The 288,358-nt window shown below is 40.1% G+C and overlaps 3 protein-coding genes and 3 pseudogenes across 5 annotated transcripts; 2 read left to right on the forward strand and 4 right to left on the reverse strand.

Moving 5' to 3' along the window:
- The first annotated feature begins 19,109 nt into the window (after positions 1–19,109).
- On the forward strand, positions 19,110–148,610 carry LOC147829396 (uncharacterized). Of its 2 annotated transcripts, none has more exons than XM_087206271.1 (5): positions 19,110–21,147; positions 31,608–31,772; positions 75,990–76,121; positions 79,762–79,859; positions 146,205–148,610. In XM_087206271.1, exons 2-5 carry the CDS (start codon positions 31,743–31,745, stop codon positions 146,293–146,295), a joined length of 351 nt encoding a protein of 116 aa, XP_087062397.1. In that variant the 5' UTR covers positions 19,110–21,147; positions 31,608–31,742; the 3' UTR covers positions 146,296–148,610. The 2 variants fall into 2 exon arrangements, with proteins under 2 accessions (XP_087062397.1, XP_087062398.1); XM_087206272.1 differs by lacking the exon at positions 146,205–148,610 and adding an exon at positions 122,348–123,752.
- On the reverse strand, positions 110,624–202,084 carry Cdk15 (cyclin dependent kinase 15). 2 transcript variants are annotated; one of them, XM_021263624.2, is made up of 14 exons: positions 201,739–202,084; positions 200,888–201,037; positions 200,625–200,722; positions 193,711–193,790; positions 180,665–180,759; positions 179,890–179,952; positions 171,677–171,800; positions 169,797–169,917; positions 155,412–155,505; positions 147,861–147,924; positions 132,381–132,429; positions 128,017–128,156; positions 115,764–115,906; positions 110,624–113,374 (listed from the first exon to the last, which is right to left on the reverse strand). In XM_021263624.2, the coding sequence occupies exons 1-13, from the start codon at positions 201,859–201,861 to the stop codon at positions 115,797–115,799; spliced, it is 1,311 nt and encodes a 436-aa protein (XP_021119283.2). In that variant the 5' UTR covers positions 201,862–202,084; the 3' UTR covers positions 110,624–113,374; positions 115,764–115,796. The 2 variants fall into 2 exon arrangements, with proteins under 2 accessions (XP_021119283.2, XP_004851264.2); XM_004851207.3 differs by having other exon boundaries at positions 200,625–200,719; positions 201,739–202,082.
- On the reverse strand, positions 117,299–117,417 carry LOC147829397 (U4 spliceosomal RNA; annotated as a pseudogene).
- On the reverse strand, positions 150,597–154,591 carry LOC110350512 (protein FAM186A-like). Its single transcript, XM_087205958.1, has 2 exons — positions 154,538–154,591; positions 150,597–154,354 (listed from the first exon to the last, which is right to left on the reverse strand). The coding sequence occupies exons 1-2, from the start codon at positions 154,589–154,591 to the stop codon at positions 154,151–154,153; spliced, it is 258 nt and encodes an 85-aa protein (XP_087062084.1). The 3' UTR covers positions 150,597–154,150.
- A 25,781-nt stretch (positions 202,085–227,865) lies between the features above and the next one.
- LOC101702908 (serine/threonine-protein phosphatase 2A 55 kDa regulatory subunit B beta isoform-like) lies at positions 227,866–229,388 on the reverse strand (annotated as a pseudogene).
- A 29,629-nt stretch (positions 229,389–259,017) lies between these two features.
- Positions 259,018–260,885, forward strand: LOC101703265 (insulin-induced gene 1 protein pseudogene; annotated as a pseudogene).
- Positions 260,886–288,358: the final 27,473 nt, after the last annotated feature.

The following is a 288,358-nucleotide window of genomic DNA, read 5'->3' on the forward strand; positions in this document are numbered from 1 at the left end:
GGCAAGAAGGTGTGAGTGGGAGGAGTCTGAGAAAATGTCCTAGGGCCTCTTTCTTCTTGTCCTCAGTGGGAAGATTGTGTGTCATGTGGAAGGAAGGTAGGAATTGGTGAAAAGGCGGCTGACTGACCGATTGGTCGCTCTGGTTGACGATGAAGACTTGGTGTGTCCCTGGCACAGAGAGACCCATGCTTCACACACAATTAGTTCCTTTATCAGCTGCTGCAGGGAACAAATTGTTTGGGCCAGGAAAAAGGTATGGAAGTCTTTTCCTATTCTGAATCTCAGGGACCTAGGCCAGGGCTCACAAGTCATGAGTCAATAGGAAGCAAGGGGAGATGAACAGAGGTTTTTCTGTCTTCTAGAAATTCTGATCTGTGTGATCCTGGGTCATTGTTGTAGGAGCTGAGGTCTCCAAACTACTCCCACGTTCAAGCGGGTCACACATCAGACTAGGTCTCATCTTCACTTTGGAGGAAACTGAAGCAGACTCGCTAAGGCTTCTGCTGGTGTCAGTTGGTGGCCAGGTTCCCTTCCTCCAGCCATAATCTAACTCCTCCACTCAGGCATCTATGCCAGCTCCGTGGCCTCACAGGTCTGCATGTGTTTTTGGGAGTGTGTACATCTCATGTTCTGGGAAAAGCAGACTGCGGGGGCGGGGGTGGGGGTGGGGTGGGGTGCAGGCTCTGTAGCCATCCCAGGTTTGGAGCATCCCCAGCAACCCCCAAGGAGGAATCCAGCCTTTTCAAATTGCCTTTGGAGAGTGTGGGCAGAGAACACGGAGGCCTCAATCTAGTCTTGTCCAGCTTTCTTTCTGCAGACCCCTGAGAGGCACAGAGCAGTGCCCTGGGGAAGATTCGAGGTGAATGAGCTGATTGAGGGACGTGGGCATGGGGCTGGCAGGCTGCCACACACTGCTAGTCAGTAGGCGGCAGGGTGGCTCTTCTTGCTTTGCTCACAGGCTGGGGAGGCTGGGTGCCAGGGAGAGTACTTCCTCTGTTTGGGAAGAGCCAGCTCCATCTGGCCTGCTCTGTAGTTGGGGGACTCACATTTGATGAACTTTCCTGCCACAGGACATGGAGCCTCCTGCCTGGGTCTCTGCTGTGACCAACCCAGCCATCCATTCATCCACCCTGCAGACATGGGTTAGGTTCTCCCTCACTGGAATGTGGACTTTAGCTTCTTACAGTATTTTGTTTTTCTTTTCCAGTACTGGGGATCGAACTCAGGACTTTGTGCTTGCAAGGCAGGCGTGGTGCCACTGAGCTAAATCCTTGGCAGGTTCTTACAGTTTTAGTTGCCAAGAATGGTGGTCCAGTAGTCTCTGAAATACTTTGTCCAAGTCACACAAAAAAGCAGGTTCAAGGCCTAGGTCCACCACTGCCTTGTCATATGGCTTTGAGCTACTTACTCAGTCTCAATGGGCCTCTTGTCTCTGCAGAGGATGAAAAGGCTAATGTGAGAGCTCAGTAAGACCACCCAAGTGATGGGTCCTGAGCCGAGTGGTCCAGCTCCATCTCAGACTCTGCATCATCATTGTTTCATTACTGTTGTGCCATTGGCAACAACTGCTGCAATCTCACACAAAGGTTTTGGAAACGAGGGTGTGTGGTTTGCACACTCCACCAGCTGCCTACAGAACATTTCCCAAACTACTGTTGCTTCACAGCCTCCCCAGTTCTGCCTCTCATAGAGAAGGCAAATCTCTTCTCTTTCATTTTATAGAGGGGAGCAAACAACCTCAACACTGAGTTCTGTACCTCCCAGTCCTGCTGCTCTGTGTCCACCTGCTGCTCATTAGAATATTCCTGCTGCTCCAGTATTGCAGCTATGCTGGGCCTGGCTGTGGGAAAGAAGGACCCCCTCCCCCCCCAAATGAATGGAAATCACCTCAGCATTCCTACTCTTTTCTGTTTGAGGGCTGATGGAAGAAACAGACAGAAGCCTTTTCTAGCTCCAGCCTGTGGCCAGTGGCAACTTTAGCAGCAAAGACTCACCATCTATTGTGCTATAGTGGCTGAAGGGATTTATGGACATTTTCTGTGAGTCTATGGACATAGACCCATGGTTCTATCTGAACAAGGCCTGGGAGAAACACAGTGGCCCTTGTTACACGGGAAGAATAAGTTTAATATATACAGGGTGAGGCTAAGGAGTAGTGGGGGGAAGGCAGAAGGAAAGGAGGTTCACCCTGTTAAATATTTACAATTTGAGCCTTGGTCTGTGTATTTCCAAAGTTGGTAGCAGGAGGGTAATTTCTGTAATATATTCCTCCCTCTAAACCCACCTTGTATGAGAAACTGCAGCAGGCACAAAACATTGCTCATGAATATTAATCAGTAAACTCCCCTTGCCATTTGGAAACTGGGGCTGGTGCTCAAACTCTCCCTCTCCGACCTCCAAAGGCAGCCCCCCCACCAAAAAAAACCCTTGAAGGCTGAGAGAACAGAGTCTCAGGCAACAAGGTCAGAGGGCATGGCCAGGGGAGGGGTCAGCTTTGTTTCCACTACGTGTTGGTGAAAGCCGAACCTTTATGGAACTTTTCTAGCTGCATTTTGGGCTATTTAGCTTCAGAAACAAAAGATTTATTCCCCTTCTTCTCTTTTTGGGTTTTGTCCTTTGCTGACAGCAGTGACACATGCAGGTCTGAGGCCAGGCCAGGCTATTCCCCATTCTGAGGAAAAGAAAAGATAAGGCCTTAATTAAGAAAGAACCCAATGTGATAAAGCCAGTGCAGACATTCCCAACATCCGCCTTGCTTCTCTTCTCTTTTCAAAGAGAAAGGAAAAAGAAGAGTGGTGTGATGGGGAGTGCCTCTCCTGGCCTCTCCTCACACACTGTGTTTGACATGTAGCTGTTGATAAATCTTTCCACCTGCTACCGGATCTTGTGTTCTACCTGCATCAGTATTGTGAGGTGAGGCGTATGATTCCCTTTTACAGATGAGAAAGCCAAGGCTTGTAAGTAACTGCACTGAGGTCTCAGGGATGTGGAAGAAGTAGAACCCGCACTTGAACCCAAGGCTCTGTCTCCAATCACAGAGACCTTCCCAATAGATAAGCTAAGTGACATTATTTACACTTCTCTGGGTCTCATCTTCCAAACCTGTGAAAGAAACCAGTCCTCTTTGAAATCATCCTCTCCTCTTGGGCCTTCCTGAGAAACGGTTCATTAGGGAGGTACCAGAGGATGACAGCACCATGGGACAACATCAAGTTGTGCATCACAGGTCCCCACATGATGACAAACACTTTTTTTGTTTCCATACTGTTCTCAAATTCTAATCAAGATGGTTATAAGATCAATCGGGAATATCTCTGTAGGGATGCTGTGGAAGGAGAAGTTGCAGTTAGCATTATAAGTTATAGAGTATGTGATTTTGGTCAAAAACACAATCCTGTTTTCTACACCATAATATTGTTGGTAGTATTGTGAGTAGAGTTCACCTCTTGTAGGTAGCTCTGCTTTAGGGGGTGTACTCATGGCACTCATTTATTTTTTTGGTACCGGGGATCGAACTCTGGTCCTTGAGCTTGCGCAGCAGGCAGCAAAACCACTGAGCTAATTCCCTGGCCCTCATGGCACTCATTTTGGACAAGAATTTGTAATTAGATCCTTTTCGAGGAATAGATGGCTTAAGACATAGTCTCAACTTACTGTATTTTTAAGTTCTTGAGCAGAAAGCTATGTCTCAATTTCTATCTCCCAGATGAGGATGTTTCAGTGACTTTTTGGTGGCCACTAGGCTTTGTCCCAGCTAGTATGGATTTGGCAAAGGGATTGGCCTATGGCCATGACAACATACTTTCCCAAGGAGCAGGTGTAGGTGGCTAGACTCAGGGGTGAGGTCCTCTGGCTCGATCCCGAAAAGCACATATGTTCTGACTTGGTAGAGAAGTGAGCCCTTTGGTACTGAGCTCACCATCTGCCCTCTCTTGGGCTTTTTGTTTGTGGGCAGGAGAGAGGAGAGGGCACCAGGGAGTCAATTCAGCTCATTGCCCAGATTCTGGTCTGCTGGGATTGTGACGGCCTCTGAGAGAACGCTGAGGTAAGCACTGTGGCATTGTCATTTTTTCTTCACTGCATCTGCAGTACCAGTGAGGACGCAGGCAGTCCCAGGGCCAGGATGGTTTGAGGTTATCCATCTGGGCTCTGGCAGAGACTCCCTAGATCCAGGCCCTAGCTCTTCCATCTTGGCAAGTACATTAGCCTAAGCCCTGGTTCCTTATCTCTGAAGTGGGCGTACTAATGCTCTATCTACCACTTGCTAAATGATAGTTGGGTTACTGGAGCTCACAGCGCAGTGTGTCACTTGTCATTGCCACAAGTCCTCTGATTACAGCAGAGGTTCAGAGTGTCTGTTCTCCATGATTCCTGGGTCAAGGCCTCATATTCTGATAAAATACTGGGGAGTTCTCATACTTTGTTTTTCCATCTTTCTTCAGAAATGTGGAAATTTAGCCATCTGAAAATTGTGCAGAGACATGCAAACTTCTGGAACTCTTTTGCTGCTGGAGGAGGGGAGAGAATGTGTGTGCCCCCCTGCCTGACCCTCTGGGTTCGTTGCCAGAACACGAAGCTCTAAGCAAAGCCGTGTGTTTGCATATGGCCTGCTTTTTAACAAGCTGGCCCTCTGTGCAGGCTTCCAGGTGGAAGAACTCTCTGATCCTCAGGGAAGCCGATGCCAATCCACTCTTCAGGCTGCAGCCAGGACAAGAAGTGTGCTGTGAGGTCCAGTGGTCTCAAGGGGGCCCAGAAGTCAGCCCGAGCTGTGCAGGAGTGCAAGAAAGTGTCTGTCTCACCCAATTCTCAAGGGGATTTAGGAAGAGTCTAGTCAGAGAGAAAGAGGACCTAGGGTGGCCATGGCCAGGAGAGAGGATCTGGGCATTAGTGAGCTGTGAAGGTCCTGCCCTGTTCTGCTGTGGGCACAGTCACAGCTTGAAACACATGGTTGTTCTCCTCTGCGCCCCACCACTATGCTTCCTGCTGCCGGGCTCTTGGGACAGTGAACAAAGGATTCTTCCTCTCAAATAAGTCATTCAGGTTGACAATATGACTCTAATGAATATGTTTGCTAATGACTTTTCCCCTTTTAAGGTCCCAAATTGGAGATCCTGACAGATACAGGTTTCCAGGGGTACTGTGGATGTACAGAAGCCCTAACAAGAGGACACAGGGTACTGGTTTCTTTCTGGAGTAGGAGATTCCTTCATTCAGCAGCTGACCTGGAGTCTTTTCACCATCATTCTTCTTCCCTTTCACCTGCCTTAGGCTCAGCAATAGTAAGGACAAGAGTGACCACTCCAGTCCTTTCCATTTCCAGGGCAGCAGCTGTGCACCTGGCACTTGTGTTGATGTTTGCTGGTGGAGATTTGTTCCTACTGGATGAACCTCAACCACAGTCCTTGGTGTAGGTGTTATTATTATTTTCACAGACAAGGAAACCAAAGCTCAGTGAGTTGAACTCTCCTGCCATCATCCACAGATGGCACCCAGAGGAGTCTGGAGCTCCAAGTTCCCCTAACCCCAGTGTTCTGCCACCACCCTTCCTCTTCCACTGCAGCCTGCAGCACAGACTGGCTACCTTGTTGGTCTGCTCTGGAGGAAAGGTAAAGAGGGATAGGGATAGGACAGATTTGCTGGTGTCACTATTGTTGTGGTGTTGGGTAGAGTGTGTGAGTGTATGTGTTGTGAGGCTGTGTAGTATTGTGTATGTTGGAGTGTTCTGTGATGTTGTGAATCTGTGTAGTGTTGGGTGTGTGCATATGCCATAGTGCTGTGTAGTCTTATGTGTGTGTGGGGTGCTGTTGGGTTGTGTTGGAGGTATTGTGTGTGACAGAAGGAGAGCAAGCCTCTCTTGTGCTTGGCTGGCCACTCCTTGGCTGGGGACTTCATTCCTCCTGCCAAAGCCCTAACCCATGCTGCTCCCCACCTGTGACAGCCATCCTAGGCAGAAGGAGAGGGAGCAGCTGGCCCTCTGCTCTTCCAATTTGACCTTGATGTGGGGCTGGGACAGGCTACCAGGCTCAGTGCCAGGAAGCAAGACAAGGGGCTTGAAGTGAGGGCTTCTGACAAGAGCATCTTGGTATGGGCTGATTGACTTATAAAGGCTCTATGATCAGGCAACTCTTGTGCATATAAATAGGCAAAGAAATGAAGGATTTGCTCAAACCTTGCTTGTAGAGCTCACCAGACACATATGATGTATGTATATGTCTATTTATATTTAATATCATATGTTACTACAATGGTAATACAAGGGGGCGATCAAAATAAAAATATATGATGAATGTTTAAATAAAAAATTATAATAAAAAGCACATTACCATTAATCTACCTTAAAATACTCCCCCTTGCTTCAAACACACTTATCCATATTGTTTTTGCCACTTTCTGAAGCAGTTCTGGAAGTCCTCTTTCATGAGTGTCTTTATAAGGTGTGAACAAAAGTACAGTCAATTCTGCTTCTGAGTGCCATCCAATGGAAAGGGAGGCTCATAAGTGTTCCCATCCACCTTGTTCCCTGGATCTGACACCATGAGACTTCTGGCTCTTCCCCAAAGTCAAAATTACCACAAAATGTAAACAATTTGAATAGATTCATGACTTTGAGGCAGCCACCACAGCACAACTGGAAACCTCATGAAAGAGCACTTCCAGAACTGCTTCAGAAAGTGGCAAGAAGGATGAGATGAGTGTGTCCCAAGTGAGAGGGAATGTTTTGAGGGAGAATAAGGCAATGTGTCTTTAAAGTGTAATAAAATTTTAAAATGTAAACATTCACTATATCTTTAGATCATACCTTGTACATGAGGCCAGCCTGGGCTATATAACAAGTTTGAGTCAAGCCTGGACTACATAGTGAGATCCTGTCTCAAAACCAATCAACCAACCAACCAACCAAACAAAAAATCAAATCAAAACAAAAAACAATCTGATAATACAAAATAGCTAATGCTTATACAACACTTATTCTGTTTCAGGAGAAGCTTTAATTTCTCTACCTAGATTATCTAATTTAATCAGATAACACTCAAGTAGATACTGCATGGCAGTGCTCTGTCGTGCCAGGAGAGGGACAGGCACCTCTGACACTCACCCCAAGCACTACACCTGCCCTTGTGCTCCTTCCAAGGCCCAAGACTGTAGAGTTTGGAGGCTTTGTGGCTAAGGTCATCAAGATTCTGGCTGGGGTTTACTCAGACCAGAGTTCCCATGGCTGTTTTGAACAATCCAGAACTCAGTTTTCTGGCCCTCTTGTGTTTATAGCAAGAAGCTTCTGATGAGACTAGGGAAGATGGTCCATGTGAGTCCTTGATGGAAGACAAAGGAGGTAAAAAGGTAGCATCTTCCTTGCTGCCTTGAGAATAGTCACTTTCTCCACAGGAATCAATTCCTTTACGTCCTGAATGTTTCAAGAATTATATCATTAAAAATAAAGTTTTTAAAGGGAAAAAGTTATCTTTGAGTCTTTGTGCATCTCATTTCTTTAGCTATGTTTTCAAAAACCTCAGTTAGGGGACCAGGGATTTAGCTCAGTGGCACCGAACCTGCCTCACAAGCGCAAGGTCCTGAGCTTGATCCCCGATCCCCAGTACCAGAAAAACAAACAAACAAACAAACAAAAAAGCCCACCTCCGTTAAAGGAGTGCACTCCTCCTCGTCATGCTGGTGCACACCAGTAATTCCAGCCTGTGGGTGGCTGAGGCAGGAGGATCACAAGTTCAAACCCCAACTGGGCAACTTAGTGACCGAAGGAGACTTTGTCCCACGTGCCCCCCTACGCCCCCCCAAAAGAGAAAAGGGCTGGGAATATAGCTCAATGTGAAAGTCTTGGGTTCAATTCTCAGTACTGCAAAAAATATAAAACATAAAATATAAAAGAACAGTGAGTAGACTGGGTACTTGGCTATTTGACAATTCTTTGTGGGAGAATCACTTAGGAAAATGCCCCTTGAAGATCTTAAAGATGTACCTGCATACTGATGTGAAAAGGAGGATGTCAAAGGGGGCTGGGGTTGTAGCTCAGTAGTAGAGTGTTTGTCTAATATACAGGAGGCTGGGTTCATCACCAGCATTACAAAAAAAAAATTCTTTTTCTTCTCCTTTTTTTTGTGGCACCAGGGAATGAACTCAGGACCTTGCGTTTGCGAGTCAGGCGTGGTGCCACCAAGCTAAATCCTTCGCCCATAATTTCTTTTTCAAGGTTAAGGAATTCTTAGTTGGGGGTAACCTGGGAGAGTGAAGAAAGGTGTCTAATGAAATTAGGCTGTAAGGCTGTAAAGAGCAAGATGAAACAAAGCAACACTTTCAAACTCTGAAGAATTCACTCTGAGCTCAGACAAGACAATGGACTTATTTACAGGTGTAAAATGGTGGTGTATTGGGAGGGGCAGGGCAGCATTTGGCTCCAAGAATTTTCCTTGACTAGAAAGTAGATTTCTGGGTAGAACTGGGACCTGGCTAGTTTTCAGATTCTTTAAGAATCCAAGAAATCCCTGGGGCTCACACAAAGAGTCTGTTTCTGTTTGAATTCAAGAGGAGCTGTCGTCGCTATATCTGCCTCAAAAGCAGGTCCATGCAGGGCACCTCCCTTTCTGTTGGCCTGTGTTCTTGGGCCCTCTGTCTCTTCCTCAGACAGGAGACAGGAGGAGGCTGGGGAATTATTGTGAAGCCCAGCGGTGTCTGTCATAGCCTTAGATACAGTTTGTGACAATCACTGATTTGTTTGGAGCAAAACAACTAAGCAAGAGGGGCTCAGAAACAGATGCAGAAAAAGCCAAAAAGGTCCTCAAAATAACAACTCTACATGGCTTGGATATAGAATGATCTAGATTCATAATGGGTGGGGGGGTGTGAGTGTCAGACCTGTCCCAGAGTAGTTTGGGAACTTCCCTTCCAGCCCTTGCAGATGGAGACCAAGAGTGGGAGAGGTTTCCTCAGGTCTTTGGAGGGCAGCGGGACCTTGCCTGCCTCTCTGCATCTTATCACCCTTAGGTTGGAAGAACCAGGGAGTCTTGCAGAATAAATACCAAGATTTCAGGGTTTGGGGTGTGGCTCACTGGTAGAGCACTTGCTTAGCTTTCAGGAAGCCTCAGGTTTGACTCCCAGCACTGCAAAGAAAATCTCCACAAAGCAAAACTCCTTTGCCACTTCTCTGCATGACTCCTGAACCCGACATGTGCTTTCTAAAGCAACGTGCTGTCTAAGAGTTAGGGAGCTGCGTGTGAGCCGCGTGACTCGTTCCATCTGTTAAATGTTCTCTGGGCCAAGGTCTGCTGGAGTCTGTCCCAGTCTCTTCCAATCCCACTCTCTCCCCTTGGGTGACCACCTCGTCCTGAAGTAAGTCTGTGTGTCAACCTGTGCTGGCTCTCTGACATAGAGTCACAGAATCTCAGAGCTCTGAGAGACCCCAGATACAGTTAAGATGCTTGAACCTTGAGACAGTGAATTTCCGAGGGAAACAGAAGTCTTTTCAATATCCTACAAGGTCCCATGAGAACTTTCTTTGCCTTTTCCCTGCCATCCCCATATCACTTCTCAGAACTCATCTCCTGCCACTTTCCACATCCCTGTTTGCTCCAGTCACACTGACCTTCTTGCTGTTGTTTGAACACACTGAGGCTTCCAGTTGTTTGGCCTTTGCCCAGTCTCTTTTTGCCTGGAACTCTTTTCCAAAATATCTGCACAGCTAACATCTTCATCTTCTTTGAGTCTGTTCTAATGGCACATCATCAGTGAAGTTTACTCTGATCACCCCTTCCATCCTCCCCTCTGAGGTTATAGAGATCTTTGGTTTTTTTTCCCTGTCCCAGGCACTATCTTGTTCATTGTCCTAAGTACCTAGAGCAGTTCTGGCACATAGTAGGCCCTCGATATGTATTTTTTTTTTTTTAATGCACAGAAGTCATTAGCTAGGTTTGGTGGGGAAGAGACTCATTATTAGTGTTTTGGGAATCTGAGTAAGGTGAAGTCATGGCCAACGTTACTGAGTTAATAAGTGTGAGGGGCAGGCTTTGAACTCAGAGCAGCTGGAACACTCTGCCACGTCTTAGCTTTGTGATCTTAGGCAACCTTGATCAAACTCCATTTCCTCACTTGTCAAATGAGGATCAGATAATTCCTCCTTCCAGATAATTGTAAAAATAGAAGGTTGTGCAGTTCAGGTCTCAGTTTTAAATGCCACCTCCTCAGAAAGCCTTTCCTGCATGCAATGAGAAGTAGTCCTTGGGCAGTGCCTAGTGCTCATGGACACTTAAACATGGGTTCTAACCAAGGAGTTCTCCACCTAAATCCATGAGAGCCATGAGGTAAAGCCCAAGTGCCTTTCTAGAATGTCCGGGGTTCCATGTGGGCTCACCTCCTTTCTACCACCTCCAGACCACTCCTCAGCCTGCAAGACCCTGAACCCCAGCATCTAGCTCCACACCAATGGACACTTCATCCAGTCTTAGGGGTCATCTAGACCCTGGGCCAAATCTGACCCAAAAACTAAGAATAATGTTTACCACTTTTAAGTGGTAGACCAAAATAAATAAGTAAATAAATAAAATTTAAAAATGATAACATTTCATGCCATCTGAACATCACACGAATCCCAATACAAGCATCTGTAAGTACAGTTGTATTGAAACACAGCTCTGCTCATCTGCATACACGTTGCCTAGGCAGCTCTTGTACAGGGAGAACTGAGTTATTACAAGAGATTGTAAAGCCCACACAAACTGAAATACTTACTGTGTCAGTCAGCTTTGGATTTCTGTAACACAGTATTTGAGGTTATCAACTTAAAAGGAGGAAAGATGTATTTTGGCTTACAGTTGTAGGGATTTCAGTCTGTGGTTGGTTGCCTATTGCTTTTGGACCCATGGTAAGGCAGGAGCATGTGGTGGAGAAAGCTCTTGCGGCATAGAAATGGAAGCAAAGAGAAGAGGGAGAGAAGAGACTTGGATCCCACTGTCTCTTCTGAGGCACATTCTGAATGGCCTACACAGTGACAGTAAACCTTTTAGAGCTTTCAATGATGCAAACAGCCCACTGTGGAACACGTGCTGTAGGTTTGCCACCACTGGTCTACAGCTTTCCACCAGGTCCCACTCTGTAAAATTCCCACCAGTGACTTTCCCACAGCACCAAGCACAGGACCATGCCTTAAACACACAGACCTTTGGGACACATTCTAGATAAAAACTGCAGCATTTACTATCTGGCTGTGGTGCTGTCTGAAACTGTATGGAAAGACCTATCTAGAAAAAATTTTGCTGACCTCTATTCTAGATGTTTCCTACTTACCCTCAGGTCATATCTGAACCTAGAAAGCCTTTGTTGAAGCACTTTGTTGACGGGGTAGGGAGTCCTTTGGGATGTGCTCCAAATTTTGTGTGTACTCACCTATCTCTCGGAGGGCAGGGTCAGGCCTACCTTGCTCTACTTTGCATTTCCAATGTTTAGAACCATGCATGGAACACAATAGATGAGCAGTAAATATTTGTTGCATAGATGAATAGTGTTTAAATCTCTTCCTTCTTAGTCAAAGAGATAGGAATATTGAAGTGTGCAGCCAGAAGGTGCTCAAGGAAGTTAGAGCAGGAGGTGTGAAGAGCCCTGGAGTCCTTAGAAAAGCATTGTGCAAGCCAGTGCCATCCTTCCTTGCAGCTGTGGGGCTCACGAGTTGCAGGCACTTTGGGATTTGAGTGGGGGAACCTATGTGGACAGACAAGGGGTCAGAGTTGGCAATAAGCAAGGTGAAATAAGTAGCTCTCAAAGAGATGGCAGTTGCCATGTTTTAATGGATGGTATTTGTCATTTATTCACATTCTTAATTGATTTATTCTCAAGCAACCTCTCTGGGAAGACAGCTGTTTGTGTCACCAGTATTACTCACAAGGCAATGGAAATCACTACAAAAATTACCTCCCACCCCCATAGGGTTCTTTTCTCCTCTTCCTCACATGAAGGGATTGTGATTGTTTCAAGAAAATCAGCCAGGCCACTTAATGTCACTCTAAAGAGCAACCTGAGAAGTGTGCTGAGGCCCCAAAGGACATCTGGCTACAGAGGGCTCTGTGCGTGGTCAGAAAGCCCTGTCACAACTTCCAGTTCAAAGCCAGTGGCCAGACCTTTCTTTGTAAAACTTCGCCCCTGTGCCTAGGACAGGCTGCTCAGCTAGAGCAAACTGAAACTTCTTTTAAAAAAATAATTCACCTCAATCCAATCCACCACAAATTCGCAATAATTGTGTAGAAGACAACCTCCATGCTGAGAATTCATTTGTTGGGTCCAAATAACCACTTTCAGTGAAGGATCTTAGAAGACAGCATTTCTGCAAGATAGGGAAGTATGCCAAGGGACACAGCAAAAAAGGCAGTGGATGCTGTCAACAAGTCTGCCACTTGCCCCAGCACTCAGCTGCCCTGAGATTTGGGCCCCCTGCCCTTAGGCTGTCCCAGATGTCCTGGAGAGGTTCCTGTCCCTGATCCCTAGCAGTGGTGTTGCTGGTAAATGACAACTAGTTGGGGAGGGAGTAGGGCAGCTTTGTAGCATTTGCCCATTAAGAGGGTATAAAAACAAATTCCCGCCAGAGGCAATTTCAAGCTTCCAATGTGCCATCAACCATTGTAAGATGGGTGCCATGTGCACACCTGTAATTGCACTTGGGTGGCTGAGGCAGGAGTATTGAAAATTCAAGCCCAGCCTGGACAATTTAGTGACTTAGGGTCTCAAAATTTAAAAATAAAATAAAAAGAGCTGGAGATGTAGGCCAGAGCAAGGCCCCGGGTTCAATTCCCAGAACCACAAACACAAACAAACAAAACAAAAGCATAAAATTCCTGAAAATGGGCTCCAGCAAGACACTTCCAGCTCACTCTGTGTGGGGCTTAGGACTTAGGACCCCAAAGCATGTGTTTGTCCAGGACCTCCACCACTACCTTTATCCCTAAACTGAGCCTCCAGTCACAACCTCCTGTGGGGCCTCAGTGTCCAAAGTAGCTCAAAGCCTTCTTCCCAGGCTATTTGCCTGGGTCTTCCGGGCCCAGCAGGATCCTGGAATTTGCAAAGGCCGAGCAGGGAATGCTGGGGTGGGAGTGCACACGGGGACCCTCGGGGTCTGCTTTGTGCCTTATCTTTAGCTCCATGTGCATGAGAATAGGTCAGTGGCAGGTGGCCTTGGGGTGGGTATGAATAGCAGTAATTGTCCCTGTGTCAAAAGGATGAGCCCAGGAACAGAAATGGGGACTGGAGGAGGCATGGGGGTGGGGTACACTCTCCACGAATCCAGCCTCTAAGGATTTCACGAGGCCACATAATGAGTTGCTTCTGCTTAGCTGGGGCTCTGACCTCCTGGGGGCCAGGGGAGAGTTCAGCCCTCCCTTGCCTAATGTATTCTTCCTTTGTTTACCTATTATTGCTTGGGGAAGGAGACCAGATTGGGAGAATGAAGATTATGTAGAGCTGCATGGCCTCATGACACTTTTGGCAAAGAGCCTCACCTCTCCACGTTCACTTTCTGCATCTGTGAAATGGGGATCAGAACAATCCCAGCCTCCCATGGCTGCTTCCAGGACTGAGGGAAGCTACTCTCAGAGGTGCCGGATGTGGCCTCAGCCTCACTAGAGCCCTTAGTGGAGGGTAGCGCAGACTACCCCTGACTAAGTGGGGCTAAGCGTGTGACCCTGGGCCTGCACCTCCCCCTCTTCCCGCCTTCCTTGGTGAAAGGTGTGTGATCACTCGAGGTCCTCCTTGCCTCCCAGGGACGGGAGGATTAATGAGATAATTCGAGAAGCTGGCTGCTCTGGGAGAAGAAAGGTACTATGTACAAGGAAGGTGTAATTATTATCCTGTAACCACACGAATGTTTATATTGAGCCTACCCAGCAATCCTAAGGGGCTCTGACAAGCACCTTGTCTCAAACTGGAGACCCATCCAAGGGGTGGGGACAGCTGAAAGCTTCTCTCTGCGTCTGGCTCCAGGGATCCTGGAGCTCAGGAGCTCTGTGGGCACAAGGGGAGCCCCAGGCAGCAGCGGATCCACACCCAGGATCTTGGGAAGGCCCAGGCAAGGCTGCACACAGCTTTTGACCTGGAATGGAAATCCAGCCACGAGCATAGCAATTTTGTGGCTGGCAAAGATTTTGGTGTAGGGTTTATCAAATTATAGTCTTACTCAGTTTGTCTCGCCCTGTCCCTAACATTTTGGTCTCTCGTTGCCCTGACTGTCATCACCACCAACACTGTCTTTATCATCCTGGAGGAAGTGCCCCAGAGAACAGAGCCCATGCTGCGAGCTGGCTTGGGCTGCTTCAGAGTTTAGAATTGTTCCTATTCATCTTCCTAGATCATTTCTCTCCAGAAATAGTCTGGGGAGTAGGCAGAGATGGAAATGAGACACCTCTCTCCTTGCTTTGTGGAGAAGGTAAGATTAGGCGTGAGAGAGAAGAAGGAGAGTGTGGGAAAGTGGATTCCAGAATTTTCTGCACAATCAGAAATACGTATGGGTGGCATGGGGGTGGAGAGGGGGGTGTGAAGTTCTGGACTGGTATCCCAACTCTGCCATTTGCCAGTTCCTTGGTCTTGGCAAGCAACTTATTCTCTTTTCACTTCTGGCTTGAAGTGAAGATTATGTGAAACAACACCCATGTGGCACCCTGAACATGTTCTGATTAGCAAAAGCTAGGTGGCACTTCCCACACCTGCAGTCTGCAGAGGGTACCCCACAGCTGGTCTGTGGAGTCAGAATTCCTCTCAGACAGAATTCTTTATTTTGCTTAAATTCTTTTATTGGTACATTTTAGGTATACAGTACATTTACATTTATCATTGGGTGCTTGTACCTGTACATGATGTATCTTGGTTCTGATTTTTTCCCATTACCTGTGCGGCTTTCACCCCCTCCACCCTTCCCTATTTACATAGACTTCATTTCCATTTTTTTCTTTTCTCATAATTTTCCCTTTCCCTTCTTTCCTTTCCCCTTCCCCTCCCACTTCCCTTACCCCTTTGGACCTTTTCTTCCTATTTCAAATTATCAATTATAACGAATAATTGATAATGAGACAGAATTCTTCAGGACTCGGTCTCCCCTTTCCACCTTCTGCAGTCAGGGAGAGTTGGGGCCTGTACGTTCCATGGTGTCCCCGCCCAGGAGTAAACTTGCAAAAGCCACACCTGAAGGCTGCTCCCTGCTTCCTCTGCCTTAGTCAGTTAAGACTGCTATGACAAAATATCTCAGACTATATAATTTATAAACAACAGAAATTTGTTGCTCACAGTTCTGGAAGCTGGGATGCTGAGGTCAAGGCACTAATAGATTCAGTATCTGGTGAGGGCTCCGTGTTTTGCAGTCAGTGAGAGAGTCCGGACAGGGGCACTGCCAGTTCAAATGAGCCCACCGTCTTCTTAGAGAAATGTAGGTTTCATTTTACTTAGGTCATGGAAGATGAAGGCTAAGATGGTCATTGAGGATAAGGGGGTATCTACTAACCCATCACAGCACATGTCAGTAGGCCACAGAGGACACATCAGCAAGCCACAAGCCAATCGTTTCTCCAAGCTGCCCCCTCAAAAGGCCACCAAAAAACTATATGGAAAGCCTCCTAGCCTATAAAAGTCACCTTCTCTGTTCTGCTCACACAGTGAGGTCCCCCTCAGCTTTAGCAATAAACTTGCTTGGGCTGCTTAGTTAGTGTCCCTCTTTCCCACTCATGCAGTGCCTTCCACTGCCTTCGTGGTGGATGAGGTGAATGAACTCCCCCAAGCCTTCCCTTTAATGAGAGCTGCACTCTCCTGACCTAATCACCTAATATCACTCACTGCCTGTGGCTTGGTTTCAACATAGGAATTTTGCAGAGGGTCACAGACATTCAGGCCAGCACATTTTCCAACAACCCAAAGTTGTTTTAGAAGGAGGAGAAAAGCCAGTCTCTTAGACAAGATCCTGTACAAAGTGATATATCCATGGACCATGGAATACAGATTCCCAGATTCATGGTGATGGAGATGAGGACAACACAGTAATAATCACACACAACCTCTAACTTCCCAAACTGCGTTTATAGTTTCCTTATTTGAAAGGTGATAGAGTTGGATTAGATGAACTTTGAGGTCTCCCAGCTTCCAGCTTTCTTATTCTGTAATTCTATCTTCAAGCACACACAAGAACTTTGCAACCAGGGCCCAGGAAGATGTGCCTGTTCCTCCTCACTCTGCTATGTCCCCTGCCACCCTGTTGCAGAAGCTTTGGGTGGATGACCTTGCATAAAACAACATGGCTCTTGGATAGCTGTTCTGAGAGTGTCTTGACAAAGTAAGAAGAAAGAAATAAAAAAATTGGGGCCATCTTAGAAATGTGAGGGTGAGGAGGCTGTGTGTATGAAGAATTTATTTATTTAAATTTATTTAAAAACAGTGGGAAACTCTCAGGCCATTTAACAAGAATATTTGGGCACTGGGAAAATGTGTCATCAAGCTTCCATGTTTTGATGGAAATATTTCCTTGGGCAACTTAAGTTCTTTTTCCTATGGTTTTGTGTACACCAGATAGCCTGTGGCTCCATATTCTGGTGTGTGCCTAGTCTACCGTTGCTCTGGGTAGGCTGAGCAATAAAGGGAAAGAGAGGTAGGAAGTAGCAGAGACAAATGAGGAGGAAGGTAGAATATCGTGCATAAAGCATCTTGTCCTCCTTAGAGAGTGGGAAAACCTACCAATGTAAACCGAGATGTGTGACCTCCCCCAAATGCCTGAGTCCTAATCCCAGAACCAGGGAATATGTCATGTTGCATGGCAATAGGGAATTATTGTTGGTATTTGGCTGATTTTAATACAGAGATATAATCTTGGGTGGTGTTGGGGAGCCAAGGGCAACCACAAAAGACTGTGGCTCCAAGTGAAAGAGGGAGACAGAGGGTCCGTGTCAGAGACACAATATAGATGGCACTCAGTGAGACTTGAGTTAGACTTCTGACTTACAGAACAGTAAGAAAATAAATGCAGGTCACTTTAGGCCATCAAATATATAGTACTCTGTTCAGCAGCAATAGAAAATTAATATAAGATAGCCTGGGCCAGAAAGGTGTATTCTTGACATTATTGTCCATGTTGTTTGGTTTGAGGAGGGACATACTGCTGGCTCCTGCCCTGGCTACCTTGAGATAAAGGCCACCGAGTTCCAGGGCCTCCTGCTAAGGGTGAGGGGGAGAGAGGCAGCCAAAGGTGGCTGGCTAATGAGGCATAAACAGGGCCCCTGGGCAGTTCTGGGGCTTGTTGCTATTCAAAGCCACCTCCATGGGCCCACCAAGATAGCCTCTCTCACCCTCCAGAGTCCACCCACTGCCTGAGACAGCCCTTCCAGGACCCCATGGGTCTGCTCTGCATCGAGAAACTTGTTCTCAGCACCATCACACTTCTGACTCTCAAGCGACGACAGGTATCTGTGGTCCTGTTGGCTAGACGAGGATGGAGTACTTTCCTCCTTCGAGGTTACAGAGTAGACTCCATGTCCAAACAGGGTATGACAAGGGCAGGGTGTGCCCCAGGGGCACCCTGGTAGAAGGGACTCAGGACAGTAGGCCTGAGCCCTGGACTACTGATGATCCTGGTTCCCTTTCCCCATTCCTTCCTCCTCCCCTAGACTTCTTCATTCCTTCCCTGAGTGCTGGTCAGCCAGGAAACCAGTTTGAGCAGCAACCAAGGTTTGGGCCATTCTCCAAAGAAAGTAGGAGGCCCATATATTAGTCTGCTTGGGCTGTCATAACAAAATACCACAGGGTGAGTGGCTTGAACAGTAGAAATTTATTTCAAGGTCAGGAGGCTCAGAGTCCAAGACCTAGACATGAGCAGGGCCTGACTTGCTCTGAGGCCTCTGACCTGGCTGCAGATGGCATCTTTCTCTTGTGTCTTCACCAAGTTAGTCTTTTTTCTGCATGTGCACATGCCTGGTATCTCTTCTTCCTATAAGTACAACACTTGGACTGGATTAAGGCCAATCCTAATGGCTTCTCAACTTAATTACCTCCTTTAAGGCTCTCTCTTTAAATAGGGCTAGAGTTTCAACATGAATGTGGAGAGCAGCGCACACACTTATGGTTAAGAGAAATCACTCTGAAGGTAGGTTTTGGCTCCTCCGTGATCTCTCTGTGTGATCTTAGGCAATTTACTCAGCTTCTCTAAGCCTCATTTTCTTCCTACAGAAAATTCAATTAATAGTACTTGTCTTGGTTACTTTTCTCGTTGCTGGGACAAAATATCCAAAACTCACAAGTTAAAGGAGGAAAAGTTTACTTTGGCTCACAGTTTGTAGAGGTTTCAATTTATAGTTGGCTGGCTCCAAGGCAGGATGGCATGGCAGAGAGGCATCACAGAGGAGAAACAGTCCATGGAGTGGCAGGGCAGGCAGAAAGCAGAGGGCAGCAAGCAGCAGCAGCAAAACAGCATCAACAGCAGCAGCAGCAGCAGCCGCTGCCGCCTGCCTCTCTTTTTTATCCCTTCTAGGCTACTTGCATTTGGGTGGTGCCACCCATACCCAGGGTAGGCCTTCCCATTATACACACCAAGCATTGAGCTAATTTAGTACTCATGCACACTTAATCCCAGTATCACACCCTTAATTCCAGCACCACACATCCTAGATTCAGCCACCTCTGCAAAGCCCCACTTAGGACCACATGAGGCTTTAGGGGAACATGTAGATATAAGCCATAACAATACTCATCTCAAATTTAATTTTTATGAGAATGAAATGAGAAGAGGATATGACTGGTAGAATGCCTGGCATTTAGTAAGTTCCTGATGCCTGGGAACTTGACTATTATTCCTGGATAGTCAGGGAGTATCCTTGGACAAGCACAAGCACAAGCACCATGGACATGTGGATTTGAGATTGGTACAGATTCATCCTCTCCCACTCACACATCAACCCCTGCTTCCCAGGATTATTTGAATCCATCACAATGACACCTTACTTTGTAGTGAGGAATGATATAGGGTAGGCTTGGAGGGTGTCTATAACCCCATTTTACAGCGTAGTAACATAGTTTCAGCAGGGATTGAACCCAAGGTCAAGTGCACAGTAAGCATCTGAGTTAGAATAGGCTCTGGTCTTATGAATCCAAGTGCAGCAAACACTCCACATCAGTCACTCCTGAGCATGCATATGTGACTCCCCAGCAGCAGCCCCTCCTTTTGCACAAAAGGTTAGCTTTAGCCTCATGGGCGGTGTGCTGGAGCTTCTGGGAGAGTGCCTGCTGGGTGGAGAGTTGGGAGACAGAGGCCGGGAGTCTGGGACTGGGGTCAGACTTAGTATGTGGCATACAGAGAGCCCTAGGCTGATGACCTGGTATTTGGTGTTGGGCAGGGATTTGGGTGTAGGGTGGCTACAAAGTGTGGAAAAGGGCAGATAGGGTGGGAGGCCAGTGGTGCCTGAGGGTGGCTCCTCAGCCTTGTCAATTAGTCCCCTTTCACATTTTCTGAAGCTCCTTTCAGGTTTTATTAAGACCAGAGAGGGCTCAGAAAGCCCACACTCAGTGTGAGTGGTGTCTCCTTTCCAAAGTGGTGTGCCAAGCCTCTTGCTACAGGCAATCCTTTGGTCTTCAGACCTTTCAGGCCCTTGGGAGTATAGAAACAAGGTCTTGGTATTTGTCTTTGGAAATCAGAAGAGCGGTGGGCAGATGTTTAGAGGCCACATCAGGCAGCAGGGCAATTCTAAAAGTAGCCAAGGGCCTGCAAAACAAGCAGGAAAGAGGATAATGGCAGAGCGGGCTGCTTTAATTTCACTGTAGGGTAACCAGGGGATGTGGGAAAGGCTGGTATCTGCTGGTTTGGTGCGGGCACTGCCTGAGTCTCTGTCACAGCCACTTGCAGTCCTGTTAAAACAAATGATTGTGATTAGGAAGGAAAAGCGGAGAGGAGCTGGAGTGAGCTCCCACCCACCACCCACGGGAAGCAGGAGAGAAACAGAAACAGATGCTTGGGGCTGGCATCTGGCAGTGCTGGCAGGCTGTGGTTGGCTAGTCAGCCAGAGGGCCCCCGGAAAAGAGAGGGCTGCTCCTAATACTGGCTTGTGAAGCAGTCTCAAAATCTCTGGGGTCCCCTCTGTCCTTGGGGAGCCAGCTTTCAGCAAGGCAGGCACAAGCCTAGGAGCAGCCAGATGTTGCAGAGCTTGGGAGGGAGGCTGCCTTCCTGCTCAGCAGGAGTTTCCAGGGCAAATGGTCCAGGCAGCCAGGCTGGCTCCTGCCTTCGTCCTCTGCAGCCAGCCACTTCCCCAGGCCTGCACTCTGATCTCCGCTCCCCGTCAGGCCCCTCAGGCCCAAGCCCATGGAGTTCACTCTTGCTCTCCCTCACTCATTTCAAAAGGGATGGAAGCAAAGCTGGGATTTTTCATACAATGGAAACAATTCAACAATAAGTCCCAATTACTGTTCTATTCACCATCATGAGCAGGAGTGTCACAGGCAAGATTTTGAGTGTAACAATCAAGAGACACACAAACTGTGTGATTCCACTCACATGAACCCCAGGACAGGCAAAATGAAGCCGTGGTATTGGAAGCCCAAAGAGAATTTACTTGCTGGTGTTAACTTGGAAAGGATTTGAGGGACCCCTGGGGATGCCTGTTCTGGGTGGTGGGGACATGAGTGTATGCAGCTGCAACAATTTCTCAAGTTATTTGCTTAAGTTTTGTGTATTTATATTCTACCTCAATAGAAACTGAAGTTTAAAACAAATGAACCACAAAACAGGGTAATTGTTGCCCTCTAACATGATCTTAAATAGCCTGTCTTGATATTTTCTATGTCATTATTCTTCTATTTCCTCCACGGTACTAGGGATTGAACCCAGGGCATTGAGCAGTCTAGGCAAGTTTTGTAACTGGATGTCCCCCCAAAGCCTAATGTGCTCATAGATGGGGCTTTTGCGTGGTGATTGACTCATGGGGATATGATACTGATGAGTTTATAGCTAAATGTGATGCTGGGAGGTGGGAGGAGGTGAGTACCTGGGGCATGGGCTGAGTTCCAGGTCCTCCTTTGTTCCCACTCCCTGCTTCTCACTGCCATGCCATTAACTGTTTCTTCTCTGTGATAGCCCTCTGCTGTGCTGCCCTGCCTTGGAGCCAGCTGACTGTGGACTGAAATCTCTACAAACTGTGAGCCAAAGTAAATCTTTCCTCCTTTAAGTTGTGGGTGTTGGGTATTGTGTCTCAGTGACAAGAAAACGACTAAGAAAGCAAAGTCTCTACCACTGAGCCACATCCCTAGCCTGTGATTACTCTTTGTCACTTCAGAATGCACACAAGTGTATAGTAATCCTCCAGTACACACAGGGAATACATTCCAGGTACCTCATTGGATACCTGAATCCATAGATAGTACTATATCTCATATACACCATGTTTTTTATGTATGTCCTCTATCATTGGCGCATAGTAGCAGAGTTCCTATGTTCTTCCAAGCTTTATGTCCTGACGCCTCCTTTGCATCCATACTCTTGTGCTTTAGGGGCATTACTAAGCAAAATGAGGCACTATGTTACTGTGACAGTCAATCGGATAACCGAGATGGCATTAAGTGACTAATGGGCAGGTAGCATATATAGTGTGGATACAATGGACAGAGGGAAGATTTATGTCCTAGGTGGGACAGAACAGGGTATCACAAGATTTCATCAGGCTACTTAGAACACTGAATAATGTAAAATGTATACATTGTTTATTTCTGGAAATTTCTATTTAGTATTTTCAGACTGTAGCTAACTGTGGTAACTGAAATCATAGGAAACAGGACTGTAGATAAGGGGGACTCCTGAAGAGTTCTGACCTTCCAAAGCAGCATTCTATGTAGTGTGGGGTTTCATACTCTTTAAAGAAGTTATTTTGAACTTCTGGGTATATGAAATGAACCTGTAGGGGTGAATCCAAGTGTAGAACACACAAATCCTATCTTGCATATAGCCACTCCCTTCCTACCCTGCAGTTCAGGGAAGGAAATTGTGCTGTGAAGGATGGAGTCAAGGTTGTCTCTGTTCTACCCCCTGAGTCTCTCTTAGAGGAGAAGAATCGTGAGTTCTTGATTACTAGAATAGCTGCTGTCATGAGATCCTTGGGCCTCCTCAAATACCTGGTAATTCACAAACTGTTTCTCCTACTGCTAAGCAGGTGCACACTAGATGATGCATGGGGTCTATACCCTGCTACCCCTTCTTGCCCAGCCTTGGTGGTACCAAGAGCTAAACCCAGACGGGAAGCTATACTAATGGCTGCAGAGCTGAGTGTGGCGGTATATCTCTGTAATCCCAGCACTTGGGAGGCTCAGGCAGGAGGATCGCTATGAGTTCAAGGCCAGCCTGAACCGCACAATGAGATCCTGTTTCAAAAAACAAACAAGCAAACAAACAAATAAACAAATGAACAATGGCTGCAGAGAAGCCACAAGAGAGGCCCAAGTAATTTGTTAGTGGGCATTCATTTCTCCTGAGTAGCTGGGAGCCTTGTGTTGAACAGGGAGAAGGTGAACTCTGTCATTAGTTTTCATTTCTCAATAACTGACCCTATTAGGTGGCTCCAGGGTGTTGGAAGGGCAGCTGGGTTGTAGCTAAGTTCATGCCAACTGTCTCCTAGGCTGATCCTGAGGTGCAGAGGGAGAATGTAACAAGATTTTATTCAAAGCTAGACTTCAGCTAACTCTGACTTAGAAAAATGCTGACACACAGCCCACATGTGATCAGACACATTTCTCGCATTTTCTGGTGTTCTCAGTGAAAGCTACTGGTGTTTGATGAACAGAAACAAGCTGCCCCGCTGATATTTCCTCCCAGTGCCAAGTGTTTCTGCCAAGACTGCTGAGCACCCGCCATATTGAAGGGGTACCTTTGTGCAAGCTGGTGCAATCAGATGCTTCCCTCCATATTGGCAGGGCCTGTAGTGTTTTTTCACCACTCTGACAGAGCATAGCTGTTTCATTCTCTATGCAGTGGCCATGTGTAAGGGTGTGTTAAAGTTGTATGTGTGTGCACACGTGTATCCATATCCATCAACAGATCCCAAGGTTTCTGTGGAGGGTACAGAGGCTGGTACTTTCTATGCCAACCTAAAACCTTGTTTGAAAATACCTTACCTGCTTTTTAGGAGAAGGGAATTCTTCCTTGGAGCTGTATCTTTCCTCTACTTTGGGGCCTTATTTCATTTTTGTTCCTGGTGAAAAGGAGATCTAACTCTTGAGAATCTTAAACTACTTCTTCAGTAAAAAGATGCTCTTGGTTATTTTTACAATTCTGTGGATCATTAAGAGGCCTTCCATGTTGTTAGAAAATGAAAACCTGCAGCTCAGGAGCCTGTGGATGGAGCTGGACGTGCCTTGCCCTCCCACGTTTGGTGGTATATTAATAGCTGGGCTAATTGCTCCCATAATGATCCCAGCAACAGTAATTTTTTTTCTGGCACACCCTGAGCAGAACCTATCAGTGCATAGACAAGCTGATGTGCAATTAGAGCCCTTCCTGGGACTTCCAGGCCAAGTCTTTGCAATAGTTTTTCTGAGGTCCAGTGCTTCTCTGGGATGCGGGTCTGCCTGGGCCCAACTGCTCTGATCTCACTGGCTTTTTCTCTTTTCTCTCTGGCCCATTTCTCTTCCACAACCGTGAAGAGGGGGTGATGTACATCTATAGGATAATGAAAAGGAAACCCCATACCATTTATCCATCATTCTATCACTGTAGCATAATTTCCAATGTTCCAGGATGGCAGAGAGGAACATTTGTCTTGGCATGATGGGAAGTTCCCCTGGATTTGCCTCTGGAATTTGGCTTACCCTGAAATACCAGTGAAGATGAGGGGACAAAGGCCAAGTCAGACAGCGGCATCACCACTACCAAACATCTCAGAAGTTACCATGGATAAAAGCTGGAATCCCCGATGGTTTTTCTTTTTAAAACACAACTTTTACTAAATAGTGTGAGTTGGCCACTGTTAAGACAATGGACCTGTCCAAGCATCTTGTTTAGAAATCAAGGGGAGAAAGACATTGTGGGGCCCAGAGCAAATGAATTGCTCCCCAGAATGGAAAACAAATGAGCCGAGGTATAAATGGACAGAAAAACAAAAGGAAGAGATTCCCTCAACAATGCAGACCATTGAAGGGAAGGGGCCTTGGACAGAGGCCCAGGTCGTGGGACCAGCTGAGGTATGGTGGGATGGGGCAGTTTAGCTGTCAGCACACAACAGGGGGAAGTATCTTCTCTCTCTCACCCTGTGCCTCCCAAGAACACTGTGCTCCTCTCATTTTCTTGCTTCAGCTGCTATGACTCTGCTGGAGAAGTTTTGTGCTTGTAATAGAGTACTGCCCAGGTGTGTCTCCTGTCCCCTTGCTCCAGTCCTGGGCTGGTTTGTATCAGATGTGCACAATGGACTCTGGCCACTACTTTCTTCATGAGAGCGGGCAGTAGTAAGGTCTGTGGCTGGCTCACTGGAACAGATGGACTCCTGTGTAACTTGACCTCATTGTCCCTGTTGCTAATGGATCCAGCTTGAGCACAATGGTCCCAGTTACCCCCTCCCAGAGATTGAAGTATCTTTTTCTTTCTAGAATATGGGATCACCTTGTCCTTGGGGCACATCCACAAAAGTCATTATGGGCCCTCCTGTCTGAACAGGTGTGCAAGAAGAATCTTTGTCTACCTGGAGTCACCAAGATTTAGTTCTTCTGTTCCAGGAGCCACAGGTGCTCCTTGCCTTATGATGGGATCATGACCTCCAAAATTCATTATGACTTGAAAATATTGTAAGTCAAAAACGCATTGAACAGGGCCGGGGACTTAGCTCAGAGGTTTCACCACCTGCCGCGCAAGTGCAAGGACCCAAGTTCGATCCCCAGTACCAAAAAAAAGAGTAAAGAAAAAAACGCATTGAACAAACTTAACCTATTAAGCATTGTAGCTTAGTAATGCAGTGTGCTGTGGGTATGGGGTGCTCCTCCTTGTGGCAATGAAGCTGACTGAGCTGCGGCTTGCTATCATTGCCCAGCACTGAGGGAGAGGATCTTACTACGTATCACCAGCCTGGGAAAAGGTCCAAATTCAAAATTTGAGGAATAGTTTCTACTGAATGCATATAGCTTTTGGACCATCATAAAGTCAAAGAATCATAAGACCAACTATTGTGAGCTGGGGACCATCTGCAGTGGGGGAAACCACTGGGCAAGATTTGGGTGGGGAGTAATCTCTGCATCTTCCATCACCAGGACTCACCTTGCTGCCCATCAGCAGAATTCCTGGAAATTTAGCCCAACCTGGAGCATCTTCTTTTCGTGGTGATAGTTATGGTTTATATCTAGATATCTCCCAAAAGCCTCATGTTCTCATAGGTGGGGTTTTGGGAGGTGACTGGGTAATAGGTGTGTGGTACTCATCAGTGGATCAGTCCTCTGATGGGTTTATAGCTGGGTGTGATATTGGGAGGCAAAGCCTGGTAGGAATAGGTGGTCACTGGGGAGCATGACATATATATGCTTGCTCCTCTTCTTTCTGCCCACCATGCCATGGACTGTTTCTCCTCCTCCATGCCCCTGTTATGCTGCCCTGACTTAGAACCAGCTGCATATGGACTGAAACCTCTACAAACCACGAGCCAAAATAAACTTTTCCTCCTTTAACTTGTGGGTGTCAGATCTTTTGTCCCAGCAATGACAAAGCAACTAAGACACAAACTCATCTCAGTTAATGCTCAGATCTTGAAAAGATTCCAGCCCAGGAGCATGGGAAATGAGGCCCAGGCCTACCACTTAGGGCTAGACTCATTGAACTTTTGAGATGAAAGAAATCAGACAACTCCTGATCTCAAAATCTCATTTCAGATGAACAAACAAAGCCCTGAGTGGAGGTAGGTGACCAGTCTTTGATCACAGAGGTCATGTCAGAATCTAGATTAGCCTAAAGTCTCCCTCCCAGGGTACCATGTAAAACTTCAAGTAGCATAAAGGCAGCTGTTGAGGATACTGGCATCAGCCTGAGCCTTGTTTGTAATATGGACGGAGAAAAAATATTTCACTCTTCCTTATATCCCTACCAACTACTAGCAAAGGACTCCCTGCCCCCTGCCCCCAGTAAATTGCCATCCAGAAAGAAACAGACCAAGCTCAGACAGGGTTAGACTGGAAATTTCCAAGACTGGAGCAAAATTGTCAGAGGACCGGATTATGTTACCCAAATAATTCTTTTTTTTTGGTACCAGGGATGAACTCAGGACCCTGCACTTGTGAGACAGGTGGTAGCACCATTGATCTAAATACCCAGCTCTACCCCGCTAATTCTTATTGTATCTGTAGGGCTACAGCTAAAATTTATTAACGCAGAGCTTTATTATTATTTCTTTAATGGAGGACCCAAGGGAAGGAGTCCTACAAGTCCCAGATGCTTATGCCAAGTGGCAGCTTGGAAGCATCCATCTTTCCCTTAACCTCAGCCACCCTGGGTGCTATCCAGGTCCTCTTGGGACTCCCTTGTACCTCTGTTTCTCTGCATGTTGTTCCTTTACCCAATCTTCAGAATCACTCTCAGGAGAAAACATCTTTTTGTCATAACTGGATGAGTTAGGTTTGGTTCAGTGAACTTATTCCAACTCATCCCTCAGTGACCCAGCCCTGGGTCTTGAAGCACACACATAGTGTATGCATACACAATGAATGAAGTGGCATCCTCTTCTATGCTTGGAAAAAAAGAAAGCAGCAACTTTGGAAGCAAAATTAATTCCTACTAATTCCTAACCCATTTGAGAAAAAATATGAAGTTTCCCATGCCCAGGGGATATGAAACTGCATTTTAGAAAACCTATGAGTTCAAAGGAAACACAGGGCAGTGTGGGCAAGACAGTTAGTGTCAAGAAAGGGAGAAGAGCACAGAGAAAAGAGGGGGACAGGATAGTGGTGGTGGGGTTTGAGGACAGATGAGAAATGCTGGCAAGTCTCATGTCTTCGCCGATCAAGCGAGCACAGGTGAGGACCATAGGTCTAGAGGAGGCAACTTGGGCTGGAATGTAAATCTTGTACACTCTCCTTGGAAAGATGGTGGCTACGGATGGAGAATCTTAGTAATGAATCATAATCTGGAAAATCAGAGAGAAATCCCATCTCAGGCAAGAACAGCTGTGTTCTACTGCACCTTGGGTTTTTGGTTAGAAGTGAATGAAACGTTGACCAGAGCCCATGTTGGGGATGGCAGTGGTGTAGTGTAGGGACCTGCTAGGTTCTACTGTTATGTGTAGGACGTCTTGGGATTGAGGTGGTGTAGGTGTGTACATGGACCACAAGCAAAAACGGATACACAGTTTAACATCCTCATATGGAGTCTGACTTCCAAAATCCACAGTTACTTAAACTAGTAGAATGCTTAGAAGTTTGAAAAATGCCTTTACACCATACAAAACCTTACCCTATAGGAAGGGCAAGTGTGGGAATTAGTATTTGGTGCTGAGAAAACTGGGGCTCAGGCAGATGGAGTGACATCTAGGACAGGTAGTGTGGAGGTGGTAGACCCAGGTGGAACCCATGAGTTCCAAGTCTACCTCACCCCAGATGCTTGCAGGTTTACCTTTCACCCCGGAACAGTGCTACAGTTCTCCTTTCCTGGGGAATGTAATCTCTCTTTGTCTATTTTCTATTGCTATCACGGAAGTGTAGACTAGATAATTCATAAAGAGTAGAATTTATTTAGCTCAAGGTTCAAGAGGCTGGAAAGTCTACAATGTGATGCCAGCATCTGCTTAGCTTCTGGTGGGGGCCTTCCTGCTGCATCCTGACATGATAGAAAGCATCCCATGGTGAAACAAAACAATTTGCCAAGAGAGTTCACTTGTGTAACAAGGCAGCTCCATGATAACTCATTGGTAAATCTATTTATTTGTTGGGGCAGAACTCATGTGACCCAATCACTACCCAAAGGTCCTACTTCTCAACACTGCTGTACTGGGGACCAAGTTCATAACATATAAAATTTTGGGACACATTCAAACCATAGCAGATATCTTTAAAAAATTGAAATTCAGTTAGTATGGAAGAAGGGGGAAGATGATGTTGAATGCGCAGTGTTGTGGTTTGGATTAAAAATATCCCCCAAAAGTGTCATGAGTTCAGAGGTGGGTCTTTTGGAAAATGATTAGATCATAGGGTGTTAACTTCATCAATAAATTGGTCCTTTGATGAGTTCGTAGGTGAATGAGCTGTTAGGAGGTAGAAGCTGGCTAGAGGAAGTAGGTCACTGGGAGTGTGACCTGGAAGGGTACATTCTGGCCCCAGTCCCTCCTGTTTCTCCCTGGCTCTTTCCCTCACTCTCGGATTTCTCAATTCCATGAGTTGAGTGGCTGTTCTCTGCTGTGCTCTTCTACCACGATGTTTATACCTTGGAGCCATCTGACCATGGGCTAAAACTATGAGCCAAGATAAATTTTTTCTCCTTTAAGTTGGACATGTCAGGTATTTTGTCCAGCAACAAAAAGCTGACTAACACAGGTAGTCAACAGATATCCATCACACATTCAGTCATTCCCTTCAGGTTGCCTCCAGGATTTTGCTCATGCATTCAGCCCTGTGTTAAAGTGCCTTGCACGTGTTACTGCCCCCGGATACTTATATTTCTACAGGATTTGAATGAAGCCCGTAAGACTTTTAAGTTTTAATGTGTACTACCCGATTATTAATTTTATTTTTTATTGAAGGATACTATTTGTACATATTTATGGGGCACAGTGACAATTTGATACATGTATATACTGTGTAATGATCAGATCAGGATAAAATACGGAATTCTGTCTCCTCAAACATTAATCATTTCATTGTGTTGAAAAACTTTGTATTCTTCTTTTCTAGTGATTTTTGAAATGCATTATAGATTATTGTAGACTATAGTAATCCCACAGTGCTACAGAACACCAGAACTAATACTTTGCAACTGTGTTTTGGTGCCCCTTATTTAACCTCTTTCTATCTCCCCTGCCTCCTGACCCTTCCCAGTCCCTAGGGACCATCATTCTACTCTCTTCTGTAAGACTGATGTTTTAGCTTTCACAAATGAATGAGAACGTATAGGATTTCTCTTTCTGGGGCTGGCTTGTTTCACTTGCCATGATGTCCTTCAGTTCTATACACTTCGATAGGATTTCATTTTATGGCTGAATAATATTCCATTGTGTGTATGTTCTACATTTTCTTTATTCATTCATCCATTGATGGATACTGTGGTTGATGCTATATCTTGGCTATCATGAATAAATAAACATGAGAGTACAGGTACCTCTTTAATATAATAATTTCACTTCCTTTGAATAAATTAAATAGTAGTAGGATTGTTGGGTAATATGGTAGTTCTATTTTTAGTTTTTTAAAGACTGTCTATGCTATTTTCCATTTATGATGTACTGGTTAGGTGGTTCTTTCCCTTCATTTTATTGATGTATACACTATGACTTGCCTTGTCCTTACTCTGTGTCAACTAGTACTACAGCATTGTCCATACTTCTCGAGGTTGCCCTTAGAATACCTTGGAAGCCTGCCTGCCTGCCTGCCTGCCTTCCTTCCTTCCTTCCTTCCTTCCTTCCTTCCTTCCTTCCTGCCTCCCTCCCTCCCTCTTTCCCCTCTCCTCCCTACTTTCTTTCTTCCCTCTTTCCCTTCCTGGCTATCCTAATTTATATTCCCACCAACAGTATGTAAGAGGTATCCTTCCTCTGCATCCTTGCCACCATTTGTTTTCTCTTGTCCTTTTGTTAATAGCCATTCTACACAGGGTGAGATAATATCTCACTGTGGTTTTGATTTGCATTTCCCTGGTGACTAGTGATATTGAGCATTTTTAGATACTTTTTGGCCATTTGTGTGTCTTTTTTTGAGAAATGTCTGTTCATACCACTTGTCCATTTAAAAATTGGATTATTTGGTTTTATTGCTGTTGAGATTTTTAGTTCCTTATGTGTTCTGGATACTAATCACTGGTCAGATGAATAGCTTGCAAATAGGTTCTGCAATTCTTCTGGTTGTCTCTTCAATTTGATGATTGTTTTCTTTGTTGTGCAGAAGCTTCTTAGGTATAGTCCCATTTGTCTATTTTTACTTTTGTTGCCTTCACTTTTAGGGTCATATCCAAAAAAACTTATACCAGTGTCTTGAAGAATTTCCCCTATATTTTCTTCTAGGAATTTAATATTTTCAAGTAGGTATTTGATCCATTTTGAGCTGATTTTTGTGTGTGGTGAGGGAAGGGATCTAGTTTCATCCTTCTGTATGTGCTGCCTGGTTTTTGCCAAAAGTGCTGTGGCATCCACACTCTTTGGAAGTGGGTGGCAAAACCAGTCTCCCCACATCTTTTCTGGCTTCCATTTGGTTTTCCATTGTCCTGTGCCACCACCTTTTTGGGAAGCATTTGCTGCATGCCAACCAGATGGCTTAAAGTGGCCCAATGAGTTAGTAGTGGTAGTTAATTGCCTTCAGATACTTGACTTCTAAAAGACATCTGTTCTTAAAAGCAAAGCGAAGCCAGTCTGGGATTGGCAAATTTTGCCAAAGCTCTAACTGTCCTAATCTCTGGAACTTGAGTTCTGATTCATGATCTGCTGCAGAGGTGGCTTCTTCCCTTCACTTTATTGATATGTACACCACTACATCCCATGCCCTCACACTACATGCCAACTGGTGCTAAGCCACTTCTTAACAGTGCTCTTTAGATTTCTTGAGTTTCCCCTCAGAATATCTTGGGTGATTTCCTTCCTTTGTTCTCTCCCTCCCTCCCCCACTTTTTCTTTTTCTTTTTGCCTTTGATCAACTCAGAGACATGAGACAAGAATCAGCCTTATTGGTCACCTGACACCTGGAGCATCTGCTGTTTAATAGTCATTGCCTTATGTTGGAGGAACTGGGTTGAGAGAGAAGGCTGAGGTATAGGGATGTGTTTATTTTGCCAATTCAAAGACTATTTTGTAGGCAGGGTTCAAGGACTTTTTCAGTGCAATGACATGGTTCTCATATGTCATCACGCCATTGTGCTACATGGCAAGTGAGAATGATGACTGGCTGGTAAAGCACAGGCCACTCAAAGTCCCAACAATTTGCAGATATCCTTGGGATAAAGCCTGTGTTTGTGTGATTATGATAATGGGGGGCTTATTTGTCATTGGCTGTCTTGTTCCAAGGGATAATTTCTTAATTATGGAAAACATCACATTCTCTACAATCATATTGAGAATCTGGTTGGTTTTGGTGCTCTATTGTACTGCATGGTGACCATAGTTAAAAATACTATACTGTATGTTTCCCAATTGCTAAAAGAACAGCATTTTAATGTTTTTAACATTAAGGTGATAGATACATCAATTAGCTTGATTGATTCATTCTACAATGTGTACAAAAGTTATATCACCTCATATCCTATAAATAAGCACAATTATTATTTGCTATGTAGAAATAAATTGTAAAACATTTCATACATCAGACATTAAAAAGAAAAATCTGAATTTTGTCTTTGAGAAATTTCTGATAATATTTGCAAGAGCACATATTCCAAGTGTTGTTTTTATTTTTATGCGTGTGTGTAATATTGGGATAGAACCCAGGGAACTGAGCTATATCCTTTCTATCCCTTACAGGGTCTTGCTGAATTGCCCAGGCTGGGCTTGATCTCATGATCCTCCGGCCCGTGACCTACCAAGGTCCCCAGTCGTGCAGAAGATGCCGAATCACCCCGCTGCAGAAGAGTGGCCACCTGGTTCCACACTACAAAGATGCAGAGGGCACCAGACCACCCGACCAAGGTACTGTGTCCCGCTGTTCCCGGCCCAGAGGTAGGGGCTTCTGAGCCATCGTCCCACTGCTCCTGGTCCAGAGGAAGGGGCTTCCAGGCCACCATCCCTCCCACTGCTCCCAGCCCACAGGAAAGGGCTTTTGGGTCACCATCCCTACCGCTGCTCACGGCCCCTGTCCCACCTCACCCAGCTCAGAGGAGGTAATCCGTGCAGGCACTAACAGCCCCCCACCCCAGTCGAAATGAGAAAACATGTAAATAAGTCTCAAAACCAGACTTCCAGATCACCTACAGCAACCCCAAAGGGAAATGAGATGGAACACTCTGATATTCAACCACCCGGACCCACTGAACTGGCAACAAAAGGGGATCTGGAAAAAATGAAATCAGAAATAATTTCTCAGATAACAGGAGAAATTGTGCCCCTAGTGCAAGACATGATTAATAAATCTAGAGAGGAGCTGAGGAACATGATGGAATCCCAACATAAGAAACAAATGGAATCCATAAAACAGATGCAAATAGATTTCTAGGACATGAAAAACTCCATTGAAAGTCTACACAGCAGAATGAGCCAATGTGAGGACAGAATTTCAGATATAGAAGATAAGATTGCAATTAGTGACCAGGAAAAGAAAAATTGCTTCAAAATTCTAAGGGAACATGAGAAATCAATCCAGCAGCTGCTAGATGATGCAAAGAAGAATAACATAAGACTGATTGGGCTCAATGAAGAAACAGGAGAGAGTGCAGATGACATAAAAAAACTCTTCACAGAAGTAATGGCAGAAAACTTCCCAAGCAGGGGAAAAGAACTTGACATACAGATAAGTGAGGCATATAGGACTCCAAAGAGCCTTGATCAAAAAAAAATCTACACATAGGCATATAATTGTTAAGATTCATGATCCTCCTGCCTCCGTCTACTAAAGTGGTGGGATTACAGATGTGCACCATTGTACACAACCTAAGTGTTGATTTTTAAAAAAATGGATGTGAGCTGGGTATAGTGGAACAGACCTGTAATCCTAAGACTTGGGAGGTTGAGCCAGGAAGATCACTGTGAGGTCAAGGCCAGCCTGAGCTACAATGAATTCAAGATTAGCCTGGACTGCATAGTGAGAGTCTACCTCAAAAAAAAGAAAAAAAGGTGTAACTATAACAACAAATGGAAATTTATATATGAATGAGCATGGATTATAGTGTTAGCAGCATTTTAAAAAGAATAAAAATTTATTTTTTGTTTATTTTATTTATTTTTTGGTACCAGGGATCGAACTCGGGACCTTGTGCTTGAGAGGCAGGTGCTGGAACCACTGAGCTAAATTCCTGGCCCAAAAATTTATTTTTCAAACATGTATGCTTTTGCCTTTTATCCACACTTCCCTCATTTCAGCTATTTCACATGTGGAGCTTACTTGGGTATATTAAATTTTATGCAGAAATCAGATGTTTGTAATTTAAATATTTTCAACATAGCGTTATTGAGTTTCTTTATGAATGAAGGACTCACCAGGTTAGAATGAATCATGGGAAACTTTCTAGGTACAGGAATATTGCCTTTAAAAATTTAGCAAACCAACACTGTTCTATGTAACTTGGAGGTGAGAGGTGATTACCGGTAGTAAGGCATAGTGGAGTCTGAGTTTGAATCCTGCCTCTAACTGTGTGACCTTGGGTGAGTGACTTTCCTTTTCTATGCTTTGGGGTTCCCTATATGTAAATGGGAATAATAATTGTACCTACCCTCGTGAGTTAGTTGAGGACTAAAGGAGGCTATCCACACCACATAATTAGAAGTGTCTGGACTACGGTAAGTTCACAGTACACAAATACAGTTAGCTGTCATCTTGGAAGAGAAGGGCATTTTGCAAGTATTTCCTTCCTTTAGTTCAGCGTTGATACTTGTTGGGGAGGAGGGAGACCCGGGAGAGAAGGCATGGGAAAGCCCAGAAAGGGTGTGTGTGTGTGTGTGTGTGTGTGTGTGTGTGTGTGTGTGTGTATGTAAAATGTAGATCAAAGAGGGAAATGATATCAGACCGTATGAGTTAGTCAAGAAATGAGAGGACCCACTGAGGACAAACAACTGACTTGGAAAGTGTGAGAAGGTGGGAGGTCGCAGGTTAAGGAGGTTGAGGCTGAAGAATAAACCCTGTGCTTGAGGTCTTGGGGGAGTCAGAACCATGTAACGTGGTCCAGCTGTGGTTGGTGTCCTGTGCGCCAAAGGTCACCAGTGTGGAGGAGGCCCAGAAGGGGGCAGTCAGGGGATTGGTCAGGTTACTGACATGAAGATTAAGGTCACCAAAGATGATAACAAGGGAGAGAGGGAAAATGGGAACCAGGAAGCAACAGGGAGCTGGAGAAGGTGGTGTGACCAGATGGTAAGGACTTGACCAGCATGACCCATGGCATGGGCTGGACACACTCTTCTTTCCCCTTCTGTGTTGAGGACCCCTGAGAAGGGAGGCTCCTGTGGGAGGGACAGAGGCAGGATGTCAACAAGCATGCAGAGGTGTGGGTTTCTGGCAGAGGAAAACCAGAGTCAAATGGATAGTGGAGTGAGCTTCAGGATACTGTGCAAAGGTGGGTAGTCAACAGGCACCCTGAAAAAGAGCCAGAGTGGGATTTCAGGCCCTGAACATAAAAATTAGGATTTGTTGGGAGTATGGGAGGGGCTCACACACATACCCTTATGGACAAAGAGCCAAGAGTTTGAAACAGAAGACTTGCTTTGAAAGACCCACCCACAAGGAGTAAAACAGGAGGCAAAGAATCTGCTCCATCGCACACTTCTAAGGAGCAGTGGACTATTTTGTTCCCTGGTGGTCTGAGCAGCTGGCCAGCCTCATCTCTCAGGGCTGTAATCCTCCCTCACTTGGCCCTCAGCACGGGTAGGAAGGCCCTTGACTCCTAGCACTGTGTGTGTGTGGTGCTGCGTTGGCTCCCAAGACATGCACTCCATGGTTCAGCCTATGCTGAAGAGTTGAATGGCTATTTCATTCGTGGCACCATTGGGGACCATGAACTCATTGTTTCATTAAAGGAAGAAGAATAAACAGGAACAGGGGCATTGCTCAGGAGCTGAATAAACCTCTATGGCTCCTACACATGTTGAGAGAGTCGGAGGGGCCAGGACATTTCCCTGCCAGCCTTTCTGAGTCCACGGAGCTTGGAACCAGCTACTTGCTGTACACCAGGGCTTCTGCGCAGCCCTCCTGCCCAGCTTTCCTATGCATCTGTGGGTTCTACCTGCATCTCCAAACCTATGATGGCATCTAAGAGCTTTCCATCCAAGATAAAATCCCTCCTGATCTCAGATTTTTACACTTTTTCATTCCCTAGTCTTTTTTCTCTGGCTCAACTTAACTCTTGCTCTTTGAAGATTCAGCCAAGAAAAAGCATCCTAGGAAAATACTGCTCTTTCTCTCACCTCTGAGTCATCTGGAGTCTGGTCTCCTTCCACCTGTCTGGAATGTCCTTTCGCTCTTCCTCTGAGGAAAGGCCAGGAAAGACATCATCAGTAGCTAAAGGAGCTGTTTCTGGACTTTTCTCTTGACTGCCTTTGCCACAGTCACTTGAGACTCCTCATTGTATTTAATTTTGTGCTTTCCAGGCCTTTGGGTTTCTCAGTACTGTACATGCCACAAGGGGGAATTATGTCCCCATTCAGGTTTTCTTCTTAGTGAAGCATTCTACTTATATAAATCAAGCTATTTAAGAGTATAATTTATCCCAACCCCTTGAAATTTTATATCCTCTCACCTTGTTTTGTTTTTTCTCTTAACATTTTCTTTCTACTTTTTAAAAAAAACATGCAGTAGGTTATTTTAATAGCACACCCCGCAATAACTTGAGCAAAGAGAATATTTGACTGGCAATTGGTCCTGTGTTCATCCCTGTTTCATTCATCTCACAGTAATCCAGATTTTAGTTTGTGTTTCTGAACCCTACTTTTGTGTTACAGTTTTTTTTCCATCTATTTTCACTTATTTAATTATTGTCTGTCTCCTCCATTCGAATGCATTCTTCAACCATTTGGTTCATGGTGTGCTCTTGTTGCATCTCATGAATGCTTATGGATGAATGGGTGGATGAATGCACCCACATACCCCTCTTCTCGGGTGAGGCCCTCATACCAGTTTTATTAGTCTTTGTCAACAGGGCCTCCTCTGGGGGTCAGCAAGGCTGGTGAATCTGGCTGACTTTCCGGCCCACTTTGTTATGGAGAGGAGCACCAGTCCCAAGAGCAAACCCTCTGAGAAATGAGGAAAACCAGCCCAGCATTGGTTCTGGGTAGCAGCTCCTCTTAGAAGCCAACATAGTGCTGCTAGGGTGAGGCTGTGTCCTCAGGTGAGTGTCTCAGTGTAGGAAGAGCTATCAGACTTGCCTGTCAAGGCCCACTTGTTTCTTGAGCCTTCATGTGTTGATTTTAATTTTAATAACCTCTGGAATCCAAAATGTGACTGTACTTCAATTCAGGGGCAAGTAAGATGGAGGTGGCTCAGTGGAACTCCTTCTGTCCTTGCTGGTTTCATCCTGAAGCAGGCACGCTTGGGCCTGAGCCTTAACAGAACCAGGGCTGGGCTGGGGTGGGGGCAGGCTGGGAGGGAATCAGCTGTAAAGGGGGTCCCCTGCAGGCTCAGGCAGGGGATGGGTGGAGAGGGGGGGAATGAGGATAGTTGGAGTGGGAGCCAGATGGAACTCATTATTTAATCCAGGAAATCAGGTGGAGCAAGTAATTGAGAGAGAAGCTGACTAAGGCCCAGCACAGTACCTTTATAGGAATTAAAAGAAGGGGCTCCTCTGGGCAGACTAAATCGAAAGGAGACCTTCTCACAAGTGTTGGCAATGCCCTGCTGGGGACAGGAGAAGATCAGCCAAACCCAGGAACAAGTCAAGGACCTAGAGTGAAGTCACTCGACAAGAAACAGAATGGATGATGAAAATTCTGGTCCCTTAGGAAATAGAGATCCAGGCAAGGAGCCCAGCTGTGGGAGAGCCCAGCTGAGCCACAGTCTATGGGCAACAAAAGACAGAAAACTAATTAGTGGAAAGTGATACATCAACGCCCAAGTGTGTGAGCATCAAGAATAACCCTAAGGTTATAATGGAGCCCAGATCCCTGCTTGCAACCAGATGGCCCTGAGTATGAGGTGCTGTGGAAACCACTAGCTGGTAGGCATTCACTGGCTCAGCAACACAGGCTCTAGCTTTGTCTCAGAGAGACACATCTGTGTGGCTTACTATGGCCCAGTGGCTCTCTAAGGGTGATATAGGAACTAGCAGAATCTTTTTCATCTGGGAACTTAGCAGGAATGCAGATTCTTAGGTCTGCCCCAGAGCTACTGAATTGGAAATTCTAGGGGTGGGGCCCAGAAATCTGTATATGTTAATAAGCTTTCTAGGTAGTTCTGATCCCCTGAAAAGTTTGAGAACACTCCTGTAGTTGAAGTACCCAAGCTCTTGTTTTAGAGGCTTCCTTGGGCTTGGGAGATGGAACAATACCCATGTTGGTACAAGACACAAAGAGTAGATGTTTATGGAAAATGTCCACCCAGGAAAGCCAAAGGAAAGGCTCTGGAGTGAGTCTTGGAGAATGGATTTGTGTCTTGTATTTATTTCACCCTTACACATCAGGGGAGGGTTTTCCTCAACCCTGTTAACATCTAGGTATCATTTCTTATAGTCAAAAGGAGACACTGGTATTAGAGGACACCAGTGAATTACTGTTTATTCTGTTGGCATAGTGGTTGTATATGAAATGTCTACTTTTTTGGAGATATATACTGAAATATGTGTTTTGAAATGACATGTCTTGGATTTGCTTTAAATCAATTTCAGTAAAGATAGAAAAGGGGTACAGTAGGGCCAGGGATTTAGCTTAGTGGTGCTGCCACCTGCCTTGCAAGCGCAAGGTCCTGAGTTCAATCCTCATACAAAAAAAAAAAAAAAAAAAGGAAAAGAAAAGAAAAGGGATACAGTAAATGCGACCAAATCTTGGTAATTGTTGAATCTGGGTAAAGTGTATATGGGGGCTCATTGTACTATTCATTCTGCTTTTTTGTATGCTTGATATTTCTTTCTTTTTCTTTCCTTTTTTTTTTTTTTTTGGTACCAGGGATTGAACTTGGGACCTTGTGCTTGTGAGGCAGGCAGCAGAACCACTGAGCTAAATCCCTGGCCTGATATTTCTTATTTTTAAAAAGGTAGCATGAAACAAGCTGAAAAACAAACAAATGCTAAGTGCTCAGCTAAAGTCAAAGTCCATTTTGTGCAGTTGGCTGTTCCTTAGGATGCGCTAGGGTGGGCGCTGTCTCCTGGGCGGTGGAGAGGAGACACCCCTCAGCCTCAGCTGTAGCCCCTCCTCCTGTTCCCAAAGAGGCCCTACCCTGACTTCCTTCCCAGCTTTTCAGGCAGCTGGTGGCCCAAACCTGTTCATGCCAGTGGGAACCAGAAGTGGCCCAGCTTGATCTCCAGTTTAGGGGAAAGGGAAGCTCTCCATCATTAAATAATATAGCCCCCAGGGAAGGGATCAAATGTCAGCCAGAGAGGCAGGAAGGGGAACCCTCTGTCTGTACCCACTCTTCTCCTCAGCTCTGCTCTCCTGGGGCTTTCTTTCTGACTCCCGAGAACTGCTTGCTCATGCACTTTGAGTTCATGAGTCTTTAAAAGGCAAGGCTTTGCTGCTCTTCAGCCATACCAAGTCACATTAGTCATTTCCCTCATTCATTCACTTCTGCTTGGAATTTATTTATTTATTTACACAAATTTAAAGGCCTGCCAGGGTTCAATGCTGGCTCTTCACATCTCTAATGTTGGCTCAGAATCCATTTTTTTTTTTTTTGGTACTAGGGATCAAACTCGGGACCTTGCGCTTGTGAGGCAGGCGTCAGAGTCCATTTTTAAGTGTAGATCGAGAGTTTTTCTTTGTTCCTTGCCTAAGCTGCACATGTTATTATTGTTGTTATTTTAAAAAATGTTATGTACCACTTCTTTTCCTCCTTTTGGTAGAGTGTCAGCTGATGGGTTTACTTCAGTTCTGCAGGTCTCCCACAGCCATGGGAAGGAATAACTCTCACATACGGGCTACCATCTTTAAAAGATCACATGAGATGCCTGCAGGCCCAAAGTTAATTCTCTGTCTTGTCTCCTGAGCTGCTCAGCAGTTTTTCATGGAGCGTTACTTCCCTGCTGGCTTGAAGGAGAAAAAATAAAAATCAAGGATCTTCTTTTGTTACAGAGGTCAGGGGACTGATAACAATTATATTGACTGTGTTTTTACATTCTCTGTGTATTTTAGATTCTTGCTGCTAATTGTCCATGATGTTTTAATAAAATAGACCACAAGTTCATCCGTTCATTCCAGAAGAGGAAACAGGAACATAGATCATTCAGCAGACCAAGGATACTGGGAGCCCTTAGCGGGCAGGAGCCTTCCATTCTCTTCCCTTCACATAGCTAACAATTTTTCTATTGAGTATCCACATACTTCAAGCTGGCTGCCAGCTCCTTGAGGTGCCCAGACAGGAAGATGTGGACTCTGCCCTCAGATTAATCTGTGGGGGGACCCAGGGATTTAGCTCAGTGGCCCCGTGCCTGCCTTGCAAGTTCAAGGTCCTGAGTTCGATCCCTGGTAACAGGGAAAAAAATTAATCTGTGGGAACAGTGATACCAACAAACATCTCCTGGGCACTGCTGTGGAGGAGCTGTGTGTGCAGTGGGTGGGAGAACTCCCTCCTTATCTGTCTGGGAGGTAGCAAAGGTGTTAAAACCTCCTGGGCCTTTAGCCATGGACATCTTTCTTAATCCCTGTTTCTCTGTATATTGGAGATCAAATAATGTCTACAGGAGGGACTTGATGTGAGATAGTCATGTTTTATGGGTAAGATGACTGTACATAATTACTAGTTGCTTGGTGTTCACTAATTCACATCTCAGAATGTGTGCATGGCATAAGGTCAACTTGTTCATAAGCTCCTTCAGGACCACCACTCTGTCCAACCACACCATCATCCTGACGTACACCATGGCTCCCCTTTGTCGTTCCAATGAAGTACAAATGTCTGTCATAGGGTTTATTTTTTTGGTACCAGGGATTGAACTTGGGACCTTTCGCTTGCGAGACAGGTGGCGGAACCACTGAGCTAAATCTCTGGGACTCTCATAGGGCTTTTAAATATGATAACAATAATTAACATTTACAGAGCACTCACTGAGTACCAGGCGCTTTCCTAAGCACTTTTCACATGCTTATTTTATCCTTTCTCCTTGCCTCTGTATTAAAGTCCTAAATCCCCAACATCTACCACAGAGGGCTGGAGGGAAGTTTGAGGATCACCTTCTGGGCCCCCAAAAGTTAAAGGAACAGACTCAGTCATTCTCCCCTGTTCATTTGAATGGAGGTTAATACTGGAAAGGACTCAGACCCAGTGGCCTCACACAGGCTCAGATAAGAGATTATAATTGTTGTGGAGCCAACTCAGGCCTTAGGATGGAAACACAGGTAATTCCTTGCTCTTTACCAGGAAGCCAGAGTTCTTTGGAGATGAATTGAAAAGAGAGGAGGGAAGCCAGCAGCGGAGAAGGAAGAGCTATTTAAATCCCTTTATTTTCAGGAGAACAATCATTTTAATGATTTGCTCTTTAATTTATAAAACAAACACAGCTGCAGCTTGACACCTTTATCTGATTTCAAAGGTGGTAGTCTTCCAGCTCTGGGCTCCAGAGGGCCAGCCCAGTGCCAACTAATGGAGATCAGGTCCTCAGCTCAGACCCATTGCAGAAACAAGGAGCCCTGGCTGGGAAACCCAAATGCCCCCAGCAGGCCCCGACTTCTGTCTGGTTGGTGACCCACTGGAGTGTGCTAGAGCTGGCACACTTGTTTGCAAATTGTTTTAGACCTAGAATCACAGTTCTTGATAACAGATTGCAGTATTTGTAGCCCAAAGCAAGACAACAAGCCACTTCCCCCTGCTGCACCATTAGTATAAGCACAAACCCAGGACTGCTGCCCCACAGGGTCTTTTAAGATGCCAGGCATTGCCTGTCTCTCAGGCTTCATGAAAGGTTTTTGGAGTTAATCCAGAGGCATTTATGTAGTGCAATGTGGAATCCCAGACTGGATTTTGCTGTGATTCTGATGGGCTTTCCTTTGTATGTGATTTGTTTCTTTTCTCTCACTGCTTGTAGAATTTTGTTCTTCTGTGGGGTTTCTGGAATCCTAACTATTATATGCCTATATGTAGATTTTTTTTGATTAAGGCTAGCTGGAATCCTATATGCCTCACTTATCTGTATGTCAAGTTCTTTTCCCCTGCTTGGGAAGTTTTCTGCCATCACTTCTGTGAACAGTTTTTTTATGTCATCTGCACTCTCTCCTGTTCCTTTGTTGACTCCAATCAGTCTTACGTTATTCTTTTTTGCATCGTCTAGCAGCTGCTGGATTGATTTCTCATGTTCCCTTACAATTTTAAAGCAATTTTTCTTTTCCTGATCACTAATTGTAATCTTATCTTCTATATGTGAAATTCTATCCTCTCATTGGTTCATTCTGCTGCGCAGACTTTTGATGGAGTTTTTAATCTCTTGGAAATCTGTTTGTATCTGTTTTATGGATTCCATTTGTTTCCTATGTTAGGATTCCATCATGTTCCTCAGATCCTCTATTTTTTTAATCTATGTCCTCTCTAGATTTATTAATCATGTCTTGCACCATGAGCAAAATCTTTGCTGTTATCTGAGTAATTATTTCTGATTTCATTTTTCCCAGATCCTCTTTTGTTGAGAGTTCAGAGAGTCCAGGTGGTTGAGTATCAGATTGTTCCATCTAGTTTCTCGTTGGGGTTGCTGTAGGTGATCCAGAAGTCTGTTTTTGAGACTTGTTTACGTGTCTTCTCATTTCCACGGGAGGGGGTACTTCTGGTGGCCACATGGCTCACCTTCTCTGCTCTAGGAGCTTGGGATGCCAGCGGGGGAGCTTCCTTCTGGGTTCTGGGACTGGCTCAGCTTCTCTGCCCTAGGAGCTTGGGATGGCAGCGGGGGAGCTTCCTTCCGGGTGCTGGGACTGGCTGAGCTTCTCTGCCTCAGACTGGATTTTGAAACAGTAAAAGGACATTGGTGGGAAAACTGGTGGCATTTAAGTCTGGAGTGTAGTTAATAGTAATGGCCAATGTTAATTTTATTAGTTTTGACAAGTGTGCTTAGGTTGTGCAAGATGTTAACTAGTGGAAATGAAGCACAGCTGATGAGCTGGTTCAGGAACTCTGTGCTAGCTTGACAACATTTCTGTAATATTCCAAAATTTAAAAGTTAGTCATTAAGAAAATGAAGAAGTAGGCTGGGGATGTAGCTCAGCAGCACCATGCCTGCCTGACAAGTGCAAGGTTCTGAGTTCGATTTCTGGTACCAGAAAAAAAATGAAGAAATTAGAAAAAATTATGGAGGCAAATTAAGAAGTGAAACATAACATGAAATATGCTGTGGTCCCCATGAAACTTTGATTAAAAAAACACATATATCAAAATGTTGTGAGAATTCAGTAAAAGTCCTGTGCTTCTCAAACCTTTTGGGATATGTAAGTATCTCACATAGTTGGGGGAAGGACTAGAAATTTATCCCCAGGGTCCTAAAAATCTCTTTAATGCTTTTATCTTTAAAATAGGAATTATAATTCTTTAAAAAAAAATTTTTATTTTATTGGTACATTTTAAGTATACAGTATAATGACATTCATCATTGGAAATTTGCGCCTTTACATAATCTCTCTCGGTTCTTATTTTTCCCCCTTCCCCTGCCCTCCTTTCAACCCCTCCATCCCTCCCTATTTACAAAGACTTTGTTTCCATTTTTTCATTTTCTCATATTAATTCCATTCCCTTCTTTCTTTTCCCCTACCCCTCCCAATTTCCCTTCCCCTTTGCCCCTTTTCTTCCTATTTCACATTATCTATTATACTTTTAGTCCTTATTTACACTTTCAGTTTCTCACACTAGAAAAACTATTCTGTATGTACACATGTGTGTCCTGTTTATTTCACTTAAGAGTATTGCCTTGATGTGCATCCATTTAGCAATAAATATCTCTAATTTCTCATTTTTGATGGCCGAGTAGTACTCCATTGTATAAAAAACCCCCACATTTTCTTTATCCAGTTTCCATTTGTTGGGCAATTGGGCTGCTTCCAAGTTTTAGCTATTACAAATTGTGCTGATATGAATATGAGTGCACATATATCGCTGTGGTATGGTTCTTTTAATACTTTGGGGAAGATACCCAGCAGGGGAATAGCTGGGTCAAAAGGGACTTAAGTCCTAGTTCATTGAGGTATCTCCATACTGATTTCCACACTGGTTGCACCAATCTACACTCCCACCCACAGTGGAGCAGGGTTCCTCTTTCCCCACAGCCCCACCAGCATTTGTTATTGGTTGATTTCATGATGGCAGCCATTCTTTCTGGGGTGAGGTGAAATCTCAGCATTGTTTTCATTTGCATCTCTCAAATGACCAGTGATGTTGAACATTTGTTCATATGTTTATTTGCTATTTCTACTTCTTCTTCTTCTTTTTTTTTGGTACGGGTGATTGAACTTGGGACCTTGCACTTGCGTGGCAGGTGCTGGAACCACTGAGATAAATCCCCGACCCTATTTCTACTTCTTTGTCTGAGAAATGTCTGTTCAATTCAGATGCTCATTTTTGGATTGGGCCTTTAAATTTGGGAGGTCTAATTTTTTTAAGTTCTTTACAGATTTGAGATAGTAGACCTTTGTCTGAGGGACAGCTGGTGAAAATTTTTTCCCACATTGTGGGTTTTCTGTTCACACTGCTGGTGGTTTCTCTTGCTGTGCAGAAGCTTTTTAGTAAGAAGAGCTCCCACTTGTTGATTGTTTGTGCTAGTTCACAGGCAACTGAGGTTTTGTTCATAAAATCTTTTCCTACACCAGTGTCTTCAAGAGTTCTTCCTAAACTCTCTTCTAGCCGGTTTAGTGTTTCTGTGTTAATATTTAGATCTTTAATCCATTTAGATTTTATTTTAGTGCATGGCTTTAGTCTTTGGCAATTTGAAACCCAATTTTTCCAGCACCATTTATTAAAGAGGCTATCTTTCCCCAGTAAGGGTGTTTGGCTCCTTTGTCGAAGGTGAGGTGGCTGAGTGTGTCTGGAGTTGTTTCTGCATCTTCTAATCTGTTCCATTGGTCCTCAGATCTGTTTTTTTTGACAGTACCATGCTATTTTTATCACAGTAGTTTGTCATATAGTTTCAAGTTGGGGACTGTGATACCCACTGCCATGTCTCTGTTACCTAGAATTGCTTTTGCTATTCTGGGTCTCCTCTTGTTCCAAATGAATTTTTGCATTGTTTTCTCAAAGTCCATGAAGTATGCTGCTGGGATCTCAATTGGGATTACATTGAATCTATATAGCAGTTTTGGAAGTATGGCCATTTTCACTATGTTGATCCTTCCTACCCAGGAGCAAGGGATGTCTTTCCATTTTCTGATATTGCTTTCAATCTCTCTTTTCAGAGTGCTGGTGATTTTCAGAGAAGAGGTCTTTGATTTCTTTTGTTAGGTTGATTCCTAGGTATTTCAGTTTTTTGGATGCTATTGTGAAAGGAATTGTTTGCCCTATTTCTCTCTCAGTGAGTCTGTTGTTTGTGTAGAGGAAAGCTCTTGATTTTTGTGTGTTGACCTTGTATCCAGCTATTTTACTGAATTTGGTTATTAAATTTAGAAGAATTTTGTTGGAGTTCTTGGGGTCTTCTATAGAGTATCATGCGATCTGCAAATAATGACAATTTGACTTCTTCTTTTCCTATTTTTATTCCTTTTATTTCTTTCTCTTGTCTAATTCCTGGGGCTAATGTTTCCAAAACTATATTGAACAAGAGTGGTGATAGAGGACATCCTTGTCTTGTTCCTGATTTTAATGTGAAGGATTTCAGTTTTTGACCGTTTAGTATGATATCGGCTGTTGGTTTTTCATAGAGGGCTTTTATCAGATTGAGGTAGAGACTGTCTATTCCAATTTTTTGTAGGGTTTCTGTTGTTTTTTTTTTTTTGGTACTGGGGATTGAACTTGGGACCTTGAGCTTGTGAGACAGGCGCTGAAACCACTGAGCTAAATCCCTGGCCCCTTTTGTAGGGTTTTTATCATAAATGCATGTTGGATTTTGTCAAATACTTTTTCTGCATCTATTGAGATGATCATATGGTTTTTGTCCTTGGCTCTATTGATATAGTGTATTACATTGATTGATTTGCGTATGTTGAACCATCCCTGAACTCATCCCTGGCATGAATCCCACTTGGTCAGGGTGTATGACCTTCTTGATGGTCTTCTGCATTCTATTTGCCAGTATCTTGTTAAGGATTTTTCATCTATGTTCATTAGTGAGATTGGCCTATAGTTCTCTTTTTCGATTGAGTCTTTCTCTGCTTTGGGGATCAAGGTGATGCTTGCTTCCAGGAATGAATTCAGGAGTATTGCTTCTCTTTCAATTTCACTGAAGAGTTTAAACAGTAGTGGCAGTAGTTCCTCTCTAAATGTCTTGTAGAGTTCAGCAGTGAAGCCATCAGGACCTGGGCTTTTCTTAGTTGCTAAGTTTTTAATTATGTTTTCAATTTTATTAATTGTTATTGGGTTGTTTAGAATTTTTAGGTCTTCATTCAACTTTGGCAATTCATATGTATCTAGGAATCTGTCCATTTTTTCCGTGTTTTCCATCTTATTGGCATATAGGTTCTCAAAGTAGGTATTGATGATCCTTTGGATTTCTGCCAGGTCCGTTGTAATTTCATCCTTTTCATTCCTAATTGCATGGATTTGGGCAATTTCTTTCCTTTTTCTGATAAGTTTGGCTAAGGGTTTGTTTTTTCTTTCAAAGAACCAACTCTTGGCTTCTTTGATTTTTTGTATCATTCTCTTAGTCTTCATTGCATTGATTTCTGCTCTGAGCTTTATAATTTCCTCCTTGTATGAGCTCTGGGATTGTCCTGCTCTTCTTTTTCTAGAATCTTGAGGTTCAGCATCAGATTGTTTAATTGGGCTTGCTCTGTTTTCCTCATATGAGTATTCACTGCTATGAATTTCCCTCATAAGCCTGCTTTCATTGTGACCCATAGATTCCGATATGTTGCATTGTCATTGTCATTTAATTGAAGGAACTGTCTGATTCTTCTTTAATTTCCTGAGTGATCCATTAGTTATTCAGAAGTGGGTTGTTCAATTTCCATGTGTTTATGAAATTTTTGTGATTTCTTTTGCTATTGTTCTCCAATTTCATTGCACTTACCTAACTTCAAATCCTTTGCACTTACCTAAATATGTTCTATGAGCGAGTATGTGATCTATTTTGGAGAACAACCGGTGTGCAGCTGAAAAGAATATGTATTTTGATTTTGTGGGGTAAAACACTCTGTAAACATCTATTAAGTTCATTTGTTTAAGAGTTTGATTGAGTTCTCTATTTCATTGCTTGCTTTTTGTCTAGTTGATCTATGTATTTGTGACAGTGGAGTATTGAGGTCCCCCACTACTATTAGTGCTTATATGATTTTTCCTGTCCATTAGTATTTTATATAGTTGGGCGCCCTAGTGTTTGGTGCATAGATATTTATGATTGTCATCTCTTCCTTTTGGATTATTCCCTTTACAAAGATGTAGTGTCCTTCTTTGTCTCTCTTAATCAGTGTTGGTTTGAAATCCACTTGATCTGCAAAGAGGATAGCTACTCCTGCTTTTTTTCGGGTTCCTGTTGCATGGAGTATTTTTTTCCACCCTTTAACTTTCAGTCTATGAGTTTACTTTTGAATGAAGTGTGTTTCTTGTATACAGCATATTGTTGGATCTTGCTTCTTGACCCATTCTGTCAATCTATTTCTTTTGATTGGTGAGATGAGACCATTAACATTGATGGTTATAACTGAAATGTATTGACTTATCATTGTCATGACTTTTTCTTTTTGTTGGATTCTCCCCCTTTGCTTTAATTTCTTCTCATGCCCAATTGGTTCATTCTGATGGCCTTCCTAGGGTTGTAAACCTCATTGTCTTTTCCTAGGACATTGTCTAAAATTTCTTGGAGTGCTGGTTTGGTATTCATGAAGTTCCTAAGGTGCTCTTTGCCATGAAAGTATCTTATTTCACCATCAATTTTGAAACATAGTTTTGCAGGGTACATCAATCTGGGTTGGAGGCTGTTTTCCTTTAGGGCTTGCAATACTTCACTCCAAGTTCTTCTAGCCTTGAGGGTTTGTGTTGAGAAGTCTGCTGTGATTCTGATGGGCTTTCCTTTGTACATGATTTGTTTCTTTTCTCCAACTGCTTGTAGAACTTTGTTCTTCTGTTGGGTTTCTGGAATCTTAACAATTATATGCCTATGTGTAGATTTTTTTTGATCAAGGCTAGCTGGAGTCCTATATGCCTCACTTATCTGTATGTCAAGTTCTTTCGCCCTGCTTGGGAAGTTTTCTGCCATCACTTCTGTGAACAGTTTTTTTCATGTCATCTGGACTCTCTCCCGTTTCTTCATTGACTCTGGTTGGTCTTACGTTATTCTTCTTTGCATTGTCTAGCAGCTGCTGGATTGATTTCTTGTGTTCCCTTACAATTTTAGAGCAATTTTTCTTTTCTTGGTCACTAATTGTAATCTTATTTTCTATATCTGAAATTCTGTCCTCACATTGGCTTATTCTGCTGGCGAGGCTTTCAATGGAGTTTTAAATCTCCTAGAAATCTGTTTGCATCTGTTTTGTGGATTCCATTTGTTTCCTACGTTGGGATTCCATCATGTTCCTCTGCTCCTCTATTTTTTTTTTTTTTTTTTTTGGTACCAGGGATCGAACTTGGGTCCTTGTGCTTGCACAGCAGGTTGTGAAACCACTGAGCTAAATCCCTGGCCCTTGCTCATCTATTTTTTTATTTGTGTTCTCTCTAGATTTATTAATCATGTCTTGCATTATTGGAATAATCTCTGCTATAATGTGAGAAATTATTTCTGATTTCATTTTTTCCAGATCCTCTTTTGTTGCTAGTTCAGGGAGTCCAGGTGGTTGAGTATCGGTTTGTTCTATTTCGTTTACCTTTGGGGTTGCTGTAGGTGATCTGGTAGTCTGGTTCAGAGGCTTGTTTATGTGTCTTCTCATTTCAATGGGGGTGAGGGCATGGGGGTGCTGTTGGCGCTCACGCGGCTCATCTCCTCTCTGCTGGGAGTGGTGGTAGGTTGTCCCAGAAGCCTCCTACTCTGCACTGGGAGCTGCAGCACATTGACCTGGAAGCCTCCTCTGTGCTGGGAGTGGGGGTAGGTTGACCTGCAAGCCTCCTACTTTTTACTGGGAGCTGCGGCACATTGACCCAGAAGCCTCCTCTGTGCTTGGAATTTTCATTCTTTTTTTTGTTGTTGTTGTTTTGGTACTGGAGATCGAACTCAGGACCTTGCACTTGCAAGGCAGGCACTGGAACCACTGAGTTAAATCCCTGGCCCAGAATTTTCATTCTTAAGTGTGTTTTATATAAACTAATGATTGTGCCAGGCATGATGGCACACACTCTTAATCACAGCTTGATTGAGGCTGATACAGGAAGATTGCATGTTTGAAGCCAGCCTGGGTAATTTAGTAAAAACCTGTCTCAAAATAAAAGTTTTTTTAAGAGGACTGTCAACATGGTTCCATGGTAGAATGCTTATCTAACACACATAAGTTTCTGTGTTCAATCACTAGCCCCTTGCATACACACAGATGCACACACACACACACACAATATTCTGCGTCCCACAATTTCAAGTACAATACTTGAGTCTGGGCTTGGTGGCACAAGCCTGTAACCCCAGGATTTAGGAGCCAAGGAGCTTGAAGTCAGCCTGGGTTACATAACAAAATGCCGCCATAAATAAGTAAATAAATAGCTTGGGGAAGACTTTGTTTATTTTTTATTTTATTTTATTTTGTTTTGAGATGGGGTCTTGCTTTGTAGTTCAGGCTGATGTTGAACTCACTATGTAGCCCAAGCTGTCCTTGAACTCCTGGCAATCCTCCTGCCTCAGCCTCCTGAGTGCTGGGATTACAGTTGTGAGCCACCATGCTGTACATTTGTGTACCATGGGGGTATGTATTTCTTGTAACAATATTGAACTTTACCAAATTATCCATGTGTCCCTAAAAAATGGTTACAGTTAAGAGGTCCCCTTTCCTACCCTTTAGTGTTCTGGAAATGTGTAACTACAGAGAACATTACTGTGGTTTGAATTTGTCCCCTGACTGTTCATGTGTTGAAAACCCGGTCTCCGAATTCTTATGTTAATGGTAGTTAGAGGTGGGGCCTTTGGGAGGTAAGGTCATGAGGGTAGGGTCCCCATGATGGCCTCAATGGCTTTATTAGAGGAAGAGCCCTGAGCAGGTGCACTTGATCTGCCTTGTCATGTGATACCCTCTGTCTTGTTGCAGTGCAGAAAGAACAGTATTTTATTATAGCAGCAACAACAACAACAACAACAACAACAACAACAACAACAAAAGGCCTGAGAACTTAATTGACTTAAGACAGATCAACAAGAGGAAAACATACACATTTATACTAAGTTGTGAGAGGAGCCTAAAAGATAAAAGTTTTTGTTTTGTTTTGTTTTTTTGTTACTGAGGTTTAACCCAAGGCCCTTGTACTGAGCTATGTCCCTGGCTCATTTTTGTATGTGTGTATGTATGTAGAGAAAGGATCTTACTAAATCACTAAGTTAATCCAAGCTGTGCTGGAATTTGAGGTTCTCCAGCTTCAGCCTCCCCAGTAGCTGGGTTTACAGGTGTGTACCTCTATGCTTCCTGTTTGAAAATTAGAGATGTATCTGACAGAAGTGATCTCATTGTCTAGTCAAATAAGATGTTTTTATATGTTACTTAAAAGCATTTATAGTGACCACTACTGGAGTCAAATTTTAGAGTTAGAAGTGCTGTTTCCAAGTTGTCCAGGCACACCCCTCACTTTATAGAGGTAGAAACTGAGATATAGAGGACATAAGTAAAGACACATACCCAATTAATGGAGGGATGAGACCACAGCTGACTCCTTTCCATGCCTGGTAAGGTACGTGTTCCTCTCTCCTCATGTTACAGGAACCACTAAGTCTGAGTTATAACACCTCTAGAATCCAGAAAAATGTGTTTTGAATGAACAGCTGAACAACCCCCGCCCACCAAATCAGGTCATAAGACCCTTATATCCAGAGGAAAGGAACATCTTTATCTCTGAAGGCAGTGCACAAAGTCTGAAAAAACAGACCTTTCTAAATTCCCCCAGTTGCATTTCTCCACTCTATCATATGTAAACAGAAATACACAAGTTTACCAGTTTCTTTGAGCCTTCATTTCTGAAGGCTTCCATTGTCACATAAAACTTCTATACATTTGTAATTTGACTTTGTTATTTTATCCTTTGTTATAAAGGTCTCAGCCATGAACCTTGTGATAGGTAAGGATGCTACTTTTCCTCTTCTACACTATGAGACATATTGGTAAAAAAACTGATTGAAAAAAATCATTGTATCAATGTTAAATTCAATAAAGTTGATAACAAAGTATAACTGCATGTCTTAGTTACTTTTCTCATTGCTGAGACAAAATATCTGACACCTAAAGTTAAAAAAGGAAAGGTTTATTTAGCTCAGTTTGAAGATCTTTCAGTTCATAGTTGTCTGGCTCCAAGGCAGGGTGGCATGGCAGAGGGGTGTCAAGAAGAAAAACAGTTCATGGCAGGCAGAAGGCAGCAAGCAGTGAATACTGAAGGAGCAGCAACAGCCTGCCTCTCCCTTTTATTCCTTCCAGGTGACCTACCCTTTGGGTGGTGCTACCCACATGCAGGGTGGACCTTCCTATTATCCATACCCAGAACTGTGCCAAACTAATCTGTGGACTAATTTAGTAACCATACCCTTAATCCCAGCTTCACATACCTTAGATCCAGCCACCTCTGAAAAGCCCCACCTATGACAGCATGATGCTATTTGGGGGACATCTAGATACAAGCCATGACATTCTGCCCCTGGTCCTCCAAAGACTCATGCACATCCCTTTATGCAAAAGGCATTTAATGCATCTCTGAGAGTTGCCAAAGTTCTAATAGTTTCAGCATTGCTGAAAAGTCCAAGTCCAAAGTCTTTGGGATTTAAGGCAAACTCTCAGCTTCTAGCCCCTGTACAAATGAAAAGAAAGTTAAACAGTTCCAATGTACAATGGGACAAGATAAACATTACCATTCCAAAAGGTACAAATAGGGGGATACAAAGGAATGGGACCAGAGCAAGTTGAAAATCCAGCAGGGCAACTATTAAGTCCTATAGTTCCATGTCCATCATCTGGGACAATCAGTGGCAAGATGTGAACTCCAAAGGGCTTGTGTAGCTCTGTACCTACAGGACTGCCAGTAGTTATAATGCTCACAGCTTCTCTTTTGGGCCAGCTTTGCTTACTCTTTCTGTTGTTCCTCAGATGATCCACATTCATGGCTTCCCCAACCTTCTGAAGTCTCCACTGTACCTTCATTTTCACACTCTCAGCTTCACACACTGCCCTCTCAAGAGTACACTGCCTGGATTCCCAAGCCTTCTTCTGAAATCTGGGTGGAAGCCTTCCTGACCACACAACTCTTGCATTCTGCATGCACCTCAAACCAGCACCACATGGATGATGCAAGGGTCTGTCACCAGCTGGAGCAGTAGCCAGGCTTCCTTCTTTCTTGGGTGTAGGGTTCGAGTGCCTGGATTGCTGAGCACTAGGAACCCAATCTGGAGGAATGAATTCTCTAGGTCACCACTATGGTGCTCTGGGGCTTTTTTTCTTAAAGCAAAGTGTTTCACCTTTGCAATTTTGAGGCTTCAAAGTGTGGAGTCCTGCTGGTTCTTGTGATGTTTTCAGACCATCTTTTCTATTGTCCTTTTCCTTCTCAGCAACCAAGTTTTCCTTTGCTCCATCTTTGCAATCTGTAACTTTACTGGAGCTTCCTTTCTGGCTATAATCAAAACATTTTAGATCATTCTGTTGGGCTCTTTGCTCTTGATTCTCAACATAGATGACTAAAAGCTCCCAACAGTAGCCATGCCACTACCTCAACATTAGACTGCCTTGAAATTTCCTCTACAAGATTAATTAGTCTGCTGCCTTCACTCTCAATCTCAGGAAGTTTCTGTACATGAGCAAAATTCAGACAAATTTTCTGCCAAAACATAACACACATGGTCTGGAGTCCAATCGTCAGTGCAGTCCTTCTTCCCAGCAGAACCCTCCTGACTCTGATCTTTACCTGCTGCATTTCTTTCAGCATGTTTGGCTTCTGAGCTCTGACCAGACCTCCCATCAACTATACCTTAAAGCATTCCAGGGCTGCTTCTTCAGCTGGCAGCTCTAAACCTTTCCAAACTCTTACCACAAGCTAGTTCCAAAAGCTCTTGAGTCACATGGCCAGGTAATGTTACAGCAATGACTCCACTTCTCTGGTACTAAAATCTGTCTTAGTTATTTTTTGTTGTTGTTGCTGAGACAAAATACCCAATAACTAAAGTTAAATGAGGAAAGGTTTATTGTAGCTCCCAGTGTATAGAGGTTGCACTTCATAGTTGCCTGGCTCCAAGGCAGGGTGGCATGGCAGAGGGGCATTGAAGAGGAGAAAGTTTATGGCAGACAGAAGGCAGCAAGGCAGCAAAGCAGCGAAGTAACAAAGCAGTAACAGCAGCCAGCCTCTCCCTTTTATCCCTTCCATGCTACCCACCCTTTGGGTGATGCCTAAAGGATAGGAAGGATGGGCCTTTTTATTATCCTCACCCAGAACTACACCAAACCAATCAGTGGACTAATTTAATAATCACACACCCTTAATCCCAGCACCACACACTTAATCCCACCACCACACAATTTAGTTTTGATACAGGGTTTTGCTATGTAGTTCAGGTTGGTCTTGAACTCACTATGTAGCCCAGGATGGCCTCAGACTCATGGCTATTCTCCTGCCTCAGCCTCCTGCATGGTAGGATTATAGGTGTGTGCCACCACACCTCCAGCATTACACACTTATTCCCAGCATCACACACTCTAGATCCAGCCACCTTTGAAAAGCCCCACTTATGACCACATGAGGCTTTGGGGGAACATCTAGACATAAGCCATACTACTATGTAAGAGAATATTCTTACTCTTAGTAAATACACATTGATGTTTTTGTGGGTAAAGGACCATAATGTACAGAAAAGACCATATTTACAGAAAAACATGTATACCTATGTAAATTTATATATTTACACATATATCATTTGAATAAAAGAGAAAATGAAAGAAAACAAATGGGCAAAATATGAATTGAGGTGAAAAGGAGATGGGCATTCTCTATCTAATTTATATTCTTGCATCTTTTCTGCATGTTTGAGATTATTTTCAAGTAAAAAGTAAAAAAATTGCTGTTTGATAACTTGTTGAACCTTGTTATTACATAAATATAAGACTGACTTTTCCCCCTTTGTTCTAAAACAGACCATCCCAAAAGAGAGGCCAGGGCTCCCTGTATTATTTCCTGGCTGTCAGCTCATCCCTCAGAACTGCAGTGCTGCCTTCTACCAGTGCCTGGCAGCAGCTGATCTCCCTAGGCCAGTCGGCCCACCACCGTCCACTCAGCTGTCAGTGGTCCACACCGTTGTGGCTTTGTACAGCATCCAGTCTTGCTGACCATTCTGTTCTATTTGAAAATTATTCCACTGCTTCTGGGCCTCTGCACTGAGATGGTGGCATCTCAATCAATTTTGGACACCTGCTCCACTAAATGGAAGCTGTCCCAATATTTTGTCTTAGATTCTCTTCTGTTTTGACTTTCTCCCTTTCTTTTTTAGCACCCAGACCAGAAGTGTGAACTCAACAGTGACAATGACTCCCAGAATTGCATCTTTAATCTGGTAATTCTCCAAGACTCCAGAGCTCCCTGTCCAACTGCTTCTCAACCCAGGACCTGCTCCTTCTACTTTATTCTCTTCTGAGGTCATTTAGCAGAACATTCAGAGTCATAAACCATGGTCTTTTTATCATTAATTTTACCCTATGTCCAGTTTCTCTCCTTAAAATTTTTTTTATTAGTACATGTTTGTAGTACATAACAATCACATTCCTTTTGGGGAGTTGGCACACATAGATAACACATCTTAACTCTTTTTACATTCCCTTCCCTCCCTCACCCCTCCCTTCATCTATTGATCCCTTCCTCATTTGCAAAAGGTATATCTCCCTATTTTATTTTGCTCTTTATTTATATTTTGGGTTTCTCATGTAAGAGAAACCATGTAATATTTAAGCTTGTTTGTCTGATTTACTTCACTTAAAATTATAGTCTCAAGTTGCATCCATTTTCCTAAATGACTCAACTTTATCCTTCATTATGGCAGAGTGGTACTCCATTGTGTACAAATACCACATTTTCTTTATCCATTCATTTATTAGTGAACATATAGGCTGTTTCCAAGATTTAACTATTGTATTGTGCTGCTATAAACATGGGTAAACATGTCTCACTGTAATATCATATCTTTAACTCTTTCAGGAAGATATTTAGAAGGAATAGTTGGGTCAAGTGGAATTTCTATTTTTAGATTTTGAGGAATCCATATTGATTTCCATAGTGGTTGTACTAGTTTACACCGCCCCAAATGTAGAAGGGTTCCTTTTCCCCACAATCTTACCAGCATTTTTTATTATTTCGTTTCTTGATGATAGTCATTCTTTTCTGAGTAAGATGAAATCTCAGTGTTGTTTTAATCTGTATGTCTCCCATGGCCAGTGATGTTGAACTTTTAAAAAATGTACTTATTGGCCATCTATACTTCTTCTGAGAAATGTGTGCTTATTTCAGTTGCCCATTTTTTGATTGGGCCTTTTCTTTTGAGAAGTCTATCTGTTTTTTAGTTCTTATTTATTTATTTATTTATTTATATTTTTACATTTGTACCATCTTTTTATTGAAAATTAGAGCTCCCACTTACATAGTTTACCCATTACCTAAAGTGACTTTTTTCACATTTTTAAGTTACTTTAATAAGTTCAGTAGGGTAAAGGTTTTTCAGAGTTCTTAAACTTATTAGTTATACAATTTATTAATTTGATTGGACTTTTTACAGTAATTAAATAATTATAGATTTAAGTATATAATTTTAATAACATTTAAAATGTAAGCTTCCATTTATTTTACATTATCCCTAAAAGCATTTGAATCTCTGTAAAGAGTAGTAAATTAGTAACAAATAGTGAGAAATTAATTCAGTAATTCATGTGACCACAACAGGATTTTTCTTTTAAAGAATTCTTTTTTTTTGGTACCAGTGATCAAACTCGGGTCCTTGCCCTTGCGAGGAAGGTGGCGGAACCACTGAGCTAAATCCCCGGCCCTTTAAAAAAATTCTTATAATGAAATTATCAAAATTAGGAAATGGTATCTGGTTATCATTAAGCATGTAATATTTTACATTATTTTTTGAGTTCTTTATATATTTTAGGTATTAGTCCTCTGTCCAAGGAATAGCTAGCCATTTTTTTTTCCCATTCTGTAGGTTGTCTTTCCACTCCATTGGCTGTTTCCTTTGCTGTACAGGCTTTTAATTTGATACAATGCCATTTGCTGATTTTTGGTATTATTTCTTGTGCCACTGGGATTCTGTCCAGAAAGTTCTTGCCTATAGCTATGACTTCAAGAGTTTTACCTATTTTATTTTCTAGCAGATTAAGTATTTCTGTTTTCACATTTAGTTCTTTGAATCATTTTTATTTTAGTTTAGTGCATGGTGAGAGATACGGGTCTAGGCTCAATTTTCTGTTTGGGAATAGCTAATTTTCTCAGCACCATTTGTTTTATCTTTTTTTTTTTTTTTTTTTTTGGTACTGGGCATCAAACTTGGGACCTTGTGCTTGTGAGGCAAGTGGCGGAACCACTGAGCTAAATCCCTGGCTCTCAGCACCATTTGTTAAAGGGGCTATCTTTCTGCCAGTGTGTTTTTGACCCCTTCGTTAAAGATCGGGTATGTTCCTGGAGTTTTTACTGTCTCCTCTATTCTGTTCCATTGAGTCACATGTCTGTTTTTTCTCAATACCATGCTGTTTTTATCACTGTAGCTTTGTAGTATAACTTTAAGTCCCAGATTGTAATACTCCCTGCCTTGCCTTGCTGTCCAGGGTTGCCTACATCCATATGAATTTTAGGAGTGCTTGCTCTAGCTCTGTGAGAAATGCTGTTGATTGGGATTGCATTAAATCTGTATATCAGTTTTGGAAGTGTAGCTATTTTGACTCTACTGGTTCTGCTTACACAGGAGCAGGGGATATCTTTCTATTTTCTGATATCCTCTTTGATCTTTTTCAGAGTACAGTAGTTTTCATTGTAGAGATCTTTTACTTCCTTGACTGTTAATTTCTAAGTGTTTAATTTTTCTTAATGCTATTGTGAATGGTATTGTTTTTCTAATTTTTTTCTGTTGAGTTCATTATCAGTGGATAGAAATGCTATTGATTTTTGTGTGTTGATTTTGTATCCTGCTATGCTATTAAATTTTGTTATTAATTCTAGGAGTCTTTCTTACTTAGGATTTAGCTCATTGGCGCTGCACCTGCTTACAAGCGCAAGGTCCTGAGTTCAATCCCCAGTACTGCAAAAAAAAAAAAAAAAAATTCTATGAGTCTTTTGGTGAGATTATTTTAGGTCTTCTATGTAGAAGATCATGTCATCTGCAAATAATGATAATTTGACTTCCTCCTTTCCTATACGTATGCTTTTTTACTTTTTTCTATTCTCTGATTGCTCTAATATTTTGAGAACTGTTGAACAGGAGTGGTGGCTATGTCAAGTCTTGTTGGTCATTGTCTCTTTCAATACATCTCCAGTCTTCTCCCTCTTTACCCTGGCTTTTTCTCTGACCTAGTCAGGCTCTCATTCTTGAATTTGTTGTTGGATAGCCTTCAGCTGCTCATCATTGTTCCCTACCCTTCTATTATGCCAAGAAGTTGTATTTCTAAAATACTAATCTGATCACAGCACTCCTCTGGTAGCATCTTTATGGCTCTTTAGTACCAACAGAATAAAATTCAAATGCCTTAGGCATTCAGGCTGTTGATTTAAATGTACCCTATCATTTTAACTTTATTTTCAAAGTACCCCTATAGTCCATGCATGCCCTAAGTCTCCCTGCATTCTCCTGACCCAGAATCTCTGCTCCTATCTTTGTCTACCTGGTATTGAAGGTGAACCCAATGCTTAATGCTGCTTGTATTAAGCAGTCCTTTTAGGGTTCTCTTGAGTGAGCTGAGTGCGTCTCCCTGGTCTCTGGGCTCCTTGCTCATTGTTATATCGTTGGTGCTTCATATCTTCATGTGTCTGAACCACTAACTTCCCCTACTAGCCTGTCTGTTCAAAGGCAGGCTCCACCAGCTTACATGGGGCTCTTCCCTTGTCGCAGAGGCTCTCACCATCAGCACTGTATGAAAGAGCTAGCTGCAAACCCAGAGTCTGACCTCTGAAGGGGAAAAAGACTTTCTGAAGCCTGTGACACTTTCACACTTGCTGACTTGGACAGCCTGAGTTTGGCAACATAACTGATTTTCTGAGATCTGGATTTGGAAGAAGACATTGTGCACTGGGTGGCAGAACCCTTGGCCATACCTGCTTTGTAGGATGCAGACAAAGTCAAGCTGAGAGCAGACATCTGCTGAGAAATCTGAGTATCCCTGGGGAGAAATAAGGGAGAAAGAACGGCCTTGAGTTTGGGACATACCCCTGGCAGGAGGCAGTGTCAGTGTGGTCTCCTGCTGTAGATATGAAAAGATTTCTTTCCTCATCCATTGCCAGATCCATGGCTGGGGCCCTTATGGCAAAAGACAGGTAAACAAGAGAAAAACATACACATTTATTTAATATAAGCTTTATGTGACATGGAACTCTTCATAGTGACATGAGACTCAAAGAAAGAGGTAAACTTGTGCATTTGTATGCTTAGATTTGACCAAGACTGGACGTTATGGAGAAATGTTGGAGGACCAAAGGATATGCTGTAATGGTAATAAGTTGGGGTGGGTATTCAACAAGGACTGCTTGTCAGATTCTTCTCTGTGTCTTGAGTTTTTGGAGATAAGAATGCTGCTTTCCTGCAAGCCTAGGAATGGCATCTCTCCAATAAGGGTCTTGGGCTGAGGATTTAGCTCAGTGGTTCTGCCACCTGCCTCGCAAGCACAAGGTCCCAAGTTTGATCCCCGGTACCAAAAAAAAAAAAAAAAAAAAAAAAATCCAATAAGGGTCTTAAGACTGCTTTATTTTTTAATTTTTAATTTTTTTCGGTACTGGGGATCAAACTCGGGTCCTTGTGCTTGCGCAGCAGGCGGCGAAACCACTGAGCTAAATCCCCAGCAAGACTGCTTTAGGGAGAAGGGGAAAGGAGGTAAGAGGAAACTTGTAGGGTTTATGACTTGCTTTGGCTGTTTTCTCCAGTGTCCTGAAGCACCTGGCTGGGAAGCAGCTGCTAAGACAGAGTCAGGAGTGCAAGAGGCTTATAGAGGGTAATGCCTGTTGTCTTATTAAGTTATTTTCTTGTCACTGAGACCCGATACCTGACACCCACAACTTGAAGGAGAAGAGGTATATTTTGGCTCACGGTTTGTAGAGGTTTTGGTCCATAGGCATTTGGCTCCAAGGCAGAGTGGCCAGACATAGCAAACTTGGCATGGAAACAAGAAGCATCTCGAGAGAGGGATCAAGGAGGAGGGAGGGAGGTAGACTGCCAGGCCACGCCCCCAGTGACCCATCTCTTCCATCCAGGCTTCACCTTCCAACATCACAGTTAGCTATAAACTCATCAGTATCACAACTCCATGGTCCAATCACTTCCCTAAAGCCCCACTTATAAGTGCATGAAGCTCTGGGGGACATTTGAGATACACTGTAAACCGTAGCACTCGAGAAAGATTAAAGGATGAGGAAGCAGAAAGAGGAAGAATTGGCAGGGAGAGCCTGGGGACACAGTGCTGGGGCGACACCTTGTAGATCTCTGGAGCCAGGGTTGCTCCCTGGAGGGCACAGTCAGCATGCCCCCCCCCCCTTAGTCCTCATTGAGGTCCCAAGGGGGAGGTGGCCTCACAGCTGGGTGGGATCTGAGGACTCCAACAGCTGGCAGCTGGCAGCTTACTGCAGTCCTTGCAGCTGAGTGGCATTTCATTTCTTGAGGGAGATCTACACAGTGCACCACTTGTGATTGCCCTGAAGTCAGTGCAGAAGCATCCAGACAGATTCATCTCCTAGATATGGAGACAGTGTTGTTCCCATTTCCATCTGAGCCTCTCTCTAACCCCAGTGTTCTCCAGACTCACACAGTTCTGAATATGGTACTTCAGGTATTTTACTTACCCAGTGTGGAGGGGACCAAGGGCCCTAAGCATCAAGCTAGTAGCACAAGCAGGGAGGAAAGGGAAGTTTCCTCATTGTGCATGAGCCCTCTGTAATGCTCAGGCCAGGCTCCTGCCTCTAGCACTGTCTTCTCCCTATTACCCATGTGACCCTGAGTCTGAGTCTCATGCCTATTTGGAAATCTTTTGTTCAGCCGACAAGGCCTTGTCCCTTTGTCATCTAAGCCTAGGCCCTCCAATTGTCCACTGCCCCGGGGGTACAGCAGAGATAAATTGCTCCTCCCCAACTTTCCTGTGCTAGAAAATCATGGAGTTGTCAGAATCCTTGATGCTACTGTCTCCTTAAGAGAGAAAGACACAGGAGTCTCACATCCCTAGACACATGACCCTCCCCTTGCCACTCACCCGCCCCTCATCTTTTCCTTTCTTCCTCCTAAACCCAGACTGGTGAGAAACTACTAAGAAACAACATTCACAATTCAGTACGAGGTCATATTTAGTTCAGCACCATTGGCTGCTTAATTGGCTGATTCTATTGCTGCTCTCCTCATCTGCCAACACAGCCTCTAACAAGCTGCTTGTGGGGCAATTAATCCTCAGGTTCTGAGACCCAGGCTGACACATGGGCTCACTCCTCTGCTTTATCTGTGAACTGGTTGGTTTCAGGGAGTAGAGTCTCATCTGCAAATCCTGGGAGAAGCTTGTGGGGCTCAGAGAACATGTCTTCTGCAGGGGGAGCCTTCAGGATCCAGGAAAGAGGTATCAGCCTTTGTATAGGACCTAGAAAAGGCAGGGTGGCCTGTCCTTCTTGGGTCTTCTGGGCAAGGGGAGTAGAGAGGCAGTGGTAAAGCTTAATGGTTAGCAAATATAGAATCAGGCAGGTCCTGGCTGTTTTGAAATCTGGCTTGGTCCCATACTAGCTATGTCATCTTGGGGAAGTTATAGTTACATCTTTTCTGGATTTCAGTGTCTTCACATGTAAAAACTGAGATAATACAAGTCACTACTATTATTCTATTATCTTCTACAGATAACTGCATGATGTATATGTAAAGTGCTTAGCACAGTGCCTGGTACCTATTAGTGGGGCAATAATGAGTTTGGAGAAGCAAATGAAATCATACAGTACAATGCAGATGTTTCCCATCTTAAGTTGGCAGGAGGTCTGTAAATGACAATGGCAGTGGACAGACAAGTGTGTCCTTCTGGGAGATGGGAGACAGCTGTGAAGTCAGTCACATTTGAGCAGAGCAGAAACTTGAATTTTTATGGAGCTGCTACTCTAATAAGGGAAGCCACCTGCAGGTGCCCAGAGTAGAACATGTCCTCTCCCAACTGATTCATGGACTCCATGGCCACTAGAAGGAGGCAGTGAACTGTAACTGAGATCTGGAATGTTCCCAGCAGTTCATGTGTTAAAAGCCTTGTCTCAAGCTTGGAGCTCTTGGGAGGTGGTGGACACTTTACAAGATGGGGCCTAGTGAAAGGTCTTTAGGTTGTTGGAATGTGCTTTTGAAGCCCAGTCCCTTCTTTGTCTCCTCTTTTACTTCCTGATCATAAGATGAGTGGTTTGGTTCTACTATGTGCTCCCATTATGATGTACTACATTGTCACAGGCCAAAAAGCAATAGGATCAACCAGTCATGGATCAAAACCTCTAAAACTGTGAAAAATAGACCTTTTCTCTTTCTAAGTTGATTATCTCAGGCATTTGTTATAGCAACAGAAAGCTGACTAACACAGAATGTATTCTGAAATCATCGTCACCATTGTCATTGTTATTATTATTATTATTCAGAATCGAGGTACAGATTACAAACACATCCATATCCACATCCATTAATGGATTTAATCCTCAGAACAACCTGTGAACTTTGTTGAGTTTCACATTTCCAGATGAGAGAACCAGGGCTCTGAGGGGTTGTTACTGGCCTTGGTTAGTCATGGGGCTGGAACAAAGGGTGATCCAGAGCCTGGTTTTCTCCTTTTTTTTCCGGCTGGGGGCGGGGGGGGGGGGAGGGTGGGGGGGGTACTGGGGATTGAACTCGGGTCCTTTCGCTTGTGAGGCAGGTGGTGGAACCACTGAACTAAATCCCCGGTCCCTGGAGCCTGGTTTTCTATCTCTGAGCCTGTCCTTGTTCCATGCTGTCATGATGGTCATTACCAACATAGCCTACTTGATGTGTTTCTTATGACTCTTCTAGACTTTGCTGGGAGAGGCTGTCAATACTGAACTCTCTGCCCATAAATCTGCAGGGCACTGGGGAAAAGCCACATTTCTGGTAAGATGAGATGCCCTGTTCCAACTCCTACTTATACCAAGTTAGCTTGGATCTGAAAATGTTTCCAAGTGTTTTATGACTGAATCTAATGCCTCTAGGTGACTCATAGGATGGCATGAAAGAGGCAGATCTCTCATAGCTACTCCCACCGCTCCCCTCTAGGAGCTGGGATGAGGATGGTCAGGATAAAATCAAATCCCAGAGAGAAACAGCTTCTTTAATTTAGATATTGGGGGGAAATTGCTCTTGAAAAAACAGAAAAGATGTCCTTTTCCTTTTGATTTGAATTCTGCTAAAGAGACCAAATACCTAGGAGGTCATTATGAATTCTATACCCAAGCTAGGGTGGATCCAGTTCGAGGTGGGTGGTGGGTGGACAGTGATCTGATGTTTGGTGAAGGTGGACATTAGCACTTCCACTTGCTGTGATGGGCATCCCATCATCCACCCTCACCGCCACCCCCTTAGCTTTGTTTACCCATCAGCAATGGCTATTGTGCTTATCTGTCTTCCAGAAGCAGAAAATTTGAAAGTAAATTTCAGTTACCCTTGCATTAGATCTCAAAAACAGTTGTCTTGATTGTTAACAAATTTACTTGAAAAAGTTATTTGAGCTACCTCTCAAGAAAACAAGAGTGGAGCCATTTGATATGTCTGGGTGTCTAAGGAAATTTTCTGGATTCCTTAGACTACCTTAAGGGTACCTTTTCTAGATTTAGCTATTTTCAGTATCTCTAAGGAGAATAGGGTTCGGGTGAAAGGGGCAGGGAGAATAAGTAATGTTATCACAGACGATGGAAACTCAAGATAATCACAAGCCATCATTTACTTTCAACTTTCTCCTCGAAAATTTTACTGGGGTTGGTTAAGGAGCTAAGCTGGCTGGTTTGGAGCTTTATTTCCTTTTCTCTTTCAATTCTTTCCCCAAACCTTTTGGGTAGGCTTGCTAATGAGCAAAGGGATAGCTAAATGGCTGGCTGGAGTGAGGAGAAAAAGGAGGAGTTGTGGTAATCCACAAACTAGATAATTGGCCTGTGCTTAATCAAGGGCAATATCGAAGCTCTGCCTCTGTCGGGGAACACAGAGAGGAAGGAGGGAAGAGTGGGCACCTTGAACTCCTGAGGACTTAATGAAGAACTCTGTTCATGGGACTGTGAAAGAGCATGTGATATCATAAGCACCCAATTAAAGGAGCCCTTGAAAGATTATTTACTCCCAGCAAATATTAAGAAGGGTAGAAAGTTCGTTCATTTAAGATCAAAACAAGGACAACAACAAAACCTTATCAGTTTTGTAGACATTTAGTAGACATTTATTATTGGACTCCCTAATATTAATCCATATCCATTTCCCCCTTCCCCACTTGTTTTTGGAGTACTAGGGATTGAACCCAGGGCCTTTGCACTGAGCTACATCCCCAGAACCCTCCCATTCTCCTTTTGCGAGACACCGTCTAGTTAAGTTGCCCAGGTTGGGCTCCAATCTGTAATCATCCTGCCTCAGCTCCCAGACTGCTAGGATTACAGCCATGTACCACCAGACCCAGCTCTGGCCTCTATGATTGGGTCCCAGGGCCATCAGTTTTGGGTACTTCTAGCACCTTGTGGGGTCATTAGAAGAGAACTTGATGTGGGTGGGGCCTGATGCAACAAAGCTGAGAAACAGAGGAAAATTAAACAACAGTCTGGTTGGGCCACTAGAACAGTCCTTCCTGGAAACTAGCCCTCCTTACAGAACTAGTTTAAACAAAGTTGATAAAATACTTGATTTTATAAAATAGCCATTTGGACTGAATTTCCATTATTTGCAACTGAAAGCAGAGAGTTTCTGTGAAACAGCTATCAATGGAGACTAAGAAGGACAGAACCTCAGTGTTCTTGCTTGGAGGGAGAACAGAGAAAGGAAGCAGTGCCGCCTGATCCACCCAGAGGCACAGCCACAGATGTGGCTGGAGCTCTAGGACCTGTTTTTGTCTCTTTTGAGTCTGACACAATGGAGGCAAAGGTCAAAGTCTTCAGGACAGCTCTGAGGCCATGGGCAGCAGTGGCTAGGCAATAAGCAGTACTCATCCTTGGTGTGTGGGAATGGAGGGAGAGTCAGAAAGGGCAGGCCCTTTTCTCATACAAAGGAGCTAACACTTGGTCACACTGGTTAAGTGTTCAGTGAATAAATGAATGAGTGAATTCCTTGAAACTGTCGCCATTGTAACGGCCTTACCTAAGGCCCCACTGGAAGGATGCATCTTTGTAGGGGTGCTCAGGGGAAGGGTTGGGGAAGCCACAAGCAAATTTCCCTAAGGGAATTTGGTGATCTTGGGACCTTGCACACACAGGTGGCTGAAGGTCTCTGAGCTCATTGTCTTTATGAGAAAATGAATGGCTCCAATCTGCCTTAAAAGTTTCCTGCGAGGGCTAAATGAGAACATATGAACAGTGAGACACGTAGTAGGTGCTCAGTAAATGTCTCTTTCTCTCCCCTGTCCCGGCCTGCATCATTTCCAGTGTGGCCCACAATGCAGTCTGCAGGTGTCTGCTCAGAGTGATGCTGATGCTGCTTTGGTCTCTCAGGAGTCTCTGCGATGGCAAGCAGCCCTGCAGCCAGAGCGCCTCTGAGAGAATGGTATGAATTCCCTCTAAAAAGGACAAACTTAATGACTTGCAACTACACAGATTCACACTCGCAGCTCTGGAGACCATTTCACTGCGCCAACTTCAAGGAGTCAGTGGGGTTCATCCCTTCTGAAGCTCCTGAGAACAGTGTGTTCTTTGCCTTTCCAGTTTCTATGGCTGCCTGAGTTCCTTGGCTGGTGGCCTCTTCCTCCGTCTTCCAAGCTCATCATCCAAGCTCTGCTTCAAGCTTCACATTACTGTCTCTCTATAGTCAGATCTCCTGCCTTCCTCTCCCAAGGACACTTGTGATTATATTTAGGGTCCACTGGATACATCTGGGAGAGCCTTCCCATCATAGTGCTCTCTGCCAGATCGCACTGCTATCTGAGGTAGTGTTCACAGGCTCCCAGGATGAGAACTGAATACCTTTGGGGGCCATGAACAGCCTCCGGCAGCAACCAAATCATGGAGAGGCCTGGTTTGCTTTTTGCCTTCCTGATGGCTGTGCCACCAGGAGAGAAAGAATGCACCTCTCCTCAAAGGGCTCCACAGCTGCCTTGTGAGATGTGTTTTCTTTGCTGGTGAACTCATTCTGTTAACCGTTGTCATTTGTCAAAAGTAGCAGGCCATAAAATTCCTGGCTACAGTCCTCTTGCCCTCCCTTCCCACTCCAGGATGCAGAGATCTGTGTGAAGGCTACTGCTGCTGGTTCTGGACACCCCTCGTGCCCCCAGTGAAAAGTTGTGAAGATGTCTATTTGTGGGGCCTGGCTCTCTCCAAGTCCTCAAAAATGTCACCCTCCTTGTTAGGTGGGACTGGCAGTCATTTGAGCCTGTGGTAGGTATCCAAACTCCAGAACGCTTTACTCACGTGGGGCCACTCTGGGCTTCACAGAGAAAGGCATTATGTCAATAAAAACAGAATGAAACCACAGGGTCCTGGCTGGTGGGTCATTGTTCTGCCAAATCCTTCAGATTACATGGCCTGGGCTGCACTCCCTTTTCACTATGCCAGGACTATTTTTTTTTTTTTTTTTCTGTAATGGGGATCAAATCTAGGGGTGCTCTACCACTAAGCTACAGGCCTAGCCATCATTTTTTTATTTTTTATTTTTAAACAGGGTTTTGCTAACTTGCCCAGATGGGACTTGAACCTGTGATCTTCCTAACTCATCCTCTTTCAGTGCTGGGATGACTGGTGTGCACCACCAACCCTGGCCATGTGCCAGGACATCCTTATATGACTGTGCAAGTGATACCACTGATTTCTGGGAGGTTTGAGAGATGGCTTTGGAGGATCCTCCTCCTCAGAGGGTCAGGAGAAAGAAAGGAAGAGAAAATTCTCTAACTATGAAGGTGGGAGATTATTCTTGTCAGGATCAAGATTAAATTGAGATGTTGCTCTGGGTATGATGTATGAGTGACTGTTTGAACTATCCTATTAATTTTTTTTTTGGTACCGGGATGGAACTTGGGACCTTGTGCTTGTGAGGCAGGCGGTGGCACCACTGAGCTAAATCCCTGGCCCTATACTATTAATTTTTAATAACAAGAAGGATGTACATGTTCTAACTACTTCTAAATAAAATGGAGCTAGGAAAGCATAAGGCCAGATGCTGGAAAATGGCATTTTAATGTATTTTTTATGGATGAAGGTAAGTTTATGTATTTATCCAGTGCTCTCCTGTAAGCAGAAATGAATACACTTTAGTAATTTAGACTAATTCAGTGGGAGGCCTAAGTGAGATATCTAAATTACTATTTATTAAAGGAAATGGAGATTTATTGTTTTCAAGAGTTTTGAGTATGGGCGCTAACAAGATGTTACCTAGGAGACATATTTATGGATTTATCCTTGAGGTGAAAAAGGCTCCAATTTAGAATTCAGCTATTGGAGGGCAAGATTGGCAAATTGAAGGTGTGTTCTTACAGCAGGTGAGGACATGTTGCTGTGTTTTTATTCACAGGAAACAGGAAACACTAACTTGTGTTAATTGTCCTTGGGCTTCAGTGTTGGAGATTCAGCTACTACACATTTGCCTGTGCGCGTGCACACACACGCACACACACACACACACACATATATCAGCACGTACTTCTGCACCACAGAATAACTGTGACACATCAGAGCAGAAAGAGATCTTTGCAGTCATCTGTCAACTGGGCTGTCTCAATTCACCAGGGGTTTGAGGGCCAGAGAGGTGAAATGACTTACCCAGCAGGCCACAAGAGGGTAGGAGAACAGAAATTGAGGCGTGAATTCCTGGCTCCCTAGTCAATTCTTTCCTCTTGTACTTCTATCTCTAAGGCTTCACAGTCACATTAGGGAAGGGTAAAAGGGTAAGAGAAAATAAGAGGCACAGATTTTAAGAAAGCAATGAATCACCTGCCCATGACTCTAGTTGGGTTAGAGCAAGATGTTGGGTTTGTTTGCCTTCCCTGCCAGCTCTTGTGCTATTGCAGTAGGAGCAACAGCAGTTGCGGTTTACCCATCTGTGCCAGACACTCTTCTAAGCACTTGACATAGATTAACTCATTTAATCCTCAGAACTACTCCCTGAAATAGGCACTGTTATCAACCCCATTACATCTGTGAGGAAACTGAGGCAAGGAGTTAGTATGACTCAGTCAGGGTCATAAGTGACTGAGCTGGGCCTCATTCCAAGCCATCTCACCGCACAGCCCCACTCACACAGCATCACTCTGACTTAACCATCTTGCTCTATCCCAGAGCCTTCTAATGGCAAAAAGGGTCAGCCCTTCAGCCACTGGGTATCCAGGCTAGGCCTGACGCGATTGACGTAACTTGATTGGTTGCAAAAACTCTCGTCTATTTATCCAGGGGTGTCTCATATTGTAGGAAGTGTGATAGAAATCTGATGAATGTTTAAATAAGTATAAAACTTTATTACAGTAGAAGACACATTGTCATGAATTTCTCTCAAAATCCTCTGCGTCACTTCAAACACACTTATCCCATCATTCTTGCCACTTTCTGAAACAGCTCTGGAAGTCCCTTTTCATCAGTGTTTTTGGTTGTCTGGTTATGGTTGCCTCGATGTCCTGAATTGATTCAAAATATTGAATGGTCATTTTCACTTTGGGGAATAGCCAGAATCACAGGGTGTCAGGTCCAGTGAATGAAGTGGATGAGGACACACCGTAACATTTTTATTTGACAGAAATTGCCATAAGCATTTGATCAATCAGGGGTGGAAAAAACTACAGCAAATGTTTAAATTAAAAAATTTGTTACAGTACAAGACACATGGCCATCAATCCCCCTCAAAATACTAAAATGTTCCTCCTTGCTTCAAACCTACTTATCCTATCATTCTTGACAATGTGTCTTTTATTGTAATATATTTTCCACCATATCTTTCAATCATCTCTTGTATTATCATTTTCTCTGTGTGCCCTGATGTGAGGAAGGTAGGGCAGCACCTGTGTTCTGTGCATGGTCTTGGCAGATGATTCACCTTCCATGTGGTTTGTGTTGTCTGGCTGGTTTAGGACACATTGGCTACAGGTCAGCCCCACAGAGTGGAGATCCAGCATCCCACACTCTACTGTCCCTCTGGGAGCCACCTTATAAACAGAAGGAGAGCAGAAAGGAGTGTGCCTTGACCCACGCAACCCATCCCTTGCCAGAAAGGCTGGAGGCCATGCCTGAGAACAAGCCAGCACCCTCACCTTTGTGTATATGAAAGACAGCACTTTCCAAGCCAACAAGGAGAAAGCGTCAAGATGCAGCACTTGAACTTGTAGTCAGTTCTTTTTCAAAGCTCTCTACCTCAGCTGTCACACACCTATAATCCCAGCCACTTGGAAGTCTGAGGCAGGAGGATTGCAAGTTCAAGGCCAGCCTGAGCAATTTAGCAAGATCCTGCCTCAAAATAAAAAAGAAAAAGGGGTGTAGATGTATCTCAGGGGTACAGCATCCCTGGGTTCAGTCCTTAGTACTGTGAGACAGACAGAGAGACAAACAAACAAATACACGCATGCACACACAGACTTCTCTACCTGTCATATAGGGGCATCTAAATTTTGATCTGGTATTGCAATGATATATTCATTGAAGGAGTACTACCTGTTTGGGGCCTGTAAGGGTTAGAGGAGTCAGCAATTATGAGCTGTGAGATAATAACAAGTGTGTTCAGTGTGATGGCAAATTATACCATAGAAAAAATGATTTTAAGATTCAGTTTGAACTATTTTCTCATATGAACTTACTGCCTCAGGAAAACTGTGGTTAAAATTATAAATTACCAGGAAACTTCAAATTTCCCCTTGAGAGTCAAAACAGAAATACAAGAAGCATTGTTGAAATCATCCCAAATTGGAAGTGATAATTATTCAATTAAAAATAAGCCTTGTTACACTTTTGTTTATATGGTGTCTTCTAGCAGCAGCTTTAGTGAGACGCTCAAAGGGAAGCTAGACTTCTAATCCTATCCTTAAGTCTCATCTCCATGCTATCCTATTTAGCAGCTGAGCTTCTTCCTAAACATCTCCAAAGACAGAGCTTTATCCTTTCTCATATGAATCTACTTCAGTTTTCATGACTTTCATGGTCAGAAATTTCCTTCTAATGTATAACCTGCATCTTCCTGTTATGTTTGTAACCTATAATCTTCCTCTGTCCTCAGGGAAATGGCATCCATAGTTAACCTTTCACATTCCTAGAGAATATAACTAGGTCATGCCCTGTCCAACTCTTTCCTCTTCATGTACCAAGAGAGCCAGGGCTCATATCACATAGCTTCCACTTGGGGAGGGAGTTGCCCCTGGGATAACTGTAATCCCTCATCATGGTGGAGTTTCATGGGCCATACTGCAATGTAGTGTGGTGGTAGGCAGGGTGGTCTTTTGGGGGGGTCTACCAGTTGCCATGATTCAAGGTTCCATTTATAGAGTCAATGACTGGCCACTGCCTGGCCTTCTGGGAGGAGAAGCTTGTATGTTCTTCATTTACCATCAGGAAGCACACAGTCTTCAGGAAGAAGAGGCATTGCTGGGGAAAGATGAGACTGGTTTCACACCACTGGATGCTTGCTGGGATTATGTGTGTCTCTGTGGAGCCTTCTGACCCCCTCAGTGTCCTACTGTGTGCAAGCGAAGATGGCAACTACCCTCAAGCTACAACTGCCCTGACAGATGAACAACTTGGGTTATGATGGAATTTTACTTTTTAACTTACAAAGTCTTGAGTTATGACCAGAATTCTGGCTGCTTGTGCTTCTAGATGGTCTCAGATATAAATTTAACCCTTAGGACCCAGGGATGTAGCTCAGTGGTGCCATGACTGCTTGGCAAGTGCAAGGTCCTGAGTTCAATTGTGCAAGGTCCTGAGTTCAACTCCTGGTAATGAAAAAACAAAAACAAAAACAAAATAAATTTAACCCTTAAAGAGTTCTGGAAGGAACATTACAACATCCTTTCCTGTGTGGGGTTCATTGAGAAATCCTGGGCCAATGTCTCTGTAAGGACACTGAGATCTGCCTGTATATAGGAGAGAGATTTTGAAGGCTATGTAGAGGAGCCTGAGCCTTCAATTGACCAACTTGAGTTACAATTAGCCCTTGTGAACAAATTGAGTTTGTAAGTCAGGGGTCCACTGTACCTCATACAACCTCACAGGGTGACATTAAGATCAAACAAGATGGAGGTCTGGGAGTATAGCTCAGTGCTAAAGTTGGTTGCCTGTTTGTACGAAGCCCTGGGTTCAATCCGTAGTACTGAAAACCAACCAACCAACCAACAAACAAGGTATGGATGCTCACCACTCCCTTGGCTCAGCCCAGGAAGTTTAAACTGGCTCCTCTTAACCCTGACCCCAGTACCTGAGCCAAGCTAGTTAAGAAGAAGTGCCCAAGTTGTTGGGCTATACCCACCTTAAAGATTGATGAGCACTTTACAATTCTGTGATATTGGCCCATTACTTCACATGGTCATAGGCTTAGTGTATGAGATGAATCTTATACACAGGAAAAAAAATGATTTTCCATTAAGTTATTGTGACTCATTGCACAATACCGGAAGTTACTCTTTTGGGTTTTTTTTCCCATTAAGTTTGTTGGTACATTTTAGGTATAAAATACATTTACATACATCACTGGGCTCTTATACCATTACATGAGTATCTTGGTTCTTATTTTTTTTCCCCTTCCCCTGCCCTCCCTTCACCCCCTCCACCCTTCCCTATTTGCAAAGATTTTGTTTCCATTTTTTTCCTTTTCTCATATTTTTTCTTTTTCCTTCTTTCCTTTCCCCTACCCCTCCCACTTCTCCTGCTCCTTTAGACCTTTTCTTCCTATTACACAATATCAATTATACATTTTCAAAATTACAATATCAAGACCTTCGAGATGTTACCACAGATTTTAAAAGGATAAAGAAAGCATATTTCAAAAATCTGTTTTGAAATAAATTTGACAACTTCTAAGAAGTACCTTGGAAGACAAATTAATGAAACTAACTCTGGAGGAAATATAAAATTTGAATAGCACCTATTAAAGAAAGTGTATTCCTAGCTTGAAAACCTACCTATATGACAACAACAGGCTTATATACATTTTAACTGATAAATTATATCAAACATTTAAAGCAGAAAAAAACAAGGAACACTTCTCCCCTCATTTTAGGAGCTCAACATTGTGCTAATCCTAAAACTGGATAAATCCCTGGTACCAAAAAAACAACAACAACAAACAAACTGGATAAAGATAACAGAAGAAAAAAGTATAAACATAGATAGAAATTTGTTTAACAAAACAAACTATTAGATATCAGATCTGGCAGTATGTAGAAAGTGGTTTTATTATAGGGATGGCAGTGTTGGTTCAGCATTGGAAGATGAACCCCCAAAAGTCATCATTTTAACAAAGGAAAGGACAAAGCCATATGATCCTGTCACTAGTTGGAGAAAAAGTATTGGACTAAATTCTACAGCTGTTCATGGTAAGAGCTATCAGGAAACTACAAGTAGAACAGAACCTTCTCAACAGATTAAAGACATGTACGCCATACTTCCAGCAAAAATGCCTTATATGAATGGATACAATGCTTTCTCCTTAAGGTGGAGAACAAGGGCAGATATGCTTACTCTTCATCTGTCCATTAAACTTTGAAACCTAGGCCCAAACCAAAATAGTCTGCCAATAAAATGACACAATTAGGATAGGATTGGCAAGGTAGAAGCAAAATCTTTATATGTAGATGAAATGATTATCTACAGAGAAAATACTAAGAAATCTCTAGGAGCCCCTAGAACTTGTATGTGAATTTAGCTGGATTAGAAAACACAAGGTATATATAACAATTCAGGTCTATGTATACTTGCTATAAATGAAGAATTGGATATTGAAATTTAAAAGTTATGTAGGAGTACAAAGGACCTAAAAAAGTAAAAAGTAAAAAAAAACAGTGTTGGAAGATGTTTAGTACCTAATTTTAAGACTTCTTCTGAAGCTACAGTAATCAAGGCAGTGTCAGTATAAGGAAAGACATATAGATCATTGGAATAAAACAGAGAATCTAGAAATAGAACCACACATATATGGTCCACTGAGTTTTGAAAGATTATTTAACATTAGCATTTTATAGAATATAAACTCAATTCAAGAGCCAAGGAAGAGATAGTGTTTTCAGCAAATGGCACTAGAAGACCTGGTATCCGTATATAAAAAATTAACTTCAACCCTTTATTTCCATACATAAAAATAACTTGAAGGGATCTATGAACATAAATGTGAAAGCCTAAAAGTATAAAGGTTTAAGAAGAAATTATAAGGGAAAATGTTTATGAATTTAGGATAGGCAAGAACTACCTAGGATACAAAAAACATGATGTATAAAAGAAAAAAATTGACAAATGAGATTCCATCAAAATTTAGAACTTTAAATGACATCATTAAAATGAAAAGTAGTCCTTAAACATACCATATTTACAATGCATATAACCTATGACCAGAATATATAAAGAACTCTTACAGCTCATTAATAGATAACCCAATTAAAAAGTAGACACAAGAAGATGATAAATAGCCAGTACAGCACAAGGAAAGGTGTGCAACACTAGAATCAGAAAAATACTAATCAGTACAATTACAAGATTGAATTATACACTCATTGGGGAGATGAAATTAAAAGTTTTAAAAGCCTTGTCATGACTTTTTCTTTTTGTTGGATTCTCCCCCTTTGCGTTTAATTTGTCATGCCCAATGGATTCATTCTGCTGGGCTTCCTGGGGTTGTGATCCTCATTGTCTTTTCCTAGGATATTGTCTAAAATTTTTTGGAGTGCTGGTTTGGTATTCATGAAGTTCCTGAGGTGGCCTTTATCATGAAAGTATCTTATTTCTCCATCAATTTTGAAAGATAGTTTTGTAGGGTACATCAATCTGGGTTGGAGGCCATTTTCCTTTAGGGCTTCAAATACATCACTCCAAGCTCTTCTTGCCTTGAGGGTTTGTGTTGAGAAGTCTGCTGTGATTCTGATGGGCTTTCCTTTGTATGTGATTTGTTTCTTTTCTCTCACTGTTTGTAGAATTTTGTTCTTCTGTGGGGTTTCTGGAATCCTAACTATTATATGCCTATGTGTAGATTTTTTTTGATCAAGGCTAGCTGGGGTCCTATATGCCTCACTTATCTGTATGTCAAGTTCTTTTCCCCTCCTTGGAAAGTTTTCTGCCATCACTTCTGTGAACAGTTTTTTTATGTCATCTGCACTCTCTCCTCTTTCTTCATTGACTCCAATCAGTCTTATGTTATTCTTCTTTGCATCGTCTAGCAGCTGCTGGATTGATTTCTCATGGTCCCTTACAATTTTAAAGCAATTTTTCTTTTCCTGATCACTAATTGTAATCTTATCTTCTATATGTGAAATTCTATCCTCACATTGGTTCATTCTGCTGTGCAGACTTTTGATGGAGTTTTTAATCTCTTGGAAATCTGTTTGCATCTGTTTTATGGATTCCATTTGTTTCCTATGTTGGGATTCCATCATGTTCCTCAGATCCTCTATTTTTTTAATCTATGTCCTCTCTAGATTTATTAATCATGTCTTGCACCATGAGCACAATCTTTGCTGTTATCTGAGAAATTATTTCTGATTTCATTTTTCCCAGATCCTCTTTTGTTGAGAGTTCAGAGAGTCCAGGTGATTGAGTATCAGATTGTTCCATCTCATTTCCCTTTGAGGTTGCTGTAGGTGATCTGGGAGTCTGTTTTTGAGGCTTGTTTATGTGTCTTCTCATTTCCACAGGGCGGGGGTGTGTGTGTGTGTGTGCGCTTCTGGCACCCGCACGGCTCACCTTCTCTGCCCTAGGAGCGTGGAATGGCAGTGGGGGTGAAGTTACTGTTAAATAAAATCATAGGAAGCCATTGTTTTGGACTAAGCTACTGCGCCAGGTGCCAATAGACCAGGCTAAGAATCAAAATAGTCACTCATGCTAAGGTTCCTTGTCACCAAATTGAAACTAAGCTGTTTGTGTTACCTTCTTAAAAATCAGGATTAGAGAGATAATAGTCAGTTTCCCAAATGGGATAGCTTTTTATTGGCATGATTATGAAGTTTTCTCTGCTCTAAGCCTTGCACAAAAGGGGTAACCTGAAGTAACCTGACAGTAACTAAGCAGCTATTTTCCTATTATTCTGTCTTCTGGCCCTGCCTTACAAGGGAAGTAACTTTGAAATGACCAATCTGCTTGTTTATTCTTTTCTCAGCCTGTTTCTGTCCATAAAACTAGCCTTTTCTGCTTGGCTCATCAGACTACTTATTCTATCTCATGGAATAAAGTGTTATTCAGTCCCAGAAGAAAAAATAAAGCCAAGCAATATCTTAATTTAGTCCTTTGACAGTCCCTATTATAGTGAGTCTTTGGGAGGCAGTCCATCCAAATATAAATATTTCACCCAGGATGGGAATGCTTTGACAGTTGTTTCTACATCATTCCAGATAAATTAGTCAATTCTGTACAGATCTCTGGGCCCTGGGGGATGGTGTCTTTTTAGGGGAAGGAGGTAGCTGGCCTCTGTGTTTGGGCAGGTTGCTGGGCAACAGGGACTTCAGAGTGGGAAGAAGAAAACCAAACTCCAGTCCTAGATTTGCCATTTGTGAATGATTTGACTTTGGGGCCCTGGTTTACTGCCTCTGATAGTTAGCTCTCTCTTCTGGAATAAGAAGGGTATTGGATGGATGTTTGTAGTTTAGAAAACAGAATGGGGATTCACATGTTGATCACTGCCATTACTTTGGTCTCAGCCATGTTTCCCAGGACCCAGGATCAGTGGACAGAGGTAGAAATCATCAGCTAGTTACTTTGCTGAGGACATTGGGTACATCTGTTCCTGCTTTATGTGTTCAGGGGAACAGCCTTGATAGGCATCAGGTACTGGACAGCTTTCATTCTGGAGCCCCTGGGGGGGAGCTGTCACTGTGCTAATGACCTAGCTGTGTTACTTTGAGCCCTCATAACCACTGGATATTAGTGATATTATTAGTGTTTACTTATTTTTTGTTAATGAGGAAAGGATTTCAGAGAAGGTAAATAATTGTCCAAGGTCATACAATAGCTGAGAGTCAAACTCAGGCTGGGAGACTCTGGGTCCCAAGATCTTGGTATGCATTTCTTTATCAGTCTCTTTTCAGGTTTTGTACCCCAAAACCTTTCTCAGGAAAGCCCTGGTTTAAACAGAAAACAGGCAGATCCCAGTCTTGCTTGAACACAGCCAACAGAGGCAGCAAGCCAACTGGGGTTCCCTGGCTCTTTCCTGGGAGGGCTGGTAGATCCCAAACGGGAAGGGACAATCGTGTACTTGATGTTGCCCCAAAGCCCCTGTTCTTCATTTGGGGCATTAGTAGTTGTAAAAGGAGTAGCAATATTTCAGCAGTAGTGGTGGTTGCTTATAGAAGGAGTCAAATGGCAGCTCATCTTCATGTGAAAGGCCTCTGGGTCCTCCCAGGTGCCCTGGCCTGTTCCATCCCATTTCAGTACAAGGCAGACTCTCTGCCTGGGACTCAGCTGGCAGTGGCAGAGTCATTGTGATACAAACCCCTTAAACTCCAGGAACTTCCAATCAGCCTGCAAAGGCAGAGAAGAGAGTAGAAGTGAAGTTTTTGGTGTGCAAGCACAAGTTGGGGCGGAGAAGAATGAACTCTTTCTGCTCAAGGGAAGGTTTTAGCCCACCTCTCCCTCAAAGAGAAGGTCTGTAGGAATGATTTGGAGTGTGGGGGTGGGACTGGAAGGAGACAGACAAGCTCCCTGGAGGCCCGACCACTTATTTTTAAACTCTGGAGTCTCAGTGCGCCTTGGCTTGATGTCATGTGTTCATTTAACTCTTGGCCACTGGGCGGATGTGACTTGGGAAGAGGAATGAGGGGTGGTATGTTGCAATCACATCATTCTTCATCCACAGGAAATGGAGGGACTGTTGGTTTCCTCAAGGGACCTCTCAAACCAGAAGGCCACCTTTGTGGGCGTGCGGTTTCACACCCCAGGTGTCTACCATAAGGGGGCCAAAGGGGCAGACGGGAAGGAAAACATCCCATGATCCGGCAGGGGTGGCCTCCTGCTCTGTGGGAGGGTTGGGAATAGCCAGGGCAGAGGCCAGAGCCAGGGGAGGGAGGGGCGTTCCTGTGCAGCAGAAGCCAGGAACAAATGTGGGTGAAGTGGATGAGGTTTAATTCAGCAGGAGTAGTGTCATAACTGTCTCTTCCAAGACCACAGGCACCAACTCTGGCAATGATGACCATTGCACACCCTTATTTACAGGTCCATATATAAAAGTAAAAGGACTGTTTTTTTTTTTCCCCATCAGGGCTAAATAACATTCTTGGTCTATAAATCATGTTTATGTTAAGTTTTTCTGAAGCTACCAGTAAACACCAGATTAAAAACAATAACAACATTCTGCCTTTATTTTCCCAATTTCTAAGCTCAGCGGAGAGTGCTTGTCTGGCATGCATGAGGCCCTAGATTCAGTCCCCAGCACTGTAAAAAGAAATCTGCAACAAACCAACAATGCGGAGGTTCCTGTGCTTCAAGTGAACAGAGAAAAACTACAAAGGGTAAGTGCTGAGATGAGGGAGGAACCACTTTGACCAGAAGTCATAGAAGATCTGAACTGCCTTCTCTGACCCATGTATTTTTCTCTGGGTCATTTTAAACTTCATTTACGTTCTTGCATTTTACATCATTAATATTAGTTGTTAACAGTTATTTATTTATGGAGTGTCTTCGAAGGGCCAGGCACTGTGCTAAGCTGATGACTTACGTTTTCTCTTTGCATCTTCCTGTCAGCCTGAAATTCCTCTCCCAGTTTTCATATGAGGAAATAGACTCAGGCACTGACTGACTGGCTTGAAGTCATATGGCTTGTTGTTGACATGGCCCATGTTTGTGGCTGCATAGCACCTTGTCACCAAATTCTATGAACATTTTACTGTACAAGCAACACCCTACAGCCATCCTGTGAGAATGTTCATCCTATTAGCCAGGAGGAAAAGTGAAACTGAGAGAGTTAAAGGGATTGATTGCCCAGTGTTTTACCAATAGGAAAAGGCAAAGCTGGAACTTAAATTTGGGCCTTTTATTCCAATTCCATGATCCCTTGCAGTGGTCCTCAATCACTGGCAAGCTAAACTGACTCTTGCAGGTCCCCGAGGCTTGGCCTGTTATCACCCAAGCTCAAGTGCTTGGGCCTTCTTGGCCATTGGGCTAGGGAAGCTAGGTCACATGACCCTCTAAAATAACTGTTACCAAAACAAACAAACAAACCAAAAACACTTCCCAGTGCATTTTTGCCAGAATTGTCCTCACCTTGGTTTGGCTGTTATTAATTTCTCAGAGCCTCTCTTGGATCATTTTCCACTGAGTCTCTTCCAAAGTCTCACCTCTCCAGGAGGTCTTTCTTCTCTCTTCGGCTCTAGTTGTCCTTCATTCTTCTGCCCTGAGTCATTCATGAGACTCCATATTCCATCTTGGATGCAGACTACCTAGAATCCAAGACCCCCTCGACCCAGGACTCACACATCCAGGGAGGGTAGATAACTCAATGGGGTGCTCCTTCTGCTTTCTGGGCCCAGTGCCCACTCCTGTTGCTCCTGCCGTGGGTCCCCATCCTCCTGGCAAAGGCTCAAGGTGGATGTAGAATCAGCACAACCCAACTCCGGCCTGTCAGAGAGAACTTGGCACTAGTTGTAAAGCTCCTCCTTTCCAGGGGGCCTGTTCATCATCCTTGCTCCCTCTCGCTAATAAAATGACCCATTTAAGCCAGATTTTTCTGATTAACTGGGCTCCTACTAAAAGGCTTCAGCTGTACTTGTTGATTTACTGGGCTGAGGGAGTGCTGCTCGGCTGTGGTCCTTCCCTTTGGTCCAAGGGCCTGAAGTGAAGCATCCTGTCCTGGTGGTATGGTGGTGGGGCACAAGCCAACCTCCATGGGGCAGCTCCAGATGGATCTTCTCTTTTTTTGCCTTTAATATTTTAATTATAGAAACAACCCAACACACAAACTTAGAGAAAATGATATAATAAAACCCTTCGTACCGTCACCTGCTTCCCAAACTGTCCCTTCCCTCACCTCAATCCAATCCAATCCTATCATTTTACCCAAGAATAGTTCAATATATTTCATAAGAGATTCATGACTATCTGGACTTTTAACATAACCACAATATCATTATCACTTCTAAAAATGTTAACAATAATTCCTTAATATTACCCGATATCCACTCAGTGTTCTAATTTTCCTGATTGCTCCATAAATGTCATTTTATATTTGATTCATTCACATTAAGATTCAATCAGTTCCCAATTACATTTGACTAATGTGATGACTCACATGGTTTTTAAAAAAGTCTGTAACAGTTTCTCCTTTCTCATTCTCTCCCTCTCTTCTCCCAGGGGTATCTTGATGCAGGTAAGTTCCCAACACACATGTTCATTGTGCCCTCACCAACAAAGCACTCCTGAAAACATCCTTATCAGCAGAGACTTTCCTTCTACCATGGATTAATTGCTCCCTTGAGTAGGGCTCTAACCCACAGGCCTTTGGTTACTGTCCCTCAGGATGACCCAAGAAGGATAAATAATCTTATCCTAATGCTGGTCGCAACAAGATTCTAGAGTGCTGAGCAGTTACTAATCCATTCACCCCAAGAATAACTTACAATTATCAGCACATAATAATGTTACCACCACTCAGTGGAATTGGTCCTTTGTAACACTTACTTTACAGATGAGGAAACAGAAAATAGAAGAGTCTGCTCTGCTGGTTTTGATCAGTGAAATTTGGCTTTGGAGTCAGGCTGTGTGATGGAGGCATCCACATGTTCAACCTGGAGGGACCCTGCCTCATCATGCAAGAGCTCATTTCCTGCCAAGTGCTTTGTGGGGCTTCTCTCAAGCAGGGCCAGAGGGAAGGAGGAGAAATCTCAATCAGTAGGAGGTGGTTGCAGTTCTAGGGAAAAGTTAGGACAAGGAGGCAGCTGAGAGGTCTGGCCAACAGGGATCTGGGAACTGTCTATGGATTTTCTTTGTCCCTTCTGGACTTATGCCTTATGCCCATCCTAAGGGAGGCAGTGAACAGGCCTCCCCACCCGCTGTCGTTTACAAGTCCACACAAACCATTATTACCACACTCTCAAGCCCACACAAATACCATATCCACATGCCCTCAGATCTACACTATGTATTCTACCAGCTAATTGGGTCATAGGGCAGCTTCCATAGGTCTCATACCTACAAGCATAGACTTGTTAGAGAGATAGACAGACAGACAGACAGACAGACAAACAGACACACACACACACATATGCACGCACACTTCCCTAAATTAAGTAAACAGACCCTGGAGGCTATCGGGGAGGATCAGGGAGAGGAGGAGGGCTAGTGTTTTTCCTGGTGGCAGCTAGAACTAAAGCTTCCTGACTTTAGGTAGCAAGTCTATCTGTCTGTCTGTCTGTCTATCTATCTATCTATCTATTATCTATCTATCTTCCATCATCTATCTCTGTCCATCTTTACTAGGTCTTCTTAAGTCCTAGAAAAACCAAGGCCATGGAACTTTTGTGGCCCGGGGGTCTGGATAGGCCTGCAGGGTTAGTGATCCAGATCACAGTGAGGACGGTGAAGTGGGCTGAGGAGCTGGCTGGTCAAATAGGGCTAAATCGAATTCCCTCCATCCGAAGGAGGGGAGCTTTCATCTGCACTCCTAAGAGATAGAAAAATACCAACTGCTAGCAAGATAATCCAATTTCCTTTCTCCATTGCTCAGAAGGGGACAGCCTGGCCCTCCTGCTCCAACTTCATGCTGGGTCTCAGTCTGCTTAGAACTCTTTATCCTGCCAGCAGAATTCATATCAAAGCCTTAGCCCCCCAGGGTTCATTAGGAGGCATTTATTTCTGCATAGTCTTGGAGGGCAGGAGGGAGGATAACTTAATTCGCAATGCAAATTGCTTGGCTGTAATTTCAACTCTTACCACCTTCTCACAGGGAGATTTTGCAGGCCATTAAAAATATATGATTGCCTCCAAAATAGCAGTGACAATGGGCTCTGCTGGGCAGGCCCAGGTGCTGTTGTGTTCAAAGGCCACAAAACGATGTGGAATGGATTTCTCAGGCAGACAGATCCTTGTACCAGGCCTCCAGATCATAGGGATGATGGCCTAGTCTGTCTCTACTCAGTTTGCTTTCTGTTGCTGCAGGTACTGGGCAAGAGTTTCGGCCACTTAACCTTGGTTTCCTCCTCCATGAAGATGGAGATGAAAAAGGAGCTGGACCCACAGCAGCTGGCGCATGGCAGGTGGGTGTTCATCTCTGCAGGCCGGGCTCCCCCACTGCAGGCTGCCTGGCCCCATATATCCATGACTGTCTTGGCCAGCCTTGGGTACTGGGACTCAGTCAGGTAAGGAAGGGTCACCGAGGTCTTTTGGTTGTGACGGTATACCAGTTGGTCTTCTTCTCCATGTTGTCGTGGGGACTTAAAACCCCAGAACTATCTAGGCCTTTATCCTAAGTTGATCCTGTAGATGTCAGTCAGTGTATGGGAAGAGGGTAGGACCTAAGGCAAGTGAGCATTGATCAAAGCCAAGGGCAAGAAGAGATTTAGGGAGGAAGGAAGCTGTTCCTTCATGAGTGTGAGATGCTAAACTGGATTCTAAGCTTAGGCAAGCCAAGTCCTAGGACACTGCACCCCTGAGCTGCAGGGATAACATTACAATATCTATTTATATAACGAATATGAACCCATGGAGGGGCACGGTTTGCTGTGAAAAGCTGTAAGAGGGAAGGTGTATTTTGAAGGTTGAATTTAGATTTTTAATTCTGATTTTTCTTTTTGTTGTTGCTTCCCCTTCCCCTTTCTCTAGTGCTGGGGATTGAACCTACGGGCTTATGTATGCTAGGCTAATCTTTACCACTGAGGGAAACCCCCAGCCCAGGCCTAATTCAGATCTTAAAGGTACATATACATGGGAAACCAAGTTCATAGTTCCTCAAAAATATCCTAGTGCTAAAAAAAAAAGTCCCAGTGCTATGAGCCAGGAATCCCACCTCTATATCTATACCACGCAAAATGAAAACATGGGAGCTGGGGATTTAGCTCAGTGGTGCCACTGCCTGCCTTGCAAGTGAAAGGTCCTGAGTTCTATCCCTGGTACCAACCCCCCCCAAACCAAAAAACAAAACAACAACAAAAAAAATGAAAATATGGGCCTCCAGAAAACTTGTACACAAGTGTACATAGCATTATTATTCATAATAACTCCGTATCAGTCAGTGTTTACTAGAGAAACAGATATTACACAAGATATAAAGATATATAAGACTTTACAAAATTGGCTTACAATGGCCACCCAGAGTCAGATGTGGAAGAATGCAGAGGGTCTGTCTGCACACTGGAGACAGAAGGATTCAGTTGAAGGTTTGGAGCTCACTGCAGTGTCCTGTGTGAGTCCATACCAGGAGGCCAATGGATCTGCAATGGGAGGCTGAAGAGTCTACACTGGAAGCCAGGAGATGACATCCAAGGTAAAGGCGAAGACTAAAGCTTCTCTGAAGAAACACAAGCAGATCCATCCTTCTTCCTTTCCCCTTTCTACTATCCAGGAGAGAAGCTGCCCTAAGGGTCGGTTTTCCACACCCTAGGGTATGGAATTCCTGAGCCAATTTAGTTGAGCTTCTCTTATTCAAGTTGACACAGTCAATTAACCATCACAAACCTCAAATGAAAACAGCCCAAATATCCAGCAAAGGATGAATGGATAAATAACAGGTGGTATATCTACACAATGGAATATTGTTCAGCCACGAAAAGGAACAAAGTATTCAAAGATGATCTGACATAGACAGACACTGGAAACATGATGTAAAAGAGACTAATCATAGAGGTCCACAAAAATAACTTCATTAGTACAAAATTTCAAGAATAGGAAAAACTATACAGAGAGAAAGTAGATTAGTGCTTGCCTAGGGTCAGATGTAAGGGAGTTTAGCAGAGAACAGGAAATTGCTTCTAACTGATATGTAGTTTTATTTTTAATTGAAAATGTTCTAAAATTGATTGGTGACAGATAAGCAATTTTGTGAAATACTAAAAACCACAGTGGACTTTATGATAAATCAACTGAATCTCAGAAAAAAAAAAACACTGGAAAGAGTGCATGATATGCACTGGAAAGATGCATGATATTATTATTATGATTATGATTATTATTATTAGTGTGTGTGTGTGCATGGTCTTGTTCTCTTTCTCTTTCCCCCACCTTTATTAGTACATGTTTGCAGTACATAATGCTTCCATTCACTGTAGGAGATTGGTACACGTGCACAACACATTTCAATTCCTTCCCCCACCCCTCTTTTACTTTTCTAGCATTACATTCATTTATTTATCTTACAAGACCTTATAAAGTTAATTGTCATGTATAGTATACAGATTGAAAACCAGACTAATAGGCCAAAGATCATATAAAACATGTAAGACAATTTAAGGTACATTTGTAAGGTACATTTGTACGGTACACAAGTAAGTCAAGGTACACTTTCAGATACATTGTCTGCACTGGATTACAGTACCTTTTTTCTCTTTCTGTATTATCTGTCAAATATATATATACACATATATCTTATATAAGAAAAAGCAGGCAATATTTAAGCTTATGTGTCTGAGTTACTTCATTTAACATGGTCTCAAGGTGCATCCATTTTCCTACAAATGACTCAAGTTTATCCTTTTTTGTAGCAGAGTAGTACTCCATTGTATAAATACCACATTCAAAAAAAAATCCATCCATTTGTTGATGGACATATAGGCTGCTTCCAAGATTTAGCTGTTATGAATTTTGCAGCTATAAAATGGGTATGCATGTACTACTGTGGTATGTTGTCTTTCACTCTTTTGGGAAGACACCTACAACAGCAATAGCTGGGTCAAATGGAATTTCTACTTTTAGTTTTTTGAGGAATCCCCATACTGATTTCCATAGTGGTTGTATCCATTTACAGTCCCACTAACCATGGAGAAGGGCTCCTTTCTTTCCACAGCCTCATCAGCATTTGTTATTGGTTGATTTCTTGATGGTAGCTATTCTTTCTGGAGTGAGATGGAGTCTCACTGTTGTTTTACTTTATATTTCTCGAATGGCCAGTGATGTTGAACATTTTTTTTAGGTATTTATTGGCCATTTGTACTTCTTCACCTGAGCAGTGTCTTTTCCTTTCAGATCTCATTTGGTCTTTATTTCTTTTCAAGTTCTTTTATATTCTAGATATTAGTCCTTTGTCTGAGGAGTAGCTGGCAAAATTTTTTTCCCAATCTGGCTTCACTCTGTTGGTGATTTGGTGAGCAGAAGCTTTTTAATTTAATGTGAACTCATTTGTAGATTCTTGGTATTATTTCTTGTTTAAGTGTTTTCCTACACTTATGTCTTCAAGAGTTTTGCCTATTTTGTCTTCCAGAAGTTTACATGTTTCTGTTTTAATGTTGAGATCTTTGATCTATGTTGATTTTAGTTTAGTGCATGATGAGAGGTAAGGGTCTAGGTTCAATCTTCAGCATGTGGATAGCCAGTTTTCCCAGCACCATTTGTTAACATGGCTATCCTTCCTCCAGCAAAGGGATTTGGCCCTTTCATAGCTGAGTGTGCCTGAAATTGTTTCTGCATCCTCTATTCTGTTCCATTGATCCACAAGTCTGTTTTTCCAATACTATGTTGTCTTTATCATGGTAGCTTTGTAGTATAACTTGAAGCCTGGAATTGTGATGCCTGCTGCCTTGCCCTTGTTGTCAAGAATTGCTTTTGCTATTCTAGGTCTCTTCTGCATCCATATGAATTTTTCGATTGCTTTCTCTAGTTCTGTAAGAATCTTATTAGTATTTTGATTGGTATTGCATTAAATCTATGTAGCAGTTTTGAAAGTATGGCCATTTTGACTATATTGGTTCTGACTACCCAGGAACAGGGGATATCTTTCCATTTTCTGGTATCCTTTTCAATCTTTTTTTCAGAGTTCTGTAGTTTTCATTGTAGAGGTCTTTCACTTCCCTGGTTAGATTAATTCCTAAGTATTTCATTTTTATTGATGCTATTGTGAAGGGTATTGGTTCTCTAATTTCCTTCTCAGTGAATTTGTTATTTGTCTACAGGAATGTTGTTGATTTCTGAATGTTGACTGCTACATTGCTGAACTTGGATATTAGATCTAGAAGTCTTTTAATGGAGCCTTTGGAGTCTTCTGTGTAGGGGATCATGACATCAGCAAATAATGATAATTTAACTTCTTCCTTCCATATCCATATCCCTTTTATTTCTTTCTCTTGTCTTATTAGTCTAGCTAATGTTTTGAGAACTATAATAAACAGAAGTAGTGATAGTAGCCATCCATGTCTTATTTTTGATTTTAGAGGGAAAGCTTCCAGCTTCTCTCCATTTGGTATGATAAGGGCAGTTGGTTTGTCATATATGGCTTTTATCAGGTTGAGATAAAGACCTACTATTCTTATTTTCTTCAGGGTTTTAAAAAAATCATGAATTGATGTTGGATTTTGTCAAATGCATTTTCTGCATCTATTGAGATGATCATGTAATTTTTGTTCTTGCTTCTGATTATGTGACGTATTACATTTATTGATTTGCATATGTTGAACCATCTGTGCATCCCTGGGATGAATCCAACTTGGTCATGGTGTATAGTCTTCTTGATGATTTGCTGCATTATGTTTTCCAGTACCTCTATTGAGGATTTTTGTATGTGTGTTCATTATAGACATTGGCCTGTAGTTCTCTTTTGTGGTTGGGTCCTTTTCCGCTTTTGAAACTAGGATAATGCTTGCTTGTGGGAATGACTTTGGGAGTACAGCAACCCTTTCTTTTTCATTAGAGTTTGAGAAGTACTGGCCTTAGCTCTTCTCTAAATTTCTTGTAGAATTCAGCAGTGAATCCACTGGGACCTGGGCTTTTCTTAGTTGGTAGTTTTAAAAAATTACTTCTTCAATTTCACTAGCTGATATCAGATTATTCAGGATTTTTATACCTTCTTGGTTCAGCTTTGATAGTTCATATTTATCTAGGAATTTATCCATATCCTCTACATTTTTCATTTTATTAGCATATAGGTTCTCAAAGCAGTTACCAATAATTATCTGGCAAAATCTGTGAGGTAGATGATATTAAGAACATAAGAAACCCATGCAAGCCAGGTGTGGTGGTGCACACTTGTAATCCCAGGGCTTGGCAGGCTGAGGCAGGAGGATCACCATGAGTTTGAGGTCAGGCTGGGCTATATAGTGAATTCAAGGCCAACCTGAACTGCATAGTGAGACCCTGTCGCAAAAAACAAACTAACCAAACCAAACCAAACCAAACCAAACCAAAATAAAAAAGGAAACCCACGCTAAGCACCCAATGCTTAAAGACTCAAGGGCTATTTCCTTCCTGGCACCCTTCGCAATTCTGTCACTTGTTTCCTTGATGGGTTCCCAGATCCTGACCACAGAGCCAGTGGACACTTGCTGGCTGAGAGGGAATGGGCTTGGGGCAGGCAGAGGGACAGTGGTGGGGCATAGGTGGTGAGAAGTTACACAGACTCTTGTCATCCAAGATGCGTTCTGAAAACACCATGATGACGTTCATGAAAGGTTTAAACAAATCTCTGGCTGACAGAGGCAGCTCTCACCTTTGAGGCTAATGTCATGAGCCTGTCAAATTAAACAAATGCTATCTTATGCAATGGGAGATCTGAAGGAACAGCTAGACACAAATTCCAATTTTTAACAAATTTATTCATCAAAAACCCTAGACCCCCCCTTACACACACACACACACACACACACACACACACATATACACACAGCTGCATTCGCATTCTACTTTTGACAGTTTCACAAAGAAATCCAGGTGTTTTCTCCACAGAGGGGCCCTGGAGGCAGGCTCGCTGGGGATCCTGGGAAGAGAGCTGTTCTCTTCAACTTGATTTTCTGCTGCTTCTCCAATGTCCTGCCTCTGTGTGCCTCCACCTAATAATTCAGATTGTCAGTTTTGTAGTTCTAGAAACTTCCATGCTTACATGTATCCTGATCACAGAATACTTTTTTCCTGTAATGTTCCTTGACTAGGAGCACCTTCCTGGATGGTCTCTTCCCTGGGTTAGGGGTCTCTGTCATTTCTTCTAAGCTGTAGCATAGTCTGTGGCTGTCCGCTGACTGGAAAATGGGCCAGGAAATACAGTGTGGGTCTCAGAGGCAGAGACTGTGACCCACTCACTTGACTCACAGCATAATGTGGGACATACATGTGGTAGGGAAAAAAATAAAAAGCAGGTAGAGGGAGAGAAGGAAAAGGGGGATCATTGTTGTATTTTTAAATTTTTATATAATAACATTTAAGGAGGAATTAATTATGAGAGGTTGCAGTTCTATGCCATTTTCTGGTGTTATCATTGGTAGGTAGTTTCATTAGGAGAGGAAAAACACGGGCATACTTTACATGCTAATGAAATTCAAATAGATCTGAGGATTTAAAAAGGTACTCTGGCTAGGTGTGATGGCACAGGCCTGTAGACCCAGTTACTTGGGAGACTGTGGGCAGGAAGATTGTGAGTTTAAGATGAGCTTATGCAACATAGTGAGAACCAATTTCAAGAAAAAAAGTTATTGATTGTAGTAAAATACACATAACAAATTTTATCATTTTAACTACCTTTACTGTACAAGTCAGTGTTACTAAATATATTCACAATATTAGCAACCATCAAAAATGTCTCTTATGGCCAGGAATATAGCTCATTGGCACCACACCTGCCTCACAAGTGCAAGGTCCTGAGTTTGATCCCCAGTACCAGATAGAAAATAAAAACAAACAAAAAATGGCCAGGGATTTAGCTCAGTGGCATGGGCACCTGCCTGGTAAGCTTGAGGTCCTGAGTATGATCCCTGGTAACAAAAAATAAATAAACAAAAAACAACAACAACTAAAAAAACAAGAACAAAAAAACCCATGGATGCACATTGAGGCAATACTCTTAAGTGAAATAAATAGGACACATCTGTAAATACCAAATAGTTTCTCCAGTGTGAGAAACTGAAAGTGTAAATAAGGACTAAAAGGTATAATAGATAATGTGAAATAGGAAGAAAAGGTACAGAGGGAAAGGGGAAATGGGAGGGGTAGGGGAAAGGAAAGAAGGGAATGGAATTAACATGAGAAAATAAAAAAATGGAAAGAAAGTCTTTGTAGATGGGGGTTGGAGGGGTTGAAGGGAGGGCAGGGGAATGGGGGAAAAATAAGAACCAAGGTGGATTATGTAAAGGTGCAAATTTCCAATGATGAATGTCATTATATTGTATACCTTAAATGTACCAATTTAATTAATAAAAAAATTCATTTCTACCCTGTAGACAAGTAATTTTTCTCCCGAGAATGCTTACTATTTCTGGAAAAATGGGATCTGATCGATCTGGGTGCTCCCCTTCTGTTTGTCATTCCCTTTCAGAGCACAGGGGGTGAACTTCCCTTTGGTCCAAACCTCCTTGTGTACAAGTGCATCAAGTTTGTGGACTTCAAAGGGCATGCCATGGGACTGTTGGAGATACAGAGTGCAGCAGGTGGAAAAGCTCCCTCTTTATTAGTTAGCAGTTACCAAGCCTCTGTAATCATTAACCACTTACTCTGGCCGAGTGAGCCCCATAGGCATTGATGAGAATTGTCCGAATATAACAGGATAGAAACTGACCCTTTAGCCTGGAGTGGTATACACACTTGTAATCCCAGCACTCAGCAAGCCAAGACAGAAAGATCACAAGTTTGAGACCATCTTGGGCTAAATAGTGAGTTCAGGTTCAGCCTGGACTACACAGTGACACCCTGTCAAAAAGAAAAAGAAGAAAAGAAACTGTCCTCAAATAGTTCTCCTAGGAGACTCTTCTCCAAACTGTGGGGCATATGATGCATAGGAAAAAACCACTGAACTGATTCTTACTCCATCTCTGTCCTTAGCCAGCTGGCTGGATACTTTCTCACCTGTTTCCACAGTGTTTCCATGGCTGGCTTCAACCAGGAAGTACAAATATGCAGCAGATGTGCCACCACCGAAGCTAATCAGTCAAGTCCTTTTCCTGAACCTGGACAGATATATAGCATTCCAAGCACCAACAATTGGGCAGATGTCCTTGTGAGATGCTGCTTCCCATGTTGATACTAGATGGCCTTTCCTCTTCCTTCCAGAGCTAACACTCAATAATTTTAAGCATTACAGCTATTCATTATTCTGTTGTGGCAACCACTACCCAACAGACCTTATAAAACTGTGCTCTTCCTTTCCAAGAATCCTGAAGAATTTCTCTCCTCAAAAGACTCCTATGAAACAGAAAAATATGCATTACATTTCCATGTTCCAGAGGCCAAAGTGGCCTGAAACAAAGGGTGTGGCCCAGATGCTTAAAACAGGTCCCATGCAGGGCTAAAAGCAAAGCCCACTATGTAACCACTTCCCAGTTCTTCCCTCATGAGTGCGGGCAAGAGCCAGACCTTCTGTCCCAAGGACAATTCCTATAGCAGTTACTGTTAATTTGGGAATAAAATAAACAGGCTCTTCATGCACTGCTAGAGGGAATGTAAAGTGGTGCCACTGCTTGGAAGTTCCTTAAAATGTTGAAATATAGGTCTATCATATGCTCTAGTGAGTCCACTGTTAGGTACATACCACAGAGAAAGAAAAGCATGCATCTACATAAAACTTGTATAATACTCACAGTAGCATTATCATAACAGCCCCAAAGTGGAAACAACCCCGAAGTTTATTAACTGATGAATAGATAAATGAAAGTGGTGAATCCATACAATGGAATATTATTCAGCCATAAAAGGAAGAAAACATTCTGCAACCTGGATGACCCTTAAAACATTATGCTAAATGAAAACTAGACATAGTCGTTATATGTAAAGGCAGACATACTGTAATATTTCATTTATATGAAATGTTCAGAATAGCCAAACCTACGAAGATAGAAAGTAGATTAGTGATTTTATAAGGCAGAAAGGGATGACGATTAGGGGATGATGGCTAAGAGCTTTTTGAGGGGAGAAGGGTAAAAGCACTATGAAAGATTGTGAAGGAAGGAGAGCAGATGCAGCTCTTTGCAAGCTGCCCACTTCACTTTCGAGGCCACCTCTTGACACTCCCCCAGCCACCCTGCTTTCATTCCATGCTTGGCCACCCTTCTGTACCTGCACAGAGTGGCCCTGTCCTTCGCACCTGCTGCCCTCTACCCCGTTCCCCCTTATCTGCCAGAATTCATACCATTCCTTAGGAAGCTGGGTCCTCGAGGAAGCCTTCCCTAGATCTCCAGGCAATGAACCTGCACCATAATTCTCTACAAGATTTACCACCTGAGATGCGCTTCGTGACTCTCTGTTGACCTGCCCATATGGTCGTGTGTGTGTGTGTGTGTGTGTGTGTTTTCATCCAGGAACAGAGGAGAGATAACCAAGTTCATGTGTAAACAGAAGCTTCAAGAGTTTGCTTTCTTTCCTGTGGCAGCTTTTTTAACAAAAATCCAATTGTTTGAGGAATGCAGACACACCATCCATCTAGTTAGGGAAGTTCCCTCCCTCTGACTAAGGTCACCATCTTTGGTGAGGAAAGTCCTGAGCATTTCAGTTTATAGACTGTAGAGAAAACAATGAAAGGTTCAGCATCTCGGGGTTTAATTCTGACCAGTGAGAACAAAGTGGTTAAAGATGTAATGGAGTCTTGTGAGAAAACCACCACGTGGCCATTGGTTCACCACAAACTATAGTGAAAGTCTGGATCTATGCCGACTATTGGTTCTCATAGATAATCCCAATATGTGTGTGCTTTTCACTTATAAATGATGAGTATACTACTGTACTAGTTGTATACGATTAAAATTGTGCAAGGATTCTATATACAGTGTCCCTCTGAATCCATGGGAAATCGGTTCCGGACCACTCTGGATTGCAAAATCTGCAGATGCTTGTCCCTTGTATGACATGACATTGTATTTGCCTATCACCTATCTTGTCCTCCTGTATACTTCAATCATCTCTAGATTAGTTATAATAACTAAGCTGAGGTTAGTGCTGTGTAAATAATTTTTATATTATATTGATGAGGGAATAGAGGTACAAAAAAGCCTGTACATGTTAAGTACAAGATGTAATTAGAAAAATTTTTTTTGATCTGAGATTGATTGAATCAGAGAAGCAGACCTGCAGGGACAAAGGGCTGTTTACATACACACATCTACATCTACATACATAACACTTATGGCCTTTGGATGATTTTAGATTTATACTTAACAAAAAATTATTTTTGTTAATATTTGTATAATATCATGTAAATAGAATACTATTTATGTATCTAATTTTTCCCAGCAGCTGGATGGGTCTTATTCTGTACTACAACTCCCTTCCCACTCTGCCTTCAATTTGGGGATGCTTGTCTAACTCAGCACAAACTCCAGGCAGCAGGGTTCATTCTCTCCCATTTAAGAACGAGAAAACTAAGGTCTTGCTTAGAAAAAAAAATGCTGCTAGCTGCCAGTGTTCATTTAAGTTTATATAAACATGCTCTTTGAGGCTGAAGCAAATCTAACTGGTTTTCAGTGTGAAAATAAAATATAAAAACCCTTCTTAGAGCTATTACTAAACAGAACTTATCTCCAATCCTAATGTAACAGAAATATATATGATGATCAGCATTTAATTTTTTTCGGTGTGCTAAATTTGACATTTTCAATGGTTGAGAATTGCTATATTTTGCAAATGCAAATACCAGTACTGAATGCAAAATGCTATCAATACAGTGATGTCTTTTGATTCCAAAGACTACTGATATACTGGAGTGATGCAAAAATAATAATGAAAGTGAGATCTTTCATGGCAAGGTTTGGGGATAAAGTCTGGCCTGTAGTCCAAGATATCTTAGAGTTAAGGTTGCAGCCACAAGTGCAGCCAGCAGCCAGCGAGTATTCTGGTGGCAAGCAAGGAATCTGTTAAAGGAATGGCCCCAACCCCCACAGCCTGGGGCTGACATAGCCCAGTCCCAGACCTTCCAGAGAAAGCCTGTGCTTATTCCTGTGCAAGACCAGTGGGAGATGGAAATGGGGAGGAGTTTCAAGAGCTACAAGGTGGGCAGGGTCCAGAATGTTGTGTAAATCATTTAGGACAAATACAAATCAACTCTCACTCCCTTTTGAAAATACTAGAACGTGTAAGAATAAGTGTTTTAGCAAAACATGTCTGGTTCATACAATTTTTGGGCCTGAAACCTTATACACAGCAACCTGCGGGTCCACAGCTAACCAGTCTTGTGTGTATACACAGAATAAGTGATGGCCCCATAAAACATAGATTTCTTTAATCTACTGAGGGAGTGCCATGGACAAGACACCACGAGGGCACAGCTGTGTTTACTCTAGGGTCACCTCATGTTATTTATAATAAATGCTTTTGCTTTTGCACTTAGGATATGAAGTAGGTTACCAGAAGACCAGACCTTGTTAATGGGCCCACACAGCCATGAACATACCAGCCGTTGGGGGATTTTATAGCATCCATCATGGGACACCAGGATCCTTATTAAAGAAGAAAGCTTTTATGGTATTTTCCAGAGCACCATATTTTCCTGACCCAGTCTGCAGGGAAAGTGCTAAAGTGAATGATATTGCACTGTTAGACTGGTCTGAGGCCACAAATATAAGGGAAGAAATCATCAAATGGCATTTATTGTGTGCTGTCCTGGTTTGACATAGTGCTGGGGCTGTACAAGAAAGGTAGAAGGTCTTGACACCTTTTCTCTAGGAGCTTCCATTAGGAAAGAGAATCCTGAATCTTTTTAAAAAAATTTTATTTTATTGGTACTTTTTAGGTATACAATATAATGACATTCATCATTGGAAATTTGCACCTTTACATAATCCATCTGGGTTCTTTTGGGGGGGGGGCTGGGGATCGAACTCGGGACCTTGTGCTTTCGAGGGAGGGGGTGGAACCACTGAGCTAAATCCCCAGCACTTTGATCTTATTTTTTTCCCCTTCCCCTGCCCTCATTTCAACCCCACCACCCCTCCCTATTTACAAAGACTTTGTTTCCATTTTTAAAAATTTTCTCATATTAATTCCATTCCCTTCTTTCCTTTCCCCTACCCCTCCCACTTCCCCTTCCCCTTTGCCCCTTTTCTTCCTATTTCACTTTATCTGTTATACCTTTTAGTCCTTATATATACTTTCAGTTTCTCACACTAGAGAAACCATTTGGTATTTACACATATGTGTCCTATTTATTTCACTTAAGAGTATCACCTCAATGTGCATCCATTTAGCTATAAATGTCTCTAATATTTCATTTTTTATGGCTGAGTAGTACTACATTTTATAAAAAACCCACATTTTCTTTTTCCAGTCTCCAGTTGATGGGCATTTGGGCTGTTTCCAAGTTTTAGCTATTATAAACTGTGCTGCTATGAACAAGGGTGCACATATATCACTGTCGTATGATTCTTTTAATTCTTTGGGGAAGATACCTAGCAGGGGAATATCTGTACTTAAGTCCTAGTTCTTTGAGGTATCTCCATACTGATTTCCACACCGGTTGCACCAGGCTACACTCCCACCAGCGGTGGAGCAGGGTTCCTCTTTCCCCACAGCCCCGCCAGCATTTATTATTGGTTTATTTCATGATAGCAGCCATTCTTTCTGGGGTGAGGTGGAAGCTCAGCATTGTTTGCATCTGTGTCTCTTGAACGACCAGTGATGTTGAACATTTTTTCATATGTTTATTTGCTATGTCTGAGAAATGTCTGTTCAATTCAGATGCCCATTTTTGGATTGGGTCTTTAAATTTGGGAGGTCTGATTTTTTAAAGTTCTTTATACATTCGAGATAGTAGACCTTTGTCTGAGGAACAGCTGGTGAAAACTTTTTTCTACATTGTGGGTTGCCTCTTCACTTTATTGGTGGTTTCTCTTGCTGTGCGGAAGCTTTTTAGTAAGAAGAGATCCCACTTGATAATTGTTTATGATAGTTCACAGGCAACTGAGGTTTTGTTCATAAAATCTTTTCCTACACCAATGTCTTCAAGAGTTCTACTTAACCTCTGTTCCAGCTGGTTCAGCGTTTCTGTTTTAGTATTTAGACCTTTAATCCATTTTGATTTTAGGTTAGTGCATGGTGAGAGATATAGGTCTAGTTTTAATCTTTGGCAAGTTGAAACCCAATTTTTCCAGCACCATTTATTAAAGAGGCTATCTTTCCTCCAGGGAGGGTGTTTGGCTCTTTTGTCAAAGATGAGGTGGCTGAGTGTCTCTGGAGTTGTTTCTGCATCTTCTAATCTGTTCCACTGGTCCTCAGGTCTGTTTCTTTGCCAGTATCATACTGTTTTTATCCCAGTAGCTTTGTAGTATAGTTTCAAGTTGGGGGTTGTAGTACCCCCTGCCATATCTTTGTTGCCTAGAATTGCTTTTGCTACTCTGGGTCTCTTCTTGTTCCAAATGGATTTTTGGATTTTTTTCTCAAGGTCCATGAAGTATGCTGCTGGGATCTCAATTGGAATTGCATTAAATCTATATAGCAGTTTTGGAAGTATGGCCATTTTCACTATGTTAATCCTTCCTAGCCAGGAGCAGGGGATGTCTGTCCATTTCCTGATATCATGTTCAATGTCTCTTTTCAGAGTGCTATAGTTTTCAGAGAAGAGGTCTTTGATTTCTTTCATTAGGTTGATTCCTAGGTATTTCAGTTATTTGGATGCTATTGTGAAAGGAATTGTTTGTCCTCTTTCTCTCTCAGTGAGTCTGTTATTCATGTAGAGCAAAGCTGTTGATTTTTGTGTGTTGACCTTGTAACCAGCTACTTGACTGAATTTGGTTATTAAGTCTAGAAGACTTTTGGTGGAGTTCTTGGGGTCTTCTATATACAGTATCATGTTGTCTGCAAATAATGACAATTTGACTTCTTCATTTCCTATCTTTATTCCTTTTATTTCTTTCTCTTGTCTAGTTGCTGTGGCTAATGTTTCCAGAACTATATTGAACAGGAGTGGTGATAGTGGACATCCTTGTCTTGTTGCTGATTTTGGGGTGAAGGATTTCAGTTTTTGGCCATTTAGTATGATATTGGCTGTTGGTTTTTTATAGATGGCTTTTATCAGATTGAGGTAGAGACTGTCTATTCCAGTTTTTTGTAGGGTTTTTATCATAAATGCATGTTGGACTTTGTCAAATGCTTTTTCTCCATCTATTGAGATGATCATATATTTTTTGTTCTTGGCTCTATTGACATAGTGTATTATGTTGATTGATTTGCGTATGTTGAACCATCCTTGCATCCCTGGGATGAATCTCACTTGGTCAGGGTGTATGATCTTCTTGATGATCTTCTGCATTCTATTTGTCAATATCTTATTAAGGATTTTTTCATCTATGTGGCCTGTAGTTCTCTTTTTCAGTTGGGTCTTTCTCTGCTTTGGGGATCAAGGTGATGCTTTCTTCCAGTAATGAATTCAGGAGTATTACTTCCCTTTCAATTTCACTGAAGAGTTTAAACAGTAGTGGCAGTAGTTCCTCTCTAAATGTCTTGTAGAATTCAGTGGTGAAGCCATCAGGATCTGGGCTTTTCTTGGTTGTAAGTTTTTAATTACATTTTCAATTTTATTGATTGATATTGGGTTGTTTAGAAATTTTAGGTCTTCATTCAACTTTGGTGTCAACTTTGGTTCAACTAGGAATCTGTCCATTTTTTCTGTGTTTTCCATCTTATTGGCATATAGGTTCTCAAAGTAGATATTGATGATCCTCTGGATTTCTGCTGGGTCTGTCATAATTTCATCCTTTTCATTTCTAATTGTATGGATTTGGGTCATTTCTTTCCTTTTTCTCTTAAGTTTCGCTAAGGGTTTGTCAATTTTGTATATTCTTTTGAAGAACCAACTCTTGGCTTCATTGATTTTTTGTATTGTTCTCTTAGTCTCCATTGCATTGATTTCTGCTCTGAGCTTTATAATTTCCTCCTTGTATGAACTTTGCATTTGTCCTGCTCTTCTTTTTCTAGAAGCTTGAGGTTCAACATCAGGTTGTTTAATTGGGCTTGCGCTGTTTTCCTCATATGAGTATTCACTGCTATGGATTTCCCTTGTAAGACTGCTTTCATTGTGTCCCATAGATCCCAATATGTTGTATTGTCATTGTCATTTAATTGAAGGAACTGTCTGATTTCTTCTTTAATTTCCTCAGTGATCCATTAGTTATTCAGAAGTGTGTTGCTCAATTTCCATGTGTTTGTGAAATTTTTGCGATTTCTTTTGCTATTGATCTCCAATTTCATCGCACTATGGTCTGATAATATACAGGGGATAACTTCACTTCCTTTCCACTTACTTAAGTATGTTCTATGAGTGAGTATGTGGTCTATTTTGGAGAACGACCGATGTGTAGCTGAAAAGCATGTGTATTCTGATTTTGTGGGGTGGAACACTCTGTAAACACCTGTTAAGTTCATTTGTTCAGTAGTTTGATTGACTTCTAGTATTTTGTTGCTTGTTTTTTGTCTAGTTGATCTATTTGTGACAGTGGGGTATTGAGGTCCCCCACTACTATTGTATTAGTGCTTATATGATTTTTCTTGTCTGTTAGTATTTGTTTTATATAGTTTGGCGCACTAGTTTTTGGTGCATAGATATTTATGGTTGTCATCTCTTCCTTTTGGATTTTTCCCTTTACAAGGATGTAGTGTCCTTCTTTTTCTCTCTTAATCAGTGTTGGTTTGAAATCCACTTGATCTGCAGAGGACAGCTACTCCTGCTTTTTTTTGGGTTCCTGTCACATGGCGTATTATCTGTCACCCTTTCACTTTTAGTCTATGAGTTTACTTTTGAATGAAGTGTGTTTCTTGTATATAGCATATTGTTGGATCTTGCTTCTTGACCCATTATTCCAGTCTATTTCTTTTGATTGATGAGTTGAGACCATTAACATTGATGGTTATAACTGATACATATTGACTTATCATTGTCATGACTTTTTCTTTTGTTTGGTACTGGGGATCGAACTTGGGTCCTTGGCTTTCAAGACAGGTGGCAGAACCACTGAGCTAAATCCCCAGCCCCGTGACTTTTTCTTTTTGTTGGATTCTCCCACTTTGCATTTAATTTCTTGTCATGTCTGATTGATTCATTTTGCTGGGCTTCCTGGCATTGTGATCCTTGTTGTCTTTTCCTAGGATATTGTCTGAAAGTTTTTGGAGTGCTGGTTTGGTATTCATGAAGTTCCTAAGGTGCTTTTTGTCATGAAAGTATCTTATTTCACCATCAATTTTGAAACATACATTTGCAGGGTACGTCAATCTCGGTTGGAGGTTGTTTTCCTTTATGGCTTGCAATACTTCGCTCCAAGCTCTTCCAGCCTTGAGGGTTTGGGTTGAGAAGTCTGCTGTGATTCTGATGGGCTTTCCTTTGTACATGATTTGTTTCTTTTCTCCAACTGCTTGTAGAACTTTTTTCTTCTGTTGGGTTTCTGGAATCTTAACAATTATATGCCTTTTTAAAGATTTTTTTTGATCAAGGCTAGCTGGAGTCCTATATGCCTCACTTATCTGTATGTCAAATTCTTTCCCCCTGCTTGGGAAGTTTTCTGCCATTACTTCTATGAACAGTTTTTTTTATGTCATCTGCGCTCTCTCCTGTTTCTTGATTGACTCCAGTCAGCCTTATGTTATTCTTCTTTGCATTGTCTAGCAGCTGCTGGATTGATTTCTTTTGGTCCCTTACAATTTTAAAGCAATTTTTCTTTTTCTGGTCACTAATTATAATCTTATCTTCTATATCTGAAATTCTGTCCTCACATTGGCTCATTCTGCTGTGTAGACTTTCAATGGAGTTTTTAATCTCCTGGAAATCTGTTTGCATCTGTTTTATGGATTCCATTTGTTTCCTATGTTGGGGTTCCATCATGTTCCTCAGCTCCTCTCTAGATTTATTAATCATGTTTTGCACTATGGACACAAATTCTTCTGTTAACTGAGAAATTATTTCTGATTTCATTTTTTCCAGATCCTCTTTTGTTGTGAGTGCAGGGAATCCAGGTATTTGAGTATCAGAGTGTTCCATCTCATTGCCCTTTGGGGTTGCTGTAGGTGATCTGGAAGTCTGTTTTTGAGGCTTGTTTACCTGTCTTCCCATTTTGATGGGGGGGGGGTTGTGCTGCTGGTGCCCATGAGGCTCACCTCCTCTGTGCTGGTAATGGTGGTACATTGGCCTGGAAGCCTCCTCCTCTGCACTGGGAGTGGTGGCACATTGACCTGGAAGCCTCCTCTGTGCTGGGCATGGTGTTACATTCTTAAGTAAAAATTATGACCCAGTTGTCCCTGTACAATAGGATGAAAATAATGTAATTATCTTTAATTTACAGGGTGTGGTATTAACCTGATCTACTTAAATTTTCTGAGTTCTTTTTCCTTTCAACCCTATTTAATATCTTAGGCTAAGGTGTCCTTTCTTATTTAGAAAGCTGAGCTAACCAAATATAATCTTAATATTGTTTGAGAACCAAGGATCTTCTGGTATCAGATTGACATTTGAGGATGGCAGTTCTCTTCCACAGGAGACAGTCTAGGTTCTCTGTGGTGATCTGTGGATGGAATGGGCTGCCTTTGATCTTCACACCTGACTCTGCTACTTCACTAGCTGAGTAGCCTAAAACCAACTATCAGTTGGCATTCCTGAGTCTTAGTTGTCCTCATCTGTAAAATGGAACTAACACTTGGTAAGATGAGAGACAATGAATGCAAAGTCCTTACCATAGTATCTGTTACATGAAAACTGGGGCTGGGGTTGTAGCTCAGTGGTAGACTACTTGCCAAAGCATGCATGAGGTCCTAGGCTTGATCCACAGCACTGGAAAAAAACCACCCTAAAGTAATACTAGTTTTTATTATCTGTCATATAAAGACAAAATGGAATATACAGTGTACAAGTCTCAGGATATATCCCAGAAATAGCAAATGCCTAGTGCCTGCCCAGCTCCCCTGCTCAGGGTCAGCCCACCCATCCCCTAGCAGCTGAGAGCCCTAACTGTCCATGGCTCACAGTTGCCTTCTGAGCTGGGCACTGCTCTTAGAACCCAAGAACTGCCTCCCTAGAATTACACTCCCTTTCAGAGTGGATGAGATGGATGCAAAGCTCAGTCCTTTTGCCTCTATGTGGGACAACTTTGCAGGACCATTGCAGCTCCAGATTTGCCTCAGAATGAGCTAAAGCCTCAGGTACAACTGCTTCACAGTACAGCATCTTGGCAGGATTCAGCTTTTCTCACCTGAGACTGCCCCCTCTCCCAGTAAAACCATAACCCCCAAGTCTCTGTGTCAGTATCTGTTTCTGGAGACCATAATCTAAGATCTTGATTCAAAGCAAATTGTTTATTTTATTTTCTTGAGATTATAGTATTTTATCACAATTGAGATGCAGAAAAATATCAGTGAATTGTGTTTTCTTGTGGTTTAGGTCTTAGCTATACTTGTTTCTACTTGCTGCTATAAGAAATTACCATAAAGTTAGCAGCTTAAGATGACACACATTTACAGTTCTTAAGTCCTTCTGTTTTGGAGGCTGTAAGAGAAAGTCTGTTTCCTTGCCCTTTCCAGCTTTCAGAGATGCCCAATTCCTTGGCTTTGGGCTCCTTCCTCCGTCTTCGAAGCCCACAACAGCAGGTCTGGCAGGATCTGTTGGGCTGCTTGGATAATCCAGGATACTTTTCCTATTTTAAGATTAGCCACTTAGCAATCACCACTCCCCCTTGCCATGTAATGTAACATAGCCACCGGTTCCTAGGATTAGGATAAGGGCATATTTGGGGGACCATTATCATGCTGAATGTTAACCCTGATATGTCAGTTTCATTGGATTAAGAAACCTCTAGCACAGAAGTACCACACTTTTGGGTATATCTGGGAGGGTCATGGAGGCATGGCCTTGGGTTCTTTATAAGGTTCCTGGCCCCTTCTCTGACAGTTCTCCTGCTCTGCTTTCCCGCTTCCATGAAGGAGCAGCTTTGGTCCTCCACATCCTTCCCTCATGATGTTCCTGCCTTGGAACCAGCCAAGCATGGACTGAATCTTATGAAACCATAAGCCAAATTAAACTTCTCCTTTAAGCTGTGGGTTTTGAGTATTGTATCCCGAGAAACAGGAAGCAATATACCTGCCTACCACACTAATGAAAGTTTTCCTATTTAACCCATGTGACAAATGTGAACCAGACCAAAGCAGGTAAAGAAGGGCTTACTTGGACAATTACAAGATTTTTTCATTTGGGCTATTTCAAGGATGTGAACGTCTGGGAAGTACACTGTGGTGACAGGGGGTTATGAGAGGAAGTGGGCATCAATGTAGGCAAAACCAAAAGTGACAAGAGCCTGAAAGAAGCTGGATGTGGTGGCACATGCCAGTAATCCCAGCACTTGGTGGATTTAGGTAAGAGGATTTCAAGTTTAAAGCTACCCTAGGTTCCCTAGTGAGTTTAAGTCCAGACTACATAGTAAGACTGTTCTTGAAACAAGCAAACAAACAAAAACAAACAAAAAGAAAAAAAGAGCTTGAGGAACAAAATTATGGGAAGTGGGTGGCAAAAAGGGAAAAGGCTGTGTTTTGAGTGGAAAGGAGGCACTCTACGTAGGGCCAGCTGCAATGACTGAGCCCAGTGTGCATGTCTTCAGTCTGAGTTGCCACCTTAATGATTCTTCAAGTGTTGGGGGCTTACGAAGCTCATGGAATGGTGGTCCCATGTGTCTAACGATAGACACATTATCAAATGTCAGGCCATATTTATTATACATTGAAAACTTGACAACTTTTCTCAAAAGTTGTCCAGCACTGACTGTGCTCAAATGTCACACCATCTTCCAGGGAGGGGAAGGTTTGTAAATTAAGCTCGGGATAGTTGCATGAATGGAGGTGGTGTGGTTTGGCTGACTTACTATAGGAAATGCTATACTCAATATTCAAATCTGTCTCTTCAGAGCTGCAAACCGTCTTTTCAACCATTTCTAGATTAGGGCCCAGCATTGCAAAACAGAGAAGGGCCATTGTGGTTGCGCAGGGTATCTCTATTCAAGTGGAATCCCTTTCCTCAGGGAAGTTTTTGCTTGTGTTTCTAATACACTGAATAAAAGTTTAAAAGTGTAGGCAAGATGCAATTCAAAAGGACTTGGTAACCTCATGAATTTCCTCTGCCTCCATGGAGCTCAGAATCTGGTGTATCAGGGGGAGTTACTTGTGAGTCTATGCAAGGAAATTTAAGGTATATGTTTTAGATAAACATAGCAGAGCGCATGGATCCCACACATGTCTCCTCTTCAAAGCAATCTCCTTGGAAGATGAATCACTTATCCTGAAGATGCTGTTAAAAACCCTCTGGATCATTTCTTTTTTAGACACTGAGGTTAATTCTTTGGAGTAACTTGATGAGGGAAATATTTATCTTTTAAAGGTGGATTTGATTTTTAACAACAGCCAAAATTCATTCAGATCAAAGTCTAGGGACGAAGATGCATAATTAAGTTAAGTAATACCTTTTTAGATTACAGATGAGCATGATAAAATGGAATAAAGCCAGTTTTTTCATGAAGCTTATATGTGGTTCTGAGGGCTGAAGAGCAGGAACGATGGTAGTGTCAACAGGCTGACAGGCTGAATTGGTAGTTTTCAAAACGATTTCTTTAAAAGACAACACATATTTGGAGGTAGCAACTTTTGGAGTCTTTCTTTTTAAGTCAGTTACTTCAGGTGGGGACTGTAATTATAGTGTTTAGAAGCATAGACTTTGGAGTCATTTCTGGAATCTAATTCAGCTCTACATGACTTTAAGCAAGTCACCTATCTGAGCTTTATTGTCTTCATCTGAAGAAGATGATTAAATTGTTAACCACCTCACAGATGGCGAAGAGGAACAAATAAGGTCATATATGTAAAAGGCAGAGTCATATATGTAAACCACCAAGTCTATTATAGGACTCAAAAGAACCTTGTTTTTCTTCCTTGAAACATTGGTACCCACAAATATACATGCCTTTCACACCTGAGCAAATCTATAATATTGATTGTGATTTATAAGATAATCATAGTAACTATCATATATTGAACATCCCTGTGTGGGAGACCCTTTCAAGTCTTCCTACAACCTCCTTTGAGGTAGATAATTTCTGGGGGGAAGTGGTACTGGGGATGGAACCCAGGGGCTCTCTACCACTGAGCTACATCTCCAATCCTTTTTTTTCCCATCCCTTTTAAAATGTTTTTATTTTGAGATGGGGTCTTGCTAAGTTGCCTAGGCTGACTCGAAGTTTTGATTCTCCTGCCTCACCCTTGTAGCTGTGATCATAGGTATGTACCACTGTGGCTGGCAGAGGTAGATATTATTAAACCAATTTCTACAGATAAGGAAATTGAGACCTAATGAAGTCAAGTAACCTGCCCAAAGGAACACACGATGAAACTGTGGACTCAGGCTCTGAAGCAGCACTTTGACTTTCAAGGGAGTACTTTAACCCTTCCCATGAGCTGTTCCCAAGCCCTGTCAGCCCATTTACCTGGAGCAGGAGACAAGGGCATGCAACTGCATGGGCTACTTGTGAGCTTGAAAACCCACCCACCTGTCCTGGGAATGTGAGGCTCAGGAGGAGGAACCATAGAGCTACACCTAGCAGAGGGATGATTCTCAGAAAACTGGGTATGAGTAACTTGCCTGTGTCCAGATGGCCTTGGTGACCCTCCACCTACATCGAGGCACACAAGCCTGGTGGGGCCATAGCAGTCCTGTTCTGAAAGCCTTTTTGTGATAACCTAAGCAGGAAAATCAGCCTCACTGATAGTGGAGAATTCTCCTGAAAGTGGGCAAAGTGTTTCTGTCAGATTAGAGCCAAATTCCAGGGCTGGGGTGGAGGAAGAGGTGACAGACAAAACCACTTGGTGCTCCTCCTGGGCCATCAGCTGACGCTCTGATCACCACTTTTCCTAACACACTCTCCCTGAGTGCAGCTTCTTATCTGAGGGTGGGGCAAGGTCCTAGGGGCTGCTTGCTGACCTTCAGAGGAAGACTTAACCAGTGTTGCTCTTTATTCTCTGGCTGGACTGGAGCATTCATTGATTCATTTTTCTCCTTCACATTCATTTCCCTTCTTTTTGTACCGACAAGAATCTGTGCTAGGCTGCCCTAAAGGTGGCTTTCAGACTTCCTGGGAGTGCCTCAGATCTCAGGGACTGTCTATTGAGGTAGTTCATTTTAAAAAGAGACAATATTTTCGACAGAAACAACAAATTTGACACAGCTAAAAACACAGAGGAAACTAGTGAAGTCAGTGGATAAACAGCAGCAAAAAACATCAGGAAAAGAAAAACAAGATATACACCAACAGATAAAGAAAGTAATGGTAGTAAATAACCAACACATCTCAGTAATATGTCTCAGTGTTAATGGCCTCAACTCTCCTATGAGGCCCAGACTGGTAGACTGGATCAAAAAATAAAATTCAACAATCTGTTGCATTCAAGAAAATCATCTAATCCAAAAAGATATTCATAGACTAAAAAATCAAAGGATGGAAATCAACATTTCATGCATCAGGACCCCAGAAACAAGCCTGCTTAAGAAATTATAAAAGAATAGAAAATACCCCATGCATACTATCAGGCCACTGAACAGTAAAAATAGAAATCAATGACAGAAGAAATTTTGGAAAAGGCAAAAGCTTTTGAAGAAATCAAGAAATTTTAAAATTTCTGGAAGTTAATGACAATGATGGTAAAACTCATTGAAACCTATGGAAGCATTTCTAAGAGGAAAATTCATCACAGTCAATGCTAAGATTAGGAAAACAGAGCAAGCTCAAATAGACAACCTTATGAGAAATCTTAAGATACTTGAGAAACAACAAATCAGCCCCAAACCAAAATTAAGGAGGGAAATTATAAAGATGAGAGAGGAAACAGTGAAGTTGAGACTAAAAAAAACAGTGAAAAAAAAAATCAATGAAAAGAGGAGCTGGTTCTTTTGAAAGAATAAATAAAATAGATAAGCCTCTAGGCAGACTTACCTAGAAGAAGTGAGAAAAGACTCACATCAGTGCAATTAGAAATGGAAAAGGTAAAATCACAACAGACACTGCTGAAATCCAGAAGATGGTAAGTACTTTGAAAAATTATATTATGAGAAATTAGCAAATTTTGAAGAAATGTATAGATATCCAGACACATGCAAAGTACCAAAACTAACCCAAGAAGACATAAATATGCTTAACAATCCAATAAAAGCAATCAAATTGACACAGTAAAAAAGAATCTACCAAGTAAAAAAGCCCAGGACCTAATGGATTCACTGCTGAATTCTATAAAACTTTCAAGGATATTATATCACCAATACTCCTCAAGCTCTTCAAAGAAATTGAAAGGATGGAATGCTCCCAACTACATTTATGGAAGTCAGTATCACCCTGATCCCAAAGCCAGATAAGACCCAACTAAAAAAGAAAACCATAGGCTAATCTCCTTAATGAACATGTATGCAAAAACTCTCAATAAGATATTAGCAAATAGAATGCAGCACATCATCAAAACATCATACATACATCATGACCAACTAGGTTTCATCCTAGAGATGCAAGGATGGTTCCACATATGTAAGTCAATAAATGTAATGCATCACACAAACAGAAGCAAGGTCAAAAACCATATGATCATATCAATAGATGCAGAAAAGGCTTTCAATAAAATCCAACACCACATCATCTCTTTTTTTTTTTGGTACTGGGGATCAAACTCAGGACCTTGAGCTTGTGAGGCACCACTGGCCACTGAGCTAAATCCCCAGCCCACCACTTCATGATAAAATCCCTGAAGAAAACAGGTGTAGAAGGACCATACCTGAATATGATAAAAGCTATATATAACAAACCAATAGCCAGCATCATACTAAATGGGGAAAACCTAAAAGCATTCCTTCTAAAATGAGGAACAAGACAAGGATGTCCATTATCACCTCTTCTATTCAACATAGTACTTGAAACATTAGCCAGAGCAATTAGGCAAGAGAAAGAAATAAAAGGGATACACATAGGAAAGGAATAACTCAGAGTATTATTATTTTCAGATTACATAATACTCTACACAGAAGACCCAAAGAACTCTACCAAAAAATTCTTCAAACTTCAGCAATGTCTCAGGATACAAGATCAACACACAAAAATCATTAACATCTGTGTACATCAACAATGAAGGAGATGAGAAGGAAATTATGAGAACAATACCATTCACAGTAGTGTCAAGAAAAATGAACTACCCAGGAATTGACCTAACCAAGGAAGGCAAAGACCTCTACAAAGAAAACTATAGAACTCTGATAAAAAAGATTGAAGAGGACATCAGAAAATGGAAAGATGTCCCTTGCTCCTGGATAGGCAGAATCAGTATTTTCAAGATGGCCATACTCCCAAAACTCATATACAGATTCAGTGCAGTTCCAATCAAAATATCAACAGCATGCTTTACCGACCTAGAAAAAATAATCTTAAAATTCATATGGATCCAGAAGAGACCCAGAATAGCAAAAGCAATTTTGGGCAACAAGAGCAAAGCAAGAAGTATAGCAATACTTGACTTTAAGCTATACTACAAAGCAACAGTGAAAAAAATGGCACAGTACTGGAACAAAAACAGATACATAGATCAATAGAGCAGAATTGAGGTACAGACATATTCAGCTATTTGATCTTTGACAAAGGGGCCAAAAGCATATGTTGGAGGAAAGGTGACCTGTTCAACAAGTGGTGCTGGGAAAACTGGTTATCTGTTTGCAGAAGATTGAAGCAGGACCCTTATCTCTCACCATATACTAAATTAAAATAAAAATGGATCAAAGATCTAAACATTAAAATGGAAACATTAAACCTAGTAGAAGATAAAATAGGTAAAACACTTGAAGATATAGGTGTAAGAAAGGATTTTCTAAACAGAACCTCAATTACACAAGAAATAACAACAAAAATCAACAAATGGGATTATATCAGGCTAAAAAGCTTCTGTATAGCCAAAGAATCAATCAGTACAGTGAAGGGACAACCTACAGAATGGGAAAACATTTTTGCCAGCTACTCCTCAGACAGAGGACTAATATCTAGAATATACAAAGAACTAAAAAAAAAAAAAAAAAGAATTAAACCACCTAAAATTAAAGATCTAGTCAAGAAATGAGCAAGAGAAATGAACAGGCACTGCACAGAGGAAGAAATACAAATGGTCAACAAATCTATAAAAAAATTCTCAACATCTCTGGCCATTAGAGAAATGCAAATTAAAACAACACTAAGATTCCATCTTACTCTTGAAAGAATGGCAATCATTAGGAAATCAAACAACTGTGAAAAAGCTGTGGTGAAAAAGGAACCCTCTTTCAGTATTGGTGGAAATGTAAATTAGTACAACCATTATGGAAATCAGTATGAAGATTTCTTAAAGAAATGAAATTAAAAATTCCATATGACCCAGTGATCATCCTGCTAGGTTTCCACCCTGAAGAGCTTAAGTTATCATGCTACAGAGATATATTCATACCAATGTTTAGAACAGAACAACTCATAAAAGCTAAATCCTGGAAACAGCCTGTATACCTATCAACAGGTGATTGGATGAACAAGTGTGGTATCTATATATAATGAAATACTACTCTGCTATAAAGAATGATAGATTTGAGACATTTGTAGGACAATGGATGCACCTGGGAAATATAATGTTGAGTGAAATAAACCAAACACACAAGCTTAAATACCATATGGTATCTCTCATTTGAGTGAGACAAAGTACAAACAAAGACAATAATAAAGGGTGGAGAGAAGGGGACAAGGGCATGGATCTCTTGCAATAGGGAAGTGGCCCAAGGGAACAAGGGTGAGGGGTGAGGAGGAGGGAAGGGGAAGGAAATAAGTAGAATAAAGATATGCCATGTACAGGAACCTAATGCCCTCAATGAATGTCAAGATTATATGTCATAACAGGAGTTAAGATTAATAATATGGTGCTGGGGATTCAGCTCAGTGGTTCTGCTGCCTACCTTGAAAGTGCAAGGACCTGAGTTTGACCCCTGGTACAAAAAAAAAAAAAAGATTAATAATTTCAACAAGAAGGGCCTGGGATTTAGCTCAGTGGTTTCGCCGCCTGCTGTGCAAGAGCAAGGACCTGAGTTCAATCCCTAGTACCAAAAAAAAAAAAAAAAAAAAAAATTTCAACAAGAATGAAAAATGAGATAGGGGAACTGGAAGCGGGGAGGGGGGTGGGAGGGAAAAGGGAGTAAAAATAAGAAGAAACAAGCTGTGGTGTATGCATGCAACCACTTCCTAAGATGATGGGGAACTTCATGAACTGCAAGCATATACTAATAAAATAAAAAAAAATTTAAAAATAAACTTAAGGGTTGGTAAAAACAAGAGGATGTAAATGGCAATAACTATGCAACAAAACAGTTGTGATGAGAAAAACTAAACCAGTGCAAATAGAAGCATGAGGCTCTTGCTCTTATATAACATTTATATAAAGTCTCATTTTTCTTTCTGAATACTCCTTTTGCCAGTTATTTTATAAGAAGATGGAACATTTTAATAACCATCTAAAAATATCAAAGAATAAAATGGTTAATGCTTTTTAAACATTAATCCAAAAAAGAGAAACTAATTTACACACTTACATCTGCTACATTGATTTTATCTTTGTTGTTGCTTGAATAACACTTGTTAAATGACCCAAGTCACGCCCTGTGCCACCTTGTAAAAGGACCCAGCAATGGCAATTTCAATGCACATTGGATAGATGGTGTTTTATTTCCCAGGAGAGAAGCTATATTATCTGGAACTGACAATACTCTAAAGTGCCTCCAGGGATTTTTTTTTCCCCTAAAATTCTTCTCCATCTCTCATTGCCTCACCACGTGAAAACCAGGCACTTCCCAGTTAAGTCACTCCCTACCACCAGTCACTCTTACTATAGATGTGGGCTTGCTTTTCTACTTAGCCAGCATCACACAGCTTCATCAACCCAGAAATACTTCATTCAGTGCTAAAATTAAAATGAATTTCCAGGATAGTTGTCTTGTTTCCTCCCCTGGGAGTAGGGATCTTTGAAGATGATCTCTACAACTCCTTCTAGCCACCAAATGTGTGATTCTCTGTTTTGTAAGATGGGCAAATGTGTTAGTCTATCTAAGTCCCAAACAGCAGGCCACCGTTTTAACACAAATATTTTCCATTTTACTCATTAATTTAGTACGTAAATGCTTATTGAATGAGAACTGAATTAATTAATGAATCCCCACTATGTTCCACCCCAGGGATCAGGCAGATAAATAAGACAGTTCCTGCCTTTGAGGAGTTCATACCCTGAAGGGGGACACAGTTGTATGAATGGAAGTGTCATTTGGTTTAATTTTTTTCAGTTAGCTTTACTTATTACAATAAAATTTTAATTTAGTGCCTGTTCTGTGTCAGGCGCAGCAGTGGGGTGTTACGCCATGAATTTTTTCACTTGTTCTACAAAATAGATATTATTGACCCTAAATCTGGTTGGCTTCTTTTCATGCATATACGATTCCTAGGTTATCCATGTAGAACATGAGCTATCCGAGCTTTACTAATTCTGGAAAAGAAAGCAAAATGTCATTATAATATGATCTCAGTGAAAGACAGCAAGTGTTGTTGACATATAGGCACAGACTGATGACTATGTATAGTTTGAAAATATGTCACTTCTATTAATAACATTTTTCTGGATATTTTTAATATCAGTAAAAGACTATGATGATGTCTTTTTAGCTACTACAAAAAGAAAGTACATCATTAAACATTGTTACATATTCTTAGGTCAAAAAATTTAAACTGCCTCTATCATTTTTTCCATTGATCTTCACACACAAATTTTACAAAATCTTCATTTCTTTGTTATGGTGATAGTTGTCATGCTTTCCTCTTACTTTTGAGAAGAGTCCAGGCACTTGTCTGAGCCTCAGTTTCTCATGGTAAACTAAGAGGGCTGGATTGAGTGACTGCCCCGTACCCTCTGACTTCACAGTACCCAGCATTCACAGTTTGCCTTTGTTTCTGTATCAGTTTTGCCACAAGATCTCCAAGAGCTGGTAACACTGGAAAAGTTTTTTTTTGCCCATTTTACTTTAACTTTTTTAGAGTATATTTCTATCAAAAAATAGGAAGGGCCTATTGTCAGGGCTGTCTTGAAAGTATTTCCAAACTCATTTCTTATTCTTCACTTGACAAGTGCTGTCACAGTGCTCCATCACTCCTAGACTAACAGCTACCAATAAACAGAAAATTATTTCCAACCCGCTAACATGCTGTTTACTTTCCAGAAAAAGTGCACTTTCAAGTCTGACAGTTGATCAAGGGGTATCCCGCTGCTGTCAGCAGGGAGAAATGTTTAAACACAGAGATGGGAGTTTAAACATTTTCTCATTATCACAGAATAAGGGGAAAAAACACAAATAAATAAATAAGTAAAAATGGCATCCAGACTCTCTAACCCCCCACTGGGATCGTAATGAAGCTAGGTCATGTGACCAGGAGGCGTGGGCTTTTATCTCTGGCCCCTAGTATCTTACTCAAGTGACACCTGTCACATGACCTAACTTCAGTCTTTTATCTGCCTTCCCCAGCCACCCTTTTGGGGAATTGTCTTTTCCAGAGATGTGTGGCCCATCACAACCATTGTCATGGGCTCTGTTAGTGCTGTTAGCTTGGTGTTTTGTGTCTCCTGCCTCAAATCTCCTAGATCTTTCCCCAAATGTTTAAACATAATAAATTACAAAATACTACAAAACTAAAGAAACAAAAAGATCTCAGGGTGGAAAAAATAATGCCAGTATTATATTTTATATAAGTTTGTAGAAATTGTAATTTGTCTACAAGGAAAAATGTCTACATTTTAAAGCACAGATCCTCAATTTTGAACCTGCTCATTAAAGCAGGAGGTCAGTGAACCCCAAGTACACTTCATTACAAAGTGCCTGCGACTATAACTAGCCAAGCTCCCCAGAGCTACGAAGAGAAGTTGAATTGGGTGTCCTGAAGCACTCCGTCCCATCGCCAAACCTAATCTAACTCAGGAACCTAACTTGATTTCTTATTATCCTCATACCTTCCCTGGCCGGGAGAAACCCCATGGCCTTTGGCACATTTAACTCCTCTGTTCCTTTTTTTTTTTTACTTTGCTATGTCTACCACCACCACCACCACCACCACCACCACCACCACCACCACCATCACTACTTGTTGATTTTTAGAGTGCTTACTGTGTGCCAAGCTCTGTTTAAGATACTTTAAATGCATTAACTCATTTAATCCACACAAACAACTCCTGGAGTTATTATTATCTGTGTCTTACCAAGAAGGAAGTGAAAGTAGAGAGAAGTATTTTGCCCAAGGTCATATGGTTAGAAGCCAGAGCCAGATCCGAACAAAAGCAATCTGGCTCCTGATTCTGCACACCCACTCAGTGGCTTTTTGATAATTTTCTAAGTGCACTTTTCTTTTTCTCCTTTGTCTGAGAACACACATCACCTGTCCTCTCCCAGGCATATATGCACTTTTAATACTATTTCCTTCAATCTCTGAAACTTCACAAATCCGTTCATTTCTTTATTTTTTTCCACAAAAACCCTGTAAGCATGACTGTGCACAATTTCAGGTGTTTGGCATACATACTGAGTAGAACACATTATAATCCTTGTTCCTGTAGGGTATATTTTTTACAAGGGAAGACAGAAAGAAAATACACAATAGACGTAAAGCATTGGCACAGCATGTATGGGAAAAAGAGCAAGAACAGATAGAACATGGCTAGGGAGAAAAGGAGCACTGGTTTGCAGCTGCAAATTGGTGAAGGAGTTCATTCACCCAAAAGACATTAATTGAGGACCTACTATGTGCAAGGCACTGTTCACAGTGCTTGAGATGCATCAATGACACAAAGATTGCTGTTCTTGTGGAGCTCGCATTCTAGCAGAGGAGAGAGAACAATAAATATAATAAAAAGTAAATCACATAAAAAAATTTTTAAAAAATCATAAATTATTGAACATAGAATCAGGTGGTATGTTTTAGAAAAACGAAGTAGTTTAGAGGGGATTGGCATGCAGGAGTCTTGCCCATTATACAGGGGGCGCAGGAGCCTTCACTGACTGATGGCATGTGAACCACAGCCTCACATGCAGGTGATGTTGTTGCTTGTGTAGTTGGGAGGATGGGGTGTAGGCAGAGGGAAGAGCCACACAAAAGTCTGAGAAGGGAACATGCCTGATGTTTTATATCATGCGCGATATGCTTCCATAAAACTTTCTTTCTTTCTTTCTTTCTTTCTTTCTTTCTTTCTTTCTTTCTTTCTTTCTTTCTTTCTTTCTTCTCTCTCTCTCTCTTTCTTTCCTTCTTTCTTTTTTTCTCTACTTGAGACTGAACCTGGTGCCTTCACATTGAGCTATATATCCAGTCCTTTTAAACAATTTTTTTATTTTGATGCAGTTTCACTAGGTTGCTAAATTGCCTGGGCTGAGCTCTAACTTGTGATCCTCCTGCCTCAGCTTCTCAGAGCACTAAGATTGTAAGTGTGAGCCACCACAGCTGGCTGCATAATCTTTCTTATGCTAAACAAAACAAGAAACCTCTTGGTCCTTTCACTGTCTAGCTAGTGGTCCATCTTGTCCATCCTTATAGGAAAGAATATCTCAAGTAATGTTTTATTTCTTCATTAGCCCATTTTCTGTTGCTCTAACAAAATACCAGGGGCTAGGTACCTTATAAAGAAGAGAGGTTTATTTGGCCTACAGTCCTGGTAATTGGGGATCCAAACAGCACAGCACCAGCATCCTGGCAAGAGTATCCTGGCTGAATCACAACATGGCAGAGACATGGAAAGGGAACCATTGCATGTAGAAGAGGTTAAGTACACAGGATAACTACTTCATAACAACCCATTCTCTAGAACACTAAGTCACTCTCTGAGACCAGCATCAATCCCTTCTGAAGGCAGCTCCTTCAGTGACCCAGGTACCATGCACCAGACCCCACCTTGTACAAGTCCACCTCAAAACACCACAACATGGGGGACCAGGTTTTCAGCACATGGACTTTGGGGGATGAACCACACTCAAACCAGAGCAGGTCAAACACTGGAGTGTTTATTGTGTTAAATCAGGGAACGAAGATTTGAATGATGTTTTAGAAACTTATAAATTAGCTTTATTAAGGTTTTGAATGGGCAAATCCATTAACTGAAGGAGAAAAAAGGAAATTCAAGCATAATTTATCTTCCATTATACAGAAGGTAATTTTTCAGATTTTTAAAAAACTCTTCTATAAAAAATAAAATGAATCTATCCCGCAATAATAGGATCTTACCAGAATTCCAAGTATAGCCTGTCCAAAAGTCACTATCAGGAAATCTTGGTATTAGATGGGATCTTAGAGGTCAGCCCTTCTGACCTCTGATCCAGGAATCCCTTCTGTAGCTCTCTATATTTTGGGAGACAGAGGATGTCTACTACTGTGTGGGAGCTCAGTCTACTACTGTGTGGGAGCTCAGTCTACTGCTGTTTAAGGACTCTTGCTGCTGCATCAGGAGTAGCACCCTGGAGATTGCAATCTGTCCTAGCTTCGTGGCTACCCAGCAGAGGGTGGGTGACAGTCTCAACCTCCTGGAAAGAGGATGTCTGACCTCAAGGTTTTCCTTTGTGCAGCTCTTATTCCCTGTGTCTCAGCCCGCAAGTCATCTCTTCTGGTAACCATCTTCGGCGCATGCAGAGCTAGGGACATGGTGGGGAAAGCAGACTTTAGGGCCAGAGTGTGCGTATTAAGTCTTAGCCTCTTAGATGGCTTCTTAGTGTTCTCTGTGAAATGGCGATTCACTGCACTGATGTCTTAGTCTTGTTAAGAGGATTAAAGAGGATTAGACCTGCAAACTAATAGGTGTACAATAAATATTTATTTCAACATGATGTTTCTTTTAAAATACGATGTGTGGAGGTGAACGTAATCATTTAAATATAAAGAGTAAGCCGTTCTCCTCCTCTGAGACATGATCTTAGTTCTTCATTTAGGTAGCCAGAAAGTGTTAGCATTATCTTTTGGGGGCAGCCATATTCTGCTATTAATTCATATTGTACTTAAAAGTTCCAATTTCTACTAAGTCATAGCCTTACTTAAGTTGTAGATATTTTAAGCTCAACTTGTAAGAATTTAAATCAGATACAATTTGATAGAAATAAAGATTGCTCTGGTTTGTGGATCATTAGTTTCTTGCCAGGTCTTAATTCTTAGAATTATGATCCAATGCTAAATATCAGTTGCCTCTTCAAGAGCTGTAGATCCTACAAATCTGGTAGGTGTGCAAAGATCACAGAGGTTTGCCTTTGGACCCTAGCATATTACCATCGAGGAGTTATTTAACTTGGCTGAGCCTTTGTTTCCTCCTTCACAAAGTGAAAGTAATAAATTAATAATAATCATACTTTTCTTAGTAGTTGTATGAATAAATTGTGTACCTTCTTTGGTTTTATTCAAGCAATTAATACAAATATTAAATTAGAACAGGACTCAATCTGAACCCTCTACACAGCACTTTTGGTTGTTCTCCAGGTTGAATAGCCATTGTTCTCTGAGCACATTTATCTGCCCATCGTTCAGCCCACTGTTTCATCTCTCAGGTACATCTGGACAGGCTTTGTTTCATGCCTTATCAATACTCATGAAGGCAGACTTCTTTGGACTGTCTGGATGTGTTTTTCCTTCTTCCAACTCAGACACTGGGTGGATAGTTACTATTTTTTAATTCTCTCTTAATTGGTTCCTTTTGTTCTTCTAAAGGATATGTAGATGTCTCTAAGCTACTACATTTCCTGAGATAATCCCTCAACAGAAGTAATTTGAGTTTCCTTGGCTTCTTTTAGAAAGAGTCATTGTAGACAATGGCACAGACAGATTTCCCCTTTCTCTTGAGGGTTGTGTGTGTGCACGCATGTGTGTCTGATGGTGCAACAAGGCTTGAATTACATCTTTGGAATTCTTCGCTCTTATCTGCCTATTCAGTATCTCCATCATCAAATAGAAGCTTAGGTTCCTCATCCCTTTTGCCATTCCCACAATTAGGACTCAGTATAAGGAGACAGGTTGAAATTCAATTCTAACCAGCAGCTCAATCTTGACTCCTAAAATCTAGATGGATTGGGGTGGTAATGTGTTCTGAAAATTCAGTTAGTGAAGGAAGAAGTACCCCCTAGGAAATCATAACAAATAGTTTTAAGCAAGTCTTTCTGACCAATCTTCCTAGGAGATTTTCTAAACTTTAGATTAATCCTCTCCTTGCTACAGAAGTCCTTTTGTTGGGGAAAATTGTAAGTGAATACAAGAGTGACAGGCCTCTGTAAGTACCAACTCTGTCTCCGAATTCCTTCAGTTGTCGGTCTCCCATCTGTCCTGTTGGAAAATTGATTTTGTGGTGCGGAGAGCTCTCTATCAAAATGGATGCAATTGTTCAGAAATCCTCTTCTCAGACTATTTCCAGTATTTGAGCCAGTCATCGTTCAATTCTAGGCAGCGACAATAGCAATAGCCTTGCATTGATTTTTTTCAAGTATTATGTATTAGTGTCTTGGACATCATATTTAAAATACTTCAGTTTAGAGGTGCTAGCGTATGACCTCTGGTCCATGTGGTGTTAGATCTGATGCTTCTTAGGCGCAGCAAATGAAAACTGAAACAGCATGAATGTGGTCCTGGAAGGGAATAAGAATAAATAAAATTTAAAAAATAGAATTGTTTGTGGAATTGTACACATTGATAGAAAGGGCAACAGAGAATAAGAGAGAGAGTTATCTTACCTCTGGTAATAGGAACTGAGAAAGTTTTTCCTTTTTTTAGTACCGGGGATCAAACTCAGGTCCTTCTGCTTGCGAGGCAGGTGCCGGAACCACTGAGCTAAATCCCTAGCCTTGGAACTGAGAAAGTTTAAAAAAAAATATCCCAAGCTTGTGGAGTAACTCAGTGGTTGAGAGCTTACCTAGCATACACAAGGTCTTACATTCAATGCCCAGAGTTTAATAAATAAGTAAAAATCTATCTCCAAGTGTATGAATTATGGCTGTAATTCACCACAACTCACTGTTCAAAACATACCAAGCTTTGAAATAATATGTAAAAAGTACCTATGGCTGTGTCTGGCACCACTATGCATCCAGAAAATTTTGGTTTTTCTCTATTTCTGTTGTGCACATCAGTGTACATATTTTCTCATCCTGGAAACTGACTTTTAAGGCTTTATCAAGGGTCTTAATTTTGAGGAACTGCTGCCATTTACCAAGTCCTAATACCCCAATTTACATTTTTATGCTCCTGAAAAGTGAATATTTTAACATAAATTCAATTCAGTAGAAAAGATTTACAGGCCCCTAGTGCCTGTGCAATTACAGCTTTCAGTCTCTTTAACTCTAGCACTCAGATTTTTTTGTGGATCCCAAGCCATTTATTAAACAGTTTAATTGCTCTAGCAATTTCCTTCTGTGGTTCATCTCCTACTGGTTTTATCTCCTTACGTTACTATCAAGGCCTAGGGACATCACAAGATTACTCCAGTGGAGGGTAAAGCTGTCTCCTGCCTCCTTCAATTGCTGCACAGCCACCAACCTTGGCACACTTCACTTAATTGTTCTTTCATGACAAATTTATGTCTACAAGTAACAATTCTTTGTGAGAGGTTATTGTAGACAGAAAAGCAAAGCTCTCCTTACTTCCTGGATGCTAAATAGGACAAAAAAAAAAAATAACAGCAACAATAGAAATAATGTTTATTAATCACCATCACCTGAAACCATTTTTGTTAGGGTCCTTGATAATTTTATGAAGGGCAAACCCTTACATTTATAGACTATAGCTAAAGTTCATTATTTTCTTAAAAGTAGTTGGTTTGAAATGGCAATAATTACACAGCAAAAACTTTGCTGTAGAAAATATTGTGCTTAGAGAATATCATATTATTGTGTTGCCAATTGTATATCGTCAAAATACAGACTTGGATATTTCATAAAATGCTCTGGGAACAGCTGTAATCCTGTATTTCCCTGTTCTTTGAAGTCACATCATTGTTGATGAGCCAGAAAGTAGACATTTTTGATGCGTATATGCCTTTAAATAGTGACAAAGATAGACAGCCAAGAGAAAGAGAAAGAGAAATCCAGTGAGCTGGCTCCTGCCTTGTGAGTGATACTGGGTATGGTGTAGAGAGTACACCATGTCTACCAGCTAGGCCTGAAAGTTCTGTGATGGAGCAGGGCCATGTTGTGGTTGCCAAGAAGGTGGCCAAGTCAGAGGAGAATGTCTGTGGTTTGGGATACAGCTAGGGTCCCCTAAGGACTGGCTGGTCCTGCACATGGGTTCCACCTTGATTCCTCTGCCTAGGCTACTACCTTTATTTTTTTAACCTATCACAGAAGGGCCTGTATGGGAAGTGTTCATGTGACATCTAAGGTCCTCTGTATTACGGTGGCTTTTGGGGTTGTTCCACCTGGTTTCCTACTCCTGCTAGCACAACTTCTTCTTTTAGAGTGTAGTAGCTTTGGGAAAATCCTCTACAGCAGCTCTTCCTCCTCAAAATTACCCTGGAAGGTAATTTGTACCACAGAGGTGACTATCCTGGTTTATTGGAGACTGAGTCAATTCTAGCAATGAATGTTGTGCATTGTAGGAAGCGCCCCCCCCCCCCGCCCCCAACTTGGGCAAGCTAGTGCCTAAGGGCTGCTGCTTACCCCTACCTCTGATTTTGTCTTGACAGCTGACAGAAAGAACTACCTACTTAAGGGGAAACAGTGTCAGTTGTATTGCTTTGTTTCACCTGTGTGGGGTGACGGTCTCACAATGATCTGTAAGTTCTGTCCTTAGAATCCCACCTCTCCTCTGGGAGTGGTAGAGACAAGTGAGACACATTATTTTCCTTTTCCTCAACCTAGGAAATGGAGATCTAAGGAGCTAGGCCACTTGTCCCCAGAACTGGAGATGAAGAGCTAGACCCAGAACAGAGGTGCTCTGAACTGGTAAACAGTGTTCTCCCCACCCAGCAGCAGTAGCTTTTCTATTCTGTCCATAAGGAATCTCACTTTTGGGACCACTTACCTGGAAGGATATTGGTGACTGCACCCCTTCTTTTCACCAGCATTTGCTTGACTGGGCTGGGTGGTGATTCTTCCGGTAGGAGGCCAAAAGGTCACACACTTCTGGCTTTAGCCTCACGTCTGAAACTGTAAACAAAGACTCTTCTGCAGAGAGGAAAAAAGAAAAGCACCAACATATTATTTCCTGGGATCTTCTGCAGGATATTTTTTATGTCTATCATACATTTGTCACCCCAAAAGACATCAAACTATGAGTCAGGCTCATTTACCAGTAATTTATACTGGCCCATTGGTGACTCACCTTACTAAATTACTAATAGTTCTCAAATGCTTCCTATTTAGACCAGTTCAGTGCATAGTTACCAAATGAATACTCAAGCTAAGCCTTGTGCTAGCTAGCTGTTGAATACGGTAAAAATAGTAATAGAACTGGGACCCCCATACACATAGAAAGGCCAAAATTGAGGTGCAAACAAACAATTATGATTGCCCCTCTTCCTGAGTCTTCTACAGAGGATGGAAGAAGCACAGACAAGGTGCCTTTTGGGTCTTGGAGGATGACTATGCTCTCAATAGTTAAGGACTTCTGGGGAGGATATTCCTGGCTGAGGGAATAGGATGAACAGAGGTATGGAGAAGGAAGTGTTTGGGATAGTTACAAGTAATTATGTGAGGTCAGAGTGTGATGGGTGAGAAGATAAAGTTGGAAAAGGGGCTGGAGCTGATGGTGAAGGGAGTGTAGTCCCCACGATGAAAGGCAATGTGCATTATACTGGGCTGGATATGATTTGGGAAATTCTAAAATCCTATTAGATGTACTGGTAATCCTATATAAAGAGACTCGAAAATACAACTTTTGTAAATTAAAAAATAACATATTTGGAAATATATGTCTGTACATTTTTACACATAGATCACTTGATTCATGTACAGGTGCTCCTAGACTTAGTTTGGGGTTATGTTCTAATAAACCTATTAAAAGTTGAAAAAATTGGGGCCAGGGACTTAGCTCAGTGGTGCTGCCACCTGCCTTGCAAGCACAAGGTCCTGAGTACCAAAAAAAAAGTTGAAAAAATTATAAGTCCCTAGGCAAAATATTTACCTCTGAAAAAAGAAGAAAGAAAAAGAAAGAATTAAAGTTTAAAATGCACTTAATACCGCCAACCCACCAAATATCAGAGCTTAGTAATACAGTCCACAGTACATGGTGGAGGAGCAGCTGTTTCCCCTCGTGATCCTGAGGCTGAGTAGGAGCTGTGTGGCTCTCTGTTCCTGCCCAGCATGTACAGAGTGTCATAGGCCTGAGATAAGACTGAAATTCAAAATTCAAAGCACAATCATCCTTTTTGGTTCAAGGAGCCCTTCAGATACCAAAATCCAAGTATGCTGAAGTACCTTAAATGAAATTGCATAGTATCTGTGCATAGCCTATGCACATCCGCCTGTGTACTTTCTTTCTTGGTTTTTTTAAGACAAGGTCTCACTATGCAGTCTAAACTGGCCTTGAGGTTGTGGCAATCTGCCTGCCTCAGCCTTCCCAGTCCTGGAATTACAGGTATGCACTACCATGCCCAGCTCCTCCTATATACTTTAATTAGCAATAATTGCACCTTGGAGAAACCTCACTGGCTACAAAACTACCACTGTGCAAAGCTTCCTCCTATATACTTTAAATCATCTGTAGTTACCTATAATATCTAATATAATGCACATGCTACATAAATTGTTGTTATATTGTATTGCTTAGGGAATAGTGGCATAGAAACCAGTCAGTATATGTTTAGTCCGAATGGAATTTTTTTTCCTGAATACTTTTATTCTGTGTGATCAGTGGAAAACTCACAGCTGAGGAATCTTTGGGCACAGGGGATCCATTATAAAGTTTCTGCTGAATGTGTGTATGTCTTTCATACTATTATAGACAGCTAAGTTAGTTAGAAATAGTATAGGCAGTCAGAGGGATATGCACTTGAAGAAGAAGCTAGTGCAAAAGATAAGAACACAGTAGTGGGTGGAGGTGCATTCATTAAAGGCCAAACCTCAAGACCAAGATGAAATGACTACACATACTTCCCCAGGGATAAACAGTAATGACTGATATTTAAATAGACATCAATCAGCTGGAATGGGGGACCAAGACCTTAGCCCATCCCTTCTAGGAAAGGTCCTTGTTCTTTCCATGCACATTTGCTGCATGACTTGCTTCCCCATTGGATCAATATTTCCAAAGTGTCTGTACTTGTAATCTCAGTAGTTGACCATAGCTTTGTCCCACCTTACGTCCACCTCATGATTTTGTACCCACCTCATGATTTTGGATTATAAAATTTCTTTGAAAAGTGGGCTCATGGGCAACCCACTTTCTGGATCCTCTTCTGTCTCTCTTAGACAGAAGCTATCTTTTTCTTAATAAATATTTCCTACTTTTAACCTCCGTTGTTCCTAGAACTTATTCTTCAATTTTAGAGAACACGAACTCGGCGTATCAGACATCTAAACAGGTCGGGAGTTATAATATTTCCCATATATTATTTGGAGGTCCTATATCATCCCTACCATCAAAAAGTAAAAAAGGGCTGGGGATTTAGCTTGGTGGCACTGTGCCTGCCTTGCAAGCACAAGGTACTGAGTTCAATCCCCGGTACCAAAAAATAAACCCTAAATTAAATCATTTGTCAGTTAGGGCTTTGGTTGCTGAGCACCCTGGCAGTGTGTATTTCCATAAATGCCTGTATTTACCAAGTGCCCCTTGCTCCTGCGTGCTTATGAAGCTAGGGCTATGGACCAATTTCTCCAAAAGTTAACATTTTTAGCATCTGCGAATGGGAAAAATGAAACTTCCTGGCAGATTGTTGTAAGTTTAAAGCAAATCTATGCAAAGTACCTTGCAAGTTCCTGATACACAGTATGTTCTTAATAAATTGTACCCATTGTTACAAGTCTTAGCATCATAGCAGCTGGGAAAACAGCAAGAGCAGAGGCCGCACTGTCTCCAAAGCACATGCACAAGGCTTTCTCAGGGCACCCAGCCACTTGGACATTTCTTTCTAAGGCTTACAATCTGTACAGGGGCTGGGGATGTAGCTCAGTGGTGGCACACCTACCTGGCAAATGCAAGGTCCTGAGTTCACTTCCTGGTACTGGACCAAAAAAAAAAAAATACAAAACAATCTGTACGAACCTGTGTTGCTCAAAATATCTCACAATTTCACTTTTATGTTTGGTTCACCAAAAGCATAAAATGCCTTTTAATGATATTGTTTGCTGGAAGCTGCTTTACACTCACATGGAAGAAATAAACCTGCAATGGGGTTGACCTGGGCTTCTTGGGTACTGTGGGTAACTTGTGGCCCCAACTTCCTTGGTTTGGAATTACATCTCTGCAGGGCTGGAAAGGGCAAGCATGGAGTTCTCTTGATGTGCATAAGATATTTTCACAGGGACATTAAGATGTGTGCTTTTGCAGTTTACTTTCTTTTTATTCATATCATAGCACAAACAGTTAAACAGCTAAAATAAAGAGTGTGTACATTTCACAGATGACTTTCAAATCAACTCAAACCCAAACCACCTTGGGGATGTCTCTAAGGAAAAAGTCTCCACTTGCCTTAGGGACATTTGCACAAAAAGCTGGGATTTCCCCTCTGGATTCCTTGCTCCATCAAAGCAGCAATAGTTTGAGAGAAAGAGGGCAGGAAGGAAGGGGCAGAGAAGGAGGAGAAGAGGTGAGGGAGGGAGCAAGGGAAAGATGAGGGGAAGGGGGGGAGGAAGGGAGGGAGAGAGAGAGGGAGAGAGAGAGGGAGAGAGAGAGGGAGAGAGGGAGAGAGGGAGAGACAGAGAGACAGAAACACAGACACAGACAGAGAGAGAGAGGGAGAGAGAGAGGGAGAGAGAGAGACAGAAACGCAGACGGGGGGGTGGGGAGAGAGGGAGAAAAAGACAGAAACACAGAGAGAGAGAGAGAGAGAGAGAGAGAGAGAGGGAGAGAGGGAGAGAGAGAGAGGGAGAGGGGGAGAGTGGGAGAGAGAATGAGTACATTTGGCCAAGGACTGGTAGACTCTCCTTTCCAACTTAGAAAAAGAAAATGGGGGGTGTGGGGGGGAAATGGACAAAAAGAAAGTAAAAAGCTGTAGAGCTGCTTCCCTTCAGCAACATCACAAATGCAAAACTTTCCACTCTGGTGACTCCTCATTAGCTTACTGAATCTGACAGCATAATTATTGCAGCCGCTTTGCCTTTCGAATAAATAAATATGAAAGTGGGTGTTTAAAAATTTTTTGAGAAGAAAAATTCAGTCATCTAGACAGTCAATAGGGCGAGTTTATTTAAAACTTTTAGATTCTTATGTATTTAGCTCATTTCGGAATGAGATAATGAGATATTTGTCTTTCAGTCTAATTGAGTTCCTAAGCTCAGGACTGTCGCCCCTTTCAAACTTTGCTTTAACTTTCCTTCCTTTAGAAATCTGATCCTGTTGTCTCCATTTACTCTTCCCAACTGATAGATAACCTGGGGAAGGCGGGTGCACTGGAGTGCAGAAAGTGACTTAATGAGATTGAGGGGCTAAATAACCTTTCACAGAAATCAAGTTAATCAAATCTCTTACTTGAGCCTGTAATGGCTAAAAGAGAAAACACAAGTCAGAAAGAAATCTTGGAAATTAAACTATCCTTTCCAAATGTCTTGGCATTTTCCTGGTCATGTAGATTTTGCACTACTCTTACCTGTCATCAGCCAGTCAGCTGGAGTTGCTCAGTGCACACAATTATTCAGAGTGCACACTTCCTTGTGATGAGGGGTGATTTTAGCTCACGTGTGTGTAGAGAGGCTTCCTATTCTCAAAGCCCAAAGGGCCACACAGTACCTTACGTTAAAGTTGCAGACTAACACAGACTGCACTACGGGCATGGCACACATACGTTTCTCACTAAAGCACAAGATCTTTTCACCTCCCCCCACCTCTCCTGTCCCAGGACCACACTTACATGGACCCTTGCATTCCGAGAGCTAAATGTTTCTAAAATAAATATTCTGTGTCATCTTTTGTGTCATTTTGTTTTAGATCATTCTTTTAAACAATAAAAATAACACTAACATTAAAGAAATTTTTTTTAAAAGAGAAAAAATAGTCTCTAATTCCTGTAAACTAGAAGGACATTTTTGTCTTGTGTACTACCTTTCATTTTTGTTCATATGCATAATAATCTCCATAGGTATATTATAACATATAAGTTCATATTCTAGTTTCTTTTTTTTTTTTCCCAGCACAGGGGATCGAACTCAGGACCTTACACTTATGAGGCAGGTGTGATGCCACTGAGCTAAATCCCCAGCCCTCATATTCTAGTTTCTTATAGCTCATATCCTAGCAGAAACACTTCCATAATACCTCACACTCCTGTTAGTTACATTAAATGGTTATATAGTGCTGGATGCTGATTTAATATACCCACATTTATCCAATAGGTTATTTAGTATTTAATATTTAAATTGTTCCTTTTATTTTTATTTTATAATTTTAAAATGTAGATACCAGTGCAATGGACATATTCATCAGTCTAGTTTTTTTCCTGTTCAATTGTTTTTTGTTTTTTGTGTTTTTTTGGATAATTTCCAGGAATAAATGTCCAGGACTGAAAGTATGAGCATTTACCTGTATGGTTCCTTATAAAGTTTGCCATCATGGTTTGCAAAGCTTGCCTCCATTTACACCCCTGTCAGTGGAGAATCATTTTATCACAACCTCACCAGCACTGGGAGTCATTAGGTTAAAAGGAAAAAATAACTAATTTAACAGCTACTTGTATTTGTTTAACCCTTATTAAAGCTGTCTATTTATTCCATGTGTTGGTATGCTCTTTGGTTTCCTTTTGCATAAATTGCTATTTTATGCCCATGCCCCATTTTCCATTTGATTCTTAATGTTTTTCTTATGAAACTGAATGACTTATAGGGTGAAACAAAAACAATATCTACCCTTGAGTAAGAAATCTTAAAACTCAAGGGTGATTGTGTATATTATTGTAAAAAGAAAAAAAAACCAGGAAAGAACAGAAACTAGAATCAGATGGCATTAAGGAAGGGGTCAGTAGTACTGGGATGTGGGTCTCTAGTAAATATAAAATTGGTCTCTCTCCTTTTTTTTTTTTGGTACCAGGGATCGAACTTGGGTCCTTACACTTGTGCAGCAGGTGGTGAAACCACTGAGCTAAATCCCTGGCCCTAAAACTGGTCTCTTAATTGCGAGGTTAAACATGTTACCTGGGACATGTGGAATCTTTCCCAAGAAGGCTTTAAAATAAACATGGAGCCTGTGACGGTGGAAAGAACAGGGACTGGGAATCAAGATCTTGGTTCTAATCACAGTTTTGCTCTAAAGTTTCTGTGGTCTTTTTAAAAGACCTCTTTTAGAACCTTGAACAGTGGGAAGAGAGTGCGTTGGAAGTCTGAGGTGAAGTCAAGTCTTGGGTATGTCACTTACTGGCTGTGTGGCAATTGGCTTCTCTCGGTTCATTTTCTAATCTGTAATATGAGGATAATGATTTCATCCTCACCATGAATGAGACTTTTTGCTTTCTTTTGCAGTCTTGGAGATTGAACCCAGGGCCTTCTGCATGCGAAGCGAGTTCTCTACCACTGAGCTACACCCTAGCCCACCTGAATAAGAATTTATGTACACACATAGATGCCCAATAAAGGCAGCTACCACTGTTCTTCCTTAGGTGCCAGTGATGCATCTATATTATGAAGGTATGGTTTAAGTGGTCTCCAGAATCCTTTCCCACTCTAAGGGTCTCTAACTCCTTCCTGAATGGTTTAACTTCACTTGGAGACTCTTTCAGCCCATGATGTTAACACATTTAACCAATTGAAAGGCATGGAAGGGCTGAAGGATATGGTTTACCTCAACATCTCCTAGCAATACCACTCTGTGAAACACCATAAACCATGTTTGAATCCAAGATCTCCTCTACTGTATCAGGATATGTTTGAGGTCAATTCTGAGTATAAAAGCCATTTCCTAATTTACTTCTTACTGTCTTGTTTCTCAAGTACTGATGAGTAGAAGATTTAAAAGGTGGAGAGGGTGGTAAAGGAATGTTGCAAACTCCTAGAAGCTTTAGTGTCAAGAGACCTGGCTTAGAATCTTCCTTCCCTCTTCCCCACCATCTGTACTCTGGTTAAATTTCAGTAAACCAGACAATAAACTCAATAAACAGAATAAGTATGCAGAAACATACAAAGAGCAAAACTGAGATTCATCAATATATGTCTAAAAACATTTAAATTGTTACAAAAAGATATGCAGTGATAAGGAAAAACTATGGTGTACATGAGTTAAGATTGTGCTCCTATTATTAAAGAGTACAACTTTAGAATGATATTAAATGATGTTAAGAGAAACATGGCATTCCACTCCCTGGATGTCCTTTCTCCCCAGCCATTCAGACTCATCATCCTTCAGGACCTACTCACAAAATCATCTTGAATCCCCACTGCCAATATTGATCCTGCCTCCTGTATACATTCAGAATACTTTATATGTTTGGTAACCTGTAACTGTTTCCCTACTCATCTCTTTTCCTTCAAGACTGCAAGCTCTTTGAGGACAGGATCCATGACTAATGCATTTTTTGTATCTTTCAATATCACACTTAATAGACACTCAGTAAATCTTTGATGAATGAACTGGAACACAATTCTCCCATTATGTTGAGTCTATGCTGGATCCAGAGTCTCAGAGATAAGCAAAATAACTGGAACAGATTCAGAAGAGAACAGTGAACCAAAATGACTCAAGAAGTGGGACAAACAGAATCTCTATGTGAAAACAATAAGAAAAAAATGTTAAAAGGAATTCAGCCTAGTAAAGCGACCATTGGGAAATGACGTCATAGGCATCTTCAAATATATTAAAGAGATAATGTTAAAAGAAAGAAGTTCTTTTATTGGAGTGAAACAAGATATGGGTCAGATTTTAACAGGGCAATATGAGTAGGGAGTGGCGCCTACCCAAGAGCTATCAGAGTACAGCTATCAGGGTGGTGTGATGAATGGCAGAAGTAAATGCCGTGCCTGCTTCTGTCCTTGAGTATGTGTAAGTATACAGTGGCAATGTGTGTGTGAGCATACAGTAACAATACAGTCTGAGGCACACTGGTTTTGCAAAATTACTTGTGAAACAACTGCAAGCTTTTAAGTTTTAAATTTTTTTTTCTAAGATGCTAAAACATGTTTTAAAAGAGAAGGAGGATTTAGTCCAGGGAAGAATGGTAGAGACTGAAGCCTGGGATTTGGATAGAAAATGGAACCAATGCACAGAGAAAGAGAGACAGCCTTTGATGTCTTGACAATCAAGGACCGTGGCTTAAGGACCAGACTCTTAAATCACGTGGCATTTACTACCCAAGATAAAAAAATACTTTTCTGGATCAGTGTGTGTACTTCAAAATGGCTAGGTTCCAAAACTGGTCTTAACTTTCCAAGGGCAACATTTGGAAGGCTTCCTGTAAGAACAGCAGAGCCAGATTCTAGAAGGGGAGCTTAATGATTTTCTCCCCCCACCCCAAATCATTAAACACTGTTCCTTTCCCAGAGCTCAAGTTCATGCTGAGGGCAAAGGGAATTAAATGGAGAGGCTAAACCTGCAACCAAGATTAGAGTGTTGCCAGGGCCTAATTTTAGGTCCTTGCTGCCCCAGCTGACGTCCTGCACTGCTGGCTTAGCCGTGAGGGCCGAAAGTGAGTGCCTGAGTGAGGTGAGCCACTCCCTGGCCATCTGCAAAAGCAATTAGCTTGCTGTTGCGGGTGTTTGGAGAGGGACTACCAATAATTTCTCCTTCAACAAATGTTTCTTCAGGTGTTCAAGAGTCAATGAGGGAAAATGTCAGAACTTGGCAGACATTCCCACATGCTTGCCATTCTCAACATTCACGCTTTCCCATTTAAGAGCAACCTCCAAAAGGGAACTAATCCTGGAATTCCTGTTTTTTCATGGCAAATAACTCCCTGATAAATTTCCTCTGGCTCTAAGCTTACTGCTACAACCTAGAGAAAGTATCATTCAGGACTTAACTTGATGAAAATTGACATGGATGGACTGGGGTTATTCTTTCATTTTGTGGGGAATTTCTTTCTACACCACTCTTCTGCTTGGATGTAGGCTGTTCCCCTCTCTCCACATATTTCCCACGCACAAGTTTCATGCTTTAATTGTCTTCTTCAGAGGGCAGACAATAAGAACTGGCATCTTCCAGATCAAAGGGGAAACAATATATTTCAAAGTGACAACTCTGTTATCCCGCAACCAGAATAATAAACTGATACAAATATAAGCTTCTAAATGATTCCATACTGAAATGCTAACAGAAAGCAAATTTCTTGCATAATTATGGCAGGGAAACTCTCCTTATACAGCACTCTAAAGAGCATGTCTTATTTTTGCACAATTCTCACGCCTGAGGCAGCCCACCTTAGGGAGGAGATTTCGTGTCCCTGCAGGTTGGGAACTGTGATTGCCCACTGGTGCTGTCTTCGAAGGAGGCTCTTAACAAAGGCTCTTCGCCAGGGGCAATGAGAAACTGGGATGCACTTCTGACTCAGGGAATGCATCTTCCTCGGATGACGTGCCCTTGGTCAGGGCCACTGTTGGGAAGGTGCACAGACCAACCCCAGGTGCTTCGCTCCATTTCTCTATTCTTCTTTCCAATTTTTCTGGCAGCTTTGCTTTTCCTGTCTACTTGTCTCACATCCTAATTTTGATCTGTCTCCCTATATATTTCTCCACCCTCCCTATAGCACACACACAAACATATGCACACACATGCTCATGCACACACACACACACGCACGCATTCGCACGCACACCATCTCACCCCCCCATCTCTTGGTGCTGGCCCTTTCATCTTCTCCCTCAGGGATTTGAGATGTCGCTGCAGGAAGTGCTTGTCCACAGAGGCAGCAGCAGCAGAGCCCTGTGGCTTTGACAAACCTCATTTAATTGGGAGGAAGCCAGGAGAATTTGAAAGAACTGAAACATACACGAAACTCCTTTTATCAGGCATAATTTAAACTCTGCATGGAAAAACCCCTATATGTATAAAGAAAAGTCAACTTCCCTCCTGCTGCGAGCACTCCTCATCTCCCCCCAGCACAGGCAGGTTCCTGCAAGATTCCATCTTTTCATTTTTCTAAAAGTGTCAAAGTAGATTTGGGCTCTGTGGCTGGGTGAACAGAGAAGGAATACAGATTATTCTGTCTCTGTCACTTGAGTTCACACAGACACACATACACACATACAGACACACATGAACACACACACACACACACACACACACACGCTCTAGACATGCATGCATGCACCAGAGCCCCTCTGGTGGTGGTTTTGCTTTGGATCATTCAGGAAGAATCAAAACCCAAGTTTCTAATAACACATCAGTTTGGACAGTGAGTGTTTCTTCCTAATTACCCTTCGAAAGGGAAAAGCTGGTGCCCAGAAAACTTTGAAGATCCTCAGCATTTCTTGGTGTGTAGATTAATAGACCCTGGAGGAGGGTTGATGAGGGAAGATATTTTAAGTAAAGAGAAAGGAATGAGTGTGTGAGTGTGTGTGTGTGTGTGTGCGTGTGTGCATGTGCACCCAAGCATCTACAATGATGTGGTACAGTTAGAAATTCTAACTCCAAAAGAAGAAAGACAAGGAGGATCTCAGGGTTCAGATTGGAAAACAGGGGATCAGGGTGGGAGAGGAGGGGGTGGTACTGAAATGGGGGAGAGGTGCCAGGAAGGGAGAACAGGAGGTCTGCCTTCAAGGTCTGCCCTTCCACCCAGATGCCAAACTCTGTCCCTCCCTTCCTTCCAAATTCCACTTCAGATTCACCTTGAGTCTAATCCATATCACTTGAATTATTTTTGTTTCTCCAAAGAATTGCCTTTAGCACACGCAGTCTCTGAACATCTGCAGTTGATTATGCACAGATTTTTAGCTGTTTAGATATGATTTGTGCTAATATGTGTATGAGAATGCCTTGTTTCCTCTTCCTCACCCTCTTTTCCTCCCACTCTGTGAGATCCTTGAGGCCAAGGCCAAGTCTCTTGTTTCCCTCAACTTTTTATAGCACTTCATATGTTCTTGACACTTAATGGCAACTTAATAAATTCTAATGGCTGACTCTTCTTACAGGGTTAAGACGTTAACCTCAGTTGCATGATTATGGCTATTTCTGGACATCTTAAAGGGCTCACTTTAATAATAAAATTCCTCAACAAGTCTCAAACTAAGAGGTTTGGACTATTGTAGGGCATTGTCTTAGATATGGTGAAGCTGCATTTGTAAACACTGGGAATTGGGTCAGCCTTGGCCAGGCCTCTTGAACAGTAGACCCTCCCCGCTGCACCCTCCCCCCACTCAGCACACCCCATCCACACTCCCTCTTACTTCCATCCTAGTCCTCTCTTCCCAGTCTGAGCTTCTTCTGAACTCTCCTGCTGGCTTGCTTTTCTCTAATGTAGGATTCTGAAAACTATTTTCATTTGAATGGTGGATATTTTCAAAGAAATATTGACAGTCACCTCAAAACAGCTCAGGCCTGGACTGTGCTGGCCCCTCTCTGGAGAGTCCTTAGTGTCCACATTCTGAGAAACACAAGGAGAGCTCTGAGCACATGACGCCCAGTATATCTCAGATTTGGAGGGTGACTTCAGGCCCCAGGCAGCAAGACTGATTTCAGGGAAACTTGTGTTTCCAGCGGGCAGCCAGCCTCAGAGGGTCCTTCCTTCCCCCAGGACCCCACCTCGGCACTTCCTTCTGTAGCATCATATTACCAATCAAGAAGGCCCAGCTCTCCTCTCCGGCATATTCATGTCACCTATCATCTTACTCTTCATGGAAAGAGAGAAGGAGCTTGTTAGAAACTTTGGTTTTACTTCTGGCAGATTCTAGCAAAAGCAAACAAGTCAGAGGCAAATTTCATCTCATCCACTTCCTAAATGTATGTGTGTATGCATGAGATGCTGGATCCTAGCCACCTCTCTCCACCAGTGCTTTAGGGTTTTAGAGACTCTCATGCAAAAGTCAGGCAACATTGGGTCCCATCTTGCTTCTCAGAGACAAATTAATCTCTAACTTCACTTCTGGGTGCAATGTCTATGATTCTTCAGCATTGAGAGAAAACACTGAAGACACAGAGACTTAGCACATATGTACACATATGCACACAAGTTCACATGTGTGTACACACATACTCCCTCACTCACCATCAGGAAGCTGGAACAGCTGAGGTGGCAGGGCACTGAAATACTCATGGACAAGTGCTTCTTGGGCAGACACACGGGCTCGAGGAAAGCCTTTCAGCATCTGAGAGGCCAGGTCTTCTGCTTCAGGAACTTCACCCAGCCTGGAAAAGCAAGAGAGAAAAATAGAGTTTCTCCAAAGGCCTCTATTCTGAAAAATAAAGGCAGGAAAAGTAAAGATCAGAAAATGACTAGACTTAGAATGATGTTTCAAATAGAACTTTCCTGGGATTACAGAACTTGATGGCAAAATAAAATAATCCCCATACTGAAACTCTTACCTGTCCTGTTACTAAGATGAAGGAAAGTCTCAACACTGTATTATTTAGTTCCCCTTCCCTCCACCATGTCTCTGGGCCCATTGTGCATGTAAGAGACATGGAATTGTAACTAAAGAAACAAAAATATGTAACTAAGAATTCTTCATAGAGGGACACAGTAGCCACAACCAAGCAGAAAAGTCTGACTGACAATATGGTCCAGGCTCTGGACTCCAAATCAGCAGGTATGGAAGGCTGCAAGACAGAACAGAGGGAGAGAGGCAATTCTGGAGGGTGAAACTTTTCAGGGAATATTCTTATTTTTAGCATTTCTAAAGCTCAGCCCCAAGGTTAATAGTTAAGTGGCTCTCTTGGTTCTCCTTGGGATGGAACAGAGCAGAAGATATAATTAAGCACCCAAATTCCAGTAGAGATGAGAGTCCTCAAGTAGATCTTATGTTGAATTACACACTTGGAGATGAGCTAACCCATTTATTGAGAAACTGTTATGTGCTAGTTGATGGTTGGCTTTGGAAGGTGGTTGTCTTCTGGTAGCTTAGTCTAGTAAAGGAATCAAACATTTACCCAATTATACAAATGGATAGGTACAACTATAAAGACTTTGGTGTGGTCTGAATACTTATGTACTTCCAAAATTCATATGATATTAAAGGTGGGGCCTTTAGGAGCTGATTAGGTTGTAAGGGTGAAGCCTTCATGAATGAGCTTAGTGTCTCATAAAAGAGGCTGCCCCATCCACCCTGTGAAGGCACACCCAGAAGGTACCATCTAGGAGGCACAGAGCCCCCTCCAACATATCTGTTGGCACCTCCATGTTAGCCATGCTAGCCTACAGAACTGTGAGCAATAAACTTCTGTTGATTATAAATCATCCAGTCTAAGGTCTCTCTTTACAGCAGCCCAAACCAAGGAAACCCTCACATGTGACCTAGAATAGGAGGAGGTGGCCAGGGAAGATTTTTTTGCCAAAGTGCTGGCTGAGAGCTGAGAGCTAGGGAACTGGGAATAGGTGAGGGGCAGGTGTTGCCCGAAGATGTTTCTGGTGCTTCTGTTGAGCTCAAAGTGGAAGGAAGAAGAATGAGTTTAATGCAGGGAATTGAGGCTTATTGGTTGGCTTGGGACAAAGAGAGGGAGAGGCGCCTTATAAGAACCTGGAGAGATTGGTTGGTTCCAGGAGATTCTGCAGGACTTGAGGGTCTTCATGTTGTCTATTTACTTACAACGTTTGAAAGTCTTTGGTAATTTAATGCCAATCACTCATGTACATTCATCTGTACAACTCACAAATACCTTTACAAGTAGAAAGCCACAGAGGGAAAAATATGCAGATCTTGCAGGACAATTAACCACAAGACTGACATTCAGAAATTAAGTTGCATGGCCATGAATCAAAGGAACAATAGAGGGGTTTACTTAAAGTCCAATAAACATAACTACTTACAGCAAGAAAGCACAGCTACTTTTTCCTCTCTACATGCCAGGGAGGTGGGGTGGAGGTGGGGGTGGGGGTACAGGAACACTGCAGGTCAGGCCCAGTGTTGTAATCTGTCTAATTTTTGCATAAAATTTGCATAAGAAACTTCCCATATCTGATTCTGATGACATAAAATTGTTTCTTCAAACAGATTGCTTTTCTTCAAGCCAGGAGTAATTGTTTCACAGACAAAGAAGAAGAAATTTGGAAATCCCTAGGGCTTGCAAATTTTCAGGTCAGTTAGGACAGAGAGGAGCCTGGGGTGAATGAATGTCTGCTCCTACAGTGTTCTGAAGGAGGACTGCAGAGGGTGACTTGCCCAGGTTTGGGAATGCATAAAAAACTGTCTACAAGTGTATTAATTAACTCATGTAAAATCTGACTCTTCTCAGAGCAGTGAGACAGTAGTTTTAATTTCTTGGCCCAACCTGACTCTGAGTATAAAAATCTCTCACCCCTTCACAGCCACTGGCCTTCACAGCATAGGATGAGGCTGGTACTATGAGCCTTTCCCCTGGCATCCACAGAAAAGGGAAGGGGTTTAACACAGGTAAAGTATATGGCCACGGTGAGAAACATCCAGCAGTAGAAAGAAATGACATCAGAGGAGTTTTCCTGCAACTTGCCATTCAGCCTAAAAAGTGAGTGCCCTTACTAGACCCAGTTTAAGAGGTTACCATAGAACCCGAGCAAGGCCCTGGTCTGTGTACACAGGTGCATGCACAGTTTCACTGTACCTCTGAGCGAGTGGTGTGGAAAAGCTGGTGACACCTCAGCTGCTCTTGACTTACAAACTTGGAGCTGGATTCAACTGACAGGGCATAGACAGCTGTGTACCAGATGAATCCTGGCTCCACCAATTCCTCAGCTGGATGACTTTGGCCAGATTACTGAGCTTCTCTGAGCCTCAGTTTCTTCCTCTTTGACCCAGGAATGACATTTGTAAGGCTTGAAAGTAGTAATATATGCTGCACCTTTCTGGGCACATAATGCACACCCCACCTAACATTAGTCATCTTTGCAGAGCCCTCCACAGAACCAGGAATTTCCTTATGTGATGATCTAGGACAGCACTGTCTAACAGAACTCTTTGATGAAGGAAATATTCTATTTCTGCTCTGTCTGTTATCGTGGCTACAGCCTGTAAGTGGCTATGGAACCCCTGGAATTAGAATAATTTAAACTTAAGTAGCCTGTGTGTAACTGGTGGCTGCTGTGTTAGCACAGCTCCAAATGTCACTCCTTTCGTGGAGGGTCTGCACAGAGGGAAGTCCACGTCTGAGCAAAGGCATAAACAGATGTTTCCCAAGCTGCTAAGGGTTGTGTGGTCAGAAAAGCCTGAGTGATATGGAGAGGATTCAAGTCCTGCTCAGCCCTGGAAGGAAGGCCTTGTGGGGAGATAACAGGAGACTGGTGGCATTGTTATGAGAGTGGCAATAGCAAAAGCATGGAGTATTAGATACTTTGCAGAGTTGCTGTTTATTTCGGAAGCCAATTGTAAAATGAAAGAAAGCAACAGGACAGAGCGAAAATTCAAATATCTCTAATTAGGGGTTAGGGAGTCTGACGGTGCCGGCAGGAGAAAGTCTGCACATCTTGAGTAAAATGATGGCAGCAGTCTCCAGGATGATGGGGAGTTTTGGGTTATATAGTGCTTTTCAAAATAAAAGTGGACCGTGGGCATGCCCCGGAGAGCCCTGTCCCTCCAACGAAAGATCCCTTGTCAGTCTGCTGCTCTGTTTCCGACGTGTTTTACTCTACTTTGTAGCCTTTTAAAGCAACTGAATAGTATGCACGTAGAAGCCAAATGACATTTGTTTAGATTAAACTATTCCACATTTTCAGTTAGGATCTTGACTGGCGAGACTTCCTCTTCTCACCTGTGAGAGTATGCTTTTCTTTGACATCTGAGTTTGTTTCCCCTGTCTCTGATGTTTTCCTCACTGCCCTTTTTGCCTCCTCACTGAAGCAAAAAGAACAGAGCTTCAGCTAATTACTCTTAGATCAAATAATACTGGTTATTGTAATTGGTCATTGTCTGAAAACACTGGGTTCTTCTTAGCCCTGAGGTTGCCTGGCACAGCTTAGTTAGCTAACTATTCCTGGAATGTCTCTATTATCTGTTTTACTTTGCAAAAGAAACTAGGGATTTGTTGAAAGCTGGTAATAAAAGTCTGCCCTGGTCTGAGCCGAGGCTGCGTTGAGAGGGCCTGGGAAAGCATGACCTCCATGAATCAAGTTCCCCCTCCAATGGCCACTCAATGATGTTATTTGGTTTCCCTGTGTCAGAGAATAATAAGCCCACTACGTTTTCTCGCGGGCCAACACTCCTGCGTTCTCAGGGCCTGGGGCATGGCTCAGGGACACAAAGCAATTTTAATGGCCAAACTCACTGAAAGTAAAATGGCTCATAGAGAAAAACTAACACAGTCCCAGGGGGCTGGCTCTCCCAGAGGCAAGTTCCCGGGCTTGGGGCTCCCAGACCAGGGTTCTGGGGGCTGTTGTTTAGTGGAAGGAGGTCCATAGAAAGTCTCTTCTCCCTGCCTGAAGAGAGTTCCCAGTGTGGTGCTCACCTGTTCCATACGATCTGAAGTCTGTGAGGCTTAGGCATCAGGAACCATTCTGGAAAGGACACAGACAAACATTAAAAAAACAAAAGTAACTCTTCAATTGTGGCCAGAAATGTTATTAAAATTCTAAATGCTCGGTTTGACTTGGGATGAGAGGATTCAAGTATGGAGCTACCTAATGATTTTTAAGGCCCTTCCTCACTTGGAATTTTTATGATTCATTGGGAAGTCACTGTGATGTGCTGAATTGTGTGCCCCTCAAATTCTTATGTTGAAGTCCTAACTCCAAACACCTCAGAAGATAATGTTATATGGAAATAAAGCTGTGGCGGATATAATTAGTTAAGATGCAGTCCCCAGGGTCAGCCCAAATGCAATTTGACTGGCATCTATATAAAAAGGGAAAATTTGGATACAGAAGTAGACAGATATCTGAGAATATGACCCATGGAGATACAAGAAGACAGCCATCTATAAGCCATGAAGAGGGACCTGGAAGAGATGTCCCTGCAGACACCTCTGGTTCAGATTTCCCAACCTCGAACTGTGAGGTAAAAATTTTCTGCTGTTTAAACCACCGAGTTTGTAGTTCTTTGTTGAACTACAAAATGGCAGCTGTGGCCAATTAATATAGTCTAAATATCCACTCAAGTCAACAAACATTTATTTAACATGTAGCGTGTGCAGAGCATGTGCCAAATGCTGGGAGAAGACAAAGAAATCAAAAGAAACTCTTTGGTTCTTGAAGAGCTTACAATTCATTTGGGAGAACAAAGCATATGCACATGAAAAGTCATGTGACAAATGATGCAGCAAAGTCTCAAAGACTCAAAAGTGGTACAAAAGAAAGGGGTGAATTTTATATGCAGCTGGGTAAAAATGGAAGTGAATCCTGGCTTGAATAATCCAAAATGGGTGATAATAGAAATAATTTAATTTTGAACATTCTATAATATTTATATTTAGTTACGTGTATTTCTATTACTTTTGGTATTGATACTAACTCAATTAAAATCACAATGAAAGGTATAATTTTTCATTCCAGAAACAGTAAGTGAATATCTATTGTCTGTAAGGGCCACAAGAAGAACTGTGGAGGAAGCTAGCTGATGCTGCTTATCAAATTCCCACTTTATTTCTCATCCAAATTGAGAAAAGAGTACTTCAACTCTCATTTAAAATGATATATCTGCCTTATACTATTCTTAGGCCTGAAATGTAGTTGTTTGGGTTTTAAAAATCTCTTCTTCCAAGTCCTATATGAATGGAACAAACCAAGACTGTTTATTACAACTAAGAATTTAACCATACTTTGGCAAAAAATCATTTTGATGATATTAACATATTCATGCTGGCATGTGGATAGAAAGACCTAGAAGATTAATCATGAGATAATGATCATGGTTAGAAGGTCTTACCCTTTATGCTTCTATGTCTATTTTTTCAAAGAAACTTTAATGAAAAGCATATACAGTTGGCTTTCTGTATCTGCAGGTTCTTTATTCACTGGTTCCCAATCCAGGGATTTGACTAACCATGACTAGAAAATAGGTTTTTTTTTTTTGGTACCGGGGACCGAACTCGGGTCCTTGAGCTTGCACAGTAGGTGGCAAAACCACTGAGCTAAATCCCGGGCCCGGAAAATAAGTTTTTAAAAAACTCCCTAGGGCAATTATACTGAATATGTACAGACCTTTTCCTCTTGTTATTGTTTAAACAATACAGTATAACAACTATACACATAGCATTTACATTGTAGTAGGTATTACAAATATCTTGAAGTGATTAAAAGGACTGCATATGGAAGGCTGTGCAGAGGTTACATGCAAATACTACCCCACTTTATAGAAGGGACTTGAAGATCTGCAGGTTTTGGTATATGAGGGGATCCTGAAGCTAATTCCTGTGGGTATGGAGTGGTGACACTATTATTCTGTAATTTCAAAAGTAAATTCCATTGAAAGCTGATTTTATAGTACCAAGAGCTGTAGAGTGAAAGGAGTAATCAAAGAAAGTAGTCTAAACTGAGTTTCCAAGGTCAGTTACAATTAAGTGTGAGCCACTTTGCTGGTGGTTTATAGTCCCAGGTGGGGACCAAGGAGGCTCTTGTGTAGGTTATTTACTTTCTGCTCAGTGTGATTGCACCTAATTTCAGAGTAACCTGTAAAGATAAGAATATCTGGCATTTGTTAATATGTTTATTTTCAAACTACTTTCTGCAGCCTATTTACAGTTCTTCCCTGGCCAAACAAAATTAAAATATTTTCTCGTTTAGTCATAGCCCAATTTCCAATCAACATAATGAAATCCATTTCAATCCTCTCCTATTTTCTGTTTTTCTCTTCTTAGAGCTCTATGAGCTGTGTTTTTGGGGCCATAATATTTTCATACTGTTTCCAAGTTAAGTGTTGTTCCTAGGAGTTGGGCGTTAGCTGAGTTAGTCTGAGTACTGACTGCTGCTTCAGTTTTGCTGAGATTGTAAGCAAAACTCTACCACTGTGGTCCTTTGGCTTCCTTACCTCAAGCTTCAGGTCCTATTTACCTTACTGGGGTGCTGAAGTAATTCAATGAAGCAATGGCTGGAAAGCGCCTGTTTTGGAGCATTAAGCAAAATAAATCCTGTTTGTTTTTCCTTCCTCCTTCTCCACTGAAAGTGATGGGGAGCACAGTGTATGGTGAGGCCTTTGGACTCAGCCGTGAGACTCCAAGATGTTGCTTAACCTCTCTGGACCTCAGTTTTCCCATATGCAGAGGGGATAATTATAGTTCCCACTGCACAGGGTTGTGAGTAGCCATCAGTAAGTCTTGCTTCTCTCAAGTATTTCTGCTTTGTTATGCTCTTTATTTTGTTTTGTTGAGACAGGGTCTCACTATGTAGTTGAGGCTGGCCTTGAACTCAGGGATCTTCCTGCCTCAGCCTTCTGAGTGTTGGGATTACAGGCACGTGTCATCACACTCAGCTTGTTGTGCTCTTTGGAAACCTTCTGTTAACTCTTTCCTTCTGCTGAAATTCTAACTTGCTCCAAGCTCATATTCTGATGACCCTCCTTGATTTCTTTTGGGTCCTTAGTGTGAGCCAGAGGTGTGTTTCTTAGGTGTGTGGTGTAGTAACATGAACATGAACCCAGGCTGAAATCACCTTTCTGTAGCTTAGGATCTTTGGGACAATGAGGGGAAATTGCTTAACCTCTCTCCTTAAGTAACTGAGAAAATTTCCAAATCTATGAAATGGGCATTCTTTCCAACTGCTGAAAGGAATAGGCAAGATCAAGTAATTGGTAGGTAGTAGGAGGTCAAAACCTGTGAGGTTAGTCTCAGTTCCGTTTTTCCTCTTATTCCCAGCCCTGGTCTTGTAGCATGGTCTGACACAGTGGCACTTAAGCAGGGAGCACCTTAGCCTCACCTGTGGAGCTTTAAAAAGCAAGGCAGCCCTGGCTGGCTCTACCCCCTAGAGAGTCTGATTTAACTAGTCTGGGAGGGTTCAGGCGCTGGTTAGTTGTTGTGTTATTATGTTTTTAATGGTCTCCAGATGTTTCTAGTGAGGGCAGGGTCTAGCACTCACCAGCAAATCGACATGCTTCCTTGAACCTCATTTCCTCCTCTGTGACAAGTGAAGTTGTGAGAATTCCATTAATCAGTGTATATAAAAATTGCAGAACCCAGTGTCTGACTAATACTTAATAGGTTATTCCAGGATGTGAAAGAGGAAATGTGACAAGAGAGAAATCAGCTCTCATAAATTCTACCAGAAAAGGATGAACTATAAGAGTTGCCCCAGGACCTGGCAGTGACAGGATTTTGAACTTCAGGCTGTGTAGACTGATAGTGCTGGCTCTTCCCACATCCATTTTGTAGCTACATTAGCTGAGATGGAGCAATTTATGTGGCCAGGTCAGTCTGGAGCTGCTAGGAAGCCAGCTAAAGCCCAACACCTATTTATGGCCTCTCCGTTCACTCTTATGCAGATAACTTGATTCTCAATGACCTTGCCTCTCCCCCATTGATTTTTCCCAGTAGTTAAGCTACAAATGATCAATGAGAGAATAATCCCCAAGCAGATAGGCATTTTACATAGCACTATTTCAAGACCAGTCTGTTTCTCTGGCTTCAATAGCCTCTAAAAATAATAGGTCTGGCATGTTTCCCTTCTCCTTCCAAAGATGTTAGTAAATCATTAGACCAGATTTTCCTCCATCTCCTCCTCCCTCTGCAGTTCTCTTTAAAAGAGTTCTCATTTGAGTTCAATTGGAATTCGAGGCAGGAAAAGCAAAGTAAGTCACAAAAAGAAACTAAAAAAACCAGACTATTCAAATTTCAAACCAAATAGAGGAAAATTAAAATGAGTGCAGAGCTACTGCTTCCGAAGTAAAAATAGTCCATTTTTCTTAAATGCTTAATGGTGTTCATTTCACGACTGACTCAAGTATGGGAACTTTAGTCAGTGGAGATACGTTGATTGATTGATAGCACATCAGCTGGACATTTTGAGTTTCAGCTCAAGGTAAAACCTTTTCTAGTTACTATAGCCCAGCCACAATCACCCTAAGGTTATCTTATAGTTTGGTCTACGGAACTACACCTTTGGAATTTCCTGAATACAATGCATTCTTCAGATACTACATATTTAAATAGTTGATACTGCTGTCAGCCTTATTTTGTTATCTCAAGCAGTAACTTTAAAAGTGCACTGCAAAACTCTGTAGCTCTTTTCCTCCTACCTGTGTTCATCCCTCCCCCACCCCAAACACTGCACCCTCCTCTCAGTGGCTACCTTCCTTACGGAGCTGGCTTGGAAGCTTCCTTACTCTTTGGCTCCAGGAGTTTTTACTGGCTTTGCTATCCTCCTTGAGCAACTTCAGGGCCCTAGAAATCAGTGTTCTCACAGACAGTCACCTTACCATTGAGGCTGGCCTGCCAATGCACATGTGTGTAGCTTGTCACTTTTCTAATCCTGCATCAAAACTTTCTGCAATTTTGAGATCACCACACCCCATCCTTTGAAGCCCATTCCTAAAGTCTCTGCAGAGGAAAAAGAGGCCAGTACCTGCTTCTGGTAGCTGGAAAAGATGGAGAGAGTGGAAGTAGTTAGGACTTTCTTCTCTCAGGTGGAGCCATGGTTAACATCTATGGATTTTGAGCTTGACCATGCTCTTCAGTGTTTATCATACTGAATGTTGCATCTTTTTTCTTTTGTCGTAATGCTACAAACTGAACCAAGGTCTTTGCACGTGCTACGCAAGTGCTCTACCACTGAGCTACACCATAGACCATCATGCATCATTTGACACTTGTCAATCCCTGTAGTCCCCACAAGTATCTCAGGGCCACCAAATGTGGTCATTGTTCAGCACTAAGAACATACACAAAGTACCTGGACTTCCCCTAGTAAGCTTATGATCACAGGATTCCCACGGTGCTATTATTATTTCCTGGTTGTCTTCAGTCCCTCTAGCTGTTTCTTTTTTGCTTCTAAATGGTCCTTTCCCTCTACCCTAGGGCATTTCCTGGTTCCACACACAGGGTTCCATCATGGTCTTTCTCTACACCCTTTCTGTGGGGGGAACTGAATTCACACTCAGGGCTTTAAGTAAATTTTATACAAATGACTGCCAGTTCTGTCTTTCTATGTAACCTGGATTTCTTGTAATCACAGGCTTGCACTTCTAATTGCTTTTTATATATCTCCAATTAGGCTCAAAATGTTGAAATCTTATATTCATTATCTTCCCCATAAATTGGTTCCTTCCCCCATTTTATTTCCTGTTCCAGTGACTGGTGCTATCTTTCTCTCACTCAGGGAACAGGTTTTTTTCCCCTTCACAAACTCAAATCTAATCAGTTACAACCTCCTGTGTACTCTATCTCCTGGATACTTTTTAGTTTGTTCCATCTTCTCCTTACTCATTGTTACTACTGTGGTGGAAAAACATGGTATTTGTCTTCTAGAATCTAGAACACTGCCACATTGTTTCTGGTCTGGCTTATCACCAATTCAATTCTACTATAGTCTTCCAAGAACTTTTTTCTGAGAGCTAGACCCTGGCTTTTCATTTCCCTGCTACAAATCATCAGATGCTTTCTCTTTGCTTATAGATCAAAGTCCAAATCCTTAAGATGGTTACCAGGCCTTGGTAAACCAGTCCTTGTCTATCTATCCAGCTTAATGCAGGGATGGCCTTCCATAGAGCCAGGATTCTAGCACCCGAGCAGCTGACCTGCTTGGTACCATACCAAACACACCTGCTTTCCTATCCTTCTGTGTCTAAGCCCTTTGTCTGGATGGTTTTTCTCCTTTTGCTCACCTGGAGAAGGCCATCTCTCTCCAGGCACCTTTCTCTTGTCACTGTGGAGTCCCACTTCATGTCTCTTTCTCTCAGAATGAGGCTCCAATTTCCCAGACTAAGGGGCCTTTCCCCAGTGTTCCTAAAGATCCCAAGGGACACTGCTCTGGCATACTTTCCATGTTGTATGGATTGGTTCATTTCGTCCTCTAGGTTACAATGCTTGAAGGCAGGAATCCATGCTATGTTTCTTTTTTATTCTTTCAGTCTAGCACTTAGTATTTCATAAATATTTGCTGAGTGAATGAAAGAAATTGATGCTTGGATAAAAATAGAAATGAAATTATTAAACGTTCCTCTTAAGAGTCCATTTGTGTGAGAAGGCACTGGTCCTGAGGAGGTAAGAAGCCTCTGGTTTGAGCCAGTTCAGTGACATTTGGCATTGTAAAACTCTTTTTTCTCTTGGAATTGAGAAGGAACACAGCAGGGTTTTACTTTGCTTTTATTTTTAACATTTAGCCATATTTATTTATTTATCTTAACTGACAAATAAGGATGTATATGAGTAAGGTTTTACATTAGAAATATTGTTACTTGCTTTCACTTGCAATTTTTTATAATTTTAATTACTTTAAGATCATCTACTCCCCTTCCATAAAAAATAATTGCCACCAAATAAAGATGAGAAAACTAAAAATAAATGTAGAAACTAGAAGAAACTATTAATGAAGATCAAAGTGGCCTGTGTATCTAAATTAATTTCCCTGACTGATGTAGGGGATGGGTTAATAAAGATGTTAATAGGAACTCCCCAGGAGCTTTCTGCAGCGCTCCAGAAGCAAATTCCGTAATGAGCTCGGTCTATGTGCACAGATTCAGTGAATGCCGATGGCTTCATTAGCTGTGGCAAGGGAGGGCTGCTAGAATCCCAGGCCAGGACTGCACTCACAGTACGTTCCCAAACAGGCAGCCAAGCTCACAGGTTCACAGATCAAGTCGGGAAAGATATGATCATTCGGAACCAGACTTGGAAAACTGTCTTACCTGGTCCCTAGAGCAAGGCCTTGTTTTAATTTACCAAATTTTACATCACTGTTTGATAGTGAAGGCAACATGGAATCCTTCTATGAACACCACTTGGGGTCTAATGGGTCTGGATACTCTGGGTCACTCCCTCCACTCCCTCTCTTACTGGGTAACCCTGGGTAAGATATACTTCCCCAAGCCTCAGCTCTCATTTATAAAGTGTGGATGATTACAGTGCCCCTTTTTGATAGAGCAATTGTGAATCAAAGTAAAATAATGCATGCAATCAAAGTGCCTCTCATAGTTAGTGCTCAAGATAGTAGTTATTATTATCAAGTGGTAATTATAACTTATATGTTCTTTCTTGGCAAAGCAGAGAGGACAAGAATTGTTGTATCTGACAGGGTACAGTTGGAACTTGAACCCAAGTTTTCTAACTCGTCATTGATTTCACTTCCCAAATAGCTACTGACTACCTATTATGTGCCATTTAGAGGGCATGTGTAAACGACTAGAAGTACTAAAGAGGTCAGGCTTGCTCTGCAGAGGACTCTAGCACTCTTTCCACTATACCACGTGTGGATGAAATAAACAATGAAAACACTAACGCTGCCAGTGATGTTATGTGGCAGGCAGATAACAAGGGTTCTTTCATAGAAAGGACCTGTGAGCAGAGTGGACAGACATCTCAAGGAAGGTCAGGTGCAAGGAGTAGAACACACCCTGAGCCAGACAGGGACCTCCTTCATAGGCACTCATGTTGGACTTCATTCAGTAGGTGTTTGAAAACTGAGAGTCATTTCTTACTACTTAGGAATTCAGTAAGAAAAGTAAGAAAAACTAGAAGTCAGCTCTAATGCTAGGAAGTATAAGGATGCCAAGATTTCTAGGGAACTAAATAAAGAAACAGAAGCAATATCAGTTCTTATACAACTGTCACTGGGTCTGGTCATAGGGCAGATGACCTTCCACACCGTAATAAACCAAACGGTAGCCAACTTACTAGGCACCTGCTGAAGTTAGGCACCATGGCAGGTGCAGTTCAATAACTTAGTAGATATCTCAAGCACCACCCGCAAAATGAGAGGGACATGGCATTATCAGTGGAAAGAGAACAAGGTTTGGATGCAGATTTGACCCATTTCCAATCAGAAAATGTATCTATGTGAGCCTGGGAGAAAAACCTTTGTTTCCACAGAGAAGGAGAACTACCCTTTCCAGCACTGACCTTGGCAAGCAGAACTAGGGATTAGCAATTGTGTATATTAGTTGCATACATATTGCTATGTTGTGTGTGTATTGTTATGTACATATATGATTATGTATATTGCCTACATGTGCTTGGCACATAGAGAATAATTTTCTGTTTTGTTTGAGGCAGGGTCTTGCTGTGTTCCAGGCTGACCTTGAACTCACTATGTAGGCCTCAAACTCACAGAAATCCTGCCTTAGCTTCCAGAGTGCTGGGATTACACATGTACACCATCATGCTCAGCTTTGAGAATTCTTTTATTTTTTTTTTTTTGGTACCGGGGATTGAACTCAGAACCTTGCGCTTTCGAGGCAGGTGGTGGAACCACTGAGCTAAATCCCCAGAAAGAATTCTTTTTAAATGATAGAATTTCTCCCATTTCACAGATTAGAGAACTGGAAATAAGCAACTTCCTCAAGTTCCCTGGTCAGTAAAATTTGCCATTCCATATAAGAGTTGATATCCTTAGTTATCTCTCATTGGTATCTTTCATCCTCATTCAAGCCACTGAATGACTCCCTTGGCTAATAATCTATGTGACCAAGCTGATACCAGAGTGCAGATTCAGTCTTAGGTTGTGTTTAGAGCAAACGTACAGAGAATTGTTCAGAACCCTCTGAACCCAAAGCATAATGGTTTTTTATCGTTCCGGGGCGGGTCAATGATTATTTTAGATTTTAATCATCGTCTCTCTCATAGTGGTGTCAAATGCAGTGAAACTTACACACTGAACTTCAAGTCAAAATAAGTCTTTGCAAGAGGGAGGCCCCAGGGCTGCATGATGTCAGGATTCCATCCCTGTTATTTCTTGCTTCCACCTGGTGGACAAAAGCTGAAAGAACAAGTATTCCGAAAAACAATGGGGCATGGGCAGGATCTATAGGCCTGTTCCTTGCTGCACATCTGATTCTGGTCCCTAACGGGTGTTTTGTATTGCTTTTCTGGCTTTTGATTTTCACTAGGTTGCTGGAAAAACTTCCCATGTGAGATATTCTTTCCTGGGACCCCAAGAACCAGGATAATCCCGGATGCTTCCCTGTGGCTGAGCTCATGTCACAAATCAGGCATGATTTTCAGCAGGTATTTCTTTAAAAGTCTGAAGGCCTCGGTGGACTCTTATTTCCTTCTCTATGGGAACAAGCATCAAAGAGACAGGAGTAAAATGCTTTGCACGCACATCAGGAACTAATTGCCAATTTGGCAAATGCATTGACTAATATCATGTGCTGTTATTTCTAAATCCTCTCCTGTCCTTGACCCCCAGTATCTAGATATAAACTTGGAACCATTAGTGGAGAAGGATAAAGTCTTCTGGTGCCTCAAATGGAATTGAGAGGGATTTAAACTCAATGCTTTTGAGTGTGGTGAAATGAACTCAGCGGTACATTAATGCTAGGATTTGAGCTCACACAGCATGAGTGCTTTCAAAAACCGTGTTTAAGGAAGCAAACAGAGCCACGACAGACCCTTTCAGGGGAGCAAAAGGAGTTGGATGAAACAATCAATGACACATTATAAACCACAACTGGGCTGCAATCATGTGGGCAGAAAAAAAAGTTTCTCTTTATCACAGAATCTTTGCATCTAATGAGATGGTGACTGGACAACCTCCAGAGGAGTATGGACTCTGTTTATGTTAGCACAGACATGTCTAAATATTTAGCTGATTCTCCAAAAGCCCTATGCAACTCCATAGCTAATTGGTCTCAAGGTAAAATCTTATCAGCTCTCAGTTGCCATCGGAAAATCTATTTGAAAGGTATTTGGAAAAGAAAATCAGAAAATATTATGGTAAAAACACAGATGTTTAATATTTTCCCTCTGAAAATGAACTATTTTTAATGTCCTTGAAATACTTAGATCAACACATTGCCAGTTTGTCTTTACTGGTCCTAAATAGTTCTCTGCTGCTTGTATAAGCTGTATTTCTATTTGTTCCAATAGAATTCCCACAATATTGTATTTTGTTTTGTTTTGTTTTGTTTTTGGTACCGGAGATCAAACTTGGGTCCTTGTGCTTGTGAGGTAGGTGGCAGAACCACTGAGCTAAATCCCTGGCCCTCCTACAATATGGTTTTGCACATCCTTTGCCTAGTTGATCCCAAACTGCTTGAGACCGAGTGGCAAGTGACTCCTGAAGAAACTGTGCTAAAATGTCTGGAGGGATCCACCATTTAGATTCACACTACTGTCTGTGTTCACAGATTTTAGCCAAGGTGAACATCTGGTTTGTCATCTGGTTTGTTCTAAGCTTCTATGATCTTCTGAGCCACAAACCCAGTACATCCCTGAGAGGGCATCAGTTGGGGAATCCCCCAGCATGCCGGTCTTTATTGTGGATTCTTATGAAGGATCACCAAAATTTCCCCCCTCCTCCATGGCAGGAGGCCAGCATAGCTCCAGTTTGATTAATGTGTCTTGGCTAATTGTGTGAAAGATGGTAGTCATTTAGCAAGTGTGACCAGTTTATTGTCCAACCAATCAGGGCACCTTGGTTAGCATGTGAAAAGGGGGTGTGTTGCCTGGGGAGGGTGAGTGTTCTGGCAGCTGAGTCAAAGGAGGAGTATTTTGGGGGGTCACAGAACAACACCCACTTCTTTGAGGGGATGTTACTATGCTCTACTAAACCTGTAAACCTCTACTCAAAGCACTTCTTTCCTCCTCCCTCTTTTTTCAAGATCTTTTTTTCCCATGGTGCAAGACACTGGCTACTCTGCTGATGGCGTTCACGTTCCAGGGTTTTTAATATTTCACTTTTATATTTCTGTTCGAGAATGATCCTGCTGAGAGTCTGGGGATCCGGGCTCGTCAGAACCCCCCCATTGACACGTGGATATATTGCTCTGAAAGCTATCCCAGGAGAAAAGATTAAACAAAAAAGGCCTACTTTTCAAAGCCTACTTCTCAATCTGCCCACATCAAAATAAGACAACTGGCCCTTTGAAGTGGAGGACACAGAGTTCTCAGTCAGCTTGCTTAAAGTGGGGAGTGGGGGAGAAAGGAAGACAAGAATGAAGGAGCCAGTTTTAAAACTGATATCCCCTTCTCTCACCTTGCCAGATTTGATCAGGCACAAGAGTCTGCACTGATGGGTAGAACACTTATTACCCTGACAAGAGCCCCCAAAAAGATGAATGGCAGGGAAATCTCACAACTAAGTCAGCACCTGGGTGAGTTTTAAAAACCTGCACATAAGTTGAACAGAAACTGTGTTGTCCTCCTAGACAGAACCTAGACAAGGCATTGAAATGGTAGAGTGCATATGGATGAACAGTAGATGGTTCTCCCAAGTTCAGAGCAATTGAGCTCCCCCAAAATTGTACTGTTTAAAGAATACATAAGGGACTCAAACAACTCAATAGCACAAAATCAAATCATCCAACTTAGAAAGGAGCCAATGACCAGAACGGACATTTATTGAAAGAAAACACAAACAGACCACAAGCACATGAAACATGCTCAACATCTCTGAACATCAGGAAAATGCAAATCAAAGCTATAAGGAGGTATCACCTAACTCCAGTTAGAATGGCTATTATAAAAAAAGACAAAAAATAACAAATGCTGGATAGGACACAGAGAAAGGAGAACTCTCACACGCTACTGATGGGAATTGATGGGTATAAATAAGTATAGACATCACGGAAAAAAGTATGGAAGTTTCTCAAAAAAAAAAATAGAACTAGAATTTTCATAGAGTCCTGTAATCCCACAACTGGGTATATATCCAAAGGAACGGAAATCACCGTGTCAAAGACACATCTGCACTTGCATGTTTATTGCAGCACTATTCACAACAGCAAGATATGCAATCAATCTAGGTGTCCATTGGCAGATGAATGGATAAAGTAAAGGCGGTATTCATACACAATACTATTTGGTCATAAAAAAGTGAGATCTTGTCATGTGCAGCAACATGGATGGAACTGGAGGATGACATGGTAAGCGAATTAAGTCAAGCACAGAAAGACAAATGACATGCTTACAAGTTTTCACTTATATGTGGAACCTAAAATGTTGATCTCATAGGAATAGAGAATAGAACAGTCGTTATCAGAGCCAGGGAATGGTGTGGGGGAGGAAGGATTGGGGAGAGAATGGTTACAGGGGTACAGCTGGAGAGGAAGACTAACTTCTAATGTTCTATAGCACAGCAGGTTAACTATGGTTGGCAACATTTAATTGAGTATTTAAAAATTGCCAAGAGGACTTTTAATGTTTTAACACAAGGGAATGAAAATGTTGGAAGCACTTGATATGCCAATTACTCTGATCTAATTACACATTGTATACATGTATTGAAATGTCACACCGTAGCTCATAAATATAGACAATTATTATGTGTTAATTAAAAATAAAAAATATATTTTTAAAATTGGACTGTCTGAATTCAAAGTTTAAGAGCTCTTACTACTATCTGGAATGAGAGGAAGGAATGGAAGTCTTTTTTTTTCAGTGCCGGGGATTGAACTCAGGACCTTGCACTTGCCAGGCAGGCATGGTGCCACTGAACCACATCCCTGGGCCTAGAATAGAAGTCTTGTTCCAAATGGTGTTAACACAGTTCTTATCTGTGACAATATTTTTCTGGCTCCCATCTTCTCTTCAGTTCCCCTTAAATTCTTGAAGTTCAAATGTGTGGAAGCAGCAGCAGCAGCAGCAGCAGCAGCAGCAGCTCAGGAATGGGGATGGTTGGGTGGGGGACTCCAGAGGGACTTATGGTTTAATAAGGGGATATTCCTGGACAGATCTCGATGGCTCTTTAAAACATAGACCTTATGATTGGGTTATTAATAGTACTGACCCCATGCCCAAGATATGCTGGATTCTTAAGATTTACAAAGGCATGTTTGGACATCCTGGCTGTGGCTAAGGTTACAATTCCCTTCCTTCCATAAGCTCAACCTGGCCCACAGTCACAAGCTTCCCAAGCCCATGGAAGCTGGGCTTATAAATGAGCACCCTGGTGTCAAGGAGAACCAGTGAAAGAACATGGATGAATGAATCAAACCCAAGCTTTAGAGAGCTGAGAATGTACTGTATCCATCTGTGGAGTACAGCACCATGTATAGTGACTAGCAGACAGTAGGTGCTCAAAATTTTTTGACTCATTGGAATTAAATTGAGCCCTTACTGGAAAAACAATGCAAATTGGAAACCCTATTGATTGAGGCTGGAGAATGTTTCTTCATAGGTGCAAAATTATACGTTATTTTGACATGACAACAAAATGAAAAATGTAACATATTTCTTTCTGTTTTATTACAGCCTAGTTCTTTTATTTAGTTCAGAATCTGGCAGGCAAGCATTTCGGCCACACTTCTACCACTGCTGTTCTCATCAAGACATTTTGTGTTAAGGATCTACATTTATTATCTGGACCGACCTGAAACTGAAATGTTTGAAGTTTGGGGAAGGAATAGCATATGCTCACCATGACATCTTTGTATTGATATCATCCAGAATGTTTTCTGTGAGTCTAAACTTCACTTATATCCATGATAGGAAGCTGAGGAAAGGAAAGGGGCCCTATTATCAGCACAATGAAGAAAAGAGTGTACAGAGACGAACAGGCAGGAAACCTTGGTAATCTGAGACAGGAGTTACTACAGACTGGACTGTGAGCATCACAAAAAGCTTTCACATTTTCACTGTATCTCACAAGAAAGGGGGAAAGGCACTATTCGGAGTCCTATGGCCAGAGTGGCATTTTTCTTAGATATTGAACTCTAGCAAAATGGTTAGAAATAGTAAACACTTGTAAATGACTCTAAGGCAATTTAACAATGGATATGATCACTTATGGAGCAATTGAAAGGACTTTGCAGTTAGTCTTATAGCTCTCTGTTGGGGTTTCTATAAACCTGGCCAGTTCAAGATGCCCAATCCCCATGTATAGCTGTTTGAGTAAAACTATTAGACACTGGACTATAAAAAAGGGACCCCCCCCCTCAGCCTCCTATGTCTTTCATTTTCTTCTTTAATTGCATCTTTAATCTTCTAACAATTTCTTTTCTCACAAAACCCTTGCAGGATAATATAATACTAAATATTGTAAAAGGCAACAATTTGGGAAGATGTGGCGTTTAGTAATAAGATGATGTAAAAATATGAAGACTAGAAAATCTGACCAGGAGCACATTCATCGTAACTCTGTCCTTAGCTGTACATATCTGCCTCCTCTTTAATCCTGCCAATGAGTGTCTTGCTTTGACATGGTCTTTACTTGCTTCTCCAGCTTCTGACATGGTTCTTCAACCTGTGGCTCATTATGTGTCTCCTCCCTTCTCTCTCAATGTCCTTGAGGTGATTGTTAGGTAATTTGACTCTTCTACTGTGGCCTTCAGATCACTTCTCAAAGGTTTTACGCGTTGACGATGCTTGTAACACTTCCAAACCTATCCCCAGCACACAGTCTTGGAAGATGAACTATGTGACAGATATGAAAAAGTGGCCAGTGTAGAGTCCATGGGTGAGTTCTTGTTAAGTGCAATCTAGAGACATCTTACCTGGCTTGTTGTATGCCTAGCAAGCCTTTAACTCCACTCTGAGGCTTAGCTTTCTCTCTATACTTTAGGAGGCTCAATGTTCTAACAAACTAACTCAATGATACTCAGGATGCACAAAAATAGACCATCTTTTTTGAGTTGTTCTTTTGAGCTATTGGGTATTTGGAATCGGATGTGGAATTTACAGTGATAGTCATTTCAAATTATTTTTCATCTTACTACCTGGAGTTGGAGAACTGATCTAACCTTAAATACTATTTCAATGTCTTTCTCATAGAAGTATTTGTCAGGAAACACACAAATCTGGAAATCCATCTTGGCTCTTAAATTCACAATACAGATGGACACTCTGAGTGGCAATGCTCTCCTGACATTGCTAGTTCTCAGAGTGTTCAGAAACGTGGGTCAGTATTACCTGGGTTGTAGTTAGGCAGTTTGGAGACTCCAGGCCAGGTGTCCTCAGTAGGGACTCCCAACACCTATGTAAAACCAGAGAAAGACAAAGAAAGGTTAAAGGGCAGACTAGATTGGTGGAGCAGATACAGAGACATAATGAGATCAGAGAAGAATGTAGAAGAACTTGATTATGTTACAGTATGTATTTTTAGTCTATTGGACAAGCTCTAGAATGTTCCAATGGTCCTAAACCTGTCTTTATCAACTCACTTGTTATTCTGATGCAGATGATACAGCCTGGCTTAAAGTCATCCTCATGTGTAAATATTTACCACATGATCACCAATGTATGAGGATGTCATGTTGGCAATTAGGGATATAAAGAAACAGGAGTGACCATCCCTTTGCCTTACATCACATTACCACCAGGATATTAACAGGAGACGCTTGACAGCTCAAATTATGCCGGGGCATGGGTGTTTAGCTATCCCTCAATGTGCTCAAATTAAAAAGGGTTCAGATTACTGACCTTTAGGCAGTGAACGTTGGCTAAAAGCGACTTGAGCCTAAACTAATCCTTTCTACCAAATCCATTTCATATTCTTGTTTTCTCTGTGTCCAGCAGCTTAGAGTATGGTATTTGATGTTTCATTGGTGGAGCATAGCGGTAACATCATTTGAAAAAGAACTAGCCTGTGCTTTAGATGAAAAAAATCGAAGCTCTAGTTTTTAATTAAGATGTTGTATTAAAATAAAGTCTTTTGGAACACAAAGCCAAAACAGAATTTGGATGGAAGTGTCATTATAAGTTCCTCTAAAGGTATTATCTTATCATTCTTTTAAGATAATAATAAAAGCCCATGGTCTCCAGGAGTCTGAATGATACTGTTTTTTATGAAATATTGTAAAGCCCTGCAGCTTTCATCACACCGTTACAATATAACTCTTTTAGAAGCACATCTCAGTATAACTCCTGGGAAACCTCTCTCATGGAAAGGGTCAGAGAATCCATCTGTGAAATGCTGAATATAGATGTTGACACAATTTTCACGGCAGGATGTTAATTGTCCAGCAATGATTGCATAGAATCAATGAAGAGTCCAGAATCTTAAATCTATCAGTGTGCTGACTAGGACTCTGGCTCAGAGGTATACTTTAGGGAGCCTGTTATGCTTGTCCTCAAACAAAAGATACCGAAGTGCTGTTTTTCCTTTTATAATATATATTTTAAAATCATGCCACCCAGTAAAATCTTTTGATTTGATCCATTTTCTAAACAAACTAAAAAGCAACTGAGAGGATTATAGGCTTTTTCTATCAACCACCCTGAGCCTGAGGGAAGACTAAGAGTCCTGGAATCCATTTTGAAAAACCAACTGGACTAATTCTTCTTTTGTGAATGAGGGCCAGAGGACAGAAGCTAATTCTTCTTTTTCAACCTAGCATCCTCTCTATTTGAAAAAATGCATGTGTAAACAAGTGGGTGTCATTCATGGGTACCCATTCATCTTTTGTTGGCTGGCAAAGCATAATGAAAAGAAAGCAAAGATAATGAAGAGAAAACAATGGAGGAAATAAATAATAACCACATCCATATTTTCTCTAAGGTGAACATTACCAGACTTGTTGGTAATTCTGTTTTATGTCTAACTAATGTCAACAAAATAGATACCAAATTTTTTGAAAAATCTTATGTCAAAAGTTTTAAACTTCAGATTTTAGAAATTTAAACAAAAATCCAACATAGTTTTATTTAGAAATTTGATACTCAGTTTCTATTTGAAAGTTGTAGAATTCTTTTTCACTTGAGAAAATGACTAAATCTTCCCTTTGCCTTTGGGAAACTGAAAACAAAGAATCGTTGTTTATCACCTCCCTGAAGGCACTAACAAGACAGCCAGTGGGTTCTGTGTTTCAGACCACAGTGGCTGGAGGGGTGTCGACCTGCTTCTGTAGGAATGGAAATGTAGGAAAGGCATTTTGATTAATGTACTTAAAAGTCTGCATAGTTTATTCTGATTTTAGAACCAAATCCAGGATTATTTACAAAAACACTTATTGAAAAATTAGATTTTTAAAAACTGGTTAAAAACCGTTGACAGTTATTATTTAGTTGTAAACACAGAAGACCAGAAAGATGATAAAATACAGATTTAAGACTTCTCATTTTTTTTGGTAGGGGGATTGAACTCTGGACCTTGTGCTTGCAAGGCAGGCAGCAGCACCACTGAGCTACATCTCCAGCCCAAGACTTCACCTTTTGTCTTTGTTCTTAAGAATGAGATCTCAGGGTAACTGTAGAGGAAAAATGTGGTTATAGGTTGAGAAGTTTAGAATAGGTCCATTGATTTCAAAAAAGCGATTCTTATGTCAAATATCACAGAACCTCAAATAGCTTTGCTCTTTTTATCTATGCAAACCACCTTTAGTAAAACATAAATTCAGGTACTATTTGTAATCTGTTTGATTTTCTAACCTATTGCACAGATAACAATAATGAAAACAGACAAATGTGACTGCATGAATTTAAAAAGCTAACAAACTAAAAAGCTAAAAAATTAAAAAGAAACTAATAAAGAGATAACTTATGGAATAAAAGAAAATGTTTGCAAATCACACATCTAATAAATGGTTAATATCTAAAGTATATAAGAAACTCAAAGAACTCAATAGCCTGATTAAAAACCTGAACAAATAACCTGATTAAAAAATAGATAAAGAATCTCAATAAATATTTCTTAAAAAAGGACATACAAATGGCCAGCAGACATATAAAAAATGTTCAACACCACTAATCATCAGAGAAATGCTGGTTAGGACCACAGTTAATTCTGGTTAGGACTATAGAAATATCACTTCATGACTGCTGGAATGGCTTCTATAAAAAAAACAAACCAAAAAACCAAAAGATGGGGCTGGGGATTTAGCTCAGTGGTGCCTCTGCCTGCCTCATAAGTGCAAGGTCCTGAGTTTGATCCCTGGTGCCAAAGTAAAAACAAAAACAAAAGATAGTGTTGGTGGGATATGGAGAAAAGGTAATCCCTTGCATTCTGTTGGTGGAAATGTTAATTAGTACATCATTATGAAGTTTGGTATGAAGGTTCTACAACAAATTAGAAATGAAACTACTATATGATCCAATAATCCCATGTATCCAAAGGAAATGAAATTAATATGTAGAAGAGACATTTGTACTCCCGTGTTTACTTCAGCATTATTGATAATAACCAAGTTATGAAACTGACTTAAGTGTCCATCAACAAATGAATGGATAAAGAAATGTACATAAACACAATGGGGTACAGCCTTATAAAAGAAGGAAATCCTGTTATTGGTGGCAACATAGATAAAACCTGTAAGATACTATGTTAAGTAATGTAGCCCAGGCACAGAAAGAAAAACGCTTCATGATCTCTTGTGTGGAATCTAAAGAAGTTGAATTCATAGAAATTGAGAATAGAAAGCTGGTTACCAAGAATTGTGGGATGGATGGGGAGGATAAAAATTGCTTGAAGGATAAAAATTTTCAATTAGATATGAGGAATAAGTTTGAGAATTCTATAATACAACATGAAGACTATAGTTAATAATATATTGTGTTCTTGAAAGTCACTGAGATTTTAAGTACTTTAAGTATTTTCACCACAGAAAAGGATAAATATGGGAAGTGCTATATATGTTAGTTAGCTTAACTTAGCCATTGCACAATGTATGCACATTTTAAAACATCGTATTGGAGCTGTGGTGTAGCTAGTTGTTAGAGCCCCTGCCTAGCATGTGCAAAGCCCTGGCTTCCATCCCAGTACTTTAAAAATAAATCATGTACATGATAAATACATACAGGTTTTATTTGTCAATTATAAAAGAAAAAAATCAGTTCAGACTCAAGGCTCATACCCACTGTTACTCAGATGTGTAATACAGCCATATGGATAAGCTTAGTATAGACATTGTGATGCCATCAAATGCAACATCAGTGGCTTCATCCCACATCCCACCAAGCTTTTCTTTTCTGTGGAATTTTTGCTGTAACTTCATCTGTGCGACCTTGGATACGTTGAAACTACACTGGGACATTATTTCCTCACCTGTAAAAACAAAAGTCTCGAATACACAGTTAAATAGTCCCTTCTTGGCTTCCTTCATGGCCTAAATTTTGGTAATACATATCAGTTACCATTATATTTTACATATGGAGACCAAAGAGAAATACAATTATTATATTATTATTATTATTAGCACCTATCATAGGCCAGTCACCGCACTAGGAAAAAAATTCTATCCTGCTTGAGACATAGCAATATAGAAAATAGCAAAGCTGTGGAATGTGGTGATTTTCTTATTTTTTCTTATTTTTTCCTCAGAGTGTGGAACAGATGCAACAACAGAGCTGCTTGGATAGAACCATGAGAAAATGAGATTTAATGAACCTGACCTCCTGGTGCTCATAATATGCTAATCAATGTAGCACTCTCTGAAGCACAGGCCAAAAGTTAACATGAGCGAGACAACTGCACAAACTTGAGAAATAACCAAGGGGGAAGATATAATGGATAGAGAAAAATACGACTACAAATGATAGGTGCTCCCATGTTCTCTTTGCACTTTGTTTATTTATAGAAATCACAACTTCTCAGAGTCAGAGAACCAAATACAATTTAAGAAGCTGTAACCCAGGAAGGTTGGATACAGACTTGGTCTACCTCATACCTAAAGTTAGAGCTGAGTTCAGAATTCATGATTCCTGCCTCCAGGCCAAGTGTTATTTCTTCTTCTTCTTCTTTTTTTTGGAATGGGGGATTGAAATCGGGTCCTTGTGATTGCAAGGCAGGCAGCAGAACCACTGAGCTAAATCCCCAGCCCCAAGTGTTACTTCTAATACATTTAGTTGTTTTAATTTGTAATGAATTGCCATAAATGTCAAAATAAAGTCCCTTTGATTTACAGCAGTGTGATAAAGATAGTGGAAAACAAAAATGTGACTCCCTGGGAAGAACCTGTTGGACTGATGTGTTAAGATATGTTTTCTTTTTCCATATCACTCATTTTTTGGTACTTTATATCCAGACTGATGTCTAACATCTTTTATCACTGAATTACCTAACACATCCTTCATGTGGCCAGCATCAGTTAGCAAGGTCAGATCTGGAAATCTACACTAAGAACTAGAAGGTCATCAGGTCCCTCGAAACATTTAGCACACTCTTTCTGTTCTGTAATTTCTAAATGCTATGCCAAATGCAAAGAATTGTAAAATAATTGCTTTCTAAATGTGTGGTCATTTGAATAGTACATAGTATTTTTTAAAAAGCAGTTATACACTACTCTTCAAATTCTAATAACACATACATTTTTTTTCAAATATACTACTTTTCAAATATCCTAATAGCACATCTTATTTCAGTATTACAATTTACATTAGCTATCTATACATACATTTTTAAACATATATACACAGTGTATGTTTCTTCCACATATATTTATCCATCACCCCACCAAGACTTAACAACACTTGAAAACACAGATCCTTCATTTTTTCTTATTTTCTTTTTTCCACAACTTGCTGGTTCTTATAAGCTCCTGAAAAGTTCTTATATATATGGTGGATGTCCAGTAAGTATTAAATAAATGGAAAACTTTTAAATATTTAAAGAATCATTGCAATGTGAGGTCTAGGTAGATCTGGTTATACTTCCTCTACTATGGACAAGAAATAATTCCACTAAATGGAAAAAGGGAACAGTTAGGTTAAATACCAGGTAATGCTTTTTAGCAATTGAGTTATTGAAACATCCCTATAACAACTTAATTGAAAGAAGAAAGCAAATATATTTATAGAGCACTTATGGTGCATGGAGTGTGGTGCACATTAGATCTTGTGAAATTTTCACAGCAAGGTTAGAAAGTCACTTAGCAGATGAAGAAACTAAAGCTCAGATTTACTACATAACTTGCCCAAACACACGTTTAGAAAGTGGCTAGCATTTAAACGTAGGTCTTCTGACTCCAAAGTCATTACTGTAAGCTGCCTCCAGCTTAGATGATGTTACAACATCTAATGATATGTTTAAAGGTATCATTCATCTGTCTTGCTAAAAACAGTTGTAAGAAAAGTTGGAGAAATGTTTTAATTCTTGAATGTTTCCCAGTTTGTTCCATGTTTCTTCATAATATTCTCCATGTTTTCAAAAGAAAATTTACTGCTTGTAATTAATCTCTACACAATGTCTTCATTCCCCAAAGAACATTTTTTTTTTTTTACTGAATCATTGAAATTTACTTTCAACAGGCTTGCACTGAATTTTACAGTCACTTGGAAATCTTCTTAGACTGTGACTGAATGGATGCAAGAGATTTTCTGAAGGTAGACTGAATATCTAATTGGAGCAGTCTAGGAATATCTGGGTACCCACCCAGCTGAGCCCAGAGTGATGTTATTGATGTCTTCTCTGTTATTGGGTAGCTTGAGGTGGACAGATCAGCATTCCAAATGGCCTCCCTCAGAGCTTCTTTCTATCTGGCACACTGGATCAGCCTATAGGCAATGTACTTTCGGAGCAGGTATCCCAGCCGGACTGTGTCCATATGAAGTGTTCCAATTATGAGATTCCTAGCTGTTGTGTATTGCTGTGATGGGAGCCCAGAAGTCTTTGTGGCCTGACTTAATAATTCCAGGTTCTTCCTCTGAGCCTTCACATCAACAAAATACCTCTTCTCCAAAATCTCTTTAGGAGAGGAAGGAGGCACCATCATGGGTTTCTTGGTACCTGAAACTGAAGTCAGTATACAGGGCTGGTCTGTAGAGGGGAATAGGGATTTCTGGTCCCCTTCAGGTGAGTTCTGTGGCATTTTGGGTTGCTGAGTAATAAGAGAAGGTAATGAGGTAGGTTTCATGAAAGTGGGAAGGACTGCCTCATCAACGTAAGGGGTTTGTGAAACTGGTGTCCTGTAACTGGTGAGAGATGACTGAAGTTCCCAAAGAACATTTTTTTAGGTATAAGACAAGGAACAAGATTGAGAAAAGTTAGTGATAAAATGAAGAAATGAGGTAGAGACAACTAATGAAAGAAACAGAATTACATGTACGTACCCTGTTACGTAGATGTTTGGTTGCGAATGGGCATGATAAATAGTATACTTCTCTCAAACTAACATGGAAGTCTCTGTTTAATCAGGGTTCTACAAAAATTGAGTCTCTTAATTCAGTTGATGAAGATCCAGAGCCAAATATATGGTAGAATTAAGGCTGAGATGATAAGGCAGAATGTCTAAATAAGTAGTAATGGCAGAAACTGCCTCAAGAGATTGAGACAGTAATAATTCTAGGAAGCAGGAGACCCAACTGTCAAATGGGGTGCCTTCATGGGCTGCTATGGGACAGCAGGCATTTTCCTAACCACTCATCCCTGCTGTGCTTATTCCTGTGGCAAATACCACAGTTTTTATGAGCTTAATATATGGCTCCATGTCTTGAAGCAGATGGATTGTTTCACTTGTGTGGAAGGCAAATTTGGTTCAAAGTTTGACAAGTAGATGTTTCTTTTTTTCTTAAGAAGAATTTTTCTCTTACCTTCCAGATCCTTTCCAGCTGTTCAAGGACGTTGGAAACCCCAGGAAACAAAGGCTGACCTTGGAACATTTCAATAAAGATGCAGCCTGCACCCCTAGCAGAGGAAACAAGACATCTTCAAGGAAATGGTACATGCAAAACTGAACCACTGGAAATCTCCAACTGAGAAATATTTTGGGGACTTTTAAATAGGGGTCACATGCCACTAAAAGTCTTGGGAAGCCAGGTGCAGTGGTGCATGCCTGTAATTCCAGCTACTTGGGAGACTGAGGTAAGAGAACTGCAATTTGAGGCCAATCCGGACAATTTAGTGAGACTGTCTGAATAAAAGAAAAATTAAAAGGGCTGGGAGTATAGGTCAGGACTCCCTGAGTTCAAGCCCCAGTATGAGAGAAAGGGGGTGGGGTGGGGAATATCCTGGAGAAAAATAGTTCATATGTGAAATAAAAGAAAGGATAGCTTGTAGCTTTTTGTTAAAGTGAAACAAAACCAGCAGTATTTAGAAACAGTATAGTTCTCAAACATCTTAAGCCATTCAAATTTATTAGTTGTCCATTTTATAGAGAACATGGGAAACTACTGATTCTAAACTGCAAAGCTCTGTACACTGAATGTCAGATGTTATCATTATAAGAGGTATCATTACTGTAGGCACAATAAGAAAAATTTGAAGACCCTGTAAGTTACTCCTTAAGTATGTATGATTATCCTGTGTCAATCACAACTTTTTAAATAAAAATTAACAGATAATGCAACCCCTTAAAACATACACACACAAAAGTCCAGATGCATGGTACACACTTGTAATTCCAGCTACTCATGAGGCTGAGGCAAGAGGATCACAAGTTTAATGCCAGTCTCAGCAATTTAGTAAATCCCTGCCTCAAAATAAAAAATTTTGGGCTGAGGATGTAGCTCAGGGCTTCCTGGCTTTAATCCCCCTACAAAAAACCAATTCCTTCCCAAAACTTTGCAATTTAAATTATAACGTGATGGGAATGTTTATTTTATAATTTTTGAAAGGGCTGTTATAAATTAAATCAGACATTTATTACTTTATCATAAATCATATACTTATACATGCAAAAATAAAAATAGAGTAAAAATAAATTGACTTAGGTATTTCTAAAACTTTTTCATATTCAGCATTTGATTCAAACTCTTTGATGTCTGTGTTTACTTGTGATATCATCTTCTATATTAAGAAGCTGATGATGTAGCATTTCTTTAAGCCATAAAGGAACTAAGTCACTGATACTGCCCTTCTAAAGTGGCTTTGCAATTACAGTTAGCATGCTTTTGACTCCTGTTTAAAGAATGTTGCTAAACATGTCTGATTCATTCCTTCTCCACAACCATTTGGCTCCTGGGAAGGGGGTGGGGAGATGGAAGGAAGGAAGGGAGAAGAGAAGAAGAGAAGAAGGGAAGAAAGAAAGAAAGAAAGAAAGAAAGAAAGAAAGAAAGAAAGAGCTCTCTTTTTTGCTAGGTTTTCTTCCAAGTCACTGCCATGCATTCTCCGCTGTCTTGCTGATGCCCACACTTGCACAATCCAATCCTAGTCATGGCTGTAGCAAGGTGGACTTACTACCGACTGTAACATGCATCTCAGTCTAACAGAAAATGTGCATCCACAAAGGGATTAAATAGGGTGAAATAGAAATTTTCTTTGCTACACGTTCAAACTGAGAATAATTCCTGAGGGACAGTAAAGAATAAGATTTTGCTAATAAAGCACACACATTTTTATAAATTTTTTTGGTGTTAAAAATGGTTCTGGTGACTGATTATCTCTATGGTCCAATACTTACTATTTTTTACCCCAAACCCCTTTCACCATAACACATAATTTTGCAAACTCCTTGAATCATTTTGACATTTTTGTGGCATAATGAAGAAGTAAATTTAAGTAAAATGCTTGATTATAGATGATCACATTACTAAAGATTATCAAATTCATTTAAAATATGGTTTTTAATATTTCATATATGTTTAGTACATACAATAAATTATATACTTTTCCCATCTGATTATAGACCCATACTGTTTTACTTACTTTTTATTTATTGTGTAGGAGAAACATTTCTTGACAATCAAGTTTAAAAGTAATCTTTTTTCTTTTTTGTGGTATTGGGTATTGGACCCAGGGCCTTTCCACTGAGCCCTTTTTTTAAAAATTTGGTACCAGGGATTGAACTTGGGACCTTACACTTTTGAGGCAGGCGTCAGAACCACTGAGCTAAATCCCAGGCCCTCCTGAGCCCTTTTTAAATTTTTATTTGGAGACAGGGTCTTGCTAAATAGCTAAAGTTGCCCAGGCTGGGCTCAAACTTGTGATCCTCCTGTCTTAGCCTACCAGAGTTCTGGGATTATAGATGTGTGTCACACTCAGCAAAATAATTCTTGTGTTTGGTTTAGGGACAGAATATACATTAAAATAATAATTGAAACTTAACTGTATTTATTTATGTCAAATTAGACAAAAAATTTTATAGCCTGTTATTTGTTTTGAACTTAACAACTGGACTATTCTTATAATTTTGTGGAAAAAACAAAGATAACACACTGAGCTTTGCAAGCAGGATTTTCTTTTCTCTCTCAAAAAACAGATTGTCTTGGGCCTGGAATTTAGCTCAGTAGTGCTGCTGCCTGCCTCAAAAGCACAAGGTCCTGAGTTTGATCCCCAGTACCACAAACAAAACAAAACAAAACAAAAAACAAAACAAAACAGATTGTCTTTATTCTTTCAGATTGTATTTATTTTTTAAAAGTCAATAGAACATAATGGCTACAATTTTTCTTTTTACTGATTTTTGCTGCACAGAGACATTTTGATATGTGATTCATGAAGCTTGAGCAGATAAATGTAATTTATAAATCTGGTAAGGAGTGTCTTGAGATGGATTTTTAGAATTATTGTCATTTTAAAGATTCCTATTTAACTTGTATTTAAATATTCGTGTTGTTTTTTGCTTCCTATCTCTAAAACAACCAATACAAGACTTATAATTGAAACAACATACAGAAGAGAATAAAAGTGATGGAAACATGTCAAATGGCTAAAAACCACCCCGGTTGCTAGCAAGGCTCAAGTAAGAGACAAGTCAACTGGGAAATAGGTGGTCAGCACTACCAAATGGTCTCCAACCCTGTGCTTTCTCCATATGCACCTTTCATTTTGAAGTGAAATACATGTATGTGCATGCATACATGTAATTGGTTTATTACTTGGTTATAAAACCAGTACCTCCAACCAGTTCCCAAATACCTTCCATAAATCCCAGGGGCTCACAAACCACTTAAGAGTTGGAAGGTATTTTAAATAAAACACAAAACACATAGTTATTCTTAGGTTTAAACCTGTAGTCCCCCTCCCCCCTACCCCCAAGGCTTTCAGTGCCTAGGAAAAATTTGTTTGATACTGTTTTGTGCTGTATTAGTTAGTTTTTCCATTGTTGGTATAAAATACCCAATTCCCACAATTTAAAGGAGGAGAGATTTAATTTGGCTCATGGTTTTGGGAGCTTCAATCAGTGGTCTGTGGGGTTCAAGGCAGAAATGCTATGTTGGAAATGTATGACTGAGGAAAACTGCTCACCTTATGCCAGCAAGAATGTAGAGAGGGAAAGAGTGCTGGAGAGGAACAGGTGAGGTATCTTAATATAGTACTGAAAGTCACACTTTCATGACCTACCCAGACACACTCAGCAACAGCTTTACTAATTTACTAGGTGTTTCTTAAACCAATAAAATTGACAAATCAGGATTAACTGCCACAATCCACCATTTGTCAACTCACAATCAAGCACATCTCTGTAAACCACACTTTCTCTCGAAATAAAGACAGCAAGTCCAAGATTCCACCTAACACAATACAGCTATCCCATGTACAACTGGAAATGCAACAATCCCTTCCCCAAAGTTTCAAGAGTTCCAGAATTTTTGAAAACTCCAAGTACCTTCTGAGACACAAGGCAAACACTTAGTTGTGAATGTCTATAAAAATAAAAAGCAAGTAACACAATGCCAAGGTTCAAGGGCACAGGATAAACATTCCCATTACAAAAGGGAGAAATCAGGTAGAAAGAATCAGACCAAATCAAGACTGAGACCCAGAAAGGCAAACATTAGGTCCTGTAGCTCCATATCTGGCATCCAGGACACATGGTAGTAAAATATGAGTTCCAAAGGGCATAGGGGGCCCTACACCTATGGCCTTGCTGGTTGTAGCCCACATAGCCTCTCTGTTGGGCTGGTCTACTCACAACCTGCACCTTTCCTCAGCAGATGTTCGATGTTCATGGCATCTATGACTTCCTGGGGTTTCCAATGCACCATTGGCTTAATTCCCACAGCTTCATGTACTGCATTCTCAGAGGCTCCTTGCCTGGCCTTCCAGATCTTCCTTGGAAATACAGGTAGGATCCTCCTTGACCTCACAATTCCTGCATTCTAAATGCCAGTAAAACCAGCATCATTTTCTCACTACAAATCTCGCTAAAAGCAGTCAGTAATACCTATGCTACAGCCCGAATGGTGGGCAGTCTTGAAATTTCATCTTTCAGATTGATTAGTTTACTGTCTTAATCTCAGTCTCCTGCAAAGTCTCAGGACATGAGCAAAATGTAGACAAATTTTTTTGCCAGAGTGTAATACACATGGCCTGTAGCCCAATTTCCAATGGAGTCACTGTTCCCAACTGAAACCTCCTGAGTTTGGCCTTGACTATCTGCATTCCTATTAGCATTCTGGTCTTATGAGCTTTGACAAGAATCACCCATCAAGCTCTGTTTATAGCATTCTAGGGCTTCTCTAGCCTTCAAACCTTTCTAAACTCCTCCCACAAACCAGTTCCAAAGGCTTCTAAACCATATGATCAGGTACATCACATGAATGACCTCACTTCTCTAGTACCAATTTTCTGTAATAGTTTACTTTCTTTCCTATTTCTGGGATAAAATACCTTACATCCGCAATTTAAAGGAGGAATTTAATTTGCCTCGTGGTTTTGGGGTAGTCAGTCCATGGTCAGTTGGCTCCAAGGCATATGTGGCATGGTAAAAGGGCATGGCAGAAGAAACATGATCACTTCATTGCAGCCAGGAAGCAGAGAGGGGAATAGCACCAGAGAGGAACAGGATAGGGACCATATACAGGACCCAAACTCAGGCCTCTGTGTCCTACTCAGACATACTCAGGAGTGTGCTTGGCCAATGTTCTAGGCATTTCTTAACTCCATGAATGTGAAAATGCAGGATTAATTGGCATACATAGTATCTTTTTTCTTTTTTTTCCAGCGGTACTGGGGATCAAACTTGGGGCCTTGCACATGCAAGACAAACATTCTATCACTGAAGTACACCCCAGCCCTCATGGCATCTTTTCATACTGTTAGCTGTGGGAAGACAGAAAGAAAGTCCTCTTGTTACACAATATCATAGTGTTCTGTATCTTCTACATCACTAGGATAGAATAGAAAATTATGTAAAATAAATTTTGGCCTAAACTGGAACATGCAGGTCATTATGCAAGTACTAAAAAATAACACAAGATGTTTGTATTATAGAGGTAAAATATTGATTTTAGTTCATTTTGTTGAAATTCTCCATTTGAATTTCAAAGCAACTTGAAATTTTCTTTATTTAACAAATCTAGAATCTAAGGTTACTTGTGTGTGTGTGTGTGTGTGTGTGTGTGTGTGTGTATGTGTGTATTTCAGTACCTGGAAAATCCATTAGTACCATAAATATAAATGCATTGATAACAGTAAATCTGAGTTTCATATTTTAAAGATGGAAGATGTTCTAAGTGTACCATTGTTCTTTAAAAACCATAGAATTTAATTCATACAATTCATCTTCCTATATTAAATTTGATTTACAGATTGTTTTAGTTTTTTTCTTCTTAAGCTTATGAATATAAATTGTGTAGCTACCATCTATTTTGTCTATCCTAAACTAGCCTTAAGCAAACATTTCAAATATTCTGAATTATCAGGTCCACATAGGGGACTAGCTTTTACTTCCTTTCAGTCTTCTTTTTTGTGCTTAAATCTTCATTACCATGGTTCTTCCTACCCTACATGTTTTTAGGCTTCTCAGTGAATATTTGGTTGGTGGAGATACTCTTGGAGCAGCCCATGAAGATGAAAGGAAACTTTCCATGCAGGAGGAAAAAAGGACAAGTGGCACCAGTGAATACTTCCAGAAGAGAGAGATGCACCAGGCCGTTTCTTTACTCCAAATGTGGTTCTTCAGGCAAGTTAGAGGGAACAGTTTACATATTTTCTGCTTTTCCTGGCTATCTTCCTTTTTATTCTAAGCATGAACAAATTCTTCCATAAGAGAGAAAAGATTCTTCAAATTCCTTAGGCAATCCCTAGGGGGAATACCCATCTCAGGAGTTCTGTGCTTCTCAGAGGTTCAAGGTACATATTAAAATATTGTTGGGAAAATGAATTAGTAGTTCACTTTTTGCTGTTGAAATTAATTCAGGATAACATAATATATAGCAGACACAAAACATTTTCATTTGCTTTACCTGGGGCACATTTTAAATTTGAAAGTTTGCAGTGAAAAAGCTTGTATGGATTGAAAACTCTACAAACTGTGAGCTAAATTAAACCTTTCTTTCCTTTAACTTGTGGCTGTCAGGTATTTTGTCCCAATATTGAAACAAGTAACTAAGACAGGGATGGTTAACTTTTGATGGCCCTAAAATAAGTAGCTGCCTCAAGTCAGGACCAAATAGAGGACATTATGCACAAAAATAAATCCTTTTTTAAAATCTAGTGTTCTGGACTTGGCTGAACTTTAAAACACCGTGTTAAGGGCTGAGGACTTAGCTCAGTGGTGCCGCCACCTGCCTTGCAAGGACAAGGTCCTGAGTTCGATCTTTGGTACCAAAAAAAAAAAAAAAAACCCCAGAAAACAAAGAAACAAACAAAATAAAGAACCCCACATGGAAGAACACTATTATATGATGACGTTTATATGAGGTACTGTCCAGTCTATAAAATAGAATTGTGGTTATCAGGGGGTAAGGGGCCAAGGTGGGAAGTAACAGTTTAGTGGGTACACTTTCAATTTGGGATGATGAAAAGGGCTGGAGATGGGTAGTGGTGACAGCTACGTAACACTTTGTGAATGTGCAGAATGCCTCTGTGCAGTACACTTGAAAATGGCTAAACATGTCCCACTTTCTTTTGATAAATACAAAACAACAAAAACAATAACAACAATAGCAACAAGAGGATAATTTTCCCAAATATTGAGTTTTTCTCACTAAAGTCCCTAGTGGATTCTCCAAGGTCTGCAGAGGAGAAGAAGAGACGCCAGCAGATTGGAGAACACTGGTGTAAGGATTGAGGATAACCAGTATGTCCTACTTCTACTTTTTCCATTATTAATCAGGGCCCTGTTCCCTTGCTCTGGGGTCCCTGCTGATACTAGTGCTGCTTCTGGACCTTAGTGTGAATGAGAGGCTCTTGTACTGCATGTTATAGTTTCTTTCTTCACAATGAAGGCACTGTTACTGTCATCTCCTTCCTACAAAGGCATTCAGTTGGGACTCTAGAGGATTGCATGGCCTAGCAGAATAGGATATTTCCCCCCTTTCCTTCTTTGTCAATTGGAAATCTCCATACTTACTGCCACTCCCTCCTATCACTCTGAGAAGAAAAAAAAATGAGGGGAGGGATCTCAATGCAAACATCCAATTTCTAGCAATTACTAGAAGAGTGAACAAATAAGGTAAACTCAATGGAAGATGTGTATTGTTTTATTTCTACAATATTTTTAGTTTTAGGAGGCAAACAACAGGCAAATAATCATGTAATGAATCATGTAATGACAATGATATAACTTACAACTGAATTTTTATTTTGTGTCATGATTATTCATGATTAAATTCATGAAATACTTATCCATAGAATAACATACATATTTGTATATGCAGTTAAAAGGCAAGAATCACATAATTTAAGGAAAATTTAAAGAACTGCTGGAGGAGCTGAGCATATTACCCAGAATACAGCACAAGTGGTTCAGAAATGGAAAATATGCAGGAGAAAATAAGAGATATGGATGCCAGAGTATGATGCCCTAATCTTTCACTGGAGTTCTAGGAAGAATAAAGTGAAAGAAATACAGGTGATATCCAAAAACAAGTGGCTGAAGAAAGGGATGAATCTGTAAGTAGAAGAAGCACTATTTATACCAAGCAAGGTAAGTTAAAAGAAATCCACAGTGGATTTCTACTAGTGCATAATGAAGGCAAAGAAAAAAATTCTTTAAAACATTCAAAGAAAATGAGAGATCACCTGCAATACGAAGACTATAAGCTTAAAGCAAAATTCTCAGTAGCAACAAGTGGAAGACAAAAGCAGGGAATTACATCTTCAAAATCCTGAAAGAAAACACCTGTCAATCTAGAATTTCATCCTAGAAAAACTTCTATACTAGAAAATTCCAATAGACAGACCTCAGGAGAAATAAAAATCTAAAGTGCATGAAGAATAACAAACAGTTCTAAATTTATTTGTACTTAAAATAGCTTTAAAGCACGTAAAACAAAAAATGGGTAGAATTGACAGATTAACAATATAGTGAATGTTTTCAACACACCTTTCATTAATAGCTTAAATAGACAAAAATGATTTTAAAATATTTGGATAATACAATTAACAACTTGGATATGTGGATGTTTAAAGCTCTGTACTTAACAGTTAGGGAACACACATTCTCCTCAAACACACAGGAAATGATTACAAACACTGGGCACATGCCATGTCAGTGCTTCTCACACTACCTTTGATGGCAGACCAGGCTTTTCTCAAGTTTTTGGTAACTTAATTTTGAAGTAACTTTTTTTCAGTGCTGAGGACTGAAAACACAGCCTGACACATACTAGGCAAGTACTCTACCACTGAGCACCCTCACCTGAAATAATTTCAAATGCACAGAAAAGTTGTAAGAAGAGTAGGAGGAACTCTTTATAGCCTTCAAACAGATTAACTCATGTCAATTTATTGTTACTTCCATTTCTATCCACGTATCCATATATCTATGTACTCTCTCTTTCTTCTGAAGTATTAAAGAATAATTCACAGATATTATGATCCTTAAAGATTTATGTGGGTATTTTCTAACAACAAAAGTATTATCTTTTATAACAACAGTGCCAAATCAAGAAATTTAACGTTGATCCAATACCACGGTCTAATCCACAGTTCATAATTTTGTCTATTTTCACAATAATATTTTTTATAGCTCAATTTCCTCTGGCACCCAACCTAAGACCACGTATTGCATTTAGTCAATGTGTCTCTGTAATCTCCTGTATGTAGTCTGGAACAGTTCCTCAATCTTTCTTTGGTTTTGAAAACTTTGACCCAGGGGCTGGGTGTGTATCTCAGTGGAAAAGCACTCGCCTAGCATGTGCAAGGCCCTAGGTTCAATTTTTAGCACCCTCACATACACAAAAAAAGCCTTGACCTTCTGGAGATACAAGCTAGTTAATTTTGTAGAAATGTCCTTTAAACTGGATTTATCTGATGTCTCATGACAGAGGCACATGATGTTAGCCAGTCCCATTATTCATTATATCAACTTTAATTACTTGGGTAAGATGTTGTCTGCCAAGTTTCTATACTATAAAGTTGCTATTGTTCCTTCGTGATAACAAGTAATTTGTGAAGAGGTATTTTGAGACTTTGTATGTGTCTTATTCCTCATCAAACTTCCCCCTCTAATCTGGAATGCTTGATTTTCTTTTTCTGGTACTAGGGATTGAGCCCAACACCACCCCATCTCTGAGCTACATTCCCAAGTCTTTTTATTTTTCCTTTTGAGGTAGGGTTTTGCTAAGGTGCCTAGCCTGGCTTCGATTTTGCAATCTTCCTGCCTCAGTTTCCCAAGAAACTGGGATCACAGGTATGTGCCGGCATCCATGATTCTTGTTTGAACTGATTACTACCGTACTTGAAGCAGGACTTAAAGAAAAACAAGTCCTTCCCAGCCTTGGGCAATTTCCTGTCCCCCATCATCTCCCTCTCCCCTGTAGCTGTAACTCTTTGTTCTGGTACAGTTATAATTGACAACTATGTCCTGTAAACAAAGTTTATGCCACTCTATTCTCATATGATTCATAAGACACGGTCTTCTTTCAAGGCAAAGTTACAAAACTGTATGCCCTTGTCCAGTTCCAATAAACTCACTTGCTACGTCACTAGAAACACCACCTCTTTAAACAAAATGTATTAAAGCTGGAACTTCTCTTTGTTCACCTCTCTTCCTCTGGACAGAGTCCGCTGAGCTGGTGTACACCCTTAGCCTGAAATAAAATGTCCTGTTTCCGTCCATAGGTCTCTCTCTCTCTCTCCAGTCTCTTGGATTCCTGCAACATACTGGTTATAAAATAGTGATTTTCCAAACCCGTCGTTTCTTTGTCAGTTATAGGTTGGTATTCTAATGTAGGGAGGAGCTTTTCTTCCTATGTATCTATCTAACTGGCTAGTTTGCTATCTTCAGTATGGACTTATGTATTCTTATTTTAGGATTTACATGTTCTTATTTTAGATTATAACCCATACTCTATTTACTTTGACACTCAAATTGTCCCAAATCTGGTTAGTGGCAGCTTCTTCAAACTGCTTCCAAGTCTTTGATATGTTTGCATCCTTTCTGGTTCATTTTGTAAGCAAATTTTCTGGCCCCCAAAAGATCTTCCAGGTTACTCTTATAATTTCCCTGTCTTGTCTTTAGAACTAATTATTTCTCCAAAGAGTCCTTGCTCTTTTTATACAATGGTATGAAGAAATCAAGATCTGGCTAGTAGACCAACACTTAGATAAAATACATTAATACATTTCTTTGAAAACATACTCAACATCAGCAAATGCAAATTTTCTCTGAGAGTACCCGTCATCACATTTAAGTTTTTAAAGAAATCCCCCAAACAAAATTCCAAAGCAAATTAATACATCACTGTTAAAAACAACTAGACATACATAGGAAAAAAGAACACCATAAGCAAGAACCAAAAGAAACAAATGAAAATAAATTAGACTTACAAGAATCTTTGCTTCTAAATGTGTAAGACCTTAGACAAAAAATATAAAAATTTATCAAAAATAACTAAAGAACTAAACAGATGGAAAGACATAACATGTTCAAAAATTGAAGGACAATATTATAGAGATGTTAATTATTCTCAAAGTATTCTATAAATTCTATGTAATTCTAATGAAAATCCCATTAGGAATTTTCATGAAACTTGAAACACTGAATCTAAAATTTATAGGAAAACTTGGAAGAAAAAAAAGTCAATATTTTTTTTTTTCATCATTGGGGATTGAATCCAAGGTCTCAGGCATGTTAGACAAGTGCTGTAGTGCTGAGCTACATCTCCAGCCTTTTATTATTTGTTTTGTTGTTGTAGTTGTTGTTTGTGGTACTGAGAATGAACCCAGAGCCTTTGCACTGAGCTGCATTTCTAGCCCGTTTTAATTTTTGAGACAGAGTTTCACTAAATTGCCAAGGCTGGCCTCCAATTTGTGATCCTCTTGCCTCAGCTGCCTGAGTAACTAGAATTACAGATGTTCACCACTTTGCCTGGCCTCAAGGCACCCTTGAAGGAGATGAGATGGGTGGGGAGACTTGTCCTACAAGCTATCAGTTGTTATTATACAGCTATGGAAATTAATAAAATGTGGCACTGGTTCAAATAAATTGATGCAAATAAAATGATGACAAATAAATTGATTCCAGTGGAGTAGAATAGAAAGTGCAGAAACAGACCTATGCATTTATTAAAAACCTGATATGTAAGAGGTTTAAGACAGGAAGTGATGAATTTTTAAAACAAGAAACAGAAAAAGTTAACTATATAAGAAAAGATTGATGAGGTTATTGATATTAAAATTAAGAACTTTGTTCAAAAGGATAACATCAAGATATGAAAACATAAGCATTGAATTGGGAGAGACTACTCGTAACACACATAACTGATAAAAATTACTATCCAGAATATATGAAGAATTCCTATCAATTTAATAAAGGGGGAGAGACAAAGAGATGGAGACCAACAGAAAATGAACAAAATACAAGTAAACCACTGAAAAAGAACATAATCCATGAAAAGATGGCCAACTTTAATCAGGGAAATGTAAATTTAGATCACAATATGATACCATTTTACACAATTTGTTTGACAAAAATTAAGAATTCTGATATTATGAATTGGTTATAGATGTGGTTATGGGGCTTTAATACACTGCTGTTGTATTAACTGTTATAATCACTTTGGAAAAAAACCCAGTATATTTTATGAAGTTGAATATTCACACACTCTGGGACATGGCACATTTATTCCTTGGTAAGTATCCCAGAGAAATTCTTAAATATGAATACTGATTCTGTTCAAAATAGCAGGAATAAACAAAATAGAAAACAAAGTAAATAATCAAAATATTCATCAACAGGAAATAAAGTGCAGGTACATAGATCAACATGGACGAATCTTAAAAACATATTGCGTGAAGAGAAAGCAAATCACAGAAGACCAAGCACAATATAATGCCAATTTCATAAAAGGTGAAAAGCAGGCGAAATAAAACAATATATTTTAGAATATGAATAAAAGGTGAAAATACTATTTTAAAAGGAGGTAAGACCAAAAAATAAAATAAAATAAAATAAAATAAAATAAAATAAAATAAAATAAAATTAATAGAAGCCCTCTAGTGGTGGGGCAGGTTGATTGAAAATACACAAGTCAGTGTGACGGTACTACTGATTATATTCTATCTGTGACACTGGGTAAAGGGTTCATGGAGTTCATTTTATTATGATTCTTATGTATATTGCTTTCCAATCTTGACACCATGACATTTTGGGCTAGATCGATCTTTGCTGTAGAAGCTGGCTTTTGCATTGTAGGATGGTGAGTAGCATCCCTGGTCTCTACCCATTAGATGCCAGTGGTACCTGCTTCTCCGTACGCATAGCCATGACAACAAATAATGTCTGCAGACATTTCCAAACATCCTCTGAGGGGCAAAATTGCCCTGGGTTGAGAATCAGTGATCCACATATATCTTATATATATTTTTGAATGTTTTAAATATTTATAATAAAACAAAGTTTAAAACTGATGGGTAGACAGTTTCACTCTCTGCCTGTGAAACACAACAGGAAGACATCATTAAGAGCAGAGCATGCCTAAGCCTGCAGATGCCTTTGAAGTGACAGCAACGTGAGGGAGCTGATGGTTTCAGGTGGAGTTGGCTGGCAAGTGATATTTCCAGAAATGGTACTGGGTATCAGAAACTCATGATTCTAGATATAATGAAGGAAAATTTCTGCAACCTTTTCAATTCTTTGGGAAATCTAAAGCTTAGATTAGCTTTTTAGGGCAATGTTTAATTTTTTAAAAATCTATTATTGATTTTTAGGAACAGAGCCTGTCTTCTAAGGCCTTGAAACAGGTCCACGTATTTCATCACCTTTGAGGAGTTAGCTATGTCTAAAAAGTCATCACATATCCAACTGTGGGCCTCCAAATGACTGGAGAGCTCCAGAAGTAAGACCCAATTAATACAACATTGATGTATGAGTGCCTGAGATCCTGTGTGCACTTTTGTACCCCATTAACCTGAGTACCTCCCGAAATATGTGGTTCTATTTGATAGATACGTATCTGGTTATTATTTTTTCTTTACTGTCCCATCTATCCACTGGTGGTGTGTTTATTATCCTCATTTTAAAAATGGAGAAACACAGACATAAAGAGGATAAACAAGTGCGAGAGTGTGTGTGTGTGGGGGCGAGGTGGGCACTGGGGATTGGACCCATTGCTTCATGCATGCCAGGCAAGTGCTCTACCACTCTGTTACATCCCCAGCCCCATGATTTTTTTCAAGATGACAGAATCCAGGATAATCAATTAAAAATAGAATTGGCCAAAAAATCAGGTCTCCTGAATCTTGCTCTTTATCCCTTTTCACTGGGCTCTGCACTGTGTTTAAACACATGTGAGTGTGTGGTATGGTTGTATATGCATATATGTCTGTGGCTTGGGAGTGTATGTGTCTTTTTCTGAGGAGAAGGTGTCAAGGAGAAGGGCAAAGTACTGAAGTGAGGAGCCAGGAAGATGAGCATGGATGCAGATGATTTGGGCAGGACATCTCTGGAACTTGGTTTCTTTAACTGTAAAAACTCATAGAATGATTGCAAAAATCAAATCAGATGTGCATTTGGAAGCATCTTAAATTTCTATATATAAATGCGAGTGATTATCTTTATTATTAAAAATGTAATACAGATAATAAGCAACCCTTATAGGTAGGATGACTCACATTTTCTTAATTTTCTTGGCACTAGTTCTTACCATATGTCCAGGTCAGAGGAATATTCAGTGGCTCCCAGCAAAGCATCAGGGGGGCGGTACCAGAGGGTTACAACTTCTGAAGAGTAGGTCTGGCTGGGAATGGACTTGGCCCGAGCAAGACCTGCCCAAAAGGGAAAAGCATAGAACCCATTGTTATAGACCTTCCCAGGAGGTACAGGAATGTGCTATAGCAGGCAGTGTGTAACTAGCAGAGTTACACACTAACATCTAAAAAAATCACACAATTTTTGAATGCTCTTAGTATAGCCACTCAACTATCTAAACCCTGTATATCAGTTTATCAAGAGGATCTCTCAAATTTTGACCTGCTTTGTAGCTAGATGTGGCTTTCCTGGTGCTAAGTGTGGCTAGGTGACTAAGTTCTTGCCTGTATGATATGTATAATGGTAAAATATGACCTTTTAGGTCATGCACTAATGGAGGAGTCAAGTATTTTGCTTCCCCTTTCTGCTTCCTCTGAGCTGTGATGAACAGAAAGTGGCAACCATCTTGAAATATAGAGTTAGGAAAATATCTTTGGCATTATGGAGCAACATAACAGATGAAGATATCACAGGGTATCTTCAACATGTGAAGATACCACAGGGCTACCATACAAGCTCTATTTGGGTCAGAACTGGTGAAGTGTGTTATACCTTTGTAATTAGGGATCTCTGTAACAGCAACTGAGCAAACTCAGTGCAGCATAATATGTCTGCTCTCCATTTTTGAGGTTCAGGAACCCTTCTTATAGTAAATAAAGGGTGGGTATTGCTCTTCCAAATTAGTTAGTTTAGGGCCAGGGATTTAGCTCAGTGGTGGCACACCTGCCTCACAAACGCAAGGTCCTGAGTTCGATCCCCGGTACCAAAACAAAAAACAAAAAACAAAAACCCGAAAAACAAATTAGTTTAGTAGAACCTGAGATGATTCTCTCAAGTCCTTCTCTGCCAAATGAGTGTGATTTGACAGCTAGCTGTGTGCAGAATCACAGGATCTACAGTTGGGAAAAACCATCACAGAGGAGATCGCTGTTGTGAAGAATTGGTGAATAAATGTCTATTAAATGCTTGCTACCTTAGAATAAAATCCTGGAGCTACAGAACCCCATTTGGCATGTGCCAACAAGCATTTGTTGAACAACTACTATGATGTCAGGAACCAGGGAAACAATAATAAGAAAAAGTCTATAGCTACCTTTGTAATGCTTAAAGTCTAGTAGAGGAGAAAAAAACATATATGTGTATTCATATAGATTCACACGTGTATAGATATCATGTATATACATAATTATATAGTATACATGTTTGTGTGTGCATGAAATGTTTGTGTGTGTATGAAATGTGTGTTTGTATGTGAATATAATATAAACTGTGACTATTAAAGTGCCAAAAGGGAAAGATAAAATGATACAGGAAATCTATGCTACTCTCATGGGAATACAGTTACATTTACATACTTAGGCAAGCAAGAACAAGTGTCCATTCCTATAGTTGTCCATGCTATAGTCTGGGGTTAATTTCTTTATCATGCCATCCTGGAACAAACTTAATTGATTCTGACAGAATTTGTAATGTCCACTCAGATGTAGGGAAACCTGCAGTCTACAAATGTCTATCTATCAAAAATGGCAGCGAGGCAGTAGGAGGGTGCCTAAGTTTTGGGCATCTGGCTGGACTGGGGCTTGAGGGAATCCCAAGAAGCAACCACTTTCTCCCTCTTTCTTGCCTCGAGTTTCCTGTGGGGCAGTTTGATATTCTCACAGAGCATCATATTCCCAGGCCCCAGTTTTCAAAGACCAAGCCTCATCAGTGCTTTAAACAGTGCACACAAAGGCAGCATTGTTCACAGCCTTGAAGGAGACGCAGGGAGTGACTTACCAAAGTCAGCCAGTTTGAGCTCTCCCAGGTGACTGATGAGCAGGTTCTGAGGTTTCAGGTCCCTGTGAAGAACATGTTGGTGGTGGATGTATGCCAGGCCCCGCAAAAGTTGAAACATGAAAAGCTGGAAGGAATGAACATCATATGAAGGACATTTAAGCCACTAAGTGTTGATTTTGCCTCTAAATCAAAAATAGTCATCTGAAAGAATGTAGTGAAAGTGTGTCTTGAGAGATCAAAAAAAAAAAAAAAAGATTTTACATTCATTCAGAAGGAGAGAAAGAAAAAGGACAAGAAAAATTAAGTAACTATATTATATCCTAAACGAAGGGATTCTGGCTAGCCCTGACATCACATTTCTTTGATCCTGAAAGAATTACATTTCTTTAAAAATCTAAAGGGAGGGGTAGAGGGGTGGAATGGGAAAAAACAAGAACTAAGATATATCATTTACAGGTACAAATTCTCAATGATGAATGTGATCATAGTATATACCTAAAATGTACCAATAAAGTTAATTTAAAAAAATCTGAAGGGAAACTTTGAAGTTTCCCTTGAACACTAGTTACTGGTTTACATGTGAAAAATATTTCTCCCCACCAATGAACTTGGCATAGAAGATCAAAGTTGACCTGGAAATGATATTCTAAAATTTACAACTGTTTAACCTTTCCAGACTTTACTGATATGAAACCCTTTTAAAACACAATACAAGGAAACTCAACTGGGAAATACATCCTTACATGGTATTAGGAAATAAATCATTCTCTTCAAAAATTATTTTTAAAGTCTTAAATTCTAAATTGAAAACAAAGAAAATACATAGTACTGATTTAGAAGGAAGAAAGACCAAATGAAATTAGGCCCCCTACAAAACAAAACAAAACACCAGAAGAGAATAAGGAATAAATAGGAGGGAGAAGAAAGGAGAAAGAGTGGTGGTAACAGAGGGGAAAAAAAGAAAGATAGATCCTGACATCCAATTCTAAAGTGTTACATGTGGTTATGAAACAGAAACCAAAGACTTTACTAGGTTCACACCAACAGAGAAGCTTAAGAGGAAAAAAAGAATTCTTAGTATCCTAAATACATCTTGCTATTTTCCAGTGCTACTGGCAACAGAGAATTCAAGCACCAACATTAGTGTTTACAAAAACCTATGCCACCTGAGAGAACATGTTCTGGCAGTTTAGAAAAGAAATGGTCAGGCCCAGCATTTCTGGGGACACAGGCAAAATGTCAGATGAAGAGCTGTGTGGATAAATCTGCTTTTTTACGACATCTTGGAAACTAGGAACTTCAGAGCTGCTAGGACCCGTACTGACTTCACAATGATAGGAAGACATGGGAGGCAAGTTAATGAGCAGCATAGTACGACCGAAGCAGGAACCGGAGGAGTTTACCCAGGACAGCTCCTCTGACGTGCTATGTAGCTCCTTGCAGCAACCATGGGAGCTTCACAAGCCATTTAACATTAGAGTTCATTTAACATTAGAGGAGTTCTTTGTGTGTGTGCTGGGGATCAAACCCAGGTCCTCAAGCATGCTAAGCAAGCACTCTGCCACTGAGCTACATTCCCAGCCCTTGTTAGAAGTTTATGACTCCTCTTTCAAATGTGTACTCGTCCTCTGAGTCTTCCCAAAACTTACTTTTCTTGGTGCTTCAACATACACACTATTCATTTTACCATTCACCAAACCACTATGCTACCAAAATACAAAATTCCCCTGCATTTAAACTTTCTAGTTAGTTATGAGTATAAATTTTCATAGAAAAACAATACAAAGAACTAATTTTAATTCTAGGCAACATGCAACGTACTATAGTATGTGGTTAAAATGCTTTTCGAAGAGAAGAGAAGGAAAGAGAGAGCTAAAGGCATGTGAGGGACAACAGAAAGAAGATGGTGACCAGTAAGGGGTGCAGTCTCGGGATGACACCTTGTCCTTAATTTACAGATTTGAAAACCAGGGCTCAAGGAAACTTTAAAAATACATCTAGGAAAGGACCTGAGTTCGATCTCCGGTACCAAAAAAAAAAAATACATCTAGGAAGGGTGTGGTGGCTCATGCCTGCAACCGCAGCACTCTGAGAGGCTCAAATTCGTACCTGGATGATTCCACTACACTATCCTGAGAAACTGGAGAAAAGACAGAAAATTGCAATGTGACTGGAAGGAGAGAGGCTGCTGGCTGAGTCAGAGACAGAGCTTCCTAGTAGGTCAGCTAGCGTTGCCTTTCATGCATGGCCCAAGTATGGATCGTTCTCCTCAATGAGTCAGTCCCGCCTCCCACCTTCTTGCTGCCTGCCCTTTCCTCTCTGCTCCTTAGGTGTCTGGGAGCATTTGGAAATATCACAGCCTTGCGGTGTTAAGGGATGGTGTTTTAGAGCTGCATCTTCAAAGTGCAGGCTATGCTGACTAACCTTGCCACTCACTCACTCTTTCATCCTGGGCAACCTGGATTCTTCCTTAAACAATTACTCCATCATAACATAACCAAAACCGATGGTGTTTTCTCAGTCAGTATCAAGCCAGGCCAGGCTGGGGATTAAGGTCAGTAGCACAGTGCCTGCCTGGCAAGCATGAGGTCGTGAGTTCGATCCCTGGTACCAAAACCAACCAACCAATCAACCAACCGAAATGAAACAAAAAAATGACTGACTTTTATTGCTTCTCGGCCTTTTGGCTAAGATCAAGTGTCAAGCCAGGGCGTGGGTGACTCTTTCGAGGGAGGCTTCCCATACCCCAGGGTTAGACCTGTTTCTAACACAGTAAGGTTTGGTGGAAACACAATGATTCCATTGGGCTAGTGCCACCAGGGTTAGGAGTTTCACAGAAATACAATCGGCTAGCTCTGTGCTGGGAAGCTTGAGTCCTTCCCCCTTGTAGGGATCCCTGAAGCTCATTCTATTAGAAATCTGAAAAAAGCTAACCTCAGTAGGATTCCCACCCTATCTCTCTTGGTCATTTCTCAAAATATATGCCACTAAGTATTACTTTTCTCCCACAAACCCATCTCCATGCTCCTCTGTATTTCTCAATGAACCCAGTATCTATTGCTCTTTTCTTTCTCAAACTTTACTCTCTATGCCACTAGGGATTGAAACCCTGGTCCTTGAGCATGCCAGGTAAATGTTCTACCACTGAGCTACATCCTCAGCCCTTTATTTTTAAATTTTGTTTTTGAAACAGGAAGGGCCTTACTAAGTGGCCCAGGCTGGCCTTAAATCTGTGATCTCCTCCTGCCTCAGCTTCCTCAGTAGATGCAATTACAGGCCTATGTCACTATGCCTGGTTCTCCACACCTTTTTATTCTTCACTGTATTTCCTCAATCCTGGTTTCAAACTCCCCAAAGGCTGGGGATTTATTTTCTTGCTGTAACACTGGGGATTGAACTCAGGACCTTGTGTATATCAGGCAAATGCTCTACCACCGAGTCACACCCCCAGCCCACTCCAATGGATTTCCTTCTGGCTCCTTTTCCTTGACTGAGATGTGACTTCTCTGCTTCCCCACAGCATTCTCAAGTATGTGTGAATTTTTCTACATTCTCTTCATAACTTTGACCACTGAAAGGTAGGATATGCTTACTCTCCTTCCCCAATACCACTTCAAAAGAATTACTTCTCTACTGTTAATTTTGGTATCCTTTGGATTTTCGTACCATCTTGCTACATCTTTCTTTGCCCTTCTTTCTACTCATCTACTGAACTCCTGGTCACTTTCCATCATTCACCAAAGACTTGGTCATCTGGGTCACAGCTGTGGTCTCACAACATCAGTGCCCACGAGAGTGAGTCTAGGCCACCTCCTCAGTGCTCATGATCAGCTGCTCCAACTCACTGCAGCCACAAACTGCAATGGTCATACAGTGGATCTTGCTATCATATGGAACCGTTTGTCCTCCAAAGTCATCTTCTCATAAAAAGACTGCTGTCATGACCACTTCATTCATAAATATTTTTACTGTGGTCACCAATGCCTTTTGCTATGAAATCCAGTAGATACTTCTTATTCTTTATCTTTGCAACACTTGATACTGTTGACCATGTTTTCTTTCCTAAGGGCTTTCTCTTCTCTCCCTCTCCCTCCCCCCCAAATCCCCCCAGAAATTCCAGTCTCCTAATTTTACTCCTACCTCTCTGGCTGTTCTTTTTATAGATTCCACCACTTCTACTGCTGTCTAATGTATTGCTATTACCTTAGGACTATATTCTTGACCTTCTCTTGCTACTCTAGGACATATGTTCCCTTAGCATCTTATCTACTGGCATGGATTCAAGGAACCATTATATTCGGATCATTTTGAAATCTTTATCTCTGACTCAGATCTCTTTTCTGTCCTTTAGACCTACATGGTCTAAATTTTACCTGGATATCCTCTAGTCACCCTACTCAGCATAATTTCACTATATACCTCCAAAATCTACCTTCTTCCTATTCCTCTATCTCAATGAATAGCACGACCATCCATCCTTTAAAAGCCATGAAACCCAGGCCTGGTGGCCCATGCCTGTAATCTGAGTACTCAGGACACCAAGGTAGGAAGATCGCCATGACTTTTGTAGCCAGCCTGGGCTACATAGTGAGTTCAAGGCCAGCCTGAACTACATAGCAAGACCTTGTGTCAAAACAAACAAACAAACAAACAAGCCATAAAAGTTCCTGCTGACTCTTCCTTTACCCATCAATTCTGGCTCAGTAATTGATCACGCACCTATCTGCTTTCCTCTGGCATCATCTCATATCTGTGCCACTGTTAGTCTCAGTGTCAAGCCTGGATCCTAAGAGACACCAGCAGTTAGGGAATGAGTAGAAGAAGAGAAGTTCATTTACTATGTGAGGGAGTGTAAGGAAGGGGGAATGAGGTGAATATTGGGTCAGGAGAATTTAAAATAAAAAAAGTATTTTCCTTCTTTCAATATATTCACCACATTGTCATCAGAGTGAGCATTACAAAAGAGAAAATCTGAGTTTATTTCTCCTTCTGTAAGACCATTTAATGGGTCTCCATGTGGAATAGCACAATATAGATGGCCCTTTCTGCTCTGACCCCTATGTCTCATCCCTGACAGGCAAACGTTCTATCACGAATCTCTTCCTGCTGCTTATGGTTATGGTTATCTACTTTCCTATCTTTTACTCCAAACTCCATGTGGCAGTTACCCTCAAAGCTACATCCCAGCTCACATCTCCCTCCTGAGCATGGCTCTCCTTCTCAATTGCCTGCTGGTCTTTTCTTTTTAGATTCTCATCTCCAGTAGGCACTGGGCCTGTCTAAAACAGCTCTCCTCCTCCTCGTCTTCAGAGCCAACCTCTCCTATTTCTGTCAACAGAGCTGTAATTTTCCTGGTGACATGACCTCAAGCTTAAAATCAGCCTTGTGTAGTTTCTTCTTTTTCCTCATGCTCAGCCATGATGCCTTGATTGCATTCTTCTTTATGGTTGTTTTTCACATTTCTTTCCTTTTTTTTTTTTTTTATATACAGAGGATCATCCAATCCAGGGGTGCTCTATCACTGAGCTACATCTCCAGCTTTTTAAAATTTCTATTTTGAGACAGTCTTACAAAATTGCCTAGGCTGGGCTCTAAGTTGCAATCCTCCTGCCTCAGCTTCCCGGGTACCTGGAATTACATGCACTACCACACTTGGCTCCTTCCATTCTTAAGTCACTACATAAATTAAGCCTTTGTGACTCCTTCCTTACTACTCAAAGTGTGTTCATCCACCATGAATTGGCATCACTTTGGATCTTATCAGAAATGCAGCAGCTTGGGTTGCACCCTGGACTTACTGAATTCGATCCCTTGGTCACTTGGTCCCGTATGCTTGAGAAGCCCGGGCCTCAACTACATCATTAAAATCCTAACTCTAGTCTCGACTCTAGTTTCTTCATCCTTTTAACCAGTCCCACAGACCACAGTCATCTCTCTTTTCTTTGTGTCATTCTCTATCAATTCCAACTCTTACAGTAACTATATTTTCTTAGGAACAAAGTTCATAATTCCTAGGAAATGAGGCCCTCAGCAACCTTCCCAATCTCTTTCCCTAGACTGTTTCATGAATATGCCCTGTATTTCAGGGCAACAGATTCAGAAATGCAGTATGGCATTAGTGGAAAGAATCTTAACCAGGAATCACTTTTAGTAATAGTAAAATCTGGTTCCATGACCTCAGGCAAAATACTTATCCTCCTAAATCTGGGTTTCTCTTTTGTACAATAAGGAAGTCAGACCAGCTGCATTTTTAAAGCTTTGTTGATTGCAATCCATAGTTAGAAACACATGTATATCCAGTGTTTACACCCATACATAAATATAAGTACAATTACAACTGGAGTAAAAGTTGCACAAAATAATACTCTATGTGCTACGCACTCTAATTTTTCTATTCTTGTCCCATCCATTTTATTTCATTTAAAAATATTGGCTACTAATCAATTGATTTAATAATCTGCAGATTGAAAAGCACTGTGATCCCTCTGTCCCTAACAGCACAGAACTCTGGGGTCCTCTTCTTCAGGGCATCCTTGCTTCTCCTCTCTGTGCCTCTGCTGAGAACATTCCATCCCTCAGGACCATCTGCAACTACTAGGTGTTCCAGCATCTTCCAACGCAGCACATCTTTTAAAGTCCAAAACCTCTTCAAACCAGAAGATAACTTGTACTTCTTTATACATCTAAAGCACTAGGTCTCATTTCTTACATAGCATTATTCACAAATCTCCTGTTAGAGCATTGGTGTATGTTTTTTATCTTCCGTGTTTACAAGGAAGTCTCAGGAGCTGAGTCTTCTGTGTCTTTGGATCCTTCTCAGTATTTAGCACACCTCCCACCTGTCTTTTATTTACTTGACACCTACAGCTCCTTCGCTCTTTCATCCTTTTCTTAACAACAGCCTGTCTTCACTTCCTACCTTCAGGGTAAACCAAATTTAAAAGCCACTGACCAGCAATTTAACTCAATTTAACTTCTTGCTATATTTAGCTTCTCTTCAACTATCGTGCGCCACTGGTCTTTCTACTCACCGGGCCTGGCAAAACACCTCTGAATCAGTCCAAATATCTTTTTTCTCCAAATATCTGTTCCTCTATTTGAATTGTTACATATTACCATAAAAAAATCCCCGTGGTCATGCAGATAATTTAATGGTCTTTCTCTTTACCAGGGTCCTTAACACACGTTAACCAGTCTTTCCTAGTTTGCCTGGCCAGTTCTTTACCCTATTCTCCAAACAGCTGCTTTAATTTTTTTACTTCATTTTCCACAACTCCTTGTCTTCAAACCTTTCTTTCCAAATCCTTGACTCCAGGACTAGATTAGGCCCCCTTCTTATGTGCTTCCATAGTACCTCCAGTTAGCATGGCTTTGCTTCTGCTCAGGTAAGTCCATATAGCTAATTGTGCTTAAGTGTATTGAAAATAAGAAACACAACTTAAGGGCTGGGGATTTAGCTCTGTGGCACTGTGCCTACCTCAAAAGCACAAGGTCCTGAGTTTCATCCCAGGTACTGGAAAAAAAACCCCAAAACCCCAGAACTTATTTGTTATTGAAACCACAGAACTTAATATAATAAAGCAATATGTATTCAATAAATATTGCTTGAATGAATAAACAAATCCATAAATAAATATTAGTTAAAGGAATATACTATATACAAATCTCATATGGTTATTTTAAGAGTCAATCAATTAATTAATGCCATACAACCTTAGGCAATGAAAAGTATGAACTACAAATGGTTTCTAAAATGAACAGATGTAGAAGTACAGCTAATTAATAGTTTACTGTTATTTCTATTGTACTGACAGGAAAATGAAATTTAGCCCATATGTATAATAGGATCAGCTAGAAGAAGCATTGCAAACTTTATCATAAAAACTGCAGTAGTGTCTGCTATGAAGAAGATATTTATGTTATGATTCCCTAGCTTCACTTCTCTGCTTTTAACACCACTCTTTGTAATTAGTGTCTACTCTAAAAACACATCTGTATGGTAACAAGGACTGACAGGGAATAGGCTGCCCAGAAAACAGCTGACAATTGTTTCATCACTTGAGGGACAACTCTTTTTTTTTTTAAGCATTTCTCTAGATATCAATGATATCTATCTTCTTGCTTAGGGCCATGAGACTTTGCTTTGTGATGGAAATCTGTTTCAAAACCCTCTCCTGGGCAGTCCAGAAGGAGCCCCACCCTCAGGTACTCACCCTGACATTGTGAGGATGCAGCCCTCCTGGGTGCTGAGACATATACTGGGCCAGGTCTGTGTGCTAAACAGTACAGTAGAAAGAGAAAACGGTGAATTGAGGGGTGTGGAGAGTATCAAACAGCCAACCAGAGGCCTGAGCATTGCTCAGCAGGCAGGAAGAGGTAGGTTTTTAGACTAAGGGAGGCAAGGAATATAATCAGGTTTTCTGAGACTCCACTGTAAAGGTGTAGCACAATGTCTTTTTCTAACTGGTTGCTCATAGAAGGAAGCCTGTTTCTTGACCCACTTTCTATGACTGGCACTGAACCCAACACAGGAACTTTTCCTCCCAAGGCAAGTCAAGTACACACACTTCATGGTTTCTTTCTACTCATCTGAATCTTTTTTCTTTAAAAAATGCAAAATGATCTATTCTTTGTATACAGTTTTAAACTATTTTATGATATATACTTATTATCAGAGAAAAAGTGTTATATTCTGCTCAAATAGTGGTTAAAAGTAGATTTGAAAAATAAAAACTTTTTTATTAGAAGGTGAACTCAAATTCCTAGTTTATTATTGCTGATAGGGGAAAAAGAACAGCAAAAATAATGAGTAAGAAGCAGATTAAAGATGACTGTAACAATCATAAGGCTCCACTAATCATAACAAAGAAGATTGCCATGATACTTTCCACATTGTTATGAAAGTTTTATCATGTCATAAAATATTAACAGATTCATTAGCCAAGCACCAGGCTCTCCTCCTGTGTTGTAAAATGCTGGAGAACTCACCATGTATTCAAAAACGAATGTCAATGTCTCTTTGGTGTGAACTATGTCATGCAGGAGCACGATATTGGCATGTTTCAAACCCTTCAGGAGAGAAGCTAGAAAGATTAAACAAAATGTTAAATCAATTACTGATAATAAAAGTGCTGCTTTAAAACTATCAAACAATACCTGTATTTATTTTTCAAACATTTCAAACCAAGCACTCTGGCTTTTTGCTCTTGAACATAAATCTTTCCTCAAAGAATAGTAAAATGACAAGGGACTTTCATTATTTTAAAAATGGTGAACCACTACATTTATTCAACTTGTTCTTATAGGATACAGTGGTTGCAAAGAAATATGTTTCCATTTACCTAATCAATTTCATCAGAGCACTCAGAGCACTTTGTGAATGCTCTCCTCTGAGAATCCCATCATATCCACTCCAGAACTATAGGAAAGGGGGCCTGGAGAGACAAAGGCCATTGAGGAGCAGGAAATAGAGCATCTGTCTTCTACAGCAAGACTTTGCAACATGTCACCAGTCTCCAGAGTACAAAGTTGCACCAGAGGTCAACAGGGATGGTGGAGGTGAGCAGGGATAAGAGCATGGGGTGAAGAACTGTTGACGCGCAATAAATAGAGTGAGGAGGCTTTCGTAAAGGAAAAGCTGCAAGTCTCTGTGGAAAGGAGAAAATGCAAACTTTGAAAGAGGACAGGGTCAAACTTGGGGAGCACAGGGAAGTGGGAGTGCTGACAACAGTCCCTTAATTCTTAGTTTGTGGGGAGGGGTGCTGGGTATAAAACCCAAAGATGCCTGCAAGCTAGACAAATACTCTACTCCTGAGTTCCCCTTCAACTCCTTTTTTCTCCCCCCGCATTAAGTTTATTGGTACATTTTAGGTGTAAAATATAGTTACATACATCATTGGGATCTTGTACCATTACATGAATATCTTGGTTCTTATATTTTTTCTGCTTTCCCTGCCCTTCCTTCACCCCCTCCACCCTTCCTTATTTGCAAAGACTTTGTTTCCATTTTTTTCTTATCTCATATTTTTTCTTTTCCCATATTTTTTCTTTTCCCTTCTTTCCTTTCCCCTACCCCTCCCACTTCCCCTGCTCCTGTAGACCTTTTCTTCCTATTACACAATATCAATTATACATTTTTAAATTACAATATCAAGATCTAGGAGACATTACCACAGATTTTACAGAATTTAAAAGGACATAGAAAGCATATTTCAAAAATCTGTTTTGAAATAAATTTGACAACTTCTAAGAAGTACCTTGGAAGACAAATTAATGAAACTAACTCTGGAGGAAATATAAAATTTGAATAGCACCTATTAAAGAAAGTGTATTCCTAGCTTGAAAACCTATCTATATGACAACAGCAGGCTCATATACATTTTAACTGATAAATTATATCAAGCAATTAAAGCAGAAAAAAGAAGGAACACTTCTCCCCTCATTTTAGGAAATCAACATTGTGCTAATCCTAAAACTAGATAAAGGTAATAGAAGAAAAAAGTATGAACATAGATAGAAATTTGTTTAACAAAAGAAACTCTTAGAAGTCAGATCTGGCAGTATGTAGAAAGTGGTTTTATTATAGGGATGGCAGTGTTGGTTCAGCATTGGAAGAGCCATCCCCAGAAGTCATCATTTTAACAGAGGAAAGGAAAAAGCCATGTGATCCTGTTACTAGTTGGAGAAAAAGTATTGGACTAAATTCTACAGCTGTTCATGGTAAAAGCTATCAGGAGACTAGAAGTAGAACAGAAACTTCTCACAGATTAAAGAGATGTACTCCATACTTCCAGCAAAAACACCTTCTATGAATGGAGAAGATACAATGCTTTCTCCCTAAAGTGGGGAACAAGGGCAAAATATGCCTACTCTTCATCTGTCCATTGAACTTTAAAACATAGGCCTAAACCAAAATAGTCTGGCAATAAAATGACAATTAGGATGGGATTGGCAAGGTAGAAGCAAAATCTTTATATGTAGATGAAATGATCATCTACAGAGAAAATACTAAGAAATCTCTAGGAGCCCCTAGAACTTGTACTTGAATTTAGCAGGATTAGAAAACACAAGGTATATATAAAAATTCAGGTCTATGTATACTTGCTATAAATGAAGAATTGGATATTGAAATTTAAAAGTTATGCAGGAGTACAAAGGACCTAGAAAAGTAAAAAGAAAAAGAAAAAAAAAACAATGTTTTTTTTTAGTACCTAATTTTAAGACTTCCTCTAAAGCTACAGTAATCAAGGCAGTGTTGGTGTAAGGAAAGACATATAGATCACTGGAATAAAACAGAGAATCTAGAAATAGAACCACACATATATGGTCCACTGAGTTTTGAAAGATTATTTAACATTACCATTTTATAGAATACAAACTCAGTTCAAGAGCGAGGAAGAGATAGTGTTTTCAGCAAATGGCACTAGAATACCTGGTATCTGTAGATAAAAAATTAACAAACCCTTTATTTCCATACATAAAAATAACTTGAAGGGATCTATGAACCTAAATATGAAAGCCTAAAAGTATAAAGGTTTAAGAAGAAATTATAAGGGAAAATGTTTATGAATTTAGGGTAGGCAAGAACTACCTAGGATACAAAAAACATGATGTATAAAAGAAAAAAATTGATAAATGAGATTCCATCAAAATTTAGAACTTTAAATGACATCATTAAAATGAAAAGTAGTCCTTAAACAGACCATATTTACAATGCATATAACCTATGACCAGAATATATAAAGAACTCTTACAGCTCATTAATAGATAACCCAATTAAAAAGTAGACATAAGAAGATGATAAATAGCCAGTACAGCACAAGGAAAGGTGTGCAACACTAGAATCAGAAAAATACTAATCAGTACAATTACAAGACTGAATTATACACTCATTGGGGAGATGAAATTAAAAGTTTTAAAAGCCTTGTCATGACTTTTTCTTTTTGTTGGATTCTCCCCCTTTGCGTTTAATTTGTCATGCCCAATGGATTCATTCTGCTGGGCTTCCTGGGGCTGTGATCCTCACTGTCTTTTCCTAGGGTATTGTCTAAAATTTTTTGGAGTGCTGGTTTGATATTCATGAAGTTCCTAAGGTTCTCTTTGTCATGAAAGTATCTTATTTCTCCATCCATTTTGAAAGATAGTTTTGTAGGGTACATCAATCTGGGTTGGAGGCTGTTTTCCTTTAGGGCTTGAAATACATCACTGCAAGCTCTTCTTGCCTTGAGGGTTTGCATTGAGAAGTCTGCTGTGATTCTGATGGGCTTTCCTTTGTATGTGATTTGTTTCTTTTCTCTCACTGCTTGTAGAATTTTGTTCTTCTATTGGGTTTCTGGAATCCTAACTTACATGCCTATGTGTAGATATTTTTTTTTGATCAAGGCTAGTTGGAGTCCTATATGGCTCACTTATCTGTATGTCAAGTTCTTCTCCCCTCCTTGGGAAGTTTTCTGCCATCACTTCTGTGAACACTTTATGTCATCTGCACTCTCCCCTGTTTCTTCTTTGACTCCAATCAGTCTTATGTTATTCTTCTTTGCATTGCCTAGCAGCTGCTGGATTGATTTCTTGTGGTCCCTTACAATTTTAAAGCAATTTTTCTTTTCCTGGTCACTAATTGTAATCTTATCTTCTATAGCTGAAGTTCGGTCCTCACATTGGTTCATTCTGCTGCATAGACTTTCAGTGGAGTTTTTAATCTCCTGGAAATCTGTTTGTATCTGTTGTATGGATTCCATTTGTTTCCTATGTTGGGATTCCACCGTGTTACTCAGATCCTCTATTTTTATCTGTGTCCTGTCTAGATTTATTAATCATGTCTTGTGCTATGGGCACAATCTTTGCTATTATCTGAGAAATTATTTCTGATATTCATTTTTTTCCAGATCTTCTTTTGTTGCCAGTTCAGGGAGTCCAGGTGGTTGAGTATCAGATTGGGTTTGCTGTAGCTGATCTGGAAGTCTGTTTTTGAGGCTTGTTTATGTGTCTTCTCATTTCCATAGGGGGTGGAGTGGATGCTGCTGGCACCCACATGGCTCACGTCCTCTGCCCTGGGAGCGGTGGAATGGTGGCAGGGCGCCTCCTCCTGGGTGCTGGGATTGGCTCACCTCCTCTGCCCTAGGAGCGGTGGAATGGCAGTGGGGAGCTTCCTCCTCCTCCACTTTAACTCCTAATAGCAGCTTTTTAAAGGAGAGAATGCACCCTAAAAAGCCTGGGATGGCTGGGAAAAGTTTTGAAAGGATGTCATTGGGGTTACAGAGATAAGAAGAGCAGCTAGCTTCAGGAGGGTGGAGACCCAAAAAAAGGATAAATATAGAGATGATGAGTCTCTGCTCAGGGCATCCCTGTATAAGGTGACAGTGTCTTTAAAACTTAAAGGAAAAAAAAAGCTAAGCATTAAAAACTCAAATCATGTTCTGTAGAGTATGTCTGCATTTCTACATTTCATGAAACTCCTGCACCTGCTACAACAGAATTCCATAAGCTCAAACTATCCTTTAAATTTGGGAGCAGAATTATTTCCTTCAGGAATCTTATACTGTTTTAAGGATAAGAATCTCCTTAATGTAACGAATCTGTTGGTTTGCCCTTTGACCACCACTCTCTCTTCTAGTGAATACACTTCTATTTCCCTCTGGAAAATCAATCATCTTCCTATTCAATCCAGACCATTATGGTAGGGCTGACTGCACCTCTACCCAGGAGTGGACACGTGACTTAAAACTGGCCAATCACAGCACAGGACACCCCCCCCCCCCATAGTGTTTGGTTCAGAGACAGGCAAAATATTAAGCTAAGGAAAGCCTTATTTGCTAGTGCAATTAGGGAAGAGATGCTTTCTATTCCACTGTGTAGGCTGAGCTTGTGGAATTCATCCAGGAACTTCTGGGGTTTGATTACCAACACCTAGTGACAGCATGCCTGAAAATGAATGAAAGGAAGGCAGAGAGGGGCTGTGGTGTATATTTCAGTGGTAGAGTGCTTGCCTACTATGCATGAGGCTATGGGCTCCATCTTCATTACTGAGAGAAAAAGAAAAGGTAAGGCCTAGAAACTGAGTGTTGAGTAATGGAAAGACATGGAATCTCAGAGATGCTGCTTGTGCCCTGCAAGCCTGTAGTTATCAGGTCTGTGAGCCAGTGAATTTCTTTTTATTAAATTGGCTTGAGTTGGGAACCTCTTACAACTGAAGCTGTATCACAGCACCTGTTAACCCTGCTGTGCTGTTTTACTCTTTGCCCCCAGAATCCTAATGGATTAAATTTATTATTTCACTTTTATAAATACATTGCTTTGTAAATTTAATGAATAATTTCACAGGCATCTGTTTTATCTCTCTAGATCCACATGGAGCTCTTCATGGGAACAAAGAGTGATTCTCTTTTGGATGCCACCACTCCACCTAGTACAAGGCTTAGTTAAAATTAAGCACTTAATTTATCAAGCATAATTATTCAGTGTCTTCAGGGAGAATTGTCTGTGGAGCTGTGATCCCTAATATGAAGCCTGGCCCTATCAATTTCCATCTGAATAAGCTCTAGAGAGTATTGCAAGTCTCAGTTCAGTCATTGTGAAAAGAAGAATTGTCTTCCCTGACTCTACTTCACAGGGAGGATATGAGGATGGACTCAGATTCTATTTGTAAAACCCTTGTTAACCGAAAGCATTACATGGAGGCAAAGAGAATTAATATCTTCATGTCATTTTCTTGCTCCCTTTCACTTTGAACCCATTAATCCCAGTATTAAAGTCTTGTTTATGGTATGTTTCTGCTAAAGTTTTCAACACCCTCCATGGTGCTACAACCATGACTCTTGACCATCAGTTGTGAATGGTTGTATTTTATATTTATTTTTGTTTATACATTAGTCCATGAATCTCTCTCTTTCCCTCTCCTTTCCATACACACACACACACACACACACATGCATGTGCACATGCATGTGCACATGCATATATGTACATACACACATACATACTACAAAGCATACATCAAAATTAGTTTTAGGGGCTGGGGATGCAATTCAGCATTATGACTCTTGCCCTAGGTTTGATCCCCTGCACCACTTCAAAAAAAACCAAAAACCAAAAAAAAAAAACCCACTGAAATTTCTGAGTATTTTTAGTGCAATTTTAGTGTTACTTAAGTTACTAAAGCTCCCTCTGCTTATTTAAAAAATTACGGCAATATGCTTTCTCAATCAGTACAGCTTCAAACAATCATTGGCTAATAAGCTGGCAGAACAATATTTACTTGGATGAGGCTTACTGCTAACAATAGTGGGTATCTCCTCAAGTAATTTTCTTGACAATTGCAGTTTTGTTGGAGTAGAAAACGTATACCTTTTGCCATTTCTTGGCTGTTCACTTATATTTGTATTATTGGTCTTATCTTTGGTTCACAATTTCTTTGCAGAAATATTTTTAAGCCGTTCTTCCACTTTATGAAGGCTCACCAATCTAGTAGATGGCAATTGCTCTAAACAATTATTATTTTTATTATTTTTGAGTCAGGGTCTCACTATGCAGTTCAGGCTGGCCTCAAACTTACTACATAGCCTAGGCTAACCTTGAACTCATGGTGATCCTCCTGCCTCAGCCTCCCAAGTACTAGGATTACAGGCATGCTCCACCACACCCAGCTTTCAACAATTATTTTTAAACCCTCATGCAACCCATGAGCAAATCTGTTGGCAACAGTTGTGCAGAAGCCCTCACTTCTGGCCATGTCCTCTGCCACCATCCTGGGACAAGTCAGTCATATTTTGGCTGAATTACTGCAAGTACAGAAGCAACTGGTCTCCCCGCTTCTTGTCTTCCTTCTCACTGTCTCTACAGAATGGCCAGCCATGGTGACTCTGCTCCAGTAAGTCAGGACTGGTCTCTCCTGGTGCCAAACTCTCTAGAAAGCTCTTATCTCACTCAGGAAAATCTGAGACTCCTGGTGGCCTGTCCAGCTCCTTCTCCACCCAGCTGTGCTCTAAGGTCACACACGGACGGGCCTCCTACAGGTTCCTTGGACACTTACAAACACAGTTCTCCTCCTGTCTATCCTTCACTGTTCTTTGCCTGGGAGACTCTGCTCAGTTCTCTGCATGCTTCCTCCCTCACTTCCTTCAGGACTCTGCTCAAATGATGCATGTGAGGCACGGGGATCCTGTGGCCACTGCAGATGGAATAGCAGCACTCCACCCCCTCCAGTTCCAGTGAGCTCTATCGCTGGCCCTGTTTTCTTCTTTTCCAAAGCATTCATTGCCATGACATAAAATGTTTGAGAAAAGAAACTTCTTTGAGAGCCAGCACTCTTGTCTTTTTTTCCTTATTGTTATATCCTCAGTGCCTAGAATAATGTCTGATAATATTACAAGCACTCAGTAAATATTTATTGGTGAATTTGTGGTTTCTTATTTAACTAATATCACAGATATAGTTTGCTGACAGACAGTGTTTCTGTTGAAGATTTCTTGCTTCTTTTAATCACAGCCTCATTAAATCATGAATGTTCTGTTTTATGGCCATTTCTACTACTTTTCTCATGCCCCAGGACTACTGAAACAGCTACATGGAAACTGAATTTTACTGAGTAATTAATATGGAATTTTCACAAAACAGCAGATGATATTTAAAGCTTTAGTCTCCTGGTAGGGTTGATATATGGTTTGGTGCATCCATCAAAGGATCTAAGATACCCTGAGTCTCAGATGTGTAGATTTTACACCCAGAAAGGAAAGGACATTTTTTTTTTTTTCTAAATTCAAGAATGTCTCATAATCTTCACAGGTCAATGTTATTTCTTTTCTAGAGATTTAATAGTTTTAGAGTTACAACTGAGAAGCCTACCGAGAGGGGAAGAAATATCCTAAAATCAGCATTCTGATACTGGTATAATTATTGTTTTTATAATTCATGTATTTCAAGTGTACTTATTTTTGTTTTCCTTCAAAGACACCAAGATAAATGGAGGAAGTTTTTTGTTTTTGTTTTTGTTTTAAAGTCTCAGTAGGGTTTCCTTGACTGCCTTTTGGTGGTGGGGAGATGCTAGTGATCGAGCCGAGAGCCTGTGCACTGTAAATACACGTTCTACCATGACTGAGCTACACATTGCTTTTAAAATAATTTTATAATGGTGATGATAATAATAGCTAACACTTATTGAGTATTTAAGACATACAAGACATTGTTACAAGAATTTTATATTAACTTAGATGTAAAGATAGCTTTTGTTTTGGTTTTTTTTTTTGTACCTGGGATCGAACTTAGGACCTCCCGCTTGCCAGGCAGGAGAGGCACCACTGAGCTACATCCCCTGCCCAGCTTAGTATGATCATTAAAACCCCAGGAAGTCAAAGAAGAAATATTAAAAAAATAATAATACCAAAGATCAGGAAAAATTACTCATGACTGATGTTTATTCAGCTCATAGATATCTAATAATTTAGATATAATAATATTATAAAGTAAAATATTTAATAATTTAGAAAAAATATTTTCATTTCATGACAAAAATATTTAACTTCTTGGTTGGATTTTGTTCTGATTTGGGGTTTAGTAAAGTTTAAAAAAATAGTGCTTTGCAATTGAACATGTCATAATGTCTTGATGTTACTCTACCTTTTTTGCTTTAGTTGTGAATATCTCCGTCCTGCCATTATTGTGTTTTATAAAGATATAACTATGAATATGTGAAGATGCTATATCCATGATGTGATTTGCCTGAATTCAGTAGCAAACTTGTCAACCAGGACTGCTCTAATACTTTTTGGTAATGGGTGACTAGAGGTTTTTTGTCTTGATTTTGCTTTTTGAAACAGAGTCTTACTATGTGGCCCAGGCTAGCCTTGAATTCCTGATCCTCCTGACTCAGGCTCATGAGTGCTGGAATTACAGGCATATACTACCACATGGACGCAGAGATTCTAATCAGACTCCTCCTTTATCCTATTATATAACGTCAGCAAGTTTCTTTAGACTATTTTTGGCTCAGTTTTCAAAATATATGGGTTGGGAATAATTACTTTGTAATGCAATTACAATTTTCTACTAGCAAATTGATCTTAAAAATATTTTTAGCTGAAACTACTTCTGATTTAAATGCTGCAATTACTGGTGCTTTAGAATCAATGATAGAATCAAAATTGCTGAATATACAATATTATATATTTTTTTCTTTAAAATGTTTTTCCTGGGCTGGGGATTTAGCTCAGTGGTACCGTGCCTACCTAGCAAGTACAAGGTCCTGAGTTTGATCCCGGAACCAAGAAAAAAAAATTGGTTTTCCTGCATTTTCCTTAATGTTTATATGGAATACATGATAAAAACAGATTTCTATTTTTAATTTTCCTCTTCGTAAAGGAGAAATGCCCTTCCAAATTTATATAACAAAGAAGAAAGGATTTAAAATAGAATAGATATGGGTCCTAGTACCTAAAAACTCTAATTACTAGCTCTGTGACCTCAAATAAGTTACCCAACTTCTCTGAGCTCAGATTCCTTCACCACTACAACAAAAATAACACATTTTACTTCCTAGAATTAGTGTAAGGGGCAAAATAAAAGACTGCAGAGGTAGGAGTATATCATGTGTTTACTTCTCAAAAGAGGTGAGTTAAATGACTGCTTCCCAAGAAAATATCACTAACAGGTGAAAGGTCCTTGGTTTAAACCAGAAGGTGACCATTTTTAGAAAGATATTTAAAATAAGGCACATTATTAAGATATTGAGAGTTTAATAAAATTAAGAAACACCGTTTTTACAGAAAACACAAACTATTGACCTATTCAAATGAAGGTATTTTCACCTGCTTGTAAAAAGAAATATTTGGATTATAATTCTGAGCCAATTATGAAAGATTTTCTAAGTTACTATGAAGGCCTTTCATCTTTTTTAATTAGCAAAAGAGAGAAGGTAGGAAGGAACATGTCTATTTTGTACATTACTGTTTATCTAGTAGGAGAGTGCTGGCCATAGTGGATACCCAATAAATATTTATAGAATGAATGTATAGAAAGTTACAGATTTTTGAATCAGAGATGTGGTTTGAATGATGGCTATACAGTAGAATAATAATATATTATCTCTTAAATTTAAGAGGATTGAAAGAGGTCTGGAAAAGACCTGGCACATGTATTAAGATATGTTTCCCTGAGTACTGTTCATACTTCTGTTAATTTCATGATGTTACATGTTAAGAGCAAATGAAAACAAATAGCACTCCAAATGACCTGACTAATAAACTGCCACTTGTATTCTACCTACACAGAAACTGAACATGCAGCAAATCCTGCTCAAAAAATCTCAGGCTGCCATGCCAGCAGAGTAGCCCAACTGCTCTGGAAACCCAACTCCTGCTTCAAGGCTTTTCAAAGAAGGCTACATTACTTGTTCGGTTTTTCTGCACGTGACTTTTGATTGCCTTTTTAGCTAGTGACCCTGGATGTTAACTAATGAACTCCAGCTGTTCTTATTTTACCTTCCAGTCCTTCTAATTTAACCTCCCGTGTCCCTGGCCTCACATCCTTAGAGTTCTTATAGCAAAAATGGGACAGTGCCAATGTTCTCAAATGAGGCCTCACATCTACTTGAGGAGAGAGGGCCTTGCTAACAAGGGCTCCAAGCTCTTACACCAGTGGAAAAAGAAGCATTGATTGTTAGAAACTGGAAGACTAACAACCTCTGATGTGTCAAAAATCTTTTTGTGGTTTTCAATATTGTACAAGCAAAGCTTTCAGTAAAGGGAAGTCCATAAAGCAAAGGGATGGAGTCCACAGTCAAATGCTAAATGTAATTGTAAACACCTGTGAGGGAGAGGCAGCTCCCTGCTAAATATGCAATGAAAGAAACCTTTAGCATACAGAACAATACAGATCCAGCTTTTGTGAACCATGCTGAGAGCCATCTGTTAGCAAAACTGGTAAAACCATCAAATGTTGACCTGAAAAACTTGGCTGTGAGCAAAAGCTGAGAAAAGGCAAACTTGAGCTCACACAGGATACGGGGAAGGAGGTGAACCTGGGCATACGTACTCTCCCCTTAGGTGGGCGACCTGGGAGCTTCTATTATGTTCAGAAATACTCTTTACCCTCTCCACATGTCTGTTTCTGGATGTGGTCATCCTTTTATGGAAATCACTAATAAGAACATCAGTAAATGCAGCTCCCATTACATTAAACACTAAAAACTATGCGTTGCCCAGAGTGCACCTGATCCTACCAGGATGAGCTCTGGCTAAACTGATACCCATTTGGCCCTTCTACTTAAATTCAAAACCATTTATTTCCCAGGGGCTCTAAAAGACTTTTCAAAATGGCATCAAATTAAATTATAAACTCATTTTCTGAATTGCTTTTTCCATGTCTATTTGCATAACCTATCCCTCTAAGCTCAGTTCAAAATTCACTGTCTCCATTAGGCACTAAAACAAACTTGTTCTCATCCTTGTGCACATCTTTTATGTATTTGTTACTTGAATATCTGCTGTGTTAGGATTAAAACAACATGAAAGAAAGATTGGGGTTTTTCTTCTCATCTTTGCAACATTCAGTAATGTGCTTTGCATATAGAATGTGCTTGGTAAAGAAGGAAAGGTAAATACTGAGAAGGGAGAAAAAGTGAGGTTAGGGAAATGCCTTTCCTTTTTTCCTTCTTGAAGTGGATAGCAATCCCAACATCACTTTAAATGGCTCATGTAATAAGCCATTTGATAAATTATACTTTTAGCAATTTATTTTCACTATGTTGGCTTTTTGAGATTTATAGTATAAATCATTTGTTGTATTAATGATCAACAAAACATCACCGAGAAGTAGAGCAAGAAGAGAACAACAGTCAGTATCGGCTGGACTCTGAAAATAGACCCTGTGATAAGTCCTCATCTTACCCTCAGTAACTCCATGAAATATGTACTTTACTCTTACCAGTCTCCATTTGCAATAAACTAAGTCTCCGAGAGGTGAACTGAGCCACACTAGAACCTCACAGGCCTACAGTGCAGACCCAAGTCCATCCTCACCTACTTGCTCTGCTGCCCAGGGTACAAAGGAAATATAGCACTGTGCTAGGCACACACACCTTCCTGGAGTTTTTCAAATACTATCAAACAACAAGGATGTTCAGGCAAATTCCCCATGAAGAATTAATATTATATTATATTTTTCTTTCTTTTACATGATTTTTCGGCATTGTATGGACAAAGTTTTAGCACCCAGAGTGAGGCCAAGCAGATGGAAATTATCTAGTAAATATTCATTGAGTTCAAAATTTCAGTCAGGTGACATAACCATTTTGAATCTTAATATCCTAAAGAATAAATAATAAAATAATAATGTAAAAACTGTTGGAAAACTGGAATCAATCAAATTTTGTTGGGTGTGGTGCTACATGCCTATAAACCCAGCACTCAGGAGGCCAAGGCATGAAACTCTTAGTTTGAGGGCAGCTTGGGATACAGACTAATACTCTGTCTCAAAGTAAAATAAAATAAAATAATTTAATATTACTCCTAGCCCAGCATGGTGGTGCATACCTGTAATCCCAACATTCTAGAAGGCTGAGGCAGGAAGATCAAAAGTTCAAGCCCACCCTGGACAACTTAGTAATTTAGTGAAGTCTTGTCTCAAAGTAAAAGATAAAAAAATGAGTGGGGAACATAGTTCAGTGTGACAGTCCTGGGTCCAACCCCAAGTACCACCAAAAAAGGTTACTTGTAGAAATACCAGAAACCAGATGCTAAATAGACCTAATGAATTTTTTTCTTCCCTTTCTTTCTCTCTTTCTTTCTTTTTTCTTTTTTGGTACCGAGGATCGAACTGGGACCTTGTGCTTGCAAGGCAGGTGCCAGAACCACTGAGCTAAATCCCTGGCTTGCGTGCTTGCTTGCTTGGTTGCTTGCTCGCTCTTTCTTTCTTTCTTTCTTTCTTTCTTTCTTTCTTTCTCTCTCTCTCTCTCTCTCTCTCTTTCTCTCTCTCTCTCTTTCTTTCTTTCTTTTCACCAAAGCAAGGAATCGAAACAGATCTTTGTCCACTTTTCCTATTCTTACCTTCCCGGATAGCTGTGAATGGGACTCCTTCCTCTGTGTTCATGCTAATAACTTTTAAAGCCACCAGTTGCCCATTGATCCTAGAAAAGGGGGTAGAAGATATGGCACACATTTATGGAAATAGTTCAAAGTAGCAATTTTTACTAAAGATGGCTTTTAAAAAAGCAGTTCTCCTTCAGAAATATAGTCTAGCATATGGATCTACAATTCTCTCAAAACAAAACTATATAGCTATATATATTATATAGATAGCTGGTGTAAAATGTATATACATAGATATATTGCAAAACATGGTTTTCTCTTTACTGAAGTGGTATGTGATCATTATAGAGCATTTGAAGGAAACAAATCCAGAGGAACCACCTTCCTTGTACTACTTTGCAGCCCATTGCTCCCTTCATTTCCTTCCTGGGCACTTCTGCAACCACCCTCATTTCCCATGTGACTTCTCGCTAACACTCTCCCAGCTCGAACACTCACAAGAACCACTGAGCTAAATCCCGGGCCTCACACGTGCTATTTTCAATGGAGTAGTTGGGGGAACCTTTATAAAAAGAAAGTTAAAAAAAAAAGTCATTTCTCCTTCAAAACCCACTACATTTCTGCATTTGACTCAGAGTGACAGCCAGATTTTTCCACTGCCTCCAAAGCACTGCCTGGAATACCCAGCCTCTCCACAATCTGTCGAACTCCTCCCACTCTTCCCTTATTCATAGGTATTGTTCGTGATGGAAGGTAAGTACTGAGAACACAAGACTTCAATGCAGGGTTAAATGGGCTGTTTTAATACAGGGGGGTTCCTATAATATTAGTAGTCATCTATTCTTTCTCATTTAAAATTTGTTTCTTTCATTCATTCTTGTACAATATGATAAATATGCCACGATGTGTTTTGGCAATTCCAAATGCTTGTAAACTGTTTTTGGCTTTTAGCTATTATAAAAATACTGTTATGATCATATTTGTAGGTAAATCTTTTCACACAGCCCCAATCAATATGTTCTTAGGGAAGATGTGCAATTGCTAAGTCAAAGAGTATGCAGCACACATGTTTTTATTGATTTGAACTCATGTTCCCAAATTGTTGCACTAGTGGTCAGGAGGGCGGATACTGCACCACTCCCTGGTTAACACTGTTCAGAATTGTGTATTTTTAAACTTCATTTTTTAGAACATTTTTAGATCTACAGAAAAATTAAGGAGTTAATATAGAACATTTGCATATATATATCTAGATATATCACATATATATATCTTACATTAGTTTGGCACAGTAGTTATAATTACCAAATCAATATTGATACATATTATTAACTAAAACTCATAGTTTATTAGGATTTCTTTAGTTTTTACTTTATATCCTTTTTATTGTCTAGGGTTCCATTCAGGTTTCTATCTAGTTGTCATGTCCTCTTAGTTTCCTTGTGACTGGTATTCCCAGATTTTCCTTGGCAGTTTTTTTTTTTGGTACTGGGGATCAAACTCAGGACCTTGCGCTTGTGAGGCAGGCGCAGCTCCACTGAGCTAAATCACTGGCCCTTCCTTGACAGTTTTGAGGAATGTTTGGTAGGATGGCCCTCTCTTTGAATTTTTCTGATCTTTTTCTTATGAGACTGGGATTATGAGTTCGGGGGATGTAAGAAGCCTTCTTTATCAGATCTAATTTGGGGTACATACTGTCATCCTGACTTTCAGCTTTTGATGTTGACCTTACCTACCTGTCTGAGGTAACATGTTTGGTTCTCTATGATGAAGCTACTTTTGCCCACTTCTGTACTGTACTTTAGCATGAGTATCACTATGAGTACCCACATTTAAGGATTGGAGAGCTGCTATGCACCTCTTTTAGGGTAGATTTTCTACATAAATTAGTTGGAATTCTACTGGGTGGTAAATTTATTTCTTCCCTCTAATTATTAATGTATCAAATCATTTATTCATTTGTTTTTTGAGACAGGGTCTCAGACTGGCCTTGAATTCCTTATATAGCCCAGGTTGGTCTCAAACTTGAGGTGATCCTCAGCCTCCTAAGTGCTGGGATTACATGTGTGTGCCATCATGAACCATTTATATCACTATGGACTCATATTTTATTCTTTGGGTTATAATTCAATACTTTATCATTATTATTATTCTTTTGAACTGGGGATTGAGCCCAGGGCGTTCACACTCAGTTATATTCCTAGCCCCCCCCCCTTTTTTTCTTGCTGTACCAGGGATTGAACTCAGGACCTTGAGCTTGTGAGGCAGGTGTAGTGCCACTGAGCTAAATCCCTGGGCCCCTTTTTTCATTTTTAATTTTGAGGAAGAGTCTCGCTAAGTCACTAAGTTGCCCTGAGCAGGCTCAGACTTGCAATCCCCCGGTGTGAGTCTTCCAGAATGCTAGGATTACAAGCATGCACCATGCCTGGCTCAATACTACTCTACTTCTGAAAAAAAATATTTTTTTTGTTTTTGTTTTTTGAGACAGGGTCTCATGCTGCAGTTCGAGCTGGCCTTGAACTCACTATGTTGTCCAGGCTGGCCTTGAACTTTCAGCGACCTTCCTTCCTCAGCCTCCTAAGTGCTGGGATTATAGGTGTGTGGCTCCACACCTGGATCCTATTTCTAAAATTTGTGTAGGGTTATCTTTTGGAAGCTCTTTCTGCTGGCTTCATGTTGCTTTGGCATTCCCTCATCAGTAAGGATTTGTTTTTGCTTAAACTTCACATTTTGGCCTATTTGATAGATAAAAAAGATGATCGTGTGTTAATTTCAGTTTTTTGCTTATAAAACTAAATTTTCCTAAGTTCATTGGTCTTTTCTATTTGTGTATGTGTTTTGCTTATTTGGCCACCTTTTTATTGAAATATTTTACATATTTTCATCAATTGCCTTATTTTGTCTTTGAAGTACGTTTGTTTGATTTTTGAGTTAGGGTCTTACCATATAGTCCAGGCTGGATCATAATAAACCTCCCAAATCCTGGGAGCACTGGTGTATGTCACCATACCTGGCTGTGTCTGAAGCCCTGAACTTTAAATTCTTTATGGTGCTCAATATTTTCCAAAGTGTTTTACTTAGACACTGTGTAAGTTCTACATCACTACAAAAAGTTTTTTTGGTCAAATACGTGTAGAAAATGCTTTGTACTTAATCTTCTTAATCATTCATGGTCACAGAATATGTTGAGTTTTTTTAATCCTGAAAGTTAGCCAGGCAAAATGGTACATGCCTGTAATCTCAGCTATTTGGGAGGCTGAGACAGGAAGATCACAAGTTATAGACTAACCTGGGCAATTTAATGAGAACCTTTCTTAAAATAAGAGTGAAAAAGGGGTGGGGCTATACCTCAGTGGTAGAGCATGCCTAGCATGTGAGAGGAGACCCTGGGTTCAATTCTTGGTATTGCAAAAAATACTATAAATATATAAAAATACTAAAGTCTCTCTATAATAAAGGATTGAATTTTATTTTGTGTTTTCCATATCAATTTGGCCATCACTGTCTCAATGAAATTAATTATTAAGGTGTGTCAGAATTGGGGCTCCCTGGCACATATTTGAATAGGTGGGGCAACTTCCCTTATGTTACACTCAGACAGACTATTGCAGCCTCAAGTTTAGACAACTTAATTTGTCTTTTCCTCTAGTTCTTTTATGTTTTCCTTTACAGTTAACTCTTTAACCAACTATATTCAAATTATAAATTCATTTCTTTCCAAATGGCTAACAATTATCCCAGTTCCATTTATTGAACCATCTTTCCTCTGCTTACTTGAAATGCCACTGTGATTGTATATTAGATCTTACTAATACTTGATTTGTAATGGTTTTGGACTTTTCAAAATCCTACTTCTTTGATCTGTCTTTTATACTTGTTCTACACAATTGTAGTATTGTAGCTCAGAATATATGGACAGCCCTTTGTATCGGTGGGATCTGCATCGGTATATTCAAACAACCATAGATTAAAAATGTTTGGGAAAAATTGCATCTGTACTAAATATGTACTGACTTTCTTCCCTTGTCATCATTCCCTAAACAATACAGTGTAACAACTATTTACATGGCATTTACATTGTATTAGGTATTAGGTTATATTATATACCACACCACTTTATATAAGGGACTTCAGCATTCAAGGATTTTGATGTCCAAGAGACTCCTGGACCAACCCCCCCAGGATTCTAGGGGACAACTGTATTTAGAATACGTCAAAACTCAAAGACTCACTGACATCTTTACACTATAAGATTTTCTAATCCAAATATCCTGTACTTAATCCCTAGAATGGTCACTGTACAAGACTCTAGATGATGCCCAGACACACACTACCCTTTCCTCCTGGCTCTCATCTCCTCCACTCTCTCCCTCCACTGCCAAAACTGATTCTGCCTCAGTGACCTTTTCACTTGCTGCCTCCTTCCTGGAGTCCCTATTCCAGTATCTCCTTCCCAGTGAGACCTCCTGAGATCATAATCTACTCCCCAACTCTGGCTCTCCTATCCCTCTTCCCTGTTTTGTTCATTTCCACAGCACTTTTCACTCTCTGTATTTTACTAATTTGGTTATTGCCTATCTCATCCTTCCTAGCCTCCATAAAAGCAGAAATATTTGTCTCTTGTCTTCCAATGTAGTCTTATCTGCTGAAATATTGCCTGGCACATAATAGATATTATAATATAAAAATTAATAAATTTTAGTAGAATGAATGTCTATCCAATTCTTTAAGTCTTTTATGTTCCTCAGAAAATATATAGATTCTGAGCTTTTCAATGTAAATAATCACATTCTTGTTGTTATTGTGAGAGTAATTTTCCCTACATTTTCTAAATGGTTATTTCTAATACATAAGATAATTTATGACAAGTATACATTGATTTTGTAACTGATCATTCTTGCTGTTCTGTTATTACCTCTAATAGTTTTTCAGATAATTCTCTTAGGGAGATAGTACTGTAATCCACAAAAATTGATATTCAGCATTTTCTCTTTCATTGCTCTACCACTGAGCTACATCCCCAGTCCTTTTTATTGTTTTATTCAGAGACAGAGTCTCACTGGATTGCCCAGGATGGCCATGAAATAGTGACCACCTTGCCTCTACTTCCAAAGTGGCTGGGATTATAGGCGTGCACTAACACACCCAGCTGAGATAATTTTTATCAATAATGCATAATGAACCTTCTTGTCCTCTTTCAAATTTAACAGTAATGTCCCTAGTATTTAACAAAAAAGCATGTAAGCTGTTGACTTGAAATATTCTACAACATAATTGAGGAATTGTCATTCATTCTGTTCTTATTTTGTTTAGAGTTTTTTGTTTGTTTTTTTTTTTGCTTGTTTTTTGTTTTCGAGACAGGGTCTCACTATATAGTCCACACTGGCCTTGAACTCATTATGTGGACCAGGCTGGCCTCAGACTCATGGCCATCCTTTTGCCTCAGTCTCCTGAATGCTGGGATTACAAGCATGTGCCACCATGCCTGGCTTATATAGAATTACTAGAAATTGATATTGAACTTATCAAATGCCTTTTTGGTATTTTGAAATGGGTTTTATGTTATAAATCAAATGTCTTTGTGGTGGAGAATAAAATAAAAAGTTTAAGAGTGATCATTGTTTCCCTGACGTAGATTCAACCCCTAGAAGTAATATCTTTCATCTATTTCTCCTGACTCTTCTATGTACATACAAATCTACATTTGCACAACACATCTGAGTGTGTAAGAGGGTACATATTGTTCTGTAACTTGCCTTTTTTCTCTTAAAATACTAGACATCTTTTCATATTACTACATCTAGTCCATACATTAGATGGCTGAGTACAATTTTATGGAATTGATCACTTACCTAGTCCAGTATTTATGGATATTTGTGATCAAGTTTTATTAATTCTGTTATAAATCTTGCTGTAAGTATTATACCTCTACTTATTCCTTCTGTGCACTTGAACATGTATTTCTAGTGCACTTTTCAACCTACTACCGGGCTGAGTTTCTTGAAGGAAATCTTATATTCTTGGTTCCTAGGGTAATCGTCAGACATGAATTAAATCCTGCTTCTATTCAATATATTTAAAATTATATTTCCTTTACAAATCTGTTTTAACAAATAAAAATAATAACATGCAAACTCTAAGGTAAATAATAGTTCTTTTGCAGGTATATTACATTTTAAAAATGAACTTTTAAACCAGCCATCAGTGGTGCATGCCTATAATTCCACCACAGGGGAGGCTGAGGCAGGAGGATTATGTAAGTTCAAGGCCAGCCTGAACTACACAAAAAACAAAGAACATTTAACCACTATTAAATCATTATTTTTCTCCATTAGAGTAACATGGAATAAAAAAGAATAGATCCTCTAATTTTCCCACCTCAACTAAAATACAGTGGAATTCAATTTTCCAAAGTGAGTATTTGGCTTTTGAATAAGGAGTATTATTATTCTCCAGTCATTTCATATATTTTCTAAGTGTAGAAAAAACAGGATTTATTATTTTTTGCATATCTCCTACTTCACAGAAACCAACCTTAGTTTTTTCTAAGGTTCTTCTGAGGCCAGGTGACAGAATGAGGCTGCAAAAGCAACAGGTTGTAGTTCGAACCTGAGTCACTGTCACTTAGGGAGGCCTGGGTGGGGTCTACACCTTACCCACAGGCGGGATTGTTCTTTGGATCAATGTTTCTTTGAATTGAATAAAAGAGCAGAAATGCCGATCAATGTTTTAGTGGGCTGATCTTAATAGGAGCAGAGCATGACTGGTTTTCTTTCAAGGCTATTCAAAACATCATTGACTCTCCTTACTGCCTTGTGTCTTGCACAGGTCCCAAACTCTGAACTTCTGAGATGGATCATCTGGCTTTACGATGTAAAACGAGGGGGTGGGCCTCTCATTTTTATAATCTCCTGCAGCTGTGAGTCACTCACCTGCTAATGCCCTTGTAAACTGTAGCATAAGAACCTTCACCCAGCTTCTCCAAGTTCAAGTAGGACGAGGCTGCCCCAAATGGGAGGTTCTTCCTCTGCTTAAAGGGATGAGGGAGAAAGAAAGAGCACTCTTTTTATTGTTGACTTTTTTTCTACCCCCAGGAGAGGACAGCATTGCTACAGTGTACGTGGAAAGTCAGGGCCAGGGGCCCTAGGTGCTCACACACTGAATTCTTCTGGACCAACCTCAGCAGCTCACTCACCCACTGAAAACCCTGCCTCAGATCCTCTTCCTTAAAAGAATTGCTGTTACTCCGTGGACTTTTATTCATTAACTTCCTGGCCCTGACAGCCTGAAGTCCCTGGGGGTGGAAGGAAGTCATGGAACAGGATGCTTCTTTTAGGTTCATAAGCTACAGAAAAAAGAAAGCAGAGTAAAATTTATGCAAAGTTAAGATTCAGTGGGTGGCAAAACTATTTTCTTTTATTTGCCTGATTCTCTGTCTTCATGTTTTCTAATCTTCCTACACCCCCAAAAGCCATGTTTCTTGAAAGTCAGATCCCTAAAAAAAAGACTGTAATGGTATCAATTGCTGAAATGCATTATGTCTGTAACACTTAGATGAATCTAAAGCTCATTTTGCTGCATATTTTCCAATTTTTCTTTGTTTAACTATGGCTCCCAGTCTCTCTTTTACCTAAATTATTTTTAGGGGGTGATTTTCTAGTATGGTAGTGCTAATAATCATAAGCTAATTATTGAAATTTTGAATCCACTGCATACCAACCAATACTACAGCTTGTCTTTTGTGGTTCAGCTCTGCAATGTAGTACCTGGGAGATTTCGAGAGAAGAACCACTCTCTCCACTTCAAGTCAAGGGAGTTCCGTACTTTACAGCTCAAAGCCTAGCATTATTTCCCCCTTTAGTTTACAAGCCATCTCCACATTGCATAGCGATAGCCATAAATTTCTGTGACCTTAATAGAATTTTCTTTTTAAAGGTTTAGACCTACAGCAGAAGAATCAGACCTCGCTACAGAAAGGGAGCATCGGAACGTCTCCGTTTATCAATAGAGAAAGATGCTCTTCCCGGATTCAAATACCTCAAATACCTCGAGCGCAGGCTCCATCGCCACAGGCTGACCCCTCGGCCAGCTGCGTGCCTCTCCCCCCTCCGAACGGTGGTAGCAGCTGCACCCAGGCTGTAGACTCTTTGTACACAGCTCTTGACCCATAATCTTCCAGGTTTAAGGAGAAAACCTGCACTTGAACCTTTCCTCTTCTGCCTCTCCTCCCCTCGCTCGCTCTCTTTTCGCCAGAGGTCAGCAGCTGGAGCTTTCCTATGACTCACAAAAGGACTCTGCCTGGAGCAGCCTCATGACTTCAGCAGTTTTTCCTGTCAGGCAAGGAGCTCTGCATTAGAAAGGTGACTGCTTGCCTGCCTGCGACTGAAAACAAGGCAGCTGATATCGGATAGAGCAAAAGTAAGGTTCTTATTGCCAGCTACGAGTTCATGCTGATGGTGTGCACACTTTTTATTAATGTGCATTGCTTGTCCCTGTGATGGTATTTACCTGACATTACTGGTAGTGAGATTGATATTATTAGGCTTCCGTGGTGCTGACGTGGACAGGCTGAGGAACATTTTCTCCCTCCATGTCATCTGAAAGCATTTTGGTTTTCCTACTTTAAAGCAAATTTGCAACCTAACTAACTTCTAGTAGTCAAAGAAACCACAGAATATAGAGCAGAAAGAAAGCTGACCATCTTTACCTCACCTCTTTGTCTCCTGGCAACAGTGGTGCAACAGTGCTGTAGGGGTAGTAATTCACTCCTTCATTCTGCACCCTGCTGAGCACCTGTGCTGTCCTCACCTGTTTGCAGGGGTGGAGAGAGGAGTTATCTTTGTGCTTCTTCCTCTCTTTCCTTTCCCCATCCCTTTCTTCCACATAAACATGATTAATGATTACTATATGTAAAGCACTATTAGTATTTCACATGTCTAGGAATCTGACTCAAACTGGTTTGTCATCTGGTCTTTGAACAGAACTTTTTCTCTGATAGATGCCTAAGATTATTGCCACTATAATGTGCCAATCACAGTGTAAGATAAAATTTCAGATATACATAGATACACACAGACACACACATGTGAAATCATTACCAAGGGAAAAATAAGAATTATGTCTATTATCATAGTATTTATTTTTATTTGATATCTGAGCTCAAGATCGTATCCTAAAAATTTTCATATAATTTAGTTATGAATATACATTTAAGTTTATTTTAAAATTACCAGAAGAAAAGAGAACCAGAATAAGCCAGTTCAAAGATTCACTAAAAGAGGGATGTGGGGGCGGGCACACACCTGTAATCCCAGTACTCTGAGAGGCTGAGGCAAAAGGATTGCAAGCAACTTAGAGAGACCCTGTCTCACAGTAAAAACACACAGAGGAATGGGAATGTAGCACAGTGTGTGTGAAGGTCCTGTGTTCAATCCCAGTACTGTAAGTAAATAAATAAATAAATAGATTCACTTAAACTGGGAGTGGGGGACTAATTACACTAATACAGTGTTAGTATATATGCTACTGAAGCGAGCACAATTACACTAATAAAGAAAAAGGATAAAACAGTAGGCTTAAAAACTATTAGAATTTTAAGGTGGGTAATGGGGGCACATATTTGAGATTTCATCTGAGGCAAAAGGGGGGTGTTTAAGTTCAAAGCTAGCCTGAGTAACATAGTGAAATTTCATCTCAAAAACAAAAGCAAAAGCAAACAAACAAAAACTATGAAATCTTTTGACTGATAGTCACCTGAAAGAATGAGAAATTAATTTCTCAGAAATTCTAATTTAGTCAGGATCATTATATTGATTTATTATAACATTTTATCACAATTGCTTCCTAAAAGAATATTGTGAATTTTATCATATAAAATAGATTCAATCCCTAGTACTGAAAAAGGAGAGAAAAAAATAACCATATTTAAAAAAATGAATTCACACAAGATCCATACATTTTGACTGATTATTTATTTATTTATATTCCTGCCTATTTCTGACAAGCGTGGGTAAGGCTCTCAATAAAAGTGCAGCCATCATCATCATCATCATTGAAACAGCTACCATGCCTGTGCTTACTCTGTACCAAGCTCCATGCTGGCACAAGATTGACCTTCACCATGGGGTAGGTACCATTTTCATCCCTACTTAATCACTGGGGGAACTGAGCCATATAGTCAAGTAGCTTTCCCAAGGTTACAAACTAGCAATAATAAAACATATTTATAAAGCTCCCAAGACCACATACCAAATTTCACAAATTTTAGTTAATGGGGAGATATTAATAAATTGTATTTGTACAAAAAGCATAAAACCTCTCAGTTTGGTCACATTTCTCATTAATTACAAGGGCTAAATTTGAAGGACTCTTGATATTCCAAATGAACCACTAGAAGGTAAGTGACTAGTTTGATTTGCAAGGCATGATTTTCAAGGCATTCCCTCTCTCTCTTTTAATTCTTCTATATCAATTAAACCTTTTCCCCCCTCTTTTTGGTCAGATCCCTCCTGGTTCCATGACTCTAGTTAATCAGAGTGCCATTATCTTTGGCAAAAGCTGTACAACTTTCGGTAAAAAAAAAAAGCTGCAAAATATAATTCTTTTTTTTTTTTTTGAGACAAGGTCTCCCTATGTATTTCAGGCTGGCCTTGAACTCACAGTCATCCTCCTGCCTCAGCCTCCTGGATTCTGGGATTACAGGTATGCACCACTGCACCCAATTCTTAAATCACACTTCTTCCTTTTTCCAGGAGTACCTTAACTTGCAACTGCTAACACTGAGAGTGCTATCTGCTGACAAGAAGCAGTACTGCAAGCATTTGGTATCTAGGTCACCTTTGTGCCTTTATTTACCTATATGGTCAGTCTTTACATCATTTTATTAGTTACTTACTAATTAACTAATTAGTTAATTACTTATCAGCTACTTACTTACTTATAGTCAATTTTCAGTTAATTTGGTGTTATAAACTCCCATGCTATCTTCCATTTCCACTCTCTTTGAGAAAGAGTAATGGGAGCTGGGTGTGATGGTGCATACCTATAATCCCAGTACTTGGGAGGCCGAGGCCGAAGGATCACAAGTTCCAGGCCATTCTGGGATACATACTAGGTTCAAGGCTGGCTTGAGCTACATAGTAAGACCTTGTCTTAAAGAACCAAAAGGAAAAGAAAGAGAAGAAAGGGAAAGGAAGAAAGAGTAGCAGAGTCATGGGCAGTGGGGTGTACCTGTAACCCAAGTTACTGGGGAAACTGAGATAGGAGCTTCTCGTGATACACTTCAGTCACAGAGTGCCCCTGTGTTCAATGCCTACCTCTGGAAAAAGAGAGAAGGGGAGAGGGAGGATGAAGGAGAGAGAGAAAGAAGGAGGGAGGAAGGGAGGGAAGGAGAGAGAGAGAGAGAGAGAGAGAGAGAGATATTTCTAGGCAGAAATGCCAAATATCTGTTATTGTGCTTAGTTTTCTATTCTATGTTCCCAGGGTTAGAGGGGGTAGCTCAGTGGTAAAGCACTTCCCTAGAATGGACAAGAAGACCCTGGGTACATTCTCAGCACTAGAAAAAAAAGCCCTCCATATTCTTTTTCACAATACTAGATTCCTCCCTCTTATTCAGATTTCCCCCACATCTTGGCCTTCACTTCTGAAAAGTTAGTTTACCTATTGTGGATCAAGGCTCTTTTTGTTGTTCTCGTGGTGTTGGTGGGGATTGAATCCAGGATCTTGCACATGCTAGGGAAGTGCTTTGCCACTGAGCTATATCCCTAGCCCAATCAAAACTCTGAACTACAAGTGGAATGCTCAAGAATGTCAAGTAATACCATATGCGTAGGTCTGTATTCTAACAGCTGGAAAGAAATGACAGGTTAAAAAAACCCCAAACATTTCACAGGGCTGGGACTGGGTTTGATGCCCAACACTGCAAACAAACTAACAAATAAAAACACTTCCTTGGCATGTAGGAAAATCTAGCTGCCAGGTGTGATATAATGACTTAGCTTGTGAAACAATGCAATTATATTAAATATCAATCCTAAAACAATAGGAATCTTTGGGATGTCAGTAAATGCAAGCAAAGTGGAAGACTTCCTATCTTCAACTTAAACAACAACAGCAAATTATTTCCATAGACCAGATATTTTTCTCTGCTGTTTGCATGTGTGATTGTTATAATTTTGAGTCTGGGTAGAAAAAGGGAAAAGGCCAGAAATGATGATCTGTTCCCCACTGAAATAGAGGATACCAATTTCATGTTTAATTTTCCACTTACCACAGCACAATTTTTTGAAAAAGAATGATTCAGTGCATAATCAGGTCTCATAGTGAGGCAACTTGTTACATATTTAGTTATTCTGGATATAGGGCAGAGAAAAAAGGTGACAATAATAATAAGACAAATACATGGCTTAGGTATTTTTATTCATAACAATTCTGTGGTCACAAAGATTCTGCAAGAACTTGATGACTGAAAATCTAAAGTTTGGAATAACCCCTTGGGAACTGTTGGGCACCTAGGGAATGGGTCTGCTACTTCAGTGCCAGGCTATCACAAGCACCAACCCAGATTTTTTCCTCTGACTGCTGTGGATTTTGCTGACTCTAAGTTTGTCCTTTATTTGTTATTGGACAGATCCTAGGAACTTACATCTTTTCTGTATTAACCTGTGTGAGTAGCTGTGAACTTACCGGGCAAAAGATTGTCTAGAAATTTTGGGATTTATGTATCAGGTAGTCAAGTTTCACTTAAATTTACTTTGTCTTATAGAGGTACCTGGTTTAGTAAAAAAAGATTCCAATAAAATATTTTAAAGGAAGAAAACAAAACCCAAAGCAACAATTCCATGGCCAAAAGTATTAAATACATTTCCCAAAGCCAAACCAGCAAGAAATGGTGGTAGCAGGATTTAAATGAAGTCAGAACAGCTCCAAAGTCCATACTTTTAACCTGCTTGATCATTGCCGTTCTTGATACAATTTAAAAATGAGAAGATAATCATATCAATGTGTATTCATGCCTATGCCTATCTTTGGTTCTTCATTAGGCAGTGTCACCAAAGATAGCTACCATTTTTATCTGTTCTAAACAAGTACTTCACACATAGCATCTTCTTTAATTCTGTGATGTAGATATTTATTCTCCAAATATATATGAGGAAATGGGATTATCAAGTGTTTTTAGAGCACAAAGGTCAGAATTAGAACCTCAAGCCACTGGAATTGACTCTGGGGTCCTTCCTCCCAACATGGCCCACACAATGAGCACATGCATGCAGAGTCAACACCCTTCCCTAGACACAGCAAGCCCATCTACCTAGCACACTGGTATGAGGATGGGAGTTGGCTCCTTGGTACTCAGAATGGTAGAAGAACTCCCTCTCTGGCCTGAAACACATCTTTGAGATAAAGGTTATGTCTTCCATCTTCAATTCCATGTCTCTCTGTCCGGCGTTCATCCTATTCAATGTTTGGTCAGAACAATTAGTCCAGTACAGATGTGCTCAGTCTGTGACTAAATAACACTCCTGGCTTCTGTTTCTTTGAAGGATTTCCAGCCTTTACCTTGTACGTTATCTCCTGGGTTCCAGCATAACAGACTCTTCAGCCTCCAGCACCAAGCTTTCAGCCTTGTAGGGCAGATCCTTCAGTCTTTCATCACAGACCCTTCAGCCTTCTAATCTTTCATCACAGACCCTTCAGCCTCCTAATATGGACTTGTGCAGGACACTACAGTGAGCGCTAGGCCTTTGACTGGATCCTTCAGATCTCCAGCATGGAGACAGACCTTTTGAATTTTTCCACATCTGACTCTGTGGGTGGCATTGTGACATAGGAAGTCTCAAAAGCCTTGAGAATAACCTATTATCTTCATACCTCCTGGTACCCTGGAGCATCAAGAAAGGTTAAAAGGGAGACTTCTGGGAAGATGGCAGAGTGGTAAACAATAGCAAATCAGCTTCTCTGAGATTTGGAATCTTGACACTGGAATAAAGCAACTTGGGGAAGAAAAGAAGGAGGGAGGTAGATCCTTGTCACCCAGAAAGGATCTGAAGGGAGAATTGAAGCCCACAGGGAAAGTGAAGAGACAGACGTCAAAACAGAAAAAGGAGATGGCAAACTGCACTTTCTCCCTGACTCCTGGCTCACAGCATGAGAGAAGAGGCTTGAATCTACAGAGATACAGTGAAGGCAGGTGACTTCAGAGGCCTCCAGGGAGAAATGCATCAGTGGAATGAAGGAATGGTTTCTGTGAGCTACAACAGCTGGAGAGTGACTCCAGTCCAGGTGTCCTCTGGAGAGAGTGCTTGGCCAGACACCATTTTAGGAGGAGCTAACAGAGCCCAGGACTTGGAGCAGTCATGGGTTGGCTTCATCTCAGGGCTCCCAGTGACTGGGTGAGGCATGACCACAGGAGACCTCCAGGGTCAGACAGCTGAGGACAAGCTGGCAAGAGACACCTAGAATGTTGTAGGCTAAACAACTCAGGCCTCAACCCCACAACCAGAGGCTAGGATCAGCCTGAACTTCTGTAGAGTTGAAAGCACCAGAATTGGCGCCTACTATTCCTACTTCACATTTACCCTAATCCTACTGCAGGCTTGCTGGGATTATCCAGCATGGATCTGAGCTCTATCTGCCTCATTTGTCTACCAGTGACAGCAGAAACATGCCCTGAATTGGACACTACTATGAAACTGTAGACCCCAGGAGGTATCACGGGGATGAAATCACAGAGAAATCTCTTTTTTCCCTTTGCTTTGGGTTTTTTTTTTTATTGTTTGTTTTTGATTTTTTCATGAGTGTGAATATTGTTTCTAGTTTGTTTGTTTTGTTTAGCCCTTATTTTTGTCTTTTCCTTCTTTCTTTCCCTCCTTCATTAGTTTTCCAAAGCTTCAGTAATCTTCCTTTGACAGTCATCCTTGTTTCTAATCTCTTTCTCTTCTTTTATTTCTCTAATTTTCCTCTTATGCTTTTCAATTTTTCTCCCCTGAGGGTAAAATCACTCTATTGAGGGAATATTTGTTTTAGATTTTCTAATATAACTATAAATCCTGTACCTATGGTTAAAAGTGGCAAATTAACAATTACCACAGTTTGTCATTTTCTAGATTGTGTTTGATACTATTGTTATTACTAATTGTACTACTTTAGCCAAGGTGATATATTATGATCAGTTGTTCTTCTTTATATGCCAATATAGAGATAGGCTGGGGGTCATAAACAATACCATAGTCTTATACCAAAGAACTAGGTGCTGGGCCAAATAGGCATAAATTTCTCATTCCTAATAAATTGAAGAGGCAGGATCTTGGGCAGATTCAAAATCCATAAAACAGATACACCCAGAAGATATCTCTGAAAAGCAGTCATTTCCTGAGGAAGTCTTAATACTAGTAATAAAGCCATCTATCATAAGTAGTTTACAAGCATTAATGAAGAAAACAAATTTAAAAAATAGAAAATTAGGAGACATGGAGGCAAGATGTAATCCCAGACCTGCAGCTTACCCAAGGTAAATACAGTTAACATTGAGGAAAATAAATCAAAAGCCACCTAGATGAACTTTCTAAGATGGTAGTAGTGGAAGTATCAAAGTGGATGAATGAGACTCTAGAAAAAACCAAATCAGAAATAATTTCACAGATAACTAAAGATATGATAACCATAATGAAGGACATGGTTAGTGATTCTAGAGTAGATACAGAAAAAACAAGGCACTTAGGAAGGTGATGGAAATGATGAATGCCTAACATAGGAAAGAACTGGATTTCATGAAACACATTCAAACAGATATCCAGGAGATTAAAAATTCTGTTGAAAGTATATGCAGCAAAATCAACCAATGTGAGGATGTACTATCAGATCTAGAAGACAGGTTTGTGGTTAACAATCATCACAAGAAAGATTTCTTAAAAATCACTAGGGATCACAAAAAAAATCAATCCAAGAGCTACTAGATGACGCAAAGAAGAATACCATAAGATTGATCAGAATCAATGAAAAATCAGAAGATAGCACAAAGGACATAAAAAAATATGTTCACGGAAGTAATGGCAGAAAACTTCCCAAAGATGGCAAAAAGATTTGACATACAGATAAATGAAGCCTATAGAACTCCAATTATCCATGACCAAACAAACTACACCAAGGCATATGATACTCAAGATTCCAGAAATTCAATATAATAACAGAATATTAAAAGCCATTAGAGAAAAGAAGCAAATCACCTATAACAGAAAGCCCACCAGAGTCACAGCAAACTTCTCAACACAAACTCTTAAATCAAGGAGATCTTGGAGTGAAGTATTTCAAGCTCTAAAAGAAAACAACCTCCAACCCAGATTGACATAACTCAAAAAATTATCTTTCAAAATTGATGGAGAAATAAGATACTTCCATGATAAAGAACACTTGAAGAAATACATGACCACCAAACCAGCACTCCAAAAATTTCTGAAGGATATTCTAGAAAAAGGCAATGAAGACAACAATTCCATAAATTCCAATAGAATGAATCTACTGGGCAATGCAAGCAATTAAACACAGGAAAGAAAGAGAACCAACAACAGGAAAATAATATGACAAGTGATGGGGACCACCCTGAGTGAGCTACAAACTCATAAACTGGCTTTCCATATTAAAAGTCTGAGTTTGCCTATTAGCCCACAACACCTTGTCTGAAGAGCCAGCAGTTGGTGTGTGGGAAAAAAACAACTCCCCATGCCACTGGTTACAGTGGAGGTCTCAATGATCTGTGATGCTGTGACATTTTGGATGGCAAGAGAATAGTGCAGCTAAGGGCAGCATGACTCACACATAAAACTTCTATGAAAGCAAAAATTAATCTATGGGAAAAAACAAGTTTCCTATTAATCTATGAGCTATTTCTGCTGGAATGTCTCATTCCCTTGTTGCTATGACTCTGCTTGCATTAGTGCTCTCTGCTCCACTGTTCTCTGCACTCCCCTTGCCTTTTCAAGAAAGTAATAAGTAGTGGCAAGTTCAATAAATAGTGGGAAACTTCAGGAGATAGTGTCTTAGCCTGATAAGAGTTCTGACCATCCTGGCCCCCCATTTATGCAGTAAAGATCTTGTCTTGTCTTTTGTCATCATGCTGCTGTACCCTTGGTCAGGTGATTGGAGGTCTGATCAGCCTCCAATAGACAAGAATAGGTCAATGCCTATCAGATATAACCATCAATGTAAATGGTCTCAATTCACCCATCAAAAGAGACAGATTGGAAGAATGGATCAAGAAACGAGATCCAACAATATGCTGCTAGAAGAAACACATTTAACTCAAAAAGAAATTCATAGATTGAAAGTCAAGGATGGAAAACAATACTCTATGTGACAGGAAACTTGAACAAACATGAGTAGCCATTCTTTTTGCAGATAATGTGGATTTCCAGCCAAGACTGATCAGAAGAGACAAAGAAGGTCACTACATACTTGTTAAGGGAGCAATCCAAGAGGAAAAGATGACAATCATATGTATATTTTACCAGCACACCCAACTATATAAAACAAACATTAATGGATATGAAAAATCAAATAAGCACTAATACAACAGTGACGGAGAAACTCAAGACCTCACTGCCATAAATACATCAACTATACAGAAAAATTAAAGAAATATGAGCTCTGAGCTAAACCTTTGAACAAATGAACTTAGTAGATGTTTACAGAGTGTTCCACAACACAAAAACAGAATAAATATTTTTCTTAGCTATATATGGGACTTTTTCCAAAATAGACCACATACTAGCTCATAGAACATGCAGTAAGTGCAAAGGAATTGAAATTATCCCATGCATATTGTTAGATCAGAGTGCAATGAAATTGGAAATGAATAGCAAAGGAAACCACAAAAATTGCATGAACACATGGAAATTAAATAACACCTCCCTGAACAACCAATGGGTCACAGATGAAATTAAACAATAGTGCCAATTCAACATACTGGAACTTATGGGAAGCAATGAAAGCAGACTTATGAGCGAAATTTATAGCAGTGAATTACTGATATAGGGGGAAGAGATGTAACTCCCAAACTTACTAGATATCTGAAACTTGAGTTTGTGTTCTCTAAAATCGAAGAATGAATTCTAGGAACAATGGAGGTTAAAAGTAGGAAAAATTTATTGAGAGAAAGAAAGCTTCTGTCTAACAGAGACAGAAAGGGGTCCAGAAAGTGGGTTGCCTGCCCATCCCACGTTTCAAAGATGTTTTATAGAGCAAAGCCATGTGGTGAAGTGGGTACAAAGTGGGACAAAACTATAAGACCCAGTGGAAATTTACAAGGTGGGCATGAGGTGGGACAAAACCACAACCAACCAATAAGATTACAAGTACAGTCACCCAGGTAATAATATTGATTAAATGGGAATCAAATGGAAAAACAAATCACATACAAGGAATTTCCCATTTAGAATATCAATCACTGCTATCTATCTCTAGGGGAAGTAGTACCTCTTCTTTTTATAATGCTAACCAGTGAATGTACCTCAATTGTTCTCCATATTGGTTCCGTGCTGTGTTGGCTCCTGGAGGGCTGGCCCTGTCTAACTGCATATAAGATATCTAATTAACTTAACTATCTGCAATATTATCACTTCAGAAAAACAGAGTGAGCTCAAATAACCTAATGTTGCGCCTCAAGCTTCTAGAAAAAGAAGAGCAAGTAAAAGTTGAGGCACATACAAGGCATGAAATTATAAAAATTAGAGCAAAAATTAATGTAACTGAGATTAAGAAAACAAAGAATTAAGGAATTGAAGAGTTGGTTCTTTGAAAGATTAAATAAAGAATACAACCTTATCAATAGAAGGAAAGGAAAGACTCAAATCCATGAAATTAAGAATGAAAAGTATGAAATCACAATGGATCCTGCAGAAATCTAGATCATCCATACTTACTTGGAGAATATGTACTTTAATAAAGTGGAAAATGCAGAAGAAATGGACAGATTCCTAGATACTATGAATTACCAAAGCTGAATCAAGAAGATCTAAAAATTCTACACAACCCAATATCAATCAATGAAATTGAAGAAGTAATTTAAAAACTATCAACAAAGATAAACCCAAGTCCTGATGAATTCACTGCTAAATTTTATAAGAAATTTAGAGAAGAGCTAATGCAACTAATGCTCAAACTCTTTAACAAAATTGAAAGTGATGCACTACTCCCAAACTCATTCCTAAAGCAGGCATTACCCTGATAACAAAACCAGGGAAGGATTCAACCAGAAAGAAAAAATGCAGGCCAATCTCCTTAATGAACATAGATGCAAAAATTCTGCATTTCTAAAAAAGAATTCTGCAAAAATTTTGCAATTCTAAAATACTGGCAAACAGAATGCAACAAATCATCAAGAAGACTATACACCATGGCCAAACAGGACACCAGGATGGTTCAACATACACAAATCAACAGATTTAAAACACCATATTAACAGAGCCAAGGACAAAAACCACACGATCATCTTAACAGACACAGAAAAAGCATTTGACAAAGTCCAACACAAAAAATGATAAAACCATTTAGAAAATTTGAATAGAAGGTCTTTATCTCAATTTGATAAAAGCCATTTATGACAAACCAACAGTCAATATCATACTAAATGGTCAAAAACTGAAAACTTGCACACTAAAATCAGGAACAAGACAAGGAGGCCCACTATCACCACTCCTATTTAATACAGTTCTGGAAATATTAATGAGAACAATCAGATAAGAGAAAGAAATAAAAGGAATAAGAATAGGGAAAGAAGAAGTTAAATTATCATTATTTGTAGATAACATGATGCTCTAGACAGAAGACTCCAAAAACTCCACCAAAGGACACCTGGATTTAATAAACAAATTCAGTAGCATAGCAGTATACAAAGTCAACACTCAAAAATCAGTAGCATTCCTATACACAAATAAACGCATTGACAGTGAAATTAAGGAAACAACACCTTCATGATAGCATTAAGAAAAATGCACTACTTAGAAATCATCTAATGAAGGCAGTAAAAGACCTTTACATTGATAACTACAGTACTCTGAAAAAGGAGATCAAAGAGGAAATCAGAAAATGGAACGATATCCCCTGTTCTTGGATAGGCAGAACCAATATAGTGAAAATGGCCATACTTTGAAAACTCTTATATAGATTTAATACAATCTCAATCAAAATACCAATAGCATACTTCCCAGAACTAGAACAATCAATCCTAAAGTTCATTTGGAACCAGAAGAGATGTAGAATAGCAAAAGCAATTCTGGACAACAAAGGCAAGGCAGGGGGCATCACAATCCCCAGCTAGAAATTATACCATAAAGCTATTGTGATAAAAACAGCATGGTGGGCTGGGGATTTAGCTCAGTGGTTCCAGCACCTGCCTCGCAAGTGCAAGGTCCCGAGTTTGATCCCCAGTACCAAAAAAACAAAAACAAACAAAAACATCATGGTACTGGCAAACAAACAAACAAACATAAAAACAACAACAACAAAAAAGAAAAACCAGACCTGAGGATTAGTGGAAAAGAATAGAAGATGCAGAAACAACTCCAGACACACTCAACCACTTTATCTTTGACAAAGGGATCAAACACCTTCACTGGGAGAAAGACAGCCTTTTTAATAAATGGTGCTGGAAAAACTGGCTTCCCACATACCAAAGATTAAAACTAGACTCATATCTCTCACAATGTACTCAACTAAAATGGAAATGGATCAAAAATCTAAACATTAACATAGAAACACTAAATCTGTTGGCAAATAGAATAGTTAAACCCCTTAAAAACACAGGTGTAGGCAAAGACTTTATGAATAAAACCCCAGTTGTATAGGAAATATTACAAATAACCAACAACTGAGATCATACCAAGCTAAAAAGCTTTTGCACAGCAAAAGAAACCACCAACAGAGTAAAGGGACAACCCATAGAGTGGGAAAAAATTTTTGCCAGCGGTTTCTCAGATAAAGGACCGATATCTAGAAAATATAAAAAACAAAATATCAGACCCCTGCAAATTTAAAGATCCAATTAAAAAATGGGCATCTGAAATGAATAGACCCTTCTCAGATGAAAAAGTACAACAAAAAAATAAATATATGAAAAAATGTTCAACATCACTGGTCTTTCCCAAAATGCAAATTAAAATAACACTAAGATTCCATCTCACTCCAGAAAGAATGACTATAATCAAGCAGTTAACCAATAACAAACACTGGCGAGGCTAAGGAGAAAAAGGAACCCTTCTTCACTGTTGGTGGGAATGGAAATTGGTACAACCAGTATGGAAATCAGTATGGATATTCCTCAAAAAACTAAAACTAGAGGTTCCATTTGACCCAGCTCTTCCCTTTCTTGGTATCTTCCTGAAAGATTTAAAAGCATCAAACCACAGCAATACATGCACACCTATGTTTATAGGAATACAATTTGTAATAGCCAAATCTTGCAAACTGCCCAGATGCTCATAAATGGATGAATGTATAAAGAAGATGTGATCTTTATATAAAATGGAATACTACTCTGCTATAAGGAAGGATAAACTTGAGATACTTTTAGATATGTGGATATACCTTGAGACCATACTTTTAAGTGAAATAAATCATACATTTGAATATCACATTGTTTCCTTTGTGTGAGAGACTGAAAGGGCAAATAAGGACCAAAATGGGAGATATTGGGAGGTAGGAAGAAAATATTCAAATGAGAAGGGAACAAGGGAGCGGGGAGGGGAAAGTGAAGGAAGGGAAAAGAAAAAAAGATAGAAGAAAAAAATGGAAAAAAACCCTTTTGTAAATAAGGAGGTGAAGAGGAATTGAAGGGACGGAAGGGGAATGGAAAGAAAAGGATAAAGATATATCATGTACAGGTACAAATTCTCTGTAATGAATGTGATCACTATGTATATTAAAAGTGTACCAATAAAATTAATTTTTTAAAAAAGAATAATGAACTGGTTGCCTTCTTTAGCACTGTCTTAAGCTTCCTGCTCAGCCAGGTCAAGTGATTTACCCTGCACACTGATTTTTTTTTTCACACTGAAGTGAAATTTCTGATAATCACAAATTGGATCCAAAAGCTTCTGAGATTCCCTTTGCTTGTCTCAATCCCAGGAAGCCTTCTGGCCCAGTAAAGAAAGACAGCCCTGTGCCGACAGCACCACTCAGTGGCCAGGATGAGGAACTGGTCACCTCAGCTTTTCTTCCCTCCAACTTTTTTCTCCTCATAATGCTTTCCCAAAACCCAATTCTTTCCACCCACTCCAATTTTCCTTGGGCTTTACTACTCACAGCTGTGTTGATTCTACCTCAAGTAAGATTTTTTTCACATTTATGTACACTTTTTTTTTTTTTTTTGTAGTAATGGGGATTGAACCTGGGGCCTGTGCTTCAAGGTATAGCTCCAGCTCTTTTGTATTTTTTGAGACAGGGTCCCACTTAAGTTGCCCAGCTAGACTCAAACTAGCAATCTTCCTGCTTCAGCCTCCCATGCTGCTGGGATTACAGGTGAGCTACAACACTGCTGGCATGCACATCCTGTTTAAAACATCTTGTTTTCTTTCTTCATTGCTTCATAAGTTTTATTACTCCAGTTGCCTCTGTCACATACATACATTGTTCTCCACTCCCCACACTGCAAAAGGGTCAACCCTTTACAAAAGAAGCCAGATTACAATAATGCTCAAAGCCCTCCAAGAGTTGCCCATATTACTTAAACCCACAGGCTCAAATGATCTGCCCCACTGTCCAGCTGATTTGCCTATCCTTTTCTCATTTAGCTGTAGCCTTATTCAGTGTCTTTCATTGTTTTCTAATTCAGCAATAAGAGCACTGACCTGCTTTTCTAGGCAGTTACCTGCTCCCTTTGCCTGCAGTGCCAGGTCCACATGGTTTATGCTGTCACTGCCTTCCTTACTCATCTGTTTAGACATCTTCATATGAGAGAGGCTTTCTCTACCCACTCTAGAAATCACCCTCTTCCTTCTGTTCCCTGTGTTTCCTTATTGTTCCACACCACATAAAACATTTTCTGTGTGCCTAGTGTTATTAAGCACTTTACATGGGTTGAATCATTTAATCCTAACATCACCATACAAAGTACACGATGTTACTCTTGCTGTTTTATGGATGAAGAAACCAAGGCATACAGAGATTAAATTACTTGCACTGAGATCACAAAGTTAAGTGGTGGAGCTGAAACTTGAAAGCAGGCTCTCTGGCTCTACCATGTGCTTTTAATCACTACTCTTGTATCTATCTGTACCATAGCAGAAACTTCTTCAGAACATAGCAGCTGGCTTCTCAGAAAGAGGAGTGTGGAATTTGGGTTTCTTTAAAGTTTTATTTCAGTACTAGGGATGGAACCTAAAGGTGCTCTACCACCAACCTATATTTGCAGCCCTTTTTCTTTTTTATTTTGAGACAGGGTATTACTAAGTGGCCTAGGTTAAATTCAAACTTGGAATCTTCCTGCCTCGGCATGCAAGTAGCTGGGATTATAAATATGCACCTCTACTCTACACCTGGCTTAAATGTTTAAAATCTTGATTCCGAAGTCCTAGAACTTAATTTCTGTCACAACCTATTAGTAAAAAAAGTCAGCCATATGGTGGCACATGCCTGTAATTTTAGCACACAGGAGGCTGGGGCAGGAAGATTGAGTTCTAGGCCAGCCTCGACTATAGAATGAGACCTTGTCTCAAAAAACAAAAACCAAAGTTCAAATCCAGACTGGGCAACTTACCAGGACCTTATCTCAAAAAAAATTTTTAAAAGGTATGTGTGGAGGCACTGGGGGTGGGGATGTAGGTCAGTGTAAAGGCCTTGGGTTCAATCCCCAATACAAAAAAATAAGCACAAGGCTAAGAAGAAAAGATTCCATCTTTGGGTGTGTGTGCGCCTGTGTACGCATGTGCATGTGTATGGTATTGGGGATTGAACACAGGATCTCTATACTAAACTACATCCTCAGCCTTATTTTTATTTTATTTTAAATTCTGAGACAGGGTCTCACTAAATTGTCAAAGCTGGTCTCAAACTTAAGATCCTCCTACCTCAGCTTCCTGAGTAGATAGGATTATAAGTGTGTGCACCACATTCAGCTTCCCATATTCTTTTTTCATGTTTAGGTGTTTTAAAAATAAGTAAAAAAGGTGTATGATCAAATCAAACAGCACAAAATGGCACAGAGATAAAAGTTTTCCTCACTTGTTCCCAATTCCTCTCCAGTGGCAGCCATATGCGTACATAAAGGATAAGGATATACGTGGTATCTACCAACCTATATACCTCTCCTGAAAAACCACATGCATAACACAAACTTGATCAAGGACTCTACACATGATTTAGGATCTAGCTTTCTTCCCCTCTTAACAATTTATCTTCCAGCCATGCATAGTGGCGCAGGTCTGTAACCCCAGCACTGGGGAGGCTGAGGCAAGGAAGATTTAGAAAAATGTGAGGCCAGCCTGGACTACGTAGCAACACCCTGCCCTCCTAAAACCCAACAAAACAAAGCAAAAAAATAAACCTAACTTCCAGATTAGTACATATATATGATCCTCACTCTTTTTAATGGCTGCATAGAATGGTTCCATTATATGAGTATATCACTAAGTTCCAAAATTAGGAGTTGCCCTGAAAAACAGAGATTACAAATTTGGGAGAAGAAGAATGGGAGGTCAGAAAGGAGAGGTAGAAAAGTAGGTTGTGAAGGAAATGAGGCAGAAAAAAATTTAAAAATGAGGAAGAGTGTGTTTATTTACTGAGAAGAAAGTAAGAGAGTTAGAGGTTGAAAATACATTTTAAAAAGCAATAAACCATGAGTGGAATGAAGAGAAGGGTTTCTGAGTTCAGGTGGAGGAATTAAATTTGAGAGGATAGAACATCTCTTCTAAGGAGAGAGAGATGAAAAAAAAAAAAGGCTGGGGTTGCAGGTAGACTTTGTAATAGTGGCTGGTGGGAGTTAAGGAAATTCATCTCTAGTGTTCTCACTTTCCTCAGAAATATGAGACTCAGGTGTTGGTATACACTGCTAACCCCAGATAATCAGGAGGCTGAGGCATGAGGATGGCAAGTTCCAGGCTAGCTCGGGCAATTTGGCCAGGCCCTGACTCAAAATAAGGCCTGGGGAGATAGGTCAGTGGTAGAGTGTTTGCCTGACATGTGTGAAGCATTGGGTTCAATCCTCAGTAACTCCCTACATGATGTGAGGTAAATTAAATTTTTTTTTTTTTTACCAAAGAGAGCAGGAGGATAGAGTTCAGCAAAAAGTTAAGAGAGTTCAAGGCTTCACAATAATTGGGAGGGGAATAGGAGATATTCTGAGTATCAATTTGTAAATGTGACTGTTTAGCCACAGTAGTAAATGCCTATCAGGGTGGAAGTCTCCACTGAAGTTGGACCCCTTTGGTTCACAATGGTGCAAATTCTCGGGGCTGTGATTTTCTGCACTGCTGGAGTGGATGACCTTGGTTGAATTGCTGCAGAGTAAAGAGTTTTGCAGGTGGGTGGAATACTGGGGAGGCAACTGTGGGTCTGGCGAAGGTTATGGATCATTTATATTCAGAACTTCACATCTTGACTACACATCTGGGGTTGATGGACTGAAAACGGTCTGCAGGTCCAGTGATGGCACGCGCCTAAGAGCAGAGTTTACATGGCGGCTCTGGAACTTCAGCCGACGACCTGCGAGAGCATGCAGGGCCAGAGTGGGTGGTGGCGCAAACTCAAGTTACTAAGATTGTATACTGGAGAGCCCTGCGGGAATCACAGGAGGGAACAACTCATTTCTTCCCACCTCACGTCTTGTCACCAGTTTATACTGAGAAGTGAGATAAGGGCAGCCAAAAGATACGCAGAGCTATGGCCTGGAACAGACTTTATTCTCAGTGCCGCTCAGCGTTGCACATGATGTTCAGCTACATGTAGGGGGTCTATGTAATTGTGGCTAGGTGCTAGTAACGACCTCGGTTATACCGGTTGTTCGCCTCGGGACACAGAGGTGTGCCTGCGCTGGAATTTCGCTGACTCCAACCTCCGGTGGACCAAACCCTCTCCCCTGGCCCCCGCACTCCAGCGCAGCCATCTTGGGCTTCATTTCTCCACAGTCCTTGCTCCCTTCGGTGTTGCAACTTCCTAGTAAAAACAGTGTGGACACTGGGCAAACTAGCGATGCCTGGCGACGGCGTCATTCAAAGAGGCAGGAAGTGATCACCGTTGAGATGAGTCTACAAAGGCAATCTGAAGAAATTTTAGGCTTTTCCCTTTTGTATTTCCGTCTCTTCCAGCTTGAAGTAGTAACAAAACAACCGCAGGTGTGGGCGCTCTCCTCCAGCGGTTACTGTGGAAGTGCTTTGGTAGCCCGTTGGGGAAGACTCCGTGTTAAGTCATTGCTAGACTGCCTGGGAAGAGTGCTTCTGCCTTGGCGGAGGGCGGGACAATGCACCTGTGAATATTGCCCGCAGCGCCGAACGCGTCCTTAGTAATTTTGACCCTTTCCAGATACCGTGGGTAGTCTCGCAGTCAAACCCAACCTCTTCCGGTTCAGTTCCCTCTATCTTGCAGCCCCACCCCGCCTGGTGGCTACTTCTTGCAAATCTTCTGGTTCGGCCGCTGGGCGGAATCCATCCTCAGCACACTCAGCTGTGAAATTTCATCTTGCTCCCTCCTCCCCTCCTCGTCTACACAGCTTTTTACCCACTCGTTCCTAAGGCTTTATTGAATGCTTACCCAGGCGCTGAACCGATAAACCAGGGTCGCTGGCGACAGGGATCTTGGTGAGGGTCCCAGGCAGGTTTGCCCCAGGGTGCAAATCGCCGTGAAAAATGAATCAGTGGCTTTGGTGACTTGGGTAGGCGATCGAGGAAGAAACAAAAGGCTTTAATAATGACTCTTTTCCCCCAAATAAGACTGGGTCTTATATTAATTTTTGCCCCAAAAGACGCAATAGAGTTTATTTGCAGGGCATGTCTTATTTTTTCATGTACAATAGTTTACATTTATTGCTGTGCAACAGTCTGCATTTATTCATGTACAAGAATATACATTTATTCAAATATCGTCATGTCAACTTCTGGAACATCATCATAACCCTCCAGACCAAAAATTTCGGCCTGAATTTCTTGTGACTATTTTCCGTAGAGCCATTGGCCCTAATCTCTCACGTCTATGTAGCCTGCTCCTATGCATTGGCAACACAGCTGTCAGTGATTTTATCTCATGAATATTCGCCCAAGTCACAGCCTCTTGCAGGCTGAGCTTCACAAAGTTTTCATTAAATCAAGGGTTAGGTGAAGACTTTTGAGACAGGAGTGGCAACAAAAATGACAGTTAAGACTTATGGTCCATACAAAAGTGATGAAAAATTGCTGGCACCAAAATTCAGGACACATTTCCTTATTTCACACAAGGGCATTAAGTACGACCATAACAACACATGATGTTTTGAATTATGAAGATTTATATTAGACACAACCATGTCTGTTCATTGTCAAGTGTGCATGTTATTGATGTGTTATGCCTGTACTTGATTAATCATTCAGCAATAAATTGAGTTCATCTGTTTACATAGGCGGTTACCTCTTTCTAAAGGCTCCTGCTTGGGTATTTACAAATAATTTTATTTATTTTAAGTATTAATGTCAATAATATGTATATTTATATATTAGTATTATTTTATAATTCAATACATCTGTCGTGTATTGCAACAGACATACTAAATGTGTCTGGCTGACAATCTTAACTGGGGCTTATTTTTAGGGTTAGGCTTATGAACACCCTGAAAAATGCTAGGGCTTATTTTCCAGCTAGGTCTTATTTTTGGGGAAATAGGGTAGTATGTTAACCAAGTGCCATAGTGTGTCAAGGTATCAGAGGAGAGGATAAGTTGAGAAGTGTCTTGAAGACAGGAAAGAGGTAATGGTGAAGAAGTAGACCTGATGCCAGTGTTATAGGCTGGTAGAAGCTTAAAACTGCTTAGGACTTTGGTGATGAGAGAAGAGGGAAAAACACACTGGTTGAAGTGCCATATCTAAGAACAACATTTTCCTTCTGGCTTAGGATGGAGAAGGAAAGAACTGCTGTACCTAGATTAAGATCTTTACTCTAGTGCCCTTAAATGGGTTGGTGGCTCTAAATATTCTATAAGGATAAAATTGAGTGATACATATTTTATTCTGAGTAGATATGAAAATTTCACAAAACCATTGTTCTATCATCTATCTATCATCTATCTATCTATCTATCTATCTATCTATCTATCTATCTATCTAGAACCACTTGACTTCTGTTAATGAATACTTACAGAATTTAAAGCAGTAAAAGTATTTGCTTTTGCAGTAAATTGCAATATAAGTCTGGTGGTTAAGATTGTACATTTTAGCAAGTTGCTGAACCTCTTTGCCTCAATTTCTATATCTCTAAATTGAAGATTCAAATGCATTTCTGATTTTAATACTTTTATATGTAATGGTTCATATATTTGTTACAGTACTTGGATTGGTAAATATTCAGTACCTATTAACTGTTTATAATTATTAATTTCTTCTTTTGCTACATCATGACCCACATTACATCATCATTCTTTTTTTTCTCTTTTTTTCTCTTTTTTTCTTTTTCCTTTTTTCTTTTTTGGTACCTGGGATCAAACTTGGGACCTTGCACTTTCAAGGCAGGTGGCGGAACCACTGAGGTAAATCCCTGGCTCCTTTCTTTTTCTTTTAATGGTAGCAAAATTTTATTAAAGGTAGAAAAAGAGACAGGCTCTGCAGAGTGAATTTGGGCCAAGTAAAAGTAGGAAAAGAAGTACAACCTGCAGCGTGAGGGCAGACTATCATGCAGGAATGGACACAGTGATCTCTTTTTTCATAAGTAATAGGAAAAATAACAGTTTTAACAAAACAACTACAGTTCATTTTTTTAAATCAAGGAACTATTTTCTGAAGAATTTTATAATACATTTCCAGAAAATAGGATTTCAGGTTTGATCTCTAATAAGTTGGGTATAAAGACACTTTAATATAAAAATGATACTGATGTAACTTAGTTTAAATTATTTTTTTCCTAAATTATGACTGGTATTGGCAAATTCAAGGTTCATAGTTATAGGAAGAAAAATTTAAAATTGTTTCATATTAAAATTTGAAAGCTAATGGTTCAGAAAGTAAAGTACCCAACAGGTAATTTTGGGAAAAAAATTGAGTAACATTATATAAATCATTTATTTTTAAAATTGATTTATATAGCATGACCTGGAATCTTTTATCCAAATTCCTTTTTGAGACTTTAGGTTGTTGTTTGCAAAACTTATTTGGAAAAATTTCACTGTTAAAGAAGCAAAGGGTATGTCACTGAGTCCTAATTTTGGTTTTTGTGTGATTATGTTAGATAGTATTATTAATTCATCTTTTCATGAAAAACACAATTTTTAAAGGAGTAACTGCTTGGTTCCTCCTAAGAGAATTTCTAAAGTGTATCACTGGATTGTAACTGTCTTGCATTAATATGGGGCTATGTAAGATCTGAGTTGAAAAACTCTGAAGGAAGAGAGGTGATTTTAGAGACTGTAGTACATAAGATGACCTGCTTTGATGTAGTAGGAAGTTGAATCTCTTTCTTGGTCATTATAAGGAATGCTTTGAAAAATTTAGTGACTTCCATATCATTTAACTCTCTTAAGAACTTTGCACAATTAAATTGATCACATATTCTAACTGAATTGTACATAAATTTTTTAAAAGTTTTTTTTTGGTACTGGGGATGAACTCAAGACCTTGCACTTGCCAGGCAGGCACTGTGCTACTGAGCTACATCCCCAGCCCTTTTAACAGATTTTTAAAAGCCCTTCTCTCCAGTGATGACCAAATCATCCAGTTATCAGTAGTAGCAAAGTAATAGATTTTGTAAGATGCCAGTTCTTTTTTTTTTTTAGTACCGGGGATCGAACTCAGGTCCTTGCACTTGTGCAGCAGGCGGCGAAACCACTGCACTAAATCCCCAGCCCAGATGCCAGTTCTTAATAAAAATGCTTGGTAACCACAAATAAAGTAGCAAAAAACAATGACTTTCTTCTTTTTCATATTATACTCATTCTCTCTGTATCTCCTATTTTTCTGTAAATGTGATGGTGGTATCTTTAGCTTATGTCTTTTTTTTTTTCTGTATCAGGGATTGAACCCAGAGCCTTTGCTCTGAGCTATATCCCCATGAGCTTTATTTTTTATTTTGAGACAGGGTCTTGCTAAATTGCTCAGGTGGGACTTGAATTTAAAACCCTCCTGCCTGCCAGGTGTAGTGGTGCATTCATTCCTATAATCCCAGCACTTGGGATGCTGAGGCAGGAGGATTGCCCAAGTTTGAAGACAACCTGGGCTACATAGTGAGTTCAAGGCCACCCTGAACTACATAGCGAGATCCTGTCTCAAAACCAAAAGCCAAAAACCAAACCAAACTGAAACAAAGAAACACAAACCCTCCTGCCTCAATTTCCGAGTGCTTGGGATTACAGGCATCCAGCAACACACAGCTAGTTTATGTTTGCCTGCACAGGGATACCTAATCATTCCAAGTGGGTACAGAAAAAAATACTTAAATCAGTTAAGTATCAAGTACTTCTTTGGGCTTATTGTATAGTGCTTATAAATTTGAAGAAGAGGTACAATTTCCTCAACATATGAGAAACATTTTCTCCACTTAAGCCATTTGGTAGAAGTTTATTTCATTGCTAGTGAATTATGCCCAGAGATAAGGTTAGCCTCAGTCTCATTAATTTCACAAATTGACCAGCAGCTCATATTTTCCTTAAATACTACATGTTATTTAAGTATTTTTCTCCTGAGTCATCTCACATTTCTTCAGTTAATATGACCTCCCCTAGTAGGAATGTAGTTGTTTAATCCTAATACTGGCATCTGAGTGGGTTAACATTCATTCGGGGCTCTTTTCTCCAAAGCCTAGATTTTTGTTGAGCCAATTTCTTCTTTTAAAAAATATGTATTAGTACATGTTTGTTGACATTATGATTACATTCATCGTGGGTAGTTGGTACATGTACATAAGACTTCTTTTTTTTCCCATTAAGTTTATTGGTACATTTAGGTATAAAATACAGTTACATTCATCATTGGGATCTTGTACCATTACATGAGTATCTTGGTTCTTATTTTTTTTCCCCTTCCCTTGCCCTCCCTTCGCCCCCTCCACCCTTCCCTATTTGCAAAGACTTTGTTTCCATTTTTTTCCTTTTCTCATATTTTTTCTTTTCCTTTTTTTCCTTTCCTTTTCCTTCCCACTTCCCCTGCTCCTTTAGACCTTTTCTTCCTGTTACACAATATCAAGTATACATTTTTAAAATTACAATATCAAGATCTAGGAGACATTACCACAGATTTTACAGAATTTAAAAGGATATAGAAAGCATATTTCAAAAATCTGTTTTGAAATAAATTTGACAACTTCTAAGAAGTACCTTGGAAGACAAATTAATGAAACTAACTCTGGAGGAAATATAAAATTTGAATAGCACCTATTAAAGAAAGTATGCTCCTAGCTTGAAAACCTATCTATGTGACAACAGCAGGCTCATATACATTTTAACTGATAAATTATATCAAACAATTAAAGCAGAAAAAAGAAGGAACACTTCTCCCCTCATTTTAGGAAATCAACATTGTGCTAATCCTAAAACTGGATAAAGATAATAGAAGAAAAAAGTATGAACATAGATAGAAATTTGTTTAACAAAAGAAACTCTTAGAAGTCAGATCTGGCAGGATGTAGAAAGTGGTTTTATTATAGGGATGGCAGTGTTGGTTCAGCATTGGAAGATCCACCCCTAAAAAGTCATCATTTTAACAGAGGAAAGGAAAAAGCCATATGATCCTGTCACTAGTTGGAGAAAAAGTATTGGACTAAATTCTACAGCTGTTCATGGTAAAAGCTATCAGGAGACAAGAAGTAGAACAGAACCTTCTCAACAGATTAAAGACATGTACTCCATACTTCCAGCGAAAATGCCTTCTATGAATGGAGAAGATACAATGCTTTCTCCTTAAGGTGGGGAACAAGGGCAGATATACTTACTCTTTATCTGTCCATTAAACTTTGAAACCTAGGCCCCACCAAAATAGTCTGGCAATAAAATGACACAATTAGGATAGAATTGGTAAGGTAGAAGCAAAATCTTTATATGTAGATGAAATGATCATCTATAGAGAAAATACTAAGAAATCTCTAGGAGCCCCTAGAACTTGAATTTAGCAGGATTAGAAAACACAAGGTATACATAAAAATTCAGGTCTGTGTATACTTGCTATAAATGAAGAATTGGATATTGAAATTTAAAAGTTATGTAGGAGTACAAAAGACCTAGAAAAGTTAAAAAAAAACCACAATGCAGCACTGGAAGATATGTAGTACCTAATTTTAAGACTTCTAAAGCTACAGTAATCAAGGCAGTGTTGGTGTAAGGAAAGAGATATAGATCATTGGAATAAAACAGAGAATCTAGAAATAGAACCACACATATATGGTCCACTGAGTTTTGAAAGATTATTTAACATTAGCATTTTATAGAATATAAACTCAATTCAAGAGCCAAGGAAGAGATAGTGTTTTCAGCAAATGGCACTAGAAGACCTGGTATCCGTATATAAAAAATTAACAAATCCTTTATTTCCATACATGAAAATAACTTGAAGGGATCTATGAACCTAAATATGAAAGCCTAAGAGTATAAAACTTTAAGAAGAAATTATAAGGGAAAATATTTATGAATTCAGGGTAGGCAAGAACTACCTAAGATACAAAAGACATGATGTATAAAAGAAAAAAATTGATAAATGAGATTCCATCAAAATTTAGAACTTGAAATGACATCATTAAAATGAAAAGTAGTCCTTAAACAGACCATATTTACAATGCATATAACCTATGACCAGAATATATAAAGAACTCTTACAGCTCATTAATAGATAACCCAATTAAAAAGTAGACATAAGAAGATGATAAATAGCCAGTACAGCACAAGGAAAGGTGTGCAACTCTAGAATCTGAAAAATACTAATCAGTACAATAACAAGATTGAATTATACACTCATTAGGGAGATGAAGTTAAAGGTTTAAAAGCCTTGTCATGACTTTTTCTTTTTGTTGGATTCTCCCCCTTTGTGTTTAATTTGTCACGCCCAATGGATTCATTCTGCTGGGCTTCCTGGGGTTGTGATCCTCATTGTCTTTTCCTAGGGCATTGTCTAAAATTTTTTGGAGTGCCAGTTTGATATTCATGAAGTTCCTGAGGTGCTCTTTATCATGAAAGTATCTTATTTCTCCATCAATTTTGAAAGATAATTTTGCAGGGTACATCAATCTGGGTTGGAGGCTGTTTTCCTTTAGGGCTTGAAATACATTACTCCAAGCTCTTCTTGCCTTGAGGGTTTGCATTGAGAAGTCTGCTGTGATTCTGATGGGCTTTCCTTTGTATGTGATTTGTTTCTTTTCTCTCACTGCTTGTAGAATTTTGTTCTTCTGTTGGATTTCTGGAATCTTAACTATTATATGCCTATGTGTAGGTTTTTTTTGATCAAGCCTAGCTGGAGTCCTGTATGCCTCACTTATCTGTATGTCAAGTTCTTTTCCCCTCCTTGGAAAGTTTTCTGCCATCACTTCTGTGAAGAGTTTTTTTATGTCATCTGCACTCTCTCCTCTTTCTTCATTGACTCCAATCAGTCTTTTTTTTTTTTTTTTAGAGTAAACGGTGTTTATTTTTTGTTGGTTTTTCAATCAAATGGAATTGCTTAATTAAAAAAAAAACCTTATCTTTCTCCTTAAATACTACAGACAACCTTATTTTACTGCAGCAGACACCTAGAAACAAAACACCGGACCCACCAGAGAAAACTGGGCAATAAAAGCATCAGAAATTCAAGTCAACTGTGGAAGAATTACCGTTAGCTGGCAGCTCTCAATTCTAAACAAAGTGCCCCAAGCCTATGGGTTTGACAAAAATTTCTTAGAACTGGGGAGTTGGGCAAGTTGGACTCCTTTTTAATCCTATTCCAATCGCCTTATGCATAGGGAAATTAAAGTCAATGCATCAAATGAAGACCCAAAGAAACATTTAAAAACTCATTTGACTAGTATTCAGTATGTGAGATTAAGTAATAACTTGTCCACCTAGTTAAACTTGTCCTGGAATATATATAGGTTATTTGTAGCCACCACTGCTATAATATTTTCTGAAGGATGCCAAGCTGTATGCAAGATCTTTTTGCTAAAGTCCAGACTGTCGACACTGATCTCGTCGCTTCTTCGCTTGCCCCCACGCACACTTTTCGGGGTTTGAGGATAGCCCGGGGTTTGATGTTTTCCCTGGAGGCCTCAAGGGTCACGTCGCACTTGGTGTTTTGGCCAAACATCCTGAAGAAGTTGTGGTAGGACCCTGTCATGATGACGTTTGCACTGTTCAGGCTGGAATTTTCTGGTGGGTTATCAGTGGTCTTCCTTAGGTACGATGACTGTGCCAGTCCTATCTGACCCATTCCACACACACTCGAATTTATCGAAAATGCAGTCATTTTCGTAGAGGGAGCACAACTTGCTGTGGAGGTAGTCATGGACCTGGTAAGTCTCGATGGGGCGGTTTTCCATGTTGAGATCCCAGACTTTCATGGTCAGATAGTCCCTGGTCATGATATACCTCCCACTGTGGCTGAACTTCACATCCAAAATCGAAGATATAATTTCAGAGAAAAATGATCTGTTGCTTGGATCTTCCAGCTCTTCAAAAAACTTGGTGTGCCTGTCACACAGGGCCAACGCCCGCATGTTGCACAGCCGGATTGTCCCTTTGCTGCTGCTGTACATGAAGGTGTTGCAGTGGTGGGGGTGGAGCTCCGCCGCTGTGATCACCTCAGTGAGTTCCTCCATGTTGGCTGGCTTGATGTCCATGATATTAAAACTTTGATTGGTTATTTCAAAGTTCCATAGGTTAATTCTCAGGTCATCAGCAGACATGTAGGTTTCATAGTTGACTGATATGGAGTTGATGTGATATGTGTGTGCACTGGCAAGTACTCTTCGAGGGGTGGCCTCCACCATCAGGTCCATGGGTCTCAGGACAGGCACCCGCAGGGTGGTGATGGTGGCAGGATCCCGGAGCTGGCCCTCCTCATCTTTTAGATTGTAGCCTTCTGGCCTCTTATCACGCTCACTGACTTTCCATAGCTTCACAGTTTTAACATTAGTAGACAGAAGAAAGTTAGCTGCATTCTGCTGAGGGAGCCATCTGATTTTATTGATTTTTTTCTTCTATTTCTAAACTCTTCAGGTAATCGAATTCAGGTTCATGGCTCTGGAATGTGCTGTAAACATTGTATTCACCCCTACGATGAACTTGATTTTTACTCTCTTGCTCTCGTTGAAATATTACAACCCGACCTCCCTTGTCCCCTGTCGCTAGTAATTCTCCCGTGTGGTTGAATTCTACCGTAGAGATAATGTCAGCTTCGGTCGCATAGCTGTGGTCGCGCAGGAAACTGTTGATTTTGCGGGTATCAATGTCCTCCTCCATTGACAGCAGGCTTACTTGCGTGGGAACCAGAAGCCGGCAAACAAGTATCCATGATCCCTCCCCGCAGCCAGTCTCACAGGAGAGGGGGGCAGGGGAGCCAGTGGGACTGCACTGTGGTCTGAGCCCTCACACCCACACGCCCGCACTCTCTGAGGCTGCTCCTGCTGCAGGAGGCTGGACCAATCAGTCTTATTTTATTCTTCTTTGTATCGTCTACCAGCTGCTGGATTGATTTCTCGTGTTCCTTTACAATTTTAAAGCAATTTTTCTTTTCCTGGTCACTAATTGCAATCATTTCTTCTATATCTGAGATTCTATCCTCACATTGGTTCATTCTGCTGCATAGACTTTTGATGGAGTTTTTAATCTCCTGGAAATCTGTTTGCATCTGTTTTATGAATTCCATTTGTTTCCTATGTTGGGATTCCATCATGTTCCTCAGATCCTCTATTTTTTTAATCTGTGTCCTCTCTAGATTTATTAATCATGTCTTGAACCATGAGCACAATCTTTGCTGTTATCTGAGAAATTATTTCTGATTTCATTTTTCCCAGATCCTCTTTTGTTGCCAGTTCAGAGAGTCTAGGTGGTTGAGTATCAGATTATTACATCCTGTTTCCCTTTGGGGTTGCTGTAGGCGATCCAGAAGTCTGTTTTTGAAGCTTGTTTACGTGTCTTCTATTTTCCATGGGGGGGGTGGTGTTTCTGGCACCCGCAGGGCTCACCTTCTCTGCCCTAGGAGTGTGGGATGGTGGCGGGGGAGCTTCCTTCCAGGTACTGGGACCGGCTTACTTTCTCTGCTCCCATAAGACTTCTTAATTCTTCTTATTTCCCTTTGCCTTCTCTTTCCTCTGGAATCCTCCATATATAGTTCCCTTTCCCATTTCCACAGGATATATCTCCCTGTTTTATATTACCCTTTAATTTGCTCTTTAAATTCTTAACACTTTTGGCTTCGTAAAAAGAGAAACCATGCAATATTTATGCTTGTATATCTGATTTAGTTTCTTAATGCTGTCATCTCAAGGTGTACCCATTATCCTACAAATGACTTGTTTATCATTCTTCATGGATGAGTAGTACTTCATTGTATGCATATACCACATTCTTTATGTAGGCCACTTCCAAGATTTTAGCTGTCATAAATTGTGCTGCTATAAACATGGGAATGCATGTATCATTGTAATATGATGTTTTTAAGTCTTTTGGAAGATAACTAGAAGGGAAGTAGTTGGGTCAAATGGAATTTCTATTTTTATTTTTTTTGTGAATCTCCATACTGATTTCCATAGTCATTGTACTACTTTACATTCCTATCAACAATGTAGAAATGTTCCTTTTCCTCCACAGCCTCATTAGCATTTGTTATTATTTTATTTCTTCATCATAGCCATTCTTTTTGGAGTAAGATGGAACCTAAATTGTTTTAATATGTATTTCCCTAATGGTCAGAGTTTGTCATGTATTTATTTATTTATTTTAAAATTTTGTCATGTATTTGTTGCCCACCTGTATTTCTTCTAAGAAGTGTCCATTCATTTATTGGTCCATTTTTGATTGGGTCTTTTATTTTGGGTAGTCTAATTTCTTTGAGTTCTTTAAATATTATAGATATTAGTCCTTTGTCCAAGGAATAGCTGGCAAAAATGTTTTTCCCCTGTTATGTAGGTTGTCTCTCTACTCTGTTGGGTTTTCCTTTTTCTTGATGTTATTTCCTATGTAAGTAGAGTTCTGTTCAGAAAGTGTTTGCATCTATTCTTCAAGAGTTTTACTTAGTTTATTTTTCAGCAGATTAAGTATTTTTTTTTTTTGACAGGGTCTCACTATGTAGTTCAGGATGGTTTGAATTCACTATGTAGCCCAGGCTGGCCTTGAACTCACAGCAGTCTACCTGCCTCAGCCACCCAAGTGCTGGGATTACCGGCATGCATCTTCACACCTGGCCCTAAGTGTTTCTGTTTTACTATCTAGGTCTTTGATCCATTTTGCTTTTAGTTTAGTACATGGTGAGAGATATGGGTCTAGATTCAGTTTTCTGCACATGTATTTGCTAAAGAGACTATCTTTTCTCATACATACGTTTTATATACATATATATATATGTATGTATATATATATATCCCCTTTGTGAAAGATCAGATGACTGAATGTGCCTGAGGTTGTTTTTGCATCTTCTATTCTGTTTCATCACTCTATATTCATTGCTCCACGTGACTGTTTTTGTGCCAGTATCCTTCTGTTTTTTATCATGTAGATTTGTAATATGAGTTGAACTCTAGGACCGTGATGTCTTCTGCTTTGTTCTTGTTGCCCAGGGCTGCTTTTGCTATTCTGGGTCCGTTCAGGTTCCATATAAATTTTAGATTTGTTTGTTCTAGGTCTTGAGAAATGTGTTTTTTTTTGTTGTTGTTTGTTTTGTCTTTATTAGTATGTGTTTGCAGTACATGATGTTTACATTCATCTATGAAGTCGGTACATGCACTTAATATATCTTGATTCTTTTTATTTCCTCCTCCTTCTCACTCTCTGCCCCTCTGTCTCTATTTGCCTTGCTATTTTTTAGCTCATGTTTTTTAGCTCATGTGACATATAATGATTACATTTGTTGTGAGTAGTTGGTAGATGTGCATGTCACATCTTAAATCTTTTTACATCCCCTCTCCCTCAGTCTCTTGGTTCCCTTCCCATTTGCAAAAGATCTATCTCCCCTGTTCCCTTCATCAATTTTTTATTTTAGTGTTTATTTGTGCTTTGGATTTCTCATATGAGCAAAACCATGCAGTATTGAAGCTTGTGTGTTTGTTTTATTTCACTTAACATTTTTTTTTTTGTACCGGGCATCAAACTTGGGTCCTTGTGCTTTTGAGGCAGGCATGGGAACCACTGAGCTAAATCCCCAGCCTGCTTAAGATTATTTTTAAGGTGCAATGATTTTCCTACATATGTCTTGAATTTATCCTTCTTTATAGCTGAGTAGTTCAGTATTCTATTATGTATATATACCATATTTTCTTTATCTATTCATCTGTTGTTGGACATACAGGCTGCTCCCAAGGTTTAGCGATTATGAATTGTGCTGCTATAAACATTGCTATGTATATTGCTATGCAGTTGATATTATGATTGGGATTACATTAATTCTACCTATCAATTTTGGTAGTGTGGCTACTTTGACAATATTGGTTGTGCCTATCCAGGAACAGGAGATATCTTTCCATTTTCTGGAGTCCTCTGATCTCCTTTTTCAGAGTGCTGTAGTTTTTGTTGTAGAGGTTTTTCACTTCCTTGGTTAGGTTAATTTCTATTTAGTTTTTCTTTATGTTATTGCTAATAGCATTGTTTTCCTAATTTCTTTCTCTGTGGGTTCATTATTGATGTATAGGAATGCTATTGATTTTGTATCCTGCTACATTGCTGAATTTGTTTATTAGTTTCAGAGGTCTTTTGGTGAACTTTTTGGGGTCTTCTATGTAAAGAATCATGTTATCTGTGAATAACAATAGTTTGTCTTTTTCCTTTCCTGTATGTATCTCTTTTATTTCTTTCTCTTGCATCATTTCTTTGGTTTTTCTTTTTGAGTACTATGCTGAACAGAAGTGGTGACAATGGAATCCTTGTCTTGTTGCTTATTTTAGAGGAAAAGCTTTTAGTTTTTCCCCTTTTCCATTTAATATGATGTTGGCCGTAGGTTTGTCATGAATGGCTTTTATCAAATTGAGATATAGCGCTTCTATACCTATTTTCTTCAGGGCTTTTTTTTGGTACAGGGGATTGAACTCGGGTCCTTGCGTTCGAGAGGCAGACAGCCGAACCACTGAGCTAAATCCCTGGCCCACTTCTGGGGTTTTTAAAAAAATAACTTTATTATCAAAAACACACACATACAAAGAATTAAAACCATTCAAAGAACAATGCAAGGGGAAAAACTACAATAATATTCAAATACAGTAAAACTCAGCCAAAACAAAACTGAAAAGCACTTAAACATTTTTCTATATAACTTAAAAAAGCATCTCAACCACCAACAAGACACCAGAGGATGTGATTTGTTTCAGAAAGATCCCCAAAACCAATACTGAACTTAAAACAAAAGTTCCATCACAGGTTCGTGGTACAAGGACACAGAAGCATAGCTGCCAATCTGATGACTGCCAAGTGGTGTGTTGCTTGGAGGAGGCCTAGACGGACTGACCAGATGAGTCTATCCAGAATCTTCCTAACCAATGATCCTATTTTATTTTGATTTTGCTGCCTTTAATTATGTCACTGTTGGTTCCTTGCATTTCATTTTGCTATGCCAAAATGCTATGTAAGCTATCCTTTGCTGGTGTGGGTTATCTCTGGAAGTTGAGTTGCTGGCGCTCCTTGCGGGGCTCCGGGCCGTACCTTCCTCCGGAGTCCGCCAGCAGAAATACCGGCCGGAGCTCGCGCCCCGGGTCTCGTGCAGGGACCCTAACCGGCCCGCCCGATATGATACTTTACACAGAAGACCCCAAATACTCTGCCAAAAGACTTTTAGACTTAACTGACAGATTCAGTGGAGTAGCTGGTCAACACTCAAAAAACAATAGCCTTTATAAATACAAATAATAGACTCACTGAGAGAGAAATTAGGGAAACAATTCCTTTTACAATAGCATCCACAAAAAGAGAAATATCTAGGAATCAATCTAATAAAGGAAGTAAAAGACCTCTACACTGAAAACTACAACACTTTGAAAAAGGATATTGAGGAAGATACAAGAAAATGTAAAGACATCCCTTGTTTCTGGATAGGAAGAACCAATATAGTGAAAATGGCCTTACTTCCAAAACTATTATATAGGTTTGATGCAATGCCTATTGAAATTCCAACAATATATTTCATAGAACTAGAGAAAACTATCCAAAAATTCATTTGGAACCAGAAGAGAACTAGAATAGCAAAAGAAATTTTAGACAAGAGAGATATGGCTGGGAATAATACAATCCCCAACTTGAAACTATACTACAAACTACTGTGATAAAAAACAGCATGGTACTGGCAAAGAAACAGACCTGAGGAACTGTGGAATAGATTAGAAGATGGAGAAACAACTACAGATATGCTCAGCTACGTCGTCTTTGACAAAGGGGCCAACCATCCTCATTGGAGGAAAAATAGCCTATTTAATAAATGGTGTTGGAAAAACTGGATCTCAACCTGTCAAAGTTTTCTACCTGCCTAAGTTTTCTACTGTTGCTTCTGTGAACAGTTTTTTTTTTTTTATGTCAATTGTGCTTTCTCCTGCTTTTTCATGGACTCCTATCAGTCTTATGTTATTCTTCTTTGCATCATCTATCAGCTGCTGGATTGATTTCTCATGGTCCCTTACAATTTTGAAGAAATCTCTGTTTTCATGGTCCTTAACTGCAATCCTGTCTTCTATATCTGATATTCTATCTTCAGATTCCTTCAATCTGCTATTCATGCTTTCAATGGAGTTTTTAATCTCCTGAATATCTATCTGTTTGAATCTGTTTCATGGATTCCATTTCTTTCTTATGTTGGGCAATTATGGTTTCTTTTTCTTTCCTATGCTGGGCATTCATGGCTTCCAGCATATTTCTCAGCTCATCTATTTTTTTTTTTAACAGTTTCTGTTCTAGAGCCTCTAATCATGTCTTTTACTCTGCTCACCATCTCTGTAGTTATCTGGGAGATTATTTCTGCTTTGGATTTTTCTAGAGCCTCATTCATCTGTTTTGTTACTTCCTGTGCTATCAGTTATGGGTGTCCAGGTGGTTGATTATCAGACTTTTCCACCTCCTTTTCCCCAGAAATTCCCTTTTGTGGGGTGGAAGCCTGGGTTTGTGACTTGCTTAAATGTCTTTTCATTTTTGTTTTTGGTACTGTCAGTTATAAGTCAATGAGTCCCAGTAAGCCAGTCACACACTTGTGAGATTCTGACAGACTTCCTGCTGCAAGTCCCAAATTGAGCTTCCCACCCTTCCACAGGGCTGAACTCTGCAAGGCTCTACTACAGGTTCCAGGTGTCTTTCCCCTGAAAATAGTCCAGGATCAAATGGGAGGTGATGATCCTTCCAACTTACCAAGTATGGCGGTCTGGTATGCCTGTGTTGCAGAGATTATCTTCACTTTTCCAGTGGGCTTCAGTTTTCATCAGGGAGCCTGAGCAAGACCCTCTCTCTGCTCTTCACCTCTGCAACTCAGGATAATGGCCTTTATGTCCTCCTGTGCCTCTGTATTGTGGAACTGGGTAGCTGTACAGCCAAGAGGCCAGAGGCAGAGGTGGGGTGTCCTTAAGGTCTCCTGGTTGCAAGTGGGAAGGGCAAGCTGGACAGAGCAAGACTTCTGGGTTTTTAATCATGAATGGCTGTTGGATTTTGTCAAAGGCTTTTTTTGCATCTCTTAGATGATCACATGATTTTTGTCTTTGCTTCTGTTTGTGGAATATTTTAAGTTTGTTGATTTGCATATGTTGAACCATTCTTACATCCCTGAGATGAAGCCTACTTGGTCACGATGTATCATCTTTGTATTATGATGTGTTGCATTTTTTTTTTGCCAGTAACTTGTTGAGGATGTTTGCATCTATGTTCATGGAATAGATTGGGTTGTAGTTTTCTCATTTTGGTGAATGTTTGTCTGGTTTTGGAATCAAGATAGTACTAGATTCTAGGAATGAGTTTGGAAGTACACCTTCCCATTCAATTTCATTAGTTTGAGAAGTACTTGTGTTAAGGGCCAGGGATTTAGCTCAGTGGTGCCATGCCTACCTTGCAAGTGCAAGGTCCTGAGTTTAATCCTTGCTGGTGGGGGGTACTTGTGTTAAATGTCACCTAAAGTTCTTGTAGAATTCAGTGGTGAATCCATTGGGTCCTGACCATTTATTAGTTGCTTTGCTTTTTAATACTTCATCAATTTCATTGCCTGTTATTGGAACTGTTCAGGGATTTTATATCTTCTTGGTTCAGGTTTGATAACTCATATGTTTTTAGCAATCTATCCATTACCTCTATGTTCTCCAATTTATTAGAGTATAGTAATCTGGATTTTGGCTGTCAGTTTTGATTTTGCCTTTTTCATTTCTAATTGCATTGATATGAGTCTTCTTCCCTTCTTTTGGTAAATTTGGTTAAGGATCTGTCTGTCTGTCTATTGTTTTAGGCTTTTGAGACAGGGTCTTGCTATGTAGTTCAGCTGGCCTTGAACACTAAGTAGCCCAGAGTGGTCTTGAACTCCAGTTCTCCTCCCTCAGCCTCTTGAGTGCTGGGATTACAAGTGTGCACTCCCACACCTGGCAGGTGCTTGTTTTTTTAAGAATCAACTCTTTGATTCATTATTTTTGTCTCAATTTCATTAATTTCTGCTCTCATGTTTAGAATTTACTTCCTTGTATTAGCTTTGGGTTTGGATTGTTCTTGTTTTTCTAGAATCTTGAGGTACAATCATAGAGGTTTTGCTTGGATATGCTCCATTTTTCTAATGTAGGATTGCTTTCATTGGCTTCTAGTTTCATTGCCCTATGATCTGATAATATACATGGGGCAATTTTGATTCTTTTGTATTTATTTAAGCAAGCTTTGTGGGCTAGCATGTGGTCTATTTTGGAGAAGATTCTGTATGTTGCTGAGTCAAATGTATATTCTCTTGGGTGAAATGCTGTGTAGATATCTATGAATTCCATTTGTTTGGAGGTGCAGTCTATCTCTGATATTTCTTTGTTTACTTTCTGTCTGGTTGATCTGTATTATTTGTGACAGTGAGGTACTGAGGTCCTTTCCTTTGATTGTGTTGATGTTTTTCCGGTACTGTATGTTCAGTAGTGTTTGTTTTGTGAAGTTGGATGCATAGGATGGTATATTTATAATTGTTATCTACTTCTGCTGAATTGTTCCTTTAACCAATATATAGTGACTTTCTTTGTCTCTCCTGATCAGTTTTGGCTTGAAATTCACTTTGGAAATAGGAATACTCCTCCTTGTTGCATGGAATACTGCTCCTGTTGCATGGAGTACTGTTTTCCATTTTTAAATTTTTACCTATTAATTTTTTTTTAGTTCTTTTATTGGTACATTTTAGGTATATAATTTGTTTACATTTATCATGGGGTGTTTGTATCTGTACATGATATATCTTGGTTCTTATTTTTCCCCATTACCTGTGTGCCCTTCACCCCTTCTGCCCGTCCCTATTTACTTAGATTTTATTTCCATTTTTTTTCTTTTTTCATAGTTTTTCCTTTCACCTTCCCCTCCCTTCACTCCTTCATCTTTGGACCTTTTTTCCTATTTCAAATTATCAATTATTCATTGTAATCATTTTAACCCTTGTTTACACTATCAGTTTCTCACACTAGAGAAACTATTTGGTATTTACACATGTGTGTCCTATTTATTTCACTTAAGAGTATGGCCTTGATATGCATCAATTTAACTATAAATGACTCTAGTTTTTCATTCTTTATGGCTGAGTAGTACTCCATTTTATAAAAAAAACACATTTTCTTTATCCAGTTTCCAATTGATGGGCACTTGGGCTGCTTCCATGCTTTAGCTATTACAAACTGTGCCGCTATGAACATGAGTGCACATATATCACTATGGTATGATTCTTTTAGTTCTTTTGGGAAGATACTCAGCAGGGGAATAGCTGGGTCAAATAGGACCTCTAGTCCTAGTTCTTTGAGGTATCTCCATACTAACTTCCACAGTGGTTGCACCAGTCTGCACTCCCACTAACAATGGAGAAGGGTTTCTTTCTTCCCACAACCCTGCCAGCATTTGTTATTTGTTGATTTCATGATAGCAGCCATTCTTTCTGGGTTGAGGTGGAATCTCAATGTTGTTTTCAGCTGCATCTCTCTAATGACCAGTGAGGTTGAATATTTTTTCATGTATTTGTTTGCTGCTTTTTCTTCCTTGTCTGAGAAATGTCTGCTCATTTCAGATGCCCATTTTTGAACTGGGTCTTTGAATTTGAGGGGTCTGATTTTTTTCAATTATTTATTATTCTAGATAGTAGCCCTTTGTCTGAGGTACAGCTGCTAAATTTTTTTTCCCATATTGTAAGCTGTCTGTGAGCTCTGTTGATCGTTTCTTTTGCAGTGCAGAAGCTTTTTAATAAGATGAGTTCCCAGTTGTTGATTCTTTCTGCTAGTTCCCATGCTGCTGAGGTTTTGTTCATGAAGTCTTTTCCTATGCCAGGGTCTTCAAGAGTTCTACCTAACTTATCTTCCAGCAAGTTTAGTGTTTCTGTCTTAATATTTAGATCTTTAATCCACTTTGATCTTAGTTTAGTGCATGGTGATAGCTATGGGTCTAGTTTCAATCTTTGGCAGGTTGAAATCCAGTTTTTCCAACATCATTTATTAAATAGGCTATCTTTCCTCCAATGATGGTGGTTGGCTCCTTTGTCAAGGATGAGGTGGCTGAGCATGTCTGGAGTTGTTTCTGCATCTTCTAATCTATTCCACTGATCCTCAGGTCTGTTCCTTTGCCAGTAACATATTGGTTTTATCACAGTAGCTTTGTAGTATAGTTTCAAGTTGGGGATTGTGATACCCACAGCCATGTCTCCGTTGCTTAGAATTGCTTTAACTACTCTAGGTCTCTTATGGTTCCAAATGAATTTTTGGATTGTTTTCTCTAGTTCTGTGAAGTATATTCTTGGAATTTCAATTGGCATTGCATTGAATCTATATAGTAGTTTTGGAAGTATGGCCATTTTCACTATATTGGTTCTTCCTACCCAGGAGGAAGGGATTTCTGTCCATTTTCTTGTATCCTCTTTGATCTCTTTTTTCAGAGTGCTGCAGTTTTCAGTGTAGAGATCTTTTGCTTCCTGTGTTAGATTGATTCCTAGATATTTCATTTTTTTGGATGCTATTTTAAAGGAATTGTTTCCCTAATTTCTCTCTCAGTGAGTCTATTATTTGTGTACAAGAAGGCTATTGTTTTTTGAGTGTTGAGCTTGTATCCAGCTACTCTACTGAATCTGTCAATTAAGTCTAGAAGTCTTTTGGCGGAGTGTTTTGTGTCTTCTATGTAAAGTATCATATCGTCAGCAAATAATGACAGTTTCGCTTCTTTTCCTATCTTTACTCCTGTCATTTCTTTCTCTTTTCTAATTGCTGTGGCTAATATTTCCAGAACTATATTGAACAGGAGTGGTGACAGTGGGCATCCTTGTCTTGTTCCTGATTTTAGCATGAAAGTTTTCAGTTTTTGACCATTTAGTATGATGTTGGCTGTTGGTTTTTTATAGATAGCCTTAATCAGGTTAAGACAAAGACCTTCTATTCCAATTTTCCATAGGGTTTTTATCATGAATGGGTGCTGGATTTTGTTGAATGCATTTTCTGCATCTATTGAGATGATCATATGGTTCTTGTCCTTGACTCTGTTAATATGGTGTATCACATTTATTGATTTACAAATGTTGAACAATCCTTGCATCCCTGGGATAAATCCGACTTGATCAGGATGTATGATCTTCTTGATGACCCTCTGTATTCTGTTTGCCAGTATCTTGTTGAGGATTTTTGCATCTATGTTCATTAGGGAGATTGGCCTGTAGTTTTCTTTTTGGGTTGGGTCTTTCCCTGGTTTTGGGATCAAAGTAACACTTGCTTCCAGGAATGAATTTGGAAGTATTGCTTCCCTTTCAATTTCCTTGATGGGTTTAAAGAGTAATGGTGACAGTTCTTCTTTAAATGTCTTGTAAAATTCAGCAGTGAAGCCATCCAGACCTGGGCTTTTCTTTGTTGGTAAATATTTTATTACATTTTCAATTTCACTCATTGTAATTGGAGTGTTTAGAATTTCTATATCTTCTTCATTTAACTTTGACAATTCATATATATCTAGGAATTTGCCCATTTCTTCCGTGTTTTCCATTTTATTGGAGTAGAGGTTCTCGAAGTAGGTATTGATGATCCTCTGGATTTCTGTTGGATCTGTTGTGACTTCACCTTTTTCATTCTTAATTGCATGCATTTGTGCCTTTTCTTTCCTTTTTTTGATAAGGTTGGCTAAAGGTTTATTGATTTTATTTATTCTTTCAAAAAACCAACTATTTGATTCATTGATTTTTTGTATTGTTCTCTTAGTCTCCATTGCATTGATTTCTGCCCTAATCTTTATAATTTCCTTTCTTGTATGAGCTTTGGATTCATTATGCTCTTCTTTTTCTAGGAACCTGAGGTTCTGCATTAGGTTATTTATCTGAGTTCTCTCTGTTTTCCTAATATGGGCATCCACGGCTATGAATTTCCCATGTAGAACTGCTTTCATTGTGTCCCATAGATTCCTGTGTGTTGTACTGTCATTTTCATTTACTTGTAGAAACTGTTTAATTTCTTCCTTAATTACTTCTGTGACCCATTGGTCGTTCGAGAGGGTGTTACTCAGTTTCCATGTGTTTGTTGGGGTTTTGCGGTTTCTTATGTTATTGATCTCCAATTTGCTTGCACTAATGGTCTGATAATATACAGGAGGTGACTTCAGTTCTTTTACATTTACTTAGACATGTCCTATGAGCTAGCATGTGGTCTATTCTGGAGAATGACCCGTGTGCAGCTGAAAAGAACGTGTATTCCGAATCTGTGGGGCGGAACACTCTCTAAACATCTATTAAGTCCCTTTGTTCAGTAGCTTGGTTCAGTTCTAGAATTTTCTTGTTAACTTTTTGTCTATATGATCTGTCTATTTGTCATAGTGGGGTATTGAGGTCCCCAACTACAATTGTGTTAGTGTTTACTTGGTTTTTCATGTCTATTAATATTTGTTTTGTCTAGTTGGGGGCATTCGTATTTGGTGCATATATATTTAGGATTGTCATCTCTTCCTCTTGGATTGTTCCCTTCACAAGGATGTAGTGACCATCTTTGTCTCTCTTAATTAGTTTTGGTTTGAAATCTACTTTGTCTGCAAATAAGATTGCTACCCCTGCTTTCTTCTGGGTTCCTGTGGCATGGAGAACTGTTTTCCATCCTTTTACTTTCAGTCTATGAGTTTTTTTTGAGTTAGGTGTGTTTATTGTATACAGCATATTGTTGCATTTTCCTTTTTAATCCATTCTATCAGTCTGTTTATTTTGATTGGTGAATTGAGACCATTAACATTGAGGGTTATAATTGATAGATATTGATTTATCCTTGTCATGATGTTTTTCCTTTGTTTGCTCTTTTATTTCTTATTTTTTCCCCCTTTCCCTTTAGTGTCTTACCTTGCCTGGTGGCTTCCCTCTGTTGGGCCTCATGGAGTTGTGACCTTCATTGCTATTTCTATGATACTGTTTAGAATTGCTTGTAGTGTTGGTTTGGTGTTCATGAAATTTCTCAGGTGTTCTTTGTTGTGGAAGTATCTAATTTTCCCATCTATTTTGAAAGATAATTATGCAGGATACAACAGTTTAGGTTTGAAGTTATTTTCTTTTAGGGCTTGAAATAGTACTCCAGGCTCTCCTTGATTTGAGGGTTTGTGTTGAGAAGTCTGCCATGATTCTGATGGGCTTTCCTTTGCAGGTGATTTGTTTCTTTTCTGTAACTGCTTGTAGTATTTTGTTTTTCGGTTGGGTTTCTGGGATCTTGACTATTATGTGTCTAGATGTAGATTTTTTTTGATCATGGCTAGTTGTAATTATATATGCCTCACTTATCTGTATGTCCAATTCTCTACCTCTGTCTGGGAAATTTTCCACTATTACTTCTGTGAACAGATTTTTTTTATGTCAATTGTGCTTTCTCCTGTTTTTTCATGGACTCCTATCAGTCTTATGTTATTCTTTGCATCGTCTAGCAGTTGTTGGATTGATTTCTTGTGGTCCCTTACTATTTTTAAGAAATCTCTATTTTCATCATCTCTAACTGTGATCCTGTCTTCTGTATCTGATATTCTATCTTTTTTTTCCCTTAAATTCTTTTATTGGTACAGTTTAGGTATACCATACATTTACATTTATCTTTGGGTGCTTGTACCTGTACATGATGTATCTTGGTTCTTATTTTTTCCCCATTCCCTGTGTGCCCTTCACCCCTAAACCCTTCCCTATTTACATACTTCATTTCCTTTTTTTTCTTTTCTCATAATTTTTCCTTTCCATTCTTTCCTTTCCCCTTCCCCTCCCAACACCCCTACCCCTTTGGACCTTTTCCTATTTCAAAGTATCAATTATTGCTTATTAATCCTTTTTGTGCTTATTTACACTCTCAGTTTCTCACACTAGAGAAACTATTCGGTATTTACACATGTGTGTTTTATTTATTTCACTTAAGAATATGGCCTCAATATGCATCCGTTTAGCTATAAATGACTCTAGTTTCTTGTTCTTTATAGCTGAGTAGTACTCCATTTTATAAAAAAACCCCACATCTTCTTTATCCAGTTTCCAGTTGATGGGCACTTGGACTGTTTTCAAGCTTTAGCTATTACAAACTGTGCCACAATAAAGATGGGTACACATATATCTCTGTGGTATGATTCTTTTAATTCTTTTGGGAAGATACCCAGCAGGGAAATAGCTGGGTGAAATGGGACCTCCAGCCCTAGATCTTTGAGGTATCTCCACAATGATTTCCATAGTGTTTGCACCAGTCTGCACTCCCACCAACAATGGAGAAGGGTTCCTTTCTCCCCACACCCCCGCCAGCATTTGTTATTGGTTGCTTTTTTGATAGCAGCCATTCTTTCTAGGGTGAGGTGGAATCTCATTGTTGTTTTCATCTGCATCTCTTGAATGACCAGTGATGTTGAACATTTTTTCATATGTTTATTTGCTGCTTTTACTTCTTTGTCTGAGAAATGTCTGTTCATTTCAGATGCCCATTTTTGAATTGGGTCTTTGAATTTGGGGGATCTGATTTTTTTAAGTTCTCTATCTATTCTAGATAGTAGCCCTTTGTCTGAGCTAAAGCTGCTAAAACTTTTTCCCACATTGTAGGTTGTCTGTTAACTCTGTTGGTGGTTTCTCTTGCAGTGCAGAAGCTTTTTAATAAGATAAAATCCCAGTTGTTGATTCTTTCTTCTAGTTCCCATGCTGCTGAGGTTTTATTCATAAAGTATTTCCCTATGCCAATATCTTCAAGAGTTCTACCTAACTTATCTTCCAGCAAGTTTAGTGTTTCTGTCTTAATATTTAGATCTTTAATCCACTTAGATCTCAGTTTAGTGCGTGGTGATAGATATGGGTCTACTTTTAATCTCTGACAGGTTGAAATCCAGTTTTTCCAACACCATTTATTAAATAGGCTATCTTTCCTCCAATGAAGGTGGTTGGCTCCTTTGTCAAAGATGAGGTGGCTGAGTATGTCTGGAGTTGTTTTTGCATCTTCTAATCTATTCCACTGATCCTTGGGTCTGTTTTTTTGCCAGTACCATGCCATTTTTTTAATCACAGTAGCTTTGTTGTATAGCTTCAAGTTGGGTATTGTGATACCCCCAGCCATGTCTCTGTTGCTCAGAATTGCTTTTGCCATTCTAGGTCTCTTCTAGTTCCAAATGAATTTTTGGATTGTTTTCTCTAGCTCTGTGAAGTATATTTTTGGAATTTCAATTGGCATTGCATTAAATTTATATAGCTGTTTTGGAAGTATGGCCACTTTCACTATATTGATTCTTCCTACCCAGGAACAATGGATGTCTTTCCATTTTCTTATATCCTCCTCGATCTCCTTTTTCAGGGTGCTGTAATTTTCAGCATAGAGGTCTTTTGCTTCCTTTGTTAGGTTGATTCCTAGATATTTCATTTTTTTGGATGCTATTGTAAAAGGAATTGTTTCCCTAATCTCTCTCTCAATGAGTCTGCTATTTGCATATAAGAAGGCTATTGTTTTTTGAATGTTGACCTTATATCCAGCTACTCTACTGAATCTGTCAATTAAGTCCAGAATTCTTTTGGTAGATTTTTTTGTGTCTTCTATGTAAAGTATCATATCATCAACAAATAATGAGTGTTTAACTTATTCCTTTTCTATCTTTATTTCTTTTATTTCTTTCTCTTTTCTAATTGCTGTGGCTAATGTTTTCAGAACTATATTGAACAGGAGTGGTGATCGTGGGCATCCTTGTCTTGTTCCTGATTTTAGCATGAAAGTTTTCAGTTTTTGACCATTTAGTATGATGTTGGCTGTTGGTTTTTCATAGATAGCCTTAATGTGGTTGAGATAAAGATCTTCTATTCCAATTTTCTGTAGGGTTTTTATCATGAATGGGTGATGGATTTTCTTGAATGCCTTTTCTACATCTATTGAGATGATCGTGTGGTTTTTGTCCTTGACTCTGTTAATATGGTGTATCACATTTATTGATTTACATATGTTGAACCATCCTTGCATCCCTGGGATAAATCCGACTTGGTTAAGGTGTAAGACGTTCTTGATGACCCTCTGTATTCTGTTTGCCGGCATCTTGTTGAGGATTTTTGCATCTATGTTCATTAGGGAGATTGTCCTGGAGGTCTCTTTTTGGGTTGGGTCTTTGCCTGGTTTTGGAATGAAAGTCACACTTGCTTCCGGGAATGAGTTTGGAAGCCTTGCTTCCCTTTCAATTTCCTTAATGAGTTTAATGAGTAATGGCATTAGGTCTTCTTTAAATGTCTTGTAGAATTCAACAGTGAAGCCATCAGACCTGGGCTTTTCTTTGTTGGTAAATTTTTTATTACATTTTCAATGTCACTCATTGTAATTGGCACGTTTAGAATTTGTATATCTTCTTCATTTAACTTTGCCAATTCGTATATATCTAGGAATCTGTCTATTTCATCTGTGTTTTCCATTTTATTAGAGTACAGATTCTCAAAGTAGGTATTGATGATCCTCTGGATTTCTGCTTGGTCTGTTGTGACTTCCCCTTTTTCATTCTTAATTGCATGGATTTGAGTCTTTTCTTTCCTTTTTTTGATAAAGTTGGCTAAAGGTTTATCGCTTTTATTTATTCTTTCAATAACCCAACTCTTTGATTCATTGATTTTTTTTTGTATTGTTCTCTTAGTCTCCATTGCAGTGATTTCTGCTGTGATCTTTATAATTTCCTCTCTTGTGTGGGCTTTGGGTTCATTATTCTCTTCTTTTTCTAGGAGTTTGAGGTTCTGCATTGGATTATTTGTCTGAGTTTTCTCTGTTTTCCTAATATGTTCATTCACTGCTATGAATTTCCCCATGTAGATCTGCTTTCATTGTGTCCCATAGATTCCTAAATGTTGTACTGGCATTGTCATTTACTTGTAGAAACTGTCTAATTTCTTCTTTAATTTCCTCTGTGACCCATTGGTTGTTCAGGAGGGTGTTATTCAATTTCCAGGTGTTTGTGGGAGTTTTGCAGTTTCTCATGTTATTGATCTCCAATTTTATTGCACTGTGGTCTGATAATATACAGGGGGTAATTTCAAATCTTTTACATTGCCTTAGACATGTCCTGTGAGCTAGCATGTGGTCTATTTTGGAGAATGACCCATGTGCACCTGAAAAGAATGTGTATTCTGATTTTGTGTGGTGGAACACTCTGTAAACATCTATTAAGTCCCTTTGTTCAATAGCTTGGTTCAGTTCTAGAATTTCATTGTTAATTTTTTGTCTAGATGATCTATCTATTTGTGATAGTGGGCTATTTAGGTCCCCCACTACTACTGTATTTGTGCTTATTTGGTTTTTCATGTCCATTAATATTTGTTTTGTCTAGTTGGGGGCATTCGTATTTGGTGCATATATATTTAGGATTGTCATCTCTTCCTCTTGGATCGTTCCCTTCACAAGGATGCAGTGACCATCTTTGTCTCTCTTAATTAATTTTGGTTTGAAATCTACTTTGTCTGCAAATAAGATTGCTACCTGTGCTTTTTTCTGGGTTCCTGTCCCATGGAGAGCCATTTTCCATCCTTTTACTTTCAGTCTATGAATTTCTTTTTGAGTTAGGTGTGTTTCTTGTATACAGCATATTGCTGGATTTTGCTTCTTAATCCATTCTGTCAGTCTACTTCTTTTGATTGGTGAATTGAGGCCATTAACATTGAGGGTTATAATTGATAGATATAGATTTATCCTTGTCATGATGTATTACTGTTGTTGGCTCTTATTTCTTTTTCTCCCTTTCCCTTTAGTTTCTTACCTTGTCTGGTGGCTTCCCTCTGTTGAGGCTCATGGAGTTGTGACCTTCTTTGCCTTTTTCTAGGATATTGCTCAGAACTGTTTGGAGTGCTGGCTTGGTGTTCATGAAATTTCTCAGGTGTTCTTTGTCATGGAAGTATCTAATTTCCCCATCAATTTTGAAAGGTAATTTTGCAGGATAAAACAGTCTAGGTTGGAAGTTATTTTCTTTTAGGGCTTGAAATAGTTCACTCCAGGCTCTCCTTGATTTGAGGGTTTGTGTTGAGAAGTCTGCCATGATTCTGATGGGCTTTCCTTTATAGGTGATTTGTTTCTTTTCTCTAACTGCGTGTAGGATTTTGTTCTTCTGTTGGGTTTCTGGGATCTTGACCATTATATGTCTAGGTGTAGATTTTTTTTGATCATGGCTGGGTGGAGTTCTATATGCCTCACTTATCTGTACGTCCAATTCTCCTCCTTTGTCTGGGACATTTTCTACTGTTGCTTCTGTGAACAGTTTTTTTTAATGTCAATTGTGCTTTCTCCTGCTTTTTCATGGACTCCTATCAGTCTTATGTTATTCTTCTTTGCATCATCTAGCAGCTGTTGAATTGATTTCCCATGGTCCCTTACTATTTTTAAGAAATCTCTGTTTTCATGGTTCTTCACTGCAATCCTGTCTTCTATATCTGATATTCTATCTTCAGATTCTCTTAATCTGCTCTGCATGCTTTCAATGGAGTTTTTAATCTCCAGAATATCTGTTTGAATCTGTTTCATGGATTCCATTTCTTTCTTATGTTGGGCAATCATGGTTTCCATTTCTTTCTTATGCTGGACATTCCTGACTTCTACCATGTTTCTGAGCTCATCTATTTTTTTTTAACAGTTTCTGTTCTAGAGCCTCTAATCATGTCTTTCACTCTGCTCACCATATTTGTAGTTATCTGGGAGATTATTTCTGCTTTGAATTTTTCTAGAGCCTCATTCATCTGTTTTGTTACTGCCTGTGCTATCAGTTAAGGGTGTCCAGGTGGTTGATTATCAGACTTTTGCACCTCATTTCCCCCAGAAATTGCCTTTTGTGGGGTGGAAGTCTGGGTTTGTGCCTTGCTTAAATGCCTTCACATTTTTGATTTTGGTACTGTCCCTGGTTTAGTTACTGGGTTGATATTATGAAGTTGTTTATTATAAGTATCTGTGTTGATCTATTTAAAACCCTTATGGAACGATTGCTTCTCAGAGGTGTCTACCAGATATAGCTGGTCTTTAGGTTTTGAGTCTCTAATAACTCTGGCTATCTCATTTTCATTATACCAGGAAGGAAAACTGTTTAGGTCAATCACGACACCTTAGCCCAAGTCATACAATCAGCAATACCATAGCATCAAATACCTCTTAAAGAGTGACAATTTGTGGTAGTTATTAATGTATCACCTTTAAGAAATAAAGGGCCTCCTTCAAGATGTGTCTCTGCTGTCACAGTAGACAACGTGGGCAGCAATGTGCAGTTATAAGTCAATTATTCTCAGTAAGCTAGTCCCAGACCCAGGAGATTCAGGCAGATTTCTGGTTGCAAGTCCCAAGTTGAGCTCCTTGTCCTCCTGCAGGGTTGCACTCTGCAAGTTTCTACTGCAGGTTTCAGCTGCTTTTCCCTTGAAGAAAGTCCAGTTTCCGATGGGAGCTGATAATCCCTCCAATTTACCAATCACGGTGGTCTGGTGTGCCTTTATTGCAGAGATTCCCTTTGCTTCTCCAGTGGGCTTGTTTTCATCAGGGAGCCTGAGACAGGCACTCTCTCTGTTGTTCATTTCTGGAGCTAAGGACAATGACTTTTGTCCCCCTGTGCCTCTGCAGTGTGTAACCAAGTAGCTGCACAGCCAAAAGGCCAGAAGCCATGGGAGGCGGTTTGCTGGAGGCGCCCACACAGCCATGCCATCCATCAGCTGGTGGGCCTGCCCTGGGGGGGGTTTCTCCTCACCCTGTCCTGGTGGCTGGTGGAAAACTGGTGATATTCTATTTTCAGATTCCCTTAATCTGCTGCGGATACCTTCAATGGAGCTTTTGATCTCCTGAATATCTGTTTGAATCTGTTTCATGGTTCTCATTTCTTTCTTATGCTGGGTATTCATGGCTTCCAGAATGTTTCTGAGCTCATCTATTTTTTTTTATCTGTTTCTGTTCTAGATCCTCTAATCATGTCTTTCACTCTGCTCACCATCTCTGTAGATATCTGGGAGATTATTTTTGCTTTGAATTTTTCTAGAGCCTCATTCATCTGTTTTGTTACTTCCTGTGCTATCAGTTCAGGGTATCCAGGTGGTTGGTTATGGGACTTTTCCATCTCATTTCCCCCAGGATTTACCCTTGGTGGGGTGGAAGTCTGAGTTTGTGCCTTGCTTAAATGTCTTTTCATTTTTGTTTTTGGTACTATCCTTGGTTTAACTCCTGGGTTGATAGTTTGAAATTGCTTATTGTAGGTATCTTTCTTGCTTGTAATTAGAACCCTTATGGAATGATTGCTTCTCAGAGGTGTCTCCAAGATATAGCTGGTCTTTAAGTTTTGAGCTTCTAATGACTCTAAGGCTATCTCATTTTCCTTATACTAGGAAGCTTCATTGACTAGACCAATAACAACACCTTAGCCCAAGTGATACAATCAGCAACACCATTGCTTCAAGTAAATCTTTGGAAAATGACATTTTGTGGTAGTTATTAATCTATCACCTTTAGCTGTGTGACTTAAATCAAGATTGAGGACCAACCCAACATATAGTGAATAAACTCTTCAATATAACAACTTTACCCTTTGGGATGGGGAGTTAGAAGGGGTTGGGGAGGGAGGGACAGATGGGAAGAAGGATAGGGGAAGGTTAGCAGTGTGGCCAGAGGACACAGGTGAGAAGGAAAAAGAGAATAATAGGAAAATAAAGAAGAACTCTGAATGAGGACCAAAACAGGGAAAAAAGGGAAGATGAACAATGTGGGAGAGCAAGAGAGTGAGTGTAAGAGAGAGAGAAAGGAAAGAGAAAAGAAAGAAGAAAAGAAAAAGAAAAAAGGAGAGAAAAACAAATATTTGCAAAGAGTAGGGAAAAAAATTAAAGATAGGAGCAAAGGAAAAGAAAAGAGGGGAAAAAACCAAACTAATAATACTAATTGGGAATAAAAATAACCATGAAGATGAAGGGCCTCTTTCAGGGTATGTCTCTGCTGTCACAATAGACAACGTGGGTTGCAGTGTGCAGCTATAAGTCAATGAGTCTCAGTAAGCTAGTCGCAGACCCATGAGATTCAGGCAGATTTCTGGCTGCAAGTCCCAAGCTGAGCTCCCTGTCCTCCTGTAACGTTGAACTCTGCAGAGTTGTATTGCAGGTTCCAGCTGCCCTTCCCCTGAAGATAGTCCCGGTGCTGATGGGAGGTAAAGATGACTCCAACTTACCCAGTACAGTGGTCTGGTGGTCCGGTGTCCTCTGTGTCTTTGTAGTGTGGAAACAGGTGGCTGTACAGAGAAGAGGCCAGAGGAGTGGGGGACGATCGGGAGGCGTGTCCAGTGGATTGCTGCAGGGGCGCAGGTTGATTCGGCCTGTTGCGCGTGACTCGTGACTTTGGTAAAGCATCCGCAGACCTGCCTGCCTGCAGCGGGCTGATTTGGCATGTTGCACGAGACTTACGACCTTGGTACAGTGTCCGCAGACCTGCCTGTCAAGCATTTCAGTTTTGGACCATTTAGTATGACACTGGCTGTTTGTTTTTCATAGATGGCTTTTATCAGACTGAGGTAGAGACCATCTATTCCAATTTTTTGTAGGATTTTTATTATAAATGCATGTTGGATTTTGTCAAATGCTATTTCTCCATCAATTGAGATGATCAATGCTTTTTGTCCTTGGCTCTATTGATATAGTATATTACATTGATTGATTTGCATATGTTGAACCATCCCTGCATCCCTGGGATGAATCCCACTTGGTCACCGTGTTCGATCTTGATGATTTTTCTGCATTCTATTTGCCAGTATCTTATTAAGGATTTTTGCATCTATGTTCGTTAGTGAGATTGGCCTATAGTTCTCCTTTTCAGTTGGGTCTTTCTCTGCTTTGGGGATCAAGGTGATGCTTGCTTCCAGGAATGAATTTGGGAGTATTGCTTTCCTTTTAATTTCATTGAAGAGTTTAAACAGTAGTGGCAGTATTTCCTCTCTAAATGTCCGGTAGAATTCAGCAGTGAAGCCATCATGACCCGGGCTTTTCTTAGTTGGTAAGTTTTTAATTATGTTTTCAATTTCATTGATTGATATTGGGTTGTTTATAATTTTTAGGTCTTCTTGGTTCAACTTTGCTAATTCATATGTATCTAGGAATCTGTCCATTTCTTCTGTGTTTTCCATCTTATTGGTGTATAGGTTTTCAAAGTAGGTTTCATGATCCTCTGGATTTCTGCTTGTTCTATTGCAATTTCATCCTTTTCATTCCTAATTCCGTGGATTTGGGCCTTTCCTTTCCTTTTTCTGATAAGGTTGGCTAAGGGTTTGTCAATTTCATTTATTCTTTTGAAGAACCAACTCTTGGTGATTTTTTGTATCATTCTCTTAGTTTCCATTGCATTGATTTCTGCTCTGAACTTTGTAATTTCCTCCCTCATATGAGCTTTTTGTTTGTCCTGCTCTTCTTTTTCTAGAAGCTTGAGGTTCAGCATTAGGTTGTTTAATTGGGCTTGCTCTGTTTTCCTAATATGAATATTCACTGCTATGAGTTTCCCTCAAGAGACTGCTTTCATTGTGTCCCATAAATTCCGACGTGTTGTATTGTCATTTAATTGAAGGAAATATGTGATTTCTTCTTTAATTTCCTCTGAGACCCATTGGTTATTCAGAAGTGTGTTGTTCAATTTCCATGTGTTTATGAAATTTTTGCAGTTTCTTTTGCCATTGATCTCCAATTTCATTGCACTATGATCTGATAACATACAGGGGATAATTTCAATTCCTTTGCACTTAGATAAATATGTTCTATGAGTGAGTATGTGGTCTATTTTGGAGAATGACATGTGTGCGGCTGAAAAGAATGTGTATTCTGATTTTGTGGGGTGGAAGACTCTGTAAACGTCTGTTAAGTTCATTTGTTCAAGAGTTTGATTGAATTCTAGTATTTCATTACTTATTTTTGTCTAGTTGATCTATTTATTTGTGACAGTGACTATTATTTGTGATTATTATTGTATTAGTGCATATTTGAATTTTCATGTCCATTAATATTTGTTTTACATAGTTAGGCCCACTAGTGTTTGGTGCATAGATATGTATGATTGTCATCTCTTCCTCTTGTACTGTTCCCTTTACAAGGATGTAGTGTCCTTCTTTGCCTCTCTTAATCAGTGTTGGCTTGAAATGCACTTGATCTGCAAAGAGGATAGGTACTCCTGCTGTTTTTTTGGTTCCTGTCCCATGGTGTATTGTTTTCCACCCTTTAACTTTCAGTCTATGAGTTGCTTTTTCAATTGTGTTTCTTGTATGTGACATATTGTTGGATCTTGCTTCTTGACCCATTCTGCCAGTCTATTTCTTTTGATTGGTGAATTGAGACCATTAACATTGATGGTTATAACTGATACATATTGACTTATCATTGTCGTGACTTTTTCTTTTTGTTGGATTCTTCCCCTTTGTGTTTAATTTCTTGTCATGTCTGACCGATTCATTCTGCTGTGTTTCCTGGGGTTGTGATCCTCATTGTCTTTTCCTAGGACATTGTCTAAAAGTTTTTTAAGTCCTGCTTTGGTATTCATGAAGTTCCTGAGGTGCACTTTGTCATGAAAGTATCTCATTTCTCCATCAATTTTAAAATATATTTTTGCAGGGTACATCAATCTGGGTTGGAGGCTGTTTTCCTTTAGGGCTTGGAATACATCGCTCCAAGCTCTACTTACCTTGAGGGTTTGCATTGAGAAGTCTGCTGTGATTCTGATGGGCTTTCTTTTGTGTGTGATTTCTTTCTTTTCTCCAACTGCTGGTAGAGTTTTATTCTTCTGTTTGGTTTCTGTAGCCTTAACAATTACATGCCTATGTGTAGATTTTTTTTTGATCAGTGCTAGTTGGAGTCCTATATGGCTCACTTATCTGTATGTCAAGTTCTTTTCCCCCACTTGGGAAGTTTTCTACCATCACTTCTGTGAACAGTTTTTTTAAATGTTACGTGTGCTCTCTCCAGTTTCTTCATTGACTGTGGTCAGTCTTATGTTATTCTTCTTTGCATCATCTAGCAGCTGCTGGATTGATTTCTCATGGTCTCTTACAATTTTATAGCAATTTTTCTTTTCCTGTTCAGCAATTGCAATCTTATCTTCTATATCTGAAATTCTGTCCTCACATTGGCTCATTCTGCTGTGTAGACTTTCAATGGGGTTTTCAATCTGCTGGAAATCTGTTTGCATCTGTTTTATGGATTCCATTTGTTTCCTATGTTGGGATTCCATCATGTTCTTCAGCTCCTCTCTAGATGTATTTATCATGTATTGCACTATGAGCTCAATCTGTGCTGTTGTCTGAGAAATTATTTCTGATTTCATTTTTTTGAGATCTTCTTTTGTTGCCAATTCAGGGAGGCCAGGTGGTTATGTATCAGAATATTCCATCTTGTTTCCTTTTTGGGCTGCTGTAGGTGATTTGGAACTCAGGTTTTAATACTTGTTTATGTGTCTTCTCATTTCGATGTGGGGGTGGTGTGGGGTGTGGTGTGGGGGTGTGGGCTTTGTGTGTGTGTTGTTGGTGCCCAAGTGGCTCACTTCCTCTCTGCTGAGAACAGTGGTATGGTGGCCCAGAAACATCCTCTGTACTGGGAGTGGTGCTACAGCAGCCTGGACACCTCCTTTCCATTGGTAGCAGTGTTACAGCCACCCAGAAGCCTCCTCTGCACTGCGAGTGTTGGTATGGCTCCCCAGAAGCCTGCTCTATGCTGGCAGTGGTGGTATGTTGGTGGCTGTTGGTTTTTCATAGATAGCCTTAATCAGGGTGAGATGAAGACCTTGTATTCCAGTTTTCTGTAGCCTTTTTATCATGAATGGGTGTTGGATTTTGTCAAATGCATTTTCTGCATTTATTGAGATGATCATATGGTTTTTGTCCTTGACTCTGTTAATATAGTGTATTACATTTATTGATTTATGTATATTGAACCATCCTTGCATTCCTGCATTAAATCTGACTTTGTCAGGGTATATGATCTTCTTGATGACCCTCTGTATTCTGTTTGCCAGTATCTTGTTTAGGATTTTTGCATCTATGTTAATTAGGGAGATTGGCCTGTTTTTTGGGTTGGGTCTTTCTTTTTGGATTGGGTCTTTCCCTGGTTTTGGAATCAAAGTAATACTTGCTTCCAGAGTGAATTTGGAAGTACTGCTTCCCTTTCAATTTCATTAATGAGTTTAAAGAATAATTCTTCAAATGTCTTGTAGAATTCTGCAGTGAAACCATCAGAACCTTGGCTTTTCTTTGTTGGTAAATTTTTTATTACATTTTCAATTTCACTCATTGTAATTGGGGTGTTTAAAATTTCTATATCTTCTTCAGTTAACTTTGGCAATTTGTTTGTATCTAGGAATCTGTCCATTTCGTTTGTGTTTTCCATTTTATTAGAGTACAGGTACTCAAAGTAGGTATTGATGACCCTCTGGATTTGTGCTGGATGTGTTGTGACTTCACCTTTTTCATTTTTTTTTTTTTTTTTGGTGTCAGGGGTTGAACTCAGGACCTTGCACTTGCTAGGCAGGCACCAGAACTAGTGAGCTAAACTCCCGGTCCTTTCATTCTTAATTGCATGGATTTGAGCCTTTTCTTTCCTTTTTCTGATAAGGTTGGCTAAAGGTTTATCCATTTTATTTATTCTTTTGAAAAACCAACTCTTTGATTCATTGATTTTTTTTTGTATCTTTCTCTGAGTCTCAGTTGCATTGATTTCTGGTCTGATCTTTATAATTTCCTCTCTTGTACTAGCTTTGGGTTTGTTATGCTCTTGTTTTCTAGGAGCATGAGGTTCTGCAGTAGGTTGTTAATTTGGGTTCTCTCTGTTTTCCAAATATGGGCATTCACTGCTATGAATTTCCCATGTAGAACTGCTTTCATTGTGTCCCATAGATTCCTGTATGTTGTACTGGCATTATCATTTACTTGTAGAAACTGTCTACTTTCTTCTTTAATTTCCTTTGTGACCCATTGGTTGTTCAGGAGGGTGTTATTCAATTTCCATGTGTTTTGTGGCATTTTGCAGTTTTTTATGTTATTGATCTCCAATTTTATTGCACTATGATCTGATAATATATAGGGTATAACTTCAATTCTGCCATTTACTGAGACATGTCCTATGAGCTCGCATGTAGTCTATTCTGGAGAATGACCTGTGTGCAGCTGAAAAGAATGTGTATTCTGATTTTGTGTGGTGGAACACTCTGTAAACATCTATAAGGTCCATTTGTTCAATAGCTTTGTTCAGTTCTAGGATTTCATTGTTAATTTTTTGTCTAGATGATCTGTCAATTTGTGATAGTGGGTTATTGAGGTCCCCCACTATAATTGTATTTGTGCTTATTTGGTTTTTCATGTCCACTAATATTTGTTTTGTCTAGTTGGGGGCATTTGTATTTGGTGCATATATATTTAGGATTGTCATCTCTTCCTCTTGGATTGTTCCCTTCACAAGGATGTAGTGACCATCTTTGTCTCTCTTAATTAGTTTTGGTTTGAAGTCTACTTTGTCTGCAAATAAGATTGCTACCCCTGCTTTCTTCTGGGTTCCTGTGGCATGGAGAACTGTTTTCCATCCTTTTACTTTCAGTCTATGAGTTTTTTTTGAGTTAGGTGTGTTTCTTGTATACAGCATATTGTTGCATTTTCCTTTTTAATCCATTCTGCCCGTCTATTTATTTTGATTGGTGAATTGAGGCCATTAACATTGATTTTTATAATTGATAGATATTGACTCATCCTTGTCATTATGTTTTACTGTTGTTGGCTATTTTGTTTTTTATTTTCCCCCCTTTCCCTTTAGTTTCTTGCCTTGTTTGGTGGCTTCCCTCTGTTGGGCCTCATGGAGTTTTGACCTTCATTGTCTTTTTCCAAGTTGTTGTTTAGAATTTTTGGAGTGCTGGTTTGGTGTTCATGAAATTTCTCAGGTGTTCTTTGTTGTGGAAATATCTAATTTCCCCATCAATTTTGAAAGATAATTTTGCAGGCTACAACAGTCTAGGTTGGAAGTTATTTTCTTTTAGGGCTTGTATTACTTCACTCCAGGCTCTCCTTGATTTGAGGGTTTATGTTGAGAAGTCTGCTATGATTCTGATGTGCTTTCCTTTGTAAGTGATTTGCTTCTTTTGTCTAACTGCCTGTAGGATTTTGTTCTTCTGTTGGGTTTCTGGGATCTTGACTATCATATGTCTAGGTGTTGATTTTTTTGATCATGGTTAGTTGGAGTTCTACTTTATACTTATTTGTATCTGGGTTTTTACCATGAATATATATTGGTTTTTGCTAAAGACTTTTTCTGCATTTTTTGAAATGATCAAGTGAGTTTTAAAATTGTTGCTTCTGTTTATATGATGTATTACATTTATTATTTTATGTGTTTTGAATTATCCTTGCATCTCTGGGATAAAGCTGAGTTAAGCATGGTGTCTGATCATTTTAATGATTTCTTATATTCTGTGCGCAAGGATCTTTTTGAGAATTTTTGCATCTATGTCCATTAAGGAAAATGGCCTGTAGTTCTCTTTTCATCTTGAGTCCTTGTTAGGTTTTGGTGTCAGGATGATACTAGCTTCAAGGAATGAGTTTGGTAATATTGTTTTATTTTAAATATTATGGAAGAGTTTGATGAATGTTGGCCTTAGAAGTTCTGATAAAATTATATGGTGCATCCACAAGGTCCTAGGTTTTGTTTGTTAGGATTTTTCTTTTTGCTTCCACTACATTGCCTATTATTGACTATTTTCTGAGTTTCAGTTACTTCTTGGCTCAAGCTTAGTAATTCATATCTGTCTAGGAGTTTATCCATTTCTTCTAGACTCTGTCATTTATTGGAATTTAAGTTTTTCAAAACGTCTTTTATGATATATGGATTTTGACAATGTCCCTTATGATTTTGGCTTTTTTGTTTATAATGGTATTGATATGCATCTATTCTTTTTTATTTTAGATAGTTTGGCTAAGGATTTATCAATCCTGTTTATCTGTACAAAAAATTAAACCTTTGACTCACTGATCATTTGTATTGACTTTTAATCTCAATTTCATTAAGTTCTACTCTGGATTTCATAATTTCTTTGCTTTTCCATGTTTAGATTAGGGTTGCTCTTGTTTTCTAGAACAATAAAGCGTATCATTACATCACTTATTTGAGATTTCTCCATTTATTTAATATGAGCATCACAACCACAATGTTCTCTATTAGAACAGCTTTTATTGTGTCCCATATGCTTTGTTATTTTGTTATTCCATTGTCATTTGATTCTAAGATTTATTTAATTTCTTCCCTAATTTCTTCTGTGACTTAAGAATGGATTATTTAATCTCCATATTTTTGCATGGTTTCTTTTGCTGTTGATTTCTACTTTTTATCTGCTATCATCTGACAATATAAAGGAAATTGTTTCAATATTTGTATTTATTTAACCATCTTTTAAATCATATGATAAGGAGCATTCTGGAGAAAGTGTTGTATGCTCCTGGTAAAAGTGTGTATTAGGTTGTGGCTGGATGAAAAAATTTGTAGGTATCAATTAAGTCTATTTGTTCAATGGCGTGATTTAGCTCTGATATTTCTTTGTTGATGTTTTGTCTTCTTGACTTGTGCATTTTTTGGTACCTGGGATCAAACTCAAGACCTTGCACCTGCGAGGCAGGCATGGTGCCACTGAGCTAAATCCCTGGCTCTGTTTTTTCTTTTTAATATCCAGTAGTTTTTGTTTCATCAAAATGAGTGAACCAACATGCAGTGTATATACATTTGCAATTCTTATCTCTTGCAGCTGAACTTTTCCTTTACCAGTATGTAGTGACCTTCTTTATCTGTTCTGATAAGTTTTGGCTTGCAGTCCACTTTTTCTTATAATATGATAGCTGCTTGATTTTGGACTTTATTTGGATGGGGTGTCATCTTCTATCCTTTCATTTTCAGTCTATGTGTTCTGTGGTGGATGAGGTGTGTCTCCTGAAGGTAAGAAATTGGTATGTCATGTTTTTTTGATCCAATATGTTTCTTTCAGTTGGCGATTTAAGACCATTAACAATGAATGTTATTATAAGGTGTTTGGTGCATCCTCTCATGGCATCATTTTTTCCCATGCCAATTCCTTTATTTTTGAACCACTCATAATTAGATGTCCACTTTCCTTTTTTTAGTGATAATTTTCTCTCTCTCTCTGTCTCTCTTTTCTTTAAGTACTTTCTGCAATGCAGATTTAGTGCTCATCAAATTTTTTTTTGTTCTCTCTGTAATTGCAAGTATTTATTTATGTCAATTTTGAAGGAAAATTTTGAAGATATAGTAGTCTGGTTTGGTAACTTTTCATTTAGGGCTTGAAAATCTTCATTTGAAACTCTCCAGGCACTGAAGATCTGTGCTGGGAAATATGCTGTCATTCTGATAGGTTTCCTTTTATAGGTCGTTTGATGTTTTTCTCTAGCAATTTTTAGTATTCTTTGTGCTGAATTTCTGGAATCTTGACTATGATATGTAGTGGTGAATGTCTATTGTGGTTGTGACTATTTGGAATTTTATATGAATTTATTTGGATATTGAATTATTTTTGCAGAATTGGAAAATTTTCTATGTTTTCAGGGAATCATTTATTTATTCCTTTGCTGTCATCATCTAAGCTTTTCCTAACTCCTGTAATTCTTAGGGTTTAAAAAAATCATCTAGCAGCTGTTAGATCCAGTTGCCATGGAGTTTGTTGTTTTTTGTGGTTACTGACAGGATCCACCATTTCAATCTTACCTTCAAGTTCTGACATTCACCTCATGGTGTCCTTTCCTGTTGGGCTTACTTTCAATTGAAAGTTCATGTCATGGATTTCATTTTGTAACTTCTATTTTTTGTATAGTCTTTATTCCAGAGTTTGGCTTCATATTTTGTATAGTTTTTATTCCAGAGTAATTCATATTTTGTATAGTCTTTATTCCAGAGTTTGGCTTCTATCTTCCACAAGTTTGCTGAACTTTTCATTCAATTTTTATCTGTTTACTTAAATCCCTCTTGAGATCACTGCAGAGCTTATGGATTTGCTTAGTTGTTTCTTCTTTGATCTCTTCAAAGATTGTAACTGGCTTTTGAGCTCTTTGTGTATAACTTCCTCAATTTAGTTCCTTAGAGAGGGAGTTCAGGGTTTCCAGGCATTATGTTGCCTGGTTTCTGTTGCTTTTGTTATACAAGGTGAAAATTACTTAGAGTAGAAGAACTGTGTCTCTACTGTGGCGATCACCTCAGTTAGTGTGTCTCCCTGTGCTGTGACCTTGGCTTGGGTTATGTTTCGGTGTTTATCACTTCTTTGACTTACTCAACATGATAGAGCCATTCTCAATCATTATGTTGCATGGAGAAAACAACGACTATTTATGTCAATATCACAGATCCAGCCAAATATCAGTCATATAATTTAAACCTTATTTTAATAATTTTTCACATTTTTCAGTAACTGAAGAAGACAATGGAATATACTGACGACAGGTAGGCTGGGATTCAACTAAATAGTTCTATTCAAGCTAAATTGGGAAGCATTGCTTAATGCTTCTTAGCCTTTATTTCACATACACAACCACCTCATATATGTACATATATCAGATGAAAAAGAAGAAAAAGAAAAAAATTAAAAACCATTGAAAAATGCAAAAGTAAATGGTCCTTTCATATGTGTTTCTACTTCATTCTGAATTTGACTAGTGTGCTCTTCCTCCTTAGTTCAAAACATAGAGACCTTGTCTTGCAGCAGCAGTTTTGAGAGAGTGTGAGGTCCAGTCATCTGTGCTTGAGACAAGGACATGCTTGGGCTGTTCTCCAACAATTTGTTCTCTTGCCTACCAGTCAGGGAAGGGAGTGGAGAGCTGGGCCTGTGCTGATGAAGCTTCCTTCCATTCCCTCCACAGGCAGAACTCTGTGAGGATTCAGCTGAGCTCCTCTGGGCTTGAATAGCTGGATTTTTTTCTGTGTGCTAACATCTCACGCCTTCAATTTTGTTGTTGGAGGGATGGCGCAGTGCTGATCAATCACCATCCTCTTTAGATCTCTGGAGATGCTTCTTTGATCCCTGTCCCTTCCCTCCATGACACTGCCTGCAACTGTTCACATCTGCACCCACCATCTTCCTGGGCGCGACACACCACGCATCCCCTGCAAATCACACTGCTCCTATCTGGCTCTTCGCTGGTGCAAAATTCTCTCTGTATGCCTGTCATAGAATCATCATTCAGATCAAATATTCAGTGTCCCTCAGGGATCAGCTGCAGAGGAATGTTCTGCTAGCAACTAGGAAGCATCTTGAGGCCAATTGGAGGGAGCTGAGCGCCTTTGGTTAGTGCCAGATGAATCCAACAGAAGAGCCAAGATCTGTGGCATTGGAAAGATGAGTGCCAGGTGGGTACCAAATAGAACAAGAGCATAGCAGCAGAGCTACACTTAGGGCAGTTTGAGCGCTCGCTTCTTCCTTGTTCTCCACTTCTGGCAGCGGACTGGAGCCCCCTCAGCAGTTACGGGGCGAGGAAGCGGCGGGGTAGGGGGGGAGTCCTGGCTCAGTCCCGCAGAGTTGAGCATGGCGCTACTTCTCTGCTGCCCACAGGACCCTCTGCTCAGCAAGCACAGACTCCTAGGCTGTAGGACCGCTTGTGGAGCTGTCCCTGTGCCGGTCGGCGCTCAGTACCTGAGCATTCAGTCAGTCCGCGCCTCCCGTGGGCAAAGCATCCTGGCCACCCCCGCACCCACTGCCCTGGCCCTACGCCTGCAGACCAGCCGCAGACACCACGACCCTTTGCAGAGGAGCCTCGTACTGTGCTCCGTCAGGGTGGTCCTGGGCTTGGTGTTCAACCTGCAGCACATCCAGAGGAATGTCATGCTCTTCCTGGACGAGGTGATGGTCACCATCCTCTCCTTGGCCGGGTGAGTGCAGCAGTGCTGCGGAACAGCTGCCGCTGTCCTCACCATACTGTAACCTTGTATAGACAGTCACAAGTTCAAGAGAGAGTGGGCCAGTATTATGCACTGTATCGCAGTTTTTGTTACCATTAAACCACGCCAGTGCTAAATTAGATTTTGCCAATAATGTCCAGCTGTCCTTGACCTTGGAAGACCTGTCCTTGGGCCTTTGGTGGAAATTTTAAGGCTCCAGGAATGGCCTTGGGCTTGGGATCACCATAGCTTACCTGCCAACACATCACCTGGTACCTCATGTATAACGGTGTCTATCAGTCACTGGATTTTCTCCATATTCGTTCATGGCTCACATGTATATTTTTCTCAGGAAGTGTCACAGAAACAGGACAACAGTCAGCTATGGGTGTACCCGAGAAGCCCCATAACAACTGAGCTTTCAAACCTACTGATTCTGAAGAATAAGAAACAAGATTTGGGAAGAAATTCTGGGACAGTGTGTTGTGATGAAGATGATCTTAGGAGACTCAGGAAGAAATATCTCAGTCATACACGACTCAGGAAGAAATGTCCACCTAGAAGTCTAGAATAGCTAAGAGGAGACAGGGTTTACCTTGAAGTCTCACCGTGACAGAGCATGCGATGCCTGCCTGTGCCCCAGAGCATCCTGTCCCAAGCTGTGTGTGGTCACCCAGCAAGGGCAGTTTCCCAAGTATTAAAAACAAGTTGCCATATTTTAAAGCCTGCAACTAAAACTTAATTACCAACTCTCAGTTTTGTATCAGTGCCCAAAGGAAATAGGTTGATAGTGCTTAGCAAAGCTGAAGTATGGTGTAATAGGAATATTTATCCAAAAGATTTAAAAAATAAGGTTGTGTAAAAAAAAGACAAAACAAGAGCAAAACAGTGAGTGTAGGGAGGTGGCACTCCAAGGGGGTCACACTGTGGGAGCTCATGGTCCTACTGTGGTGGCACAGTGCACACCCATGCATTCACACACATGTGCATGTCACTAAGGAGCCTGCTATGCTTTGCATTCTGCCCCAGGGGATTTTTTGTAGACAATCTTGTGAGAACAAAAGGCAATGAGAACTCATAATCCTACACTGTGATCATGGAACCTTGACCTCAGTTTGTGGCATTTTATCCAGAATCTCTAATCATCTAAGAGTGGATAACTGTCTGCCATGTATTTTAGTCTCAGTGAGCCAAAAGTTTTTCTCTGTCTCTAGAATAGAAAGGACTATTTTTTCCACAGCCATATGGAACTTGAGATCTGTGATTGCCATATAAAAAGAAGAGTGCGTATGTCACTGCATTGCCCATGGGATGTTTCTAAACATTTGACAATAGTGGTGAGAACAATGTATTCATTTAATGGCATAGACCATGTTAGACCTAATTTGCAGGTACCAGTCTGAGCTTTGTATCTTCTTCATCCTTTTTAATGTATGAGATGCTCCAGGGAAGAGTTCTCCATTCATTTCAGTGCCACAGGGAGGCAGAGTTCAGTAATACTTCTCAGTCTTGAAGTCCCTCCACTTTCAGACCCTCCACTAAGTCCAAGTCCTTTGACATACTGCAGTTTTGTGCATTTAGTAATTTTTACTTACAGATTTACCTGTTTGTATTTTGGAATTTAAATGTTCCTGGTTAGTTTTAAATGGATGCAATGACTCCTTTGAAACAGAAGTCGGGGGTCAGCAGGATGAAAATGTGGACTGGCGCTGACATCTGTGTGGTTTCATTTATGTGAGGGTAGCTTTGTTTATTTCTTTTTGAGGAAAATGTCTTAGAGTAAATTGTAGGTTTCTGAAAAGAAAAATTTTGTTTAAAATCAAATGGATTGTCCTGAACTTTGGGATGATCCCTTACATGTTTTCTGAAAATGAAAACAGATGTTTGGTTATGTGAAAACATTTTTCAGTGAAAATGTTGGTCTTTTATGAAAACCAGAGGTTGTTAGTTGAAAGGAGTATGTGAATCTTTCAAATAAATTTGATCGTGAACAAACAATATATGTTATTTCTGTTAATCTGGAAGTAAATCTATATCTGTTAGAAAAATGTAGCCAAAAATGTGAATCTGAAGAATCTTTTTGCCAATAGTTTTTAGCAGATATATTGAACCAAAGTGATTTGCATTTGTAAAAATGTAAAATAGTATGTGCAAAATTTGCACAATACCAGATTTGAACATCTAGTGAGATCCACATTCATAATAAGTTTTCAACATTGTGTTCTTTTTTTTTAACATTGTGTTATTTTTGTATTCATTTTTTACTTTTATTGAAGGTTCAAAACTGTTATGGCTTGTGTTTAAATGTCCCCACAAAGCCTCATGAAGTCATAGATAGGGCTTTTTCAGAGCTGGCTGGTTCTACAGTGTATGACACTGTCATTGATTTATGGTGCAATGCTAGGCTCGAGGGCACTAGAATTAAGGGTGTGAGTGCTACACACCCTATGTAGTCTGGATAAAAGAGGCAGAAAGTTGCTATTAAGGCCCCTTGTTGTTTTTGCTGTCTTTTGTGTTCAATGGACTGTTTTTCTCTATGATGTCACTCTCTCCCTGCCTTGGAGCCAACTGACTATGGACTGAAATCTCTACAAACTGTGAGCTAAATAAACCTTTTCCCCCTTAACTTTTGGGGGTTGAGTATTTTGTCTCAGCAATGAGAGAAAAGTAACTAAGCCCCCCCCAAAACCCCCAAAACACCAAAAATAAACCCCAAACCAAACCAAACTAAACAAAACAGAGCGTAGCAGCATTTGAGACTGTGGTGGGATGTACCCACTCAGGTGCTGCTCCAGAAACTCCTTTCCACCTCCAAATCATACTGGTCCCAACTGCTGCACACCTCTATGTGGTTCTGGGTCCCTATTCAGAGCCATGACTGTACTAATTTTTGTCCCAAGGGATGTCTGGCCCTAATTCAATCAACACCTTCAGATCAATTTTCTGCTTGCACTATTCTTAGTACCTCAGTTTAATAGGACTGTCTCCTATGAATATCTCACTAACTGAGCTCATTCATAATGGGAAGAGAGGTAGGCCAGGTGGGCACAAGGCACTAATAGCTCAACTGAGTGCCAAATACAGCAGCCAAAGTACTGCTCTTGTACTCAGCTTGCTCTCTGTAGGAGTTAGATGGCTTCCCAAGATGATGCATTCATGGGACCTACATGGTAAGCCTTGCTAGGACTGGGAGATAATCCTGGATTTTTCTCCAAACAGAGCTGATATTGTATACCATCTGGTAGGCTTCTGCTTTGATTTGCCTTGCTATATTTGGGTTTTTCCAATTTCCCTATTTGTGAGTTGCTGGGGATCCTGGCAAACAATTTCTGAGTGACTTGTTAGTGCTGCTAGCTCTAATCAGCCATAATGGGACTAAGCCTTTTCTTTCTATTGTTAATGTTCAATAATCTTTTCTCTATGATGAAAGTTAATATAGCATTCTTAATTTCATTTTCACATTCTTGCATTCTATATTTTAAATCAATTATCATGAATGATTCAGAAAGTATTGACTTTGTCATCTTATTTATGCTAGAAGCCAGGAAAAGTCAATGGAAAGATATAACAGATAAACATCATAAACTTTGCATTTAAGCAGGCCACCAATATACTAGGAAGACAAACTTTTTGAAAAATACATTAGAACACTGTATAACAAATTCATTTAAAATCACGCAAAAATACTAAAACAAAACACAGAGGTAGGCATTCACCATTCCTACTTAAATCAGTAAGAAGCCCAAATGTTTAGAACAATAATAAAATATGATAGAAGCAAGCTTAAAAACTGGGGTATAAAAATTGTCTAAATTGCTTCCAAGATTCTGTGTTTTAACTCTGTATAATGAGTGACATCTTTTATTTATACTTTCTGTGGTTGGTGGGGAGGTGTGTCAGTTTGGCTTTGAGATGAGACCAGGTTATTGGAAGGCAGCACTTCTATGTGTGCCTCGGTGAGTCAGAGAAGTGCAGCTAGAAGTTCTGTGTCTGGTCTTTGGTCTTTCCTACCTGACACTGATTCCCTGCTTTGCTTCTTCACCATCATGAGCAAAGCAGGTTTGGTCCACTACATCCTTTCACCACGATGTCTCTGTTGTGGAGCCAGATGACTCTTTAAAACTTCAGGAAAACTAAACCTCTCCTCTTTTAAGTTGGTGATGTCAGATATTTTTTCCAGCAATGGGAAAGCTGACTACTAAACTATTCAAAATGATCTCATGATATATAACATTGCTTGAGCAATGTGTTGTATTCAAAGTACTATTTGAATGGCTCCAATTATAAAAGTGAAATTGGATTTTCTGCCAGAGGCCAGCCATTCCATCCGCGAGTGCTTGTAGATTCCAGGGAGCAGCTGTGTGGCCCAGATTGGCACAGCTGCAGGCAAATCCCAGGCCAGGGTCTGCCCCAACCACAGAGGCTCGGGCACAACTGGCCAAACCAAAGGTCCACCCCGAAAGGGGCTACCTGGGCCCATGGGCTTCATCTACAGGCCTGCCATACCATTAGCCACAGCCAGGGACCCACCTGGAGAAGAGCTGTACAGGCACACAAGCACTACCCAGAAGCTTGCCAGATATCATTGATAAGTGCATGGCGACCCTAGCCAAAGCTTGTGCAGATAACAGGAACTGGGGTACACAGCCCACAACCAAAAGCCCTCCCAGACAACAAGTACATAGGGGGCCCAGCAAGAGGCATACCTAGATGTCATCCCAAGTTGCACAGGACCCAGCCAGAAGCCTGCTCAGACAGTAGATCTTCTCAGGGATCCAGAAGGCCACCACCATGAACCCAGGAATTGCTGCACTAGTGAGCAGCAGAGTAAAAGCTGCTTGGTGGCTTGCTGAGAATTCAAGACCACTGGGTGAGAAAAAGTCACCTCAAAAAAAGGCACAGCAGGTTGCATCTGTTGAAATGAGAAGACACATGAAGATGACTCAAAACCAGACTTCCAGATCACCTAAGGCAACCCCAAAGGGCAACTAGATGGAACAAACTGATACTCAACCACCCAGGCACCCTGAACTGGCAATGAAAGAGGACCTGGAAAAAATGAAATCAGAAATAATTTCTCAGATAACAGCAGAGATTGTGCCAATAATACAAGACATGATTAATAAATCTAGAGCAAAGACAGATAAAAAAAATAGAGGAGCTGAGAAACATGATGGAATCCCAACATGGGGAAAAAATGGAATACATAAAACAGATGCAAACAAATTTCCAGCACATTAAAAAATCCATTGACAGTTTACGCAGCAGAATGAACCGTGAGGGTAGAATTTCAGATATAGAAGATAGGATTGCAATTAGTGACCAGGAAAAGAAAAATTTCTTAAAAATAGAAAGGGATCATGAGAAAATGATCCAGCAGCTGCTAGATGATGCAAAGAAGAATAACATAAGACTGATTGGAGTTAATGAAGAAACAGGAGAGAGTGCAGATGACATAAAAAAATTTTTCACAGAAGTAATGGGAGAAAACTTCCCAAATAGGGGAAAAGAACTTGAAATAGAGATAAGTAAGGCATACAGGACTCCAACTAGCCATGACAAAAAAAATCTACACATCGCCACATAATTGTTCAGATTCCAGAAACCCAACAGAAGAACAAAATTCTGCAAGTAGTTATGGAAAAGAAACAAATCACATATAAAGGAAAGCCAATCAGAATCACTGTAGACTTCTCAACACAAACCCACAGGGCAAGAAGAGCATAGAGCGAAGTATTTCAAGCCCTAAAGGAAAACAACCTGCAACCCAGATTGATGTACCTTGCAAAAGTATCTTTCAAAATTAATGGAGAAATAACACAAAGAGCACCTTAGGAAATTCATGAATATCAAACCAGCATTCCAAAAATTTTTAAACAATATCTTAGGAAAAGAAAATGAGAATCACAAAACCAGGAAGCTCTGCAGAATCAATCCATCAGGAACAACAAGAAATTAAATGCAAAGGAGGAGAATCCAACAGAAAGAAAAAGTCATGATGAGGATAAGTCAATACATATCAATTATAACCATCAATGTTAATGATCTCAATTCACCAATCAAAAGAAACAGACTGGCAGAATGGGTCAAGAAGCAAGATCCAAAAATATGCTGCATACAAGAAACACACAATTCAAAATAAACTCATAGACTGTAAGTTAAAGGGTGGAAAACAATACTCCATGCAACAGGAACCCGAAAAAAAGCAGGAGTAGCTATCCTCTTCACAGATCAAGTGGATTTCAAGCCAACACTGATTAAGAGAGACAAAGAAGGCCACTACATCCTTGTAAAGGGAATAATCCAAAAGAAATATTTGGCAATCATAAATATATATGCACCAAACACTAATGTGCCCAACTATATACAACAAATATTAACAGACATGAAAAATAAAATAAGAACTAATGCAATAGTAGTGGGAGACCTCAATACCCCACTGTCACAAATAGATAGATCAACTAGACAAAAAATAAGCAACAAAATACTAGAACTCTATCAAACTCTTGAACAAATGAACTTAATAGATGTTTACAGAGTCTTCCACCCCACAAAATCAGAATACACATTCTTTTCAGCTGCACTTGGGTAATTCTCTAAAATAGACCACATACTCATTCAGAGAACATATTGAAGTAAGTGCAAATGAATTGAAATTATCCCCTGCATGCTATCACCTGTATATTATCATAGTGTGATGAAATTGGAGATCAATACAAAAGAAAGTGAAAGAATTTAATAAATACATGGAAACTGCACAACACACTTCTGAATGACCAATGCATCACAGAGAAAATTAAAGAAGAAATCAGACAATTCCTACAATTAAATGACAATGACAATACAACATATCAGAATCTATGGGACACAATGAAAGCAGTCTTACCAGGGAAATTCATAGCAATGAATACTCACATTAGGAAAATAGAGCGAGCTCAATTAAACAACCTGATGCTGAACCTCAAGCTTCTAGAAAAAGAAGAGCAGGACAAACTGAAATTTCATACAAGGGAGGAAAGTATAAAGATCAGGGCAGAAATCAATGCAATGGAGACTAAGAGAACAATACAAAAAATCAATGAAGCTAAGAGTTGGCTCTTTGAAAGAATAAACAAAATTGAAAAACCCTTAAACAAACTTATCAGAAAAAGAAAAGGCCCAAATCCATGCAATTAGGAATGAAAAGGGTGAAATTACAATGGACCCAGCAGAAATCCAGAGGATAATCAATACCTACTTTGAGAACCTATACGCCAATAAGATGGAAAATACAAAAGAAAGGGACAGATTCCTAGATACATGTAAATTACCAAAGTTGAATGAAGAAGACCTAAAAATTCTAAGCAACCCAATATCAATCAATGAAATTCAAAATGTAAGTAAAACCTTACCAACTAAGAAAAACCTGGGTCCTGATGTCTTCACTGCTGAAATCTACAAGACGTTTAGTGAGGAAGTACTGAAACTAGTGTTTAAACTCTTCAAAGAAATTGAAAGTGAAGCAATACTCTCAAATTCATTCCTGGAAGCAAGTATCACCTTGATCCCCAACCAGAGAAAGACACAACCAAAAAAGAGAACTATAGGCCAATCTACTAATGAAGATAGATGCAAAAATCCTTAATAAAATACTGGCAGATAGAATGTAGAAGATCATCAAGAAGATCATACAACCTGACCAAGTGGAATTCAACCCAGGGATGCAGGGATGGTTCAACATTCACAAATCAATCAATGTAATACACTATATCAGTAGAGCCAAGGACAAAAACCATATAATCATCTCCATAGATGCAGAAAAAGCATTTGACAAAACCCAGCTCATTTATGATAAAACCCTAGAAAAAAATTGGAATAGATGGTCTCTACCTCAATCTGATAAAAGCCATCTATGAAAAACCAACAACCAATATCATACTAAGTGGTCAAAACCTGAAATCCTTCACACTAAAATCAGGAACAAGAAAAGGATGTCCACTATCACCACTCCTGTTCAACATAGTTTTGGAAACATTAGTCACAGCAATTGGACAAGAGAAAGAAAGAAAAGGAATAGAAAGGAAATGAAAGTCAAACTGTCATTATTTGCAGACAACATGATACTTTATATAGAAGACCCTAAGAACTACACCAAAAATCTTCTAGACTTAATAACCAAATTCAGTAGAGTAGCTGGATACAAGGTTGTTGATTTTTATTTATTTATTTATTTTTGTATTAAATTCTTTTATTGGTACATTGTAGGTATACAACACAATTACATTTCTCATTGGGAATTGTACCTTTACATAATGCATCTTGGTTCTTATTTTTTCCCCATTCCTAGCCCTCCCTTCATGCCCTCCACCCTTCCCTATTTACAATGACTTTATTTCCATTTTTTCCATTTCTCATCATTTTTCCTTTCCCTTCTTTCCTTTCCCCTGCCCCTCCCACTACCCCTACCCCTTTGGACCTTTTATTCCTATTTTACATTATCGATTATTCATTCTAATCATTGGTACATTTTAGGTATACAATATAATGACATTCATCATTGGAAATTTGCACCTTTACATATTCTCTCTTGGTTCTTATTTTTCACCCTTACCCAGCCCTCCCTTCAACCCCTCCATTCCTCCCTATTTACAAAGATTTTGTTCCTATTTTTCCATTTTCTCATATTAATCCCATTCCCTTCTATCCTTTCCCCTAGCCCTCCCACTGCCCCTTTTCTTCCTATTTCACCTTACCTATTATACATTTAGTCCTTATTTACACTTTCAGTTTCTCACACCAGAGAAACTATTTGGTATTTACACATGTGTGTCCTATTTATTTCACTTAAGAGTATCACCTCAATGTGCATCCACTTAGCTATAAATGTCTCTAATTTGTCATATTTTATGGCTGAGTAGTACTCCATTTTATTAAAAAAACACATTTTCTTTATCCAGTCTCCAGTTGATGGGCATTTGGGCTGTTTCCAAGTTTTAGCTATTACAAACTGTGCTGCTATGAACATGGGCACACATATATCACTGTGGTACAATTCTTTTAATTCTTTGGGGAAGATCCCCAGCAGTGGAATAGTGGGGTCAAATGGGACTTCCAGTCCTAGTTCTTTGAGGTATCTCCATACTGATTTCCACAGTGGTTGCACCAGTCGACACTCCCACCAGCAGTGGAGCAGGGTTCCTCTTTCCCCACAGCCCCACCAGCATTTGTTATTGGTTGATTTCATGATAGCAGCCATTATTTCTGGAGCGAAGTGGAATCTCAGCATTGTTTTCATTTGCATCTCTCGAATGACCAGTGATGTTGAACATTTTTTCATGTATTTATTTGCTATTTCTACTTCTTTATCTGAGAAATGTTTGTTCATTTCAGATGCCCATTTTTGAATTGGGTCTTTAAATTTGGGAGGTCTGATCTTTTTAAGTTCTTTATAGATTCGAGATAGTAGACCTTTGTCTGAGGAAGAGCAGGTGAAGATTTTTTCCCACATTGTGGGTTGTCTCTTCACACTGCTGGTGGTTTCTCTTGCTGTGCAGAAGCCTTTTAATAAGAAGAGATCCAACTTGTTGATTGTTTGTGCTAGTTCACAGGCAACTGAGGTTTTGTTCATAAAATCTTTTCCTACACTGATGTCTTCAAGGGTTCTACCTAACCTCTGTTCCAACTGGTTCAGAGTTTCTATTTTAATATTTAGATCTTTAATCCATTTTGATTTTAGTTTAGTGCGTGGTGAAACATATAGGTCTAGTTTTAATCTTTGGCAAGTTGAAGCCCAATTTTTCCAGCACCATTTATTAAAGAGGCTATCTTTCCTCCAGTGAGGGTGTTTGGCTCCTTTGTCAAAGATGAGATGGCTGAGTGTGTCTGGATTTGTTTCTGTATCTTCTAATCTGTTCCACTGGTCCTCAGGTCTGTTTCTTTGCCAGTACCATGCTGTTTTTATCACAGTAGCTTTGTAGTAGAGTTGCAGGTTGGGGATTGTGATACCCCCTGCCATGTGTCTGTTACCTAGAATTGCTTTTGCTATTCTGGGTCTCTTCTTGTTTCAAATGAATTTTTGGATTGTTTTCTCAAGGTCAGTGAAGTATGCTGCTGGGATCTCAATTGGAATTGCATTGAATCTATATAGCAGTTTTGGAAGTATGGCCATTTTCACTATATTAATCCTTCCTACCCAGGAGCAGGGGATGTCTGTCCATTTTCTGATATCATCTTCAATCTCTCTTTTCAGAGTGCCATAGTTTTCAGAGAAGAGGTCTTTGATTTCTTTCGATAGGATGATTCCTAGGTATTTCAGTTCTTTGGATGCTATTGTGAAAGGAATTATTTGCCCGATTTCTCTCTCAGTGAGTCTGTCATTTGTGTAGAGGAAAGCTGTTGATTTTTGTGTGTTGACCTTGTAACCAGCTACTTGACTGAATTTGGTTATTAAGTCTAGAAGACTTTTGGTGGAGTTCTTGGGGTCTTCTATATAGAGTATCCTGTCATTTGCAAATAATGACACTTTGACTTCTTCATTTCCTAGCTTTATTCCTTTTATTTCTTTCTCTTGTCTAATTGCTGTGGCTAATATTTCCAGAACTATATTGAACAAGAGTGGTGATAGTGGACATCCTTGTCTTGTTCCTGATTTTAATGTGAAGGATTTCAGTTTTTGACCATTTAGTATGATATTGGTTGTTGGTTTTTCATAGATGGCTTCTATCAGTTTGAGGTAGAGACCATCTATTCCAATTTTTTTGTAGGGTTTTTATCATAAATGCATGTTGGATTTTGTCAAATGCTTTTTCTGTGTCTATGGAGATAATCATATGGTTTTTGCCCTTGGCTATATTGATATAGTGTATTACATTGATTGATTTTCGTATATTGAACCATCCCTGCATTCCTGGGATGAATCCCACTTGATCAGGTTGTGTGATCTTCTTGATGATCTTCTGCATTCTATTTGCCAGTACTTATTAAGGATTTTTGCATCTATGTTCATTAGTGAGATTGGTCTATAGTTCTCTTTTTCAGTTGGGTCTTTCTCTGCTTTTGGGATCAAGGTGATGCTTGCTTCCCTGAATGAATTTGGGAGTATTGCTTCCCTTTCAATTTCACTGAAGAGTTTAAACAGTAGTGGCAGCAGTTCCTCTCTAAATGTCTTGTAGAATTCAGCAGTGAAGCCATCAGGGCCTGGGCTTTTCTTAGTTGATAAGTTTTTAATTACACTTTCAATTTCATTGATTGATATTGTGTTGTTCAGAATTTTTAGGTCTTCTTCATTCAACTTTGGTAATTCATATGTATCTAGGAATCTGTCCATTTCTTCTGTGTTGTCCATCTTAGTGGTGTATAGGTTCTGGAAGTAGGTATTGAGGATCCTCTGGATTTCTGCTGGGTCTGTTGTAATTTCACCCTTTTCATTCCTAATTGCATGGATTTGGGGCTTTTCTTTCCTTTTTCTGACAAGGTTGGCTAAAGGTTTGTCAATTTTGTTGATTCTTTTGAAGAACCAACTCTTGGCTTCATTGATTTTTTGTATCATTCTCTTAGTCTCCATTGCATTGATTTGTGCTCTGATCTTTATAATTTCCTCCCTTGTATGAGCTTTGGGGTTGTCCTGTTCTTCTTTTTCTAGAAGCTTGAGGTTCAGCATCAGGTTGTTTAATTGGGCTCGTTCTGTTTTCCTAATATGCATATTCATTGCTATGAATTTCCCTTGTAAGACTGCTTTCATTGTGTCCCATAGATTCCGATATGTTGTATTGTCATTGTCATTTAATTGAAGGAACTGTCTGATTTCTTCTTTAATTTCCTCTGTGACCCATTGGTTATTCAGAAGTGTGTTGTTCAATTTCCATGTGTTTATGAAATTTTTTGAGTTTCTTTTGCTATGGATCTCCAATTTCATCACACTATGGTCTGATAATGTACAGGGGATAACTTCAATTCCTTTGCACTTACTTAAACATGTTCTATGTGTGAGTATATGGTCTATTTTGGAGAATGACCCATGTGCAGCTGAGAAGAATGTGTATTCTGATTTTATGGGGTGGAAGACTCTGTAAACATCTGTTAAGTTCATTTGTTCAAGAGTTCAATTGAGTTCTAGTATTTCATTACTTATTTTTAGTCTAGTTGATCTATCTATTTGTGACAGTGGGGTGTTGAGGTTCCCCCCTACAATTGTATTAGTGCATATATGACTTTTCATGTCCATTAGTATTTGTTTTATATAGTTGGGTGCACTAGTGTTTGGTGCATAGATATTTATGTTTGTCATCTCTTCCTCTTGGATTGTTCCCTTTACAAGGATGTAGTGACCTTCTTTATCTCTCTTCATCAGTGGTGGTTTGAAATCTACTTGATCTGCCAAGAGGATAGCTACTTCTGCTTTTTTGGGGGTTCCTGTCACATGCAGTATTGTTTTCCACCCTTTAACTTTCAGACTATGAGTTTCCTTTTGAATTAAGTGTGTTTCTTGTATGCACATATTGTTGGATTTTGCTTCTTGACCCATTCTGCCAGTCTATTTCTTTTGATTGGTGAATTGAGACCATTAACATTGATGGTTATAACTGAAACATATTGACTTGTCATTGCCATGACGTTTTCTTTTTGTTGGGTTCTCACCCTTTACACTTAAATTCTTGTCATGCCAGATGGGTTCATTCTGCTTTGCTTCCTGGGGTTGTGATCCTCAATGTCTGTTCCTAGGATATTGTGTAAAATTCTTTGGAGTGCTGGTTTGGTATTCATGAAGTTCCTAAGGTGCTGTTTGTTATGAAAGTATCTTATTTCTCCTTCCAATTTGAAAGATAGTTTTGCAGGGTACATCAATCTGGGTTGGAGGCTGTTTTCTTTTAGGGCTTGGAATCTGTCACTCCAAGGTCTTCTTGCCTTGATGGTTTGTGTTGAGAAGTCTGCTGTGATTCTGATGGGCTTCCTTTGCATGTGATTTGTTTCTTTTCTCTGACTGCTTAGAGAACTTTGTTCTTCTGTTGAGTTTCTGGAATCTTAACAATTATATGCCTATGTGTAGATTTTTTTTTGATCAAGGCTATTTGGAGTCCTATATGCCTCACTTATCTGTATCTTTTCCCCTGCTGGGGAAGTTTTCTGCCATTATTTCTGTGAAGAGATTTTTTATGTCATCTGCACTCTCTCCTGTTTCTTCATTGACTCCAGTCAGTCTTATGTTATTCTTCTTTGCATCATCTAGCAGCTGCTGGATTGATTTCTCATGTTCCCTTATAATTTTGAAGTAATTCTTCTTTTCCTGGTCACTAATTGCAATCTTATCTTCTATATCTGAAATCCTGTCCTCACATTGGCTCATTCTGCTGTGTAGACTTTCAGTGGAGTTTTTCATGTCCTGGAAATCTATTTGCATCTGTTTTATGGATTCCATTTGTTTCTTATGTTGGGATTCCATCATGTTCCTCAGCTCCTCTCTAGATTTATTAATCATGTCTTGCACTAGGGGCACAATTTCTCCTGCTATCTGAGAAATTATTTCCAATTTCATTTTTTCCAGATCGCCTTTTGTTGCCAGTTCAGTGGGTCCGGGTGGTTGAGTGTCAGAGTGTTCCATCTCATTTCCCTTTGAGGTTGCTGTAGGTGATCTGGAAGTCTGGTTTTGAGACTTGTTTATGTGTTTTCTTATTTCAACTGGGGCAGGGGGCTGTTAGTGCCTGCACGGATTACCTCCTCTGAGCTGGGTGAGGTGGGACAGGGGCCAGGAGCAGCAGTAGGGATGGTGACCCAAAAGCCCTTTCCTGTGGGCTGGGAGCAGCGGGAGGGATGGTGGCCTGGAAGCCCCTTCCCGTGGACCAGGAGCAGTGGGATGGTGGCTCAGAAGCCCCTCTCTCTGGGCCGGGAGTGGTGGGAGGGATGGTGGCCTGGAAGCCCCTTCCTCTGGGCCAGGAGCAGCGGGACAGAAGGTGGCCCAAATGTCCTTTCCTCTGGGCTGGGAGAAGCAGGAGGTATGGTGACCAGGAAGCCCCTTCCTCTGAACCAGGAGCAGTGGGACGATGGTTCAGAAGCCCCTACCTCTGGGCCAGGAACAGCGGGACTCAGTACCTTGGTCTGGTGGTCTGGTGTCCTCTGCCTATTTGTAGTGTGAAACCAGGTGGCTGCCTGTCTGCAGTGGGGTGATTCAGTGTCTTCTGCATGACTCAGGACCTCGGTAGGGCATGGGCAGACCTGCCTGTCTGCAGCGGGCTGATTTGGCACCTTCCAAGCAACTCAGGACCTCGGTAGGACATGGGCAGACCTGCCTGTCTGCAGCAGGCTGATTTGGCGTGTTCTGTGTGACTCACGACCTCGGTAGGGCATGGGCAGACCTGCCTGTCTGCAGTGGGGTGATTTGGTGTCTTCCACGTGACTCAGTGATTTTTATTTTTAATAAAGGTCTCTCTTGAGGGAGACCAGGAACCCCGGAAAGCACCGACTTTTAAAGAAAGAAAAGGAGACAGCCTAGGGGATGAACAGCACTTTAATTCCTCTGGCACTATTTGACAATCACAAAGGGAAGAAGCAAGGCTTTTATACATGTAGGAAAGCAGCTTAGTTATTCTGTCTATTGTCTTTCTGATTTTCACCTCTGATGATAACCAGTGACTTTAAGTGACTCATAAAAGCTACAGGAGAATTCACAAGTCCCATGTTTCCATTCACCAACTCCGTACATCAAAGAGCACATTGCAGCCCTCTTCTTATCAGATAGTATCAAGAGAACAAGATGACTTTAGCCAAAAGTCAAGCCCACCGGCCCACCATAAACACCACAGATGTGCATAGTAAGTCATATCTCTCTTACCACCCATAGAATCATTGGGTTGCAGTCCTCTGATCCCAGAAAATGGTAAATAAGAAAACTAGGAAAACCTGTTTTTCTCCTGTAAGACTTTTACAAGGTCTCAAAGTTTTCTGGCATTCTTTTAACAAACAGACTTGTGGAATTTCTCAGAAATGACTTAATTCTCTTAGTTAACAAACTTCTTGTGATCTATCCTTACAACTAGATAGCTGAATTCTACCATTTCCCACACAAGGTCAACATAAAAATCAATAGGGACAATGGGACAATCAGTTCCTTTCACAACAACATCCAAAAAATTGAAATACCTGGGAATGGCAGACAGGCAGGTCTGTGCACGCCTTACCAAGGTCCTGAGTCACACAGAAGACGCCTAATCACCCCGCTGCAGACAGGCAGGTCTGCCCATGCCCTACTGAGGTCCTGAGTCGCACAGAACATGCTGAATCACCCCGCTGCAGACAGGCAGCCACCTGATTCCACACTACAAAGACGCAGAGGACACCAGACCACCAGACCAAGGTACTGAGTCCCACTGTTCCCGGCCCAGAGGTAGGGGCTTCTGAGCTGTCATCCCACTGCTTCTGGTCCAAAGGAAGGGGCTTCCTGGTCACCATCCCTCCCACTGCACCCAGCCCAGAGGAAAGGGCTTTTGGGCCACCTTCTGTCCCACTGATCCTGGCCCAGAGGAAGGGGCTTCTGAGCCACCATCCCACTGCTCCTGGTCCACAGGACGGGGTTTCCCAGCCACCATCCCTCCAGCTGCTCCCAGCCCACAGGAAAGGGCTTTTGGGTCACCATCCCTACCTCTGCTCTCGGCCCCTGTCCCACCTCACCCAGCTCAGAGGAGGTAATCTGTGCAGGCACTAACAGCCCCCCACCCCAGGCAAAAGGAGAAAACACATAAACAAGTCTCAAAACCAGACTTCCAGATCACCTACAGCAACTCCAAAGGGAAATGAGATGGAACACTCTGATACTCAACCACCCGGACCCACTGAACTGGCAACAAAAGGGGATCTGGAAAAAATGAAATCAGAAAAAATTTCTCAGATAACAGGAGAAATTGTGCCCCTAGTGCAAGACATGATTAATAAATCTAGAGAGGAGCTGAGGAACATGATGCAATCTCAACATAAGAAGCAAATGGAATCCATAAAACAGATGCAAATAGATTTCCAGGACATGAAAAACTCCATTGAAAGTCTACACAGCAGAATGAGCCAATGTGAGGATAGAATTTCAGATATAGAAGATAAGATTGCAATTAGTGACCAGGAAAAGAAGAATTGCTTCAAAATTATAAGGGAACATGAGAAATCAATCCAGCAGCTGCTAGATGATGCAAAGAAGAATAACATAAGACTGACTGGAGTCAATGAAGAAACAGGAGAGAGTGGAGACAACATAAAAAAACCTCTTCACAGAAATAATGGCAGAAAACTTCCCCAGCAGGAGAAAAGAGCTTGACATACAGATAAGTGAGGCATATAGGACTCCAAATAGCCTTGATCAAAAAAAATCTACACATAGGCATATAATTGTTAAGATTCCAGAAACTCAACAGAAGAACAAAGTTCTCTAAGCAGTCAGAGAAAAGAAACAAATCACATGCAAAGGAAGCCCATCAGAATCACAGCAGACTTCTCAACACAAACCATCAAGGCAAGAAGACCTTGGAGTGACAGATTCCAAGCCCTAAAAGAAAACAGCCTCCAACCCAGATTGATGTACCCTGCAAAACTATCTTTCAAATTGGAAGGAGAAATAAGATACTTTCATAACAAACAGCACCTTAGGAACTTCATGAATACCAAACCAGCACTCCAAAGAATTTTACACAATATCCTAGGAACAGACATTGAGGATCACAACCCCAGGAAGCAAAGCAGAATGAACCCATCTGGCATGACAAGAATTTAAGTGTAAAGGGCGAGAACCCAACAAAAAGAAAACGTCATGGCAATGACAAGTCAATATGTTTCAGTTATAACCATCAATGTTAATTGTCTCAATTCACCAATCAAAAGAAATAGACTGGCAGAATGGGTCAAGAAGCAAAATCCAACAATATGTGCATACAGGAAACACACTTAATTCAAAAGGAAACTCATAGTCTGAAAGTTAAAGGGTGGAAAACAATACTGCATGTGACAGGAACCCCCCAAAAAGCAGAAGTAGCTATCCTCTTGGCAGATCAAGTAGATTTCAAACCAACACTGATTAAGAGAGATGAAGAAGGACACTACATCCTTGTAAAGGGAAGAATCCAAGAGGAAGAGATGACAAACATAAATATCTATGCACCAAACACTAGTGCACCCAACTATATAAAACAAATACTAGTGGACATGAAAAGTCATATATGCACTAATACAATTGTAGGGGGGGACCTCAACACAACACTGTCACAAATAGATAGATCAACTAAACTAACAATAAGTAATGAAATACTAGAACTCAATTGAACTCTTGAACAAATGAACTTAACAGATGTTTACAGAGTCTTCCACCCCATAAAATCAGAATACACATTCTTCTCAGCTGCACATGGGTCATTCTCCAAAATAGACCACATACTCACACATAGAACATGTTTAAGTAAGTGCAAAGGAATTGAAGCTGTCCCCTGTACATTATCAGACCATAGTGCGATGAAATTGGAGATCCATAGCAAAAGAAACTCAAAAAATTTCATAAACACCTAAGTGGATGCACATTGAGGCGATACTCTTAAGTGAAATAAATAGGACACACATGTATAAATACTGAATAGTTTCTCTGGTGTGAGAAACTGAAAGTGTAAATAAGGACTAAATGTATAATAAGTAATGTGAAATATGAAGAAAAGGGGCAAAGGGGAAGGGCTAGGGGAAAGGATAGAAGGGAATAGGATTAATGTGAGAAAATGAAAAAATAGGAACAAAATCTTTGTAAATAGGGAGGAATGGAGGGGTTGAAGGGAGGGCTGGGCAAGGGTGAAAAATAAGAACCAAGAGAGACTGTGTAAAGGTGCAAATTTCCAATGATGAATGTCATTATCTTGTATACCTAAAATATACCAATGATTAGAATGAATAATCTATAATGCAAAATAGGAATAAAAGGTCCAAAGGGGTAGGGGTAGTTGGAGGGGCAGGGGAAAGGAAAGAAGGGAAAGGAAAAATGTTGAGAAATGGAAAAAATGGAAATAAAGTCTTTGTAAATAGGGAAGGGTGGAGGGGATAAAGGGAGGGCTAGGAATGGGGAAGAAATAAGAACCAAGATGCATTATGTAAAGGTACAATTCCCAATGAGAAATGTAATTGTGTTGTATACCTAAAATATACCAATAAAAGAATTTAATTTAAAAAAAAGTAAAATGCAACAATATGCTGTATACAGGAAGCACACCTAACTCAAAAAGAAACTCATAGAGTGAAAGTAAAAGGATGGAAAACAGTTCTCCATGCCACAGGAACCCAGAAGAAAGCAGGGGTAGCAATCTTATTTGTAGACAAAGTAGATTTCAAACTGAAACTAATTAAGAGAGACAAAGATGGTCACTACATCCTTGTGAAGAGAACAATCCAAGAGGAAGAGATGACAATCCTAAATATATATGCACCAAATACGAATGCCCCCAACTGGATAAAACAAATATTAATAGACATGAAAAACCAAATAAACACTAACACAATTGTAGTTGGGGACCTCAATACACCACTATGACAAATAGACAGATCATATAGACAAAAAGTTAACAAGAAAATTCTAGAACTAAACCAAGCTATTGAACAAATGGACTTCATAGATGTTTACAGAGTATTCCACCCCACAAAATTGGAATACATATTCTTTTTGGCTGCACATGGGTCATTCTCCAGAATAGAGCACATCCTAGCTCATAAGACATATCTAAGTAAATGTAAAAGAACTGAAGTCACCTCCTGTATATTATCAGACCATTAGTGCAAGAAAATTGGAGATCAATAACATAAGAAACCGCAAAACCCCAACAAACACATGGAAACTGAATAACACCCTCTTGAACAACCAATGGGTCACAGAAGTAATTAAAGAAGAAATTAAACAGTTTCTACAAGTAAATGAAAATGACAGTACAACATACAGGAGTCTATGGGACACAATGAAAGCAGTTCTACATGGGAAATTCATAGCCGTGGATGCCCATATTAGGAAAACAGAGAGAACTCAGATAAATAACCAAATGCAGAACCTCAAGCTCCTAGAAAAAGAAGAGCATAACGAATCCAAAGCTCATATGAGAGAGGAAATTATAAAGATTAGGGCAGAAATCAATGCAATGGAGACTAAGAGAACAATACAAAAAAATCAATGAATCAAATAGTTGGTTTTTTGAAAGAATAAATAAAATCAATAAACCTTTAGCCAACCTTATCAAAAAAAGGAAAGAAAAGGCACAAATGCATGCAATTAAGAATGAAAAAGGTGAAGTCACAACAGATCCAACAGAAATCCAGAGGATCATCAATACCTACTGCGAGAACCTCTACTCCAATAAAATGGAAAACGCAGAAGAAATGGGCAGATTCCTAGATATATACGAATTGTCAAAGTTAAATGAAGAAGATATAGAAATTCTAAACACTCCAATTACAATGAGTGAAATTGAAAATGTAATAAAATATTTACCAACAAAGAAAAGCCCAGGTCTGGATGGCTTCACTGCTGAATTTTACAAGACATTTAAAGAAGAACTATCACCATTACTCTTTAAACCCATCAAGGAAATTGAAAAGGAAGCAATACTTCCAAATTCATTCCTGGAAGCAAGTGTTACTTTGATTCCAAAACCAGGGAAAGACCAAACCCAAAATGAGAACTACAGGCCAATCTCCCTAATGAACATAGATGCAAAAATCCTCAACAAGATACCGGCAAACAGAATACAGAGGGTCATCAAGAAGATCATACACCCTGATCAAGTCGGATTTATCCCAGGGATGCAAGGATGGTTCAACATTCATAAATCAATAAATGTGATACACCATATTAACAGAGTCAAGGACAAGAACCATATGATCATTTCAATAGATGCAGAAAAAGTATTTGACAACATCCAGCACCCATTCATGATAAAAACGCTACAGAAAATTGGAATAAAAGGTCTTTATCTTAACCTGATTAAGGCTATCTATGAAAAACCAACAGCCAGCATCATACTAAATGGTCAAAAATTGAAAACTTTCATGCTAAAATCAGGAAAAAGACAAGGATCCCCACCGTCACCACTCCTGTTCAATATAGTTCTGGAAATATTAGCCACAGCAATTAGAAAAGAGAAAGAAATGACAGGAGTAAAGATAGGAAAAGAAGCGAAACTGTCATTATTTGCTGACGATATGATACTTTACATAGAAGACACAAAACACTCCGCCAAAAGACTTCTAGACTTAATTGACAGATTCAGTAGAGTAGCTGGATACAAGCTCAACACTCAAAAAACAATAGCCTTCTTGTACACAAATAATAGACTCACTGAGAGAGAAATTAGGGAAACAATTCCTTTAAAATAGCATCCAAAAAAATGAAATATCTAGGAATCAATCTAACAAAGGAAGCAAAAGATCTCTACACTGAAAGCTGCAGCACTCTGAAAAAAGAGATCAAAGAGGATATAAGAAAATGGACAGAAATCCCTTCCTCCTGGGTAGGAAGAACCAATATAGTGAAAATGGCCATACTTCCAAAACTACTATATAGATTCAATGCAATGCCAATTGAAATTCCAAGAATATACTTCACAGAACTAGAGAAAACAATCCAAAAATTCATTTGGAACCATAAGAGACCTAGAGTAGTTAAAGCAATTCTAAGCAACGGAGACATGGCTGTGGGTATCACAATCCCCAACTTGAAACTATACTACAAAGCTACTGTGATAAAACCAATATGTTACTGGCAAAGGAACAGACCTGAGGATCAGTGGAATAGATTAGAAGATGCAGAAACAACTCCAGACATGCTCAGCCACCTCATCCTTGACAAAGGAGCCAACCACCATCATTGGAGGAAAGATAGCCTATTTAATAAATGGTGTTGGAAAAACTGGATTTCAACCTGCCAAAGATTGAAACTAGACCCATAGCTATCACCATGCACTAAACTAAGATCGAAGTGGATTAAAGATCTAAATATTAAGACAGAAACACTAAACTTGCTGGAAGATAAGTTAGGTAGAACTCTTGAAGACCCTGGCATAGGAAAAGACTTCATGAACAAAACCTCAGCAGCATGGGAACTAGCAGAAAAAATCAACAGCTGGGAACTCATCTTATTAAAAAGCTTCTGCACTGCAAAAGAAACGATCAACAGAGCTCACAGACAGCTTACAATATGGGAAAAAAATTTTAGCAGCTGTACCTCAGACAAAGGGCTACTATCTAGAATAATAAATAATTGAAAAAAATCAGACCCCTCAAATTCAAAGACCCAATTCAAAAATGGGCATCTGAAATGAGCAGACATTTCTCAGACAAGGAAGAAAAAGCAGCAAACAAATACATGAAAAAATATTCAACCTCACTGGTCATTAGAGAGATGCAGATGAAAACAACATTGAGATTCCACCTCACCCCAGAAAGAATGGCTGCTATCATGAAATCAACAAATAGCAAATGCTGGTGGGGTTGTGGGGAGAAAGGAACCCTTCTCCATTGCTGGTGGGAGTGTTGACTGGTGCAACCACTGTGGAAGTCAGTATGGAGATACCTCAAAGAACTAGGACTAGAGGTCCCATTTGACCCAGCTATTCCCCTGCTGAGTATCTTCCCAAAATAATTAAAAGAATCAAACCACAGTGATATATGTGCACCCATGTTCATAGCGGCACAGTTTGTAATTACTAAAGCATGGAAGCTGCTCAAGTGCCCATCAACTGGAAACTGGATAAAGAAAATGTGTTTTTTTTATAAAATGGAGTACTACTCAGCCATAAAGAATGAAAAACTAGAGTCATTTATAGCTACATGGATGCATATTGAGGCCATACTTTTAAGTGAAATAAATAAGACATACATGTGTAAATACCAAATAGTTTCACTAGTGTGAGAAACTGATAGTGTAAACAAGGGTTAAAATGATTAAAATGAATAATTTATAATTTGAAATACGAAAAATGTCCAAAGACGAAAGAGTGAAGGGTGGGGAAGGGGAAAGGAAAAGAGGGAAAGGAAAAACTATGAGAAAAGAAAAAAAATGGAATTGAAATCTATGTAAATAGGGAAGGGTGGAGGGGTTGAAGGGTGCACAGGTAATGGGGGAAAAAAATAAGAGCCAAGATACATCATGTACAGGTACAAGCACCCAATGAGAAATGTAAACAAATTATATAACTTAAATGTACCAATAAAAGAAATTTTTAAAAAAGAAAATAAAATACTTTCCATGGAAATGTTATTAAAGAGAAAGTACACACCTAGAGAAGCCTAGACTATAGCTGAACCATTAAAGGTTGTTTTATTTGATGTAAAAAAAAATAAGAGAAATTGTTCTTTTCCTGGTCACTAATTGCAATCCTATCTTCTTTATCTGAAAATCTGTCCTCACACTTGCTCATTCTGCTGTGTAAACTTTCAATGGAGTTTTTAATGTCTTGGAAATCTGTTTCCATCTGTTTTATGGAGTCCATGTTTTTCCTATGTTGGAATTCCATCATCTTCCTCAGCTCCTGTATTTTTTTTATCTGTGTCCAATCTAGATTTATTAATCATGTCTTGCAGCATGGGCACAATCTCTGCTGTTTTCTGAGAAATCATTTCTTATTTCATTTTTTCCAGATCCTGTTTCGTTGTCAGTTGAGGGAGTCCAGTTCTTTGCATATCAAATTGTTCCATCTCATTTCCCTTTGGGGTTGCCTTAGGTAGTGTTTTGAGACTTATTTATGTGTCTTCTCATTTCAACAGTTGCAGCCTGCTGTGCCTTTTTTGAGGCAACTTTTTGCCCACCCAGTGGTCTTCAATTCTCAGCAAGCCACCAAGCAACCTTTTCTCTGCTGCTCACCTGTGTACCAATTCCTGGGTTCAGAATGGTTGCCTTCTGAATCCCTGAGCTGACCTGTTGTTTGGGTGGGCTTGTATTGGGGCCTATACATTGATGGGATGGTATATAGCTGTACCTCTGGGAAGGGCCTGCCCCCCTATGTAGCTGTTGTCGGGGAGGGCCTTCGACTGGGTGCTGTGCACCCCAGACCCTGGTGTCTAAGCAGGCTTCTGGCTAGGGTCTGCATGCACTTACCGATGGTATGGGGCAAGCCTCTGGCTGATGTTTGCGCACCTGTTCAGCTCTTTTATGCACCCCTCTTTGGCTTGGGCTTGTGTGCCCAAGCCACTGGTGTTTGGGCAGGGTCCTGTCTTGGATCTTCCTGCAGCCATGTGGCTCTGGCCCACACCACTGCTCGCTGGGATCTGTGTGCACTTCTGAAGCTGGTCTTTTAATATGGAAGCAGGAGTTATAGGAGATCTGGGGCACAATGTGTGGGTGTGCAAAAACACAGTCTGTGCATTCTCCCCCTAAGTACTGTGTATTTTCCCTTAAAGTAGTCGGAATTGTTGTTTTAACTGTTATCTTAGTTCTGGTGTCTTTCTTCCTTTTCAGAATGGAGCCCTTTTCCTCCTTTCTTGTAGTTCTGTTTATCCTTATATTTCATTTTCCTAGACTCAAAATATTGCAAAGTGTAAAGTTTTATAGGATTTGGGAGGTGCATATTCAAGAATATATTATACAGTTAACAATTGTTTTTAGAAAATTATTCTTTAATACTTGCTGGGCATTTACCTGAGCTTTGCACATCTCACCTCATTGAATCTTCACAATATACATGTATTGTCCAAATCTTGTTTAACAAGAACACTGTATCTTAGGGAGGGTCACTAATGTGTTCAAAGTCATTCATATATGAATTGACAAAGACAGGATTTGAAATCCAGTATGGCTGATTACAAACCTTGTTCCTGTAAATCCTGAACTATAATACTTTTCATGTACAGTATAATGTACATCACCACTTCTACCCACCCATTAACTGCATTTGGACAGAAAACCTTGACTTAACTAGTTCCATACAGAATGTATTTTCTGGACTCTTACATGCAGGATGTGAGAAGCTTGTGAATGATTACTACAATATACAGAAAATCATCTCCCATGAATTTCCAGAGTAAACACAAGAAAATGAAGAAAATGTTCAAATGAGAAGGGGAACAAGGAAAGGGAGAGGGAGAAAGAAAGGAAGGGACAAGAAATTTTGTGATGTTTTTAAAATGACTTCACATAGTCATATTAGCACATATTAGAATTGAAGTAGAGTTCCACTGATTACTAAGAAGGCCTCTCTAGCTTGAGAGGAACACTATTAATTTTGTTTGGTTGTATGATGGTCAGACAGGTTTTTATTAAGTAATAAATGCTATTATGTCACACTCTAATACTCTAAGACTTTATCTTTTTCATACACCTATGTCTTGCTTGAAGACAACAGTAAACTATTAATCTTTGTTTTACAGTTTTTCTGTGACAGGCATTTAATAATGTTTAGTATGGAGGACAAGGCTGGAAAAGCAATTCCTGAGTAGATAGATAATTGGTCATTGATTAAAAGAAAGAAATATAAATCATAGAAATGCAATTAGGAAAAAATGAGTCCTGAAGAAGAGGTGATTAAGTGTCAAAAATAAAAAGTATCTAGATAAATAAGGAAATGATTTGACTCATGGCAGAGAATGATTACAATTTACCTGGAGTTTAGCTTCTCCAAATAAGTGATATTCTATTTCCCTGTAAAAATCAGAATTGAATTAAGAAAATTCACATCATGTCTGGACTATAACCTAAAAATTGTTAAAAGTGTAGAAGCATGAGACTAAAATAGCTACACTCTAATAGAGTGAGAAATATGAAATAGAACCTCTAAACACTGGTCATTAGAGCACACTTATGGCTGGGAGCACATCAATTAGCTTACATCTTGCATAAATTTGTGGATTTTTACACTTATAATAGAAGTAACATGGTAAACTCTAAATCAGTGTGTTAAAGATGCCTAAATCCTTCTTAAATTTTTAAAAAGAGATTAATCTTCAAATTAAAAAAAACCCCATAGGACCCTCTGTGGAATCACCTTGGCAATATTTATATCCAATACAGTCATAACCATCTAAAATGATAACAAAAATATTGTAAGCAACTGGAAGAAATAAAAGACCTATAAAGCAACAATGATTTCTAAATGCTAGCACATTTTACATAATAAATCCTGGAATTAGCTGTGTGTAGTGGTGCAACCCTATAATCCCAGCACTCTGTGAGGCTAAGACAGAAGGATCACAGGTTTAAGTTTAGCCTGGGAAATTTTGCAACATAGTGATAGGCTGTCTTAAAATAAAAAATAAAATAGGGCTGGAGATGTAGCTCAGTTCATATCCCCAGTACAGAAAGAAAGAGAAGGAAAAGAATAAGGAAGAAGAAAAAGAAAAGAAAGAAAGAAAAGGAAAGAAAAAGGAAGGAAGGGAGGAAGGAAGGAAGGAAGGAAGGGGCAAAATACTATACTGGACCTGAGACAAAATTGCACTGTTTATTACACTCTATTAAATCTCCTCTGACTGGTGATTCACACTGAAATTTTGATTCTATAAAATATATTGTCAGTTCATAAACAGTGTTCATAATCTCCAAAATGTCTAATACTGTCCTTCCCCCACTAATCATCCACCATAGGAAATGACTGTAGGTCTCTCTGGAGCAGAATGGGAGGGAAATTATCACTCCACAGCTTTGGCAGTCCAGCGACATTCCTCATGAGGACTCACATTCTCATGATGCAAGGAGCTCCAGGTCTGCACATTGGCTCAGTAATGGCAATTACTAAGGATTCAAGTCATATTATTATTCACAGACCTAGGCCTTTACTCCTCTACAGATCGAATAAGATGTTAGCATTCCTCAGATATTCCATTTCTGTAGATACCATAGTTTACTAGTCAACGTCAGTCTTGGAGTCTCACAACTCAGATTGTCCCTTATTATAACCATGGCCACCTGGCCCTTGGAGAATAGTGCCATCTTGTGGCACATGTGATTGGAATGAGATTATCCCTGCTGTGTTTAAGGATTTTAACTCAAAGGTAGCAATTCCTTATTTGATGTTTAATTCAGGGGAAAACTCCAATAGAGCTTCCACAGTATGCTGAGGAATTCACATTAATTTCTTCAGCATATGGAATGGGAAAAATAGATATTGACATGCAAGAGAATAAAACTGGACCCTTTTCTTACACCACATACAATGCTCAACTCAACATGGTTTAAAAATTTAAACATAGGGCTGGGGATTTAGCTGAGTGGTGCTGAGCCTGCCTCACAAGCTCAAGGTTCTGAGTTCAATCCCTGGTATTGGAAAAAAAAAATTAAACATAAAGTCTGAAATCGAAGAACACCTCAAATACAATATGGGAAACTCTTCTTTGCACTGAGATTTTCAGTGCATTTTTGGTTATTACCTTAAAAGCAGAGGAACAATGGAAAAATTATCAAATGGGATGCCACCAAAGTAAACATCTTCTTCACCTATAGAAAGCAATCAACACAATGAAAGGCAGCCCATGGAATCTGAGAAATATTTGCAAACTGTGTGACTAAAACACATTTAATAACTAAAATATAGGACTTGATAGCTTATGAACTCAAGACCTGTTTGAAAAGGTCAAAATGGCTGAAAATACCATTTTCCAAGTAAGACATACAAGGAGTGAATATGCACATGAACAAGAGCTCAAGATCATTTATCAGCAGAGAAACAGACATTAAAATCAAAGTGAGACTTTACCTTACACCTGCTAGGATGACTGTGATCCCACAGGCATAAGATAGCATTAGCACAGGCACAGTGCAATATGTGAATATGGTTAAATACTGGGGTTTTCTTTACACTGATGAGAACATAAAATATTATAGTAGTTATAGAAAAGTGTGGAGATTCTTCACAAAATTAAAAATACAGCCAAAAATTAAGCCAAAAGGATAAAGCAATATGAAATACATTACCTGAATTCACAATATATTACAAAATGTAGTGATCAAGATATGATTTCATTGACATAAAAATAAACACATACACTAACAACAGAGCAGGGGGTGAAGTAGTAAACCCACAGATGTGCACTCAGCTGATTTTACACAAAGTTGCTAAGACTGTGCATTAGAGAAAGGACAGTCTTTTTAGTAAATGGTTCTTGAGAATTGGATAGCCCTAGGCAGTCAAAGGAACTAGGTCTCTTAACTCTCATCAGTTAGAAAAAACAACTGAAAATAGATTAAACATTTAAATGTAAGTCCTAAACCTATAAAACTAAAGAACTATGCAAAGAAGAGAAATTTTAGGATGTTGGAAATGGTAAGTAGTTTTTGGATATAAAACTAAAATGACAGAAAACACAGGCAAATGTAGACAAGGTTTGGAATAATATCAAACGGAAAATTTACTGCACAGCAAAGGAAACAATAAAAAAATGAAGAGACAAAGTAAAGAACAGACAAAAATATTTGCCTGACAGGGGTTAATATCTAGAATACCTGTAAGGAATGCAAATGTTTGATAAGGATTAGTGGTATAGCTCATGTTTAGAACTAGTATGTGCAAAGACCTGCGTTAGATTCCTAGTATTGTTAAAATATTAAAACAAAGACAGACACCTCCCAAAAAAGTAAAATAGAACCATATCTCAATAACAAAACAACCAAACTGAAAGAACCTCAACAGCAAAAAAAAATTGAGTCATTAAATCTGACAAATGTCATCCTTCCATGACCTCCCTTGAAAGTACTAGTAAGTACTGAAGTACGCCATAAACCACAGGAAGATGCAGCAGTGTCTGGATGGAGCAGCATCCAAACGCATGTCCTCCTGTGTGAGGTGCTGTGTAGCAGTGGTGCATAGCCTTGTTGCCTTGGGTTCCTCATTTCTAAAAGGAGCTTCAAAGAGCACTGGCACACAGTGTGGATTTTGAGTGCTTCACAATGGGGTGGCCCTCACCAGCCTGGTAATTCAGGATACATGTGCCAGGCCAGG

This window comes from Heterocephalus glaber, unplaced genomic scaffold, assembly GCF_053883595.1.
Source record: "Heterocephalus glaber isolate CG9 unplaced genomic scaffold, H.glaber_assembly_v1.0 deba00000621, whole genome shotgun sequence".
Taxonomy (NCBI): Eukaryota; Metazoa; Chordata; class Mammalia; order Rodentia; family Bathyergidae; genus Heterocephalus; species Heterocephalus glaber.

Excerpts from the sequence above, each read along its gene's own strand:
- LOC110350512 (XM_087205958.1), bottom strand. The coding sequence starts at position 154,591 with ATGGTGCCTCCTTCCTCTCCTAAAGAGATTTTGGAGAAGAGGTATTTT. Across the intron at positions 154,355-154,537 it reads AGAAGAGGTATTTTGTTGAT|AAAGAAGCTCTGAGGGAGGC; the intron begins GTGAAGGCTCAG and ends TGTGCCAGATAG.
- LOC147829396 (XM_087206271.1), top strand. The coding sequence starts at position 31,743 with ATGCAGAGGGCACCAGACCACCCGACCAAG. Across the intron at positions 31,773-75,989 it reads CACCAGACCACCCGACCAAG|CTCAGCGGAGAGTGCTTGTC; the intron begins GTACTGTGTCCC and ends CCAATTTCTAAG. Across the intron at positions 76,122-79,761 it reads ACAGAGAAAAACTACAAAGG|GTACTGGGCAAGAGTTTCGG; the intron begins GTAAGTGCTGAG and ends CTGTTGCTGCAG.
- Cdk15 (XM_021263624.2), bottom strand. The coding sequence starts at position 201,861 with ATGGGTCAAGAGCTGTGTACAAAGAGTCTACAGCCTGGGTGCAGCTGC. Across the intron at positions 169,918-171,676 it reads GCTCAAACTGGCTGACTTTG|GTCTTGCTCGGGCCAAGTCC; the intron begins GTAAGTCACTCC and ends CCTTTTGGGCAG. Across the intron at positions 132,430-147,860 it reads ACTGCCTAACTACAACCCAG|AATGGTTCCTGATGCCTAAG; the intron begins GTAATACTGACC and ends TGTCCTTTCCAG.